At 35.3% G+C, this 281269-nt stretch overlaps 3 protein-coding genes across 7 annotated transcripts; 1 reads left to right on the forward strand and 2 right to left on the reverse strand.

Moving 5' to 3' along the window:
- The first annotated feature begins 108472 nt into the window (after positions 1-108472).
- On the forward strand, positions 108473-131646 carry Sil1 (Sil1 nucleotide exchange factor). Of its 5 annotated transcripts, none has more exons than XM_089087405.1 (3): positions 108473-108621; positions 126173-126366; positions 130430-131646. In XM_089087405.1, the coding sequence occupies exons 2-3, from the start codon at positions 126205-126207 to the stop codon at positions 131414-131416; spliced, it is 1149 nt and encodes a 382-aa protein (XP_088943531.1). In that variant the 5' UTR covers positions 108473-108621; positions 126173-126204; the 3' UTR covers positions 131417-131646. The 5 variants fall into 5 exon arrangements, with proteins under 5 accessions (XP_088943531.1, XP_088943530.1, XP_088943532.1 ...); XM_089087404.1 differs by having other exon boundaries at positions 108477-108633; XM_089087406.1 differs by lacking the exon at positions 108473-108621 and adding an exon at positions 108749-108873.
- A 34861-nt stretch (positions 131647-166507) lies between these two features.
- On the reverse strand, positions 166508-242539 carry LOC148952760 (uncharacterized). The gene is made up of 13 exons (XM_089088070.1): positions 242456-242539; positions 231125-231320; positions 216856-217048; positions 213581-213762; positions 207949-208090; positions 206650-206817; positions 199625-199760; positions 189380-189518; positions 186156-186329; positions 179334-179445; positions 174177-174305; positions 169881-170009; positions 166508-166659 (listed from the first exon to the last, which is right to left on the reverse strand). The coding sequence occupies exons 2-13, from the start codon at positions 231301-231303 to the stop codon at positions 166636-166638; spliced, it is 1707 nt and encodes a 568-aa protein (XP_088944196.1). The 5' UTR covers positions 231304-231320; positions 242456-242539; the 3' UTR covers positions 166508-166635.
- Positions 242540-258864: 16325 nt separating this feature from the next.
- On the reverse strand, positions 258865-259980 carry LOC148952761 (zinc finger BED domain-containing protein 5-like). The gene has a single exon (XM_089087772.1). The coding sequence runs from the start codon at positions 259978-259980 to the stop codon at positions 258865-258867; it is 1116 nt and encodes a 371-aa protein (XP_088943898.1).
- Positions 259981-281269: the final 21289 nt, after the last annotated feature.

Below are 281269 nucleotides of genomic sequence, written 5' to 3' on the forward strand. Positions count from 1 at the left end.
ACCTTGTAATGAACTCATTTAGGCAAAAAAGTTGATTACCAGAAAGAATCAGATGGCCAGTGGAATACAGACAAGGTAATTGCAGTAGGAGGATTCCCCAGATTACTTCAGTTAGTAACTGAATCTGGAACAATGTTACAGAGTAATAGGAAACACATCTAAGACCCCATGAACACAGTACAGGAGCCCAAGAGACAGACCAAGAAAACATGATACATTCCATCCTATTGCCGATCATGAGGTTGACTAAGGAGCTCCTCATATGGAAAAGATTCCACTCATCACATAACCAGCAATCCCTTCTACAAAAATAAAGCCCTATTCCAAGTCACTAGCAGCTCAAAACGCCTAAGAAAAATCCCTCAGCAAAACGTTCAATGATCAAAATATATAAAAGAAGGCTTCTGCCCACTGCAAAACATCTCATTTACATATGCCCTATTGGTAATTTAGCAATATTTTATACAAAGCAAAAATGCTGAGACCCAACAAAGTCTGACCATCAGATCAGAGCACAGTTTATATAATTATCCAGTATGATCATTCCCTATCTCACCCATTATAAAAACCCGGACCGGGGTGCAAGTGCTCCAGAGAACGTAGAAACATAAGCGGCATCAGATCTTTTCACGGGTAGACAAGTCAGATGGAAAACAATCGGAAACAAGCGGAAACCCGCTATTACGAATAATGCACTTTATAACAATTTCTCATTGATAGACCCAAACACACTGATCCATAACTGCACAAAGAAGTGGGAGGAGCTTTTTGTTTGCACTGAGAATGAAGACCAGAAATGATCTGCGATAAGCTTACTGGATAATTATATAAACTATGGATCAGAGAGACAAATAAGAAAGCTCAAGCAATTACCCCTGAAAATTGAACCCAGAAAATTACCCTTAACACCTCCATGCGTAAAATTGAGTCAGTAAATAAAAAGCAAGACATATAAAAGAATTTGTGTATAGGAATTCTGGCAAATTCCCCCAGTATACAATTTCCCCTGAAATGTTCTCCCCCCGGAAAACTACCTCTCAATGGAAAATTCTTCCCGTGCAAAGTCCCCCCAGCAAAAAATTCGTCTTCCCAGCAAAAAATTTGTCCTCCCTTCTCCACCCAAAAAATATATGCATACTTTCCAAAATACTAACACTATACAAAAACTATATGTAAAAAATGGGCAAATTTTATAACTTAAACCCCTTTCCCCAGGGACTGTAGGGGGTCATTATCTCCAAAGACACAGTTATTAGGCCTTTTAACAATGCTAAACAAAATAGCAATCTCAGAATTTTGATTGGACGATTTTGGGAAAAATGTGGCATGGGAGGGTGCCTAGTTACCCTCCAATATTTTTGTCACTTACAAAGGGCACTAGAACTTTTGATTTCCATTAGAATGAGCCCTCTTCCGATGTTCTAGGCCCACTGGGTCGATAAGATCACCCTTGGGAAAAAAAAGAATTGAAAAAAAAACAAAAAAACATGCATCTGTGATCTTTCTTCTGGCAAAAAGTACAAAATTCCACATTTTTGCAGATAGGAGCTTGAAACCTAAAATTCCACTTCACCAAGCACATTCAACCTCAACTTGATTTTAGTAAGGATTTTTAAATGGTTGGCTAAAAACATACAAGAACAATATGATAAAACAGGAATTTGTTGGGCCATGTGGAAAGTGTTTATGTTCACCATTGATCAGACCAAGTAGAATCCTCATTTTTAGCCACTACACCCAGAAAAACCTATGTTGTGTTTATGTTTAACATTGCATTGTTCCTATAAAATCCTGTGTTTAGTCATTTTCTTCTTGTTAATGATTTCGGCTAATGTGTGTATAACTTTCAAAGTTTGAGGTTCAAAAATCTCCTGTTAATAAAATAAATAATAAAATTAAGTGAAAAAAAACACATAACAGCATCAAAAAAAAAAAAAAACACTGTATACATGTCAGATACCATGGCTTAACAACACCAACTATTTTAAATTAGCAGTTAGATCACTTCAGTTACAACTGATGTAACAAAAGTGAGTTTGTTTGCTCTGCCTGGAGCCATTGAGCATCTATAAATACATGAAACCCAAAACGAACAGAAATTACAATAAATAACCGAGTCAAACTCAAAACAAGCAAACATTAACATAAGTTGGGCTCAAAACTCATATGCCTTCCCAAAGCCAGAGCATAATTTGCACTTTACTAAAAAAAATATAAATGTTTTTACTTTTATAACTTTAATAAGTCAAATAATATTAACATTTTGATTACTAAATATCAGTATATGTATATTAAACTTACAATGCACATTCATTTGCATTTTTTTCAGTAAAGTGAAAATTATATTCTGGCCTTGGGAAGGCATAGGGGTTTTGAGCCCAACTTATGTTAATTTCTGCTCGTTTTGGATTTCATTTATTTATCGATGCTGATTTGCGGTAGTTTCACGCTTGGTAGATTTTTTGATTTTATTTTTGCTCATTTTTTGTTTAATGGAGTTCTTTACTTTTCTTTGAAAAACTTATTTTGTGGAAACAGTATTTTTAAGTTTGTTTTATATTGACATAGTCTTTTCAGGGAAAAGGAAAATAATACTTTAAATCTTTTTGTTTTATTAAGAATTTATAGTTTGGGCTGCTATTTGTATGCTGCAAAAAAATTTCAGCAATTTTTAACAACACAGACCCTTTTAAAAATCTGGTTACAAATAGTAGTGTTTAATTTAGTTTCATACTTCATCTAGTTGACCTGAAATGGAAAACTTGATACCATTTGCAAAAAAATCTATTTACTTTCTTTGATAGCTTGGATACACTTACACTATTTTGATTTGGTTAAATTTAAAGAGCAGAAGAAGCCCTGAAAGTTTGAACATAATACCCTCAGTCATTCTTGGGATACTGTTGAGATGTCTTATTGGGATAACATTACCACAATGCATTTTGATTTAATCTTAAGGCAACATTAACTTTTTAAACATAAAGGCAAATGGGAGGGTGCGCGTGGGAGGGGGATTAGTTTCCCTCCAATCATTTTCGAATATTAAAAAGGACATCAGCCCTTTCTATATTCAATTGAATGAGCTTTTCAAAGTTCCTACAACAACTCCTTTGATACAAAGTGCCCTGGTCTAAACAACAGCAACAACAACAAAAATGATACATTATACCCATATCTATCTTTACTATAAAAATGTCATGCCTTCCAATCACTTTTGATTGTTAAAAAGGGCACTAGGCCTTTTGATTTCCAATTGAATGATCCCTTTTTGGGTATCTACAACAATGCTCTTTATTAACACCTTATATGCCCCTAGGGCATAAATTACCAGGCTTACCCTAAGGGCTGTGAGGGTGGTTGTCATCCTCTAAGACCTAATTTCCAGAACTCTCAACTACGTTAAACAAAATGGCTTTCTCAATATTTTGATTGGATGTGTTTGGGGAAATGGTGGGCGTGGAAGGGGTGTTAGTTGCCTGCCAATCACTTTCAACTATTAAAAAGGGCACAAGCCACTCCAATTTCTAATTGAATGAGCCCTTTTGAAAGTTTCTACAACAACTTCTTTGATACAAAGTGCCCTGGTCTAAAGAAAAAAAAATAATACATTGTGCCAACATTGTTCTTATATACCCCCAGGGCATAACTTAAAACCCATGCCCTAAGGGTTGTTGGGAGAGTAACCTCCTCAAAAATATATTTTCTCTCTGGAAATCAGTTACTCTGAACAAAATGGCTATCTTAGAATTTTGATTGAATGTGTTTGGGGAAATGGTGGGCATGGAAGGGGTGTTAGCTGCATTCCAATCACTTTTGACTATTAAAAAGGGCAGTAGCTATTCCAATTTCCAATCAAATGACCCCTTTTCAAAAGTTTCTACAACAATTCCTTTGACACAAATTGCCCTGGTATGAAAAAAAAAATAATACATTGTGCCAACATTGTTCTTTGCTTAGGCAGCATGATTGCACTACTTATGATAACATCCTGAACTGCTTAATGCTCTTTTACCTACCTCTTTTCATCCAAAAATCAGAAAGAAAAATGAACAGAATTTTAAAGTGGAAGGTAGAATTTTTGTTTCAAGAAAAATTTCTTCTTCTCCTTCCTACAAACCGATATACATGGCAAGCACAAGATAACTGTTTTTATCTTTAATAAACAGATTAGCTGGGATGACAGTTGAAGCTTGGTGGTTGATATTGATAAGCAAAAAAGAGAAAAGAAAACGGCAGTGTATTAGTGATGCTGCTGCTGATAGAATCAGTGGCAGCATCAGCACACTGATGCAAGTACGGCGGCATGCCATTTTTTTTTTTGGCAGTGCACCACCAACTTTTTTGCGTGGCTTTGGGGGCTACTCTAGAGAAAAGTGGAGGTAGGTACTTCAAAATACCTTCCTGGGACATACCTTGGTAAAGTTCTACCAAATCATATTATTGAGTTAGGAATTAAGTGAATACACCATTTGATGCCTTTTTTTGCTGATTACAAATATAATAATCATTTCTATAGGAAATGAATTTCAGCCCCCCCCCCCCCTATATATGCCAATTCAGGGTATACATTTCTACATTAGGGGGGGGGGTGGGGGCAAATTTTGTTTCTGATGTACATGGGAGGAAAGGTTAAACTTTACCCCCACCCCCCCTAATGTTCAAATATATACCCTGAATTGGCATGTATAGGGGGAGGGAGGGCTAAAATTCATTTCCAATAGAAATTATTACTATATTTGTAATCAGCATAAAAAAAGGCATCAGTGATATATTCACTTTATGCGTAAGTCAATAATATGATTTGGTAGAACTTTACCTGTACTTTAGCCAGTAGACCCATCCCTGAAATTTTCATTTTCCTAACCAAACTCCTTTCCAAGATAGCCAAAAGTAGCTAAAGTAGAATTTTACCAAGTTTTCAATCCTTATTGAACTAGGTAGATATTTAGCCTACTATGTATGCTAATAGATAATCAAATATTCAGCTAGGTAGGTATTTGTGTAAGATTCATAGAAATAGTATTATCTGTCTAACTGGATACTTTATCTTGGTACAAAGTGGAGTTGGATATTAGTTCTACATTCAATAGAATAAATGGGCACCTCTCCTTTGTCGATTCACCCCTGAACATTTCATTTTTCATAACCTAAAACGTTTCCAAGATAGCAAAAAAGTAGCTAGTCTGGAATTTACCAGAGTAAACTTTTGTCTTGGAATTCAAATGTTTGAAAACTAGACTGGATAGAAATTTACAATTGTGACTCTTGATAAGGAGACATGTTAAAAAAAAACAATTCTTACTTTCAAATATGTATAATGATCCTAGTTAACATATTATCCAAGGGGAGAACCTTAATCCTCAAATCTTTATTCTTTTTTCCTTCTTTTTCCAACTTAAAAGAAAAGAAATTTCTATTTTGCATGCTTTCAAGAAAATATGTAAAGTTTTTGAACTTGTTGCTATAAATTGTTTTATATAGATGGGCTCATCCTGGTCATTGTTCATTCCTTTTTTTTAAATGATGGATAAAGCGGTGGCAAAAATACAACATATTGCTATAAACATACAGTTTTTAAAAAAATTCATGAATTTCTTAAAACCTATATATTAGCGGAGTATATACCAAGCCCCCCCCCCCCCACCCCTAATGTGGAAATATAGAACCAAAATTGCATTCTGAACCTAAATACAACCAAATGAACTGTACCCCAACCTCTAAATATATCCAAATCAGGGTATATATTTGCTCATCAGTGGGGTGGGGGCAAAATTCATTTTTGATGTAAATGAAGGTTATATTTAGAATCAGAATGCAAATTTGGTTAAATATTTGCACATTAGGGGGGTGGGCGTATAATACATATTTTTTTTAATGATTGAAAATGGTGTGGTGAAAATACAAAATAAACCACCATTTACATGTTTGCTAAAAACAGAATTGAGAAGAAATGAAATGGATATAAAATTTACCTTTTTTGATTCTAGGACTAGCATTTTCACAATCAGACAGAAATGTAGGCCTACAGGTGATTAATTTATAATGATCAGATGATTTAGATGATTAAATTATAATGTCATAAATCAAGACAGTTGTGATAATAAATTCAATTTAATTTAATTATTGGCTGATGCCAGGTAAACTTTGATCTGGCTGATGAATATCAGGCTTATATAACTCAGCAGCCTGTAGCAATAAATGATGAAGTCTGGCCCCTTTATTGGGGAAAAAAAAGTTTTCCAATAAAACTCGGCAAGATATCCAGCCATGTGGTTGTCCGATCTCCCGAACTTGCGGATCGCTTAACGCATTGAACGCCATAGACGTTCAATATTTTGTGTGTGGGCCCCGGTCACAGGGTCCACAAAATTTAAAGAATGATTGACAGTTAGGTGCTGAAAACCTTGCATGTCTAATCTATTACAAGAGCTCCAACAATCAGATATTATAGTGGTTCCTGGATGAATCCACTCTTTTATAATTTCAAGTAGTGTGTCTGCTGTTTGGTTGGGAACAGGAAGAATAAAAAATTTGCAGTGTCCCTCTCAAGTCCTCCAAAAACCCACTGTCTTTTAATGTAACGTCCACTATTGTATTTTCTCTTCCCTACCTTTGCTTTGTCAATTTCAACTATTTTTCCAGGACCACCCAATTTACCACTATGTTTATCAATGTAGTCAAGGCACATTTCACAACAAAACTTTGTCAATCAGTGGCAGTTCTTGATGAAATGCCAATTTCATCAATCATGAATTGCTGAGTATGCAATCCTCTATCCAAATTGCAAAAAAATCAGCATAATCTCTGTTATTTGCTGATAAGATAAGTTTGCATTTTTGCACCAAGTTTCTGTATTGAGACCTTGACTAAAATTGCACTTTTTTTAATAAGCTTATGTCCATGTTGCTTGGTTCTTGTTTTTGACAGTGGAATGCACATCTTGTTCATGAAAACAGAATTCATTTTGACAATAAGGGCAAAACATTGTATTTGGCAAAATGTTATGATTTATCAAAAATTGCTGTACATCACCTTCAATTTGATGGTTTAGTCTAAACAACATAATTTTATTATCACACATGACACATAAATTTTTTGTTAAGGGTATGATTTCTTTTTTATAATAAGGCATGATTTTCTTTTAAAAATGCCAAGAATTCTGGCTCCACCTCTACAGAAAAATTCCTCCTCCCCGCGGATATATTCTCTAGACAACACAATCCTGTTGGAAATTTACCCTTAATATCTCAACGCGTAAGATTAAGTCGGCAAAGAGAAAGCAAGACGTAAGAGGAATTTTGGCAAATTCCCCTAGTATAAGATTTCCCCTGAAGAATTCACCTTCAGGAATCCTCCCTCTCGATGAAAAATCCCCCCATCAGAAACTCTCCCCCTCCCTGAAAAAAAGTATTTATACTTCCGAATAACAAATACTATACGTAAACAATGGGCAAGTTTTATAACTTAAACACCTTTTTATTGGGTTATGGGTGGTCATAATATCCCCAAAGGCGAAGTTATCAGGCATTTCAATTATGCTGAACAAAATGGCAATCTCAGAATTTTGATCAGACGAGTTCGAGAAAAAACGGGTGTTGAGGGGGATTAGTTGCCCTCCAATTTTTTCTGTCACTTAAAAAGGACACTAGAAATTTTAATTTCCGTTCGAATTAGCCCTCTCCCGATTTTAAAGGATCACTGGGCTGATAAAATAACCCCTGAAAAACAAACAAATAAACACGCATCCATGATCATTCTTCTGGCAAAAAATACAAAGTTCCACATTTTTGCAGATAGGAGCTTGAAACATCTATTGAAAGGTTGGTTCTCTGATACGTTGAATCTGATGGTGTGATTTTCATTAAAGATTCTATGACTCTTAGGGAGTGTTTCCTCCATTTTTTTTGAAAATCAGGCAAACTTTCTCAGGCTTGCATTCTTCAATGGGTAAGAGGAAACTTAATAAAACTTATATATTTGAAATCAGCATAGTAAGCCAATTCTTTTGATATAACTATTGGTATCACAATTCTGTTGTATAAGGTTCGGTGACTATTGAGACGGATCGCTCCTTACTTACAGTCAGGGGCGTCACGTATGGGGGGGGGGAGGGGGAAGCCTCCTCCCCCCCCCCAATATTTTTGGTGACTTGGTAAAAAAAATGAGTCGGTAAAACCACGGCGCGAAGCGCCGCAGTTTTACGGACTCAATTTTTGAAATAAATAAATGAGATGAATGAAATTACTGAAAGAAGATGAAAACACTGGCGTGACATCCACTGAAATCTAGATCCTTCCTAAGTCTCAAAAACCTCGGTGTCAGTTGGTAAATGAGACAATTTAACCGACTCAATTTTTAGATTTGATTGAAAGGGGCCGCTATCTCGATCTCATTCGGTAATTGGAGCGGCAAAATCGACCAGAAACAATGGATGATTCAATGAAAATTTATTCGGCAGCAACTTCTTGAGAACTTCCGGCTTGTGAATAATCGGGGTTCAGTTCAGTTTCACGATTGATTTCAATTGCAAAGAACATATTAACACTAAAAAAAAATATGCCAAGTTTAGGGACAAATCGGGTGAAAATAAAGTGCTTGCCATGTAAAAATATTTTCGATAAGGATTACCGTAAGCGTCATAACGCCAGTTTTCATAAAAATGAACCTGAGCCGAAATGGATCCTAGCGACTGAGCAAGTAGTGACTAACCCATTTGCTGCATCAGCTCATAAGAAAATGAAATTGGCAGTTCATTCCAACGGAGGAAATGGTAATAAATAGCCTAAACAATTAAATTTTACACTCAGATCTACCAGTGGGTAGGGTGTGCATACAGCATACACGATTCCACTTGACTAGCGCAGTGATTTACATTAAAAGGTTATTGCCAGGCAGGGGCGTAATTTGCTATAGGGCAGGGGGACAACTGCCCCCCCCCCCCACACAGACCCCAGTTTGCCCCCCCAGATTGATGTTTGCCCCCCCCCCCAGATTGATGTTTGCCCCTCCCCCCCCAGTTTGAATTTTGCGTCTTCGAAACTCTCGTCGAAAATAAGATAGGCCTACAGAATTCAAGCATCCACAGAAACAGATCGGTTTTCTTTAGCACACCTTTGCCTTTATGATAAGATTGGAAGACGAAAGCCTTTTTAAATAGACTATAGTCGGTTTGTTTATGATTTTCGAAACACATTTTGTTGTCCGCTCCCAAAGGAAAAGGGCTAGTGACAAACTTGGCCAGGGGAGTTTCTAAGGGGGGACTCCCCCCTAAAGTTCCTGAGAAAGGTCGTTTGTCAGGCGAAGCCCGACAAAAGTCATTTTTTTTCGGTGTGTGACAAAGCCACTAAAAGGGTTATTGTCGGGCAAAGCCCAACGAAATTTGCTTATTCATCTGCGCGAAGTCGACAGAAACCAGTGCATCCCTTAGAAAAGGACTTGTCAGACGGACCCCCACTAAACTTGGTATTTCGCCAGTCCGACACAATGTCATAAAAGACTTCCGTCGGACAAAGCGTCGGTAAAGGGCGACGACGAAACTTTCTGCTCCATCTGCACAAAATCGACGGAAGCCAGTTAGTCCCCTAGAAAAAGACTTGTCGGGTAAAGCCCCTACAATACTTGGTGTTTTGTCGGTCCGATACAATGTCTTTAAAGATTTCTATCAGGCAAAGTGTCAATAAGCCGCAACGATGGACCTTACTTCTTCTTCTGCATGAAATCGACAGAAATCAATTAGTCCTCTAGAAAAAAGACTTGTCGGGTAGAGCCCCTACGAAATTTTGTATTTTGTCGGTTTGACATAATGTCATGAAATACTTTCGTCGGGTGAAGCAACGGTAAGTCGCGACAAATTCAGTGGTTTCATTTGTCGGGCGACTTCCCTGCGGAACTCAGCACTGTACCTGGGAGCAAATAAGCTTCAAAGAGTTTTTTTACGGTCGAAGTTTCGGTCAAGTAAGCAGAATGGTTGCCTTTTTGTCTTACATATATCGATTACAATGATTCAATGCTCGCACCTGTTAAATTAAATCGCACAGGTTCAATATAACTGGAAGCACTTGGAACATTTTGCTAGTAAAGGAACACATAAAGTCACGAGGTCATAGTATGCGTATTTAAAACTAGGCCTCTCTCTCTCTCTCTCTCTCTCTCTCTCTCTCTCTCTCTCTCTCTCTCTCTCTCTCTCTCTCTCACTCTCTCTCTCTGTCTCTCCCTCTCTCGTGCTCAAAACCCCAATAATTAACCGCTTAAACGATTGTGTGAAGGAAGAAAATGCAAGGGATAGAGGACATCTCTTAATGCTGGGATTGAAAATTTCTACCGCTTCGCGGTATTCTGTCGTCCTGTCTCAAATACTAAAACTTAAAGGTGTTAAGTGGCAGTTCTTAATACTAGTTCAAAAAACTTTCGCCGCTTCGCGGCATAATATTTACTTTAAATTATTTGCTTCCATACGAAAATATCTGAGCAGAACAAGAAAAAAGGGACGTTTTAGCATGTAAATTTCTTAATTTTTCGGTGCTTCGCGCCTGAAAATGCTGCTTCAGACCATCCAATTATTTTGCCTATTGGCAAATAAGCAATAAAACAAAATGAAGATATTCTTGGACTTAATTCATAAAACGTTGGCCCTTTGTGACAAACTATTACAGTTATATTATCGAAGTTCTCTCAACTTCGCAGCATAAATATTTTCTTTCATACCATGTTCTTGATATTATTATAGAGAAACTTTTATTTATCCAAGCCTTTTTTTTTTTTTTTAGAAATCCGTATGTACACTGTTAATTTTCTTAGGCACACTGCAGTCGTACCACCCGTTAAAGTAAAATTACATGTAACGCCCTTGGCCTGGGCTAAAACTCGAATTATTTGAGACAAGAGCATAATTTTATTTGCTAACCGAGCGTAAATCCCCCCCCCCCTGAAATCCTGGATATGCCACTGTTTCTAAGTTGTAAGTATAATAGAAAATTCATTTTTTTGTGGGGAATTTAAATAATTTTCCGCAATGACGTGGCAAAATTTTTCAAAATTTGCCCCCCCCCCCCAGGATTTTTCTGAAATTACGCCCCTGATGCCGGGCTTCCAGACTATGGGGGAGGGGTGAATGAATATTTTTATAAACTTTTAGCTTTTAGTATTTTTATACTTTTAATATTTTTATGCTTTTAGCTGATGATGGAGTGGCGTTATCAGCCGTTGCACAGGTATCCGTAGAGCCGTCAAAAATCGATGACCGATAAAGATCTCTTAGGAACCGAAGTTGAACTTTTCATTGTTGAAGACATGATCAAAGTGAATGCAGAAATAATAGAAGAAGTGAAAGATATTGCTTCGTTGAGTGAATCAGAGCCGTTAGCCCCTTTAACGGAACAAGATTGCCCAGTACAGCATGTAAAGACAAACTTCAACAAAAACATCAGTGTAAGTGAGCAATCTCTTAGTGACACCAGAAAGTCAAGCGTTAGTGTGTAGGAGGGCAACGAAGAGCTACTTACAAAGTGCCTGGCCTTGATAGATGTTGCGTATGGTTTAATTTGTGAGTGCCGAGCAAAGTTTCGCTTTGACAGTGCCTCGGGTAATAAAATAAAAACTCTCGCCATCCATACTGCCAGTATGTTTGAATTTGTAGGTGAAAGCTTGAAAGAACTTGAAATTTTGTCAGCAGCTATAATCGAAGCTGAAACTCACAAGAGCATGACTTTTGAAAATCTGCCTCTTGATTGTCGTGTCGATCATGATCCTGGAAAGCGACCATTCCCACTTAAAGAGCAACAGAAACGCTATTTACTTACAATGGGTCCTAACCAGCCATATCTAGAAGCTTTTTCGGAGCAGAAAAACGCATCGATAGGCAGCAGACATCAGAAGAGAATGAACGTTGGTTGGTACAAAAAGTACAGGTACCTTGAGTATAGTGTCAGCAAGGACCGAATCTATTGCTTTGCATGCATGTTGTTTCCTTCTGGACCAAAACGCGAAAAGGCAGAAGATGTGTGGGTTAAAAGTGGACTGTGTTCTTGGAAAAAGATGATGAGTAGAGGGGTTGAGAACCCTGGCGAGCTAAAGGAACATTTTGAAAGCGCCGCTCATCAGTCAGCAGTCTTTGACATGGCGGTTTATAGCAAACTCAAATTTGGCATTGAAAAAATGTTTGATGAACAGACTAAGGCCTTGAAAAGGCAACAAGAAAAGGAAGCAATTGAAAACCGACGAGGGGTGAAGGTCCTAATGGACATAGTACAGACACTGGGAAAAATACAGACAGCCCTTCGTGGTGCAGCTGATGACAGTGATGGAAACTTTCGTCAAATTGTAAACCTAGTTGCTCGCTGTGATTCACATTTCAGTAATTGGTTGCGTGAAAGAACAATGAACAAGAACACGATAAAATACCTTAGCGGTGTCTCGCAAAACCAATTCCTTGAGGTACTGGGTAATGAAATTAAGCGCATGATTGTAACCGCTGTGAATGCTAGTGGCGCATATTCAATTATCGCAGATACCACGCCGGACTGCACACATGAAGAAAGACTTGTGATTTGCGTCAGGTTTGTTGGTTCTGATGGCACTATCCAAGAGAGACTTTTAGCCAAAATACCAGTTGAATAAAAAAAATAGAAAGAAACTGCCCATAAAATCCTAGAAGTCTTAGAAAAGGAAGGAGTAAGCAAAGAGGCGCTCATGTACCAAAGTTATGATTATGCAAGCAACATGTCTCGTGTTCGTCAGGGGGTCCAGGCACATATATCAGCAGAAACGGGAAGGAGAGTACGCTATATTCACTGCCTGGCTCACAGAGAAAATATTATTATGGAACACGCCTGCAGTAGCAGTTCCATAGTTCGAAAAATGTTTGAAATCTTGCAGGTGCTCTATGTCTTCTTTACTGGTGGAACAAAGCGAGTTATAGCTTAAAAACGAGCACTTGAGAGAGCTGAGTCGATGCTCAAGCTAAGAAATACGTCAAGGACAAGATGGACGTCCAGGTCCGAGAGCTTGACAGCGTTGTGGGCCAGCTTTGACGCCATTGTTGAAGTCCTTGAAGAGCTAATAGAACAAGATGAGGACAAAATAATAAAAGGAAAAGCTCGAGCTCTGCATCACCACATTACTTGCTTTGATTTTATTGTTATACTTATGTTCATGCGCCAAGTCATGTTCAGGACGAAGGCTCTTGCAGAAAAGCTGCAGGATGAACAGCTCGATCTGATGACTGCAAATACAAAACTCTGGTCAACACGTGACATCTTAGATGCTCTCCTCCAAGATACGGCTCAGATGGAGAAGCAGATTGAGGCATCAAAAGCAGCAGCAGAAAAATTTGGTTCAATAGCCGAAGACGAGTTCCGACTTAAGCACCGTCCTCGATTTCCACCTTCTCGTTATTCAGAGGTGATTCCTAATTCTGGAGCCGACATGTCGGATGACTGGAAATCGTTTTATGTTAAGGAGCTCTGCGGTATCCTCAGAATCCTTGTGAACGGCTTGGACGATGCAAACCATGACAACTCCTCTTTTCTAGAGCCAGCATACCAGTGTCTATTGGACAACATGGGCGACAGCTATGAAAGCCTATCTGAAGTAGCAAAGCTGTGTCTGAGAAGAAGCATAGATCCCGTAGAACTCGTGTTACAGCTTAGGGCCTCCAAATGCTTTTTGAGCAGGACTGAGGTCGAAAGCAGTAAAGCCATTGATCGGACCATTTTCGAGGCTCTATTTAAAGAAATTTATGCTGTCAAGACAATATTCCCAACTCTCTGGTCAGTTTACCAGTGAATCGCAACAGCACCACCAACTGCAGCAACGGCAGAAAGAAGTTTCAGCAAACTGAAATTGGTTGTGACACGTTAACGTGCAACAATGGATCACGACCATTTGGATCATCTCCTCATGATATGCTGCGAGACTGACGCTGCTGACGAGCTGAAACTTGACAAATTGCTAGAAGTCTGGTTATCTGCCTAGCCAAGACGGTTGACCTTTTAATTCAAGTTAGTTTTTTTCATTCTGACTCTTTTTAAATATACTAATTGAAATTCTAAATTTCTTACTTTGGCTTATATAAATCATAATATCATCATACCTCTCCTCATCGATTGATTTATCCACAAGAAAAGAGCAAAATCGTTCGCTATATCAGAAGATAGCATAGCCTATTAAAGATGTACCTCTCGGGGCGGATCGGGCTCAATTAATTCAGGAAAACTGTTGGAGTTCCTATGATAGCCATTCGGTATTCAGAATCATTTCAGAATCAGAATCATTTATTAACATAAAAACTTTCGTAGTCAGGGTTTAAATCCCGACTAAATCGCGCCATTATTTACAAAGTGAACAAAGACACAAAAAATCAATAAACATGTCACTTATTGTAGACAAAAACATAAAAAGGCGCAAACGAATTGCTGAAGCGATTAGTGCGACACTTGGGCTGGGCTAGCTTTGTTGCTTTTGATCTTGTAGTTACTTTTTTTGTCAGCATTGGGGGTAATATATTTCTGTGTTTATCACTTGTCAGAAGAAACTGGCCAAATTTACAGATAAGTTGAAAACGGCGATCGTGGAGTGACGGCAAATTTAGTTGAGACAGTGCTGATTCGTAATCGGTGTACTGATCAGACAGTATGGCCTCCACCGCTCTTTTCTGGACTGGTTCGAGTACTTCGCTTATATAGGCAGTGTTCTGAACCTGTGGACCCCATACAGGTCACGCATACTCTAATATCGGGCGAATATATGTCAGGTAGGCTGTTTTCAATTGCGGCACTGAAAAACCAAATCTTTGCATCAGTAAAAGGGTACGCATGGCACAGTTCGCCTTTTTCACTACCCTTTGGACGTGGAGGCTAAATGAACAGTCAACGCTGAACGTAACACCGAGAACAACTGCCGACGATACGCTTTGGTATGGTGGAGGGGGGCACTGAAAATCCCTTTTGAGAGGGTTAAATCGAAGAATTTTGGTTTTCGTTTCGTTGATTTGGAGGCTGTTTTCAGAACACTGGTCTCTAAAGTTGTCGATAAATGATTCACTGAACTGGGGAATGGTTTGAGACTTCTCAATGAGGTATTTTAAGAGGGTGGAAAGGTCATCTACGAATTTGAACCGTACGTCAAAATCGGCAAGGACGAAGTTGATCACTGCCAAGAACAACAAGGCAGCGAGTTCCACAAGGCAACGAGTACCTTGTGGGGCACCACACGTAAGCTCAGACCATTCCGAATCAGTATCACCCGGGTAGAGACCATATACAGTCTGTAGTCTGTCGCGTAAGAAATCTATTATTAATAAGAGAATATGTCTGCAAGCTCCCATAACCTTCAGATTGTTCACTGCAGTATAATGGCGTATCAAGTCGAAGGCTTTTCTATAGTCGGCTAGGAGGAGATCTATAATTGTGCCTCCTTGGTCAAGCCATTGAACAATAAGGTGATACAGACGCACAAGATAAACAGTTGTACTACTACCTTTCAAGCACCCGTATTGGTATGGACAAGAGAGCCCTGGACTTGTGACATAATGTTCACGATATATAAATGATTCCGCTACCTTAGAGAGGTTCGGAACTATCGAAATTGGGCGGAGTTGGTCGCGAAATTTTGGGGTTTTTCACTTTTGGAATGACGCGCACATAAGCTCTCTTCCAAACACTGGGTATTAACATAAAGCACAAGAAGTTAAACTCAATTTTTTTTTCTAATTATTAACAAAATAAAAAAAAGTCGTTAAAAATGACCAGCCAGTCGGTAAGATCAATTGGCTCCCCCCCCAAACATTTTGGCTAGTAACGCCCCTGCGTACTGGTCGCTACAAAGAACTTACTTATAATTCGTTACTTTGATGCACTCAATCTTTCTGTTACACTTTGTTAAGTAAGACGGCATTTTAGCCTCGAGACACACTTGGCGTTTTCTACCGAGCTTTTCTTACACTTACAGGTGTATTGCAATGGGCATATTGGGCAGAAAAAAAAACACACCTGGTGAAACAAACGTCGACGGCAGTAATGCAGCCGAGTATTGTCAAAACAATAAATAAATGGCAAAATAAACGATCGTTTATTTTAACGCCTTCGCCGAGATAGAAGCGGACACACCCTGCGTTTCTTTTGTTTTTTTTTACTGCTGATGAATGAGTGTATTTGCTAAAAAAATTAGCAAAGGATATTTGAGTATATCCTAAAAAAGAACAAAATTGGAAATCATAAAATGATTTGTAAAAATGTAAAAAAATGACTGTAAAAAAAAAATGTTAGATAATTTGATTTTTGTGAGTCCACATATTCAAAGAAGTTTGAAGTGTCAGGGGATTGGGCCCAAATTAGCCCCTTCCTTCGACTCTAAGCAAATCAAAGCCAATTTATTATAAATAAATAAAATGAGTATTAATCAAGTTTATGTGCCTTAAACTAAATAGTATTTTAACAAAACTTGAATTCATTTATATTAAAAAAATTCTACCTATCGATAGAAGCATGCTCGTCCATATATTTTATTACTTTCAGTTAGCTTTTCTAAGGAAAATCCAATAATTGAAAATCAAAATCTTTTCAAATTTTGTTTAAAGCTGAAAAAACATACGAAAAAAAGAGAAAATACTCAACTGCTCTTCTAGCTATAGGGCAACTCTAAAACAGTAATTTTACCCCATCTTTCCTAGTGAATACCTTATTTTACCGATTCTACCTTATTTTACCAATTCTACTGACCGGGATTTTATTTTACAGTGATTTTACAACAGTACTTAGCTGAAAAGCGAAGCTAACTGAAAGTAATAGAATCTTTGGACGAGCATACAGCAGTTTTTTGAAGGAAGATTGATGCATAAGATTTAATTAGCAACGGAAAGTTTTACAGGTGAGAGGTACACTCCCTCTGGAATGAGGTGAATAATATAAAATCCTAGGACAAAAATAGAACTGAAACAATATATTCTGATTTATAATGATAATGTTTCTCTAAATCTTTTTCTGCAAAACCATTAAAAAAACAAGCTTTATTAAACCTTCTCACGAGAGATCTCTTTCCTTTGATCAAACATCTTTAGAATCAGGAATAGTCAAACAATTATCTAAAGTAAGAATTCCATCGTTTGCAGTCAAACACTAAAAAACATAGCTCTCTTTAAAAATTGTCACATATAATTCAAACACTAATGTTAATAAGTAACATTTTATTAAAAACAGAGTTAAAGCAAGAAACAAGCAGTTCAAGTTGTAGCTTAATTGCCAAAAATTGAAGTGTAAATTCTGGAAACAAAGAATTCCTTTGGTATGCTAAAAAGAGCGCTAAGTGCACCTTTGCCAATAGTTTTAGGTCACTAGTTCGACACAATCTTCCTTAGAAATGTCGTCTGAGAGCCTAACTGTGCTGTCGGTTATATGTCATCCGTAAAATTGAGTCGGCCGCCAGAGCTTACTAACCCCCGCCCGCCATAGAACTGAGCTTACTGGTTTGCCTACAAGTCCAGACGACTTGTCAGTCAACCAATTTTTAATTCATTTTGTGTAAGTGTAAATTGTTGATTATATGTTGAATAATGTAAATTTACCTTATTGAATAAAGTAAATGAATAACGTTCATTATCATTTTTATAGAATTATTTTATCTTTTGACGTTATATTATAATCTTTGAAAATTGAAGAAAAAATAAAATAATTGTCCCATTGTCATATTGTCCCATTGACAATATTTGAACAAAACAATATTATCTAATTTATAATGAAAATTTTTCCCTTGATCTTTTTCTGCGAAGCCATGAATAAAACGTCCTTTATCATGCCTTTATCTTCGCGTGAAAGATCTTTTTCCTTTGATCTATTTGGTCGAATATCTTTAGAATTTGAAATAGAGAAACAGTTCTCCAAAGTAAGAATTCCCTTGATTTCAAGTCAAACCAAAAAAAAAAATAGTTTTCTTTAAAACTTATCACATATAATTCAAACACAAATTTTGACAAGTAGCATTTTTAATCTCTTCAAGCAGAGTTAAAGCACGAAACAATTAGTTAACGGTGTAGCTTATTGGCAAAAATTGAAGCATAAATTCTGGAAACAAAGAAACTTGTCGGAATGCCCAATATACAAAAAACACATTGATAATTCAAGAACAAATACAAAAGTAATTGAAACAACATGGTCTAAATGATTTTAAGTCAAGATTGTTAAATAGAATGTTAGCAGAATTTGCGATGTTAAATAATGAAGCAATAAAAAGCTAATGAATGCATTGAAAAATGCTTTTATTCTGACAATCACAGTAAATAAATCAGCAAATTCTAGCAATGTATTGAAAAGAATGCCTCAAGCTGACTGGTTTAAGCCCCATATAGTCAAAACAGCAAGCGCAAACAGAGTCAGGATGTTGCTGTGCATTTTGGGTGTACTTGTAAAAAAAATTTTACAAACGCACTAAGGTATAAACAAAAGTCCATGACTCAAATTTATCATGTATTTTAAATAAACTAATTTAGCATTGTCCTGGCAATTTTTTTCATTTACTTGAATTTAGTTATATATATAATACTCACTCAAAAAGATAAGTAAACACATCACACAAGCCTAAGCCCGAGGGCGTAGTGGTTTAAAAAAATAACTCAAATGACTAATTAAAGGGACTATATATATTAGTTCTTTCTCTTGTAAAACAGCTGGTCTTTCAAAAAATTATAAAATATTATTTTAACAAAACTATCAAGTCTTATATACCAGTTTTTAACTGTTTTATATTGATTTTTGTTTATACTACTGGCTTTATTTCATTTTGAAATAACTGGAAGCTCTAATAACAAGCAAAAGCTCTTAATTCATAAACCCAACAGATAGGTACTGCTCTAACAGGGTAGGTACTACCACTCCCTACTGCTAATTACAATCTATTCACCATTCAGGATAGTTAAATCTCATCCTTTGTCCTGACAATTTTTCCTTTTCATTTACTTCTTTTATAATTATTATGTATCTTCAATTCAATTTCTATTAATTGCATTCTTTTAGTTTCATTTTTATTACCTTGGTAAATGATTATCTATTTCCATTTCAATTTTTTTTAATTAGGTTATTTTAAACTTATACTTTTACCATTTTCATAAATAGTTTTGTGTTTAATTTAAATTATTTTAATTTCACTCTTTTAATTTTATTCTATTACTCCTTTAATAAATGAAATTGTATTTTTAATTCGAAGCTTAGCACCAGCTGTTTATTTTAGTGCACAGTATATACGCTACTCTTATTCTACTAGCTAGACGCCAATGCTCTTCTAAAAGCTAGACTTCTTACCATTAAAGTTAATGTTCCCTTTGCAATTTTTAGTGTTATCTTTCTGCTCTCTCCTACGGTTTTGGTATATGAACACAAAAGGCAACATTTTTAAACAATTCCATCTCTGATATTCAGATACTTCAATCTACCGACTTGCATTTACAAAATTACGACTTGCATTTACGGGTACATGATTTTAGATTGAAAATACGTAAAAAATTGGTGGGCAATAGTTGAAAAAATAAACATTTTCAATTTTTTAAGCAAATTTGGCTCCTTCAAAAAGAAAAGTATAAGCAATATCATTATTCTGGTTCTGTGAATGGATATACTTGATACGAATGAATTCAATGACATTGAATTCAATTCAATGAAATGTAGGCGTTTCATAAAACAGCTTGTTTTAGCAAAAAATATATAGAAATAGATTTTCAAATCTTCTTTTAATTGCCAAAACCATGAGTTTATGTCAGACGCACTCAGTTCCGTCATTCCTCATTAATTGATGCAATGTTACTTCAATACATCTATCAAATTTTCCAAGTCTTTGTTACTAAGATAGGTCAATATTTTTTCAGCGCAGCCATATGGTAAGTCAGTAAGGTTGTTAAAAAGAGAATATAAACTTCCAAGGCCAAGTTCAAGTAACTTTTTCCTTTCCATACCCTTTCTGAAATGACTTTTCATTATGCCAGCAAACAATGGAAATTCTATTGTATAGCTTGCCAATTTTAAAGCCCTTACTACATTTTTATTCCTCAAGCACACTGCCAACGAGTTTGCCCCTTTTGTCAAAATGTCATAAAACGAAATAGTACAATTACAAATCTTTTATTTTTTCATTCTTTCCAGTTCTCTCACACATTGATCCAGAAAATCACTCTCATCAAAATCACTACGGGCTATCAGGTATTTCGTTAAAACATTTTTTGTTAGTAAAGTATTTTCACTTACATATAAATTTGCCAATTTCATTTTAGCTATGTGGCGTACAAGATATTCAATAACTAGTATACCATTAAACGAGCTATCACCCATGCAATTAAATACATAAAGAGGTATCACAGTATTTATGTCACACCCAAATTCTAAAAGGGTCGCAACAGCTTCCATAGTCCCAGCCACACGTCCATAGTCACAAGCATAATGAAGTGCTGTTTTACCAATATTATTTCTAAGGTCAACTTTGGCACCATTTTTTAGTAACAGTTCCAAAATCTTCTTGTTGCCCTTTTGAGCTGCAATATGCAGTGGTGCATTCCCCAGGGCAGTTTCCTCTTTGGCATCTATATCAGCTTTATAGCTTATCAGTAAATTAGCTATTCCTTCCTGGTTGTATTCTACAGCAGCATGCAAGGGTTTAAAACCTTTTGTATCAAGAGCTATATCATGATGTGCATCAAGAACTAACGTATTAACATCAGCACCCTGATTTAAAATGTCTTCAACAATTTTGATATATCCTTTTTGGATGACAGTTTCTAAAAAGTAATGGTTATTTGTATCCGTAGGGTTTAGATTGAAACCATAATCCAAAAGAGCCTCAACAACTTGGTTATACGTTTCACCATAAGCAAGAGAGCTATTAAAAACTGCTATTTTAAGAGAGGCTTTGTTGCTTGGATTATTAATATCGGGACAGTATTTTAAAATATACTCAACAGTAGCTAAATTTCCTTTTTCAACAGCAAGCTGTAGTGGGGTTTTGCCATAAAGAAGTGGACCAGATTTAATTTCACCAGATTTAGTTTCAGCATCAATCCAAGCGCCTTTATTTAAAACAATCTTAACAATTTCTGTATCATCACAAACAACAGCATAATGAAGAGGCGTATCAAATGTTGCATAACAAGAATTTTCACAGTTAACTTTACAACCGCAATCTAAAAGCAATTTAGCAATTGATATATGCTTGTTTTTCAAAGCCTCACAAAGTAATACATATCCATCTGACCATTCTTTTGAGTATGACAGCCCAAAGGTATTGATTAACTCCCTTGTTCTTTCGAGTTTTCCTTCACGAACTGCAAGTATTAAATCGTAGTTTGCATCACAACCATCTACCATGATTACTTAGCTCGTTGGGGTATGGAAATTTTTACTTATGATGATTTCTTAAGGAATATTATATTCGTTCTTTATTATAAAAAATTTGAAGGTATTTTTCTAGTTTGAATTAAAGGATTTCAATTATTGCTCGGAAACCATAAATATTTTTGCAGTTTACATTATAACTTTAGCGATCCTGGAATGAGAACCAAAATAAATAAAAATTATTGTCCAAACATAAATGTCAATAAATAATGCATTCACTAATTACGTCATAAATGGTTATACGACAAAAAATCTATCCCTTTGTTTCTTTTCCAACATATTGTAAACAGTAACCTTTTCAATGCGATTACCTTTAACTTATTTTCAGTGGTAAGCCTACTAGTGGTTATGATAGCTGGCATTACAATCAAGATTGGCCAATCAAGTCCATCAAGATTGGCAATAAAAATGTATTTTTTAGTAGAATTTAAATAAAATAGTTTTTTTTTTTCATTTCATTAAATTTTGTTTTTGCGAATAAAAAGCCACTAGAACTTTTAATTTCCGTTCGAATGAGACTTGTCATGACATTCTAGGACCATAGGGTCGATATAATCACCCCTGGGAAAAAACAACAAATAAACACGTATCCGTTATCTTTCCTCTGGCAGAAAATGCAAAGTTCCGCCTTTTGGCACATAGGAGTTTGAAACCTTTAATGACTCAATTTAGGTAAAACCTTCGCTCTTTCTCCATCTACAAGTCAGGTTCGTTTCAGACAAGCTCTTTGCCCACACTCTATATATATACAAAGTTCATAAAATTTCATTAAACTAAAAGCTACTAAAAAAGAAAATCAGAAACTGGCACTTCGAGTGACTTCGAGTTCCAGAAATAATTTAATTGAATTTTTTTACGTCCAATATTTATATCAAAGCTCCAATCTACCTCCAAATTCACTTACTTGTAATTGAAACGCCTAGTGAGCACTGATAAAGTCCTATTCCTTGCGTTTTGGATTCATATACTAACCCATAAATGTAAAACTGCCTCTCTGTACAATATCATGTTAACTTTTTGCTATTTTGGCTCTTCTAAATATTTCTTTTAACCAGCTCCAGCAAAAATTAACATAAATATCCCGAGAATTATTACTGTTATTAGTCGCATTTCACGTAACGGCAGCGCTATTGGTGTGACCCTTATCTTTGCATCAGTATGCTTTACGGAACATCTGCTGCAAGTAGGATAAAGTGAATTCAAACAATATATGTATGTTTTTCTCACAATTTAGAAATTTAATGCTCACGAATAAGTACCAATCCATACTCTTTATCTATTGTTATCAGTTTTAATATACAGCACTAGGAGACCAACCTTCGCTTAGTGAAGAGAATTTTAGACATAAATCTATCTATGCTCAATCAAAGCTTGTACAGGAAAAAACTTACAGAAGCAGAGTGTCCCTATTACAAAGTATATACAGAAGAGAAAAGAGGTTCAATGAAGACGAAAATTCTAATTTGACACATATGGAAAACCTTGTAATGAACTCATATAGGCAATGAAGTTGATTACCAGAAAGAATCAGATGGCCAGTGGAATATAGACAAAATAATTGCAGCAGGAGGAGGCCCCAGATTCCTTCAGTTAGTAACTGAATCTGGAACAATGTTACAGAGAAATAGGAAACACATCTAAGACCCCATGAACACAGTACAGGAACCCAAGAGACAGACCACGAAAACTTGACACATACTATCCAATTGCTGATCATGAGGTTGACAAAAGAGCTCATCACATAACCCAGCAATCTCCAGAAGGGATTGCTGGGTTATGTGATGAGTGGAATTTTTTTAAAACTTTTTTTTCAAAAAAAAAAATTTTTTAACATTTTTTGAAAAACTTTTTTGTGAAAAAAGTATATAAAACTTAATTATTTTAAAACGTCAAAATCACGTATGTGCGAACCTGAAACATGGCCCCCCAACGAAGCTTATCACTTTGTAAAAATGTGTCAATTTACTTTACAAGCCTACTTTTTTTTAATGCTATCATCCAAGAATCTATGCAACGATTGTAGTTTTTGACCATTAATCTGGGGTCTCATTCGAACGGAAATTCAAAGTTCTAGTGCCTTTTTATTTAAAAAAGAAAATTTAATTTAATGAAAAAAAACTGTTTTAGTTAAATTCTACTAAGAACTGCATTTTTATTGCCAATCTTGATGGACTTGATTGGCCAATCTTGATTGGAATGCCATCTATCATAAACACTAGTAGGCTTACCACTGTACCATCGGAGACTTATGAAAAATAAGTTACAGGTAATCGCATTGAAAAGGTTACTGTTTACAATATGTTGGAAAAGAAACAAAGGGATAGATTTTTTGTCGTATAGCCATTTATGACGTAATTAGTTAATGAATTATTTATTGAGGTTTATGTATGGACAAGAATTTTTATTTATTTTTGTTCTCATTCCAGGATCGCTAAAGTTATAATGTAAACTGCAAAAATATTTATGTTTTCCGAGCAATAATTGAAATCTTTTAATTCAAACTAGAAAAATAACTTCAAATTTTCTATAATAAAGAACGAATATAAATATTCCTTAAGAAATCATCATGAGTAAAAATTTCCATACCCCAACCAGCTAATTAGTCATGGTAGATGGTTGTGATGCAAGCTACGATTTAATACTTGAGTAGGAATGACCTAATATATCCGGTACAAAAACATTTGCTGCCATCTACAATTGAGTCTAACGCCGAGAACATAATTTATACAAGGATTATCGATCGAGTCTAATGGGGTCAAGGTCAATTTATTTGTTGTTGTTCGTCTAGGTGTAATGACTCCAGGACGAAGTTTGCACATGCGAATTAACGTGGGAGAGATGTATTGATCTAGGACTCGAGGGGGAAGTGGATGTCTGAGAAATGGATTTACATAATCGGTGGGGGAATGTATTGATCCACGAGTCTAACAGGAAACAGGATCACCTGCCATTTTCTAATCGTGCATTGAAAATCATCAAAATAGAATGAGCTCTCTTTGTGGTCTAGATAAAACCTTGTGTGATTAAGACTTTAATCTTCTTACAACAGGGGTGATTTCGTAAACAATCTTAGCACGCGCATTATCTAAATTATGAAAACAAACGATGGTAGATAGGAATGGAAATGATTAAGGCTACAGGCTTTTCGTAATTCTAGACGGTTTGAAAAAGGGATGAATTATTTGCAAAATTAAGAGATATTTTTAGGACTTGGAAATTATGTAAATGTTAGTTGCAAAGAGTCCTGTAGAATTTTTATTATTCCTTTTTCTATAGCTTTCTTTCGATAAAGTGTATTTTATATTCTCTCGGGGGGAGGGGGTGAAAATTATGCTTTTTAACTATGATAGTATTAGGCTAGAAAGCAAAATCTTTAATTTAGAGGGTCGGTAAAATTAGATCTATGTCTCTTGCACTCTAAACGAAATACATCCATTATTAACAAAACGGAAAAAGATTGCTTTTGCAAACAATTATACCTAATGAGAAGCGTTCTATTTTCAAATGAAATTGATGAAATCAAATAATGTTTTAGTCAAATCTTCAAAGTTTTACCTTCCCGGAAAGGAAGGGATGGGGCAATTTAAATGCTCTTATTTCGAATTCATGTAATTTATCTACTTTTTAGATGATTAAGAGGTTTTCATAAAAATCTCTTTTACTAATTTCTTTTCTTCAGTAAAAGGGAATCATTTTTCCATACTAAATTTTTTCTTCTTTTTAAGGACAATTACGAAGAATGCATGCCTCCTCCATCAAAGAGAGTAAGAGAGGGTGAGACAGCCCCATTACTGCCAGCTCCTATGCAGTCTGGTCAAAAACCGAAAAGACAATTGGCCACAAGGATGGAGAACCCCGCTGTACAAGCCAGCGACATCGATACCACATCTATGCAAGCCCCTCTTAATCGAGTATCAATGCTGCCTTGTCAAATTGTAATTTGACAAGGCAGCATTGAGACTCGGCTGCACGAGCCCGGTATATCGCTGGCCCGGCTGTGAAAGATCGTGATGGACATGATATGATCCTTTTGAACCCCAGTCATACAGCAGGGCTTTCAGGACAAGATACAATGCCTGGGTCTTCAAGACAAACGCTGACTATACAAGGTGAGAATGAGCCTCATTGAACCATCCATTTGCAAGCTGCAAATCATAATGTAAGTTTTTAAATATTATTTCCGCTAATGAATTTTCTCCCAAGTCAATTTGAATGCTAGAGAATGTACCGTTTTTCAAAGCAGATAGAGTATTAATATGAATTTTTTTTGAGGGGTTGTTTGAACAAAATCAAAACCTAATATACTACAGTCGGAATATGGAAATGTAATCTTTTTTATCTTTACTCACTATCTGGTTTTAGAAAAATATCTACCTATTTCTTCCATTTATTTTAGGCCTTTCTTTTTATCATAGGTAATTTCGGAGACCACACTGCCTTTCCATGACGATAAATAAAAGTTCAAATAGGGATAAAATCCTTTTAATAGACAGTGATGATGATAACAGTGATAAAAATTCACAAAAATACCAGATATTTCGGTCACATATACAGTGACCTTCATCAGTAGTAAAACTAAACTAAAACAATTTAAAACAAAAGTTTATATACTAATCAAATAACACTACATATTGTTTAAATCTCTAATTTATTTTCATAGCAAAGGCGGAAGCTATTCTCTTTGACCTTCTTGGATTCGGTTCATTAGCGTTCAATGATATAACATTTGGACAAAGGTCAACTACATTGGGTTAATTAAACTTTACTCTGTTAGATTTTAATAAATTATCATAGATAAATTTCAGCCCATATTCACCTGTATCCTGATTCAAAGCAATATTCTTGAATAAGATTTTCTTTATTTCAAGAGTTTCAAGAAAATTTTGCTTTAAACCCCGATCCCTAGAAATCAAAGAGACATTCTCGAACAAAATAAAATGGTCTGGAAAATTAAAAATATGTTCTGAAAGAGCTGAAGTAAAATCTTCAGACTCAGAATCTTGCTTTAAAGCCAAAGAAATTGAATCTTTTGTTTTGTAATAATCTCATTTCCAAACTCTGGTTAGTAAGTCCCACATATGAGTTTCCGCAAGTACATGGGATCTGATAAACCCCACTTTGTTGCCCCAATGAAGTTAGATCCTTCCCAGAATTTAGAAAACTACCCAAAGTATTATTACTCTTTAAAGCTACCCTTAGACCATTGCTTTGTAAAATTCTTTTAAGTTTTTCACTTAGCCCGGGTACATATGGTAAGGAACAAAAAACATCCTTCTCTCGAGTTGTCTCCAAGACTTCCTTAGAAATCTCTAGAAACCTTTTTCTTCTTTTTGAAAAAGTCTGGTTAATTAACCATTCTGGATACATGCTACTTATTAGTATTTTCCTTAGAAAAGACAACTCATCCTCAACAAATTTTGGAGAGCAAATACTAAAAATCCGATCAGTTAAAAAAATGATCAAACCACTTATTACGTGGCGAGCGTGACCGTAACTATAAGACCAAAATATATTGTTTTTTGTTTTTTTTATGTACATTTTTAACTCCAGACTATTTTTATTTATTAAAATAAAAACATCAAGGAATGGCAGTTTCCCCTTATCTTCCAATTAAAGCGTAAACTTTAAATCCCCCCCCCAGACCATTAATATGTTCCAACATTCCTTTTTATTCCTCCTCCCCATAATCCCATACTGAAATTATGTCATCCATATACCGGCCCCCGAAAATATGTTTAAAAAAATATGAATCTAACGCAAAAGTTTCAATATTCTCCACAAAAATATTAGCTAATAAAGGGGATAAAGGGGCCCTCATAGGTAAACCATTTATTTGTTCGAAATACTCCCCTCTAAATTGAAAAAAATAAGAGAACTTATTGCACAACCTTACTAAATATATAATTACAGAAACTTCCAAATCTGTTTTGCCACTAATAAAATCCAAATTTCTTAACAGCTTTCCTTCTAGAAGAGTTTCGGCTGCTTCTACATCAATATTTGTGTACATTGATACAATGTCAAAGCTTGAAAGCAAAGAATTCGAAGAAATTTCTACTTTTTTCAGTTTTTCAACCAAATTCGAAGAATTCTTAATATACGATATTTGTGTAGACAAAAGTGGTTTACAGATTGACACTAACCATTTGCTCAAAACACTTGTTGGTGACCTTGTACTTGACACAATTGGTCGTAATGATAGGTTAGGCTTATGAATTTTGGGAAGTCCATATAATTTAGGGAACAAGGAACTGAGTGGCAGGCATTTGTAATAGAGTTGAGGTGTAATTTTTCCTTCATCCTTTAAGCACTTCAATTCGTTCTTAAACTTATTTGTAAAAGAGTCAGTTGGATTAAACCATAGTTTCTTGTATGTTTTTTCATCATTTAGTAAATTTCTTAATTTTGATTCGTAGTCCTCAGTATTCATCACAACTAAAGTGTTACCCTTATCTCCTTTTGTAATGGTAATCTAACCTTCCTTTTTTAAGTTTTTAAGAATTCTTATGTCTTTGATGGTCGTAATAGGAAATTCCGGTTTCAATACAAATTTAGATAGAGTTTTCACGATAGAAGCTCTTACTAAGCTAACATCTTTTGTTAGAATAGCGTTTTTATGAAAAGATGTTTCTATTGAAGAGATAATGTCTTCCACGGGGACTTTATCTGGTTTAAAACAAAATTTCGGACCCTTTTCAAGCTCTGATTGTTCTTGTATTGTTAAAGTTCTTGATGAAAAATTAACCACACCTGGTCCAAGAATTGACGAAGTTATTACCGCATTATTTGTTGATAATTTCGAAAATTTTTTTAGCAATCTTTCTCTGGAAATGCGAAAGTCATGATTGAAGTGATTTTTTCCTGTTTGTTGAATAAAACAAAAGTCACTCACAATAGCCTTTCTTTAGATAAGAGATTCTAAGCAACGTTTATCTCTACCTTTTTAAGCTTTATTGTCAATTTTATTATGGAAAACGTGATTAGAAGTCGTGCAATGTGTGTTCTGTTAAAATTTTTCCTCCTTGAAAGTTCCCAAATTTCCATTGAATTTTAGTGAAGGTGGCACAATTCTAATCTTCTTACATCATAGAAGAAAATCCTGTTGGTTGATAACATTTGCATATTTTTTCTGAGTTTTTATATATTTATGCACAATTTTGGTCAAATCATCCCCAAAAATATGACGTTTTACTACTGATGACGGTCACTATATATGTGATCGAAATATCTGGTATTTTTGTGAATTTCAAAGACATAAGAATTCTTCAAACTTGAAAAAGGATGGTTCAATTACCATTACAAAAGCAGATAAGGGTAACAATTTAGTTGTGATGAATACTGAGGACTACAATTCAAAATTAAGAAAATTACTAAATGATGAAAAAACATACAAGAAGCTATCGTTTAATCCAACAGGCTCTTTTACAAATAAGTTTAAGAACGAATTGAAGTCCTTAAAGGATGAAGGAAAAATTACACCTCAACTCTATTACAAATGCCTGCCACGCAGTTCCTTGTGCCCTAAATTATATGGACTTCCCAAAATTCATAAGCCTAACCTACCATTACCACCAATTGTGTCAAGTACAGGGTCACCAACCAGTGTTTTGAGCAAATGGTTAGTGTCAATCTGAAAACCACTTTTGTCTACACAAATTTCGTATATTAAGAATTCTTCGAATTTGGTTGAAAAACTGAAAAAAGTAGAAATTTCTTCGAATTCTTTGCTTTCGAGCTTTGACATTGTATCAATGTACACAAATATTGATGTAGAAGCAGCTGAAACTCTCCTAGAAGGAAAGCTGTTAAGAAATTTGGATTTTATTAGTCGCAAAACAGATTTGGAAGTTTCTGTAATTATGTATTTAGTAAGGTTGTGCAATAAGTTCTTATTTTTTTCAATTTAGAGGTTTCCATTTAACAGATAAATGGTTTAACTATGGGGGCCCCTTTATCCCCTTTATTTGCTAATAATTGTGTGGGGAATATTTAAACAATTGCATTAGATTCATATTTTTTAAAACATATTTTCTGTGGCCGATATATGGATGACATTATTTCACTATGGGATTATGGGGAGGAGGAATTAAAGGGATTTTTGGAATATCTTAATTGTTGGGGGGGGGGATTTAAATTTGAATGTTTAAGTTAAAGAGAATGGGAAACTTCCTTTCCTTGATGTTCTTCTTTTGAAAAATCAAAATAGTCTGGATTTAAAAATGTACAGAAAACCAACAAATAACAAAAGATTTTTGTCTTATAGTTCCGGTCACGCTGTAACATTGTTCCAGATTCAGTTACTAACTGAAGGAATCTGGGGCATCCTCCTGCTGCAATTATTTTGTCTATATTCCACTGGCCATCTGATTATTTCTGGTAATCAACTTCATTGCCTATAGGAGTTCATTACAAGGTTTTCCATATGTGTCAAATTAGAATTTTCGTCTTCATTGAACCTCTTTTCTCTTCTGTATATACTTTGTAATAGGGACACTCTGCTTCTGTAAGTTTTTTCCTGTACAAGCTTTGATTGAGCATAGATAGATTTATGTCTAAAATTCTCTTCACTAAGCGAAGGTTGGTCTCCTAGTGCTGTATATTAAAACTGATAACAATAGATAAAGAGTATGGATTGGTACTTATTCGTGAGCATTAAATTTCTAAATTGTGAGAAAAACATACATATATTGTTTGAATTCACTTTATCCTACTTGCAGCAGATATTCCGTAAAGCATGCTGATGCAAAGATAAAAGTCACACCAATAGCGCTGCCGTTACGTGAAATGCGACTAATAACAGTAATAATTCTCGGGACATTTATGTTAATTTTTGCTGGAGCTGGTTAAAAGAAATATTTAGTAGAGCCAAAATAGCAAAAAGTTAACATGATATTGTACAGAGAGGCAGTTTTACATTTATGGGTTAGTATATGAATCCAAAACGCAAGGAATAGGACTTTATCAGTGCTCACTAGGCGTTTCAATTACAAGTAAGTGAATTTGGAGGTAGATTGGAGTTTTGATCTAAATATTGGACGTAAAAAAAATCAATTAAATTATTTCTGGAACTCGAAGTCACTCGAAGTGGCAGTTTCTGATTTTGTTTTTTAGTAGCTTTTATTTTAATGAAATTTTATGAACTTTGTATATAAATAGAGTGTGGGCAAAGAGCTTGTCTGAAACGAACCTAACTTGTAGATGGAGAAAGAGCGAAGGGTTTACCTAAATTGAGTCATTAAAGGTTTCGAACTCCTATGTGCGAAAATGCGGAACTTTGCATTTTCTGCCAGAGGAAAGATAACGGATGCGTGTTTATTTGTTGTTTTTTCCCAGGGGTAATTATATCGACCTTATGGTCCTAGAATGTCATGAGAAGTCTCATTCGAACGGAAATTAAAAGTTCTAGTGCCTTTTTATTTGCAAAAACGAAATTTAATGAAATGAAAAAAAAACTATTTTATTTAAATTCTACTAAAAAATACATTTTTATTGCCAATCTTGATGGACTTGATTAGCCAATCTTGATTGGAATGCCAGCTATCATAACCACTAGTAGGCTTACCACTGTACCATTGGAGACTTATGAAAAATAAGTTACAGGTAATCGCATTGAAAAGGTTACTGTTTACAATATGTTGGAAAAGAAACAAAGGGATAGATTTTTTGTCGTATAACCATTTATGACGTAATTAGTGAATGCATTATTTATTGACATTTATGTTTGGACAATAATTTTTATTTATTTTGGTTCTCATTCCAGGATCGCTAAAGTTATAATGTAAACTGCAAAAATATTTATGGTCTCCGAGCAATAATTGAAATCCTTTAATTCAAACTAGAAAAATACCTTCAAATTTTTTATAATAAAGAACGAATATAATATTCCTTAAGAAATCATCATAAGTAAAACTTTCCATACCCCAACGAGCTAAGTAATCATGGTAGATGGTTGTGATGCAAACTACGATTTAATACTTGCAGTTCGTGAAGGAAAACTCGAAAGAACAAGGGAGTTAATCAATACCTTTGGGCTGTCATACTCAAACTAATGGTCAGATGGATATGTATTACTTTGTGAGGCTTTGAAAAACAAGCATATATCAATTGCTAAATTGCTTTTAGATTGCGGTTGTAAAGTTAACAGTGAAAATTCTTGTTATGCAACATTTGATACGCCTCTTCATTATGCTGTTGTTTGTGGTGATACAGAAATTGTTAAGATTGTTTTAAATAAAGGCGCTTGGATTGATGCTGAAACTAAATCTGGTGAAACTAAATCTAGTCCACTTTTCTATGGCAAAACCCCGCTAAAGCCTGCTGTTGAAAAAGGAAATTTACCTACTGTTGAGTATATTTTAAAATACTGTCCCGACATTAATAATCCAAGCAACAAAGCCTCTCTTAAAATAGCAGTATTTAATAGCTCTCTTAAAAGCTACGGTGAAATGTATGAGCAAGTTGTTGAAGCTCTTTTGGGTTATGGTCTCAATGTAAACCCTACAGATACAAATAACCATTACTTTTTAGAAACTGTCATCAAGAAAGGATATATCAAAATTGTTGAAGACCTATTAAAGCAGGGTGCTGATGTTAATACGTTAGTTCTTGATGCACATCATGATACAGCTCTTGATACAAAAGGTTTTAAACCCTTGCATGCTGCTGCAAAATACAACCAGGAAGGAATAGCTAATTTACTGATAAGCTATAAAGCTGATATAGATGCCAAAGAGGAAACTGCCCTGGGGAATGCACCACTGCATATTGCAGCTATAAAGGGCAACAAGAAGATTGTGGAACTATTACTAAAAAATGGTGCCAAAGTTGACCTTAGAAATAATAATGGTAAAACAGCACTTCATTATGCTTGTGACTATGGACGTGTGGATGGGACTATGGAAGCTGTTGCGACTATTTTAGAATTTGGGTGTGACATAAATACTATGATACCTCTTTATGTATTTAATTGTATACCAGTTATTGAATATCTTGTACGCCGCATAGCTAAAATGAAATTGGCAAATTTATATGTAAGTGAAAAAAATTTACTAATAATAAATTATTTAAAGAAATACCTGATAGCCATTAGTGATTTTGATGAGAGTGATTTTGTGGATCAATGTGTGAGAGAACTGGAAAGAATAAAAAAAGAAAAGATTTGTAATTGTACTATTTCATTTTATGACATTTTGACAAAAGGGGCAAACTCGTTGGCAGTGTGCATGAGGAATGAAAATGTAGCAAGGGCTTTAAAATCGGCAAGCTATACAATAGAATTTCCATTGTTTGCTGACATAATGAAAAGTCATTTCAGAAAGAGTTTGGAAAGGAAAGAGTTACTTGAACTTGGCCTTGGAAGTTTATATTCTCTTTTTAACAACCTTACTGACTTACCATATGGCTGCGCTGAAAAAATATTGACCTATCTTAGTAACAAAGACTTGGAAAATTTGATAGATGTATTGAAGTAACATTTCATCAATTAAGGACGAATGACGGAACTGAGTGCGTCTGACATAAACTCATGGTTTTTGCAATTAAAAGAAGAATTAAAAAGCTAATTATATATATTTTTTTCTAAAACAAGCTGTTTTACGAAACGCCTGCATCTGTAATTTTCGTCAAAGGGACAAGATTCACAAGCCATTGAATTCATTCGTATCAAGTATATCCATTCACAGAACCAGAATAATGATATTGCTTATACTTTTCTTTTTGAAGGAGCCAAATTTGCTTAAAAAATTGAAAATGTTTATTTTTTTAACTATTGCCCACCAATTTTTTACGTATTTCAATCTAAAATCATGTACCCGTAAATGCAAGTCATAATTTTGCAAATGCAAGTCGATAGATTGAAACATCTGAACATCAGCTATGGAATTGTTTAAAAATGTTGCCTTTTATGTTCATATACTAAAACCGTAGGAGAGAGCAGAAAGATAACACTGAAGATTGCAAAGGGAACATTAACCTTAATGGTAAGAAGTCTAGCTTTTAGAAGAGCGTTGGCGTCTAGCTCGTAGAATAAGAGTAGCGTATATACTGTGCACTAAAATAAACAGCTGGTGCTAAGCTTCGAATTAAAAATACAATTTCATTTATTAAAGGAGTAATAGAATAAAATTAAAAGAGTGAAATTAAAATAATTTAAATTAAACACAAAACTATTTATGAAAATGGTAAAAGTATAAGTTTAAAATAATCTAATTAAAAAAAATTGAAGTGGAAATAGATGATCATTTACCAAGGTAATAAAAATAAAACTAAAAGAATGTAATTAATAGAAATTGAATTGAAGATACAAAATCATTATAAAAGAAGTAAATGAAAAGGAAAAATTGTCAGGACAAAGGATGAGATTTAACTATCCTGAATGGTGAATAGATTGTAATTAGCAGTAGGGAGTGGTAGTACCTACCCTGTTAGAGCAGTACCTATCTGTTGGGTTTATGAATTAAGAGCTTTTGCTTGTTATTAGAGCTTCCAGTTATTTCAAAATGAAATAAAGCCAGTAGTATAAACAAAAATCAATATAAAACAGTTAAAAACTGGTATATAAGACTTGATAGTTTTGTTAAAATAATATTTTATAATTTTTTGAAAGACCAGCTGTTTTACAAGAGAAAGAACTAATATATATAGTCCCTTTAATTAGTCATTTGAGTTATTTTTTTAAACCACTACGCCCTCGGGCTTAGACTTGGGTCATATGTTTACTTATCTCTTTGAGTGAATATTATATATATAACTATTTCAAGTAAATGAAAAAAGTTGCCAGGACAATGCTAAATTAGGTTATTTAAAATACATGATAAATTTGAGTCATGGACTTTTGTTTATACCTTAGTACGTGTGTAAAATATTTGTTACAAGTACACCCAAAATGCACAGCAACATCCTTACTCTGTTTGCGCTTGCTGTTTTGACTATATGGGGCTTAAACCAGTGAACTTGAGACATTCTTTTCAATACATTGCTAGAATTTGCTGATTTATGTACTGTGATTGTCAGAATAAAAGAATTTTTCAACGCATTCATTAGCTTTTTATTGCTTCCTTATTTAACATCGCAAATTCTGCTAACATTCTATTTAACAATCTTGACTTAAAATCATTTAGATATGTTGTTTCAATTACTTTTGTATTTGTTCTTGAATTATCAATGTGTTGTTTTTTTTTGTATATTGGGCCTTCCGACAAGTTTCTTAGTTTCCAAAATTTATGCTTCAATTTTTGGTCAATAAGCTACACCGTTAACTAATTGTTTCGTGCTTTAACTCTGCTTGAAGAGATTAAAAATTCTACTTGTCAAAATTTGTGTTTGAATTATATGTGATAAGTTTTAAAGAAAACAATTTTTTTTGGTTTGACTGGGAATCAAGGGAATTCTTACTTTGGAGAACTGTTTCTCTATTTCAAATTCTAAAGATATTCGACCAAATAGATCAAAGGAAAAAGATCTTTCATGCAAAGATAAAGGCATGATAAAGGACGTTTTATTCATGGCTTCGCAGAAAAAGATCAAGGGAAAAATTTTCATTATAAATTAGATAATATTGTTTTGTTCAAATATTGTCAATGGGACAATATGACAATGGGACAATTATTTTATTTTTTAAGCAAACCAGTAAGCTCAGTTCTATGGCGGGCGAGGGTTAGTAAGCTCTGGCGGGCGACTCAATTTTACGGATGACATATAACCGACAGCACGGTTAGGCTCTCAGACGACATTTCTAAGGGTGATTGTGTCGAACTACTGACCTAAGACTATTGGCAAAGGTGCACTTAGCGCTCTTTTTAGCATACCAAAGGAATTCTTTGTTTCCAGAATTTACACTTCAATTTTTGGCAATTAAGCTACAACTTGAACTGCTTGTTTCTTGCTTTAACTCTGTTTTTAATAAAATGTTACTTATTAACATTAGTGTTTGAATTATATGTGACAATTTTTAAAGAAAGCTATGTTTTTTTAGTGTTTGACTGCAAACGAAGGAATTCTCACTTTAGATAATTGTTTGACTATTCCTAATTCTAAAAATGTTTGATCAAAGGAAAGAGATCTCTCGTGAGAAGGTTTAATAAAGCTTGTTTTTTTAATGGTTTTGCAGAAAAAGATTTAGAGAAACATTATCATTATAAATCAGAATATATTGTTTCAGTTCTATTTTTGTCCTAGGATTTTATATTATTCACCTCATTCCAGAGGGAGTGTACCTTTCACCTGTAAAACTTTCCGTTGGTAATTGAATCTTATGCGTCAATCTCCCTTCAAAAAACTGCTGTATGCTCGTCCAAAGATTCTATTACTTTCAGTTAGCTTCGCTTTTCAGCTAAGTACTGTTGTAAAATTACCGTAAAATAAAATCCCGGTCAGTAGAATTGGTAAAATAAGGTAGAATTGGTAAAATAAGGTATTCACTAGGAAGGATGGGGTAAAATTACTGTTTTAGAGTTGCCCTATAGCTAGAAGAGCAGTTGAGTATTTTCTCTTTTTTTCGTATGTTTTTTCAGCTTTAAACAAAATTTGAAAAGATTTTGATTTTCAATTATTGGATTTTCCTTAGAAAAGCTAACTGAAAGTAATAAAATATATGGACGAACATGCTTCTACCGATAGGTAGAATTTTTTTAACATAAATGAACTCAAGTTTTGTTAAAATACTATTTAGTTGAAGGCACATAAACTTGATTAATACTTATTTTATTCATTTATAATAAATAGGCTTTGATTTGCTTAGAGTCGAAGGAAGGGGCTAATTTGGGTCCAATCCCCTGACATTTCAAACTTCTTTGAATATGTGGACCCACACAAATCAAATTCTCTAACATTTTTTTTTACAGTAATTTTTTTACATTTTTACAAATCATTTTATGATTTCCAATTTTGTTCTTTTTTAGTATATACTCTGCAAATAAACTCATTCATCAGCAGTAAAAAAAATAAAAAAAACTTAGGGTGTGTCTGCTTCTATCTCGGCGAAGGCGTTAAAATAAACGATCGTGTATTTTGCCATTTATTTATTGTTTGGACAATACTCGGCTGCATTACTGCCGTCGACGTTTGTTTCACCAGGTGTGTTTTTTTTCTGCCCAATATGCCCATTGCAATACACATGTAAGTGTAAGAAAAGCTCGGTAGAAAACGCCAAGTGTGTCTCGAGGCTAAAATGCCGTCTTACTTAACAAAGTGTAACAGAAAGATTGAGTGCATCAAAGTAACGAATTATAAGTAAGTTCTTTGTAGCGACCAGTACGCAGGGGCGTTGCTAGCCAAACGGTTTGGGGGGGGGGGAGCCAATAGATTTTACCGACTGGCTGGTCATTTTTACCGACTTTTTTTTTATTGTGTTAATAGTTAGAAAAAAAAATTGAGTTTAACTTCTTGTGCTTTGTGTTAATACCGAATTTCTATCATAGAAATTCCAACGGTTTTCCTGAATTAATTGAGCCCGATCCGCCCCGAGAGGTACATCTTGAATAGGCTATGCTATCCTCTGATATAGTGAACGACTTTGCTCTTTTCTTGTGGAATAAAGCAGTTGATGAGGAGAGGTATGATGATATTAGGATTTATATAAGCCAAAGTAAGAAATTTAGAATTTCAATTATTATATTTAAAAAGAGTCAGAATAAAAAAAAAACTTAACTTGAATTAAAAGGCCAACCGTCTTGGCTTGGCAGACAACCAGACTTCTAGCAATTTGTCAAGTTTCAGCTCGTCAGCAATGTCAGTCTCGCAGCACATCATGAGGAGATGATCCAAACGGTCGTGATCCATTGTTGCACGTAAACGTTTCATAACTAATTTCAGTTTGCTGAAACTTCTTTCTGCCGTTTCTGCAGTTGGTGGCGCTGTTGCGATTCACTGGTAAACTGACCAGAGAGTTGGGAATATTGTCTTGACAGCATAAATTTCTTTAAATAGAGCCTCGAAAACGGTCCGATCAATGGCTTTACTGCTTTCGACCTCAGTCCTGGTCAAAAAGCATTTGAAGGTCTTAAGCTCTAACACGAGTTCCACGGGATCTAGGCCTCTTCCCGGAAACAGCTTTTCTACTTCCGAAAGGCTTTCATAGCTGTCGTCCATGTTGCCCAATAGACACTGGTACGCTGGCTCTAGAAAAGAGGAGTTGTCATGGATTGCATCGTCCAAGCCGTTCAGAAGGATTCTGAGGATACCGCAGAGCTCCTTAACATAAAACGATTTCGTCATCCGACATGTCGAATGACATGTCGGATGACATGAAATTTTTCTGCTGCTGCTTTTGATGCCTCAATTTGCTTCTCTTTCTGAGCCGTATCTTGGAGGAGAGCATCTAAGATGTCACGTGTTGACCAGAGTTTTGTATTTGCAGTCATCAGATCGAGCTGTTCATCCTGCAGCTTTTCTGCAAGAACCTTCGTCCTGAATATGACTTGGCGCATGAACATAAGTCTAACAATAAAATCAAAGCAAGTAATTTGGCGATTCAGAGCTCGAGCTTTTTCTTTTATTATTTTGTCCTCATCTTGTTCTATTAGCTCTTCAAGGACTTCAACAATGGCGTCAAAGCTGGTCCACAACGCTGTCAAGCTCTCGGACCTGGACGTCCATCTTCTCATTGACGTATTTCTTAGCTTGAGCATCGACTCAGCTCTCTCAAGTGCTCGTTTGTAAGCTAGAACTCGCTTAGTTCCACCAGTAAAGAAGACATAGAGTTCCTGCAAGATTTCAAATATTTTTCGAAGTATGGAACTGCTACTACAGGCGAGTTCCACAATAAGATTTTCTCTATGAGCCATGCAATGAATATAGCGTACTTTCCTTCCCATTTCTGCTGATATATGTGCCTGGACCCCCTGACGATAAGGAGACATGTTGCTCGCATAATCATAACTTTGGTACATGAGTGCCTCTTTGCTTACTCCTTCCTTTTCTAAGACTTCTAGGATTTTATGGGCAGTTTCTTTCCATTTTTTTATTCAACTGGTACTATGGCTAAAAGTCTCTCTTGGATGGTGCCATCAGAACCAACAAACCTGACGCAAATCACAAGTCTTTCTTCATGTTCGCAGTCTGGCGTGGTATCTGCAATAATTGAATATGCGCCACTAGCATTCACAGCGGTTACAATCATGCGCTTAATTTCATTACCCAGTGCCTCAAGGAATTGGTTTTGCGAGACACCGCTAAGGTATTTTATCGTGTTCTTCTTCATTGTTCTTTCACGCAACCAATTACTGAAATGTGGATCACAGCAAGCAACTAGGTTTACAATTTGACGAAAGTTTCCATCACTGTCATCAGCCGCACCACGAAGGGCTATCTGTTGTTTTTCCAGTGTCTGTACTATGTCCATTAGGACCTTCACCCCTCGTCGGTTTTCAATTGCTTCCTTTTCTTGTTGCCTTTTCAAGGCCTTTGTCTGTTCATCAAACATTTTTTCAATGCCAAATTTGAGTTTGCTATAAACCGCCATGTCAAAGACTGCTGACTGATGAGCGGCGCTTTCAAAATGTTCCTTTAGCTTGCCAGGGTTCTCAGCCTCTGTACTCATCATCTTATTCTAAGAACACAGTCCACTTTCAACCCACACATCTTCTGCCTTTTCGCGTTTTGGTCCAGAAGGAAACAACATGCATGCAAAGCAATAGATTCGGTCCTTGCTGATACTATACTCAAGGTACCTGTACTTTTTGTACCAACAAACGTTCATTCTCTTCTGATGTCTGGTGCCTATCGATGCGTTTTTCTGCTCCGAAAAAGCTTCTAGATACGGCTGGTTAGGACTCAGTGTAATTAAATAGCGTTTCTGATGCTCTTTAAGTGGGAATGGTCGCTTTCTAGGATCATGATCGACACGACAGTCAAGAGGCAGATTTCCGAAAGTCATGCTCTCTTGTGAGTTTCAGCTTCGATTACAGCTGCTGACAAAACTTCAAGTTCTTTTAAGCTTTCACCTACAAATTCACACATACTGTCAGTATCGATGGCGAGAGTTTTATTTTATTACCCGAGGCACTGTCAAAGCGAAACTTTGCTCGGCACTCACAAATTAAACCATACGCAACATCTATCAAGGCCAGGCACTTTGTAAGTAGCTCTTCGTTGCCCTCCTACACACTAACGCTTGACTTTCTTGTGTCACTAAGAGATTGCTCACTTACACTGATGTTTTTGTTGAAGTTTGTCTTTACAGGCTGTACTGGCAATTTCTCGGAAATCCTCTCCCCTTCGTTTATGTAGTCGAATACGCAATCAATTTCTCGGAAATCCTCTCACCTTCGTTTATGTAGTCGATTACACAATCAATTTCTTGGAAATCTTCTCCCCTTCGTTTATGTAATCGATTACGCAATCAATTTTTCGGAAATACTCTCCCCTTCGTTTACGTAGTCGATTACGCAAATCAATTTCTCGGAAATCCTCTCCCCTTCGCTTTTGTAAATCGATTTCTCAGAAATCCACTTCCCCCTCGAGTCCTAGATCAATACATCTCTCCTCCGTCAATGCGCATGTGCAAACTTCACCCCGGGGTCATTACACCTAGACGAACAACAACAAATAAATTGACCTTGACCCCATTAGACTCGATCGATATTCCTTGAATAAATTATGTTCGCACGGCGTTAGACTAAATTGTAGATGGCAGCACATGTGTTCGTACCGGAGATATTAGTTTATTCCTATTTACATGCAGTTCGTGAAGGAAAACTCGAAAGAGCAAGAGAGTTAATCAATACCTTTGGGCTGTCATACTCAAACTAATGGTCATATGGATATGTATTACTTTGTGAGGCTTGGAAAAACAAGCATATATCCATTGCTAAATTGCTTTTAGATTGCGGTTGTAAAGTTAACAGTGAAAATTCTTTTTATGCAATATTTGATACGCCTCTTCATTATGCTGTTGTTTGTGGTGATATAGAAATTGTTAAGATTGTTTTAGATAAAGGCGCTTGGATTGATGCTGAAGCTAAATCTGGTGAAACACCACTTTTTTATGGCAAATCCCCGCTAAAGCTGGCTGTTGAAAAAGGAAATTTACCTACTGTTGAGTATATTTTAAAATTCTGTCCTGATATTAATAATCGAAGCAACAGAGACTCTCTTAAAATGGCAGTATTTAATAGCTCTCTTAAAATCTACGGTGAAACGTATAAGCAAGTTGTTGAGGCTCTTTTGGATTATGGTTTCAATCTAAACCCTACAGATACAAATAACCGTTACTTTTTAGAAACTGTCATCGAGAAAGGATATATCAAAATTGTTCAAGACCTTTTAAAGCAGGGTGCTGATGTTAATACGTTAGTTCTTGATGCACATCATGATACAGCTCTTGATACAAAAGGTTTTAGACCCTTTCATACTGCTGTAAAATACAACCAGGAAGGAATAGCTAATTTACTGATAAGCTATAAAGCTGATATAGATGCCAAAGAGGAATATGCCCCAGGGAATACACCACTGCATATTGCAGCTAAAAAGGGCAACAAAAAGATTGTGGAACTGTTACTAAAAAATGGTGCCAAAGTTGACCTTAGAAATAATAATGGTGAAACAGCACTCCATTATGCTGGTGACTATGGATGTGTGGATGGGACTATGGAAGCTGTTGCGGCCCCTTTAGGATTTGGGTGTGACATAAATATTACGATGCCGTGTGGACGTACACCTCTATGAACTTATGGTTTGGATGAACTATAGCTCGTTTAATTGTATACCAGTTATTGAATATCTTGTACACCACATAGCTAAAATGAAATTGGCAAATTTATATATAAGTGAAAAAAATTTACTAATAATGGATGAAATAACGAAATACCTGATAACCATTAGTGATTTTGATGAGAGTGATTTTTTTAATCAATGCGTGAGAGAACTGGAAAGAATGAAAAATGAACAGATTTGTAATTGTACTATTTCATTTTATGAAATTTTGACAAAAGGGGCAAACTCGTTGGCAGTGTAAATGAGGAATGAAAATGTAGTAAAGGCCTTAAAATCGACAAGCTATACAACAGAATTTCCATTGTTTGCTGGCATAATGAAAAGTCATTTCAGAAAGGGTATGGAAAGGAAAGAGTTACTTTAACTTGGCCTTGGAAGTTTATATTCTCTTTTTAACAACCTTACTGACTTACCATATGGCTGCGCTGAAAAAATATTGACCTATCTTAGTAACAAAGACTTGGAAAATTTGATAGATGTATTGAAGTAGCATTGCGTCAATTAAGGACGAATGACGGAACTGAGTGCGTCTGACATAAATTCATGGTTTTGGCAATTAAAAAAAGATTTGAAAAGCTATTCCTTAATGTTTTTTTCTAAAACAAGCTGTTTCAAGAAACGCCTGCATCTGTAACTTGCATCAAAGGGACAAGATTCGCATATCATTGAATTCATTCGTATCAAGTATATCCATTCACAGAACCAGAATTATGATATTGCTTATACTTTTCCTTCTTGAAGGAGCCAAATTTGCTTAAAATATTGAAAATATTTATTTTTTTAACTATTGCCCACCAATTTTCTACGTATTTTCAATCTAAAATCATGTACCCGTAAATGCAAGTCGTAATTTTGTAAATGCAAGTCGGTAGATTGAAACATCTGAATATCAAAGATGGAATTGTTTAAAAATGTTTCCTTTTGTGTTTATATACCAAAACCGTAGGAGAGAGCAGAAAGATAACACTAAAGACTGCAAAGGGAACATTAACCTTAATGGTAAGAAGTCTAGCTTTTAGAAGAGCATTGGTGTGAAGCTAAAGTACACCCAAAATGCACAGCAACATCTTGACTGCTTGCGCTTGCTGCTTTGAATATATGGGGCTTAAACCAGTGAGCTTGAGGCATTCTTTTCAATACATTGCTAGAATTTGCTGATTTATGTACTGTGATTGTCAGAATAAAAGCATTTTTCAATGCATTCATTAGCTTTTTATTGCTTCATTATTTAACATCGCAAATTCTGCTAACTTTCTATTTAACAATCTTGACTTAAAATCATTTAGACCTTATGGTTTCAATTACTTTTGTATTTGTTCTTGAATTATGAATGTGTTTTTTTTTGTATATTGGGCATTCCCACAAGTTTCTTAGTTTCCAGAGTTTATGCTTCATTTTTTAGCAAATAAGCTACACCGTTAACTAATTGTTTCTTGCTTTAACTCTGCTTGAAGAGATTAAATATGTTACTTGTCAAAATTTGTGTTTGAATTAGATGTGATAAGTTTTAAAGAAAACTATTTTTTTTTGGTTTGACTGGGACTAAAGGGAATTCTTACTTTTGAGAACTGTTTCTGTCTTTCAAATTCTAAAGATATTCGGCCAAATATATCAAAAGAAAAAGATATTTCATGCAAAGATAAAGGCATGATAAAGGACGTTTTTTTCATGGATTTCGAGAAAAAGATCTAGGGAAAAATTTTCCTTATAAATTAGATAATATTGTTTTATTAAAATATTGTCAATGGGACAATATGACAATGGGACAATTATTTTATTTTTTCTTCAATTTTCAAAGATTATAATATAATGTCAAAAGATAAAACAGTTCTAGAAAAATAATAATGAACGTTATTCGTTTACTCTTAATTCAACGTATAATCGACAATTTACACTTGCACACAGTGAATTAAAAATTGGTTGACTGACAAGTTGTCTGGATTTGCAGGCAAACCAGTAAGCTCAGTTTTATGGTGGGCGGGGGTTAGTAAGCTCTGGCGGGCGACTCAACTTTACGGATGACACATGACCGACAGCACGGTTAGGCTCACAGACGACATTTCTAAGGGTGATTATGCCGAACTAGTGACCTAAAAATATTGGCAGAGGTGCACTTGAACTAAAGACCATTGGCTTAGCGCTCTTTTTAGCGTACCAAAGGAATTCTTTGTTTCCAGAATTTACGCTTCAATTTTTGGCAATTAAGCTACAACTTGAACTGCTCGTTTTTTGCTTTAACTCTGTTGTTAATAGAATGTTACTTATTAACATTAGTGTTTGAATTATATGTGACAAGTTTTAAAGAAAGCTATGTTTTTTTAGTGTTTGACAGGAAACGAGGGAATTCTCACTTTAGATAATTGTTTTACTATTCCTAATTCTAAATATATTTGATCAAAGGAAAGACTTCTCTCGTGAGAAGCTTTAATAAAGTTTGTTTTTTTAATGGCTTGGCAGAAAAAGATTTAGAGAAACATTATCATTATAAATCAGAATATATTGTTTTAGTTCTATTTTTGTCCTAGGATTTTATATTATTCACCTCATTCCAGAGGAAGTGTACCTCTCACCAGTAAGACTTTCCGTCGGTAATTGAGTCTTATGCGTCAATCTCCCTTCAAAAAAACAGCTGTCTGCTCGTCCAAAGATTCTGTTACTTTCAGTTAGCTACTGAAGTACTGTTGTAAAATTACCGTAAAATAAAATCCCGGTCAGTAAAATTGGTAAATTAAGGTAGAATTGGTCAAATGAGGTATTCACTAGGAAAGATGGGGTAAAATTACTGTTTTAGAGTTGCCCTGTAGCTAGGAGAGCAGTTGAGTACTTTCTCTTTTTTTCGTATGTTTTTTTAGCTTTTAACGAAATTTGAAAAGATTTTGATTTTCAATTATTGGATTTTCCTTAGAAAAGCTAACTGAAAGTAATAAAATATATGGACGAGCATGCTTCTATCGATAGGTAGAATTTTTTTAATATAAATGAATTCAAGTTTTGTTAAAATACTATTTAGTTTAAGGCACATAAACTTGATTAATACTCATTTTATTTATTTATAATAAATTGGCTTTGATTTGCTGAGAGTCGAAGGCAGGGGCTAATAGGGGCCCAATCCCCTGACACTTCAAATTTCTTTGAATATGTGGACACACACAAATCAAATTATCTAACATTTTTTTTACAGTCATTTTTCTTACATTTTTTACAAACCATTTATGATTTCCAATTTTGTTCTTTTTTAGGATATACTCTGCAAATACCCTCATTCATTAGCAATAAAAAAAAAGGCAGGGTGTGACCAATTTTATCTCGGCGAAGGCGTTAGAAAAATGATCGTTTATTTTGCCATTTATTTATTGTTTTGACAATACTTGGCTACATTACTGCCGTCGACGTTTGTTTCACCAAGTGTGTTTTTTTTCTACCTAATGTGTCCATTGCAATACACCTGTAAGTGTAAGAAACGCTCGGTAAAAACGCCAAATGTGTCTCGGGGCTAAAATGCCATCTTACTTAACAAAGCGTAACAGAACGATTGAGTGCATCAAAGCAACGAATTATAAGTAAGTTCTAGGTAGCGAACTGTAAGTAAGGAGCGATCTGTCTCAATAGTCACCGAACCTTATACAACAGAATTATGAAACCAATAGTTATATCAAAAGAATTGGCTTACTATGCTGATTTCAAATATATAAGTTTTATTAAGTTTCGTCTTACAAATTGAAGAATGCGAGCCTGAGAAAATTTGCCTGATTTTCAAAAAAAAGGAGAAAACACTTCCTAAGATTCATAGAATCTTAATGAAAATCACACCATCAGATTCAACGTATCAGAGAACCAACCTTTCTATAGATGTTTCAAGCTCCTATATGCAAAATTGTGGAATTTTGTATTTTTTGCTAGAAGAATGATCACGAATCCGCGTTTATTTGTTTGTTTTTCAGGGGTTATTTTATCAGCCCAGTGATCCTTTAAAATCGGGAGAGGGCTAATTCGAACGGAAATAAAAATTTCTACTCCTCCTCAACAACTTTATCTTTACTCTAAAGTTTGAATTCTGTCCCAATACTTTAATAACGACTCCTGAAACACAAGGTTCATTTAAGTAGAACAATAAGAAACTCCTTTTTGTTTTAAGTACTAGAAAACTTAAGGGTAAAGAGCAAGATGTTGAGGAAGAGCAACCCCCTCATATATGTAAAAATTTCCGTTAGTTTTAAGTTTTATTGGTGCTCCTTACTTTCAAAAGAAAAAATTGTTTTTTTTAATTAGATTTTTAAAGTAGAGGTCGTTATAACGTTGAAATGTTGGAACATTGCTTCAAATAAAATTCTTTATGCGGTTATAAATAATCTTTAGTGTGACGTCTTTGATCGTGTAATTAATTCATAAGAATACAGAATTAGGATACACAATTTATTTTCCAATGAGTATGTAGGGAGCCAAAAAATCAATTGTCTTTTTTTCAATTGTTTTCTTTGAAAACACAAAAAAGCTTATAATCGATTATGATCAACGGACATTGCAACCGTAGAATATTTAATTCCTAGTGTGTCCGTGCTACAGTAGCAACAGCAATAGAAATGTTCGGTAAAAAACGCCAATTTTTTCCTGGGCCTTAAGCCTAGAATAGTTGTAGTTTTTTTTTCTCGGGCACTCCTTTTAACAGCTCAGTGGGTAAAAAGCCCTTCGTGGCTTTTCAGATTTTCAAAACTAAAATCATAGACATGGACACCAGTAGTAATGTATTAATTAGCGCGACGAATACAAGACCAGTTCAGAAGTAGATCGTATAAAGCGACCAGAAACATCATATTTGAAGCTAGATATTCAGGGGCGAGATGCTATAAGGCTAGCAGACAGATTTTCTAGGATTATTACCCAGGCTGGTCGGATTTCCTGCCAATTTCCGAGTTGGATATCATACCAGACTTGTTTTGGCCAGAGGCTAATACATTCAATTTTTCTGTATAAAATACGTGTGTAGATAACGATTTTCTACAGTTTGAAAAAACAATTTCAACAAGCCGAATAGATTACTTGCTTTTTTGATTAATTATTCGCACTGAAATGGAGAATTCCATTTCTTAAGAAGCATACAGTGTGTGTTTGAAAAATTGCAAAACATCTTTAGTGTAGGTGGCTTTGGTACTGAGGAAGGGATGACGCCCCTTTCATATTTGGTTCAAAAACCTGTTTACTAAAAGCTTATAATTGGCATACCTATCTTGAAGAAAATAGCTTATGTTACATCGTATTCGTAATATTATCCTATATGTTAGGCTCCTTCTTAGGGAGTGATGTTTCTTTTTTATGATTTAAGAGTCAAAGCAGATGGAATTTTGAGCGAAATAATTTACCCCCATAAGTTTTAATCATGTCTCTCTTACTCTCAGTTGAAAAAGCATACATTTTTTTCTTTTATCCTGTGTGGGGAAAGAGATTATTTCTCAAATTGTGTTATATTTTTTATGTTACTTCGTATTTGTAATATTATCCTATAGGTTAGGCTCCTTCTTAGGGAGCCATAATTCTTTTTTATGATTTAAGAGTTTAAGCAGATGGAATTTCGAGCGAAATAATTTACCCCCAAAAGTTTTGATCGTGTCTCTCTCTTACTCTCAGTTGAAGACGCACACAATGTTCCTTTTATCCTGTGTGATGAAAAAAGATTATTTGACCCCCTCTTTGGGACTTACCTGACGAAAAATCTAAAATTTAATTTTTATTCAAGGAAAATGGTGGTCAACATCCAGACCAGAAAAGACCAAAGGTAGATGGCAGATCCAGATCTAACATGAATTATCCAGACTTGATTGCCCCAAAGAATATGTCCAAAGGATCAGTGATTATGTATGCCGCTCCACGTGCTAACCAGGACATCTCTGAACAGCTAACTACTGGTGTCTCTGAGATGACGCCAACTCTTGACGTAAGTGACTTTACCAGCTACTTACATATGTTAGGTTACGGACTAATAGTGGAAAAAAGGAGGGGGTGGAGGGGGCACAAAAACCCCTATTTCTATTTTACATAAATGAAAATCCGTAATAGTCTTTTTTTCTTCAAGTTTATAATATACCTACAATTTCGCAAGGGGAAATAGATCACGAATGATAGTTGTTTGTGTATTAACTCATGGGCCAATAGTAGGAAAAAGAGGGGGGTTGGAGCAAAAAACCCCTACTTCTATTTTACATAAATGAAAATCATTGATAATCTTTTTTTATCGTTTAGAAAGTAAGGTTAACCCTATTTTTGATCATCTCTAGGCTAAGCACTGTAATATCCAAATTTTTCTCTGTTACGCTCAGAAAATTTCTGTTTACCAGGTATTTTTCAACTTTGAATCAGTGTTTTTTAATCAAGTTTGAAGTAGTGTTTTAAGTTTGAATCATTAGAGTGCTTTTGGTACTTAATTAGTAGCCGGTAAACATGCAAGTAGAACCACATTGAAATCTTAATGATGCCTAGTAAGGTATTGCTGACTCCGTGACAAATATTTAAACTTCAGTTTTTCAGAAATGAAGGGGCAAAAAAACTACCTAGGTTTGGTTGGTTTAGGTTAGGCTACGTATTTGATATATCCCATGCTTTATCCCCACCCCCTAATGTGCAAACATATACCCTAAAATTGGTTTCTAAACTATTATATTTTTTAATCATACTTTGTTTTATTTCATTAGCATTAACCAAACTTCAGTTCTTGCGTGTTTACCGACTAGTAAATAAGCAGCAGACTTTTCCTGCTCAATTATTTTCTGTGAAATCAATATCTTAAAAAGGCGAAATATAAAATTGTTGAAGTTGTAGATCATTTCTTAAACCATATTGGCCTGACATAACATAAAGAAAGAAACGGCACTTTCGGCACTTTTCTTGGATACATTATTTTGTTTCGCGCGGAAGAAGAGAGGCGTTTGTCCCCTCGAAATATTCGCTTTGTTGTGTTTTGTCAGTATTTTCATTTGTTCTTTAAAAAACCCATTTTTGCTCGTTTTTCTTTCTTTATGTTTTTTAAGTTGTCTGTGGTTATTTTGTATGACTGAAGTGGACAAGTATTTAGCCAGCATAATAGTAGGTGAAAATTAAGTTTTGACCGGGGGGAAAAATTGGTACAGTTTTTTTTTAGTTTATGAAATAGTGAATATTTCACATGAAAAATAAATCATGTTTTATATATTAATATTGGTGAAATATTGCCTCTTTCATCAACATCCTCTCAAGGATCAATTATTTACACTGAGCCTACACAGATCCTAACACCACCAGTGGAATTTTAAGATAGTGCTGTAGTTGACGGTAATATAGAGTGGCAAAGGGGGTTTTCAAATGATCTCTTTGATGATATAGCTAGCCTAGATGATTTAACATGTGATATAGACATGACTGAGGATCTGGAATGGTCAAAGAGGTTTATAAACGAATTTCTAGGGGATATCCCCCGAAGTATATTTAACCCGGGTTCACATGGTACTTTTATTGATGGTGATACACATGAAGATCAAATTGTGTCAAAAGACAATTGGGGGGGGGGTGAACACCTATCACCAAACACATCCATTATTTTAGACGATTTTACTCGTGGGTTAATTGAAAATCCTCCTCCCACTATTTTAATGGACAATATTGAAGTTCAAGATAAATACGCAATAGCTGATCAACTTAGCCCCGTCACACTGGAAGCTAGGCCTAGTGAATTGGGAGAGTTCAGACCCCGCCCCATCCCCATTATTGCGATTGAACAGAATGGTGGTAGTGGGGCTCTTGAATCGGGATATGTTATGCCACCCTCCAGCCCCATGATTGAGGTGAACAGAGTAGTGATGCTGATATTGAAACGTCACCACCACCTACAATTAGAAAACCAGATATTTTCTTGTCTAACTCTGCCTTGCACCACACTAATGCTTATACGGTCGTGTTCGCTGACCCCTTTAATTCTTCAAATTCTGGGGTTATAGTAACAGACCCCATGGCTATTACACACTCCTAACTTAACAAGATTCGAGTCCTTCTTGACCAACAGATGCGAGTGTGGGGAGGGAGGGACAGTTTAAAAGCGTCAATGGCACTAAAATATTTTATTTAAATGAAAATGCGAGTGAACTGTATTCTTTATATTTGAATACAGAGATGCTACCAATTCACCCGCATTCGGATAATTACAAGGTGGTATTTTTGGATTGGGTTAATAGCATAGTAACCAAACTGGATAATTAAGATGAGGGGGGTAGTGGGTCGGTTGTTTTATTTATTGAGAATTAAAAAATTAATATTTGCAGATTTAAAAAAGATTTTATTTTAAGAGATGGATATGAGGAGTGGGCTATAGTTTTGAAATATCACTGAGATTTAGAGGGCTGTCAAGAAATTCAACGAATCTGTTTCGATGCTTGGCTGCAGTGTTTCAAGTATGCATTTTTGATCGTGGCCTTTCAGACCCCTAAGTAATAATGCTTCTAGGAAAAAGTTGCACAAATTGGAAGCTAATGGGGATGGGTCAAAGTTTCCTAAAGTAGATATTAAATTTTTTAAATGATATATTTCCCGCAACACTAAAAGTGATAGATATTTTTGAGCAGCTTAATTAACATTTAAAGATTGGTTTTACGGGGTTACAATATGAAACAGAATTTGAGGCGAGCGAGCGCACTAATAAAAAGCGTGTAATATTTCCAGTGAAGGCTCCGTCCATTGAATCAGTGAATCACTGGGTCTTGCTTCTATACACTCCTCCTTCAGAGCCTGATTCAATTGGACATTTTAAACCAATTACAGATCTTAGTAAGGTTTTAAGTGAGGGTAAAACGGGGCGTGGGGATGTATGCTACTATTGTCCAACATGCCTGTCCAGATTTGGACTAATTTAAAGCTAAAGCATCACATGAAACACTGTAAAGGTCATGGATACCAGGCTATGGAAACGGTTAGCGGGGATAGAGCGGTCTTGGGTTCTAAGAATTTCCAGAACTCAGTCCTGCAGAGCAACAACATCGGTTTGGACTGTGAAGCTAAACTCACAGGCGTGCACAATTCGTCACTTGCAAATCGTTGTAAGATACATGAAATCATAGGATTATCTTATGCCCACGCTTAAATAAACTCTAGCAATTCCATGCAAGTCTTAGATATAGTTGAGTCGTTGGGTGGGGATGACTGCATGCGCACGGCGTTGATCAATCTCACTATAACAGCAAATGTTGCAATTTTACGGTTGCGCTATACACACTATCCGATGATTCTATCGCCAGATGACATATTGGCCATTAAAAATCGTTTAATATGTTGGTTCTGTAAGGTTCGGGGAAGAGGGAAAGAAGAAGGTGATTAATCATGACCATTTATGGCAGGTAATTTCATCGGGACGGAGTAAATCTAGAGGGGTTGTACATGAATCGTTCAATATAAACGTTAGTTAGAAACATTTCATACCGGTTCTTGTACACAATTCCAATTATGATTTAAAGTTTATTTTACCGGCGTTGGCCCACATGAAAAAGGGTGGAGTTGTAGATAACGTATTAGTAGATGGTTCTTTTTCCTATAATATAATACCCAAGTCATCAAAAAAACCGCTGCTCCTAGAATTCCAGTGGAAAACAGTAGAAAATGGTAATACTTGCCAGAATAAAATCCGTTTTTTAGACTCCTTTAGTTTTTTCCCCAATTCTTTAAATTAATTGATTCAGGTACAGAAAAGTGACAATTTTGACAATTTTCCCCTCCTTAAACAGGGCCTCCCCGATGATGAAATGTATGATTTATTAACGTATAAGGTCACATATGCATATGTTTACTACAACTCTGCCTCGAGGCTAGACGAGGTGTCATTTCTGGCTATCAAAGCATTATAAAATTCACTTACGAATAGTCATTGCACCACTGCTAACTATGAATTTTCCAAGATGGTTGGGGCGAAGGTGGGGTATGAATATCGCTGAAATTACTGTAAACTTTGCTTGGATAGTGATATTTTGATTCTCTTGGACATTGTTTGCAAAAAACCAGTTAAAATTTATGGAGAATTAGGGTTGGGTTTAGGGTGTTATTTTTCAACTCGTCATCTGGTGATAGATTTGATTTTGAAAATCAGCAAAGAAAAAAAGGTCTGATTACCGACGTGGATCAGCACCTATTTGTAGAGAGATCAATGAGGTGAGGGTATGTTTTTCATGGGGACAGTATTTTGAAAACTGACCCAACCGGACAGCACATCGATGAAAAGTCTAATGCAGTTTTTCTTATGAATTACCTTTATCTGTCGGTGATGTCTCACTACTGTTTTCCCTGTTGTAATTGCAACTGGCTTAACAATCCTTGAGCTTCAAATTTCCCCAGCATTGCTACCATTTAGGAGAATGGACCGCAAAGATGGTTTTTAAAATTGACGGAGAAATACCCATGGAAATCAATGACTCAGTAAAAGATTGTTTTCCCTTGCATAGACAGACCGGTGGTTAAGGACTTACTGGGTACATACAATTTATCTTTGGTAGAGGATGGAAATATGCACTGGGTATCTTCAAAGCAAAAATTTATTGCTTGCCTTAACCCGAAAAAGAATATCTTTGTTCCTCATGAGCTGTTGCGGTGGATGGTATCCAATGGCTTCAGAGTCACAAAGATACCTAGGTCCCTCCAATTTGATCAAAAGCCATACAATAAAACGTTTATTGACACCTTTGTCAGTAAACGTTCACAAGGAAAAACGAAGGTTAAAAAAGAGATCTATAAATTCATTTTAAACTCAGACTTTGGTAAGATGAGTGAAAGCACACGAAACAGCAGTCGATGTGACATTGTAACCAATCCAAAAGATTGCGCTCAAATCATCGCCGACTCAAGCTTCACATCTTTCACAACCATAGACTCTAATATGGTCCTTCTACACCGAAAGAAAAGAAACATCATTTTAAATGAAAATATTGCAGCTGGGAGTGCAATAACGGAAATCTAAAAAAAACTCATGTTGTCAATGTATTACAATGTGTGCAAGGTGCAATGGCCGATTAAGGGACAAGTTTAAGTGTACTATGGAGACACTGCTTCACTCCAGTTAAAAGTTAAAACTAATAATCTGCTGAATGATTCAGGAAATCGAGAGCACATTGGCTCTCGGGTGGATTACACCCATTGGGATGAATCTCTCTATCCGGAGCTAGTGAAACGCCAGGCTCCGAATCAATTGTTAATGTTAAAATATGAGATGGGAAGGGACCTGATATCCAATGGTGTGTTTCCTGGTCTGAAGGTAGACTGTTTGGAAACGCGCACTAAGGATATCAAATAAGTTTGCAAGGGGTTGCCAATTAGTCCATGACTTAATATACGTAAGTAGTTGATAAAGTCACTTACGTCAAGAGTTGGCGTCATTTGAGAGACATCAGTAGTTAGCTGTTCAGAGATGTCCTGGTCAGCACGTGGAGGGGCATACATAATCACTGTTCCTCTGGACATATTCTTTGAGACGATAAAGTCTAGATCATCCATGTTACATCCGAATCTATCATCTACCTTTGGTCTATTCTGGTCTGGATGTTGACCACCATTTTCCTTGAATAAAAAATTCAATTTTAGTTTTTTCGTCAGGTAAGTCCCAAAGAGGGGATCAAATAATATCTTTTTCATTACACAAGATAAACGAACAATGTGTGTGTTTTCAACTTACAGCACGAGAGACACGATTAAAGCTTATGGGTGTAAATTATTTCGCTCAAAATTCCATCTGCTTAAACTCTTAAATCATAAAAAAGAAACATCACTCCCTAATAAGGAGCCTAACCTATGGGATAATATTACAAATACAATGTAACATAATCTATTTTCTTCACGATAGGTATGCCAATTATAAGATTTTATTAAAAAGGTTTTTAAACCGAATATGAAAGGAGCGTCATCCCTTCCTCAATACCAATGCCACCTACACCAAAGATGTTTTGCAATTTTTCAAACACATACTGTATGCTTCTTAAAACAATTTTAAATCTCACACGGGTGATATTTTCGTAAACCAATTATAAGCTTTTTAGTCAAAACATTTTTAAATACCAGAAGGGACTTAAAGCAACGGAAGCAGAAGAATTATGCGAAACTTATCTTTGCTACTCGGGTATCTGTCAGGAACCTACATGTCAGACAATTATGGTATAATTGAATATACAAATAGTTTTCTTTTTTGCTATAAAGCAAGAAAAAAATTTTATTTACCGAAATTCTTTTAGAATTCTCCATTTCAGTGCGAATAATCAATCAAAAAAGCAAGTAATCTATTCGGATTGTTGAAATAGTTTTTTCAAACTGTAGAAAATCGTTATCTACACACATATTTTATACAAGAAAATTGAATATATTAGCCTCTGGCCAAAACAAGTCCGGTAGGATAACCAACTCGTAAATTGGCATGAAATCCGACCAGCTTGGGTAATGACCCTAGAAAACCTGTCTGTCTGCTAGTATATCTCGTCACCGAATGTCTAGTTCCAAATATAATGTGTCTGGTCGCTTTATACGATCTAGTTCTGGACTGGTCTTTTATTCGTCGCGATAATTAATACATGGTGTCCGTGTCTGTGATTTTAGTTTTGTCCGTACCCCGAGAAAAAAAACTACAGCTATTCTAGGCTTAAGGCCCAAGAAAAAATTTACATTTTTTACAGAACATTTCTTTTGCTGTTGCTACTGTAGCACGGACACACTAGGCGGTAAAAATTCTATGGTTGCAACGTCCGTTGATCATAATAGATAATAAGATTTTTTGTGTTTTCAAAGAACACAATCGAAAAAAAGACAATTGATTTTTTGGCTCCCTACCTACACATTGAAAAATAAATTGTGTGTCCCAACTCTGTATTTTCATGAATTAAGTACACGATCAAAGACGTTCGACTAAAGATTACTTATAACCGCATAAAGAATTTTATTTGAAGCAATATTCCAACATTTCAATGTTATAACCACCTCTACTTTAAAAATCCAATTAAAAATACATTTTTTTCTATTGAAAGTAAGGAGCACCAATAAAACTTAAAACAAACGGAAATTTTTACGTATATGAGGGGGTTGCTCCTCCTCAACACCTTGCTCTTTACCCTTAAGTTTTCTAGTGCTTGAAACAAAAAGGAGCTTCTGATTGTTCTAATTAAATGAACCTTGTGTTTCAGGAGTCGTTATTAAAGTATAGGGACAGAATTCAAACTTTAGAGTAAAGATAGAGTTGTTGAAGAGGAGCAATCCCCTTCATATACGTCATAATTTCTGATAAGTTTAACTTTTAATGTTGCTTCTTACTTTCAGTTGAAAAACAATTTTTTATTTAATTTCAGATGTTTTTTTTAAATAATGCCAAGAAATCTGGCTCCACATCTACGAAAAAATCCCTCCTCCCCGCGGACACATTCTCTAGACAACACTTTCCTTTTGAAAATTTACCCGGAAAATTACTCTTAATATCTCAACGCGGAAAATTACTCTTAATATCTACAATTCTGTTGGAAATTTACCCTTAATATCTCAACGCGTAAAATTGAGTCGGCAAAGAGAAAGCAAGACATAAGAGGAATTTTGGCAAATTCCCCCAGTATAAGATTTCCCCTGAAGAATTCACCTTCAGGATTTCTCCCTCTCCATGAAAAATCCCCCCATCAGAAAATCTCCCCGAAAAAAAGTATTTATAGTTCCGATTAACAAATACTATACGTAAACAGTGGGGAAATTTTATAACTTAAACGCTTTTTATTGGGTTATGGGTGGTCATAATATCTCCAAAGGCGAAGTTATTTGGCCTTTCAATTATCCTGAATAAAATGGTAGTCTCAGAATTTCGATCTGACGAGTTCGAGAAAAAAAGGTGTTGGAGGGGGATTAGTTGCCTTCCAATCTTTTCTGTCACTTAAAAAGGACACTAGAAATTTTTATCTCCGTTCGAGTTAGCCTCCTCCCGATTTTAAAGGATCACTGGGCTTATAATTTAACCCCTGAAAAACAAACAAATAAACACGCATCCGTGATCATTCTTCTGGCAAAAAATACAAAATTCCACATTTTTGCGGAGAGGAGCTTGAAACATCTATAGAAAAGTTGGTTCTCTGATACGTTGAATCTGATGGTGTGATTTTCATTAAGATTCTATGAATTATAGGGAGTGTTGCCTCCTTTTTTTTGAAAATCATGCAAATTTTCACAAGCTCACATTCTTCAATGGGTAAGATGAAAGTTAATAAAACTTATATGTTTGAAATCGGCATAGTAAGCCAATTCTTTTGATATGGCTATTGGTATCATAAATCTGTTGTATAAGGTTCGGTGACTATTGAGACGGATCGCTGCTTGCTTACAGTTCGCTACCAAGAACTTACTTATAATTCGTTAATTTGATGCACTCAATCGTTCTGTTACGCTTTGTTAAGTAAGACGGCATTACAGCCCCGAGACACACTTGGCGTTTTTTACCGAGCGTTTCTAACACTTACAGATGTATTGCAATGGACTCATAGGGCAGAAAAAAACACACTTGGTGAAACAGACGTCGACGGCAGTAATGCAGCCAAGTATTGTCAAAACAATAAATAAATGGCAAAATAAACGATCATTTATTTTAACACTTTCGGCAAAATAGAAGCGGTCACACCTTGCGTTTTTTTTTGTTTTTTTACTGCTGCTGAATGAGTGTATTTGCAGAGTATATCCTAAAAAAGAACAAAATTGGAAATCATAAATGATTTGTAAAATTTTTTAAAAAAATGACTGTAAAAACAAAAATGTTAGATAATTTGATTTGTTTGTGTCCACATATTCAAAGAAGCTTGAAGTGTCAGGGGATTGGGCCCAAATTAGCCCCTGTCTTCGACTCTAAGCAAATCAAAGCTTATTTACTAAAAATAAATAAAATGAGTATTAATCAAATTTATGTGCCCTAAACTAAATAGTATTTTAACAAAACTTGAATTCATTTATGTTAAGAAAATTTCTACCTATTGGTAGAGGCATGCTAGTCCATATGTTTTATTACTTTCAGTTAGCTTTTCTAAGGAAAATCCAATACTTGAAAATCAAAATCTTTTAAAACTTCGTTAAAAGCTGAAAAAACATACGAAAAAAAAGAGAAAACACTCAACTGCTCTTTTAGCTACAGGGCAACTCTAAAAAAGTTATTGTACCCCATCTTTCCTAGTGAATACCTTATCTTACCAATTCTAAAAAACCAACAAAGAGAAAAATCTCTAAAAAAAACAAACAAACGAGACTGTGGCCAGTGGAGAGAAAAGAAAACAACAGAAACAAAACAACGCGGATATTTCGCCTGTATACAAACAAGTCGTCTTCAGCACGAAAGACACAGAAGAAGAACAAGATAAAAAAAACAAAAAAAAACAAGATAAAACTAAAAACCAATAAAACCACCACCGAAAAAAAAAAAAAAATGTACAATCGGCGCAAACTGATCCACGTAGGGAAAAGATGCTAATATAGAGTTACTTCAGTGTTACTTCATAGAGTTACTTCAGTGTCCTCACTGAAGTAACTCTATATTAGCATCTTTTCCCTACGTGGATCAGTTTGCGCCGATTGTACATTTTTTGTTTTTTTTTGTTGTTTTTTTTTGGTGGTGGTTTTATTGGTTTTTAGATTTAGCTTGTTTTTTTTTTGTTTTTTTTTATCTTGTTCTTCTTGTGCGTCTCTAGTAGTGAAAACGACTTGTTTGTATAAAGGCGAAATATCCACGCTTCTCTGTTTCTGCTGTTTTGTTTTATCTCAACTGGTCAAACTCTCGTTTGTTTTTTTTTTTTTAGAGATTTTTATCTTTGTTGTTTTTTTCTCATGGCTGGCCAGTTCGGCTTAAGATCTTTCACTTACCAATTCTACCTCATTTTACCAATTTTACTGACCGGGATTTTATTTTACGGTAATTTTACAACAGTACTTAGCTGAACATTGGAGCTAACTGAAAATAATAGAATCTTTGGACGATCATACAGCTGTTTTTTGAAGGGAGATTGACGCATGAGATTCAATTACCGACGGAAAGTTTTAAAGTTGAGAGGTACACTCCCTCTGGAATGAGGTGAATAATATAAAATCCTAGGACTAAAACAGAACTAAAACAATATATTCTGATTTATAATGGTAATGTTTCTCTAAATCTTTTTCTGCCAAGCCATTAAAAAACAAACTTTATTAAACCTTCTCACGAGACATCTCTTTCATTTGATCAAACATCTTTAGAATTAGGAATAGTCAAACAATTATCTAAAGTGAGAATTCCCTCGTTTCCAATCAAACACTAAAAATAACATAGCTTTCTTCAAAACTTGTCACATATAATTCAAACAATAATGTTAATAAGTAACATTTTATTAACACAGAGTTAAAACAAGAAACAAGCAGTTCAAGTTGTAGCTTAATTGTCAAAAATTGAAGTTTAAATTCTGGAAACAAAGAATTCCTTTGGTATGCTAAGATGAGCGCTAAGTCTATGGTCTTTAGTTCAACTGCACCTTTGCCAATATTCTTAGTTGACTAGTTCGAAATAATCACCCTTAGAAATGTCGTCTGTGAGCCTAACCGTGCTGTCGGTCATGTGTCATCCATAAAATTGAGTCACCCGCCAGAGCTGACTAACCCCCACCCGCCATAAAACTGAGCTTAATGTAACGGGATCAGAATTCAAAAAAAAACTCAAACCTTCCAAATTAAAGCTACCCATGTAAAATAGAATGACCCAAAATATGAACCTAAAAATTCAAGTAAGCCACATATCGAGTAAGGCTTGATCGCGCAATTTAAAAAGCAGCAAACAAATGTATCTTGATTGAACAGACTTTGTATAATTTTTCCCACAGCAAATTTAGTAGCAATAAATAAATCTATCTTGAAGAAGAAAGACAAAGTGTCACAATAATATGCAATAAATATCGGCGCGACCAAATTTTACACGATAGGCGACCAACAATGTATTTTAAATTTAGGAGCTTGAATCTCCGAATTGTCAAGAGAAGGTAAAATTTATTGGACAAAAAATAGCCACGAAAGATACAAAGTATTGTTCTGAAACTAAGTTTAGAGTTAGGTATTCCAATGCAACTAAGTTGTATCGTCCCACAACAAGTTTCACCGTGATAAATTATAAGCCACCTGGAAACTAATTGACAAGTCGTTAGCAATAAACTTACAAAAGTAATGATATTTTTGTCAGGAAAAAATTTCAAAATGCAAATCTTATAGCTATAAATCGTATGAAAATTGAAGCAGCCAACTGGTGTATTTTCTGTCCAATAAGAATATAGGACACACTATTTGACCAATAAGTCCAACGTAATATACTTTTTAGAAACGCCTTAATATGACCTCTGGCGAAATTGGATAGTATAGTTAGTTAGAACTTTGCAATTTGAAGTGAGTCTAGAGCAGTCAAGAGTAGTCTAGAGTAGTCTAGAGGAGTTTTCTGAGAGTTCTTGATCAGACATATGTAAGTGAACTTATGATCTAACTATTAATAACTTTTGACAATTTATATGAGATCATTAATAGACCTATGTCGCATTACACACATTTCAGTGCATAATTTTATCAAAGTGCCTATGACAGTGAATTAAAGTGCAGATAACTTAGTATTTCTGATCCAGCTTAGTATCTCTAATGTGAGTAAATATAAATACATTACTTTCTTAAAAAAAGAAAAAAAAGTCTTACTAAATATGAGTTAATTCAAATAATAAGTGCCAAATTTTAAACATTAACAATGATAAAACGGGATCAGAATAAAAAAAAGAGAGGTAGTAAACACAACGATGAGGACATCGTCAACAATGGGAAGGATGATATGCAACGGGATCAGAATTAAAAAAAAAACTCAAACCTTCCAAATCAAAGTTACCCATGTAAAATAGAATAACCCAAAATATGAACCTAAAAATTCAAGTAACCCACAGATCGAGTAAGGCTTGATCGCGCAATTTAAAAAGCAGCAAACAAATGTATCTTGATTGAACAAACTTCGTATAATCTTTTTCACAACAAATGTAGTAGCAATAAATAAATCTATCTTGAAGCAGATAGACAAAGTGTCACAATAATATGCAATAATTATCGGCGTGACCCCCTATTAGATTACTGGTTTGTCTGCAAATCCAGACGACTTGTTAGTCAACCAATTTGTAATTCATTTTGTGTAAGCGTAAATTGTTGATTATACGTTGAATTAAGAGTAAATGAATAACGTTCATTATTATTTTTATAGAATTGTTTTATCTTTTGACGTTTTGTTATAATCTTTGAAAATTGAAGAAAAAATAAAATAATTGTCCCATTGACAATATTTGAATAAATCAATACTATCTAATTTATAATGAAAATTTTCCCCTAGATCTTTTTCTGCGAAGCCATTAAAAAAAAGTGCTTTATCATGCCTTTATCTTCACGTGAGAGATCTTTTTCCTTTGATCTATTTTGTCGAATATCTTAAGAATTTGAAATAGAGAAACACTTCTCCAAAGTGAGAATTCCCTTGATTTTAAGTCAAACCAAAAAAATAGTTTTCTTTAAAACTTTTCAAATATAACTCAAACACAAATTTTAACAAGCAACATTTTAATCTCTTCCAGCAGAGTTAAAGCACGAAGCAATTAGTTAACGTTGCAGTTAATTGGCTAAAAATTGAAGCATAAATTCTGAAAACTAAGAAACTTGTCGTAATGCCCAATATACAAAAAAAAACACATTGATAATTCAAGAACAAATAAAAAAGTAATTGAAACAACAATGTCTAAATGATTTTAAGTCAAGATTGTTAAACAGAAAGTTAGCCGAATTTGCGATGTTAAATAATGAAGCAATAAAATGCTAATGAATGCGTTGAAAAATGCTTTTATTCTGAGAATCACAGTACATAAATCAGCAAATTCTAGCAATGTATTGAAAAGAAGGCCTCAAGCTCACTGGTTTAAGCACCATATAGTCGAAACGGGAAGCGCAAGCAGAGTCAAGATGTTGCTGTGCATTTTCGGTGTACTTGTAACAAATATTTTACACACGTACTACGATATAAACAAAAGTCCAGGACTCAAATTTATCATGTATTTTAAATAACCTAATTTAGCATTGTCCTGGCAATTTTTTTTCATTTACTTGCATTTAGTTATATATATAATACTCACTCAAAAAGATAAGTAAAAACATCACACAAGCCTAAGCCCGAGGGCCTAGTAGTTTAAACAAATAACTCAAATGACTAATTAAAAGGACCATATATATTAATTCTTTCTCTTGTAAAACAGCTGGTCTTTCAACCAATTATAAAATATTATTCTAACAAAACTATCAAGTTTTATATACAGGTTTTAAATACTGTTTTATATTGATTTTTATTTATACTAGTGGCTTTATTTCATTTTGAAATAACTGGAAGCTCTAATAACAAGCAAAAGCTCTTAATTCATAAACCCAACAGATAAGTACTGTTCTAACAGAATAGGTACTACCACTCCCTACTGCTAATTTAATCTATTCACCATTCAGGATAGCTAAATCTCATCCTTTGGTCCTGACAATTTTTAATTTTCATTTACTTCTTTTATAAATGATTTTGTATCTTCAATTCAAATTCTATTAATTACATTCTTTTAGTTTTATTTTTATTACCTTGGTAAATGATTATCTATTTTCAATTAATTTTTTTTAATTAGATTATTTTAAACTTAAACCTTTACCATTTTCATAAAGAGTTTAGTGCTTAATTCAAATTATTTTAATTTCACTCTTTTAATTTTATTCTATTACTCCTTTCATAATCAAAATTTTATTTTTAATTCGAAGCCTAGCACCAGTGGTTTATTTTAGTGCACAGTATATACGCTACTCTTATTCTTTTAGCTTGACGCCAATGCTCTTCTAAAAGTTAGGCTTCTTACCATTAAGGTTAATGTTCCCTTTGCAGTCTTTAGTGTTATCTTTCTGCATGATTTTAGATTGAAAATATGTAGAAAATTGGTGGGCAATAGTTAAAAAAATAATTATTTTCAATTTTTAAAAGAAATTTGGCTCCTTCAAAAAGGAAAAGTATAAGCAATATCATAATTCTGGTTCTGTGAATGGATATACTTGTTACGAATGAATTCAATGACATGTGAATCTTGTCCCTTTGACGCTAATTACAGATGCAGGCGTTTCGTAAAACAGCTTGTTTTAGAAAAAAAAAACATAGAAGAATAGCTTATTAATTCTTCTTTTAATTGCCAAAACCATGAGTTTATGTCAGACGCACTCAGTTCCGTCATTCGTCCTTAATTGATGCAATGTTACTTCAATACATCTATCAAATTTTCCAAGTCTTTTTTACTGAGACAGGTCAATATTTTTTCAGCGCAGCCATATGGTAAGTCAGTAAGGTTGTTAAAAAGAGAATATAAACTTCCAAGGCCAAGTTCAAGTAACTCTTTCCTTTCCATACCCTTTCTGAAATGACTTTTCATTATGCCAGCAAACAATGGAAATTCTATTGTATAGCTGGTTGATTTTAAAGCCTTTACTACATTTTCATTCCTCATGTACACTGCCAACGAGTTTGTCCCTTTCGTCAAAATGTCATAAAACGAAATAGTACAATTACAAATCTTTTCATTTTTCATTCTTTCCAGTTCTCTCACACATTGATCCACAAAATCACTCTCATCAAAATCCCTAATGGTTATCAGTTTTTTCTTTAAATAATTCATTATTAGTAAATTTTTTTCACTTACATATAAATTTGCCAATTTCATTTTAGCTATGTGGCGTACAAGATATTCAATAACTGGTATACAACAATTAAACGGTCTATGGAACATCCAATGCACAAGTTCAGAAAGAGGTGTACGTCCAAATGGCGTCGTAATATTTATGTCAAACCCAAATTCTAAAAGGGTCGCAACAGCTTCCAAACTCCCAGCCCAACATCCATACTCACAAGCACAATGGAGTGCTGTTTTACCAAGATTATTTCTAAGGTCAGCTTTGGCACCATTTTTTAGTAACAGTTCCACAAACTTCTTGTTGCCCTTTTGAGCTGCAATATGCAGTGGTGCATTCCCCCAGGCAGTTTCCTCTTTGGCATCTATATCAGCTTTATAGCTTATCAGTAAATTAGCTATTCCTTCCTGGTTGTATTCTACAGCAGCATGCAAGGGTCTAAAACCTTTTGTATCAAGAGCTGTGTCATGATAGGCATCAAGAACTAACGTATTAACATCAGCACCCTGCTTTAAAAGGTCTTGAACAATTTTGATATATCCTTTCTTGATGACAGTTTCTAAAAAGTAATGGTCATTTGTATCTGTAGGGTTTACAGTGAGACCATAACCCAAAAGAGCTTCAACAACTTGCTCATACGTTTCACCATAGCTTTTAAGAGAGCTATTAAATACTGCTATTTTAAGAATATCTTTGTTGCTTGGATTATTAATATCGGGGCAGTATTTTAAAATATACTCAACAGTAGCTAAATTTCCTTTTTCAACGGCGAGCTTTAGCGGGGTTTTGCCGTAGAAAAGTGGACCACCAGATTTAGTTTCAGCATGGTGATATTTAATTTTACCAGCTTTAGTTTCAGCATCAATCCAAGCGCCTTTATTTAAAACAATCTTAACAATTTCTATATCACCACAAACAACAGCATAATGAAGAGGCGTATCAAATGTTGCATAACAAGAATTTTCACTGTTAACTTTACAACCGCAATCTAAAAGCAATTTAGCAATTGATATATGCTTGTTTTTCAAAGCCTCACAAAGTAATACATATCCATCTGACCATTCTTTTGAGTATGACAGCCCAAAGGTATTGATTAACTCCCTTGTTCTTTCGAGTTTTCCTTCACGAACTGCAAGTATTAAATCGTAGTTTGCATCACAGCCATCTACCATGATTACTTAGCTCGTTGGGGTATGGAAAGTTTTACTTATGATGATTTCTTAAGGAATATTTAGATTCGTTCTTTATTATAAAAAATTTGAAGGTATTTTTCTAGTTTGAATTAAAGGATTTCAATTATTGCTCGGAGACCATAAATATTTTTGCAGTTTACATTATAACTTTAGCGATCCTGGAATGAGAACCAAAATAAATAAAAATTCTTGTCCAAACATAAACGTCAATAAATAATGCATTCACTAATTACGTCATAAATGGTTATTACGACAAAAAATCTATCCCTTTGTTTCTTTTCCAACATATTGTAAACAGTAACCTTTTCAATGCGATTACCTGTAAATTGTTTTTCATAAGTCTCCAATGGTACAGTGGTAAGCCTACTAGTGGTTATGATAGCTGGCATTCCAATCAAGATTGGCCAATCAAGTCCATCAAGATTGGCAATAAAAATGCATTTTTTAGTAGAATTTAAATAAAACAGTTTTTTTTTAATTTCATTAAATTTTGTTTTTGCAAATAAAAAGGCCTGAGAACTTTTAATTTCCGTTCGAATGAGACTTCTCATGACATTCTTGGACCATAGGGTTGATATAATCACCCCTGGGAAAAAACAACAAATAAACACGCATCCGTTATCTTTCCTCTGGCAGAAAATGCAAAGTTTCCTGTTTTGGCCCATAGGAGTTTGAAACCTTTAATGACTCAATTTAGGTAAACCCCTCACTCTTTCTCCATCTACAAGTTGGGTTCGTTTCAGACAAGCTCTTTGCTCACGCTCTATTTATATACAAAGTTCATAAAATTTCATTAAACTAAAAGCTACTAAAAAAGAAAATCAGAAACTGGCACTTCGAGTGACTTCGAGTTCCAGAAATAATTTAATTGATTTTTTTTACGTCCAATATTTAGATCAAAAACTCCAATATACCTCCAAATTCACTTACTTGTAATTGAAACGCCTAGTGAGCACTGATAAAGTCATATTCCTTGCGTTTTGGATTCATATACTAACCCATAAATGTAAAACTGCCTCTCTGTACAATATCATGTAAACTTTTTGCTATTTTGGCTCTTCTAAATATTTCTTTTAACCAGCTCCAGAAAAAAATTAACATAAATGTCCCGAGAATTGTTACTGTTATTAGTCGTATTTCACGTAACGGCAGCGCTATTGGTGTGACTTTTATCTTTGCATCAGCATGCTTTACGGAATATCTGTTGCAAGTAGGATAAAGTGAATTCAAACAATATATGTATGTTTTTCTCACAATTTAGGAATTTAATGCTCACGAATAAGTACCAATTCATACTCTTTATCTATTGTTATCAGTTTTAATATACAGCACTAGGAGACCAACCTTCGCTTATTGAAGAGAATTTTAGACATAAATCTAGCGATGCTCAATCAAAGTTTGTACAGGAAAAATATTACAGAAGCAGAGTGTCCCTATTACAAAGTATATACAGAAGAGAAAAGAGGTTCAATGAAGACGAAAGTTCTAATTTGACAAATATGGAAAACCTTGTAATGAACTCATATAGGCAATGAAGTTGATTACCAGAAAGAATCAGATGGCCAGTGGAATATAGACAAAATAACTGCAGTAGGAGGATACCCCAGATTACTTCAGTTTTTAACTGAATTTGGAACAATGTTACAGAGTAATAGGAAACACATCTAAGACCCCATGAACACAGTACAGGAACCCAAGAGACAGACCAAGAAAACTTGACACATACTATCCAATTGCTGATCATCAGGTTGACAAAAGAGCTCATCACATAACCCAGAAATCTCCAGAAGGGATTGCTGGGCTATGTGATGAGTGGAATTTTTTGAAAAACTTTTTTTTCAAAAAAAAAATTTGGAAATTTTTTTTTAAAATTTTTTTTGAAAAACTATTGTGATAAAAGTATATAAAACTTAATTATTTTAAAACTTCAAAATCACGTATGTGCAAAACTGAAACATAGCCCCCCAACGAAGCTTATCACATTGTAAAAATGTGTCAATATACTTTACAAGTCTACTTTTTTTTAATGCTATTATCCAAGAATCTATGCAACGATTGTAGTTTTTGACCATTAATCTGGGGTCTCATTCGAACGGAATTTAAAAGTTCTAGTGCCTTTTTATTTAAAAAAGAAAATTTAATTAATTGAAAAAAAAACTCTTTTATTTAAATTCTACAAAAAACTGCATTTTTATTGCCAATCTTGATGGACTTGAATGGCCAATCTTGATTGGAAGGCCATCCATCATAAACACTATTAGGCTTACCACTGTACCATCGGAGACTTATGAAAAATAAGTTACAGGTAATCGCATTGAAAAGGTTACTGTTTACAATATGTTGGAAAAGAAACAAAGGGATAGATTTTTTGTCGTATAACCATTTATGACGTAATTAGTGAATGAATTATTTATTGAGGTTTATGTTTGGACAAGAATTTTTATTTATTTTTGTTCTCATTCCAGGATCGCTAAAGTTATAATGTAAACTGCAAAAATATTTATGTTTTCCGAGCAATAATAGAAATCTTTTAATTCAAACTAGAAAAATACCTTCAAATTTTCTATAATAAAGAACGAACATAAATGTTCCTTAAGAAATCATCATGAGTAAAAATTTCCATACCCCAACGAGATAAATAGTCATGGTAGATGGTTGTGATGCAAACTACGATTTAATACTTGAGTAGGAATGACCTAATATCTCCGGTACGAACAAATGTGCTGCCATCTACAATTGAGTCTAACGCCGTAAGAACATAATTTATTCAAGGATTATCGATCGAGTCTAATGGGGTCAATGTCAATTTATTTGTTGCTGTTCGTCTAGGTGTAATGACACCGGGGTGAAGTTTGCACATGCGCATTGACGGGGGAGAGATGTATTGATCTAGGACTCAAGGGGGAAGTGAATTTCCGAGAAATTGATCTACATAATCGGTGAGGGAATATATTGATCCACGAGTTTAACAGAAAAAAGGATCACCTGCCATTTTCCCATCATGCATTGAAAATCATCAAAATAGAATGTGCTCTCTTTGTGGTCTAGATAAAACTGTGAGTGATTAAAAATTTAATCCTATTACAAGAAGGGTAATTTCGTAAACTACCTTCGCACATGCATTATCAAAATTATGAAAACAAAGAATGGTAGATAGGAACGGAAATGATTAAGGCTACAGGCTTCGCGTAATTCAAGACGGTTTGAAAAGGGATGAATTATTTGCAAAATCAAAAGAGATATTTTTAGGACTTGGAAATTATGTAAATGTTAGATGCAAAGAGTCCTTTAGAGTGTTTATTATTCCTTTTTCTATAGCTTTCTTTTGATAAAGTGTCTTTTATCCGGGTTGCAGCGGTAGCTAGCAACCTAGTAAGAGACGATCACGTCCAATGTTAAGAAATATAAAAACCCATAGTTCCTAACAAAGGAGTCAGATCACAACAAAAAGTACACCATTAGAACCGCCTTGTCCGAAACCCCTGTATAGGAAACTTTCTTTCCCTTGGCTTGAACAGCAAGGGAAATATATTGGCTTGAAAATCAAGAAAATTGACTTTAACCACGTTATTCTCCCCAAACGGGATATTTTTTTCTTTTTTCTTTTTTTTTTCTTTTCCACAGATAGCTTGGCACTGGAACATCGTAGAGGGTTGTTCAATAGCTCATTTTAAAGTAAATTAATTGGGTTAAAAACCTTTTGTAACTAAAATAAATTATTTCTAAAAGAGAATAAATTTTTCCACCAAAAACTGCATTTTCGATGTCTTTTCACACTCCAGTCTTTCAAACATAATCGTATACCTTATAATAAAGAACGATCTCTTGCCGATACTAAATTATATAGGCCACTTAACTATAGTATAGGTTAGTAAATTTACATTAAAAGACGATCACTGAAATAACAAACCATTCCAAACATTGGACTTAGTTAGCTACTTGGTTGTTTGAGTTTCGTCTCTTACTATTTAAAAGAAGAAAAAGCCGTAGGCTTTTTCCTGTTTGTATCAAACAGTTCGTGGTAACGAACTGTAAGTAAGGAGCGACCCGGCTCAATGGTAACCGAAACTCTAGAAGACGGTATTTTGATACAAATAGATACATCAAAAGAATTTGGGAGGAGTTATTTGGGTTATTTGGGAGGAGTCTTTCCATGAAGGAAGTTTTCATGGGGGAAGGGACATTGCTATGAAGGGGACGCCGGACTTCCCAGCATTATTTAAAAAAAGATCATAAATTTAGTATAAAAAAAACAAGTATTTCAACTGCAACAGCAGCAACATCGAAACTTTAAACGAACAGAAAATATAACATATATAATTGGGTTCACCCCGTAGTCAATGCCTCGCTCTTTAAGCCAAAAATTTTTTAGTACTTTCATAAGAGCTATTTATTCTAATTAACGGCCTTTGTGATTAAGCGGTCATTCCTAAAGAATTGGAACAAGATTTGAACTTTCGCTTAAAGAGCAAGGTATTGACTAGGGGGCGAACCCCCTAATAAATGTATTAAAAATATATGAATATAGAAGTTCGTTACGTAAGTTAATTCGTAAGTTACGTATATTTATTACTAATAAAAACGTTCGTAAATAAAATTAAACAAGTTTCGAGAAAGCCATTTAACTAAATAAAAGTAAATTAATATAACAATTTTGTTTTAATTATCCATGTACGGTGAGCCAAGATCAAAACCTGCATTTATTCAAAAACGTTCAAAAATTAAATAAAAAAAACAAGTTTTTTAAACTGAAAGTAAGGAGCGACATTAAAACTTAAAACTAAAATAATTTATTCTTTATATGAAAGAGACGGTCACCTCCTCACCGCCTGTCTCTTTACGATAAATTTTTACTCTTAATCAAAAATTTATTTTTTAAAACAATAAAAAAATTTACCTTAAATTGCTAGGCGTTGAGGAGGGGACAGTCTCTTTCATATACAGAATAATTTCTGTTCGTTTTAAGTTTTAATGTCGCTCCTTACTTTCAGTTTAAAAAACTTGTTTTTTTTTATTTAATTTATAGTTAAAAACGAACTCAAGTCCAAGGAAACTGAACCCTGTGGTTCATTCATATTATCTTCATTATTTTAGCTAGAATGTAAATAAACAAGTTTCTTTTTTATAATAAAGATCGAACTCTTCCCTATACTAACTTGCATACGCAACTTCACTATAGTTAAGATTACAGTATTTATATTATACATCATTATAAATTATAAAAGGTTCAAATGTTCGAAGATTATAGAGTTAAAAATTTTCCCACACCGGGAATCGAACCCGAGCCTGTTAAGTGAAAGTTAACTATCATAGCCACTAGACCATATGGAACCATAAAGAAGTATGATTTTAAGAGCCATATGCATATTATTACTTCACCATACCAATTATAATAAGGCCAAAACAAAATCGTCAACTTGCAACCTTACTTTTGACACATTAGTTAAATCTTCATCAGGCTTAAGAAATGTTTTGCTAGTTTTACATTAAAGAACGAACCTTAGCCCATAGTAGCAGAAATAAGAATATCTAGGTTGCATCGGTAGCTAGCAACCTATCACATAATAAGGGCTTAAGTGGTAGTCCGGGTTGCAGCGGTAGCTAGCAACCTAGTAAGAGACGATCACGTCCAATGTTAAGAAATATAAAAACCCTTAGTTCCTAACAGAGGAGTCAGATCAAAACAAAAAGTACACCATTAGAACCGCCTTGTCCGAAACCTCTATAAAGGAAACTTACCGCCCTTTGGTTTGAATAACAAAGAAAATATATTAGCTTGAAAATCAAGCAAATTGTTATAATAAAGAACGACCTCTTGCCTATACTAAATTTTATACGCCACTTAATTATAGCATAGGTTAGTAATTCCACAGATAGCTTGGCACTGGAACATCGTAGAGAGTTGTTTAATGGCTCATTTTAAAGCAAATTAATGGGGTTAAAAACTTTTTGTAGTTATAAAACAAATTATTTTTAAATAGATTTACATTAAAAGACGATCACTGAAATAACAAACCATTCCATACATTGGACTTAGTTAGCTACTTGATTGTTTGAGTTTCGTCTCTTACTATTTAAAAGAAGAAAAAGCCGTAGGCTTTTTCCTGTTTGTATTTATAGTTAAAAAACGAACTCAAGTCCAAAGAAATTGAATACTGTGGTTCATTCATGTTATCTTCGTTATTTTAGCTAGAATGTAAATAAACAAGTTTCTTTTTTAAATTTTAAATTGAAAAGATAGTGCTTTTAATTCAACATATTAAAAGTTCTCCCCGATGGGGAATCGAACCCCCTTCTCCCAGGTAACAAGTGGGCATACTTACCATTAGACTATCGAAGACCTATAAAATAAAAGTTACATATAAGATATGATAATAATTTTTTAATCCGGTTTACATAAAGGCTCGATCATCGAATTTTTACATTAAAGAACGAGTTTTAGTCCATAGTTTATATTAAAGGACGACCATTAGAAAAGCACACCATTGCATATATTGGACTGAGTTAGTTTTTCATTTTAGAATCGCTAATATAATAAAGATCAAACTCTTCCCTATACTAACTTGCATACGCAACTTCACTATAGTTAAGATTACAGTATTTATATTTTTTTACATTAAAAGACGATCACTGAAATAACAAACCATTCCATACATTGGACTTAGTTAGCTACTTGATTGTTTGAGTTTCGTCTCTTACTATTTAAAAGAAGAAAAAGCCGTAGGCTTTTTCCTGTTTGTATTTATAGTTAAATCCGGGTTGCAGCGGTAGCTAGCAACCTAGTAAGAGACGATCACCTCCAATGTTAAGAAATATAAAACCCCCCAACTCCTAAAAAAAGAGTCAGATCAAAACAAAAAGTACACCATTACAACCGCCTTGTCCGAATCCTCTATAAAGGAAACTTACCGCCCTTTGGCTTGAATAACAAAGAAAATATATTAGCTTGAAAATCAAGAAAATAGACTTTTACCACGTTATTCTCCACAAACGGGATATTTTTTTCTTTCCACTTTTTTTTCTGCTCAGCTAGCTGGGCACTGGAAAATCATAGAGAGTTGTATAATAGTTCATTTTAAAGGCAATTGCAACATCTAGTCACTTTTGTAATTAAAAATAAAATACTTTTTAAAGTAGAATCAATTTTGTAAAAAAAATTGCATTTTTGTTTATAATAAAGATCGAAGTCTTCCCTATACTAACTTGCATACGCAACTTCACTATAGTTAAGATTACAGTATTTATATTATACATCATTATAAATTATAAAAGGTTCAAATGTTCGAAGATTATAGAGTTAAAAATTTTCCAACACCGGGAATCAAACCCGAGCCTGTTAAGTGAAAGTTAAATATCCTAGCCACTAGACCATATGGAACCATAAAGAAGTATGATTTAAGAGCCATATGCATATTTTTATTTCACCATACCAATTATAATAAGGCCAAAACAAAATAGTCGATATGCAACCTTACTTTTGACACATTAGTTAAATCTTCATCAGGCTTAAGAAATTATTATTATATAAAACGCAGTAATTTTGGGGGGGATTTTATAATAAATATAATAAAGAACGACCTCTTGCCTATACTAAATTATATAGGCCACTTAACTATAGTATAGGTTAGTAAATCACTGAAATAACAAACCATTCCATACATTGGACTTAGTTAGCTACTTGATTGTTTGAGTTTCGTCTCTTACTTCTTAAAAGAAGAAAAAGCCGTAGGCTTTTTCCTGTTTGTATTTATAGTTAAAAACGAACTCAAATCCAAAGAAACTGAACCCTGTGGTTCATTCATATTATCTTCATTATTTTAGCTAGAATGTAAATAAACAAGTTTCTTTTTTAAATTTTAAATTGAAAAGATAGTGCTTTTAATTCAACATATTAAAAGTTCTCCCCGACGGGGAATCGAAACCCCCTTCTCTTAGGTAACAAGTAGGCATGCTTACCATTAGACTATCGAAGACTTTTAAAATAAAATTTACATATAAGATATGATAATAATTTTTTAATCCAGGCTTAATATTAATCCGGGTTGCAGCGGTAGTCCGGGTTGTAGCGGTAGCTAGCAACCTAGTAAGAGACGATCACCTCCAATGTTAAGAAATATAAAACCCCCCAACTCCTAAAAAAAGAGTCAGATCAAAACAAAAAGTACACCATTAGAACCGCCTTGTCCGAATCCTCTATAAAGGAAACTTACCGCCCTTTGGCTTGAATAACAAAGAAAATATATTAGCTTGAAAATCAAGAAAATAGACTTTTACCACGTTATTCTCCACAAACGGGATATTTTTTTCTTTCCACTTTTTTTTTCTGCTCAGCTAGCTGGGCACTGGAAAATCATAGAGATTTGTATAATAGTTCATTTTAAAGGCAATTGCAACATCTAGTCACTTTTGTAATTAAAAATAAAATACTTTTTAAAGTAGAATCAATTTTGTAAAAAAAATTGCATTTTTGTTTCCGGGTTGCAGCGGTAGCTAGCAACCTAGTAAGAGACGATCACCTCCAATGTCAAGAAATATAAAACCCCCCAACTCCTAAAAAAAGAGTCAGATCAAAACAAAAAGTACACCATTAGAACCGCCTTGTCCGAATCCTCTATAAAGGAAACTTACCTCCCTTTGGCTTGAATAACAAAGAATATATATTGGCTTGAAAATCAAGAAAATTGACTTTTACCACGTTATTCTCCACAAACGGGATATTTTTTTCTTTCCGCTTTTTCTTTCTGCTCAGCTAGCTGGGCACTGGAAAATCATAGAGAGCTGTATAATAGCTCATTTTAAAGGAAATTGCAACATCTAGTCACTTTTGTATTTAAAAATAAAATACTTTTTAAAGTAGAATCAATTTTGTCAAAAAAATTGCATTTTTGATGTATTTTCATACTGCAGTCTTTTCAAAGATATTTGAATTTTGAAGCAATAAAACAGTCCATGTAATGAACTCTATAGTAATAATAGCTACTTGTCTCAATAGTAACCGAAACTCCTGGAACCAAAATTTTCTTTTTTGGCTTAATCGCTAAAATTATTATGTAAACTGCAAAAATATTTATGATGCCTAATCAGTAATAGTAATTTTTTAATTTAAACAACAAAAATACATGAAAATTCTAAAATTAGTTTTGCTTTTTGTCTCCTGGAAGAAATTTTTTTTTCATCTCAGTTCAAATTTATTATTGTATCCTGTAACCCGTAAAGTACATATCTCCATATTATTGTCTCATAATTGCAATTATTTTAGTTTTCAGTCCAGAATCACTAAACTTATTATTTAAACTGCAAAAATATTTATGGTGTCTAACCAATAATACTAATTTTGTAATTCAAACAAGATAAATACCTGAAAATTTTAAAATTAGTTTTGTTTTATGCTAGGTTTTAGATACTCGACACGGGATTTTGTGTGCTTAATAATTTTAAATCTTGAAAAAATATGGTCTCACGCGAGTGGAAAAAAAGAAAGAATAACCAAAAACAATATCAAAATAGAACAATCCAAATTTCTACTAATAGAAAACTTTACTACACAAAAAATAAAGCTAACATCCTGAAATATAAGAAAAGTTTATTTAAAAGAGATAAAAATGCCACCAAACGCAATAAAGCTCGAGCACGCGTAAGGATTGCTACTAAGATGTCTTGTGATCCAGGATTTAAGAAAATGAAATATGACAGAGCAAAACAGAGGTATCTTACGGATCAGGGGTATCGAGAAGGGAAAATTGAGACAGCGAAACAAAAGAGCAAGGAACGGTATGATAACGATATTATATTAAAGGACGATCATTAGATTATAATAAAGAACGACCTCTTGCCTATACTAAATTTTATACGCCACTTAATTATAGTATAGTTACAATAAAGAACGAAATCTAATTACATTTTGCAATCATGAAATATAAAATATAGTAATATAAAATATTACTAAATAACCATATATGACGTAATGAGCGACGTGACGTAAACATTGAAAAAATCGATTTTTATTTTATTTTCGTTTTCAGTTCAGAATCGCTAAAGTTACAAACTGCGAAAATATTTATGGTATCTGAGCAATAGATTTAATCTTTTAATTTAGACCAGTATCCGGGTTGCAGCGGTAGCTAGCAACTTAGTAAGAGACGATCACGTCCAATGTTAAGAAATATAAAAACCCATAGTTCCTAACAGAGGAGTCAGATCAAATTAAAAAGTACACCATTAGAACCGCCTTGTCCGAAACCCCTGTATAAGAAACTTTCTGTCCCTTGGCTTGAACAGCAAGGGAAATATATTGGCATGAAAATCAAGAAAATTGACTTTAACCACGTTATTCTCCCCAAACGGGATATTTTTTTCTTTTTTCTTTTTCTTTTTCTTTTCCACAGATAGCTTGGCACTGGAACATCGTAGAGGGTTGTTCAATAGCTCATTTTAAAGGAAATTAATTGGGTTAAAAACCTTTTGTAACTAAAATAAATTATTTCTAAAAGAGAATAAATTTTTCCACCAAAAACTGCATTTTTGATGTCTTTTCACACTGCAGTCTTTCAAACATAATCGTATACCAGCGGTAAGATTTGAACCCACTCCTCCGAAGAGACTGGTGGCTAACACCAGTGTCTTGGACCACTCGGCCAGGCTGCCTCTCATAAATAAATATATATGTGAATTTGGGTTGCAGCAGTAGCTAGCAACCTATTAAGAGACGATCAGTCCCATGCTAAGAAATATAACAAAACTCCTAAAAATAGAGTAAGATCAAAACAAAAGTACATCATTAGAACTACCTTGTCTGAAACCCTACTAGATAAATAATGAATGTCGTAGCTTTATATTAGAGCTATGAAGTGAATAGAAAAACACGAAATTATATTGTTGTTTCTGATGACGTCATGAAATAATATCATTGCGCCTTGACGTCAACAATAAAATTATAATAAAGAACGACCTCTTGCCTATACTAAATTTTATACGCCACTTAATTATAGTATAGGTTAGTAATTCAACAGATAGCTTGGCATTGGAACATCGTAGAGAGTTGTTCAATGACTCATTTTAATCCGGGTTGCAGCGGTAGCTAGCAACTTAGTAAGAGACGATCACGTCCAATGTTAAGAAATATAAAAACCCATAGTTCCTAACAGAGGAGTCAGATCAAATTAAAAAGTACACAATTAGAACCGCCTTGTCCGAAACCCCTGTATAAGGAACTTTCTGTCCCTTGGCTTGAACAGCAAGGGAAATATATTGGCATGAAAATCAAGAAAATTGACTTTAACCACGTTATTCTCCCCAAACGGGATATTTTTTTCTTTTTTCTTTTTTCTTTTTCTTTTCCACAGATAGCTTGGCACTGGAACATCGTAGAGGGTTGTTCAATAGCTCATTTTAAAGGAAATTAATTGGGTTAAAAACCTTTTGTAACTAAAATAAATTATTTCTAAAAGAGAATAAATTTTTCCACCAAAAACTGCATTTTTGATGTCTTTTCACACTGCAGTCTTTCAAACATAATCGTATACCAGCGGTAAGATTTGAACCCACTCCTCCGAAGAGACTGGTGGCTAACACCAGTGTCTTGGACCACTCGGCCAGGCTGCCTCTCATAAATAAATATATATGTGAATTTGGGTTGCAGCAGTAGCTAGCAACCTAGTAAGAGACGATCAGTCCCATGCTAAGAAATATAACAAAACTCCTAAAAATAGAGTAAGATCAAAACAAAAGTACATCATTAGAACTACCTTGTCTGAAACCCTACTAGATAAATAATGAATGTCGTAGCTTTATATTAGAGCTATGAAGTGAATAGAAAAACACGAAATTATATTGTTGTTTCTGATGACGTCATGAAATAATATCATTGCGCCTTGACGTCAACAATAAAATCAATACGCTGTGACGTCATAATTACTATATAGGAAGCGTCAGAACTGTAAATTTTCACATTCATAATTACATAATGGTTTCAGTCAAGCAAGCTGCACGCAAATTGAAAAAACAGTACTACACAAACAACAGAGATAGTATCTTGAAAAGAGAAAAGCAAAGGTATTCAACCGACCAGGCGCATCGAGAAGTAAAAATTAAGAGAGCAAAACAAAGGTATTCAACCGACCAGGCGTATCGAGAAGTAATAATTGAGAGAGCAAAACAAAGCTATTCAAACTACAAGGAGCATCGAGAAGTAAAAATTGAGAGAGCAAAACAAAGGTATTCAACCGACCAGGCGTATCGAGAAGTAATAATTGAGAGAGCAAAACAAAACAGCAAGATGTGTTATCACAATGATGAAGATTATAGACATGCAAAAATTGAGACAGCCAAACAAAAGATCAAGGAGAGTTATCACAATGATGAAGATTACCGCATCAAATATAAGAAAAACCAAAAGCAAAGGTATTCAACCGTCCAGGTGTATCGAGAAGTAAAAATTGAGACAGCAAAACAAAAGATCAAGGAGCGTTACTGGGGTGACAAAATCTATAATGAAAAAATTAAATTCTCTGCGAGGTTGTACCGAAGAATTTATAATAAAGAACGACCTCTTGCTATACTAAATTTTATAGGCCACTTAACTATAGTATAGGTTAGTAAAGTTTACATAAATGACCGATAGAGTTCAAATTTTAATAATTTAAATTAAATTATTAAATTATTGAATTATTATGGTTAAATTTTAATAATTTAACCATAAATGACTTAATTAGCGACGTGACGTAAAAATTTAAAAAATCAATTTTTATTTTATTTTCGTTTTTAGTTCAAAATCGCTAAAGTTATAAACTGCAAAAATATTTATGGTGTCTGAACAATAGTTTTAATCTTTTAATTTAGACTAGAAAAATACCTGAAAATTTTAAAATTAGTTTAATTTTTTTTAGGTTCTTGATACTTGATACGTGACATAAAAACATTCAACTATTGGTTACATAATGGTTTCAATCAAGCAAGCTAAACGCAAGTTAAAAAAACAGTACTACCAAAAAAACAGAGATAGCATCTTGAAAAGAAAACATCCGGGTTGCAGCGGTAGCTAGCAATCTAGTAAGAGACGATCACCTCCAATGTAAAGAAATATAAAACCCCTAACTCCTAAAAAAAGAGTCAGATCAAAACAAAAAGTATACCATTAGAACCACCTTGTCCGAAACCGCTATTAAAGAAACTGAAAATCAAGAAAATTGACTTTTACTACGTTATTCTCCACAAACGGGATATTTTTTTCTTTCCGCTTGATTTTTCTTCTCAGCTAGCTGGGCACTGGAAAATCATAGAGAGCTGTTTACAGTAAAGAACGATCTCTCTCCCTTACTAACTGATATATGGTGGTTCCAGGTGTAGTTAAATAAATGACGAATATAGCCCATCATAAATGGTGTTTGTCAATTATCCGGGTTTTAGCGGTAGCTAGCAACCTAGTCTGGGTAGCAGCGGTAGCTAGCAACCTAGTAAGAGACGATCACGTTCAATGTTACGAAATATAAAAACTAATAGTTCCTAAAAAAGGAGTCAGATCAATTCAAACATTATATCAGCGGTAAGATTTGAACCCACGCCTCCGAAGAGACTGGTGGCTAACACCAGTGCCTTGGACCACTCGGCCACGCTGCCTCTCATAAATAATATATATGTGAATCTGGGTTGCAGCAGTAGCTAGCAGCCTATTACAATAAAGAGCGAGCTCAACCTTATACAAACTGAAAATTTTTTATATAAACCAGGTTACATATACATTAAAAGACGATCATTGGAATAAAAAATTATTGCATACATTGGACTTAGTTAGCTACTTGATCGTTTGAGGTTCGTCTCTTACTATTTCAAAGAAGAAAAATTAATAAAGAACGACCTCTTGCCTATGCTAAATTTTATAGGCCACTTAACAATAGTATAAGTTAGTAAAGGAGTGATTTATAATAAAGAACGACCACTTGCCTCTACTAAATTTTATAGGCCACTTAACTATAGTGTAGGCTAGTATTTTACATTAAAGAGCGATCTATAGTCCAGTTTTAAATTAATTGCATTAAAAGACGATCACTGGAATAAAAACCACTGCAAACATTGGGCTTAGTTAGCTACTCAACTTTTTTAGGTTCGTTCAAAGAAATTAGCCACTTGATTGCTCGAGGTTCGGCTCTTACTATTTTAAAGAAGAAAAAGCCGTAGGCTATTTCCTGTTTGTAATCATATGTCCTTAAAAGTATACGGGTTGCAGCGGTAGCTAGCAAACCTAATAAGAGACTATCACGTCCAATGTTAAGAAATATAAAAACCCATAAATTCTAAAAAAATTTACAATAAGGAACGAACTGTAACCCATAGTAACCGAAGTATTAAATCAAACATTTCATGGTCATAATAAAGACCTGAGTAATGACTTATTTTAAAGGAAACTGCTGTATATAGAAACCTTTTGTAATTAACAAAAATAATTATTATAATAAAATAAATTGTTACGATATGATCTGGATTGCAGCGGTATTATAATAAAGATCGAACTCTTCCCTATACTAACTTGCATACGCAACTTCACTATAGTTAAGATTACAGTATTTATATTATACATCATTATAGATTATAAAAGGTTCAAATGTTCGAAGATTATTTACAGTAAAGAACGACTACAAGTACATAATGACAGTAAGGAATTGAATTTCTTTGGAGTACCGAAAAAATTCAACTATTATGATGGAGGATATGCGAGAGTGAGATCTCGTTGAGACGATTTTATAATAAAGAACGACCTCTTGCCTATACTAAATTTTATACGCCACTTACTTCTAGTATAGGTTATAATTATAGAGTTAAAAATTTTATAATAAAGAACGACCTCTTGCCTATACTAAATGTTATACGCCACTTAATTATAGTATATGCGGGTTGCAGCGGTAGCTAGCAACCTAGTAAGAGACGATCACGTCCAATGTTAAGAAATATAAAAACCACTAACTCCTAAAAACAGAGTCAGATCAAAACAAAAAGTACACCATTAGAACCGACTTGTCCGAAACCCCTATAAAGGAAACTTACCACTCTGCGGCTTGAATAACAAAGAAAATATATTGGCTTGATAATCAAGAAAATTGACTTTAACCACGTTATTCTCCACAAACGGGAAATTTTTTTCTTTCTTTTCCACAGATAGCTTGGCACTGGAACATCGTAAAGAGTTGTTCAATGGCTCATTTTAAAGGAAATCTCTAGATCTAGCGCTATTTGTACTTAATTTTTTTTTTAATTAATTTTTTTTACGAAAAACTTAATTTTTTATATACAATATTAAACAATGACGTCATAGTCATTGGATGTAGTTAGTACATAAAGTCTGGATCATCGAATTAAAGCTGAAACTAAGTAAAGAACAATTATGCCTCCATATATTCACAGTGATCTATAAAATTTCCCATTACATCTATAAACTGTTCCACAGTTGCCGGTTCATACCTTGGAAGCTTTTCACTAAACATGCAACATTTCTTTTGGATATTACTATGAAGTTTTGCGAAAGCATCTCTAGCTGACTTTTCAACAAAATCCATTCTTTCAGAGATAATTTTAATCTTTAATTTTGAATATTTTTCGTAATCCCGGTAAAAAATTCGTAAAATTTTTATAGTAAGGAACGACACATAATAAAGAACGATATAATAAAGATCAAACTCTTCCCTATACTAACTTGCATACGCAACTTCACTATAGTTAAGATTACAGTATTTATATTTTTTTACATTAAAAGACGATCACTGAAATAACAAACCATTCCATACATTGGACTTAGTTAGCTACTTGATTGTTTGAGTTTCGTCTCTTACTATTTAAAAGAAGAAAAAAGCCGTAGGCTTTTTCCTGTTTGTATTTATAGTTAAAAAAACGAACTAAAGTCCAAAGAAACTCAACACTGTGGTTCATTCATATTATCTTCATTATTTTAGCTAGAATGTAAATAAACAAATTCTTTTTTAAATTTTAAATTGAAAAGATAGTGCTTTTAATTCAACATATTAAAAGTTCTTCCCGACGGGGAATCGAACCCCCTTCTCGCAAGTAAAAAGTGGGCATACTTACCATTAGACTATCGACAACTTATAAAATAAAAGTTACATATAAGATATGATAACAATTTTTTAATCCGGGTTACATGTATAATAAAGAACGACCTCTTGCCTATACTAAATTTTATACGCCACTTAATTATAGTATAGGTTAGTAATTCAAAAGATAGCATGGCACTGGAACATCGTAGAGAGTTGTTCAATGGCTCATTTAAAAGGAAATTAATAGAGTTAAAAACCTTTTGTAATTTATATTAATTACAATAAAGAACGACACCTTGCCCATGTTAACTGAAACATAAACAGGGATTATGTAATTTCCATCAGTAACATGGCTGTAGAGATGGCTAAAACCTAGTTATAATAAAAGACGATCAATGGAATAACAAACAATTGCATACATTGGAATTAGCTAGCTACTTGATTGTTTGAGACTCGTCTCTTACTATTTCAAAGAAGAAAAAGCCGTTGGCTTTTTCCTGTGTGTAATTAGTTTATTATCATATCCAGGTTGCAGCGGTAGCTAGCAATCTAGTAAGCGACGACCACGTCCAATGTTAAGATATATATAAACCTATAACTCCTAAAAAAAAGTCTGATCAAAACAAAAAGTGCACCATTAGAACCGCTTTGTCTGAAATCCCTGTATAAGAAACTTACTATCATTTGACCTGAACAGCAAGGGAAATATATTGGCTTGAAAATCAAGAAAATTGACTTTAACCACGTTATTCTCAACAAACGGAATATTTTTTCTTTCTTCTTCTTTTCCACAGATAGCTTGTCACTGGAACATCGTAGAGAGTTGTTCAATGGCTTATTTTAAAGGAAATCTCTAGATCTAGTGCCATTTGTACTTTTTTTTTTAATAAAATCAATTTTTTACGAAAAAGTTAATTTCTTATGTACAATATTGATCAATGACGTCATACTCGTTGGATGTAGTTAGTACATAAAGACTCGGTCATCGAATAAAGCTGAACCTAAGTAATGGACTAAAATGTCTCCATATATCCACAGTGATGTCTAAAAATACCTTAAAATTTTAAAATTAGTTTTAGGTACATAAAGACTCGATCATCGAATTGAAGCTGAAACTCAGTAAAGGACAATTATGCCTCCATATATTCACAGTGATATATAAGATTTCCCATTACATCTGTAAATTGTTCCACAGTTGCCGGTCCATACCTTGGAAGCTTTTCACTAAACATGCAACATTTCTTTTGGAAATTACTATGAAGTTTTGTGAAAGCATCTCTAGCTGACTTTTCAACAAAATCTAATCTTTCAGAGATAATTTTAATCTTTAATTTTGAATATTTTTCGTAATCCCGGTAAAACATTTGTAAAATTTTTCTCAATTTACAAAGATCAGCTTGTGCGTTCTTTGCAGCTTGTGTAAACTGAAAAAATATCCATGGTATCTGAGCAATAGTTTGAATATTTCAATACAAGCTAGAAAAATACCTTAAAATGTTAAAATTAGTTTTATTTTTGGTTATATTCTCAAGGGGGGAGGGGGTGAAAACTATGCTTTTTAACTATGATAGTATTAGGCTAGAAAGCAAAATCTTTAATTTAGGGGGTTGGTAAAATTAGATCTATGTGTCTTGCACTCTAAACGAAATACATCAATTATTAACAGAACGGAAAAAGATTGCTTTTGCAGACAATTATACCTATTGAGAAGTGTTCTATTTTCAAATGAAATTGATGAAATCAAATAATGATTTAGTCAAATCTTCAATGTTTTACCTTCCCGGAAAGGAAGGAATGGGGCAATTTAAATGCTCTTATTTCGAATTCATGTATTTTATCTACTTTTTAGATGATTAAGAGGTTTTCATAAAAATCTTTCTTTCACTAATTATTTTTGTTCAGTAAAAGGGAATCATTTTTCCATACTAAATTTTTTCTTCTTTTAAGAACAATTATGAACCCCGCCATACAAGCCAGCGACATCGATACCACATCTATGCAAGCCCCTCTTAATCGAGCCTCATTGCTGCCTCGTCAAGTTACAGCCTCGGCTGCACGAGCCCGGTATATCGCTGGCCCGGCTGTGAAAGATCGTGATGGACATGATATGATCCATTTGAACCCCACTCATACAGCAGGGCTTTCAGGACAAGATACAATGCTTGGGTCTTCAAGACAAACGCTGACTATACAAGGCGAGAATGAGCCTCATTCAACCCTCCACAAGCAAGCTGCAAATCATAATGTAAGTTTTTAAATATTATTTCCGCTAATGAATTTTCTCCCAAGTCAATTTGAATGCTAGAGAATGTACCGTTTTTCAAAGCAGATAGAGTATTAATATGATTTTTTTGGAGGGGTTCTTTGAACAAAATCAAAACCTAATATACTACAGTCGGAATATGGAAATGTAAGCTTTTTTACCTCTACTTACTATCTGGTTTTAGAAAAATATCTACCTATTTTTACCATCTGTTTTAGGCCTTTCTTTTCATCATTTTTCAACACAGTAAAAGTGTGTGTGTCAGGCCTTTCTTTCTGTCATTTTTCAACACAGTAAAATCGTGTCAGAGATATTTTTTCTCCCCAAAAGGAAATATATCGTTCCCCCTGTTGAATCATGTCAATTATTGAATACATTCAGCCAGCTGAATTCTCATAGCGAAGCCAAAAAAGGCACTATCCCGGACATAATTTCCCATAGTAAATAGCAAAATCTGCGTTATGAACTTCTTTTCAAAACGAATGCTTAATCTTGCTTCTACAAATATTATAAAAACAATTTTCTATCGGAAAGAGTTATATAGGGCCTGAAGGAGTTAGGCTATCAAGTAAAGACCCCGGTTTTTTTTTAAAGCAGATATAGAGCATTAATATGAAATTTTTTTTGAGGGGATGTTTGAACAAAATTAAAAGATTCTATGTCATCTTTTAGATTGTATTAAGTTGGAACTTTCAGAATATATAGAGTAGCGAACCAAATGCTACTAAGCGCATTTTAAGTAATAATCCAATTTTTAAAATAGGGATGATTTAGACACTTTGAAAATAAGCTATTTTCATTATAGGTTGTATTGGTAGCTTATTCGCCATCATCCTCCTCATCAATTGGAGAAGAAGATGCATCTTTAGAGTTTTATGACAATGAAATGTCTTGGCAAGGTATCGGTAATGAAATTATTGAAAATTGCAGAAAATATTGACGATTTTTTAACGGATTATTTTAATGTTGATAATAGCGCTGTTGAGCAGGGGGACTTGAGTCCAAACACTTTACAGCTTTTAGTGGATTTTGCCAATGAATTATCAGGGAACCCTCCCCCCACTGATTACATACTTCCACTTCAAACAACTGAAGTGGCTTCCCATAGCCCTATTATTGAAAAATGTGGGGGAGGGGTGGTGATAATATACATGAGGGGGAGGGGGAGGATGAAATGTCTTCGACCAATCCTATTGATGAACAATTTGGGGGAAGGGTGGTGATAATATACAAGAGGGGGAGGGGGAGGGTAATATCCAATTTACAATTTTTCCTGACTTTCAGCTCTCAAACTCAATTTTAAATACAATAGAAGTCTACACTGCGACTTTTGGGGATCCTTTTAATTCGCTTTTGGGGGGTAATTTTGTATTTGACCCTGTAGAAATTGTCCATGAATATGTAGATAGAATTCGTGCACTACTAGAAAACCAAGTTCAGTTTTGGGGAGGTAGGGATTCAATTAAGGTTTCAATTGTTTTAAAGGTGTTTTATTGAAATGAGGGAAAAAGTGAGGTATACCATCATTATGTACACACCGAGATGTTGGTCGTCTATCTGCATTTAGAAAATTTTGAGGGTGTTCTTATGGATTGGATAGACCACATTATTACCCATCTCGAGAATTATAGCGAAAACGGTAGCGGGTCTGTAGTTCTTTTTGTTGGAAATTTAAGCGTTAATATTTGTAAATTTAAAAAAAGATTTTATTTTAAGAGGGGGGCAGGTGGGGCGGGGGAAAGGTCTATAGTTTTAAAAAATCATCCAGATTTAGAGGGATGTCAAGGCGTTCAACGAATCTGTTTTGAAACAGGCAAAAAATGTTTCAAGTACGCTTCCCTCATATAAGCATTCGAGCCTCTAGCACATGACGCTTCAAAGTAAAATTTAGAATATTGGGCTGTACATGCAAACGTGGGGTCTTATTTTCCCATTATAGATTTTTCATGTTTAGAGAGGAAATGCCCAGTAGCGCTCAGGTCTATTGATATTTTTGAAAGGGCCAATGGCCATTTGAATATCGGCGTTACTGTGGTTCAGTAAGAAACTGAATTTGAGGATGGGTTCGTTCTAAAAAGAAGGGGCTGGTGTTCCCAGTAAGAGGCCCGTCGATTGAATTGGTGAAGAACTGGGTTTGGTTGTTGTGCACACCACATAGTGACCCCAATACAATTGGCCATTTTAATCCTATTACAGACATCAGTAGAGTTCTGGGGGAGGGTAAAAAGGGTCGGGGGGTATGTTTCTACTGTCCAACATGCCAGTCTCAATTTCGTAGTGATTTCAAACTACGGGATCATATGAAGCATTGTAGACAGCATGGCTACCAGTCAGTGGAAACGGTTTCAGGGGATAGGGCCATTTTACGCTTTAAAAATTTTCAAAGCATCCTCCTCCAGAGCAATAAAATATCTTTGGACTGAGATGCGAAGCTAGTGGAAGTGAACGATCCTCGATTTCAAAATCGAATCAAAGAACATTGAGCCATTGCAGTCTCCTACGCTCACGCGCAAAGAGACAGTTCTAACACTATGCAGCTGTTAGAAAGAGTCGAAACGTTGGATGAGGGAGAGTTCATGGTCAAGGCACTGACTAAATTAATTGGCACCGCTAATGGCGCTATTTCTCGTTTGAGAAATACCCATTATCCTATGTTGTAGTCTGAAGAGGATCGTCTCGCGATTAAAAATAAAAAAATATGCTGGGTTTGTAAGGGGGAGTTTGAAGAAGAGGATAAAGGGAAAGGGACTTGGAGGAAAAGAGGGGGAAGGGAAAATTCAGAGACCACAATCACTTGTGACAGGAAATATCCTCTGGGGGTTGTAATTTTAGAGGGGTAGCGCATCAATCGTGAAACATAAATGTTAGCCAGCAGTTTTTTATTCCAGTTTTTATTCATAATTCAAATTATGATTTAAAATTTATTTTACCAGCATTGGCACGTGCGCACAGGGAGGGAGGGGGAGTAGATAGGCCATGGGTAAACAAGTCATTTACCTATAACATCATTCCAAAATCAGCTGAGAAGCTGGTTCTTCTCGAGTTGAAATGGTAGGTTGTAAATAATGGGCCTACGTGCTGGAATAAAATCAGGTTTTTAGATTCATTTAGTTTTTTCCCTAAGGAATTGAGTCAATTGATTCAAGTGCAGAAAAGTGACAATTTTGATAGTTTTTCTTTGTTTAAACAACACTTTCCAGACAGCGAAATGTATGACCTATTGGCCTGTAAAGGTGTATATGCATACGACTTTTACTGTTCTGGCGCTCGCTTAAGCGAGGAGAAACTACCCCCAATTGAAGCTTCCTATAATTCACTCACCAACAGTGAATGCACTACCGAGGTTACCTGCGAGCATCAGTTACCTGCGAGCATTCACGCAGAGACGTTCTCCGTTCCGAGTGAACGAATTTGTATTAAAAAAAAAATCGCAGTGTTATGCTCAAAGAATACTATACCAAAATTTCATTGTGTTATACTGAAAGGATACTGCAAGCTGGTTTTTGGAGAATTTGCATTTTGACGAAAGTGGGCCCCGAGTGATAACTGGATATATTACATAAAAGGGGCCCTTGCGTGTAAGTCTCACTCAATGCCTTTCTAGTTTTATTTAGGCAGTGCGGTATTAATTGGCAGCAATATGTCAGTGACGAAAGACCATTCCGACGGTCGTATGGACGAGCTTCAAAGTTTGATTTCAAAGCTTCAAAATGAAAATAAAGTACTGAGAGCAGAGAATAAACTGCTAAGGACTGAGCTGGTTCATTTCAAGACTACTGCCCTGCGATCAGAGATATACGCTTGAAGCAACAACATTCTTATTCACGGTGTTGAGTCTCCGCAAGGAACAGAAAATCTGCGAGAAACTGTAGTGACATTTTTTCAGTCTAAGCTTGGAATTACAGATGCTGATCAGCTAAGTATGGGTACATTGTATTGTATTTCTAAGAAGACGGCTCCCTCCCAATCTTGAACTGGGCCGAGCCTTCGAAGTAATTCACAAAAGCAGAAGGCTATCGAGCCTATCTTTATTAGCCTCTCAGACACTGAACGCTCAGCTATTATGAAAGAATGTGGAAAGCTGAAAAAAAAACGGGTTTCAGTGTGTCAACAGACTTGCCAGCTGAGCTCGGTAAACGAAGAATAGAATTACTAGCGCTCGAGTACATGCTGAAAAGTTCTAAATTGGCAGCAGAAAAGGTTGCAGAAACTCGTTTTGTCCAGCGAGGAATAAGACTGGGGTTAGAGGTCAAAATGTCGCGAAATTTACAATGGACTAAATCTCAAGACGACTGCTTTGATCCGCTAAAGTTCGCAGTACCCGCCGAACCTGACGGTACCGACTTTGATGCTTGAAATGTTATTAATGTGATTTGTTTGTTGTTCTCTGATAGCTCCGCCTGCTGTAGTCGAAGAGATGAAGGAAAAATATGATAAAATTAGTTAAGAGTTTTTTATTATTATTATTATTATTAATTGTTATTGGGGCTACAGCAGCGGAAACGGAAAAGATTGTCATTGACGAATCAGTTTTTTTTCGCCGCTTGCCAAAATGGGTGATTTGTTTTCCAGAAATGTTTCATTTTCCATTTTTCTGTGTTTTTTGTGGTAATCCATGTTTGTTTACATCAGTTTTTTGTTGCAGTTTCAATGACGTTCATTCGGGTGTGTGCATTTCTCACGGCTCTTCGCTTTGCTCCAAAATGCGACCACATTCCCCAGAGAGTTTTGGGTAAGTTTTGAGTTCCTTGTTTTCGTCCCCGAGGCCCACTATCTTGCCAGCAGCTCAAAAAAAATTAGAACAGTTAGAAAAGTCGTCCTTAAATTTGGAAGAAATTTTTGATAGTGTAATTAGTAATGAAAATGATTGTTATTTTTTTAGTGAAAATGAATTTCCTCGAAGTAAATATATTCAGTTAATGAGTATGCCCCAGGGATGCTCTGAATCTCAGCTCAGTATAGTTCAGCTCAAATGCCAAGGATTATGTTCGTCACTGACAGATGTAATGACCATGTGCCGACAAATACGACCTGACGTTCCTGGACTGTGTGAAACATTCCTGTCGAGGCAGACTGACATCCTGGTAGATATCCCCGGGTATACATCGAATTTTGTACACAGAAAAGAGTCAGCACGAGGAGGATTGGCAATCTACACAAAAAACGAATACCCAGTCTGTGTTAATGGCAAACTGACTCGAAATATAGAAGGTATTTTTGAGTCACTTTTTCTTGATATGTCCCTTCCTTTACAACGGAAGGTAATCGTTGGAGAAATTTACCGATCACCGTCAGGTTCTGTTTCTTCGTTTATGTAATATTTGCTGGAAACACGCCAAATGTTCGAATAACAGAATTACGATGTGGTCATCATGGGTGATTTTAACATCAACCTAACCTATTCCCTAACTAATACCGCTAATGATCTTCTCACTCTTATGTCTGGATCTAATCTTTACCCGTCGACAACTATCCCAACGAGAGTAACTGAGAGTACTCATTCACTAATAGACAATATTTTATCTACTCTACCTCCACTCTCGGCTTCAGTGATCATCAGTGACATGTCAGACCACTTCCCCTTATGTACTGTTTTCCAAACATCAAAGGCAACAAGGTCATTTTCAAAAACTAAAGATGATATTCCGGTTCTAGATCTGAGTGAAGAAAACTTACGGTTACTTAATGAGGAATTAGAAAAAAATGACCTGGGATAATGTTACGGAGAAAGAAGATCTGAATGAAGGATTTGAAATTTTTCACAGTAGATTTACAACACTATATGAGGCATGTTGTTTTAAAGAAAAAATAAAGAAACGCGGAAGAGAAAACGCACCAATTTGCCCAATTTGGGTTACAGAAAGTTTACTCAGGTGCATCAATAAAAAGAATAATCTTTGGGCGGAATACCGTAATTCACCAAATGTAGCTAGCCTGCGGAGTTATGAAATTTATAAGAAATGCCTACGCTCAGTTCTCAGAAAAGCTAAAAGGGATTACTTTAATCAAAGGCTAGCCGAAAGTGGGAAGGATGGAAGGAAAGTATGGAAGACAGTCAATTCAGTGTTACGACCGAATAACCAACAGCCTGAACTACCATCCAAAATTACGGTTGAGGGAGAAACCTTGACTGAACCAGCACATATTCCAAAAGCTCTTTGTACCTTCTTTGCCAAAATTGGAGAAAAAACGGCTAACACAGTGCTACCCCCCAGAAAGTCCTACAGGGACTTTTTGGGCCCAGCGTGTGTCAAGTCGATGGCACTCATTCTTGTAACTACGACAGATGTTTCAATGATTTTCAAAGGCTTGAGGGGAGCATATGCCACTGGATTCGATCATATCCATTCTACAGTACTGAAAACAGCATTGCCATCCGTTCTAAAACCCCTAACACATTTTGTATATCTCTCCTAGGAGAGGGGCGTGTTTCCATCACTTGTTACAGAGGCAAGACTCGATCTCCATCCTCAAAGATGGCCCTCAGGATTACCCATATAACTTTCAACCCATGTTTATTCTTCTGGTGTTTTCCAAAGTTTTTGAAAAACCTATGAAGAACCGACTTTACTCTTCTCTGGAAGCTCAGGGATTCCTTAATCAACGCCAATTGGGAATCAGACCCGGAAACTCGAAGGAAGATGCCCTGGCACCACGAAGCCTATTCATTAATAAAGCACTTGACCTGGGACTTGTGCCAGCTGCTATTTTGCTTGACATAAAAAAAAAGCGTTTGACAGTATGGATCATGGGATTCTATTAGGTAAAATAGAGCACATTGGGGTTAGAGGAGAGGCTTTACGATGGTTCCGGTCTTACCTTAGTAGCCGACGTGTTTATATAGGAGAAGATCTGCTGAATGACACCGTTGTCAACTTCGGTGTGCCACAAGGGTCAATCTTAGGCCCATGGTTATTCCTGGTTCATGTGAATGACCTAAGTCGCGTTCTGAACCCTAACTCCAGGACTTCACAGTGCTGCAAGTTATGTTGCGACCCAGAAATTTTGAGCAACGATAATGAATCGGATGAACTTGTGGCGTTCGCGGATGACACTACAATGGCCTCTTGTGACACCGACATGTCAGCGCTCCAGAGTAAACTTGAGGTCATCTTAGAAGAAACTTACATTTGGATGGATGCCAATCGATTTGTAATAAATGTTGACAAATCTTGCGTTCTCTTCTTCTCAAGGATTGGACCTCTTCGCCCAGAGGTATCGGGAATAATGATTTCTCGAGGAACGATCAGACGACCGAAAACTAGCTATGCCAGGTACCTAGGTGTACTCCTTGACGAAAACTTGTCCTTCGTACATCACATCCACGCTGTGGAGCTGAAGCTCTCCCGTAATCTTGGGATTATCAGGAAACTGAAAGACACATTCCCTCAAAAAACCTTTCGTCTGCTTTATAATGGACTTACCAAGCCTCTTCTACAGTATTGTGCGTCACTTTGACAGTCAACATTTACATCCCACCTGAAAAGGCTTGATTCAATCCACAAACATGCCCTGAAAATAATCGGAAATATGGACGATTTTCTTTCCCGTGAATTACTTTATCATTTATCGTGCTCAGTTATCGTTTTAAAATTTTTCTCCAGATTACTTACATCAGAATTCCACAGTCTATTCCAGTTGGTATCGGAACAGCATCCTAGGAACACGAGATCTGCCTCAAACCTTCTGGTGAGACGAACACCTACAGTACGGTCTGATTTTGCACCGGATCGGGCGTGCGCGAAAATGTGGAACATGTTCCCACAAGAGCTGAGATGTAGGAGCTCCCTTGGGTCTTTTAAAAATAATTTGAAAAAATATCTTATTGAATGTTCAATAAATAGAGTTTATTAATAATTGAGATTTTTTTAATTATTATCGTTATTATCTGGGTTTGTTTTTTTTGTTTTATTTATTGATTATTTTTTTGTAAGGTTAAGGTAGCTGTGCTTTTGGGGAGAAAGGGGGGAATCTCTTAGATAGTGACTTGTATGGTTGAGGGATGTGGTTGTGTTGAGGAGTAAAGCAAGAGTCATAAAGCGTGATTAGGAGGAATCGTTATTTTTTTAAGGGACTCAACGTGCGTTTTTTTGCATAGAGAAGTTTCTTTATTTTTATTTATTTCTATTTGTTTTAATTAAACCCGATTGAATGTGAAAAAATCTGAATCTGAGGAATATGAATTTGCCAAGAAGGTGTGGGCTAAGGGGAATTGTAAAAATGGGTGGAATTACTGTAGATTGTACATGGCCAGTAACGTTCAAACTCTGTTATATATTTTTTGTAAGAACACACACCAAATATATTCAGAGTTTAGACTAGATATAGGCTATTATTTTTCCACACCACATTTTTTGATGAACTTGATTATAAAACTCAATTGGGAGGAAATAGGGTTGATCACTGATGTAGATCAACACCTTTTTGTAGAAATATCAATGTGGGGGGGGTATGTTTTTCCTGGGGATCGCGTTTTGACAACAGATCCAAGCGGACAAGACACTGGTGTAAAGTCAAATGCAGTTTTCTTGGACATGAACTCATTGTTACCCTCGGCAATGTCATACTACTCTTTCCCGTGTGGGAACTATAAATGGCTTGAGAATCCTTGTGAGTTCCCCGACATTAACACCGTCGAGGACAATGGGTCACAAGGATGGTTCTTTGAAATTGATGGTCACACTCCATTGGCAGAGATTCAGTCAGAGATTTTGTTTTTCCCTGTATCAATTGACCAGTGACCAAGGATTCACTGAGTCGTTACAATCGATCATTGGTTGAGGATATGGGGATGCACTGGACGCCCTCTAAGCAAAACTGATTGCAGATCTGGACCCTAAAGAGAAAATCGTTGTTCATCATGTGCTTTTGCACTGGTTGGTGAACAATAGTTTCAAGATCACTAAAATACATAGGGTCCTGCAATTCAGTCAAAAAACCTACTTAAAGACGTTTATCGACACCTTTGTTGATAAACGCTCTCGGGCAAACACTAAAGTATCGAAGGAAATGTACAAGCTCATTCTAAATTCGGCGTTTGGCAAAATGTGTGAAAGTGTACGGAACAGATCTCGTTGCGACGTCGTGACTGACCCTCAAGAGTGTGCACGAAGTATTGCAGACCCCAATTTTACATCATTCACGAGCATAGAGACAAGCATGGTTCTTCTACACATTAAAAAGAGAAATGTGGTACTGAACAAGAATATAGCAGGAGGTAGTTCAGTAGAACGATGTTGCTTTGTCTGTTGTCTAACACCTTCTGGCAAGTGTACATTGCCCTCAGTTAAATTTAAACAAAGTTCAGATATTAGTTTAATGAAATCATTGTCAACACCATGTTTGAGTATGGGCTTCCTTAGTGGAGGTTTTGAAATGCCTAAAACGGAAAATAAATGCCGTTGTTCGTGTAGTTTCTTCAGTGTCATAATAGCAACTAATAGCTTTTTATACTGTTCACCGGGATATACTGTAATTTCATTGTTGAAAATATCTATGACTACACGTAGATCCTCGGGTGTGCTCTGATTAAGATCTAGCAAAATGTAGCCGTACGGTTTATTTGTCGCCTAAGTGTACGCTGACAGCAGAAATTTGGGGGCGCCGGGGTATATTTGCTTATTGAGAGTTATTAGCGAGCTAGAATAACGAACAACTCGGTAGATAATATAGATGGTGCAATTCAAAGCAAGGGTTCTCATACATTTGCTCTGATGAAAGAGGTTGTGTAGAACTAGGGTTATGGAAATGTTTTAATGATGAGAGTGAACAGTGAACAGCTGCAGCATTTTCTGAGAGAACTGTTCAATGGATTTAGCCAAATCATCAACAATCAGCCACGAGTTTGGTTCAATACTATTGAAAACATCAAGTCCCCGTATGAATTTTGTTGGTATGGGTGTTGGCAATAGCCTTTATTTGATCGTAGGACTCCTGCAAAATACTATAGCAATAATAAATTTTCTTTGGTTTTTCCAAAAACATTTTACTACAATTTTGAATTATTTTAGCTAAAAGTGTCGTTTTTCCCGACATTGATGGACCACACAGAAGTGATAGGAATGGTGTTTTAAATTGATACATACTGCTGCTGCTGTTGACAATAGTTGGACTACAACTAACTGTAAACCATACTTGTCCAATGAATAAGTAGTAATTTTTCCTTAGATCTATCTAGTACAAAAACAACAAAATAATATTTCATTCATTTATTCAACATAAAACTCTATTTGTTCAACGAGAACAACATTTATTGACATAAAAACACTTGTACAACACTTAAAACACGAACACGAACATGAATAATAGCACGGTTTAACATTAAGAATTTATACCCTCCACCCTCCGGGGAGCCGCGGGCCAAAATCTGGTCACTGGTGGGACCCCTCAGGAGCCGCGGGCCGAAAGCTGCCCACGGGTGGGACCCCCAACCCTCGGGGTCGATAATGTATGCTATAGTCGCCGTCACTAAAGGTTAGAACATTTAATTCATGAAAGGTTTAGGTTTGGGTTAGGTTGGTTTAGTTAAATTATGAAAGGTTAGGTTGGGTTTGAGTTAGATTAATTTATCCAGACCAAGTTGATTGCGATATTCAATGCATTCAACCTGGTCTGAAATACGATACTGGCCATGGGGCAGTACATTTACACCATTCTCGAGCACAAAGACTTTGTCGGATATACATGACATTGCATTCTTTTCCACTCTTACAGTATAATTGTTATAATGTAGAGAGCGAATTGCAAGCACATGTGCTCTCGGCACTTGGCTACTTTCTACACAGTCTCTGTACACACTCATGTTGAAATTGTTCTTTACAAAATGTATAGGCACCCCTTCACACGCCAGCTTTACATCCCTGTTATTTTCAACGCAATATACTTTAGGACCCGGGAATACCCTCTTGGATATCAAATCAATCCCCGTCTCTGATTTTGACTTGAGTAGTTGGCTGGGGGCCTGACTTTTCACCAACTCGGGATAGAGGGACGGATTCCAGTTGGTGAAATCCATCCGCAAGCTGATGTGCACCCCATTTTCTAAATCCCCCAATAAATTCCCGGTTTTCACTTTTAACAGCAGAGAATCTGTATCCCCATAGTAAACTTGAACCTCCCCCTCCCTTGGCCATTGTACCTTGCAAACATTGTAAAAAACGACAACATGAGCTTTTTGGAAATTTCAAGTACTGTACGTGCCTTGCAAAAACAAGGGAAATTTTTTTTAAAGAAAATGTCTCCTTCAAGCGCGCGGTAGCTTTTTTACACTTTTACTGCCAATAATTGCTGGACTTGTAAACAGTTTTTTCTAAAGAATGAATAAACCCTATAAATTGACCCTATTTGAACTTTTCCTCTTGCCCGTCCAACATTTTGAAGACAATCTAAGCAAATTCCTTAATGATGCGAATATTGCTGATGACAAAAATCTAATATTACTTTAAGATAGATTGAGACGTGTGGACAAACATAGACCTTATCGTGAGAGACCAGCCACCGCCATCGCCGTAACAGATCCCTCTAAACGGGAAACATCTCATCAAGATTCTGTGCAATCAAAGGAGAAGGAATTGAATTCTATAGTGACATCAATTGGAAACCTATTGCCAGTGACCTATCGAGAACAGAGTAAAAAAGTATTGACATTTCTCATGTTGGAAACTGGTGGTGATGATCAAGTTCACGTTGACAGTGCAGGAAAACGAATTATAATTCAGGGGAAAATTTATAATCTAGTTGATTTAATTTGTGATATGGTGACGAATCGTAAAGGACTTTTATCTTTTGACAATAATCCATACACCTTTCTAAATGCATCAAACTTCCCCAAAAGTCTTATTGGCAATAAGTAAATTCTATAGAAACTAAGAGAATATAGTACTCCAACAACACCAACACCACCATTTAAAAAAGAAGAAGATACAATATTGGAAAATACTAGCAGCAGCAGCAGCAGCAGCAGCAGCAATGATTTTATAACACCAACGAAGTTGGCTAGTCAAAAGGGATGACGGCTTGATTTACCCTCCAGTATGCAAAAGGGGAGTGGACATTACACTACGTGTTTGCGTTCAAAATGGTTGAAGTTCTGAAGCATGTCTAAGATTGGTGAAGCGGGAAGTCTAAGTTCCCCCAAAACACTTTCTAAAGTTGCCTCTGACATAGACGGCGGTAGCAAATTAAAAAAAGCAAGAAAGTATCTACAGAATGAACCGAGCTTCTTGGCTTATTGTTTGCCGGTCGGGGTGACATTGCACCAGCGTATCTTGCTAATGAGAAACCAAAGACGGGTGTAAACAGGGTTTACTTTGGTCCACAAACTTTATTTTAAAAAAAATTGCATAAATTTGGCATTGATTCAGGATCCTTGGGATTAAAGTAACTTCTCATCTTCACATATAAAAATGCAAACTAAGCTAAATAAAATTTGACTGAAGAACAGAAACAATCTCAGAAGTCCACAAATATAAATCTGGTCAGCCTAGTTGAAGACACACCAGGAGCTGGCTCTAGTTCTTTGAGTATTTTCAGAATGTTGGTCACCGGGTAGTCTTCAATATCGTCACGGTCAGGCCATTTCCAAGTATTGGGTCTGACCATTTGCATTGACTTGATTTTTAAAGTTCTCTTCTTTTTTTTCGATGATCATGCCAGGGAATTTCTCCCCTTCGTAGACAAACTGAACATAATTTCCCACTTTCAGTTGCAGATTCTGGTTCAGACTATTAGTTGTATCACTGGTGCTCTTCCACTTTTTTGCACAACTTTCCTTGCCCTTTTTTTTAATATTCTGAGAAGCTCTTCTTCATCAGAGCTATCACCAGACTGTTCATTGGACATCCTGCCTGTACCGGTAATATCTTCAATCGAATAGCTTCTTCCAGCAGGAACGTTTACCTTTTTTCAAAAAAATTTTTAAACAAGAAAAACGGGTTTTAATTTTCTATAAAGCAGTGAAATACAAAACAATTAATTATGCACAAAAGCTCCGAATATTTCGGCCCCACATCCGGGAGCCTTTCTCAACGGAAAAAAAACTTAACTTACATCACAATAAAACAATTGGCGTCAAGCTAAAAGAATAAGAGTAGCGTATATACTGTGCACTAAAATAAACCACTGGTGTTAAGCTTCGAATTAAAAATAAAATTTCGTTTATGAAAGAAGTAATAGAATAAATTCAAAAGAATAAAATTAAAATAATTTGAATTAAACACAAAACTACTTATGAAAATGGAAAAGGTTTAAGTTTAAAATAATCTAATTAAAAGTATTTGAATTGAAAATAGATAATCATTTACCAAGGTAATAAAAATAAAAATAAAAAAATGCAATTAATAGGAATTGAATTGAAGATACAAAATCATTTATAAAATAAGTAAATAAAAAGGAAAAATTGTCAGGACCAAAGGATGAGATTTAACTATCCTGAATGGTGAATAGATTGTAATTAGCAGTAGGGAGTAGTAGTACCTATCTTGTTAGAACAGTACCTATCTGTTGGGCTTATGAATTAAGAGTTTTTGCTTGTTATTAGAGCTTCCCGTTATTTCAAAATGAAATAAAGCCACTAGTATAAATAAAATCAATATAAAACAGTGTTAAAAACTGGTATATAAAACTTGATAGTTTTGTTAAAAGAATATTTTATAATTAGTTGAAAGACCAGCTGTTTTACAAGAGAAAGAATTAATATACATGGTCCTTTTAATTAGTCATTTGAGTTATTTTTTTAAACTACTAGGCCCTCGGGCATAGGCTTGTGTGATGTGTTTACTTATGTTTTTGAGTGAGTATTATATATATAACTAATTTCATGTAAATGAAAAAATTGTCAGGACAATACTAAATTAGGTTATTTAAAACACATGGTAAATTTGAGTCCTGGACTTTTGTTTATACCGTAGTACATGTGTAAAATATTTGTTACAAGTACACCCAAAATGCCCAGCAACATCTTGACTCTGCTTGCGCTTGCTGTTTTGACTATATGGGGCTTAAACCAGTGAGCTTGAGGCATTCTTTTCAATACATTGCTAGAATTTTCTGATTTATGTACTGTGATTGTCAGAATAAAAGCATTTTTCAACGCATTCATTAGCTTTTTATTGCTTCATTGTCTAACATCGCAAATTCTGCTAACTTTCTACTTAACAATCTTGACTTAAAATCATTTAGACCTTGTTGTTTCAATTACTTTTGTATTTGTTCTTGAATTATCAATGTGTTTTTTTTGTATATTGGGCATTACGACAAGTTTCTTAGTTTCCAGAATTTATACAGAATTTGTGTTTGAGTAATTGTTTCGTGCTTTAACTTTGCTGGAAGAGATTAAAAATGTTGCTTGTTAAAATTTGTGTGAGTTATATTTGATAAGTTTTAAAGAAAACTATTTTTTTTTTGGTTTGACTTGAAATCAAGGGAATTCTCACTTTGGAGAACTGTTTCTCTATTTTAAATTCTTAAGATATTCAACCAAATAGGTCAAGGGAAAAAGATCTTTCACGCGAAGATAAAGGCATGATAAAGGACGTTTTTTTAATGGCTTCGCAGAAAAAAGATATAGGGAAAAATTTTCTTTATAAATTAAATAATATTGTTTTATTCAAATATTGTCAATGGGACAAAATGACAATGGGACACTTATTTTATTTTTTCTTCAATTTTAAAAGATTATAATATAACGTCAAAAGATAAAACAATTCTAGAAAAATAATAATGAACGTTATTCATTTACTCTTAATTCAACGTATAATCGACAATTTACACTAGCACAAAATGAAATAAAAATGGGTTGACTGACAAGTCGTCTGGATTTGCAGGCAAACCAGTAAGCTCAGTTTTATGGTGGGCGGGGGCTAGTAAGCCTGAAAGGGGCAACGAAAGCTACTTAGGTCTGGTTGGTTTAGGTTAGAATACGTATTTAATATATCCCATGCTTTATCCCCACCCCCTAAGGTGCAAAGATATACCCTAAAATTTGTTTCTAAACTATTATATTTTTTAATCATACTTTGTTTTATTTCAATAGCATTAACCAAACTTCAGTTCTTGCGTGTTTACCAACTAGTAAATAAGCAGCGGACTTTTTCTGCTCAATTATTTTCTGTGAAATTAACATCGTAAAATGGCGAAATATAAAATTGTTGAAGTTGTAGATAATTTATTAAACCCTATTGGCCTGACATAACATAAAGAAAGAAACCGCACTTTCGGCACTTTCCTTGGATACATTATTTCATTTCGCGCTTAAGAAGAGAGACGTTTGTCCTCTCGAAATATTCTCTTTGTTGTGTTTTTTCAGTATTTTCATTTGGCCTTTAAAAACCCCATTTTTGCTTGTTCTTCTTTCTTTATGTCGGTTAAGTTTTCAGCAGTTATTTTGTATGACTGAAGTGGGCAGGTATTTAGCCAGCATAATAGTAGGTGAAAAGTAAGTTTTGACCGAAGGAAAAATTGGTACAGTTTATTTGTTTTTTTTATTAAATAGTGGATATTCCACATGACAAATAAATCATGTTTTATATAATAATATTGGTAAATTATTGCCTCTTCCATCAACATCAGCTCAAGGATTAATTATTTACACTGAGCCTACACAGATCCTAACACCACCAGTGGAATTTCAAGATAGTGCTGTAGTTGACGATAATATAGAGCGGCAAAGGGGGTTTTCAAATGATCTTATTGATGAAATAGCTAGCCTAGATGATTTAACATGTGATATAGACATGACTGAGGATCCAGAATGGTCAAATAGGTTTATAACCGAATATTTAGGGGATATCCCCCCAAGTATATTTAAACCGGGATCACATGGTACTTTTATTGATGGTGATACACATGAAGATCAAATTGTGTCAAAATACATTGTGGGGGTGGAGGGGGTTGATCAGTTATCACCAAACACATCCATTATTTTGGACGATTTTACTCGTGGGTTAATTGAAAACCCTCCTCCCACTATTTTAATGGACAATATTGAAGTTCAAAATAAATACGCAATAGCTGATCAACTTAGCCCCGGCACACTGGAAGCTATGCTTAGTGAATTGGGGGATATCACACCACGCCCCATTCACACTATTGCGATTGAACAGAATGGTGGTGGTGGGGCTATTGAATCGGGATATGTTATGCCACCCTCCAGCCCCATGATTGAGGTTGAACAGAGTAGTGATGCTGATACTGAAACATCACCGTTACCCACAATTACTCTTATTACACCGTTACTCTTCAAAATATCATTCCTGATTAACCGCGATGGGAATTCAAATTTCAAGAATTTGGCATTTTCCCTGAAATCCACCAACTTAACTGGGCTTGGGGCTGGGAGATCAAGGCCTTCAATAACAACTTTAGACAGCAATTCCTGTGCTCTTATTTCATCTTGAACTTTCACATTCCACATCACTAAATTTTTATCATTTTGATTACTTTCCAATTTCATTAGAGTAAGCGACATATTGTCGATAAATGATTTAAGCGCTATATTTTCCTCCGCCAACACAGATATTTGATTTTTAAAGCTTGCCGTCTCTAATTCAACATTCTGAACACGCGGTATCAGCTTCGCCACTTCTTTACTCGTTTCAGAAACAGTTTCTTCCAATTTTTTTTACAGTATCTTCAATTGCTTTGATGTTAGATTTTAATGATTCTAAGGTGATCAGTGACTGATAAAGTCACTTACGTCAAGAGTTGGCGTCATTTGAGAGACATCAGTAGTTAGCTGTTCAGAGATGTCCTTTTTAGCACGTGGAGGGGCATACATAAACACTGATCCTCTGGACACATTCTTTGAGGCAATCAAGTCTAGATAATTCATTTTAGATCCGGATCTGTCATCTATCTTTGGTCGTTTCTGGTCTGGATGTTGACCACCATTTTCCTTGAATAAAAAATTAAATTTTAGATTTTTCGTCAGGTAAGTCCCAAAAAGGGGGTCAAATAATCTTTTTTCATCATACAGGATAAAAGAAAATGTATGCTTTTTCAACTGAGAGTAAGAGAGAGACACGATCAAAACTTATGGGTGTAAATTATTTCACTCAAAATTCCATCTACTTAAACTCTTAAATCATAAAAAAAGAATTATGGCTCCCTAAGAAGTAGCCTAACCTATAGGATAATATTACAAATACGAAGTAACATAAAAAATATAACACAATTTGAGAAATAATCTCTTTCCCCACACAGGATAGAAGAAAAAAATGTATGCTTTTTCAACTGAGAGTAAGAGAGACACGATTAAAGCTTATGAGGGTAAATTATTTTGCTCAAAATTTCATCTGCTTAAACTCTTAAATCATAAAAAACAAACATCACTCCCTAAGAAGGAGCCTAACATATAGGATAATATTACGAATACGATGTAACATAAGCTATTTTCTTCACGATAGGTATGCCAATTATAAGCTTTTAGTAAACAGGTTTTTAAACCGAATATGAAAGGGGCGTCATCCCTTCCTCAATACCAAAGCCACCTACACTAAAGATGTTTTGCAATTTTTCAAACACACACTGTATGCTTCTTAAAACAATTTTAAATCTCACACAGGCGATATTTTCGTAAACCAATTATAAGCTTTTTAGTCAAAACATTTTTAAATACCGGAAGGGACTTATACGGAAGCAGAAGAATTATGCGAAACTTATCTTTGCTACTCGGGTATCTGTCAGAAACCTACATGTCAGATAATTATGGTATAATTGAATATACAAATAGTTTCCTTTTTTATTATAAAGCAAGAAAAAACTTTTACTTACCGAAATTCTTTTAAAATTCTCCATTTCAGTGCGAATAATTAATCAAAAAAGCAAGTAATCTATTCGGATTGTTGAAATAGTTTTTTCAAACTGTAGAAAATCGTTATCTACACACGTATTTTATGCAAACAAATCGAATATATTAGCCTCTGGCCAAAATAAGTCTGGTAGGATATCCAACTCGTAAATTGGCATGAAATCCGACCAGCTTGCGTAATAACCCTAGAAAACCTGTTTGCTAGCTTTATAGTATCTCGTCCCTGAATATCTAGTTCAAAATATAATGTGCCTGGTCACTTTATACGATCTAGTTCTCGACTGGTCTTGTATTCGTCGCGCTATTTAATACATTTCTACTGGTGGCCGTGTCTATGATTTTAGTTTTAAAAATCTGAAAAGCCACAAAGGGCTTTTTACCCACTGAGCTGTTAAAAGTAGTTCCCGAGAAAAAAAAATACAGCTATTATAGGCTTAAGGCCCAAGAAAAAATTTACGTTTTTTACCGAAAATTTCTTTTGCTGTTGCTACTCTAGCACGGACACACTAGGCGGTAAACATTCTACATTTGCAACGTCCGTTGATCATAATAGATCATAAGCTTTTTTGTGTTTTCAAAGAAAACAATTGAGAAAACGACAATTGATTTTTTGGCTCCCTGCCTCCACTCTGGAAAATAAATTATGTGTCCCAACTCTGTATTCTTATGAATTAATTACACGATCAAAGACGTTAGACTAAAGATTATTTATAACCGCATAAAGAATTTTATTTGAAGCAATATTCCAACATTTCAACGTTATAACCACCTCTACTTTAAAAATCGAATTAAAAAAAACATTTTTTTTTCAATTGAAAGTAAAGAGCACCAATAAAACCTAAAACAAACGGAAATTTTCACGTATACGAGGGGATTGTTCTTCCTCAACACCTTGCTCTTACCCTTAAGTTTTCTAGTACTTGAAACAAAAAGGAGCTTCTGATTGTTCTAATTAAATGAACCTGGTGTTTCAGGAGTCTAGATTAAAGTGTTGGGACAGAATTCATACTTTGAAGGAGCAATCCCCTTCATATGCGTAATAATTTCTGATAGTTTTAAGTTTTAATGTTGCTTTTACTTTCTGTTGAAAACTAATATTTTATTTAATTTCAGATGGTTTTTTTAAATAATGCCAAGAAATATGGCTCCACCTTTACGGAAAAATCCCTCCTCCCCACGGATATATTCTTTAGACAACACAATTCCGTTGTAAATTTACCCGTAAAATTACCCTTAATATCTCAACGCGTAAAATTGAGTCGGCAAAGAGAAAGCAAGACATAAGAAGAATTTTGGCAAATTCACCCAGTATAAGATTTCCCCTGAAGAATTCACCCTCAGGAACCTTCCCTCTCCATGAAAAATCCCCCCATCAGAAAATCTCCGCGAAAAAAACTATTTATACTTCCGAGTAATAAACATTATACGTAAACAGTGGGCAAATTTTATAACTTAAACACCTTTTTATTGGGTTATGGGTGGTCATAATATCTCCAAAGGCGAAGTTATCCGGCCTTTCAATTATGCTGTACAAAATGGCAGTCTCAGATTTTTGATCAGACGAGTTCGAGAAAAAAAAGGGTGTTTGAGGGGGATTAGTTGCCCTCCAATCTTTTCTGTCACTTTAAAAGGACACTAGAAATTTTAATTTCCGTTCGAATTAGCCCTCTCCCGATTTTAAAAGGATCACTGGGCTGATAAAATAACCCCTGAAAAACAAACAAATAAACACGCATCCGTGATCATTCTTCTGGCAAAAAATACAAAATTCCACATTTTTGCAGATAGGAGCTTGAAACATCTATAGAAAGGTTGTTTCTCTGATACGTTGAATCGGATGGTGTGATTTTCATAAAGATTCTATGAATTTTAGGGAGTGTTTCCTCCTTTCTTTGAAAATCAGGCAAATTTTCTCTGGCTCGCATTCTTCAATGGGTGAGATGAAACATAATAAAACTTATATATTTGAAATCAGCTTAGTAAGCCGATTCTTTTGATATTACTATTGGTATTATAATTCTGTTGTATAAGGTTCGGTGACTATTGTGACGGATCGCTCCTAACTAACAGTTTGCTACCAAGAACTTACTTATAATTCGTTACTTTGATGCACTCAATCGTTCTGTTACGCTTTGTTAAGTAAGACGGCCTTATAGCCCTGAGACACACTTGGCGTTTTTTGCTGAGCGTTTCTTACACTTACAGGTGTACTGCAATGGACACATTGGGCAGAAAAAAACACACTTGGTGAAACAGACGTCGACTTCAGTAATGCAGCCGAGTTTTGTTAAAACAATAAATAAATGGCAAAATGAACGATCGTTTATTTTAACGCCTTTGCCAAGATAGAAGCGGTCACACCCTGCGTTTTTTTGTTTTTTACTGCTGATGAATGAGTTTATTTGCAGAGGGTATATCCTAAAAAAGAACAAAATTTAGAAATCATCAATTATTTGTAAGAAATGTAAAAAAATGACTGTAAAAAAAAATGTTAGATAATTTGATTTGTGTGTGTCCACATATTCAAGTTTGAATAGTCAGGGGATTGGGCCCAAATTAGCCCCTGCCTTCGACTCTAAGCAAATCAAAGCCTATTTATTATAAATAAATAAAATGAGCATTAATCAAGTTTATGTGGCTTAAACTAAATAGCATTTTAACAAAACTTGAATTCATGCATGTTAAAAAAATTCTTACCTATTGGTAGAAGCATGCTCGTTCATATATTTTATTACTTTCAGTTAGCTTTTCTAAGGAAAATCCAATAATTGAAAATCAAAATCTTTTCAAATTTCGTTAAAAGCTGAAAAAACATACGAAAAAAGGATAAAATACTCAACTGCTGTTCTAGCTACAGGGCAACTCTAAAACAGTAATTTTACCCCATCTTTCCTAGTGAATACCTTATTTTACCAATTCTACCTTATTTTACCAATTTTACTGACCGGGATTTTATTTTACGGTAATTTTACAGCAGTATTTAGCTGAACAGCGAAGCTAACTGAAAGTAATAGAATCTTTGGACGAGCATATAGCTGTTTTTTGAAGGGAGATTGACGCATAAGATTCAATTACCGAAGGAAAGTTTTACAGGTGAGAGGTACACGCCCTTTGGAATGAGGTGAATAATATAAAATCCTAGGACAAAAATAGAACTAAAACAATATATTCTGATTTATAATGATAATGTTTCTCCAAATCTTTTCTGCCAAGCCATTAAAAAAATAAACTTTATTAAACCTTCTCACGAGAGATCTCTTTCCTTTGATCAAACATCTTGAGAATTAGGAATAGTCAAACAATTATCTAAAGTGAAAATTCCCTCGTTTCCAGGTAAACACTACAAAAACATAGCTTTCTTTAAAACTTGTCACATATAATTCAAACACTAATATTTCTTAGGGAGGTGGGGGATGATTTAAGTGCTCTTTGAGTACATTTTTATGCCCTTCTTTTTCTAAATTAGCTATTGGAAATATAATGGAATGTAGGCGACTTATGAAAACTTAAATGTTTTTTAGGGAGGTGGGGGGTGATCCAAGGGGTCATTGGGTACATTCCTATGCCCTACTATTTTAAAATTAACAGGTGGAAGTTTTAAACAATGTAGGCGCCTTATGAGAACTTTAATATTTTTTAGGGAGGTTGGGGATGATCCAAGGGCTCATTAGGCACATTCTTATGCCCTTCTTTTTCAAAAATAGCTGGTGGAAATGTTAAACAATGCAGGCGACTTATGAAAACTTTAATATTTTTTTGGAAGGTGGGGGATGATCCAAGGGCTCATTGGGTACAATCTTATGCCCTTCTTTTGAAAATTAGCTGGTGGAAATATTAAACAATGTAGGTCACCTATGAAAACTTTAACATTTTTTTTAGAGAGGTGGGGAGTGATCCAAAAGTTTATTGAGTACATTCTTATGCCCTTCTATTTCAAAATTAGCTCTTGGAAATTTTAAACAATGTAGGCGACTTATGAAAACTTTAATATTTCTTTTAGGGTGGTGGGGGGGGGGTGATCCAAAGGCTCATTGGGTACATTCTTATGCTCTTCTTTTTCAAAATTAGCTGGTGGAAATGTTAAACAATGTAGGTGACTTATGAAAGCTTTAAATTTTTATGGGGGGAGTGGGGGTGATCCAAGAGCTCATTGGGCACATTCCTATGCCCTTCTTTTTCAACTTTAGCTGGTGGATATATTAAAAAATGTAGGCGACTTATCAAAACTTTAATATTTTTTTCGGGGGAGGTGGGGGATGATCCAAGGGCTCATTGGGTATATTCTTATGCCCTTGTTTTTCAAATTAGCTAGTGAAAATATTAAACAAAATAGGCGACTTATAAAAACTTTAATATTTTTTTGGAGTTGGAGATGATCCAAGAGCGTATTGGGTACATTCTTGTGCCCTTCTTTCTCAAAATTAGCTGGTGGAAATATTAAACAATGTAGGCGATTTATGAAAACTATAATATTTTTTAGGGAGGTGGGGGATGATCCAAGAGCTCACTGGGAACATTATTGTGCCAATATTTCTCAACATTAGGTGGTGGAAATATTAAACAATGCAGGCGACATATGAAAACTTTAATATTTTGTTTTAGGGGGTGGGGGATGATCCAAGAGCTCATTGGGTACATTCCTAGTCCATTCTTTTTCAAAATACTGATTATGTTTTTGGACTTGGAATTTTTTTTAATGAATCAGAAAAAGACATGAAATATGCTTGCAGCTGTACCAATCGTACTCTGTGCTTGCTCTTAGACACGAAGTGACTTTCCCAGTGGTACTCTATGGCAGGTTATCGACACTACCTATTTTATTGTATGTTTTTTGTCATTAACCATCGTACAGTGGAAGGATAAACACATAAGTCGTATCTTTAAAAAGGGAAGATGAAGCCTTTTAGGAAAGTGTGTTGACATGATAGTGTTATTTTAGATTTGAATGCCGACAAGGAGATATATTTGAACTCTGAAATAAGTAAAAGTGGTAGCACTATCGGAAATGTATGCGTGCATTGTCATAACAGAAAGGAATTAAATTTCTTTGGAGTACCAAAAAAATTCAACTCTTATGATGGTGGATATGCGAGATTGAGATCTCCGGAGATGATTGCACTCCAAGAAAATGCCAACATAAAAATAATAGCTGACGAGGAAATGCATCTTCTTGCTAGTGCTTGTGGTAACATGTTACCCAGTGTTAAACCCCATCGTCAGCTTTGGGGTATTGGAATTTAACGGAAGATCAAAAGAAGACAGGCATACTCTTTTACTAATATCATAGACTATATCTTGTCAACGTGCCGGAACTATTACCTGTGTAAAAATAATGTGGTAATAGACAGTGAAATTGCCGGAAAAATAAAAAGGGCATCGGCAGAAAATATCACTAAGGAATCCAAAGACGAATCGATGAAAAACTAAGTGCCAACAAATGTTATTACTACTATTGATCATAAAGTCAATGAACCTAATAATAGCAAAGACGAAATGTATATTGAACATTTAGGTGACACCCCAGTAAAAATAGTGTATGACACAAAATGGAATAATGATTATTCTACTGATTATGAACTAAGAGAAGACAATAGCTACAGCACCAAGAGAGAAAATGATGAAGTATTTTATGGAACAGATTCAAAATGTCCAAAGTTGTTCAATAACACTAATAATGTATATTAATGTATGTAACATTTTCTTGTGTTAATATTCTACATGTCAGTATTTTAATAAAAATATTTTATGCATTACTTTGATATATTTCCATTATTTTTAGGGTATGCTAGAAAGTCAATCGTTTAGAATATCCATTAAAAAGTTGGAGATGTAAGAAAAGGAATTTTCAGAATGTAGATACTACTACTAACAGGCTCACAGTGGAGAAATTAGAAAATTAGATAGGTTAAAAGAACTTTTACCAGTCTGAGAGAGAGATGAGCTGAACTTTTTAACTCAAAAATCTCCAGAGACAAGCAAACACCCTATCCAGACGCACAGGCAGAAAGAGTTTTCAGTTTTCAGAAACAGGAACATCCACGTTTAAAATACATCTGATTTTATTAATAGTATTTAATTTTTAATAAAGTCATAATAAACTCCTTCTTGAATTCACCTCTTGGATACACAATACAGAATTTTCATTCAAGAAATTATAAAAAATCGTAAGTAACAAATTCTTTCTTGAATTTACCTCTTGGATACACAATACAGACATTTCATTCAAGAAATTATGAGAAAATTATAAGTAAGTAACAAACTCTTTCTTGATATCACCTCTTGGTTAATTCAAGAAAGAAATTATTCAAGAAATAAATTTCATTCTAGAAATTATAAAAAAATTTTAAGTAAGTAACAAATTCTTTATTGAATTTGCCTCTTGGATACACAATACAGACATTTCATTCAAGAAATTATGAAAGAATTGTAAGTAAGTAACAAACTCTTTCTTGAGTTCACTTCTTGGATTCACAGTAGAAAAATTTCATTCAGGAAATTTTGAAAAAATTGTAAGTAACTGACAAGCTCTATCTTGAATTCACCTTTGGGTACACAACGCAGATATTTAATTCAAGAAATTATGAAAAATTGTAAGTAACAATTTCTAGTATCAAACTCCAGCGATGTTATTCTAGCATTTATGTCAAGTTCCCTAAGACTTACCATCCTCTCAGACTTACCTTAACTGGTACGCGCTTTTAACTCTTTTATCCCTTTCATACAATCCACTTAAAAATATGAATAATATCTAGCTTTGTTTCACCCCATTGAAAATGATATAACTTTTTATCATTATTAGATGCCGCTAATAATGCAATCAATTCTGGACGAGATGCAAAAACAACTTATACGGTTGGAATCAAAACAAAACTGATAATGCGTAGGTTGATTTCGACAACATCCTGTTACATAAATTCAATTTAAATTCATTGGAGGTCAAGTGATGTCACCTCATCCCGGTAGTAATCTAACTCCCTGATTGGCCTAGAAATAGGCGTATGATCTTGTTCGCCCTGTTGTTCGCCCCGTGGTAATACCTCTCCCCCTACTGATAAAGCCTACAAGTTCGTTTTCTTTGAATATTTTTTGCGAGGCTGGGGGGGGGGTCTTCAAGCCATGGAAGACCAGGGGTCTGCTCCTATGGTTTTGGGGAAAATATTTTTAACAAGTGTTTTTTTAGGAGGAGGGGGGTTTGGCCATGGAGAGTCAGAATTTTTTTTTGGGGGGAGAGGGTCTGAACTACCTTTCTGTGGTATTTTTTTATTACTATTATTTACCAAAATAACATGGTAGCAAAATCTTAGTCAAAACCGAGTGGAATTAGAATAATCAAAACTGCTTGACAAAAAATTCATGGTAACAAATTGAAAGCAAGGTCAATTCGATCATATATTAACCAAAACTCTAAGCAATGGAATTCTGATATCAATTTTCGCATTATAGAATTGAATTTTTATATTTATTCAAAATATGTAAGATTTGTTGAGTTTAGTTTTGCTCATTAAAAGCTAAAAGCCTGAGAAAAATTGCCAGATTTTCAAAAAAAGTGAGGAAAACACCCAAACTGTTACGAAATCTCCATAGAAATATTGATCATAAGATTCAAAGTATCATAGAATCCTATCGTAGAAGTTTCAAGCTCCCATCCGCAAAAAAGTGGAATTTTATATTTTTTGCTAGAAGAAACATCACGGGTACGTATTTATTTGTTTTGTTTTTTCCCAAGGATGAATGTATCGAAACCGCGGTCTTAAAATATCGGAGGATCACCTGTTCAAACGGAGAGTAAAAGTTATTTTGCCCTTTTTAAGTGACCAAAAATGGTGCCGAAGTTTCGTGTTAGCTTTTGTCTTGCCTCTCAATCTTCTCTCACAGATATTAACAAAAAGTAATAACTATATACTGGGAAGCGTGTTATGAGCCTTAGGCTTTAGGTTAAGACACATCATTTTTGTGTATAATCGATGGGACTAACAAATTAGAATATGAAACTGGGGTTCAAGACTTAAGAAAAAAAAAACAATATTTGACCTGTCTTAAGATTTTGGCTTCAAAATGCCCTTGTCTTCTAAATGTTGTGAGTGGGCTCCTGACTCTTGTTCAAATGATTTTACGGTGTTATGCTTTTTGTCCATGCTGCCGGTGTGAACCAATCAGTGCTCGTAAAAATATAATTATCCCACAGCCAGCCATTGTCAAGAACTATAATCACGATATGGCTGGTGTTGCATTAATAGAAAATGCCCTTTTTGCTATAAACCTATTGTGAGAAGCAAAAGATGCTATAGGATGATTGGTCAGAATTTTCTCTGCATTCTTGGTGTAGCACCTTGGAAATTCTACTGCTACCTCAACAAAAACGATGACGGAGGGAAATTGTCACAGCTAACATATCTGAGAAAAGTTTTGGAGGGTCTTCTTGTCTGGTAAGCCGAGAGGGAGGGGGTCCTGAAGTGATATGTATTTTTGCAAAGAAGACTTCTGTCCACATCATTGAGCATACTCCAGAACAAGGCAAAGGCTCATTTCGTCGGAAGAACACACGTCTACATTGTCAAAACTGCGGGATGAAACTCTACTTTCAAACTTGGTTTGAGCATAGAACTCGGATACTTCTTGTTTTTTTATACTGTTATGGTTCGTTTACACATTGCGAAAATCCATGCGGATATCCGTCCGTTTCTGTTCGAACTATGGCTAAAATAACGCTGCAATAATTTTAAATTATTGCAACAACATGACGTATGTTCTTACCCTCTTCTGAAAGCTGTTGAGCAATAGAGAGCCAAATGGCACCGTTTTTTCTAGTTTTCTTATAGCCTGGGTGCGCAGGATCACAGAAGCTGGGTGTAGCCATGAACCAAAGTTATAAGATCGTGTAGTTTTTGATAATCCATACTCATGATTTTATTCATTTGAAAATCTTGCCAAAATTCCGTCCTGATTTGACCAAAACGTTGCGGAAAGCTATAGATTTTTTCTAGTACGAAAATGGACGGAATTTCCGCACAGATTGCTAAATCCGCATGAATTTGCGCAATGTGTAAACGAACCATTAGCTGCTTTTTCTAACGTTATAGCCGAAGTTGATAAGCAAAGATTAAACCAAGATCTGCCCATTGTTTCCCAATGGGAACACACCGTAACACCAATGGTGAGAGTGCAGATTTTTTTTTACACTTAAAGCTTCTAAATTGGACCCCAATAACTTATGGTTCGTTTACACATTGCGGAAATTCATGCGGATTGAGCAATCCGTGGGGAATTTCCGTCCGTTTTTGTGCTAGAAAAAATCTCTAGCTTTCCGCTTCCGCAACGTTTTGGTCAAATCAGGACGGAATCTTGGCAAGATTTTTAAATGAATAAAATCATGAGTATGGATTATCAAAAACTACACGATCTTAGGCCTATAACTTTGGTTCAAGGCTACACCCAGCTTCTATGATCCCGCGCACCCAGGGCTATAAGAAAACTTAGAAAAATGGTGGCATTTGGCTCTCTGTTGCTCAACAGCTTTCAGAAGAGGGTAAGAACATAGGTAATGCTGTTGCAGTAATTTGACATCTTTGCCTTAAAACGCAGCGTTATTTTAGCCATAGTTCGAAGAGAAACGGACGGATTTCCGCAATATGTAAACGAACCATTACCATGAAAAAAAACAGCATGGATTTCCAACTGGATCCAGGCTGGGACATTAATGGGTTAAGGGAGCCTATTTTAGTTTTGACACGATTTTTGAGGAAATGAAATCTCAGCTGGGGGAGGAGAAGAATAGGAGGTAGCTGCCCTCACACCCTAGATCAAATTACGGCCCTCTGTCTCTATAACCTTAATGTTTTGTGTCTTTTTTTATTCTGGAGAAAAAAGGAATGGTATTATTATAGGTTTATGTCTTTGTTTGGTAATTACGTATGATATTAGTATTTAAAAATTTTTAAATAAAACAAACGTGTGTTGAAATGAACTTGGACTGATAGACACAGAAACCATAAATTTATGAGGTAAATAAAGCATAGGCTTGCTTGAGATCAACCCATATTCAGACGCCAGACTAGGTTTTTCAGGAATTGAATAGTTTCTCAAGTAATGAAGAAAAAGAGCTTAGGTTATGAACAGAAAATAGCCTAGGGTTAGACCTCAGCCAGTGCCTAATCTTTGTCAAATATTTGGAATAAAAAAATACCTTTCCTATATAAAGACAGCAGGCTCCTTATCCTGGATATCATGTGTTTAGGGTTAGATAGTTGTGATTGACTGATCATTAGGACTACCAGTTGGGATTTGCTGACTACAATCTTGGGAAACATCTGGTTTTCAAACATTTGAATTTCCAGACAAAAACTACCTCTGGTAAAATTCTAGGTAAAATTCTACTTTAGCTAGTTTTGGCATTCTTGGAAAAGGGTTAGGTTAGGAAAATGAAACAGTAAATTTTTACCAAATCATATTATTGACTTATGAATAAAGTTACCACTTGATTGACTTATGAATAAATACCACTTGATGCCTTTTTTATGCTTGTTCCAAATATAATATTCATTTTTGTTGGAAATCAATTTTACCCCCACTCCTATATATACCAATTCAGGGTACATATTTGCAAATCAGAGGGGGTGGGGGGAATTTTTATTTCTGGTGTAAATGGGAGCTAAGTTTAAGCTTTACCCCCACCCCGCTAATGTGCAAATATATACCCTGAATGGATATATAGGGTAGTGGTAAAATTAATTTCCAATAAAAATGAGCATTATATATGGAAAGAGCATAAAAAAAGGCATCAAGTGGTATATTCATATTATTTGTAAGTCAATAATATGATTTGGTAAAAATTACTTTCAGGATGGGTCTACAGGCTAAAGTATGTCCTGGGAAGGTATCTTGAAGTAGCCTACCTACCTCCACTCCTTCTTCCTCTAAAGGGTCCTGAAATTTGCCTACATGAGAGCTGAGGAAATTTTGACAAAACAACATTTTACCTTAATTTTTAGTTATCAGTTTCTTTTTCTCTGGCTTTAGTTAGTTAATATGGTAAAGTTCTACCAAATCATATTATTGAGTTAGGAATAAAGTGAATACACCATTTGATGCCTTTTTTATGCTGATTACGAATATAATAATCACTTCTATCAAAAATGAATATCAGCCCTCCCCCTATATATGCCAATTCAGGGTTAGTTTAGGTTGGGTTAGGTATATATACGGGGGGGGGGGCTGAAATTCATTTCTGATAGAAATGATTATTATATTTGTAATCAGCATAAAAAAGGCATTGAATGGTGTATTCACTTTATTCCTAACTCAATAATATGATTTGGTAGAACTTTACCATTAATATCTTAGGATGCGTTTGAACAAAAGCAGATGCATATTGAAATTATATAAATTTTGAATTGTGATTGTAAAATTTTGAACCATGTCAATTATGTTGTTTAGACTGTACCATCAAACTGAAGGTGATGTACAGCAATTTTTGATAAATCAACATTTTGCCAACTACAATGTTTTGCCCTTATTGTCAAAATGAATGCTGTTTTCAAGAACAAGATGTGCATTCCACTGTCAAAAAACAAGAACCAAGCAACATGGACATAAGCTTATTAAAAAAAAGTGCAATTTTAGTCAAAGTCTCAATACAGGGACTTGGTGCAAAGATGCAAACTTATCTTATCAGCAAATAGCAAAGATTATTTTTTTTTGTGATTTCAATAGAGGATTGCATATTCAGCAATTCATGATTGATGAAATTGGCATTTATCAAGAACTGCCGTTGATTGACAAAGTTTTTGTCATGAAATATGCCTTGACTACATTGATAAATATGGTGGTAAATTGGGTGGTCCTGGAAAAATAGTTGAAATTGACAAAGCAAAGGTAGGGAAAAGAAAATACAATAGGGGACGTTACATTGAAGGACAATGGGTGTTTGGAGGAATTGAGAGGGCAACTGCAAATTTTTTATTATTCCTGTTCCCAACCAAACAGCAGACACACTACTTGAAACTATAAAAGAGTGGATTCATCCAGGATCCACTATAATACCTGATTAATGGAGCTCTTACAATAGATAAGGAATGCAATGTTTTCAGAACCTAACTTTCAATCATTCTTTAAATTTTGTAGAACCTGTGACTTGGGCCCACACACAAAATATTGAACATCTATGGCATTCAATGTGTGAAGCAATCTCCAAGTATGGGGGATTGGACAACCACATGGCTGGATATCTTGCCAAGTTTTATTGGCAAACTTTTTCCCAATAAAGGGGCCAGACTTCATCATTCATTGCTACAGGCGGCTGAGTTATGCAAACCTGATATTCATCAGCCAGATCAAAGTTTACCTGGCACCAGCCATTAATTAAATCAAATTTATCATCACAAGTGTCTTGATTTATGACATTATAATTTAATCATGTGATCATTATAAATTAGTCACCTGTATATTTCTGGCTGATTGTGAAAGCGCTAGATCATCCTAGAATCAAAAATGGTAATTTTTATATCCATTTCATTTCTTCTCAAATCTGTTTTTAGCAAACATGTAAATGGTGGTTTATTTTGTATTTTTCCCACACCATTTTCAATCATTAAAAAAAATATATATTATACACCCACCCCCCTAAAAAAACCAGACAGATGCAATATACAATTGCAAATATTGCAATATACACAGTTCTTCATATGTTGACGAAAAAGTATTGTCTTTATGAAATGAGTTTAAATCATTTTGAATTCAGTTTCCCAATTGCTATTTCTTACATCATTTGTAGTCAAGAATTTTATTTTCATGTTGAATAGAATTATAGAACACATTCACTACTATACAGCTTCGACCTTTAGTTGGATTTTGAAATTGATAGCTGACAGATTGTTTCTACAGCTGAATTGTGAGTTTGCAGACTTTATTTTTTCTTTTGCTGTTTTTAGATAATATTTTCTTAATGTTTAATACTCAATTGCTGAATGCCTGATAGAAAATACAATCTTCTTTATGAAAATTTTTTTACCCCCCCCCCTGCAAAAAAAACTTCTATTGAGGCAAAATTTAGCTATAGACTAGCTATGTACTAGGTTGGGGAATTAAAGATTGAAACGAAAGTTATCCCAAAAATATGATTCATAAATAAACTCTAAATTATTGCCTATAGGGGGGAGGATAGGGTGCTATCATTTTCAAATGATAATACCTGATTTTGTTTATTGAAAGCAGGGATGCCAAAAAGATTATTATTTTTTTCATTTAAAGTGGAGACAGAAGAAAATGATATCTAATTCCCTGGGAAACTGTTGAAATATTTTGATAGACCCAGGGCCCCCCATTGTTCATTGACTTGTTCATTGTCTTGGGTATTTTGTGATTTCTCATACTGGCCTAATTTGGCTTTTGTGTGTGCTCCCTTTTAATTATATTCTCTGGATCTTATTTAATGTCATGGAAAATCTATGACTCAGTTTTCCAGTAATTTGAGGTATATCTGAATAATTTCGACATTTTTGTTGTTGTCTTTGTACCCCTTTACTCATACCCTCAATTGTTGTTTCAAGGAACACTAAGTTGAACACTAACATTATTTTGCATGTTTGTTTGAATTATATAGTGACCTAGTTAATTATTAAGTAAATTGTTTTAGTAATGTAAAGCTGAGACAGTATCTTATTAAGGTGGTATTCAGAAGAGGGGGCGGGTAGGGAGGTATTACATTTAAATGACAACATCTCAAAATTTTTTATTGAAAGCAGGGACGCCAAAAAGTTTATTTTTTTTTTAATTTAAAGCAGAGACGGCATGCTATCAAAGTGGTATTTAGAGGGGGGGGTAGTGAGCTATCATATTTAAATGATAATACCTCGATTTTTTTTAAAGTACGGATGCCAATAAGTTAATTTTTTTTTATTTAAACCAGAGATGGTATCTTATCAAGATGGTATCCAGAGGGGGAGGGGGCATAGGGAGTTATTATATGTAAGTGATAGTACCTTGATTTTTTTTTTATTGAAAGCACAGATGCCAAAAAGTTGACAAAAACTAACAAGATTTTCTTGAGTTATACTTAATACAGCACTTTTATAGTTTTATTGTCCAAAGGGAAAGGGACATATGCATCCAACTCGTTTGTTTTCTTATTGATGAAACGAGTTTACTTTGAAAACGTTCATTCATAAGTACCAGCAGATTCACACTAAAACGAATTGGTGTGACGAAAGCGATATCCACATCCCCACTTAACGTTGCGCTCGAGTGACAATGGCGCCCTTGGTCCAGTGCCCAAGTTACGTTAAAAGGTCATGTCATAATAAAAGCTTTCAATTTGGGAGGTTCAAGGAGAAGTCTTTGACAATCTTATGACCTCGGGGTACTAGATGTTGCAACGTTCTTATGTATCTACAGTGGTTTAAAAAATTTGATCACGCCACAAATGATGACCAAAAATATGCACAAATATAACAAATGGAATATTTGTTATATTCCATATAACAAATGGAATGTATATGTGAATATTTGCAAACATTTGGAATATTATAACACCTTTTTCAAAGCTTTGAAGAAAAGCAAAAAAGGCTAAATATCCCTAACTATGCTTGAAAGCTATTTTAAAAAGAAACTGTTTGGAGATATCCATGGATATGACCACAGCAGAAGCTTTGAGCCTGGGTGGGGATCAAAGAGGAGTCTCTGATTATTTGGACCACAGGTGACTTCTTGTCGCATCTTTCTTAAATTTGGCAATTTTTGTGAGCATTTGGAAATCAAAGCTTAAACTCAATAACTGACACTAAGTGTCCTAACATTTTGCTTGGATTAAAAGTGACGAACTAGGAAGAAAATCTCAATATCTTCCTGGAGCTAATTCAGTCTGCATATTATTTCATTTAATTACATTTAAATGGATGAGCTACAGACTAGCAATAAACTCAATTCAGTTCATGAGGATCTTGACCAGGAATAATCAAACTTATAGAGGACCACATCACGGTGCTTCATCAAGGAGGTCGTCCCATAGCATTCCCTTTCTAAACTAAATCTATAACACTCAGAGAGATAGGAAAACCAGCTCTGACCCCCAGTACAGAGCACAGGAACCCAAGAGACAGACCACCAAACATGATACATACTATCCAATTGCTGAAATTGAAGTTGACTAAGCAGCTCCTCATATGGAAAAGATTCCACTCATCACAACACACAGCAGTCCTTCCTCCAGTCATCAAGCTGTATTCTATGCCACTAGCAGCCCAAAAACGCCCAAGAAAAATGTTTCAGCAGAAGGCTCATTGGCCAGAACACAATGCAGTAGGCTAATCATACCAACAAAGAAAACGAACCTCAAACACACAAAAAAAGAGAAAGTAGTGCACACAGTGTCTTGCAACTAATATTAAGAAGGGAGGATAAGTCAGTGAAAGTCGCAAAAATGGATTATGAACACAATCATGACAATTTTATTTATTTAAACAAGCTCAATCAAATTCTTCAGTTTATATTTTGAAGCAATTTGATGAAAAATAACTGCAAGAAAACTGTTTCTCGGTGTTTCATGGGATGATCACAGTTTGTCCGTAAAACGCAGGATGGAAACGAGCTTTATCTTTTGTTTCCCATTTTACCTTTTTTGAGGGTGATTTTAAAATCCATCTCCTGACAAAAAAAAGGATATAGGCTACCAAAATTAAGAAATACCTAAGGTGGTAAATCCCTGAAGAATGTTACCTTCCAGTCTTTTTTTGACATTTTGGGGTCATTTTCTGAGTTAGCTTTGACAAAAATTGATCAGCAAAATTCTACTATTTTCCTGATTTGGCTGTAGTAAATCTAATCTTTGAACTTTTAAAATTTGATGCTTTATTCAAAAATTGCTCGGAGACCTCAAAAACATAATACAGCACAAAAAAATAATCGTACTATAAATACTACCTACAACTGTAACTTTCTAAGGATTTTGCACCAAAAATCACCATGGTTCTAAAGATTGTTTAAGAAACACAGGTCTAAAGTCTAAAGATTAGCTTCACTTTATCACTTTTTCATCATGTGTAGCACTGTATCTTGCACTACATTGAAAGACCAAAAAGTAGCTCTTTCGTGCTACAATTTGTAGCACACCAAGTACACGTAAACGGACTATGCGCGCGTCGCGGCGCAAGCCTCGACAATAGTGCCCTATCAAAAGAAGAAGTAAAGGAATGCTAATGGAATATATTTCTTTGGCATTTATTTTATTAGTTTCAACCTATGCTGTTGAAGTAAAAGTTGGAAATTCAAAAGTAAAAGAGTTTGTTCCAACTAAAGAATGGCAAACTGTTCAACCAGGTAATATAGTCTAAGAGCATCCTGTCTGATTAACTCCCTTTTCCCCTTGAAAGGGATAGGATAATGCCTAGCAAGGCTAGCTGAATTAAAAAAAAAAGTAAACGCTCATGTAGCAAGTTAAAAGATAAATTTTGGGTAAATTTACAGTTGGTACTATAATTTAGCTAGGGTGAAAGTGAAAGCATCATTTGATGCCTTTCTTTATGCTCTTTCATAGTTCAATAATTGCTTCTGTTGCAAATTGCATCTTGAGCCCTTAAAGGGGCCCAAAAGGTATTTCATTTTTGTGACCACACCAAGAAGTTATCAACAGTAGTTAAGTTATTGAAAAGTTATTATAAACATATTACTAGTTTATAGGCCTAAATAAGTTGTTCAAGAGTAGGCTAGTATGTTCCAAGAATACTTATTTATAACAATACAAACCTCATTTATTGGGCAACACAAATACAAACTGTTTTTCTAATGTTTCATGTTTTTCATGCTGTTGACAAAAATAGCATTGAATTTTGAAATTCAAAACTTTGCTTTCAACAATTCAGGGTATATATTTGCACATTAGGGGGGGGCGGGGGGGTGAAGTTCATCGTAACATTGCTAGGATGTTACAATGATTAAGCTAGGGGTCAATATTTACCAAATCATATTATTGAGTTAGGAGTAAAGTGAATACACCATTCAATGCCTTTTTTTATGCTGATTACAAATATAACAATCATTTCTATTGGAAATGAATTTTAGCCCCCCCCTATATATGCTAATTCAGGGTATATATATCTACATTAGGGGGGTGGGGGTAAAGTTTAAACTTACCTCCCATTTACATCAGAAATAAAATTTTCCCCCTCCCTAATGTAGAAATATATACCCTGAATTGGCATATATAGGGGGGGGGCTAAAATTCATTTCTGATAGAAATGATTGTTAGCCTATATTTGTAATCAGCATAAAAAAGGCATCAAATGGTATATTCACCTTATTTGAAACTCAATAAAATAATCTGGTAAATATTGACAAAGCTAGGATGAAAGTGAATACATTATTTGATGCTTTTTTCAAGCCCTTTCATAATTCATATAAAATACCTTTGGGCCCCTTTAAGGGCTCAATATGCAATTTGCAACCAAAGCAATTATTGAATTATGAAAGAGCATAAGAAAAGGCATCAGTTGATGTATCTACTTTCATCCTAGCTAAATTATAGTGCCACTTGCAAGTTTACCAGATTTTCAACTTTCTTGCTGAAAATCTTGCCTGGAAATATCCTCAGAAGTTTCTCTCAAATTCTCTCCCATGAGTCTACCAACATCATAACTTCCTGGTAGGTAGGCTAGTTATCCTTCTAAAATTGCTTTAAGTTAACCCTAGATAATAATCAACTCCTTTGCAACCAACCACCCCCCCCTGATGGTCTCACATTTGGCTCAAAAAAATATACAGCCTGAAAAACAAAAAAACAACAATGAAATTCTTCCTGTAGAATGTGCCTATTAATGCGACCAGCATTATGTCCCAGGAAGGTATTTTGAAGCACCTACCTCCACTCATTCTTCCTCTAGAGGGTCCTCAAATTTGCCTACTTGACAGGTCCTATACCTATTGAAATTTGACAAAACAACATTTTACCTTAATTTTCAGTTATTGGTTTCTTTTTCTCTGGCTTTAGTTCTGAAAATATAATTCTTGTTATTTGAGTAGAATTTTAAGCCATATCAATGTTTTTTTTTAGAATTTAGGAAATGTATTTGCATATCCTTAAAACCTTATAAGTTAGGATTGAGTAAAGTTGTAAAACTGACAACAATTTTATTATACTTGATTTAAGCAGAAGATCTATTCTGCAAGGTTTCACTTTTATAACACACATATTTTTAAAGGTCAAGATCCTCTAGAGGGAGGAGTTGAGGTAGGTACTTCATAATACCTCCTCAGGGCATATTTTAGCTAGTAGGCCTATCCCTGAAAGCTTCAATTTCCTAACCTAACCCCTTTCCAGGATAGCCAAAATTAGCTAAAGTAGAATTTAACCAGTACTTTCCCATTATGTGGACACCTCTAAAAAGTCAAGTTTGGTTAATGCTAATGAAATAAAACAAAATAGGATGAATATATAATAATTTGTAAACACATTTAGGCTATATATTTACACATTAAGGGGGGGGGGATAAAGCATTGAATATATTAAATACATTTAATACATATATCAAGATTTCTTACTTTCTTACTGCAGTAAGAAATGGTATTCTACTATTAGCAAACCAAGTATTGACATGCAAACTGACTTTTTCTTTTTACAAACCAATTTATAACACCTCCAAAATCATCTGATATCCTTCCCATACAAGCTTAAAGTCATGGTTTGTCCATTCTCACACTCTTTAATCTTGGGCAATAACCCCTTATCCTGTAAAAAGTCAACTGCCTCTTTTTCTGTCTTTGGCTAATCCCAAATTGTAACTTTAACACTCATATTAGATCAATTGTAACACACAATTCCACTGTAACAACTGTTCTTTTTGGGATGGGTCTACAGACTAAAGTATATCCCAGGAAGGTATTTTCAAGTACCTAGCTCCCCTCCTTCTCCCTCCAAAGGACAGTGTCCTTTGATGGCCTTTAAAAAACTTTGTGTTATGAAAGTGAAACCTTGCTAGATGTTATCACTGAAATAAGCATCCAATGGATAATAAAAGCTGGAGAAACTTTTCATGATGCCTTATTTTGTGTGTACAACCACACATGGACTATAAAAATGTTCTGACCGATATGGAAAGAGGCTATTATAATTCCAAAGAGGAAACAAGGTAAATCTCCAGATCTAATCAATTCCTACAGTCCAATCTCATACTACCAATGCTTGAAAAACTTTTTGAAAAGATGCTGCATAGGAGGTTAGAGTGGTTTGTGGAAATTAATAGAATTCTATCTAATTCCCAGGCTGGCTTTTGTAAGGGGTAAAATGCCATAGATAATATAATCCAACTTGAAGATACTGTAAGAAATGCCATAAATAGTGGTGAGGTTGTAGTAGCAGTATTAGTTGACTTTGAATCAGCTTTTGACCATGTTTGTAAGAATCTCATTTGTCAAATTCTAAAAGGAATGGATTTTCCTCATAAAGTTGTTAAGATCCTCTTCAGTTATATATCAGATAGAAGCTATAAAGTTTGGATGCAAAATGAGCTATCCAGTATTTCAGCATTGCATGTTGGGCTTCCACAGGGGTCCACACTCAATCCCCTTCTTATCTTATTAGTTTTAAGCAATCTTTAGTTTACCAGTGATTTAATATCCAAGCTTGAATCTGCAGATGACTTGGTTCTATGGTCAGCAGGTAGAGGTATAAATAATATTGCCAGTAAATTAATTTAGCATTAAAGGATTTAGCAGCCTTTTCTGCTACATTTTCTCTGCCTATCTCCAAGTCTAAGACAAATGCAATCATGTTCCACAACAAGAAGTCCATCATGCCACCCAATTTATTCTTCAACAATGTGGAAATTGATTTCATTGTAACACCTCAATTTTTAGGAGTATGCCTGGATCCAAAACTGACTTGGCAAAATCAAATCCACTGTGTCAAAAATTCTTGTGTGCAAAGATTACTCATCCTTAAGTAACTGGCACTGTCAACATGGATCAATTCCCAATTGTTCTAAGATTAAGTACGGTATGTCATTAAATCATTGGAGAATGTAGTAAAACTAATCTTGGCAAATTAGAAACAATCCAAAATATGGCAAGAAAAATTGCACTAGGGCTTCATGCTCAATGCTCATCTAACAAAGTGAAACACCTAACTGGCTTGCTCTCTATTTTAAAAAAGATGGAATGTGCTGATCATTACTAATTAAAGCAAGATACAAGCAACAGGACACAGGTGTGATATTTTTAAGTTCACTTTTACCAATGATTGTATCTTGCATAGTCTGACATCTATGAGGTTATGGAAAACATTTAACAAGCTTGTCCTGTCTTTGAAGCTTGACTCGCCCTTTTTCAGTCATTTTCGTGTCCCTCCAGGATGGCAAATGTAACCTCCAAGTATTTCATTAGAATTAATTCCCTTGCAAAGGTCAAATTATCTGCCAATCCAAATTCAGGAACTTTTTTATGAGAAAATAACCACTTTGCATCCAGACTCTCTCCAAATTTATACTGATGGCTCAGTAAAAGGCACTAAATGTGGCTCTGTATCTGTTATCCCAAGTTATTCATTGAATATTAAAACCAGACTTCCTGATAATGCCTCCATCCTCACTGCAGAGCTATTGGCCATAAAAGAGGCTTTGAAGGTTGTCAATATCAATCCACTGGCTTCCAAAAGACCAGTATTGCTCTCAGACTTTAAAGGCGCCCTTCAGCTCATTGATAATATCCAATGGAGTGCCGTGGACACAGACCTGGATCAAATATAATGATTTAGCAGAACAGCAGCTCCTTGTATAATCCAATCAATCCCAATTTGAAAGACCTTCAGAGACATACTCAGAAGAAGAGTTCCTTCAAAAACAAAAATGCCCCCTCCATCCTTATTTCTGTTGAGGGCAGATAATATTCTTTACTATAAAATTAAGAGCAACTCTTTGATCCTGAGAAATGAGGAGTTTACTTGGCATAAACAAGCCGATTCTTACTGCAGATTTTGCAGCTCTATTGCAGAATCCCTGAACCACATGATTTTTGAATGCCAATTCATCTAGCAAGAAGTGAACAATATCAGTACAATCTTCAGTGTGGCAAAACCGCAGCCTGGCATCAACGTGTTGCTGCTCTCTAGCCTACCAGCTAATGCTGAAAGACAACTATACAGAAGTATATTAAACTTCCTGTAACACAATAATTTCTGCAAGTAGATTAGAAAAACTGTCGTGAACCCACAAGGAGACTGTTGTGGACACCAGAAGGCTTGGCATTTCAAGAAGAAGTAATCAACTAGGTAAAAATTTTTAAACAAATGAGTTTAATAGTAATAAATTGTGGTGCAAATGCAACTAATTTATGACCTCCAGTCAACCAAAGTTAAACATACTACCCTATTCTTTGGTTAGCAGTGGATGAGTTCTAGGTACGTGAGCACTTACTGCAAGATAAAATCATATGCAGTAAAAAGTCACATATAAACATGTGTATACCTCTTTTGACTTGCAGGTCTAATCTTGCTGATTACTAAGATTGCACAGAGCATGCATAAAGGTACTAATAGAGCATAGAAGTAACAGCCTACACACTTTTAAGAAGTTTAAGTGCCACTCTTGGTCAATTGGCAAGGAATTGTATCAAAGACATGCTTTTGGCCATCTGTTCAGTCTTTGGCCTCTAGACCTCTCAAATTCAAGAAACTTCAAAATAGCAGAAACAAAAATCCATTTTTGAGCTCTTTGCAATTGATCAGATAGAAGTTGGAAACTTTAAAAGGCAGCTAGCTGTGACGAAAAAACACAAAATAAACACAAAAGATACTCAAAATTAAGTGATTAGTGAATACCCAATACTTCAGTTCCTTGACTTTTCATCATTGCAAACAGCTTTGTTCTGTTTCTTTGACAATGTCTCTTTTCTGTATGTTCAGGGGCTGTTTCAGTAGGATGAATGTTGACACCCTAAAAAAAATGGAGGGGGTTGCTGAAGAAAGAGCTGGGCAAAGGAAAAATGGCAATTCTGTTGTTCTGGAACTCAGTGTCTATCCTCAAGCATGCTGTTAGGCTGTGAAGTATAATATATACCATTTTGGTTGAAAATGAGTTATGTATGTGTCATTGGTAAAATAAGCACAAGGAATCGAATGGTGCAGTCAGAATGGCCCTATCTTGTACCATTATGAAGATAAAAAGAGATATAAGCCTTTAAGTGGCGTATGTCCCTTTTTGATCAGGTCTTGTTGCAATTCAATATGACAGAAGAGGATTTTCTTCTAAATAAATAACGATTTTATTTTCAAATGCCATAAAAACGGTCATTCCAATCAGCGGCAGATTTGTCATAATAAGATACTAAACATATAAAACATATGAAAATCACAGCCATAGCCATCATGCAAAGATATACATTGATTCGAAATATCACAGATTCAAACTGAACTGGGTCAAGCAAATAAAAAGAATAATGAACTAAAGAACATAAATATATACAATTATTGACGAGTGGGTTCAGAATTAAAAATCTTGACGAACAAGGGAATAAAACTACTTGCATACCGCATATGCCGTGCTGGTACCGGGCGACATTTTGGTACCAGTTGAGCTACATTTCGCGGGAGCCTTTGGCGCTAAGAGAGATGCTCAGGGGGGAGGATTTCACAAAGCCTCGGATTTTCCAAAATACCAACAGCAAATTTAAAACAAAATTCATCACGGCATGTTGATAGAGTTTTAAGTAAAAATTGCTTCAAAAGGGAGCAATAAGGGACTTTGGGAGATTTTGACACTACCAGAAGAGCTTGGTACTGGATCCTTTCCAGGCAGTCCTTCTGGTCCGAAGTCAGGCCATAATGCAAAACAGGACAAGTATATTCTACCAATGGTCTGACAAATGTAAGAAAAATATGCAATAGGTAGAGGGTTGGAACACCATGACAAGCAAGGAGTTTTAAAGAAAGGATACACAGGTTTGCCCGCTTGATCATCTCGTGTGTCCCGCTTCAGCTCACATGTGAGATATATTCCCAAGAGTTTGATATCCATGATGATTGAAACATTCTGTAAAGCAAGAGATGAACTGTCCCTCAGAAAACAGAAAGTTAATATTAGCGACTTTTCACAGTTGACGATCGTTTTGCCCTCCTCAGCTTGGCGTGATAAACTGGCCATTCTTCTGTCTGCCTCACTTGAAACACTTTCACCCAGCTCCAGTGCGGATAGATCGTCAACGAATTTAAATCGATCCGACTCATCATTTGCCGAGTCATTTACCATAACCAAAAAAAAGTAGAGGGTCTAACATTGGTCCATGAGGAATTCCACAGTAGATTGGCTGGTGATCAGAATAGGCGGAGTTATACTTAGTTTTTTTACTTCTATCTGAAAGAAAATTTGAAATTATTCCCACCAAATTTGCATCAACGTTAAAATTTGTCAATAGTTTGTGGATAAGGGTTCTATGGCAGATCAGGTCAAATACTTTCTTTAGGTCAATCATGATGAGGTTAACCCAGCGTTCTGGTTCATCTAGATGCTTTAAAATCTTATCAAGCAAACTAACTAAGTAATGGCTTGTTGAACTCTTGGGAATATTGCTGAATTGCCGAGGGTCAATTTTATGCAGAATAAAAGTTTTCAGCCACCCAGCGATGAAACTTTTATAAATCTTGCTAAAAATCGATCTCATTGTAATAGGCTGCACACCAGTAAAATCACATGGGGCTCCTTTTTTGGGGATAGGGGTTTCGAATCCCCTTTTTCAATTTTGCAGATACTGGCCCATGGGTGCCCATAAGCTGAATTCCAGGGGTGGGGGCAAGCCTCGTCTAATTGGCACTTTTAATGCTATATAATATAAATCTCAGAACAAAAATATAAAAATAAGTCAGCATCATTCAGCAAGGGGGGCGGGAGCCCCTCCTGCCCCCCCCCCCCCATATTGGCGCTCATGTACTGGCCTGACATTGTAATCTTGTTGGATATTAAAGTTAACAGAGCACTCAAAATTCAGGAAAAGCCTTAATGAAGTCAACAGGAATATTGAGTGGTGTAATACTGGTCATCTTCAGTCTCATCAAGTTGAGGCGAACTTGAGATTCTGTGATGATTGGGAAATCCATAAGATCTGGAGGTGCATGCGGAAAATCCTCCGAGTTTAGTTGTGGAAGTGACTGAACAATCACTGCCAGGTGAGTGTTTAGACGATCAACAATTTCTTTGTTTGGCTCATCATAGCCAAAATCCAGTCCAGTCTGCGTTTTACCTGTCATTTGCTTTATCCTTTTGTACCACTGTCCAGGCTTAGAATTCAAAAAATGAGATACTTCCTTTTGGTAGTACAACGCTGCTGCCTGGCGGGTCATTCCTCGGATTTTATTCTTCAGGGTAGTAGCTTCTTTATGATTTTTGTTCCTGAAAAGTTGTCTCATTTTCCTGCTTAGTGCTTTGATTTCTTTTGTTACGTATGGACGATGTGCTGAAAAACGTTTGTTAACTTTTTCAGGAAAATAGGAATGGTATTTGCCAAGAAGTTTTTCTTGAAAAGTAGTGGCTATTTAATCAGCATTAGCTGTAGAAATTATATCATCCTATTTTTCAGTTGTGAGCCAATTACCGAAACCAAACAATCCGGTGTTTGTGATTGGTCGACTTGTAGTTGATTCTGTAGTGTAGGTGACCCGGACTTTGCTTATGGGGTGTAGCTCAAGGGTGAAGTGGTAGCTTCCTCCTATTGGGGGACCTGGGAAGGGTTTCGTATAGATTTGAGACATGTTAGTTGCTATGCGGTCCAGAGCCGTATCACGTTTTGTTGTTGGGCAATCAACTAACTGTTTTAGACCTAATCCTGCTTCCAAATACTCAAGTCGTAGTTCGTTAGCGTCACCAAGCAGGAACATATCACCCGTGGGGTATTTATCCTGTACGTAGTCAGTGCTTGATTGAAGTTTTTCTGGAAAGCTTTGTGAGAACTGACATCTTGTCCTGGCGAATCATAAAAAACACAAACAGCTATACCATTATAATTTGAGGGCAGGCGTTTGGGCTTTGCAAATACCCAAAGAATCTCATCATAATCACCAAGCACGGGTACCTCTATCTGAAAAGCAGGAATTTTCTTATTAATACAAATTGCAAGACCTCCTCTTTTTTTCCAAGCCAGTGGTCATCAGGGCGTAACTTTATCATTTTATTATAACATGATAAACTGAGTAGATCTTAGATCTACTCAGACTGAGTAGATCTTCAATCTACTCGACTGAGTAGATCTTCAATTACTTGAGCTAAATTCTCTAGCCAAATAATCTTATACGTATCTAAACTTTCTGCATTACTATACAAAAAACTAGGCAGAGCAAAAATGTCAGAAGAGTGTTTATTTACCTTTGTTTTCACCTTAGTCCTTGGTCAGACAGTTTCCTGGTGTTCTAACGATTCTGCAAGATCAATTTATCCTAATGGCGAAAACCTGTTACTAAGTGGGACGGCGTGGCTTATAGTCGAAACACGGGAGGCTGATCTTTTAGGAAGGATAGATCTAGGGATTGGGGGTGGGTAGGTGGGGAGGGAGGAAGGGGGAGAGCTCCAAGAAGAACCAGAGAGATATGTGAGTCCGTCTGACCCGTGGTGACCGCGAAGAAGGGATCCAGTAACGCGATGTCAGTGTTGAAAAAGGTTGTCGTGGGCGCGATTGGAGGGAGGGTAACCGAGAAGGCGGGTTTCTTTGGCTCAGATGTTGGCCCCCTCGTCTCAACAAGTATTTTGACACCGGCTCGGGTCTAGGATTATTGCTTGAAGCATTGCTTCCATAAACAATCTGGCTATGGCTTGGCATACTATAATCGAATACTGGATCACGGTTAAAACGAGGCAAACGGTCAAAATACTTAAAAGGCACTGAACGATTAATGCGACATTTTAAATTACTAACACTATGGGCAAAACTGCACAACTTATTGACACAAGCCATCATAGGGCAAAGATCGACATGATCGAAATTGCAATTTGTTGCTTTGCACTTTTCAGTCTGTATTTTCGGCATATATGTAGAAATTTACAGTTCTCTTTTTTGATGCAGGAATCTCCTTCGAAATACTTGCACACTTTATTTACACGGGAATTTTCTCGTTGATTTGTTTGTTTTCTTCTTATAACATAAGCTATAGAGCTATAACATGGGGACCTGGCATTTGTCTCCTTTTTGCTCAAGAAAAAAAGAGACATATGCCATAAAATGGAATAATCTTGAATTCGCTTGGAACACTTGAATTTAATATATACCACTGAAACAGCATAAAAAGTGGGTTTAGAGTATGTCCCCTTTATCCCCATTAGCTTCCTAAAAATTGTGAACTTTTAAATGACCAGTAATTCATAGTCAGGAAATGCTTATGATTCATAGACAAAATGGAAATTGCTTATGTGTCTGTTCTTTAGGAAAATTCTATGATTTTTTTTCTAGAACATGCAAAATGCACTAAATACTGTTTTTGCTGTTTGGTGTATTTACAATTTATTTTGCCAAAATTAATATTAAAAAATTTGTTGCAATTTATCATTTTTATTTAGAATTTAATAATTAGCTTTTGGTTTTACTTGGTGTTGATGAGTTTTCTCTGAAAGATCAAATTAATTTCCCCAGAGTTTTTATGAAATACTAGTATCAGTATCAGTGACGCTAGGATCTTAGTATCAGTGACGCTAATTTACGAAAAAGTGGGTGGGGACAGGATTTTTTTTCAAAACCTAGGGGGGGGGGGCAAATTTTTTCAGTGAAAACACCAAAAAAGGGTATTTTTAAAAGTAACAAAAATGAAATTTTTCAATATCTAGTCATATTAATTTCATTATTGGTTGTATTATCAACTGCTTGACATTTCTTCATGTCTACATGTGTTACTTTGAAGTAGCACTTCCTACTTCGGATTATCGTTTTTGTTGTTTTATTGTAGCTGTTTGCTTTCATTTTTGTTAAAAATTGTCATGCAAATATTAGTTTAAAGCTAATTTATTGAAATAGCTATTGTACTCTATATTGATTTTTTCTTCTCTTGAATTTTGAATTGTTTTTTTTTTTTTTTTTTTTGATGGTCTGTGGTTCTGTGAAGAATTTACGGATTAATTTTTTTCAAGGTCAGCAAATCCAAAAAGGAAAACATGTACGAATGAATCTAGAAAAGGGGACGGTTGAAGCCAAGCAAATTGATGATACAAAATCTGATAGTTCAGCTGTCCTTGTACTTGATCAAGCGAATGAAGATAAGCCAGTGTTAGATAAGGAAGAACTTAAACAAATCCTAGCAGCATTAAAGAATGATGACAGACCTGTAAGCAACTTACATTATTGGCATCTATTTGGATCAAGACCTTATCTAGGGGAGGTTTGTACGCCCCCCCCCCGAAAATTTTTGTCCGATTTGTAAAAACGTAAAAATAATCCATATAAAAAAACTTATGATGTTTTTTAAAGCTCTATTAAAAGGGGAGCTTCTATTAAAACTTAATCATACCCTGTCTTTTGCATTCCTTTTTATGTCTGCCATTTATTTTTCAACATTTTGGGGAAATTGGTGAAGTAGCTTCTTTTCTACAAATGCAAAGACAAACACATCAATACAGGCATTCCTCTTTTTTAAAGTATCTTTTTTTTTATAAATGTAACTTTTTTTTTAGCAATTCCATGACCTTCAAAGATTGAAAGGAAATATATTTCCCTTAATTCTCCCTAGATCCCCTCTCTCTGTCTCTTTTTTTATTATAAAGAGTAAATAGTTTGTAAGTATGATTTGTATCCCAAGTGAAATTATTGGGACGCAATAATTATTAAAACTTTCCCATAAAATACACCCCCCCTCCCCTCCCTGCAAAACACCCTGTAATGGTGATGTGATCTGAGAATTACATAGTAATTAGTTGTTTTTGGCAATTTAATTGCAAAACGAAAGTTTTTCTTTTGTTAATTTAAATGATTAAAAACAATTAAATTTCGCCCCCTCGAAAGCCTATTATCAGTGAGCTTATCTCAAACAGTTTATTAGTAAAATGAAAATATAGAAGTGTATAACAATGGAGTAATATTTTTGTCAAGACAAACAAGTAAATAAAGTAAGGAAGTGTAATAAATTCTTATATCACATCTGGAAATCATTATAAACAGAAAAAAAACTAGAAGGAGCAACTATAAAATGGAAAATTCTGATTAGATAAAAGTAAAATCTAATTATGTTTTGCAGTTCCTTGCTGAAAATACGAAACACTGATTTTGATAATGCAACCCTGCAAGGCAGTATACAGGGGAGGGGGTACCGGGTTTGGACCCCTCCACCCCGAAATTTTGTTTGACTCGTAAAAACGTAACAAAATGTATATATACCTAAGTTTGATGCGTTTTTGAATTCATTTTGTATGTCTATCAATTCCTGTTGTCTGTTTATCAATAGACAAAGGCATGTAATTATGTTTTTGTATTTCTCTTTAATGCAAAATCGTTGGTTTGCTTAATTTTTGGTTTCCTTTCAGTTGTCTTATTGATAATTTTTTTTGTTTGGGTTACAGGGTCGCCCCATTTTCCAAATTGGTGTGCACCTTTTTTTTTTTTATAGAGCTGCAAATTTATTAATGCTAATAACTTTTGAATCCATAAATTATAATTTACAAGTTTTTCATATTTAGGATCGATATAAATAACGAATTCCTTTGATGTACATATTTTAACCAAAAATCAGTTTTTTAGAGAGTTGTTTCGTTTGACAATAGTAGTTTTTTTGGTTACAGCTTTTGACCATGTTAACTGTGTGCTCTCTATGGGCTATCCTAAATGTGAAAGGGGAGGGGGCTAGTGCCAGCCCCTCAACACATGCTTTTACTTTGTTGTTAATTTCATGCATAAGAATGCTTTCGGACTGTTTAATCGTTCATAAAATAGCGCACCTCTTAAAGGGAGGATGATTCTGAAAAAAGGTCATATTAAAGTCTTCGTTTCTGCTTTTTTCCTGGGAGGTTTTGGTATAAATATTGTTTACGAGATTTTTCTCCATCATTCCCTCCTCCTTTCGAGGAAAGCAAATGATTGTAATAAGAATGAAGGAGGCTAAGGGGCAAATCTACCACTACTCCATATTTCTCTTTGGGACCTATTCCTGAAAGTTAAAAATATTTGGGCCGAAACTACATTCTTTGGAGCTTCAGGTACCCCGCTCCACCCACATAAACATCCACAGACATCACCCCTAATAGATGGTGCTCAACTACAACTACCACTACTACTAACTCACTGCAGCACCAAGCCGTCTTAGACTAACACAGTTACGCACGCTTGTCCTCCTTTCCAATCTGTTCAAATCCTTCCTCTTTATACCCTCCCAAGAAGTTCCAATTTCCCTTAAGTTTCTTCTTATGGCCTCCTTCTGGTCAACGTGGGGATGACCTGCTTTTCGTTTGGCCCCTAGATGGTCGGCCGACAAGGACTATCTTTCATTCTTCATCTGTAAAACGTGTCCTAGCCATCTCATGTTTTCTCTCGTTACAGTGTTCGAAATCAGGATGGAACTGCATTTTTTGTATAGCTTGCTGTTTGAAATACGTCCAGTCAGACGGGTACCCAAAATAATCTTTATACAATTCCACTGCAAAGCATCTGACATTTCCTCCTCCATCTTTTGGAGTGCCTACGTTTCAGAACCATACTCTTGACCTGTCATCAATGTAGCTTCCAATATTCGAATCTTGGTTCTCAGACTTATCTTCCTATTCTTCCAAGCTTTTTTCAACGTGAAAAGATACCTTGGGTCTTGGCTTTTCTACTTTTGACATCTTCACTGCATTACTCAGAGAGGCGGTTTTAGGGAGGGGTGGCAGAGGGGGCACTTGCCGCGGGCACAGAAATTCTAGGGGCGCAAAATTTCAAGTAAATAACCAAACATTAAAATTATTTTTCAATTTTTGAAATTTGTTTTTTATTAAAATAAAGTAGAGGGTGCAGTTGGCAGTAAGTATATGCAAATTGAGTTTGTAATTTTCATTTTTCCCATATCTTTTTCCATATAAAGTAAGAAAACCCGGATTTAAATAAATGAAAAACTTTGTTAATAAATAAAAATTTGTTATAAAGTGAAAGTTTTTTATAAATTTGAAAGTTTTAATTAAATAATTTAGTTAAATACGCAGAATGGTCACCGCTCCTAATCTCAAACACAACCATACCCCTCATTTACCAAATAACTAAAACTATTACCTTCCCATTCCTTACCCTCAGGGGAACTGAATAATGAAACTCGAAATAACATAAACAGAGTCAAAGTAAAACCTAAAATACTCAAAATTTTAATTTTCTAAATTCTACAAGTTCTAAAATTTTACGAATTTATATGAAATTCTGCGAGTGCTGAAATTAATGTTGAATGGGTATAAGCTGTTTTTTGTTCGTTGGTTATTTTTTGTAGCAATGGCCGTTGTGGCTTTAGACCATTAGATTTATCTATCTATCATGTATGCGAGATTTTGTGTAATCATGTATGGTTTAATGGTATTATGTGCTTTATTATTTTTTCGTTTTGCTTTGTAATTTTGCATTGTTATTGTTATGTACTATATTTTGCTATGAATGATATAATCATATACTATTATTTTGTGTGATTTTCCATTTTTTTTGCCATGGCCCAAAGCGGCTTTTATTGCAATAAATACCTATCTATCTATCTATGAAACTGAACAAAAAAAAAAACATTAAGTAAATAATGAAACTCGAAATAGTATAAACAGAGTCAAAGTAAAACCTTAAATATTTAAAATTCCAATCTTCTAAATTCTACAAATTCTAAAATTCCATGAATTTATATGGATATGAACAAAAAAAAAACATTAAGTAAATAATGAAACTCGAAATAACATTAACTGAGTCAAATTAAAGCATAAAATATTTAAAATTCTAACCTTCTAATCCTAAATTCTACAAATTCTAAAATTCTGCAAATTTATATGGACATGAACAAAAAAAACATTAAGTAAATAATGAAACTCGAAACAGCATAAACAAAGTCAAACTAAAACCTAAAATATTTAAAATTCTTTTCTTAATGAAAGAAAAAACTTCAAAATCAACAACGAATAAAAGGAATACTAACCTAAAACCAATGTACATATACAATTATTAACGAGGCATTGGAAACCTTGATGAACAAGGGAACGAAACTATTTGCGTAACGGATATATCGTGCTGCATATTTTTGTATCATGGACATCTAATACGTGATAAGAGTCTTAATCTAACATTGGAATTGTCATTTCAGATATTTACTTATCCTCTTTTGGTAGGTGTGGCAATTTGTATTTATGCGTTTTAGTTTCTTTCTAACCTTGAAACTTTTAATTTATTGCTGGTCTTTTTTCTAGGAATCCGAATCTAATCCGGAACCTTTAGCAGGACAGAGATCATATGAGGAGATAAAAAAAGAATTTGATACATTGGATTTTGGAGTAAAAACAGAAGCAGAAATAATAACAGAATTATATAAAGACTATATGCAAACAAAGGATGATAAAAGAAAAGTCCAAATTCTAGTAGATTTGGAATACTACGTCCATCAGATTGATAACGGACTGGACTTCCTTAAAATGGGTGGACTGAGAAATATTATCATTCCTGGACTTAATTCATCATTTGAGGAGATTCGTTTAAACAGTGCCTATGTTTTTGGTAGCTGCGTGCAAAATAATATTAAAGCTCAAATAATGGCATATGAAACAAACATTATTGAAATATTAGTCAGATTGATTGCAACTGACACAGTTGAGGTGAAAAACAAATGTCTCTACGGACTATCAGCTTTGTGTCTGCAGTTCCCAATTGCCCAAGTGAAGTTAATTGAATCAGGGGCTTTATCAGAGTTTGCTCTCATCGTCAGCCATAGAGATCCGAACTTGTCAAAGCTACAGAAGAAAATAATCGTATTCCTTTACGACCTTGTTTTGGAGCCCGAACTGACTAAACAAAACTTACAATATTACCAAAATCGGAGTGAAACAGACAATGTAGAGATGTATTCAGAGAAACTGAGGCAGTACAATGTTTCAAAAATTAAAGGTCAACTTCTAGCAAATAATTGGTGTGCCATTGCAAATACTTATTTAAAAAGAGTATATGAAGAATCAATAACTACCGGTGAATGTGACCATGATCTAGTGGAAAAGACTTTGTATTTTGTCAGCTTATTCAGTCAGAATTGTAGAGATCATTTTAGTAATTCAAAAACTGTAATTGAACAGTTTCGACGTATCTATGATTCGTTGGCAAATGATGATGATTCTGGTTATTTTAAGAAATTAGCCTCTCTTTGCTCTGTTATAATGTCTCAAATACGAATGAGGGATGAGCTTTAAGCTTTGTTTCAATAAACAGTATTTTTGCTAACATCATTTGGCAAACAGAACAGTATGAGTAGCAGGTACTTACGCAGACTTTAATTGGGAGAATGTGGCCATTAAACGTCGAGACTTTTCTATTAAATACATAATTATTACCCAATTTTGTTTGGCTGTTTTGTTGAGCTTACCTTTTTTTGAAATCTTTGTATGAAAATTTTGAAGATACAATTTTTTTGCTGTTTTAATGAATTTAAGCCTTTTTCTATAATTGTTTATACTTTCTTATAGTTTTTCCATAAATTTCATTTCATAAATTTTCAATTAATTTGCTGTTCTGGTGATTTCACTGTCCCCCAAAATACATTCCTACATGGATGCTTTATTAGTTGGTCGTATTGTTTTTGTTTATGTATATGGTTATCTTGAAATGTTAATACTCTCTACTCTAGTGTTAAATGCTAACTGCAATAAAGAAAAATCCAGTATCAGAGGCAACACTCTAGCGTTGTCAATAGTAAAAAAGCCGTAAGGGTTTAATGTATTCTTTTTTCTTCTTTTTTTCCAGAGTAACTTCGTATGGAAAATGTGGTTGCACAAACTTCGTATGGTTCATTTGATTGGAAATTAAAGTTCTGGTAACCTTTCTAAGAGTCAAAAGTGATTGGAGGGCAATTAACCCCATCCCAGGTCGTTTCTATCCAATGACATTCGATCAAGGTTTTGAGATTGCCATTTCGTTCAAAATAGTCCTAAGGTCAAATGACTATGCCTCCAGGGTTGACATATCCCCCCAAAGCCCCTAAGCAAGGGCTCTAAGTTATACAAGTGGCTCATTGTTAAGATATAAGGTTTTTATTGGAGATGAAAAAAGTATCAGGCTATTAGTTAAGTGCTACTAGTTCAGTCGGTTGATCGTTGTCCTAGTAATGTGAATAATCTGCTGGTTCAATTCTCAGATCACTTAATTTCTTCGTTTACTGATTAAAGTTTGTGCAAAAATGAAAAAAAAAGAAGAAAGAATAGAGACCCTAATCTCAAGAGAATGCTAATTATTCCCTCACTATTCTATTATTCATTGTCCCACCAACTAGTGCTATTTATTAATTAATTAAATAGAGAAACAAGTTTTTTTCGTCTGGAAGTAAGGAGCAACATCAAACTTAAAACAAACAGTAATTATTCCGTATTTGAGGGGGCTTCCCCTTCCTGTTTGTTTTATGTTTGAAGTCTTATATGAATTTGTTTTAACCTGTCTTAGCCCTTTACTTTCTCAGAAGAACTTCTTTTGTTTCAATAAGATTTTTTTTAATACTTATTCATAGAAGCATGGCTTTTAACCATTGTTATGAAGCTTAACTAAAAACTAGTTTTTGACTGGGGAATTTTGTTACAAATTTACATAAAATCTTCTGATATTAAAGCGACGTACACAAGAAGAATTCGGTGCTTAGCTAAAACTACAAATTTAGTTTGAAATAGATTACAGTTGTCATTTCTAGCCAATCAAGAGAGCTTATGCCGATAAAACTTTCAAAATTGTAATCCTATTTTTATCTATCACAAGATTATGGATGAGACAAGCCAAACAATTGCCTTAGTTTGCTTTACTATTATCTCTGGTGTTGCATATTTACCTAAAATGGAAAAAACAATAAATGAGAAAACAAATTAAATTTCAGTTTAAAAATGTAAACATGGAGGATGAACATAGTGGAACTTGCCTCATTCCGAATGTCTGTAATCGAAATTTATAGACTTTGAGTTCTAGAGTCTAGCACTGGATGCTTAGCTGTAGCATGTCTAGCCAAGTACCAAACCTTACTTGTGAATGGTAGTTGTCTAGACATTAATGTCTTGCCAGACACATCTCCAGACATGGGATTCTTGCTAGAATTGTATGTGAACGCTACTTAATGGACAGCTGATTTTGAATTGAAGTTATCAAGTATTTTGCAGTAGGTTGCGTCAAGATATAGCTAATTGTAGAAAGAGAAAAGCCAAGACATTTTTGATTTAATGGAGTTCCTTACTTTTCTTTAAAAAACTTTTTTTGGGGAAAAACTTTTTTTAATCAATTTGTATTCGTTTTATATTGACATAGTCTTTTCAGGGATAAAGAAAATAATGCTTTAAATCTTTTCTTTTTTTTAAGACTTTATAGTTTGGCCCGTTATTTGTATGCTGGAGAAAAATTTTCAGCAATTTTTAACAACATACACCCTTTTAAAAATCTGGACAAAAATAATAGTGTTTAATTGAGTTTCATACCTCCTCTAGTTGACCTGAAATGGAAAACTTGATGCCATTCGCAAAAAAATCTGTTTACTTTCTTTGATAGCTTGGATACACTTACACTATTTTGATTTGGTTAAATTTTAAGAGTAGAAGTAGCCCCTAAAGTTTGAACATAATAGCGTCAGTCGTTCCTGGGATACTGCTGATATGCCTTATTGGGAATTAGCATTAACACAGTGCATTTCGATTTAATCTTAAGGCAACATTTAGTTTTTAAACATAATGGGAAAATGCGAGGGTGGGCGTGGGAGGGGGATTAGTTGCACTCCGATCACTTTCGACTATTAAAAAGGGCATCAGCCTTTTCTATTTTCAATCGAATATGCCCTTTTCGAAGTTCCTTCGATACGAAATGTCTTGGCCTAAACAACAACAACAAAAAATAATACATTATACCCACATCGATCTTTACCATAAAAAAATGTCAAGCCTTCCAATCACTTTCGACTATTAAAAAGGACACTAGGCCTTTCGATTTCCAATCGAACGAGCCCTTTTTGAGTTTCTACGACAACGCTTTCTATAAACACCTTATATGTCTCCAGAGCATAAGTTACAACCCTTACCCTACGGGCTGTGAGGGGGGTTGTCATCCTCAAAGACCTAATTTTCAGAACTTTCAACTACGTTAAACAAAATGGCTATCTCAAAATTTTGATTGGATGTGTTTGGGGAAATGGTGGGCGTGAGAGGGGCGTTAGTCGCTCTCCAATCACTCTCAACTATTAAAAGAGGCTCTAGCCCTTTCAATTTCGAATAAAATGTGCCCTTTTGAAGTTTCTACGACAACGCTTTCAATAAAAAACCTTATATGCCCCCAGGGCATAACTTACAATCCTTGCCCTCAGGGCTGCGGGGGGGGGGGGGTTGTCATCCTCAAAGACCGAATTTCCAGAACTTTCTACTACGTTGAACAAAATGGCTATCTGAAAATGTTGATTGGATGGGTTGGGGCGAATAGTGGGCGTGAGAGGGGGGTTATTTACCCTCTAATCACTTTTGACTATTAAAAAGGGCACTAGCCCTCTCAATTTCCAATTGAATGAGACCCTTTTGAAGTTTTTATGACTAAACTACTCCATCTACTACTTCAATTGCAACAACTTGTAAGGCTTAAAGTATTAAAGTGAAAGGGGCGTCAAAAGGATGTCAAAAGCATACATCAACAATATTTTAGGAACGGCTTAACGTGTCAAGGTGAAACGTCCAGGGCATCATGAAAGCGATGTTCAACTGACCAAAAGGCAATATGCACATGCTACTATCACTAATACTACTGTTACTACTGCTACTACTACGACTACTAATACAACACTAAAACTGCATTGAGAGAATATTGATGGTAAATAACAAAAGATACTATGTGTATTGAGATTGTCAAAATAGCGAATCTTAAGAGTTGATTTGTGTACTGATAATACTGCTACTGATATCACTGCTACTGATAATAAACCTAAGGGCAAACCTTGGGCAATATTGTAACTGTATTGAAATAAATCGAAACAGACTATGCCCTCACAGGCTGTCAAGAGGAGGCATCAGTAATACCGACCCGTTGATGGTGTTATGTTAAATGTGTGCTTAAGGGGATATTGTAAAAAAAAAGTCTCTATGTGTGTACTGCTACTAATGCTACTACAACTATTGCAACTACACAAGCTAAGGGTATTAATGTGAAGCCTTCGAGGAATGTTTAGGCAGATGCTAAACTAAATGAAAGTGAACTCTGATCATGTAGATTGTGGATAGGGTGACAAAATAATATCCCAATAACGGCTTACATTATTAAGTTAGGCCTTTCAGGGTAAGTTGGGACAGATTTTTATCTAGCCAGGTGACACTATGTGTATACCTTTGATTTTATTTGTGCGGTTACTTTTACTAATGACACTAAGGGCATTAAGTTGAAACGTTTAGGGGGAGTTTCAATTAAACAAAAAAAACTATTCGCATGCAAGTATTAAAATGGCATATAAGAAACATAGTAGTTAACGCATCTCTCATTGATATTTCAAAGCAGCTAGTTTGATTAGAAATTCGATGTTCTAGTATCCTTTTTGAGAGTCAAAAGTGATTGGAAGGCAATCAGCCCTTCTCTTTAGCTCATAGTTTTTCAAAGACTTCCAATCGAAATTTAAGATAGTCATTTTGTTCAGAATCGCTGAACGGTCTTGAAACTATATCTTTAGGGCTGTTGCGTAGTTCAACCCCCACAGTTATGCAATTTGCCCATAATGTTCAAAAACTAAATGTTGCCTTAAGATTAAATAAAAAAAGCAGCGTGTGTATGCTGATTGTCTATAAGACATCTAAGCAAAATTCCAAGAACGACTGAAGGTGTTATGTTCAAACTTTCGGGGCTGCTTCTATTACTACTTCTGCTCTTAAAATTTAACTAAATCAAAAGAAAGTCAATCAAAAAAGTTTATCCAAGCTGTCAAAGAGCATAGATAGATTTTTTTACGAATGGCATTAAGTTTTATTTTTCAGGTCAACTAGAGGAGGTATAAAACTAAATTAAACACTACTATTTGTATCCAGATTTTTAAAGTGTTGCAAAAAATTTTGAATATTTTTCTCAAATAGCAGACCAAACTATAAATTCTTAAAGAAAAACGAAAAGATTTAAACTACTATTTGCTTTTTCCCTGAATAGACTATGTCATGTAAATCAAACAAAAACTAATTAAAAAAAACTTTCCACGAAATAAGTTTTTTGAAGAAAAGTAAAGAACTCCATTAAAACAAAAATGAGCAAAAATAAAATCAAATAATCTACCAAGCGTAAAACTACCACAAAATCAGCATCGATAAATAAATGAAACCCAAAACGAACAGAAATTACACTAAATAACCGCGTAGAACTAAAAAAAGCGCAGAAAATAGCGTGGGTAGGGCTCAAAACCCCTATACTTTCCTAAGGCCAGAACACAATTTGCACTTCACTGAAAAAAATTTAAATGTTTTCACTTTATAACTTTAATATATCGAATATTACTAACATTTTAAGGAATAAATATCAGCATATGTATATTAAACTGACAATGCACATTCATTTGTTTTCAGTAGTGTGAACAGCACAGTCACTCGGTAGGTTCGGTTATACGAACCTCGGTAGGTTCGGTTATTCGGTTTTGTTCTAGATTATTGGATAGATGAGTAAGGTTAAAACCTCGTTCAAGCGCGCATTTATCTCAATTGCTGGATTAGGATGACAGTTCTTTTCTTCTTCTCTCTCTGGTTTATATATATATATATATATATATATATATATATATATATATATATATATATATATATATATATATATATATATATATATACACATAATAAATTTGAGCAAGTTACACGGTTTTGAGACGGTCTTTTTCATTTCCAGTCACTATTTTTGTAAGATTTAAAAATTAATTTTGTTCGTTGTTTATTGATATTTGCGCACCATCATCTATCAAAAATGCAGTTTTTCGTGAAAAATTGATTTCGTTCTAAAAATTATTTCTGTTTAAAAAGCCGACTAATTGTAACGATTCCCTTTAAAAGGAGGCGTTAAATATCTTTCTATAATGTTCTCTAGCCCAGGTGAAAAAAGAAGAAAAAGGGTGTCTACTCAAATGCTAAAAAGTTATTTTCCTTGTTTTTCAAGGTGGGGACTGTAATTTTCCCGTATAAGGTTTTCAACCATGCTGATTCCAATAGTGAAGTTTTTGTTTGGATCAGACTCAATTTTTTTCAAAAATCACCAGTTTTATTTCCGTTATAAACTTTTATTTTTAGGATGAAAGGAAAAAATAGTCAAAATTCCCGATACACTGTCAGACGCTAATTGTTCCTCACTAGGCACTTTGTTTTCAAAACGTATTTTTTAACTTTTGTTTAATATCAGATTCTGTTCCCCTTTTACTAAGTCCCAGATAGAACTGCAACCATGATAGTGTTTTTCATTGGAAAAGAAATGAATATTTCAAAAATTTTCTGTTTCTTTTTTCTACAAAAATGCATAGATTGGATTACTATGTATAATGTTGGAGAAAATTTTTTAAATGAAAATAACATATGTCCTTTAGAGATTCTGGACACTCATAGTATTATTTAGTTTAGGTTTATGCCTCGTTAAGTTTTTCTAACAAATAAAACTTAATGCCCTTCCGGGAATTTTTTTTTATTCTATTTTGACAAGCTATATTAACCCACATTATGATTTGATTTAGCCAGTTTGATAGTCTTCATACATACTTTTTGATTCAAATTATTGCTTTTGTGTGTGATTTAGTGGTATGGAAAAGAAGCGAAAAATTGATAGTGAATGCAGAAAATTCAAAGATCAGTGGAACATTCAGTATTTTGTTCTTGAGTCCAGTAACAAGGCGCTATGTTTTATTTGCAATGAAAGCATAGCCGTTCTCAAGGAATATAACATTAAACGTCATTATGAAATAAAACATTAACAAAATTACTCAAAATATACAGGAAGTTTTCGGACAGAAAAATTTGAAGCTATGAAGTGCGGATTGAAATCGCAGCAATCTTCATTTACAAAACTCAAAACTGAACAAGAGACTGCAACTCGTGCCAACTTTCGTGTGGCTCTTGAAATTGCAAAACGTTGAAAACCATTCACCGATGGAGAAATGATCAAAGAATGTATACTTGCAGTAGCCGAAGAAATGTGCCCTGAAAAGGTAAATTTATTAAAAACTGTCAGTATCTTAGCAAACACTGTGGTTCGAAGGGTAGAAAACATCGTTGGAAATATATCCTCTCAACTGTTCGACAAAAATGGAGATGTTGAGTGTTTTTCTCTTACCTTGGATGAGTCAACGGATGTGTCAGATACTGCTTAGGTGTTGATTTATATACGAGGAGTAGATAAAAGCTATGAAGTGCATGAAGAACTTCTTTATATGCATAGCATTCATGGCTTAACTACTGGTACAGATATTTTTAATGGAGTTAAAATGGTCATTAATGGAAATAACCTTCGATGGAAAAACTTGAAATGTATTACAACCGATGGAGGCAAAAACATGAGTGGGAAAGATAAAGGAGTGGTCGCTCTTGTGTCAAAGGCTATAGAAAATGACGGTGGCTCAAAACCATTAGTCTTACATTGTATCATTCATCAAAAGTTTTGTGCGGAAAATGTTTGGATTCTGAAGTTCTGAAACCAGTCATATCAACTGTTAATTTTATCAGATCTTTTGGGCTGAATCACCGACAATTCCGACAAATTGTTGAAGAGATTGGAGAAAATGACTTACCTTATCATGCTGCCGCACGGTGGCTTAGTTGTGGGAAAGTCCTCCAGCGCTTTTTTGAACTTTGAGCAGTGATCAAAATTTTTTTGAATGAAAAGCATCGCCGTCTTACTCAATTACAAAACAACGCATGGCTGTGGAAGTTAGCATTCTATGTTGATTTAACAAAAACATGTAAACGAACTGAATTTGAGATTGCAAGGAGAAAACCAGCATCTTCCTGATTTATACACTAATATCAAATCATTCCGTAAGAAATTGATACTGTTTCAATCACGACTATGAAGTAAATGTTTTCACATTTTAAAACATGTGAAATATTCAGCCACACCACTGAAACTGAGTTTCCTATCGATTTTGCAATCGAAGCTTTGAGTGCTTTGAAAATAAATTTTGATACTCGTTTCTCGGACTTTGATGCCATTGCGAATCAAATTAAGATTTTTCAGAATCCTTTTGATACTGACATTGAAACCCTAGCTCCGGGACTTTAAATGGAAATGATTGATCTTCAGGGAACCAATATCAAAACTCATCTTTGTTGGAATTTTACAAGAGTCTTCCACTGACAAAATTTCATAATTTGCATAAATTTGCTCGTGGGCTGTTTTCTGTTTTTAGTACTACTTATTTGTGTGAGAAGACCTCCAAAATGAAGTACACAAAAAATGTTTACAGATCTAAATTAACTGATGAACATCTTCAATCTCTTTTAATAATTGATAATTGATATTAATAATTGATACAAGTAAAATTAGTCCACAACTACAAACTATTGTCAGCGGAAAATCTTAATTACATAAATCTTATTAGTATTTCGTATGTCATTATGCTTGTTATAAGTTATGTTTTCATTTAAAACGTATAAAATGTTAGTTGGATTCATTTCAATAATTTGTTAGTTATTATGTACTGAAGTTAAAATTTCTGCATATTATACATGTCTTTACTCATTTCACTTCTCAATCAATCAATCATTTATTACCCACAACTAACAAAAAGTAGTACAAGTGGAGTATATAATAATAAAAAAGAAAAACAAAACAAAAAAAAAACTCAACAAACACTAGCAATTAAATTAAACTACGAAACGAACTGTAAAAGACCGTGGTCAGGGCCAAATTTACAAAATGCATCTGCAGAAAGCTTTTTGTGTAGGACACCGAGCTTTTGAGTTACATCCGTAGCATAAAAATTATTAACTAGATACCGATTTCTAGTCCAAGGCTGCAGAGAAAGAAGAAATTTGAAAAATTTGAAATAAGTAACATTAATCTTTTTTAAATTCTTTAGCTTAAGAACAGAATGAGCACCTGAAAAATAAAGCACAGAATGATCAGAAAAAGTCGAGACAAAGCGCCCAAGAGCTCTTCTGTTATGTTTTCCACGGTTTGCTACAATTTTTGAATAACTGAACTAAATTTTCTTACTGAATCAGCAACAATCTGTTTACGAAAGAGAGCTAGAGAATTAGAAACAGTAATACCAAGCCACCGAAAGGAAAAGACAGAAAGTACATAAAATTCATTACATACCAGAGGAGTAGACGAAGACAGATAATAAGATAAGAATTCAAACTTGTCAAGATTTAGGGATAGACCAATATTTAAGTAAGACTGAGAAATTAAGGAAACTATTGCAGAAAGAACGGACTTAGTAAAACTAATCAAAAAACTGCCCTCAGCATTTGCAATGTAAGAAATATCAGTAAAACCAGGAAAATAAGTTCCCTAAATCTTTTAAAGAACACTATAAATACAAATTTAGAACCGAGCTGATCATAAAACACCTCCCTGTCTAACACCTCAAACCAGTTTAATAGTTTTTTCTGGAAGAGATTTCAGGTGGAGGTAAGAATTAGAACACAAAAGCCGTAAAATGTAAAAAACAAAAACATTAGCACCAGAAAAAGCCAAATAAAAGAAAAGCTGGTTATGAACAACAGAATCAAAAGTCGTTCAAAGATCAAGTGTACAGATATATACGCCTTTACCCTTAGGAGAATTAGAAAGTAGAATAGAAGAAAGGACACGATGAGCATGTTGGCACCCCACACCAGGTCTGAAACCAAGTTGATTTCCACCAAAGAAAGAAATATTTCGAGTTAAATTAGGTAAAAGAATATACTCGAAGACCTTGCTAATATTGCAAGAAACAGAAACTGGACGGTAAGAAGAGCAATCTGTTGGCGGTTTACCTCTTTTTAAAATTGAAGTCACGCTGCCACACAAAAAACTTTCCGGGACGACAAAAGATGCCAAGCACATTTGAAACAAAAGCGCAAGATGTGACACAAGTTCAGCACATTGGGGAGTTAGATGCATTTTAGAGGTACCATCAGCATCAATAGATTTCGACTTAAGATGATTCAAAGCATTCAAAACTTCACAACGCGATATAGGCAAAACAAAGCGCTGACTTAGAAATCTAGGGACAATTTTAACAAACGCTTCACCAAACTTTTTATGAACAGAATAATTCAAAACAGAGAAAATCTTCGAATAATATGCATGCCAAGAACTTAGTGGAATATCAACACTACTTACATCAGAATCGTCTGTTTTACTTGAATTAATTACATTCCTCCAATCCTTAGGCGAAGATGGAAAATCAAGCCCTCGGTATCGGACACTTTTTAAATACTTCTTAAATTCTAATTTAGTTTTCTGTTTAATAAGAAAAACATTACCGGACCTAGGTCGACCACAATCTGTCCAAATTTTTAGCCAAAATTTAGCTTTATTTTTACAGGCCTTAAGGTTAGGGTCAAGTGACCAAAGAGGCTTTTGAGTATTTTTCGGATTCGCTTAACTGGGACGGAAATTTTTTCAGCTTCTTTCATAGCAGAGAGGATAGAAAGATAATATCGGTCTATTTCATATTTAGCATAAATAAAATTCTGACTACACTGCAAAAGCTGATAAGGAACATAAATCGTACTTAAAAGTGAAGCCAAAGTTATAAAATAAACAGAAAAATTCGCATAATTCCAAACAGGCTTATAAAACCATTTAGAACGTACACCACGACTCTTAGACATACTCCCAGAACAAACAACAGACTTTGATAAACAAAAAGACAGCGGAAGGTGATCCAGATCATTCTCGTCAACATGAACCGTAACTGGTGAGCAGACAAGAGCTGCAGAACAAATAACGTGATCAATGTCTGATTTACTACCTGAATGGTGAATATACGTATAATCATGGGACTTCCGAACAATTTTATAAGCCGGGAGAGAATCAAAAAGCTGACCATTCCTTACATTATCAGAAACCAGATCAGTATTAAAATCACCAGCAATAACAAAATGCAACCCGCTATCCGATATCTTTTGAATTAAAGTTTTAAGACCATTACAAACACAAGAGGAATTCTGAGGTGAACAAATTGAACGACGAATGTATGGCAGATACATATTGATTTGTACAATAGTACCAACACGCACTACAAGAAAAGCGTCATATGATTGTAAAACCAGAGTACTTTCACCTGAAATATTTTTCTTAAAAACACGAGCTAAGCCACCAGAATGGCGGCCACGCGTAACTTTAGCTGGACGCACAAAAACAACGTGATCACTGCTTCGTCTCAGAAAATTTTCGCTAAAGGCAGTCAGTAAATGTTGTAGGAGACAAACAACGTCGTAATTAACATACAGATCATCAATAAAAAAGTCCTTGCCGCTCGTTCCATTAATATTAAATGAGACTATACTTATGTCCGGATTCATTTCTGAGAATAGACCTTATCAGTGATCTTCTTAATCACAAGGCATCGCAGGCTGTAAGAAGGATGAGATCCTCCACAATTGGCACATTTCGGAGATTCCGAACAACGATCACTGTTCGTAGATAAATGAGGTCCAGCACAACGAGCGCACTTGGGAGCGCTACTAGTACATGCACTTTCCAAGTGTCCAGGGGAACGACACTTGAAGCAACACTTTGGCAATTGCTTGAACTCATAAACACGGAAGTTTTCATACCCAATCTTCACACCGTTTCGCAGAAATGATCCTTTAGTAATCGCGTCTGCAAATTCAAGGTTAACCGATTTGCTTGTTCCAAACTGACTAGACCCGATTATACCAAACTGGTTCTGTAGCATTTCAAGGTCAAAATCAGACGGGACTTCTCGAACAACACCAGCGTCTTTTTTAGATAAAACTCTCACACAAGAACCAGGTAGAGCTTCCTTTGCTGATTTGCAAAAATCTTCAGCTGCAGATTTCTCAATATTCACCGTCCACCGCTTTTTAGTCGCTTGCACTCTAGACACCAGCTGATGTCCAGAAATTGAATCTATTACTGATTTTCGCTTTAGCGGGTCACCATGCTCAGGTGGGGGATCGGAGATCAAAATTGTAGTATGCGTATCACACGCAGCAGGTTGGCTAATCACAGGTATTTGAGGAAAGTTCAGATTGTACGAATCAATCTTGGCAGAAACTAGCGAAATCGCTTGTTCAAGGCTCGTAAGCTTGGCTGTGACGTGTGTAAACGCTTTAGCAGAGATAACAGGGACTTCTGTTGGTCTTTTGATGACAAAACAAGGGAGCTGTTTTCCATCGGCATCACATTTCTTCATAAAGTCTATAATATCTTGCAGGTGAGTAAGAATTGCATTAGTGCCCCTTCTGACAGGGGGATCATTTTGATTCATACAACTCCATACCTTTGGTTTCTCTGGCTTAACAGTTTCTAAATCTGTAAAAAATTCTACTCCTTTCCGTAAAATAATGGCTTCATCAACACCACTTAAATTGTCAAAAACAACGTTCAACATCGGTGAAAGCAAAAGTTCGGAAACGCTCATCTCATTATAAATTCACTTCAAAAATAATTTAAACCAACACACGCGAAGTACACATGATGGTCAGGCGACGAGCGCTGAATAGTAAATTAAGTTCATTAAAGATAAACTTGCCACGTTTATAATCCAGGAGAAAGCTATTTTTTCGTCTGCATTGATATAATCCTTTGCAATAGGTTTGAATCCAAAACAGGTCTTTTCACCATGAACTCTGAATGAACACTGATTCTTTATCCAACTTATCACAAAAACAATAACAATAAGCCTACAACAATGTTATGAGTAGTTAGCCCATGACCATATCAATTTAGATGTCATATTAGTAATTATTCAACATGATATTAGAATACTTCAGTAAACTATATTTAATTTGCTATAAAAAATATGTTCTCTAAAAGGAGTTTTCAAGTATGCTAGCTCTCCACGGGCCGGACAAACTCTGTCTGCGAGCCGGATGTGGCCCTCGAGCCGTAGTTTGGAGACCCCTGCGCTAGACCATTCCTAGAATACTGCTGATACGTCCTTTCTATTCCCTGTTTTTACAGAGTGTGTTTTTATTGAATTCAACATACCTCTAAACATTCCCTGAAAGTTTCAACTTCCTACCTTTAGTCTCGAATACTGGTCTTAGCAATAATAGTAGAGGCAGAAGTAGCAGCAGTAATAGCAGTAGAAGTATGTACAGAGTACATTTGGGTTATTTCAACGTCCCTCTCAACACGCCCTGAAAGTCTCAACTTAATACTCTGAGCTAACCCTGATAAATTGTTCATGCATCCTTATGGCAACCTTTTTGCTCGAAGTATGTTTTGGTTTTCATCAACACACCGATAAATTTGTCCAGAAAGTTTCACCATAATATGCTTAAACTTAGTAAATCTAGTAGTCATAGTAGTTGTAACAGTAGCAATAGGAGTAAGACGCAAGTAGTGTCCTATGGTAATTGCAACATTCCCCTCAGCAGGCCCTTGGTCAATTGATCACCCCTTTGATCATTTTGTAGTAGTAGTAGTAGCAGTAAAAGGACCGTGGAAAACTTCTTTTTGGTCAATTGATTATTCTTCTCATCATTTTCTGAAAGTCCCAAATTAATACATTCAGTCATTTCTGAATTACGCTCTTTTGAAAACCCGTATGCACATGAAGTCTTTTGATTTAGATATAGATACTGGACCTTTCAACTATTCTCAACAAAACTGTCTCAAACTTTTGATTGGATATGAATGAATGAATGAATGAATATTTATTTCCCATCATGCAGTTAAACAACAAAACGCGATGGAGTATTATGAAAAAAAAGAAAGAAAGGAAAGAGAAAGAATGAACTATGAACACATAACATAAACGTCAAAATAAAATCAAAATAGAGTCATTTTCCAGGGATGTGAAGATGGTCGGTTTGATAAACATTCGAACTGAGAGTCCCCTGAAAGGAGAGGCTTCGTAACACCCAAACGTCGAACCACATAACCGTTTCTAAACCATCTCGGGATTTGTAGAAGTTACTTCGCAAACTTAAAGTAAGATTTGCGCAGAGATTGCGTATCAACATCCGTCAAAACGTCCCAAAAAGGCGTTAGATACAGTATATGTGGAAGGGCGATAGCATTGAACAACTTGGCCAGTAGCTTACGTTTAAGGCTAAGTTGCCAATGAACAATACTAGCATATGCTGCACGTATTTTTCTCTCAGCATGCTTAATAAGGAGCTTTCTTGTATTCCTAAGGGAAGACCCAATCGGTAAACCAAAGCTCTGGTTTAGAGGGCAAAATCTGAAAAACCTAGTCGTACGCTTTCTGAAACTAAAGAATCAGAACAATTAAAAAATAGCACTTGCGACTTAGCAGCATTAATAGATAGACCTATGTTAACAGCGAGTTGCAAGCTCATCAAAATTACATTGTAAACTGTTAATGGAACGGTACAGGTACAACAAGTCGTCAGCATAACAGAGTACAGATGCATCAACACCTTTAGATACGCAGCAAATAGGAAGATAAACCTGGGCAGGGAGAGCGGCATTATTGCAAATGGTCGGGGAGGTTATTGCTCTTTGTTTTATACCAACGTAAACTGGGAGGTCTTCTTCAGTGAACGAGTCACCGAGTTTCAACCGGACTTTCAGATGGTGATACATGCAGTAAAGAGGCACTATAACGTCCAGGCTAACACCGCGGTTATGTAACTCAAGCATTCTTGAGAGTGGAGACGTGACCCGAAGGCATTTGTCACATCATATGCACCTAAAATCAACGTACTCCCCGACGCCTCCCTATCTTGAAGAATAGAACATAAACTTCGAAAAGCATGGAAACATCCTAGCCCCGACTGAAACCCAAACTGAAATGGGGGTACAGTACAATGGTCATTTACCCGATCTACGATCAAAAGCTCGAAAATCTTTGCAAAAACACTAGAAACCGTGATGGGCCTATACGACGAGCAAGAAGAATATGGTTTTACCGTTTTTAGGACAGGTGTTACGACACCAAGGCACAAATAATCAGAAACAATACCAATATCAAAAATGATCTGAAAAAGTAATGACAAATGACTATATAACATATCACTCCCGACCGTAAGGTGCTGTGCACACATATTGTTCACTCCTGCAGAAAACTTCTTCTTCATAAGTTTATTCACTATCGCACACCAGGCGGTTACACCAGACGGTGTAACCACTATCCCATTAGGTCTGGGTTTGAAAACCGGAAGCTCGGACAACTGTGCATCCAAAACACTTTCAACTCTACTATTTGGCTTTTTTAAACTGATTTTAAAAATGGGAAACCCATTCTGAAACTGGTATACATTGGGGACCATCACAAGAATGCACAGTTTTACAAGACCGGAATTTCCAAAGAGACTGGGGTTATTTGACACTTTTTCAGCGTTAGTGGTCTTGATAGCAGCTAGATGCTCTTCAAGGACCTTACGGCACCTTTTCTTTGTAAATAGTCGTACAGAGTTCAGTACACCCGACCTAGGCCTTCTGCATTCAATCCATAGACGCAACCACCACTTAGCACTTGAGCAGGCATTTACGAGAGAAGTATTATTTGACTAGCCAGACATTTCAGTATTGCTTCTAACCTTTTTCACGGGGATTGCCGCTTTATCAGCACACTTAAGAGCGTGAATAATTTCCTCACAGTAGGTGCTAATTTGTAGTTGTAACTCACTATTACTCAAACCAGTATTAGTTTGAAGAAGATGAAATGGAACTTTAATCTCACTTAAGACACGGTCACACGGGGCTTGAAACGGCACATTCGTTTCCTTCCAAATTTTCCACTGAGACCATTTATTTTTGGCTGGGTTGTCCTGTTTCCGGGTGAATGGGACAGAAACACGTAGAGGGAGATGGTCATCACAGATACCATGGTCATCAAGCACAGTTACATGGTGGAATAAACTTCCCAAAAACAGCACGTGATCCAGGTTAGACGTTGAACTAGCATTAAAAATAAACGTAGTCTTTATCTTTCCTTAGCATCGAGAACATAGAGGGCAGTAGATGTCTAATTAATTCACTTCGTGGGTAATTCACACGTGTAAGATCACAATTGAAGTCTCCGATGATCAGGTATCTCGGGTATGACCTAAGTATCTTCTTAGCGCACTTGGACAATTTACGACAAGTAGAGGAAAAAAGAGCGTCAGATGCTTAATCACCATAAGTAGTCGGTAGGTATACGTTTATTATTGCTAAATAACTGATGCCAGCTGCAGTAAAACGATCACTGACTTAAATGGTTTGAACATGAAACCGACTAAGCATAGCACGAACATGGCTTGGACGGTGTCGAGATTTGCGTCGGATTGCACTTGAGATGGCAGTTGTTACCACATTCTGTACGTTTAATAAATAAAGTCGCTATGTCGAAAAGAAATGTTCTTGCAGACACACCACTCCGTTATTCTCCGCTATTCGGACTTCGGTCTCAATAAGTGGGAGCTTTGGGCTCACTCCACCATTAATGTTCCAAGATATGACAAATACATTGGTACAAATAGCCATGGTTAGTGAAGTTATTACCGCGCAGCTTTTCCAACATCAGTTTACGATTTTCGGGACATCGATACGAGTAGCAATTGTGCTTCTTTGACTTACAGGAGATGCAACAAAGTTCATTACGGCAAACCGATTCACGCGAGGATTTATGACCTCTTTGAGCACAATGGGAACAAATCTCAGCGTTGCTACAGTCGCCAAATGTCCCAAATGCTCATCGGATTGATGCCAATTGTAGACAGTGTTGCCAGGTTTTTGGCATAACGTATAGCCCAAAGAGGAGCAATCACTAGCCCAAAGTAGCCCAAAAATAGCGAACGCTATTATAACCCTATTATAGCGCTGTTATGGGTAAAACGAGGAAGAAATACAATTGGCATATCAGATAACCTAAACTTAAGGATAGGTCAAAAGCAAAAAAGAGCTCTGTGAGCGAACAAAAATAACAAATCTTCTACGTATGACATCGTAAAATTGACAAGTGCTTCCCTGAAAACAAAAAGGCAATGTATTCTTTAGACACTTGGTTTATTTTATACATACCATGATATCATTGAAAAACAATGTTATGTGAGCTTAAAAGAATACCTAGTAACAAACAGAAAATTCACATCTGCACTGTTTTGTTCCAAGCTTTTAGCATATCACTGGCGAATTTACCGGATAAATATTCTCCAGAGGCTCAGAGGCGATAATCGATAATACGTACAGCCCACTAAGTGGCTGTTTTTTTCTAGCAGTGAGAGAACAACCTTTCTTCCATTTTTTTTTTCTTTAAGTAAAGCGCTAGTAAATCTATTACGGCACAAGTAGAGGGGTAATAACTTTGTTCGTTTTAAGTTTCAACTTCACTCTATCAACCCATTTAATCCATGGAGCGTATATACTTAATTATTATGTATTGTTAGGCATTCAATCCTTATCCGATATTTTAAAACCTAGAATAAAAGAAAATCAGACTGAAACCACAATTACAGAAAGTTGTATTGTTAATCTGGGTTAAAACTTACGAAATACAAGGAAATCCAATACATGAGGCTCTATTCTAGCCATGAGGCTCTATTCTTTTGCACTGAAGACAGTTGGTGGAAGTCCAGCCGTAATCATTAACGCGAGTCCGATGATAGTGAAAAATACGCCCTGAGTCTAAATAATTAGAAGCAAAATATTATCCAGCAACAAATGCACCACAGAAAAAATACACAACTGTGGGTTATCACTCCTCAAAAAACTCATCTAACAGTTCAAAAACCGCGATGTCTTCATCTTCAGTTTCAGCATTACTTTTTTCGCACTTATACATAGAGCTGTCGAACCTTTGAAACATTGCTTTCGAAGGGATGAAATTTTGACAACATTTTTCATCCCCATGAAGGCACCCTCTAATCAATAATATCGCCGAAAGCAGCTTCAGGCCCATTCTATTCCTAACTTTTGTCTTAACGCAGTTCATTATACTAAAAACCCGTTCAACAAACGCGTTCGACACTGGTAGTGCCAAAATATTGAGTACAGAGGCGGCGAGTTCTCTAAAACAATATTCTCCCCCTGCATTTGTGTAATTGTACACAGCGACCCAAAATTGTTCAGAATTGAGAGATTCACTTTTCTCAACCACCAGTGTCCAGTCGATAGACAGCAGTCTTCTCCACTGATCTTCTATTAGTTCCACTTTCCGCAAGTTTTTATCTGGCACTGGCACAAGAAGAGACAAAGGTAGGTTATCAAAACTGCAACGAATCTGACTCAGACAGTGCTCTGGTGATAACAAAACCACAGTTGAAAGCAATTTCATGTGTGAAGGGACTCTTTTCTTCACCTCTTCACACAATTTCTTCAGAAAGTCATAGCATCTTTTTCTAAGTTCACTCTTTTGTTCATCTGGAACTTTCGAGTTTATCAACATTCGACGGAAATTGGTTCCAAGATCAGCAAGTGTAACATCTAAAAAGTTTTCTTCTATCATTTCTATTTCTAGCAACTGAGCGGTAGTCAGTTTTTCGGCCCCTCTCACTACACGACGGAATAATGTAGAAACAAATGATTCAAAATCTTTGAACAACTTGGCTGGGTCGACAGAAGTCTGCTGAAATAAGAGGCTCATTCTGGTGAATTCTTTTGTGATAGGAAGCAGAAATGTCAAAAAGAAATAGTTCACATCATCCTCGTACATCATCGAAAGCGTGTTCGCAGTAAAACATCGCTCAGTCTGCGCTGCCCTTTTGAAGTGAGTCTTCAACTCAAGCCACTGCTCAAGAATCATATCAATGGCAGCCTCTCTGGCGAGCCAACGAGTGCCACTGAGCTGCAAAATCTTCTTTGGCTCTTTTCCCGTACTATTGATCAAGGAGTATATTTGACGATAAGCCTCCCGTCTGAGAGGGCTATTGCTGAACCAGTTATAAGTCTCTCTTAGCAAAAACTCTATGTTTGTTGGCAAAACTTTAGCTGCTGCTGACATGCACAAGTGCAACGAATGGCAAATGCATTTGATCAAAACTAGATCAGGATTATGCTCCCTTAGTTTAGTAAACAAAGAGCAGTTCTGTCCAACCATATTACTGGCACCATCAGTTCCTAGTCCTGTAATATTCTCCAGCTTCAATTTAATTTTGTTTTCAATGAAGTCCTTCAGTCCATTATAAAGGTTCTCAGCTGTAGCACTTTGAATCTCGACAAGTCCTAGGAAACGTGTCACTATTTTCTTCCTTCTATTGCAAAAGAATCTAATACATAAAGCCATGTATTTGTGCGTTCCAACATCTGTAGACTCATCCAATATCAAAGAATACTTGTTATTACAATCTTGCACTATTTCTTCTAGTAGACTAGGTACAATCACATGCACAATCAAAGCACTGCATTTCGTACGATGTAGTCTAAGTCGATCTGTTGGTTTGGCAGCAGAAGTAGCAGTTGAAGATATAATGACATTAATCAGTTCTCCTAGGTGGTCTACCGTTCTAACAGATGAGTGGCAAGCAATGTGACAGGCAATGGCAAGCTCGTGTTTCTTCACTTTGTCACTTAAAACTGTCACATGGCCATCAAGTGTCTTGCAACCTTTTGACGGGACCTGTTGCATTGACTTCAGTCTATGTTTTTGAGAGCTAGCAGGCACTGACAGGTCATTATGATGAGCCCTAATTTCTTTTCTGCACGCCGTACAGTATGCTTTTGACTCATCAGTTGGGCATTGCTTGACCCAAGGAAATTCATTCTCCCACCTTTCATTATATGTTTTGGCATACTTCGCCCATTTTCCCATGGCGACAATCTGAAAAAAGGGATGTTTTAACCACCTGCTTGTTCTAACCATCTAAAGCAAACTGCTGGAAAAGCATGAACAACTTTTTTGTGTCTATCTGCTGCAGAAAAGTCTTAAATGAAACAGGAATAGGTTTTACCCTTTCATTTAAAGCTTAGTTTTGGCTAGAAAGTCCTGAAATTATTAATTAGCAAGCACATCAAGCTAACTGGGGATTTGCATCAACTGAATTTTTCTGATTGTCCCATGCACTCAAGAATATTAAGCTTCTGACAGTTATAGTTTTACATGAAGTATAATTTAATTTGGCATATTGTCTGATAATCCAAAACATACCCCATCAACATCATTGTCAATCTAACCAGCTAGCAAGTTGGCAATTATTATTAAAAAATTGGCAATTACACCAAAATAAACAAATTGTCACCCATTTTTAGTATGAGGGTTCTTTATAACCATTAACCATTTCACTCTGATTTTTAGTAAGCCAGAAAGAGGAATTATATAGTTTTTGTATAGCCATTAGGGTAACGGAGCTGGTAGACGGCCAGGTAAAATTATCCAGACAGTAAAACAGAAAAAAAATTATACCTAAATCTTTTAATAATTTATTGTTTTTTTTTTTTTTTTAATTTTGTGGATCAAAAAATGATTATATTATGGAATAAAAAAAAAACAACTCATGATGTGGTTTTAAAAATTTTTAATAAAATGTTTTTTTTTTGAATTTCCGACTACTCTGACCGGGCCGACTACCAGCTCCTTTACCCTATGCTACTTTCGTGTAACCATAACCATCAAGTATTTCAAGCTACGAGCTGTTCGGCTCATTTAAAGGGAAGGAAATTGAGGAATCCAAACTGAAGCAATCAACAAAAAAACTTTAATTTATCTTTAAAACCTCTTTTCCTATTTTACAAGATGCTGGAGTTAAGCAGAAGTAAGGTAACATAAAAGCAACAAGCAACCATCAAAACACAAGTTTTGCAATGTCCATTTTGCTATTATGAATCTTAAAAAAATTCTGTAGAAACTCAATACTGGTACATTAGTGTCTAGCTGAGCCTTTCCTCTGTTTACTGATTTACTCTGAATATTTTCTGGTTCCTTCTCTAAGCAAATGCTGAAAAACTAAGGTCAGGTAGCCTATATGGTTTTCAGTCGAACGATGCTCTGCTCACAGTCCAGATAAACATGTCCTTCTGTGTGTACAATATAGTATGGTATAGGAAGAAGAGAGATACCGTGAATCTTATCTGCTCCATATCTCCTTCATGCTTGACCAGAAATTAATAATTTTCACACAGCAGGTAAAGCAGACCAGATATTTTCAGCTGTGTAAAAATTTTACACTTCTGGTCCAGCCTTGGGAAGATATAGTGCAAATAAGATTCACGGTATCTGTCCTCGGTTAATTTGGAATATAGGACCATAATGAGATAGCTAAAAAATAAACATACCATTCGACTCAAAATTCAATGCTGTGTCCAAATATAGCAATCATTTCCGGCGGAAACTCATCCATTAGATTCTAAAAATCAAGCTTTTCGGGGATACGAAGGGATTCGGGGGCGGGCCATGGGGGTGTAGGTGGGGTGGCCTAGACCTCGAATACCGAGTGAGCCGAAAACTAAACCGAAACTAGGTTTTTCCAATCCCAGAATCTGGAAATTCCAGAATTTTCAAAATTTCTAGAATCAATTTCCGCCGGAATTTATTGTTATATTCGGATAGAGGATTGAATTCTGAATCGAATGGTATGTTTATTTCCTAGCTATCTCATTATGGTCCTATATTCCAAATTTACCCTGTCCTCTTCCTGTACCAACAAAATTTAGTGGCCCCTACTGGTGTCAGACGGGCTGGACAATGGCAGAGGTTACGTTTGAGTACTCTCTTTGGAGAATGGTTATCTATGGTTTATCTAATGGTTATCTAATGGTTTAACTATGGTTATCTTATCTAAGCTAAGTTACTTCAGAATCTTGGCTCATAACAGACACAGCAACTCGGACAGCAGGTCAGTACAATTTACCTATCAATAAAGGAAAAAAAAAGTTTTTCTACCTCTCCCCTTGTTCCAAGATTTATCACTTTCTTGGCTAGAGAATGAGTCACACACTACTCACTGGTCTTTTCTTTCCGTTCTTCTTTGAAAGTTGTTGGAGCGTTGGAGCTCGGCAGTTCCGCCACAGACAATCTACATGACAACTACAGACATGACATGATGACCGCTGGCTTTTGCATCGTGTCTCGGTCGATTTCGAAATTAAAAAAAATGTTTTGTAAATATAGCCCAAAAATAGCAAAATGAAAGGTTTTTTAGCCCAAAAACCCGCGTTGCGGGTTTTTGGGAATCTTACCCGCAAAAATGAAATTTTACTAGCCCAATTGGCGGAAACTAGCCCAATCTGGCAACACTGATTGTAGACTCTTTTTGGAACGAAATGGAAAAGTTTAACCCGGTGCACCTCATACCCGATCTTAACTGGGTTTGATAACGCATTATCTAGATGAGCTTTTGACGAGAAGAACAGCTTAAATGTGCGGGATTTGCCACTTTTTCATTCTTGGTGTAGTTGGGAACGGCTGAATATAGCTCACTTTCGAAATCCGGGGGGACTTGCTTGATGATACTTATGAATTGCTTAGATCGCGCACTGAGAGCTATCTTTCGATCATTGGCTTTGAACGAACTGGCTATTTTCTCTCCTAATAGTTTACTGTCCACAAGAACTTTAAAATCCGATCTGCCCCTTCGAATCTCAATTGCAGACTTATCAGGAATAGTACCACAAGTCGAACCTATAACAGACTTTCTAGCCTCAGCCCTACTGAGGTTTTTTTTTTTTTTGGGGGGGGGGATTCTTCACCATGAGTGAGTAAAGAAGGGTAGGCTTACTGGATTTCTCGACGGGGCTGTGATCTACAGGAACGGGTAGCTGCTGCATATGTATAACCGCTTTCTCAACCTTTTTGCACATCTCATTAATTTTGCTTATAACATAAGCACCAACTAATTCTGATGAAGCTGGAACTTCCACAGGATCATAAATTACGAACTTAGGTAGGCTCTTGTGGTCTTTAGCACATCTTTACAGCATTTTCCCAATGTCTACCACATTGTCTTCTTCTTTCACATGCTTTACGCAACGTTCTTCGTAAGCAACCAACTCAGATAAAATCTCTTTCGCTTCCAGGATAGCCTCCTTCTCAAAAAATTGCACGCAAGATCGTATCAACGAGTCCGATTTAATTTGTGGCTTCATTGAACAGGTGACGTGATTAAGCACCGGATTATACAAAAATTCACCGCTCATTGCCCCATCGTATTCCAAAAGAAATGTCCGTTTTCAGTCCAAGTTGGTATCGGTGGGGAAAATAACAAGATGCACAGATAAGCAAGGGAAGCGTAGGCTCCTGCTATCTATTCCCCGCAAATTAAGGGAGACACACTCTGGCAGTTACTACGACGCTTGCCACAGACTACCTCCCCTCTACTGCTCGCTTATCAATGAAATTTGCGGTAATAACTAACTAATCAATCAAAATAATTTGACAATAATTGCCGTAGGATTATCCTTCATTTGTTGGAATACTGAGTAAATTTATTCATTAATAAATTTATTCAAGTCTGTAATCCCTTGTCAGATATTGCAAAATCTAACAAGCTTCTCAGAGATTAAAATTCACTGAGAAAAAGCTTACTGGTTTAGAGTTAATATCTAATTCTAAACCGATGTTTTCACGTTGAACTCAGAATGAATACTATAATTGAACTCAGAATAATATAATTGTGGATGCCCTTACAATCACTTTTACTCTTAAAAAGGAAGCTGGAACTTTCAATTCTCAGTTGAAATAGCTTCTTCCAAAGTTTTTACAAGAAGTCCTGATATACAAAGTACCTTGGTGAAAAACAAATAACACATTACGCCCATATCACACTTTACTTAGGCAGCGCCATTGCGCTGACAATGATTTTCTTTTCATAAATTTGTATCAAGCCAATCCTGAAAGTAATAAAAATAAGCGTTTGCCAAAATAGAGTAATCAAGTGCTGTTTTTAATTTCAAGAAAAATGCTTAGATTGAATATGAAAATCAAGCTTTTAACGAAAACAAATATTTTGCTATTAAAGTATAAATGAAACTTAGAACGAACAGAAATTAAACAAACAACCAATGCGAACAGACATACAATATATATTGATGTAAATGAATAAATAAATCTTAAAACGAGTGAAACTTAAATTGAGTATGCAGATCAAGTTTGAATCGAATAAAAATAACTACAAACAAGAGTTTGGGTATCGCCTCACTGCAGAAGCCTAAAACCTACTGCGTCATTGGCGCTTTACTGAAAACGAATTATATTACAAATGTTTTCTTTTGCTCTTAATATTGAAAATAAATATTTATTTTCAATATCAAGTTTTAATATTTCAGTTTTCAATTTTAATATTTATTTTCAATATTAATTACAAAAGAAAACATCAATATATATTGTATGTTTGTTCGCATTGATTGTTTGTTTAATTTCTGTTCGTTTTAAGTTTCATTTATACTTTAATAGCAAAATATTTGTTTTCGTTTTAAGCTTGATTTTCATATTCAATCTAAGCATTATTCGCTTTAAGATCTATTTATTCATTTATATTATTACTTGTTGTATGTTTTTTGCTATGATTGTTTATTTAACTTCTGTTAAGATAAGATAAGGGTTTATTCCAAAAACATCACAACGCAAAAAAACAAATGACCTTCCATAAGCTAACGCTTGTTCGGAAGTATTTACCCTCTTAAAATTAACACTTATAATAACATAATAAAGAGAAAGAAGAGACAAAAAAGAGAAAAAGAAGAAAGAAAGAAAAAAGAAGAAAAAATGAAAATCCTACACTCACTCGGCTCCTGGTCAAATAACCAAAAATAAATACTTCACATACTCCAAAACTTCCCGCCGCCATCCCATAAATAATAAATAAACGAAACAAAAAAAAAAAAAAAATATATAGGAAAAACGGGAAAAACGGGTTCCGGGCAAACCTGAGAGTGACTCAACTATACCACCCTTTAAACAAATTCATACAAATTCATACATATGGAGACAAAGGGTTTTAAGGTCCCGACGGAACTCACATAGATTCACTGAACTTTTTAAAGAAACAGGCAAATTATTCCAGACAACTGGCCCCACATGACGTATTGAAAATACCGATCTAGTACTAGTAACTTGAGGTGTCCGTATATCTCTAGCATGACGAGTAGGATAATTGTGTACATCATCACCAGAAATAAATAAATTTAAAAAACACTTGGGAACCAAATTAGAAAAATACTTAAACATAAATAACCCATGGTAAAATTTCCCAAGACCTGACACAGGGATAATATTTAACTGTACATATTGGGATCTCACCGAGGTTCTCCGATTATCTCCAGACAACACTCGCAGTGCCATATTTTGTATCACACGTAACTGCTGCAAATGCACTGAAAATGTGCTAGACCATATACTCACGCAATATACTAAATACGGGTGAAATAACGGAAAATAAATCAATCTCAAAACAGAATCCTGGAAAATATTTTTTAACTTTCTCATCATTCCAACATTTCTTGCAATCTTACTACTAATAAAAGAAACATGACTTTTAAAACTAAGGCATTCATCCACAATAACACCAAGGTATCGTATAGTATTTGTAAGTAACAATGGGTTTATTTAAAAAAAAAAAAAAAATATATATACATCATCGATTCCCTGAAGCAATGCTTGTGCGGGAGAAAACCCACCTAATAAATCAAAAAACCAAGAAACCAAAAAAGAAAAAAAAAAGAAAAAAGAAAAAAAAAAGAAATAGAAAAAAAAAAAAAAAAAAAAAATAATAATTAGAGCTCAACTTACCGGACCCCAAAACCAACCAACCTCCAAACAACACCCAAAAAAAATATAAAAATTATAATCATATTCAGCTGCAACTAAACCCTCCTCAAAAACAAAACTTAAGTGGCGTGGAATAATCCATTCAAAATATACACATCAAAACAATGGTTCTTTAGCGACTTACGAAAATCCTGCAAACCCCCAACAGTCCTCAAATCCTCTGGCAAACTCTCCCAAACTAACGGAACAACAGGGCGAATTGAAAACCTAGACCTAGACGTGACCATAGCTGGTCTTCGCACCAACTGAGAAGATCGTGTCAAATGATCGTGAATAGTAGACGCAAGACTAAACATTCCTGAAAAACATGATGGTAACTCCGAAGCTAAATATTTAAACATAAACAGAGCATTATAGAATACACATATTCCTGCCAACGGTAGAATTTTATACTCGCGGTAAAGATGCCTCACCGATGCAGATAGGTCAATTTGATTACCATAAAGAACTCTAATTGCCATATTTTGTGTTACGCAGAGCGGACGGAGGTGAGTTACGAATGTTTTCGACCAAACCATACAACAGTAAATGAGATAAGGGTGAACCAAAGAAAAATACAACATTCTCAGAATTTCACACGGAAAAAGATACCTAAGTTTACGCATAATACCAATATTACGAGACAATTTGCTGTTAACAGATGCAATATGGTCTTTAAAACTAAGGCTTTCATCAATTATAACACCAAGGTATCTAGTACTAGTAGATCTTACAATAGTATGGTGCCCTACTTCTATATTATTAATCCATGGATAATGTCCAGTAATTCTACCATAAATCAAAAAATTCGACTTATTATGATTCAGTCTCAATTTATTTACTCGCATCCACTTTTCAATCGAAGAAATACCTTGTTTCAATATAGTCATCAACTCATTTTCAGTTCTAGCAGCTACGGTGAAATGGGCATCATCAGCAAAACATGGTAGAATTCCCTTAGTACCGTAAGTATCAAAGTCTAAAGAACAAGACACATTACTTGAAGCTCTACAAAGGTCATTAATATAAACCAAAAACAACAAAGGGCCCAACACGAAACCCTGGGGTACTCCAATCGAAATATATTCAATTTTAGATGTAACTCCATCCATCACAACACACTGAGTCCTTCCACTAAGAAAAATAACTGTGACATTTAAAAAATCACCACGTATACCACTACTATATAGCTTTTGAACTAGTATATCATGATCAACAGAGTCAAATGCTTTAGTAATATCCAAAACTATTGAAGCTATCTTCAGACCCTTGTCTAAAGCATCATTAATAAAAGTTATTAAAAACAAAACTCCATGCTCTGTAGAATGATGACTCCTAAACCCGAACTGACTAAAACTAAAAAATTGTCTTTTTTCGAAAAAACTTACCATCCTACTATGAATCAACTTTTCAAACACTCTAGAAATAAATGGCAGTAAAGAAATCGGTCTATAATCACTAAAACAATTCTTATCCCCTCCTTTAAATATCGGGATAACACTCGCGCACTTTAGACAATCAGGAAATATTCCAGCTTTTAAACAATTATTTATCAGTACTAAAAAATGACTAGATATAACAGGTAATATCGACTTCAAAACCTTCAACGAAATAAAATCGCCTCCTGATGCACCATTTTTCATATTATTTATAACATCAAATAATTCATCAATAGTTACAGATTTAAGGTACGCAGACACATCACAATCTTCAGGTAGGAACTGACGAAAATCTCCATCTTGATCAAATACTGGCACCAATGATGACACACGCTGCCCAATAGTAGTGAAGTGATTACACATCTCATCTGCAACATTATTATTCATTCCCATATTATCTGGACGGATCAAGACGCTACCAGGGCAAGTCAGCGACTTAATCAATGTCCAAGTCTTACTCGGGTTACCCTCAACTTTTTTGAATTTAACCTTATAATATTCTACCTTAGCCAGTCGGAGTACAGCATTTAACCTACTATTATAAACTGTATATATTACTTTATCATGAGGATCATTGCTCCTTGTTGACAACTTATATAAAAAACGTCTTTTATTAACTGACTGTAACAAACTCTTTGTAATCCAAGGTTTATTCGGAGACACCCTTCTCTTCTATATTCCTGACACTTCACAACATTCCAAAAACGTATCCTTAATCTTACCATACCAAAGCTCAAACTTCAAATTTAAATCTAAGTCTTCTTGTAAAAATTTAAAGTCTAACTGTTCTATCCTAAGCTTAAATCTTGAAATAGTATTTGAATCAACTAATAATTTCTTAGGCTTAGTGCGAGCAACACAATTAATATTAATATTCTTAAATATACCCGGAACTAATATAGCAAAACCAAAGTGATCCGAAACATCATTTAACACAACACTTGACGAATCATGGGGAACATTCAAAAATACATTGTCAATTAGAGATGAAGATGAATCCGTCACTCTAGTACAAATATTTACAGCAGGATGCATCCCATAACCTAACATTAAATTCAAAAAATTCCAGGCTTTTGAATTAGATGCTAACAATTTCAAATCAATGTTAAAATATCCACACACAAAACACGGTATGTTCTTACGAGTTAGAAGGTCCATTTTTTGCTCTAATAATTCTAAAAAACAATCTACACTAGCTGAAGGGGGGCGGTAACAAACAGCAATAAAAACTGGGTCACCATTCTTATCAACCTCCGTAACAAAACACTCAAAAATCATATCTTTATTAACACACAAATCATCCCTAACCTTCACATTCAAATCAGTTCTAATATACAGGGCAAGTCCTCCATGCTGATGATGAGTACGGTTCTTAACATACATATTATAATTTGAAATATCCAATAGTCCAGAATTATTATTCATTAACCATGTTTCAGTAAGTGCAAGAATATGAAAATCAGATAGCATACACAGCTCCGACAAATAATCCAATGTACTATTTAACCCCTGACAATTCAAATGAAAAATGCCAAGTTTATCCGGTGCCAGTCTAGTATGTAAATCAACTGGGCACTTATAATTAATCTTCGGAAAAACATCATCTACCCCCATATCAAAATCCCTGTGAAGTACCCCTAATCCTAAATCCGAAACACTCAATGGATTATTCGCAAGCCAATCCAAACGATCATTACGAACAATTACCATTTTTTATAAATATATATATATATAAAAAAGAAAAGGAGGGTAGTTGCAACCAAACCTAACCAACTGAATAACTTACTATAACTCGGAGGCTCGGTGGTCCCGTTTCCAACGTAATCGAAGCACCAGAAAAAACACAATATAACCTAAAAATAATAAGAAACATATTAACAAAATAGTATAAATAAACAAACGAATACAAAAAAAGTGAAAAAATTGACACTAACACTAACCTGTCACAATACAGGCTTACTGTTTCCATTACTGAATTCCAGAAAATTATAATTGAAGAAAACACAATGTTCTACCTTTTTATACCACTTACCAATTCTAAATTCTAAAAAAAGAAAAATAAATTAGGAAAAAAGAACAACTTTTAATTTTTTTTCCATAAAAACAAAAACAAAAAAAAAAAATAAATAAAAATAAAAATATCTTAACAAACTATTAATTCACCATTCATGATATAACCATATATTGGTCACATAACTCAGGGATAGGCTCATCGTAACCAAATTTTGCCGCCACACTACCACGGTCGATCGGTATATATGCTGGAACTGTATTGGAAACCCATGATGAAACTCCTATAGCATTTAATCTAGATTTCTTTACATACAACTTCCTTCGAGCTTCGCGAACTGATATTGGTGCATCATCACTAACAGATACAATTCTATGGTGTCCAATACTTTTCCTTTTAATTTCTTTCCGTTCTTAAGCACACTGACCTTCGCATCTCGAGAACCAACATGAACTTTAAAATACGGTTGCTCCTTACGGACACCACCAACAACTCGAAACCTCGGGACCATAGACAGACCTAGACCCTCCAAACACAACTGGTCAAAAAACGTTTCGGCTTGGGTGGTATTTTCGAAGGGAGCATTCCAAATGATAATATTCGTCTCTGTATGTCGATACTCAGATGCCATAAGCCGACGAGACAGATCTGTACTCCCAGTTTCATACTTTTTCGTTGCACTAGTGATAATTGACATTTGATTTCTTAAGCTTAGAACATCAGATTCAAGCTGTGTAACACGCGAACTCGCAGTATTAACTTCTGATTTTAGCTCAGACTGTGTATTTTCCACTGATACCATACGATTTTCTAACATTTTTATACTATCGTTTATAGAGTCTAGTTTTTTACCATTTTCAGTAAGTATTGTTAGCATCTTGGCAAAATCATCCGCCAGGGTCTTCAGTGAAGCGACATCGTTATTCTCTTCAGATGAAACGGTCGAATTCAACAAACTGTTCTCAACAGACTGGGATCCTACTTGGACAGTTTTAGCAATCTTCCTTTTTCGCCCCATGTCAAGTGCAAATAAAATAAAATATTTAATCTCTCTTACCTATTTTGGCACCTATAATTTATCCACGTCGATGCGGACGTGCAGTTCGCTAAGCCACCGTTAATTTGGGCACGGCTAACACCCCTATCTCCTGCACCGACGACTTCCAATAGCGTTTGAATACCGACGCTACTTCAGGAATCACAACCAACTTTCAGGAATACTCTGTAGCGTTTGCAAAATTCAACTAATCAAATATTTGCATTTCATTCCATTCCTCAGGGCAAGCGGTAAAGACACCTGAGCTGCTACTCAATCAGAGCTTGATTCATTGACTTTGGCCTATTTTCGTTTTTTGTCATAATTAAATGACATAATCCAAGGTGTATAATCCCAAGCCAATTCAATGTTTCGCAATATCTTCACTGTCTAACAAATACACTTTTTACAAACCAATTAAATTCAAAGTAAATCCAATTTGCGTCCTCACAGTTCAAAGGCTCATTCAGTACTGATTACAGTACTGATTACTGATTACTGAGTACTGCTGTACGCTTAATTACATAATTCTCCATTTGCAAATCCAGAACCCAAGGGTAAAAATTTGATGATCTACCATATATAATAAAACCTGATTTACTATGGTTTAACAAAAGCTTATTCACTCTCATCCACTTATCTATACCCAACATACCTCTTCTCATTATCTCTATTAAATCAGATTCAGTCTTTGCTGCGGCAGTAAAATGGTTATCATCTGAAAAACTAGGAATAATCACCCTACAATTAGAATGTGCACTATCTAACAAATCCAAAACAGAAAATCGTAAGTCATTGATATAAACCAAGAATAAAAGCCGACCTAAAACAGAACCCTGTGGAACACCATAATCAACCATTCTTTCACCAGACCTCACATTAGAAATTTCAACGCACTGGGTCCTACCTCTCAAAAAAGTTTCAAGTAACTTCAACGCATTTCCTCTAATTCCACAATTTTCTAGCTTCATAATTAAAATTTCATGGTCAACTGAATCGAACGCTTTAACAATATCTAAAAAAATAGACGCCACCTTAAACCCTTGGTCCAAAGCATCATGCACAAACGTCGTCAAAAATAAAATTGCCTGTTTGGTAGACATCCCCTTACAAAAACCAAACTGATTAGAATGGAAAAAGGAAATATTCTCCAAAAACTCAGATACTCTAGAATTAAAAAGTTTTTCTACTAGCCTAGAAATAACAGAAAGGAGGGATTTCGATCGATAATGATTCACATTTTTCCTATCACCCCCTTTAAATAAAGGTATTACTCTGGCACTTTTAAGACACTCCGGATATATACCACATTTAAAACTAGCATTAACCAGGTACAAAATTTGTTGCGATATCACAGGAAAAACTGACTTAAAAACCTTTGTTGTAATAAAGTCTGACCTGGATGCACTGTTTCGCATACCATTTACCACATCACACAATCCTTGTACAGTAACCGGTCGCAAATACATAGAAACGTCACTACTTTCAGGCAAAAACTGAGTAAAATCACCATCACTTGCATGCTGCTCAACAGACGACGCTAACCGGCCCCCTACACTAGAAATGTGCTCACACATACCTTCAGTAGTTTCGCGAATATTTTCACCATCAACAAGACTGCAAACAATTTCTGGCTTATTCGGTTTAATAACAGAATTTATAACATTCCAAGTCTTTCTCGGGTTACCCTCCGCATTTTTAAATCTATCACTCAAGTAATTTAACTTAGCTTTACGATGTATACTATTCAACTTATTACTATACGCTTTATAAATATTTACATCGCTAATACTATTACTTAATGCGGACTTTTTATACAGTTGCTGTCGCCTAGCTAGAGAAACTAGAATACTCTTCATAACCCAAGGCTTCTTTTGCCAATCAAAATACTTACGTTTCTTCCTAACTTGACTACAAGCAACTACTGTATCCTTAATCATCGAATACCAAAGTGTAAATTTATCATTCACATCCATATCGTTACTATATAAAAAATTACAATTTTTTCCTCCAAGCTCATTTTTTAACTTCGGTACATTAATAACAGGAAAACAATTTTTCGGTACTTCAGAACGCTCTGATCTTGGCCGGTCCAAAAGAGAAGGAATAGATACCAACAGATCGAAATGATCCAAAACGTCGTTTACAATAACACTCGCACTACTATATCCAGTATTTAAGTAAACGTTATCAATGAACGTAGCAGAATCATGGCTCACTCTTGTACATATATTAATAAAAGGCTGTAGTCCATAACCTAGCATAGTGTTTAGAAACTCCCTAGCTCTAAGGTTACTATTCACAGTTCTTAAATCCAAGTTAAAATCACCACAAATAAAACAAGGTCTAGTTGAAATTGGTAACTTATCCAATTGCTCTTCTAAAAGTGAGCTAAACTCATCTATATTACACGAAGGGGGTCTATAAACGGCAATCATAAAACACTTAAAATTAAGATACTGCAATTCTAACACCATACTTTCAAACACCATTTCTCGATTAACTCTTATATCATCTCTCACCTTAACCTCAAAATCATTACGCACATAAATTGCTAAGCCGCCATGTTGATGCATCTCTCTATTTTTAATGTACAGCTTATAATTACCAATCTCTAACAGAGAAGAACTATGGTTCTTCAACCAAGTCTCCGTTAAAGCTAAAACATGAGGGGTTGATTGCAGACATAACTCATTCAAAAACTGTTATGAACTTCCAATCCCTTGACAATTTAAATGAAAAATGTTAAACTCATTTTGACAACTAATAAAACTCAAATCACACAGAAACTTATAACGGGAATCAGGATTAACCTCATGAAACTCACCCACATCAAAATCTCTATGAAGTATCCCTCCCCCCAAATCATGTAATTTCATCGAATCTCTGTTCGCTTTGGGTTTCATTTATTTTACTTACTTACTTACTTAAAGCTCTTGCTCGGCAGCGTCACCAGCGTAGAGGGAACCAGTCGTCAGCGCCGTCAGTCTTCTCCAGAGTGGTCAGTTCAGGGCGAGGATTGTCGCTTCGATACGGGGTTTGAGATGATATATCCGAGGCTGAATTTCTGGTTCCATTCGTAACAGTAGAAGTTTCAGGAGGAGGGCTGCCAACACAACCGTCCCTAGATGCATTTGGTTCTCTGGTGGCTAGCCATGTATCCAGAGGCACTTTAATAGCAAAATATTTGTTTTCGTTTTAAGCTTGATTTTCATATTCAATCTAAGCATTACTCGCTTTAAGATCTATTATTCATTTATATTATTACTGGTTGTATGTTTTTTGCTATGATTATTTGTTTAATTTATGTTCTTTTTGGGTTTCATTTATTCTTTAATAGTAATTTCTGGACGTTTGTGTTTTAATTTTAACATGTTATCCTGAGCTTAAGTTTAAAATTTCCTTTACTTTTCTTTGAAAAACTTATTTTTCGGAAAGTTTTTTTTTTAATTAATTTTAAAAAGAAACTTTGTAGATTTCCATGGATCAAAGCAGAAGCTTTGAGCCTGGGTGGGAATCAAAGAGGAGTCTGAGTATTTTGACCACAGGTGAATCATTATTGTAACTTTTTAAAACTTGATAATTTTTGTGAGCATTTGGAAATCAAAGCTTAAACTCAATGACGGGTGCTAAGTGTCCTAAAACTTTGCTATAATCAAAAGTGACGAATTATGAACAAACAATCGACATATGCTTGGGACCACTTCAGTCTGCATATTATTTCATTTAATTACATTTAAAACGGATGCGTTTTCCATTTTTTACCTATGAAAATAGCTGGCGCTTCATTTTTCTTCATACCAAGTAAATCATTAAGTGTTTTTTGTTTAATTTTAATTGAAGTGTTCATCATGTATTTTTCAATTTGATAAATTTACTCCTTTAAGATACAGTTTATAATTTAGCTGATATTAGGTATTTATGACTTTATAATTTGGAATGAATCCCCAAAAGAAAAAATTAATAATATCCAAAAGAGCAGCCAAAAGCAATAAAAAAAAGCAGCAGTTCAGCCTTAGCCTACATGACATATATTCTATAAAGAAGCCAAAAAAAACTTTAAAATGTATTTTTTAAAAATTGTTATTAAAAACCAGCTTTTAATACAAGGAAGGATTTTTAGGAATCAAAAAGAGCAAAAAAAAAAGAAAACAATTAATATCAAAGTCGCTCATTTCAACTGTTTTAAAGGTGACAAAACATATATAGGCAAAGAGTATTATGAAAAAATTAAGCTTCCAAGTTCAAACTTATATTCAAAGTTTTTACCCAGATAACTGACGAACTTTGTGATACGGAATTTGAAGTTTTGTATGCAGTAATGCTCGACGAAAAAAAAAACTACTAATTTTGATAATTATTTATGTTAGGAATATATAGCTAATAGATACTTCAACTATTATGCAAGGGTTCTGAAACGCCACAGCCATTTCGTTTCTACCAGATTTCTACTTCTCTCGATGAATAACGAAGAAGACCAGTTTCCAGCCAGCGACTTGTGAAGTTTTGAACTCATGAATAGGCTCGAATCGGTTGTAAATTTAAGCTGTGATTTGCAGAAAGACTGATGAAAACATTAATGTTTGCGATCTACATTGATCGCGCCGGCGGCGTGCCGCCGATATCTTACAGGTGGCGCGGCGCTGGCGCGCTGTTTTTGGCCCCGTCGCCACCGGTCATCCCATATCAGCACACCGCCGGGGTCTAAGCCAAACTCTGGTTTGTAGTGATTTTTATTAATTTTAAGTTTGACTTGAATATTTAATATTATTTTTACTCGTTTTAATATTTATTTATTCGTTTATTTTAGCACAGGTCATATATATATTTGCTATAATTGTCTATTTAATTTCTTTTTGTTTTGGGTTTCATTTATTCTTGAATAAAAATTTTTGGTCGTTTTGATTTTGAATTATTATAGGAATTTATTTCTGCAAGTGTTAAAGTTAATATAACCCTTTACTTTTCTTTGAAAAAATTCTTTTTCGGATTTATAAAACAAATCAAATAACATTAACAATGGAAAAACACTAGTTCCTCAGATATAGATTCATTTAAATATATTGTTTACATACAAAATAACATACGAAAAAACGGAGTTAAAAGAAATAGAATCCACACAAATGTTTAACTTGGAAAGACTTATATTCCAGTTATAGCTCGTCCTAAAATTAATGCATGGATGTCGCGTCTACCTGAAAAATAAGAATAGAATCTTTACAAAAAGAGACTAGAAAAGATTACTGTACTTATCCTGAATTTTGATTACCCAATAAAATAATTTTATCTTTAACATTTTATCTTTTTGATGAGTTGGCAACTACATTTATTTATTTGAGACAAATTTTTGTTTTTTTGTAAAGACCTGTCATTGAGGAGAGGACAAAATCCATATAACTATGTGTAATTTGAGCGTCCAGAAAGAAAGGGCCCAATTTAATAACATTTGAGTTAAAGAAAGGGCATAAAAAAAAACATCATTAAAATTGTCTTGATTTCTGCTCAGTGACATTAAAATTCGGTTTCGTCTTTGAAGCTGTCAGCCGACACTGAGATTAGCAAATTGACGTTTTTTGGTATCGAACGTCCTTAATTACTTATTAATTAAAAAGTCTTCTTTTTTAAAAGAAAAGAATTGGCAACATAAATTTCAACTTTAAACACTTTAAAGTACTTAAGAAGCAGTTTTTTTCAGCTTAGAGCATTGATTTGGAACTATTCTCATCGAGAGCTATCCAACTAAAATGGTCTACTGATTCTTCTAAACAGAGATTCAACAAATTTAACTAACATTATGATGAAACTAAACAAAAGACCAGTGGCGCCGCATCCAGTATACCTGATGAAGGAAAAAGGCATAAAAAACAATAAAAAAAGAAAAAAACAACAAGAAGTGACCCAGTACTTGAAGAATGGATTTATTAAATTGTGCAGCCATTAAATTTTAGCCATTGCCCTGAAGGATTATCAAAACAAAGACACTAGAGATGAGGGAAAAACCGGGCTTTTTTTTACACGAATGACACCTTGAGCTGTATTATTAAAAATATGAAAGCCAAAGTTAGATACAGCGGCCATTTTCCGTCGAAAGAAAAAAAATTCAATTAGTCGTATTTCAATTTTAGCGCCAAGCCAGCGAGACTGTTGCCATAAGATTGTCCAAAGTTTTAAGCTATTATTTAATAACAGTCACGTACGCTGAATGGAGGCCTCCAGGTCTGTGTCTATTTCAAAACGTGTTGGCGGTTCAAACACGTTGTTTTAATTGATAGCCTGTTCTATATTGAAAGCCAGGTTCCGTTTAGAAATGTCTATTTCAGCCTGCCGGAGCCAAAAGTGACATATTCTAAATCACCAAGTCAAAGACCGACTCTTAAGGGCTCGGCACACATAGCTGATTCCGGGAACTGATTTCAGCATCAGTGGACAAACGATAGCGGTAAGAAAAATTTGTTGAAAGAAAAATTTATTGTGCGAGATTTTCAAAACAAAGAATCATGGACACAAACAGTCAAGTAGAGTTTATTAATAGTTGCATGATTGATCTCAGCTTAGTTCTCAGTTTAGTTCTCAGCCCAGTAGCGGGGCCTTTCACCGCAGACATCTCTGGCTGACTATTAATTTGTATCCCTATTTTTTTTTTGTGATGATCATTTTCAAGCTCAAATCGACGCCGATTTTTTTAAAATCGGCGCTGAATTGGAAATCAGTTCCCGAAATCAGCTACGTGTGGCCAGCCCTTTACGCCGAATTCTCCCAAAGGTGTGAGCTTGTCTCTCCCTGGGCATTTGATCAGCGTCTTCTGTAGGAAGTAATGAAACATATCTTTCCCGGTATCAGGTGAGTGCATCAAGCTGTGTGCTATGATAATCATGATATCAAAAATGATTCCATTCAATCGCAAGTTTTTACTCTGATGCAGTGGTTCTCAAACCATGGTACGCGTATCCCTTGTGGGTATGCAAAATTTTTTAAGGGGTTACCGGCCGGCAAAAAAAAGGAACAACCCTTTAACTTTAGGACTGGTAATTTTATTTATTTTAGCTATAGTTTGCTTAGTAGGCCTATCGGTAACTGAGAAGGGGTACCTAAAATTTGTTGTGGGTAAACAGGGGTACAGTGTCTAGATAAGTTTGAGAACCACTGCTCTAGTGTAAGGCAAATCTCCTAGTCGATAAATTTAGTAACAGATGGCACTAGTTGACTGAATATACACTCCGAGTAGCCACTTTAAGATTCGTATTCATTTATTTGACTCTGTTGACATCTTAATTTTTCCAAATGTGTCAACCTTGCTCGTCGTGTCGACTATACAACATGTCAAGGAAGACATTAGATATTATGCTTTCTTCTGATGCAATATTTCAGCGCCTAAGGACATAAAAGATAAGATAAATATACTCTAATAAAAAACGATTATATGGTAGCAAAGAAAATGAATTCATTTGATGCTATCGTATACATGTATACATCATTAAAAAGACACTTGCCAAACATTATAACAAACGTCCAAAATAAAATAAAAAATCCGTGCATACATACCCTTTGCTGTATCAATTGGTATTATCAAGATTGACACCCAGTGAGAAAAAAATTAGATTCTAGTGATTTTTTGGTTTACTTAGTTATTCTCTTCAATAATATAGTGAATTATGTGCTGATTTTGTGATTTTTTGTTCAGGCAATATAAAGAATCACTAGGGGTGGCAACCCTGGATAATATCCGTAAAATTACTAGATATACCCCTTTTATTCATTTTTATCTAAACACTAGTCGCAAGTACGGCCTCAACCTCCAATTGCGCAAAGCTTTAATTTTGGATTCTGGACAAGCGACTGGGTCTAAAACAAAGAAGGATCTAGAGCAAAATCTTGGGGAGGGGGGAGGGCACATGTGACAAGAATGCCAATAATTTCCGAAACTGACAAGTTTATTTAAAAAAAAAGCAAAAAAAACAGAATAAGGGTGCCAGAAAAATCTTGAGGGGGGGGGGGAGGGGTCGAGAGGTGTCCCCTGCCCCCTGCATCCAACCCTGGTCTAAGAAACAAAACAAATAAATAAGTTTTTTCGGTCAATACCGAAACACATAGAGAAATAAGACAAAAAAAGAATTAATGATCTCATTCATTTATTTGCTAAACAAGCAAACTTATTTTATTCACCTCATTCATTTGCCTTTTCTTTAGCACATTAGAATCCTTCTAAATAACAAGAAGATACCTGTATTGGGAGCTAATTAAAAATTTCCCTCCTATGGATCTAAAATCCTGTTTTACTAGCTTAATTTGAAACTCTAAATCTGGGAACCGGTTTCAATTTTAAGGGGATCAGGTGATTATAGAAAATTCTTACTTACATAATTATTAATGTTATGATATAACCACCAAATACATTAAAAAATATATAAATACATACTTGCAAAGATTCAATAACTTGGCTAGTAGCAATCTTCATAGCAGGATGGAACTGTAATATCTTTAAATGACCATCAGCCGATTTCTGAGATTTTGATGTCGAATGGCGATCAGATGCTTTATTTACGACCTGAAAGATAAATTGTTGTATTTCTGGTATAAATTGTTGTATTTCTGGTATAAATTGTTGTATTTCTTGTATAAATTGTTGTATTTCTTGTATAAATTGTTGTATTTCTTGTATAAATTGTTGTATTTCTTGTGTAAATTGTTGTTGTATTTTCTTGTATAAATTGTTGTATTTCTTGTATTTCTTGTATAAATTGTTGTATTTATGTTATAAATTGTTGTTGTATTTCTTGTATTTCTTGTATAAATTGTTGTATTTCTTGTATAAATTGTTGTATTTCTGGTATAAATTGTTGTTGTATTTCTTGTATAAATTGTTGTATTTCTTGTATAAATTGTTGTATTTCTTGTATAAATTGTTATTGTATTTCTTGTATAAATTTTGTCAGTTATTTAAACCGCCAGTGACCAGTTTTATGCAATGTACTAAACAGCGCCATATAGTCACGGCTTCGGCCACGGCTACGATAGTTGTTTATAAAAAAATGAGTCTATGAGTACTAGATGTTGCAACGTTTTTACGTATCTACAGTGGTTTAAAAAATTCGATCATCTAACTAATGATGACCAAAACTATGCACAAATATAACAAATGTAACATTTGGAATATTATAACACTTTTGAAAGCTTTGAAGAAAAGCAAAACAGGCTAAATACCCCTAACTACGCTTGGAAGCTATTTTAAAAAGAAACTCTTTGTAGATTTTCAAGCTTTGAGCCTGGGTGGGGATCAAAGAGGAGTCTTTGAGTATTTTGACCACAGGTGACTTAATGTTGCGACTTTCTTAAATTTGGTAATTTTTGTGAGCATTTGTAAATCAAAGCTTAAACTCAATCACTTATACTAAGTCTCCTAACATTTTGCTTCGATTAAAAGTGACGAACTAGGAAGAAAATCTCAACATCTTCCTGGAGCTAGATTCAGTCTGCATATTATTTCATTTAATTACATTTAAAACGGATGCGTTTTCCATTTTTTACCTATGAAAATAGCTGGCGCTTCATTTTTCTTCATACCAAGTAAATCATTAATTACTTTTTTTTTCATTGTAATTGAAGTGTTCATCATGTATTTTTCAATTTGATAAATTTACTCCTTTAAGATACAGTTTATAATTTAGCTGATATTAGGTATTTATGATTTTATAATTTGGAATGAATCCCCAAAAGAAAAAATTAATAATATCCCAAAAGAGCAGCCAAAAGCAATAAAAAAAAGCAGCAGTTCAGCCTTAGCCTACATGACATATATTCTATAAAGAAGCCAAAAAAAACATTTAAAATATATTTTTTAAAAATTGTTATTAAAAACCAGTTTTTAATACAAGGAAGGCTTTTTAGGAATCCAAAAGAGCAAAAAAAAAAAAAAAAAAGAACAATTAATATCAAAGTCGCTCATTTCAACTGTTTTAAAGGTGACAAAACATATATAGGCAAAGAGTATTATGAAAAAATTAAGCTTCCAAGTTCAAACTTATATTAAAAGTTTTTACCCAGATAACTGACGAACTTTGTGGTACGGTACTTGAAGTTTTGTATACAGTAATGCTCGATGAAAAAAAAAACTACTAATTTTCGTGATTATTGATGTTAAGATGGCATAACTAAGGTCTGCTTAAAGTATTATGCAGTCACTTTGAAACGTGACGGCTAATTTGTTTCAAACAAATTTCTACTTTTTCGCATGATTAACAAAAAAAATCAGTTTCGAGCAAGACATTTACGAATTTTTACCCCCCTTAACAGTCTCAAATCTGTTTTAAATTTTAGCTGTGATTTGCAGAAAGACTGATGAAAACATTAATGTTTGCGATCTACATTGATCGCGCCGGCGGCGTGCCGCCGATATCTTACAGGTGGCGCGGCGCTGGCGCGCTGTTTTTGGCCCCGTCGCCCCCGGTCATCCCATATCAGCACACCGCCGTGGTCTAAGCCAAACTCTGGTTTGTAGTGATTTTTATTAATTTTAAGTTTGACTTGAATATTTAATATTATTTTCACTCGTTTTAATATTTATTTATTCGTTTATTTTAGCACAGGTCATATATATATTTGCTATAATTGTCTATTTAATTTCTTTTTGTTTTGGGTTTCATTTATTCTTGAATTAAAATTTTTGGTCGTTTTGATTTTGAATTATTATAGGAATTTATTTCTGCAAGTGTTAAAGTTAATATAACCCTTTACTTTTCTTTGAAAAACTTCTTTTTCGGATTTATAAAACAAATAAAATAACATTAACAATGGAAAAACATGGATAGCATATTCTAAATCACCAAGTCAAAGACCGACTCTTAAGGGCTCGGCACACATAGCTGATTCCGGGAACTGATTTCAGCATCAGTGGACAAACGATAGCGGTAAGAAAGATTTGTTGAAAGAAAAATTTATTGCGCGAGATTTTCAAAATAAATAATCATGGACACAAATAGTCAACTAGAGTTTATTAATAGTTGCTTGATTGATCTCAGCTTAGTTCTCAGTTTAGTTCTCAGCCCAGTAGCGGGGCCTTTCACCGCAGACATCTCTGGCTGACTATTAATTTGTATCCCTACTTTTTTTTTGTGATGATCATTTTCAAGCTCAAATCGACGCCGATTTTTTTAAAATCGGCGCTGAATTGGAAATCAGTTCCCGAAATCAGCTACGTGTGCCCAGCCCTTTACGCTGAATTCTCCCAAAGGTGTGAGCTTGTCTCTCCCTGGGCATTTGATCAGCGTCTTCTGTAGGAAGTAATGAAACATATCTTTCCCGGTATCAGGTGAGTGCATCAAGTTGTGTGCTGTGATAATCATGATATCAAAAATGATTCCATTCAATCGCAAGTTTTTACTCTGATGCAGTGGTTCTCAAACCATGGTACGCGTATCCCTTGTGGGTATGCAAAATTTTTTAAGGGGTGACCGGCCGGCAAAAAAAAAGGAACAACCGTTTAACTCTAGGACTGGCAATTTTATTTATATTTTAGCAATAGTTTACTTATTAGGCCTATCGGTAACTGAGAAGGGGTACCTAAAATGTGCTGTGGGTAAAAAGGGGTACATTGTCTAAATAAGTTTGAGAACCACTGCTCTAATGTGAGGTAGATCTCCTAGTCGATAAATTTAGTAACAGATGGCACTAGTTGACTGAATATACACTCCGAGTAGCCTCTTTAAGATTCGTATTCATTTATTTGACTCTGTTGACATCTTAAGTTTTCCAAATGTGTCAACCTTGCTCGTCGTGTCGACTATCAACATGTCAAAAAAGACGTTAGATATTATGCTTTCTTCTTATACAACATTTCAGCGCCTAAGGACTTAAAAGAAGATTGCCACCCGGTAAGAAAAAAATTAGATTCTAGTGATTTTTTTGGTTGACAATTTTTCTCTTCAATAATATAGTGATCCATGTGCTGATTTAGTGATTTTTGTTCAGGCAATATAAAAAATTACTAGGGGTGGCAACCCTGGATAATATCCGTAAAATTACTAGATATACCCCCTTTATTTATTTTTGTCTAAGCACTAGTCGCAAGTACGGTTTTAACCTTCGATTGCGCAAAGCTTTAATTGTGGATTCTGGACAAGCGACTTGGTCGCTTGTCCAGAATGACAAAGAAGGATCTACAGTAAAATCTTGGGGGGGGGGGGCAATGTGACAAGAGTGCCAATAATTGCCCAAACTAACAAGTTTATTTAAAAAAAAGTGAAAAAAAAGGAGAAAAAAAAGCAGAATGAGGGAGCCAGAAAAATCTTAAGGGGGGAGGGGTTGAGAGGGGTCCTCAAGCCACCCTGGATCAACCCATGATCTAAGGAACAAAACAAACAAGTAAGTTTTTTTGGTCAATATTGAAAAACATAGAGGAATAAGACAAAAAAATAATTAATGATCTCATTCATTTATTCAAAACAAGAAAACTTGTTTTATTTACCTTATTCATTTGCCTTTTCTTTAGCACATTAGAATCCTTCTAAATAACAAGAAGATTCCTTTATTGGGAGCTAATTAAAAATTTCCCTCCTATGGATCTAGAATCCTGTTTTACTAGCTTAATTTGAAACTCCAAATCTGGGAACCGGTTTCAATTTTAAGGGGATCAGGTGATTAAAGAAAATTCTTACTTACATAATTATTAATGTTATTATATAACCACCAAATACATTAAAAATATATAAATACATACTTGCAAAGATTCAATAACTTGGCTAGTAGCAATCTTCATAGGACGATGGAACTGTAATATCTTTAAATGACCATCAGCCGATTTCTGAGATTTTGATGTCGAATGGCGATCAGATGCTTTATTTACGACCTGAAAGATAAATTGTTGTAGCCTATTTCTTATATTTCTTGTATAAACTGTTATATTTCTTGTATAAATTGTTGTGTTTCTTGTATAAATTGTTGTATTTCTTGTATAAATTGTTGTATTTCTGGTATAAATTGTTGTTGTGTTTCTTGTATTTCTTGAATAAATTGTTGTATTTCTTGTATAAATTGTTGTATTTCTGGTATAAATTGTTGTATTTCTTGTATAAATTGTTTTATTTCTTGTATTTCTTGTATAAATTGTTGTATTTCTGGTATAAATTGTTGTATTTCTTGTATAAATTGTTGTTGTATTTCTTGTATAAATTGTTGTATTTCTTGTATAAATTGTTGTATTTCTTGTATAAATTGTTGTATTTCTTGCTATCAACCAACGATTACATGAATAGCCTATAAGCTATTTAATAGAAATTGATACAAGCTATTTAATACATTGATAACAAATTGATAAGTACGTGCAAAGCATTTGGAAGCACGTCCAAACAAGTGTTTCCACTTCCAAAACTAGAAATTCATAAACAAACTACTAAAATTTTTGGCAAGAGGAATTTGGTGAAAACATCGGCTGCGACAAAATTAATATACTCTTCCCCAGAGGCGTCACTTTGTTATTAGAGGAAACGGTGCAGACCTGACACTTCATATGGTTTCCAACAAGATCTGCCAAATGCATAAACAATTATAAGAAGTTGCTGCACACAATACCTGCACACAAGGATGAGATTTGTTGTTTAATGAATCTTTTTTAATAATAGATCAACAAAAGTATTTTTCAATAAAAACACCATAAAAGTATTTTTTCAAATCTAGGGGCAAAGGGGAAAAAAACAAGCATAGGACAGGACTTATCTATGTGGGAAGAGATATTGAACTGCCAAACGATTCTTTTTTTAATTGCAAAATTTTTAACCTTCCAAACAGGGGTTGGATTCACAAGAATATAGGGAAGGGGGGAATATTGCAATTTTTCAAAATCTAGGAGGGGAGAGGGAAATATGATGGGAGTGCGCTGTTAAGATACGTAATTATACTGCTATTTTTTTTTCTAGTGACACAGACCCTTAAAAGCTTTCGTCAGCTTTTTACTAGCATACGAGGGGCAAAGAAGAATGGAATGGCAACTGCTTTTGACAATCACCAGTCAGGAATAATTGTGGCTGGTCAATTTTGCCACGGAACTATTTCGCATCATCATGGAATATGTATTGTCAGAACATCGTTCAATTCATAACGTCAACCACGAGGATTACGAGGTCAATTAAAAAAAAAGTCTACTGCAGAAGTCTTCTACCATATAAGTCTACATTAACGATTTTCGCCCTTATCTACTAATTATTTGAAAAAAACTACGTTTTCTAAAGAGTTAAAGAGGCTGAGTCACAAGTTCGAACCTTAAAACGTACAGGGATTAGGAGGTGCAGTTGGGGGGCTGCCGCTCCCCAAACCTCCGCTTCCGTATATGAAAGGGGCTGTGCCCTCCTCAACGCCTCGCTCTTTACGCTAAAGTTTTTATTGTTTAAAAAAAAGAGTTGTAAGAAAGTCAAACTATGTATATTGAATACCTCAAATAACCTAACCCAACCAAAATACCATCTCTATAAACCGGTTCGGTCTGATTTTTAGATCCAAATTCTCGAGTGTGTACTGGATGATACTCAATTACCGATCTTTTTTTGGCTTGATAAATTTGTTTAAAATCAGCAAGCCCTCTCCCCTCCCTTTCAAAAATAGCAAGGTATATCTTTTTGTGGTGTTAACAATTTTCCTTTAGTCATAGGCGGAATAAGAGGGCCACACCTTTCCGAAATTTCCATTACTCCTTCCCCTAAATTAAATTATCTTATTGTCCCAATAACAGTATATAAAAAAAATCTATTAATTTCTCACTTTAAAAATCAATCGACTTTAATGCAATATTGTTTGTTTTTTTCGTTAAATAAATACATCTCTTCTTTCTCATTGTGGCTGGGCTTAAGGGTTAAAAGTGAGCCTAAGGGTGATGGTATGAAAATGAACAAATCTGATCTATTTTTCCCTTAACGTCTCGCAATACTTTAGGAAAACAGATTTTTGCAGTAGTTTGTTTTGTTTAGCCATTCTTGGCAAAAATAACCGTAGCTTCCGGCCATAGTGCTGTAAATAGTGCTGCAAGGACTGTAAGAAATTTTCCACGGGAAAAAATCTTCATGAGGAAATTTTCCGCTTGAAAACTTTTCATTGGAGGAGGAGGGACTTCTGGGAGAAAGTCCCTTGGAGGAGGGAATTTCTGGCGTATTTCAAAACCAATCAAAATTAAATAAAAACAAGCTTTTTTTCAATGAAAATAGGCTACAGAGAACGCAAAGGTCGTTTAATTAGAATAAGAAGCTTTTTAAGGTAGTAGAAAAATTATGCTGATGCTTTAAGCATGAAAGTGATGAAAGTATGAGCAAAATGGATGAACTAGAATGAACAAAATGAGATTATTAATATGATTTTTGAAAAAGGGGAAGTATCTAACGATTTTAGGAAAACATTAATTAAGCCACTTTATAAGAAAGGTGATAAAAGTTAGTGCGGTAATTATCGAGGCATTAGTCTGGTCTCTGTAGGTAGTAAATTACTTAGTAATATGATACTTTTTAGACTGAGAGATTCCGTAGACATAGTTTTAAGAGAAGAACAGTAAGGTTTTAGAAAAGGCAGAGGATGTGTCGACCAAATTTTCACTATTAGGCTAATAATTGAGAAGTGCCTGAGTTGTCAAACACCTTTGGTCCTCAGTCTTATAGATTATATTATTTGAAAAAAACTACGTTTTCTAAAGAGTTAAAGAGGCTGAGTTACAAGGTCGAACCTTAAAACGTACAGGGATTAGGAGGCACAGTTGGGGGGCTGCCGCCCCCAAAACCCCCCGCTTTCGCAGCCTGTAAATAAACAAAAAAAGTTTTTTAAAGTGAAAGTAAGGAGCGAAATTAAATATTAAAACGATCAGTAATTATTCCGTATATGAAAGGGGCTGTGCCCTCCTCAACGCCTCACTCTTTACGCTAAAGTTTGACTTTCTCACAACTCTTTTTTTTAAACAATAAAAACTTTAGCGTAAAGAGCGAGGCGTTGAGGAGGGCACAGCCCCTTTCATATACGGAATAATTTCTGATCGTTTTAAGATTTAATTTCGCTCCTTACTTTCACTTTAAAAAACTTTTTTTGTTTATTTACAGGCTGCGAAAGCGGGAGGTTTGGGGGCGGCAGCCCCCCAACTGTGCCTCCTAATCCCTGTACGTTTTAAGGTTCGACCTTGTAACTCAGCCTCTTTAACTCTTTAGAAAACGTATTTTTTTTCAAATAATTTCTGCACGTTTTTGTGCAGTTTATTACTCAAGGGTCGACCTTGTAACTCAGCCTCTTTAACTCTTTAGAAAACGTAATTTTTTTCAAATAATTTAAAAAAGAAACCGAGTTTCTTTTTAAAGTTTAAATTCAGTATATAAAAAATTTGCTCTGACAGTGAATCGAACCCGGGTTTTCCGCCTGACAGTCTGGAGTGTCAACCGCGAGACTAAACAGACACAATTGTAATTGTTTTTTAGTAAATGGAAGCTATTTTCGACGCAAGCAAATTCCCATGAAACTTGATATTTGGTTTTTGGAAAACAGGGAAGGAGTGATCAGATTGAGCTGAAATTTCGAGGCCAAGCTCCCAGGCCCCAGGAAAGCTTATCCTCTAAATTTCAGCCCGATCAGACAACGTTAAAGGAGGGTTGTGGTGGGAAAAATTAACATGGGCTAATATAGGAAAACAAGGTTTTTCGTAAATGTAAATTCGGGGGATAATTTTTTCGGTCTGAAAAAATCAAAAGACCCTAACAGGTCAAATTTTGCTTCGAATGAGTCCTCATTCACCCTGATTCGTTGCCAACTGTGGCTTGTAAGCGTGGCTAAGAAAAAAAAAATATGAATTTTAAGTGGCTATATTTGGTTTTTTGAAAACAGGGAAAAAGTGATCTGATTGAGCTGAAATTTCGAGGATAAGCTCCCGGGCCCTAGGAAAGCCTAACCTCTAAATTCCAGCCCAATCGAACAACGTTAACGGGGGGCTGTGGTGGGAGGGTCCAAACTTCCGGCCCAGTTCACCCCATGAAGATAAAATCGGAGGAGAATGAAATTTTGCAAGTTTCTTAGTTTGAGCTTGGGCTACAAAATGCGATTACCGCCGTCTCTCTGCGAGCTCTAGGACCTGAAATCGCTTAACATTGTGGTGGTTCGCCTCTTTATAGAGGCACAAGTGTGCCTCCTTGATATGATATGTAATTTGCACGATCGCATATTTTTCATGTTTCAGTTTAGAGTTAACACCATTTTTTAGCCCTCAGTTAATGTCAGCCATTCCTTCGGCTTTTACATACAACTCTACTCAAAATTCATTTCATACAACTTAGGAAAAAAAAAACAACTCATTATTCAAAGAAACGGTAAAGGACCAGGGGGCAAAAAAAAAAGTAAAAAGAAAAGAAGCAAAACCAGTAGAGAATTGCCAATATTTTTGCCTGAATCAAAGACTGTCTCTTCAATTTAGATAACAATAAAAAGGATAGTAACAAAAAGAAAAGATAAAAGCCGGACAAATTTAGAAAAGTAAAATAAAAATTATGGAAAATAACAAAAAATGAAACAGACTAAATGTGGAATGGTTCCTCCAACCAAATCATCATAGATCGCCTGCTTCAGTTTCACTGAAAAAAAAAGATGTAACATTACAGGTACGCTGCAGTATTGCGTCTGAAAAGGGTTTTACTTGATTTCGTAAAAGATTGAAAAAATTACAGCCCCCTTCCTCCCGAGATGTATCCCCATTTACTTTCTAGGGTACCACATTTATTGTTTTTGAGAAAATTCAATGAAATTAAAGGACCTGCCAGTAAGTGAAATGTAATGTCTCTTTTCATTTTCAACCGGTAGTCCCTCTAGTTACTTATCCCCGCCATTTTACCTAGTAATACCGTCCTCACCGTGTACTCACCTCACTCACCTCACCGTTCTCATCGTGTATGGCTGGCTGTTCCAAGGGTACATCTTTAATGGTCTTTATCATTTTCACAGCTGCTTGGCGTTTCGCAAGCTTTTTGGATTTCCCCGAGCCTAGAAAGAATCAAAACATGAAAGCTTAAAAGTTCATTGCAACTTTTCCACATTTTATGAAGCTATTATTTCCTTAGAAAAAGAAATATTCTGTGACTTTGAGCCTCATTAAACGTATTTCTAGGATTTCTCACTGGAACAGCCAGTAGAATCATTCCGCAGCTTCCTTCTGTTTAATACTTTGGGAAGATGGCTATTAATATGGGTGCTAACTTTTGACAACTCTCCTCTTGTTGAATTAGGATTAGCATAAATTGTACAAGCGAAAGCCTTCTGCACTGTGGTAATAATAAATAAATATTATACTAATGTGCTTACCAGCCCAGGAGTGGCAGGTTGCAAGGGGAGGGACATCTTGTGAAAAAATTCTTTTAAAATATCATTTAATTGGCAAGTCAGATATACCTTAAGTACATCCTAGACGGTCAATCATTTTGATCAATAGCTTCCGTCAATCAATTGATTAAAGCATGATTGACCGTCTAGGAACCGATTGAGTCATTCAAACTTTCTATCATTCACCGTAGATGCTTGACTCAAGTGTCAAATAGGTTCTAGATGGTCAATCATGCTTTAATCAATTGATTAAAGCATTATTGCCCGTCTAGGACCCGATTGAGTCATTCAAACTTTCTATCATTCACCGTAGATGCTTGACTCAAGTGTCAAATAGGTTCTAGATGGTCAATCATGCTTTAATCAATTGATTAAAGCATGATTGACCGTCTAGGAACCGATTGAGTCATTCAAACTTTCTATCATTCACCGTAGATGCTTGACTCAAGTGTCAAATAGGTTCTAGATGGTCAATCATGCTTTAATCAATTGATTAAAGCATGATTGACCGTCTAGGAACCGATTGAGCCATTCAAACTTTCTATCAGTCACCGGAAACGCTTCACTCAAGTGAAACATAGATTCTATATGTTGAATCTTGCGTTAGTCAATTGATTAAAGCTTGATTGACCATCTAGGAACCAAGGGTGTCAGTCAACCTTTCTATCGTTCACCGTAGATGCTTGACTCAAGTGTCAAATAGGTTCTAGATGGTCAATCATGCTTTAATCAATTGATTAAAGCATGATTGACCGTCTAGGAACCGATTGAGCCATTCAAACTTTCTATCATTCACCGTAGATGCTTGACTCAAGTGTCAAATAGGTTCTAGATGGTCAATCATGCTTTAATCAATTGATTAAAGCATGATTGACCGTCTAGGAACCGATTGAGTCATTCAAACTTTCAATCATTCACCGTAAACGCTTGACTCTAAGTGTCAAATAGTTTCTAGATGGTCACTCATGCTTTAAGCCATGTATTAAAGCATGGTTGACCGTCTAGGAACCGATTGAGCCATTCAAACTTTCAATCATTCACCGTAAATGCTTGACTCAAGTGTCAAATAGGTTCTAGATGGTCAATCATGCTTTAATCAATTGATTAAAGCATGATTGACCGTCTAGGAACCGATTGAGTCATTCAAACTTTCTATCTATCACCGTAAACGCTTGACACAAGTGTCAAATAGGTTCTAAATGTTAAATCATGCTTTAATCAATTGATTAATGAATGATTGACCGTCTAGGAACCGATTGAGTCATTCAAACTTTCAATCATTCACCGTAAACACGCTTGACTCAAGTGTCAAATAGGTTCTAGATGGTCAATCATGCTTTAATCAATTGATTAAAGCATGATTGACCGTCTAGGAACCGATTGAGTCATTCAAACTTTCTATCATTCACCGTAGATGCTTGACTCAAGTGTCAAATAGATTCTAGATGGTCAATCATGCTTTAATCAATTGATTAAAGCATGATTGACCGTCTAGGAACCGATTGAGTCATTCAAACTTTCAATCATTCACCGTAAACGCTTGACTCAAGTGTCAAATAGGTTCTAGATGGTCAATCATGCTTTAATCCATTTATTCAAGCATGAGTGACCGTCTAGGAGCCGAGTGAGTCATTCAAACTTTCTATCATTCACCGTAAACGCTTGACTCAAGTGTCAAATAGGTTCTAGATGGTCAATCATGCTTTAATCAATTGATTAAAGCATGATTGACCATCTAGAACCTATTTGACACTTGAGTCAAGCGTTTACGGTGAATGATTGAAAGTTTGAATGACTCAATCGGTTCCTAGACGGTCAATCATGCTTTAATCAATTGATTAAAGCATGATTGACCATCTAGACTCTATTTGACACTTGAGTCAAGCATCTACGGTGAATGATAGAAAGTTTGAATGGCTCAATCGGTTCCTAGACGGTCAATCATGCTTTAATCCAGTGATTAAAGCATGATTCACCATCTAGAACCGATTTGACACTTGAGTCAAGGAGGGGACAGCCCCTTTCATATACGGAATAAATTCTGTTCGTTTTAAGTTTTAATGTCGCTCCTTACTTTCAGTTTAAAAAAATTGTCTTTTTTTATTTAATTTCAGATCGTTTTTTAGTTAATGCAGCTTTTATTTTGGGTCACCGTCATTGATTAAGTAAACAAAATTTTGTTCCAATTGTTTAAAAAGGACCCCTTAATCACAACGGCCATTAATTAGAATAAATAGCTCTTATGAAAGTACTAAAAAATCTTTGGCTTAAAGAGCGAGGCATTGACTAGAAGGTGAACCCAATCATATAGCTAATATTTTTTTGTTCGTTTTAAGTTTTGATGTTGCTCCTTACTTTCAGTTGAAAAACTTGTTTTTTTATATTTAATTTCTTATTTGTTTGTAAAATAATGATGGGAAATCCGGCGCCCCCTTCATAGCAATGTCCCTTACCCCATGAAAACTTCCTTCATGGAAAAATCCGCTCGCATAAACCCCAACCCAACCCCAACTCCCCCTAACAGAAAAAATAACAACTGAACACTACTGTATACTTCCCAATAAACCATACTCTATGTTAACATTGGGTAAAATTCAGAACTTTCAGCCCTCCCCCTGGGGCTTCAAGGGATTGAGTCATCTTAAAAGACATAGTTACAACATTTTCGACCATGCTGAACAAAATGGCTATCTCAAAATTTTGATCAGGTGACTTTGGGAAAAAAAGAGCGTGGGAGGGGGCCTAGTTGCCCTCCATTTTCTTTGGTCACTTAAAACGGGCAGTAGAACTTTTAATTTCCGTTCCAATGAACCCCCCCACGATATTCTAGGACCGCTGGGTCGATACGATTACCCCTGGAAAAAAAACACGCATCCCTGATCTTTCTTATGACAAAAAATGGAAAATTCAACATTTTTATAGATAGGAGCTTGAAACCTCTACAGTAGGGTTCTATGATATGCTAAATCCGATGATGTGAATTTTATTAAGTGTCTAGCGTTTTTAGGGGGTGTTACTCTCTTTTTTCGGAAATTTGCCAAATTATCTCTGTTGCCTGACTTTTGATGAGTAAGAATAAACTTGATGCAATTTATATATTTTAAATCAGAATTAAAATCTGATTCTTTTTGCGTATCTATTGGTATCAAAATTCTGTTTTCTAGAGTTTCGGTTACCATTGAGCCGGGTCGCTCCTTACTTACAGTTCGTTACCACGAACTGTTTGATTCTTAAGTTACAAAAGGTGATCTGAGATATATTCAACCTAGTTATTGTATTATCTTCGTTCGATTAGAAATCAATGTTTAGGACCGTTCTTGAACTAATCTTTTTATGAAACTGGAATTTTTAGATAATATGCTCAAAATAATCCTCCCATAAGAATGTCTAAAAGATTACATATGAAAAAACTAAATAAAAAAATAAACATATATTAGAGGCATCACTTAGCTCTCTTTATTTCTGACTCTTTAAACTTTTCTATTTGTGACTTTGAAATGAGCGCTTGCTTCCTGTGGTAGGAAAAGTCGTCATTTTAACAGCCTGAAAGTATGTAGTGTCTTTTGATTGAGTTTAAGATCACCCTAACCATTCTAGGAAAGCTTCTACTTAATATCTTTAGCCATTATTGAAATTTTCACATACACAGTTTTGACATTCTGGAAGTGTCTTTTGATTTAGTTAACATCCCCCTCGGCATTCAATGAAAATTTCATCTTAATACCCTTAGCCGTACCAGAGATATTGCGAAGAGTTTATTTTGACAACCTCAATCCATATAGGGTATTTCGATTTAGTACGTTATCCCCACGATAATGCATGAAAGTTTCAACTTAATACCCTTGCTTATTCCTAAGAATTTTCAGATATGACATATTGACAACCAGAACGTAAATAGTGGCGTTTCATTTAGTTCAACACCCCCCTCAATATTCTCGGAAAGTTTAAGTTTAATGCCTTTAGCTGTCCCAAAGATATTGGAGAAATACTAAACTAGCAACCTGGCTGCGTATCATATTTCTTGATTTAGTTCAATATCCTCCTTATCATTCTCAGAAATTTTCAAGTTAATACTTATATTTGTCCTTGAGACAGTGCAGACACACCCGTTTGACCATCTGAGTGCAAATAGTGTTTTTTTATTTAGTTGAAAATAACAATCAAAATTCCCTGACACCTTCAATTTAATACCCTTAGCTGTTCTTAAGATATCGCAGGTACGCCCACTTAGCAGCCTGGATGCACACAGTGCCTTTTGATTTAGTTCAACATTCCCCAAAACATTTTCTAAAAGCTTTCGCTTAATATATATTTTATTTCTGAGATATTGCAGACACGTCCATTTGACAACCTGTCTCACACAAAGCATTTTGATTTACTTCCAAGAACCCTCTAAGAATTCCCTGACGATTTCAGCTTAATAACATTAGCAGTTTGCAGTTTGTTCGAGATAATACTTTTCGATAACCTGAATAGACAGTGTCTTTTGATTTAGTTCAAAATCCCCATAGTGTATCCACATAGTGATCCCATAGTGATCCACATAGTTTATTCTGACAAAGTTCAGCATCCCCGTCAAAACTCCCTGAAACCTTCAACTTTAGTGTCATAGCCTTTGAAAAGATTCTGCCGAAATGCAGAGGCATCCTTTGACAACATGGATGCTCTTAGTGTCTCTTGATTTAGTTAAACGTCCCTGAAAGTTTCAATTTAACACCCTGAGGAATTTAATACGCATTGCAGATACATCCTTTTGACAACCTGGACATCCATAATGTTGTTTTCTTTATTTAGTTCAAAATCCTTCTCAGTACTTCCTGGACGTTTCAACTTAATATCCAAACCGTTCCTGAGATTACTAACTATAATATTACTATTACTATAATTACTATTACTATTACTATATTACTATAATATTACTATATGAGATTACTAACTATAAATCTTTTTAATATCCAAACCTAACCTGAGATTACTAACTATTCAAGCCTCCTTTTCCATTAAAATAGAAATATACTTAAACAGTTGCCAATTTACAGTATTTACAGACCTTGTCCAGAGGCCTGGGGGTAATGTCAGCCCTGTTTATTGGACCTTCAACTATTTTGAACAAAAATAGATGTCTCAAAATTTTGACTAAATGTATTTCAAGTTTGGGGGGGGGGGCAGTTAGAAAAGAAGGGCAGGGACTGGTTGCATGCCCGAAGAAGGGCACTAGAACTTGGGTCCTTTCAATCAATTGTAGCACCTACAAAGTTTCTAAGATTTTCCTTCCAAATAAAGTTGATGTGGAAAAAATAAATAAATAATAGATAAATAATGCATTGAAGGCTACAGGCATTACCTCTGATAAGAACAGGGGCATATCATCGTTACCGTAAGTCTTGCTTTAAAGAGACCTCGAGATCTATTTAAAATCCCATTGAGATCTCTCATGTTTTTATAATAGTAGACCCAAAGTCTACTATTATGGTCTAGAACTATAAGAAGGACTCATAATTACATTTATCACCACATAAGGTATCAAAGCGCGATCCCCAAGAATGGCACTGACACCTTTTGGTAAAACTCTAATCCTGTTAAAATCATGTGGATGATTCATTCATACTCTCCGAAGTTACTCTAAATTGTCCAGGCATACACACTGTTTTCGCAAGAAAGCTTAGGGTAACAATCTTGGAGGTTTTCCAATTGTGTCTAAAAGAAAGTCATTTGAAGGTATAAAAGAAGAAAGCGTATGGGGCGCCAAAGTTTGACAGTTCATAAATCATTTAAACAATTCTATTAAATTAAAAAAAAAAGAAAAAAATGAAATTCCAACTTGTTTCATTGTAAACATCTACAATGCACACCATATTAAAGATTTCTTGATGGGACAGTCCAAACTGAGATTAGAAAAGCAGAAAGGGTATGGGGCAATAAATTTGGACAGTTCTGAAATCATTTTAAACAGTTCAATTATATTAAAAAAAAAGGAGAAAAATATTAAATTCCCAATTGTTTCCTTATAAATATCTAGAATGCATATCCTATTAAAGATTGTTTGATGGGACAGTCCAAACTGAGAGCAGAAAAGAAGAAAGGGTATGGGACGCTAAATTTGGACAGTTCTGAAATCATTATAAACAGTTCTATTAAATAGACAAAAAAAAAAAAAAAAAAAAAAAAAAAAAAAGGAGAAAAAAAATGAAATTCCCAATTGTTTCCTTATAAACATCTACAATGCATATCCAATTAAAAAATGTTTGATGGGGCAGTCCAAACTGAGAGTAGAAAAGAAGCAAGGGTATGGGACGCCGAATTTGGACAATTCTGAAATCATTTTAAACAATTCTATTAAATATAAAAAAAAAGGAGGAAAAAAAAATTCCCAAATGTTTCCTTGTAAATATCTACAATGCACACCCTAGTAAAGATTGTTTGATGGGGCAGTCCAAACTGAGAGGCAATAAGATATTTTGGCACTGCTAAACGTTTGGCAATACACAGTTCCTGTAGCCTCCCAATGGGGTTGTCATTGATCCCATCATCATAAAGTGAAGATATACATCTAAAAGTATAGACAACTTAGGTATGCCTTAGATATGGTTTTTGGCATTCAATGCCTTCAACCTTCAAAGCTTTCAACTTTTCCAAATCTTCATCCTATCTTGGAACCAGGCAAGCATCTAGGTTCAGATTCGGGTTGGAGTTCAGACAAAACCAAAAGCAGACAAAATACACAACAAACAGAGGAGAAAAGGAGAAGATGTAAGACTATAATCATTTCAAGAGGGAGGGGGCAAAGTCCTTAACTATTTGCATGCATGAATCTTTTGCGCTACATAAAAACCTAATTTGTTTCCCTCCTGAAAATCTGCATAATTGTCTAGTCCCATGACACAGTGATGATTTAAAGTTTTGAAGGCATTATTAGGGAATTTAACTTAAAACGACACAAAAAAACAAGCAAATAATATTTGCGAATTTTAACCTGCCTGTGATTAGCTAATACCGATATTTTTTCAAAAGAGTGCCATTCTTTCATATTTATTCTGTTTTTGTTCTTTTTCTGGCTTAATACGGTTCGATGTCTGTGACGAATTATCTAAACGAAGCTCAAAGGAAAACAGTCGAGTTTGTAAATTTGAGCTTTTATAACGGACCCTGTTTTCTAATCCCAAACACTGATTTACGACTTCTCTTGCCCACTAAATTTAAAGTTACTGCTTTTGCCCATTCGATGTCATGTTTATTTCTTATTTTACTGCATCTATTACGCATGAAACATGCAAAAAGAAACATAACACTGAATCTATTACGCATGAAACATGCAAAAAGAAACAAAGCACTGAATCTATTACGCGTGAAACGTGCAAAAAGAAAAATAACACTGAATCTATTACGCATGAAACGTGCAAAAAGAAACAAAACACTGAATCTATTACGCATGAAACATGCAAAAAGAAACAAAACACTGAATCTATTACGCATGAAACGTGCAAAAAGAAACAATCCACTAAATCTAATACTCGTGAAACGTGTAAAAAGAAAAAAAACACTGAATCTAATACGCATGAAACGTGCAAAAAGAAACATGGTACTGAATCTATTACGCATGAAACATGCAAAAAGAAACAAAGCACTGAATCTATTACGCATGAAATGTGCAAAAAGAAACTAAACACTGAATATATTACGCATGAAACTTACAAAAAGAAAAATAATACTGAATCTATTACGCATGAAACATGCAAAAAGAAACAAAGCACTGAATCTATTACGCATTAAATGTGCAAAAAGAATCTAGACACTGAATGTATCACGCATGAAACGTGCAAAAAGAAACTAAACACTGAATCTATTACGCATGAAACGTGCAAAAAAAACAACTAAACACTGAATCTATTACGTGTGAAACGCGCGCAAAAAAAAAACAACAGCAACATAAAACACAGCTTCATGACCCCATATTTAAAATCATGAATATCAATTTGGCTACAAATATGTCACGAATAAATAATTAAAAATGAGGAAAAGAAAGTCAGAGTCACAATCAAAAGTCAAGAGTCAAACTCAAAAGATGGCATAATAATAAAAATAAAACCTGTTCTATTAACCAAGCAAAGGTTAAGGCCAAGAAATCATGCTGGGGAAGGTCTTTGGACCTGCTCTCCTCAAGATCTCGTAATTTTTCCTAATAGTTCACCCATTGTGCTATTTATAATCGAAATGCCTCCCCCTTTATGTAACCCACCTCGAGGAACAATTAATTCCTACACTCAAGTTTGCAAATCAATTTATTCCACAAGAAATTCAAGGTACACAAATCCAGCCTTTATGAGTAATTATCAGTTTTAGCCTGAGCTGGCATATATTGATAAAATGAATCTTCAAGCTTGCAGTTCACTTTCTCTCCTTAAGCTTCTCAACTAATTATCTACTTTCACAAGAAATTGAAACTTTTTACAACATTTATTTGACCTCATTCAGAGAACACTAGTCCTTCTAGTTCTACGCAGTCACAAAAGCACAAACTGCCACAATTGTGACAGTACAAAACGGGCTGTACCAATAATATACAGTCAAGGTATGCTTCTCTACATCTTTTTCCTGTAAAAGCTGAAACAAACCACTCTGGTTGGGAGAAGGGATGCTTTCACCTCATAAAGATTCAATTAAGACTGACTAATAAGGTTATTGATTAGTCTTCGTCGTCAATTCCTTATAGCGATGTTCATTTTTTTGGCAGCTAGCCTTGCATACTTTTTGGATCACTTTGGCTATTGATTTTACATCATATTCCATTAAATAAAGTCCTATTATTTAGCTTATGTACCTAAAGTGTAAACAAACTTTTGTTTGTTTACACTAGACTGGATACTGGATCCTAGGATCCAGCTATTAGGAGTGAAGAATGGGATGCAGTGACACATGAAATAGCAACGAAAATCTGATAAATATATATTTTCTGAACATCACGAAGTAAGAACTTTTTTTTATTGCAGTGTTTAGTTAAGAAAACAAGACAAGCTGCACTTTTTGTGGAGCACTTTTTCCGACAAGAGAAGAATGATAAGGAAGAAAAACGAAAGAATTCACAGACAGTGAAGAAAACAAAAAAAGACCGAAAACGCAAATACGCGTATTTCGCTCGGTCGTCCTTAGTGAACGAAGACGAATAAAAAGTAAATAAAAATCGAAGGGACAATATAAAAAGACAAACCTTAAAAAATACAAAATAAAAGATAAGAAGCCCTTTCTGAGGTATTTGTAAACATGCAACTTTCGCTGGAACTTTAGAAAGGGCTTTATCTCTTTTACTTTCTTCTTTTCCCCAAACTTTGAGAAAGAGAAAGAAAGAGAGGGGTGGAGAGAGAGAGAGAAAGAAAGGGAGGGGTGGAGAGAGAGAGAGAGAGAGAGAGAGAGAGAGAGAGAGAGAGAGAGAGAGAGAGAGAGAGAGAGAGAGAGAGAGAGAGAGAGAGAGAGAGAGAGAGAGAGAGAGAGAGAGAGAGAGAGAGAGAGAGAGAGAGAGAGAGAGAGAGAGAGAGACCCTCGACCATTTAGACTTTTAATAGGTATTGGAGACCACATTTAAAAATTTAAAGATACATTTCTTACTCTAAGGATGAGTTCGATCCCTTTAGTCTTTTTCCAGCTTCGTCCATTGCTTTTGTAGCAGCTGCAGTTCTAATTTTTTCCAGAATTGTCATTGCTGCAGCATGTTTGGCTTTTTTCTTTGACTGGCCACTGCCCGTTGCTGTAGGAAAAAGATAGCATGAACAATTTCGAGTGATAATTTACTTTTATAGTACAATGTACACAATTTATTTTTGTTTTTAAATTAGGTTTAAATAAAAGACTACCTCAGATTCCAGATAGATTTGATTAAATGACCATACTAAAAGAAAATAAAAGAAAAAAAAAGAAAAAAAGGTAAGTTTGGAGATGCAAAGTTTCCAAATATTATTTTCATGATAACTTTGCACTTGTTCCCATTTGCCGCACAAGCAAAGGGGGACAAGTCTCAAAACGCTCAAAATTTGATAATACCAAATAAAAATAAGGCAAAGGCTATTTGTAAATAAAATAGATGCTGAAGACGGGCTATAAATAAAAGATAGATGTTTAAGAAGAAAAAGATAAAATCGTTTTCAAATTTTAGCAGAGGAGATAACAAATAATCCTATAGAATATTTATTTGTTTATTAAACATCCATCATTCACATAACATGAAAAGATAGAGTAGAGAAAAAAGACAAGAAGGAGAAAAAAATAAATGAAAAGAAAAACAATTAGTGCACTAACTCTAGCCATAACAAGTCAAGTTATCTTGTCTTGTTTATGCTCTACAAGTCTCATGTGCAGAAAGTAAAGTAATTAGTTTTTCTTAAGTTTCGCTAGAATAGTGAATTTTTGTCCCAACAGTAATACTTTACTCTATAAAACACTGACTAAAATGAAAATTTGTAAATTACACCATACTTTTCATCAATCCATCATCATATTTTTTTACCAAAAAAAAAAGAAAAAAATCATTTAGTTTGAGCACAAGCGTAGTTTTCATAGAATGTAGTAGGAGCGATTGCCGTTCATATACTACAAAAACCAAACACAAATTCAGGTATATTAGGGAATTAAAATAACTGAGCATCAACGCAGTAGTATCAGCATGAAATATCATGCTGATGAGTAGTATCAACATGAGTGGTATCAACAGTAGTATATCAGTAGCATCAACATGAAATCTAAAGGAAGCCACCACCACCTTATCTTGCCAGCAGTGCAATTTAAGATTAATAAATTGCAATTCAATGTGCAATTTAAGTGTAATTTAAGATGCAATTTAATCGTATTTAAAGCAATTTAATCGTAAAATCGATGCAATTAGAATCGATGCAATTTAAAGCAATTTAAAAATTTGATGCAATTTAATCGTATTCAAAATGTTTAAGATGCAATTTAATCGTGATTTAAGATTTATAGGCTAAGTGGGTTCCAAATAATAAAAAAAAAGAAACCTTGAAAAATTAGCAAAAAATCACCTAAACACATATAGCACTAAACAGCTAGCGAATATTTAGCTTTTTTAAAGCTCTTTAGGAATCAGCAGATTACTAATGTTTAAGTTTTTACTGATGAAAAGCATTGTCAAATTTAGCTAATTACTTTTGGTTGTTTGTTTCCACGGTTTAGACGTGGCAATGCTGGAAAACCATGAAACTGCCGGACAATTTTTAAACAACTAAGAGAAAAACTTTGAAAATTGCGGTTTTCAGCCACTAATAGACCTAAGATTGGTCCGAGGGGTGAAAAACAATTTTATCTCATCTCTTTGGTAGTTTAAAAATACAATATTTAAAAATACAAAATACCCTTCGTGAAAAAATTTTCCTTAAAGTACGAAGGACATTAAAAATAAAATCGGATTCTTTAAATCGGTTAAGTGGAAACTTACTCAACTATATACGCCTTAAAAAGTTGGGAAAATTCGAAAACTAAATTTTTAATAAAAAAGACCTCCTTATGCAGTTAGGTAGTTTTTCACTTAGTAGGCTACTTAGTTTGGTAGTTGGAAATTGAGGAACGTTTTTGAAAAAAGAGCAGAAAAAGAGCAAAAATATATATTATTATGGGGCTCAAGAAGTGTAATTACCAAGAAGGTTGCTGCAGCAAGTGACAAAGACTGCCACAAATCTAACTTATGCAAAGATATCCATATTATTACCATTATTAAAGATTAAAAACTTCAAAATATTGTTGAATTGACCTACCTACAAAAATGTCTTTTAAATGTCTTTTGTTTTTTCTGTTCAATTTATTCCTTTGGTTGTCTATTGGTATATCAATACAGTCCTTGCTTTCTTATGGTTTAAAAATTTCATTTTATTACTTAATTTTTACATATTCCCACTAGCCTGTAATTGTTCAAAGGCCAGAGCGAACCATATCGGTTGCACAATCCTTTTAATTTTTGTATTGTTTTACGATCTGCTGCAGATAAATATGGGCGTTACATCAGTTTGGTTGGGCACATTACCATAACGGTTGCATCATCCTTTTAATTTTTGTATTGCTATACGATCTGCTCCAGATAAATATGGGCATTACAACAGTTTGGTTGGACACGTTACTATAACGGTTGCACCATCCTTTTAATTTTTGTATTGTTATACGATTTGCTGCAGATAAATATGTGCGTTACAACAGTTTGGTTGGGCACGTTACCATATCGGTTGCACCATCCTTTAAATTTTTGTATTGCTATACGATCTGCTGCAGATAAATATGGGCGTTACAACAGTTTGGTTGGGCACGTTACCATAACGGTTTCACCAATCTTTTAATTTTTGTATTGCTATACGATCTGCTGCAGATAAATATGGGCGTTACAACAGTTTGGTTGGGCACGTTACCATAACGGTTGCACCAATCTTTTAATTTTTGTATTGCTATACGATCTGCTGCAGATAAATATGGGCGTTACAACAGTTTGGTTGGTCACGTTACCATAACGGTTTCACTAATCTTTTAATTTTTGTATTGTTATACGATTTGCTGCAGATAAATATGGGCGTCACAACAGTTTGGTTGGGCACGATACTATATCGGCTGCACCATCCTTTTAATTTTTGTATTGCTATACGATCTTCTGCAGATAAATATGGGCGTTACAACAGTTTGGTTGGTCACGTTACCATAACGGTTACACCAATCTTTTAATTTTTGTCTTGCTATACGATCTGCTGCAGATAAATATGGGCGTTAAAACAGTTTGGTTGGTCACGTTACGATAACGGTTGCACGAATCTTTTAATTTTTGTATTGCTATACGATCTGCTGCAGATAAATATGGGCGTTACAACAGTTTGGTTGGACACGTTTGTAAATAATATCATGCCCTAGTATGCAAGAAATCTGACTCTATCTTGCCCTGGAATAAAAGTAATCGAGGATCAAAAGACCTTTCGATTATCCTTATTGCGACATTATAAGGTCTCGAGACCTTATCGTGGTTTTGTACGTTTTCTGAGAATTCTGGTAGATGAAAATCTATCATTTAAAAACCATAATGATATTTTCAAGCTGAAAGTGGCGAAAAATGTCGGTGTTCTTGTAGGCTTTAGCACTAAATTCCTCGTTGTATTCTTAAGCTTCTTTTTTCTTCATTGTTTCAATCGTATGTTTCTTATTGTCTGCTTCTATGGACATCTATCTTTCCATCTTCCACTCGTTCGCTTTCTTCTTTCCACAAGAGGGCCAAAAAAATTATTAAATAGACGAGTGTTTCTTTAATCAAGCCTCTTCTAAATTTTCGATCTGTGTATCTCTCATCCTGTGCATATTTTGCTTTCTCTTTAGTTCACGGGCAACTGCCAGCTGTTTTCAAGAGTTCTCTTTTGTTTCCAATTTTTCATCATATGCCCTTCGAAAAGCTACTGATGTAAAAATTCCTTCTACGCGTTGCATTAGTTCAGTCTTCAATCCGATACCCGCAAGTTTAAAGGTATAGAACCAGCAACCAGCTGCGGCACAAGGTAGTCATTCGTGTGGCACTTCAAAAATTAGAATTGGATTTTATTTCAGAAGAGTTTAATTTATATGGGAACATTTAAGTTTAATAGTAAATTAGAAACTTTTTATTTATAATTACTGATGAGGAATTTGTGTTGCATTTCAATTATCATTATTGTGTTTTGGAATTATGAAGATGGCGTTGTTAGTAGGAGGTTGACCTGTGTTGGTCAGATACATATAATTTGAAGATGGGGTCCTCGTGTGGTCCTAAAGTTAATAGCAAAATGCAGGCTACGGATTGTTTTATGACTTATTTTATATTTTTTTCACCTTTCTTCCCTGTTTCCCTCGCCAAAAGTCTTCCGACAAATTAGATTACAAATAAGCAAAGAGTCTTAGATAAAAAAAAGAAGAAAGAAACAGGATTGATTTTTTTTTTCAGGAGTACGAAAAGGAAACAAAAACTGGTTTGATTCTATCCATTACGTGATGTATCAACACTTGTTATTGAGAACATAAAAAGAAAAGGAAACGCAGAAAGGAGGAACAAATTCCGCTGGATAAAAGAAAGAAAAGAAGAAGAATTTAAAATATGCATCAGAAAATAATTTTGTATCTTTTCAATATTATAGTCTATTTTTGATAAAAAAAAGGCCTTTCGAGAGGGGAGGAGGGGGGGGGGGCTTTTTTGTGTTTTTTTTTAGATAATTTATTATTTAATAAATGAACTCTGGAATTTGAAGAAAGTTTGCGGTTGTCTCTTTTAACGATTCAGCTATGGCAACGCATCGAAAAACTGATAATGGCTGTATAACAACCGTAAAAGAATCATAGAAAATTTCGGTTTGCAGATTGAATAGACCAAAGATGGACCGGATCCTTGGACAATTAAATAAATAAAACAAGTTTTTTTAACTGAAAGTAAGGAGCGACATTAAAACTTAAAACGAACAGAAATTATTCCGTATATGAAAGGGACTGTTCCCTCATCAACGCCTTGCTCTTTACGCTGAAGTTTTTTATTGTTTTAAAAAGTAGAATTGTGAGAAAAGGTCAAACTCTATTCCGTATTTCATCGAAACTCTCTTCCCCCATGAAAAGATCCTCCCACGTAAACTGTAGAGATTTCAAGCTTTTATCTGCAAAAATATGGAATTTTTATTTTTCGTCAGAAGAAAGATCACGGATGCGTGTTGTTCTCTTTTTTCAGGGGTGATGGTATCGTATCAATGACCCTAAAACAACGGGAGAGGGCTCACTTGAAAATAAATTAAAATTTCAAGTGTTCTTTTTAAGTGACTGACAAAGATTGGAGGGTAACTAGCCCCCTCCCACGCCCCTTTTTCCCCCAAAAGTGTCCAATCAAATTTTGAGATTGCCATTTTGTTCAGTATAGTTGAAAAGCCCCAAAATTATGCCTTTGGAGATAATATGGACCTCATCCCAGCCCCCGGGGATAGGTCTTTAAGTTATAAAGTATACCCATTGCAGGGTTCGGACAGGTCGGTTCGTTTCAAATTATAGGCTCTGTCCTACTTTTATAGGATTTCCCGGGCCCAAATATAGGCCAAATATAGGATTCGGAAGTCCTTGGGATCAGATCTGCGGTAGATGGCGTGGGATGCCTGGTCACATAAATTCATCATTTCCCGAGTTTTTGCATTTATTTATTTTTTTTTATTTTTTTATTTCAAATACAAACAGTACAAATAGTAAAAAACAGTAAAAAATCAGATACACGTAGTGTGCCAACGATTGGCTGATACAGGTAAAATATTTGGAATCACTCTTGCTGCTTCTTGGGCATCAATTTCGATATGAGGTCAGTGTTTCTCTTTGCAAGAGACTGTTCCATTCTCGCAGATTCCTGCTCTCTTTCACTTGTTCTGAACTTCACGGCTCCTTCTTGCAAATAAATAGCTAGGACAATGTCTATGGAACTCTTGGACTCGCCAGCCTTCTTCATTCTGTCGGTCACTTCCTGAAGTAGAGTATCTGCTACTGTTCTCTTTTCTTGCTCTGATGCTCTAAGTTTTTTCCTTTTGCTTTCCAGGTCTTCTATTTATTTCTTTTTGTCGTGGACCTCCTGCAATTTCCGCTTGTTGTCCTCTTCGAAAGCTGCTTTTGCCTTCTCGGATAGCTCTTCTTTTTCTTTTCATCCAGATATTGTTGATGCCGAGACCGTGCGGAAAGTGCAAGATTCAATAGCTCTTTTGTGATAACAAACCGTTCTGGTTTTCCTCTATAAAGCCTCAACGTGTCATATACAATGAGTCTCGCATCCAGAACGCGTTCAGACATCAAGGCCTGGTCTTCACCGAGAATCCTACCAGAACGCGAGAACCCACGCTCAACATCTGCACTGCCATGCGACAACGACAGCACCGCTTTGATAAGGTTGGTAAGTTCCGGGTACTTGCTGTCCCCGCGCTCATTCACCAGTCAAAAATAATGCCTCCAAAAATGATCGATCCGAGTAATGACCTCACGGGGTCCAGTTTCCGTTCGCAAAAGTAGCCACTCAGCCTGGGCAACGTCTGAGCTTACTCCGATCGCAATCTCGCGTGCCACAACTGCTATGTCTGCAATGCTTCTTGAATCCTTCATGTTGATTGGACTCAAACAGCGTGAAGCCTCTAGAAAACCATTCTTTCCCAGAGGACATTTGTTCAAAATATGGCAAATACCCGCAATAAAATGTTTTCACACATTGACATAGAAAATAGCCTTGTCTTTCAGTGTTGCTTTCTCACCGAAAGCTCGTTCCACATTTTCTGAAACTATGGGCTTTTCTGCAAATTTTTCAGCAAGGTTCAACATTTCTGTTGAGAAATTTTCAGTCTCGGTCACGAAATCTGGAGTAAAGACCCGTTGGCAAAGCGTCACAACTAGTCTTTTGATCTCTGAGTGCAGAACATGAATGAGAGGCTCTTCTTTCTGGAACAGTTGGGTGAAACTCATTAACAGTTCTGCTGAGGCTAGAACAAACTCGAGTTGGGCCTTCATCGTCACACTTTTAATATAAGCCACAATCTTCAGAAATTTGGGAGTGGACAGAAGATTCTTCAGTTTTTTCTCTCTCGGCACCAAGTTCAGGAAGTTCTCTAAGATTACCGGCCACCGTTGCATGATTCTAGCGAAGGCACGTCCAATCATCAGCCAGCGGTTTGGGACAACCTTCATGAAAGTATTCTCTGGCACTCCCAATATCTTTTGGCACTTTCGATAGTCTTAACAACGTGCAGGCCAGCCGTCAAAGAATGAATGCACAAGAATAAAAAGTCGGAACTTTCTTCTCCGAACACCTGAAGATCTTTCAAGAAAGCGTTATGAATTATATGGATGTTGCAAGTACCAATGTTCAACATTCCCTTTCCCGTCACTTTCTTTTTTTCGGAATTGAACTTGTTAAAAACGCTTTTGTTGACGTTTGGTCCGTCACTTCCAAGCGTTATCAGTTTTTCAAGTGGCAGCTGATTCTGATCAATGGCTGACATAATCTTCCTATACAGGTCATCACTTGTCGCGTGGCCCATAAAACATGTGCATAAATGTCTGCTCTGGATTTCGTTTCCGTATGAGGAACAAAATCGAACACGTATCTGTAACTCTTTCATACCAGCGTTGTTGGTTGTCTCGTCATATTCTAGTACAAAATATGACTGAGTGTCCTTCACAAGCATTTGCTTACAGTAAGGATGCAGCGACATCGGTGATCAAATACGTGAGTTTCTTCGCACATAGGGACATTCCGTCGGGGATCTTACCGAGGAACATCGCATGGAAGGTTGCGACAACATGGTCTGAAGAGTTAGCAGACATGGAACTCCGTGCCATCTGAAGTGCCCATATTAACTCAGATTTATAAGCGGCAACACGCTCACAAAACATGTTTGTACGAACTAATGGTTTATCCTTGGTTATTTCATCAATTCGAGATTGTCCGGTCAGGTGAAGTTGTAGTGGATGTAGTTGAGCAGCAACTGCGGCTTTGCGTTCTACAGATCGCACATGTTGGTTTAGCTGAGCAACCCCAGCTGTGCAACCAAAATTTTTCAAGCAGAGTTTGCAAAAGAACGAGTACTGGTCGTTCCAAGTCTTATACCATTCGCCAATCTTTCTATCGCTGCAATACGTCTTAGCAAGCCATGAACTATTGAACTTGGTAGGCCCCATACTTAATTACGAAGCATCACCTACAAAATAACATCCCGCGATTAAAAGGCCATAAAAAGAAAAAATTTGGATATGTCCGAAACTGGGCCGTATTCGCATCAGCCTTTTATAGCGTTCGGCCAGGAAACGCATAAGTCGCAAGAACTCAGTCTCATTAAGCAGAGACTGCTAGCCTATATACTGATCTTAGCTCATTTCGGACAGGCCCAACATGACAAAAAACAAAACATAGGCTACTAAGTCAACACAAAAGCATAGCCCAGGCAGAAGCAGCTTACTAATCCCAACACAAAGTATTAGTTAAGTTCAAACAGCTAAGCAGTTGTAATTCCTTATAGATCTACACCGAAAGACAGCACAGTCTACAAGCAGAGTCAAAACCAAAGAAAAGCACATCTTGGCTTACTTAACGGGCAGTGAAAATTGCAAATCATAAGCAATGTTCTTGGTGCTCTTCAGCCGAAAATATAGGAATAATAGGATTTTAGCCAAAATAAAGGCATTTTATAGGAGTGCATTAAAATATAGGAATTTATTGGAATTTATAGGCGAGTCCAAACCCTGCCATTGTTTACGTATAGTTTTTGTTATTGGGAAGTATACAGACAGTTTTTGGGAGGGTTTTTGTGTTTGGAGTGAGTTTTCATGGGGATAATTATCCGTGTGGAGGGAATTCCCGGGGGAGAACTCCAGGGAAATTTTTGACTGTGAGGATTTGACACAATTCCTATACTAAATTCCTTTTATTTGTCTTATTTCACTTTGCCTTTTCAATTTTGCATGTGAAGATGTTCCAAGAGAATTGTCAGGGGGAAATTTTTAGCGTATTTGGATTTCCAAGAAACAATTTCCAGGGAAGGAGGAATTTTTGGAGTGATTAGAAAAACGATTAGAACTTAGTCTTTTTAAAATGAAAGAATGCTAATGAGAATTTTTCAGGCTGAATCTTCTGCAAGAAATTTTACGGCGGGAGAGGGGAGGGATTTTCAGCCAGGATAGAATTGTCCGGAAGGAATTTTACAGCGGGTTGTGTATTTTACTCGGGACGAACTTCCCACGGACGACTTTTTCGTGAGGGGAGGGAATTTTTCATGTAGGTTGAGCCATATTTACCGGGATTATTGAAAAAGCATCAGAAATTAAATAAAAAAAAGTCTCTCAACTGAAAGTACGGAGCAACATTAAAAATCAAAACGAACAGAAATTATTCTGTGTATGAAGGGGGTGCCCCCCTCCTCAATACCTTGCTCTTAACGATAAAGTTTTATCACTTTTAAAAAATGCATCCTATTTTAAGTAAACTACCCTTGTGTCTCAGGAGTTGTTCTTAAAAAATTGGGACAAGCGGTCAAACTTTAGCGTAAAGAGCAAGGTATTGAGGAGGGGGCAACCCCATATACGAAATAATTTCTGTTTGCTTTGATTTTTAATGTTACTCCTTACTTTCAGTTGAAAAAACTTGTTATATATTATTTAATATGTACAAAAATCCATTAATACTTTCCCACTAAACTTTTCTTGTTGGAAAAGCTGTTTTTTTTTATTACATAACTTTTTTATTATATATGTTTATTTATTTGTAAATTTATTTACAAGTAAATTTGTACTTATTTTTTATTTATTTTATCTTTAGGACTATTTATTTATTTACTTTTTATTTACAGTTTTTATTTTTATCTCTTTAATAATATACATAAGCTGTCTATTTTTTTACACAACTTAGTATTATGAATTTCAAACTCAAAGTTTTTGTCCTTTGCATGCAGTATAGAAGAAACATATACACAAATACCACTTGAATGAACAATTTTTTTCTCTCGAAGAAAAAGAAAACCAAAGAGGCATAAGAAACGCTTCTCCCGAACCAATGCTCCGGAATCTGGATCTGTGCTTAGTCACGGAAACAGAAGGTTTGCAGGTACCGTTTAGTTTCCCTTTCAGCTTTATTTTAACACAGTTTAGACCCCAAATACATCGACTGGGAAATGTTAAACTTGTTTGAAACATCATGCAACTTTGTACTTCCTGCATATGTTTTTTTCCCCTGTGAAGTAGGGGCAATTATCCGCTCTGACTTATCTAAACAATGTTACGGTATTTTAAAGTTAAAATGTAAAATTAAAAATATACAAAATCTTAAAATTATTTTGATAACCAGAGGTCAGCACTCACCAGCTAGATCTCCAACTGAGACTCTGTACTTGAAAATTTGTTCATGCAGAATCCCTTCAATCTGTAGGAGGTCATACTTAGGTGTTATGCCTTTTTTAACATACAACTCATACAACAGTGACACTGGTGTTTTCACCTTAAAAAGAAAGGATATCTAAAATGGAGGTATTTAAAACACACACAAAACTGAAAACACCAAAAATTTGGGTACTGTTCTATTAGCTGTAAGACACGCGATAATGCAAAGAAGATCAGATAAAAACCTGTTAGTCTGCAACACGCGATACAGATACCCGGTACTAAAACAGGATAAATGAAAATATAACAGTTTAGAAACAAATTCAGGCTTTATATTTGCACATTAGGGGGGTGAGGAGTCAAAGCATAGCATATATTAAATACGTAACCTAACCTAGGTACCTTTTTTTCCCCTAAACCTAAAAAAACTAAAGTTTAAACATTGTAGACGCAGTGAGAAACCACTGTGTGCAATGAAGTCTCCGTTGAAATCTGTTTGACTAGTTTTTTTTCATCTCCTTCGCTATATGATATGTCGCGTGTCTTACAGCTATTAGAACCGTACCATAATTTGTCCAAACCAAATTTTTTTTCTCATTAAAATAAAGAAGGCAAGACTTTTACTTTGCTTTCATGAAATTGTTTGAGCAAGTCCTTGGTGACAAGCCTAGAACCTGTTGGTAAAACTTTTGATGTCCCCCCCCCACCCCACAAAAAAAAAAGCTGTACTGCTTTAACTCTGAAAGCTGAATGGTTCAGTTCAGGGATTTTGTGGCTCAGAACCAAACGTGGATTTTTCAGTACTTGATTGATATTATAGTTGACTCAACTATCTTTCATTTAATCACAAAAGGCCAGTTGAGGGATTTCGTGATTCAGAACCAAATGTAGATTTTCCAGCACTTGATATCATAGTTAACTCAACTATCTTTCATTTAATAACAAAATGTGTGTTCTCAAACCAGAATGTGCTTGACTGCTCTTTTGGAGGATTTAAGTTTTTTGCTTTTCTTTTTACACTAATTGACTAATGTATTTTAGACTTTAATTTTCAGAAATTCCTAATTTTTAGAAAAACTTTGTTGGTTTCCAGCACTGTACCAAAAAAGTGTTTTTTTTTTATGAGAGTGAAGACCAACATTCAAAATTCAAAGCAAACATAAACAGTCCAATAAACGGAGGGGGTGCTCCACTCTCTCCTAGCCCCCTCTGCATTCTTTACACCAAATTTTCAACATATTCTACATACTAATTAACGTAACAATATTAAACACTATACTAAATCATTTAGAGCAGGGAGAGGAATACACCCCCCTCATATATTTAATCATTCCTGTTTGATTTAAACTTGAAAATTGCTCTGCTTTCGTTTAAAAATAAATTCGATTTATTTCCACTTTTAATATCACGTTCAAGGCTATGCTGAAGGGCTACCGCCCTTCTCAACCCTTATTCTTAATAAAAAAAAAGATCCTCATTCTAATCAAATCTAATATTCTCATATTTCTAGTCCAATCCACTAATAGGGCTACCGCAGGGCTACGCATAAGGCTACTGATAGGGCTACCGCAGGTTGAGAAGGGCTTTTCCAGCACTTGATATCATAGTTGACTCAACTATCTTTCATTTAATAACAAAATGTGTGTTCTCAAACCAGAATGTGCTTGACTGCTCTTTTGGAGGGTTTAAGTTTTTTGCTTTTCTTTTTACACTAATTGACTAATGTATTTTAGACTTTAATTTTCAGAAATTCCTAATTTTTAGAAAAACTTTGTTGGTTTCCAGCACTGTACAAAAAAGTGTTTTTTTTATGAGAGCAAAGACCAACATTCAAAATTCAAAGCAAACATAAACAGTCCAATAAACGGAGGGGGTGCTCCACTCTCTCCTAGCCCCCTCTTCATTCTTTACACCAAATTTTCAACATATTCTACATACTAATTAACGTAACAATATTAAACACTCTATACTAAATCATCCAGAGAAGGGAGAGGAATACACCCCCCTCATATATTTAATCATTCCTGTTTGATTTAAACTTGAAAATTGCTCTGCTTTCGTTTAAAAATAAATTCGATTTATTTCCACTTTTAATATCACGTTCAAGGCTATGCTGAACGGCTACCGCCCTTCTCAACCCTTATTCTTAATAAAAAAAAAGATCCTCATTCTAATCAAATCTAATATTCTCATATTTCTAGTCCAATCCACTAATAGGGCTACCGCAGGGCTACGCATAAGTCTACTGATAGGGCTACCGCAGGTTGAGAAGGGCTACCGCCCTTCTCAACCCATATTCTTAATAAAAAAAAAGATACTCATTCTAATCAAATCTAACATTCTCATATTTCTAGTCCAATCCACTGATAAACTTGTTCATGTGATGTTACTCGTTTGTATAAGCTGGACCTTTGGAAAACAAAAACGTGTTTGAAAACCATAGATTAACCTTGACCAATAGACCATAAAATCTGTAACTCAAGAAAATAGCCTAGAAGAAGCCTAACATTATTTCAAAGTTTATTTTCGAAATCTTCTATGATCAGATTAAGTAATAATAATACAAAAAAAAATTCAACTGAAAGTAAGGAGCAACATCATAACTTAAATGAACATAATTTATTCCGTATATGGGGGGGGGGCTGCCCTTTCAACGGCTTCTCGATCTTTAAGCTGAAATTTGAATTTATGTCTAAAATTCTTTAAGAACAACTGCTGAAACACAAGGCCAATGAATTGGGATAAGAAGCTTTTTTAAGCACTAAAAAACTTCAGCGTAATGAGCGAAGAATTGTTGAGAGGGCAGCCCCCTCACGTACGGAACAAACTCTGCTCGTTTTAATTTTTAATGTTGCTCCTTACTATCAGTTAGAAACCTGGTTTTTCTTAAATTTAATTCCTGATCGTTTTTCAAATTATACCGGGAAATCCTTTTCCGGGGAAAACCCCCAACAACAAGGGCAGATCCAGGATTTTTTTTCGGGGGGGGGGGGGGGTTAATAATTTTTGAATTTTTCGGGGGGGGGGGGTACTAATTTTTGACTCAGTTTTCGACTAATTTTACTGATTTTTACCTAGGTTTTACTAATTTTCGACTTATTTTCGACTCGGTCAAAAATTTCGGGGGGGGGGGGAGGGGTTCAAACCGGGTAACCCCCCCCTGGATACGGCCTTACCCAACAATAAGATTTTTCCAATGCAAGATCCTCCCACGTAGGATTACCTCCCCCCCCCTTGTAAAATTCTCTCTTCTCTGATAATTCCCCCATCCGGGGAAAATTTACCCAAGACAATACCCCCTGGAAGATTCTCCTTACTTTCGTTTGAAAAAAAACTGTTTTTCATTTAATTTCTAATCATTTTTCAAATTATGCCAGAAATACCCCCCCTCCCTCTTCCTGGAAAATTTATGGTACCTATCATTTTCAAAAAAAAATATCCCAGCTTAGAAACGTGAAAATATATATTGACTCATATTACCTTCACTAAAATTAGCAGCACTAAAAACCAGTGTTATACAATCAAGCAAGGCCGCACCCAGAGGGGGGGAGGGTTAGGGGGGTTTGAACCGCTCCCGAAATGTTTTTTTACTCATAAAAACGTAACAAAAATGTATATAAACAAATTTTGTATGCGCTTTTTTCTGTACCCCCCCCCCCCCGAAAAAATCTTTGAGTTAAACCCCCTCCGAAAAAAATCCTGGGTACGGCCTTGCATCAAGACCAACGGAAGCTCTCACATAATGTGCTATTACAAGAGTTTTCAGGTAGCAAAAACAATTTAACTATTCGAGAACCAGAAAATAATTTTGAGAAAAAATACTGAAACTACTTAGAAACAAAGAGAACAACAAAAAAAGAAAGAAATAAAACCTCCTCATTGAGTGAGAACCAGAGTCGTCCTGAGGCTCATTTTATTGGGGAGGATGGGGCCGTCTTCGTAAATTTTACCGAATCACCCTGATTTTTGCCGAATTTTCGGCAGAAATCAAGAATTTCACTAAATTTCGACCGATTTTGCAAAATTTCTGCCAAAATTTCTGCCTTCGGTGAAAATTTTACCGAATGCCAAAAAAGTTGGGAGGAGGGCCCCTCCCCCTCGGGACGCGACGCCCCTGGTGAGAACTGTAGAATCATCCTCTGTAATTACTTTAAGTAAATAAGCATAGATGCAGAAAAACAGGAGACAAATACAAACCAGCGGCTGCAACATAAGTTAATATGACACAAAAATCAATGTCAGATTGTATATAAATAATCCATAATAACTAAATAATATCTTCACTATAATGTCCTTACCATTTCAAAGTAGTTAGGCCGCCTTAACCAATTGTGACATAATTTTAAACTTAGCCTATACTTTTGAACCTTTTTTTACGTGCATTATAAAATTGAACTGGAATCCAACATTCCCTTTCTCTTAGAAAGCAGCTAATTTCTTAGAAAGACGCTTGGCTATCTCTTCATTGGTAAGTATTCTTTAAGTTTGCCTTTGATAAGGGTCGCCACCCCTAGTGATTTATCTCTATTTTTCGGTATTTTTTTTCGGGGGGGGGGGGAGGCGGTGATTTCTTGTAATTTTACTCCTAAAACTAGTGATTTTTTCTCAAATCTAATGATTTTTTATGATAAAGTATGTGAAGCGTAAATTCAAGCGAATAAATCATCCAGAAAGCTAATTATCGAAAGCAAAAGGCACACTCTAGTGAAAACTGTACTGAGAGTCAATAAAAATCGAAAACTATTCTCTTTGTTCTGTCTCAGAAACCAAAGTTGATATAATTCGAGAGAGACAGGGTTGAAAAAATTTGTACGCACCGATTTGCGTTGTGTTATTGCATAATCGATTTGCACAGAAATTAGTCGAAATTGATTATTTTTTGTCATTTTATCCAGTTCCAGTTCTAAAATGTGTATACAGGGTATATGAACTAGCAGTTAGTCCTTTCAACCCTATCTTATTAGCTTATTAGCATAATCTTATTAGCAATATCCTTTTGAAACTTCAGTTACAGCTTTGACATTTTTTTTTTTTTGACTTCACAGTCAAAGAAGGGGGCATGTGCTCCAATATGTGCTCCACCTGATTTCTGCCTGAAGCAGTAGGTGGCAGAAATTAGGCACCAACAACAAAATACACGCATATTGTTTATTTTATTTAGGAAAGTCTTTGAGCAATCTTAGTAATTAAAATTTAGCCAAACAATGACCGCCATTTCTAAGATTTGTTCTTAACGCTCTTTGGTAATAAATGACTTGAAACGAGCCACGTTTATACTATGCTCGAGCTATACTATGAGCTCGTTTTATGGAGGAAGGATATCAGATTTCTAAGGGTTGTGCTTCTTGTCATCCATCTAGGACTAACGAAGAGTTGGTTGTCCCGAAAATGCGTAGGAAGAGGCTATAAAAAAGTATTAAAAGGACCTTCAGACTACAGAAGATGGATAAAGACTGAAGCTTTGAATAGATCAGGGAGGAGTAGGAGCCTATGCAGCTATGTCGGCCTTACGTCGGAAACGAGCCATCTTTTACCGGCAATAGAAGGAGGTCTTTTACCGGCAATAGAAGGAGGTCACGTTCACGTACTTCTGAGACAATACTCATAAATATTGTTATCAAACTGTATAAATGATATAGGAAACGAATACTGGCACTTCAACTGTGAAAAGGATTTAGCGAATATTTTAGTCATAATCGGGAAATGATCGTTTCGATGGCTTGAGGAAATTGTTATTCCTAAAGGAATAATATTGTAGATCAGGAATATGCGCAGTGAAGGAACGTGGAGTAGAAAGGGCCACGATTTTTGAAACTTCAGTTACAGCTTTGACATTTAGTCGTTAACGTGCTTTTATAATTTTGAAACAACCAACAGAAAAATTTTAAATCTGAATAGAGCTAAGATGAGTCCGGGGGGGGGGGGGCAAAGAGTATTTTACTGTTGTTTTAATTAACAGTTAAAAGACTAGTTAGAAGGAAAAGATACAGTTGTTTGGAATGAAGAAATGTGGAAAGAAGACCAGGAGATTCAGAAATGGCAGTGGGATGGCGCAGACTCAGCGTCCTTTGTAGTTTACCGGCAATAGAAGGAGGTCTTTTACCGGCAATAGAAGGAGGTCTTTTACCGGCAATAGAAGGAGGTCTTTTACCGGCAATAGAAGGAGGTCTTTTACCGGCAATAGAAGGAAGTCTTTTACCGGCAATAGAAGGAGGTCTTTTACCGGCAACAGAAGGAGGTCTTTTACCGGCAATAGAAGGAGGTCTTTTACCGGCAATAGAAGGAGGTCTTTTACCGGCAATAGAAGGAGGTTTTTTACCGGAAATAGAAGGAGGTATTTTACCGGCAATAGAAGGAGGTCTAGGATCGTGATATTTACTTTAAAGCAGGTTTGAATTGAGATATAACTATATCAGGGAGGGGTAATTTTCTAGCACTTGGAGAAAGGAGGAAATATCTAGGTAGGATAGGGGTGATAGATGGTCCTCGTTCTTGCTTCATGTGTGGAAAAACTGGTAAAGATCTGTTTAACTTTATGGTCCTTTGTCCTAGAGTACTGAATTTAAGAAAAGATTTGTATTCAGGTAGGGTGGGGCCAAAGGAATAGTTTATTTCAGTAAAGGGATCAAATGATTTGGGACAATGAAAATATTGCAAAATATAGAAAAGTAAGAATGATAGGGAAATTGGAAAAAATTTTAGAGGAAGGGAGGGGGGAGAATTCTTAAAGTACTTTTGTACGTATGTGAGTTTTTTTTTTTTTAAATTTTATTTTGTATATGTTGTTGAATTATTCAATTGTGTAAGCGTAGCATTTTGTTTGTTGCCATGGCCCTATGGCGTTTTCCAATGAATATTTATCCATCTATCGTGTCCTCAGTACTTAAAACTGGTCTTTTTTAGCTTCTAAAAACAGAAAAATTCAAATATGGCATCTATTCACAAGTTAAAAACACGAAAATAAACAACACATACTGCCAAACCATCTTTAAGGGCTAAAATGATACCTCAAAGTCTCCATTTAACTTATCAATAGCCGATATAACTACATCCTCTGAGGAGCCCGTGTCTTTCAGTTTGAAAATTTTCAAACCCCGAATTTCCTCATGAGCTTCTTCTAAATTGGGGTCAATTTCTAACATCTTCATAAAACAGCGCTCGGCTTCATCGTATTCCTAAAAGCAGAAAGACAACAAAATTGATTGAAACTCAGAGAAATGCAATATTCATTGCATACAGTTTCGAGCTATAATACGGCTACTTAACATAACATAAATTAGTAGATAGCGTAGATATATCCACGGACTACTCTAAGTTTGTTTCATTCTTTCATTCAATACAGCCCATGCATTACGTAGCCAGCAAAAATACCCTACCCCCATCTAGGTTCTAAAAAACATTTTTTTTTCTCTATCTTATTAAAAAAAAATCCATTCCCCATCCCTTTCATTTTCCTGAACTGACGCCACTGGATGAAAACAACATTCCGAACCAACATAGTATTAGGAAAGTATTTAGTAGGTGTAATACTTTTCACCATCTTAATTAAAAGTTTTTATCCGTTAAGTTTATATAGTTCATTTTATTAATAACCGGAAAAGTAGTGTTGTCTGCCGGTCCAAACGAATGTTCGACACAAAATGCTTGTGATAAAAGAGAGACAGAATGAGAGTATGAGAGAGAAAGGGGAGGGAATGAGAGCGTGAGAGAGACAAGGAGGAAATGAGATAGAGGGATGGAGGGAATAAGAGAGAGTTTTTTTTTTATTATTTGATTTTTAATTTGTGATTTTAAACCCTATGGTGGCACAGTGGATTGATATCTGCTTGGCAACACGAGGCCAGGAGTTCAATCTTAGCTGCTGCAGGGCCTTGAATTGCGTGAACATTATGTTTTGGTGTCTTCAAATAACTAAACAAGAAGAAGACGAAGACTTTTCTCTTTTAAATCCTTGAACACAAAATTGTTCCCCACGAAAATTTAAAATTTTCTATAGCCATGGCAGCCCTGCGTATAGGGCCTCAAAGCCTCAATTGAACTACATTCTTCGTAAAGCTGCTTAACAAATAAAGCAGCTTCTAAAAAAGAGTTAGTTCAGTAGTATTTATATCAATAAAAAGATTGTAGTGATTAGTAATAGTAGTGAATAGTAGTAAGCAGTAATACTAGCAAATAGTAATAGAAATAAAAGGATTGTAAACATGGAATTTCGAGGGTTCTGGATACTACTAAGAATTCTAGATAATAATAATAATAAAACAAAAACTCAAACACTTAAAGACATTAAAAATAAGTTCTGTTCTTACTTTAAGACCAATAAGAGCTTGTCCTTTTCTGTAGTGTCCTTTAAGAAAATTTTCGTTTAAAGAAAGAGCTTTTTCTGCATCTCTAATAGCTAGATCAAATTCACTCAGCTTGATGTAAACTAAACTTCGATTAGCATAATACCTAAAACAAAGTACAAACTTATAAAAAAATTAAATAAGTTTTTATAGTACAAAACAAGACAAATTTTTAACCCCTATACCCATCAACCCTCTATTTGTACTTTGAAAAATCGGATATAAGAAAACCTTTGAAAAACAAATGTGCTTCTTTTGGTTGTTTGAAAAGTATAAGTTTTAGATCAATATCACATTTTCGACAGAGTTGCCACGTTGAACAGTTAAAATAAATAAACAAGCCAAAAACATAAATTTGGCAACGCTCTTCGTCCGTAAGAATCTTAACCTTGTTGATTCCCGAAGGCAATTACACCTTCAAAGGAAAGCTACACCTCCTTTACTATTTGGTGCCATATGATTTAGCTTATTTTCTGCAGCACTTTTTTTTAATTTGGCGCCCGCTACTACCAAAAATGGCATAACTACAAATAGAGTTTATTTTCATTAAAACAATCAGATTCGATTTTCACTATCCTTGGTACCTGAGATATCTAAAAAAAAATCCAGATTTAAATCTTTCAAACAATAAAAAGGCCATGGCAAAGCACTGGATTGCCAACAAAACTCTCTGATCATAACGACGAATTTTCCACAGAACGAAAACTGAAAGTTCTGTAAGAGAATACGACTAAATACCCAAACGCAAATGTAACTCCCTTACTCAAATGCAAATAAAAATAATCTCTACCCTCAAATCACACATACATTAGATTTATGTAGATGACCAAGCAGACGAGGTCTGATGAGACTTGATTTCGTCTTTTCTAACAGCAAAGTGTTTCGCCGATCAATAGTAATTAGATAAATGATAGTTAGGGGAGACCGGGGCAATATAGACACCTTGGTAATATGGACACCCCACTCCTATGCACTCCGGGTGACTCTAGATTAGAATTCATTATAGCCAAAATAGGTAGCATTAATGGTAGAGACATGTGGTAAATGACTTTTGTCGTTTGGATTACGCCTTAATTTCTGAGAGCATAAATTTAAATATTTCAAAGGTGAAGTAAATTTCTTTGTTTTCACTGAATTAAAATTTTCAACAAGCAGTACTTAGTCTCACAATGTGTTTAAGGTAAGTTCAGAGAGTACTGCTTAGGTCAGGCATTGAATACTTATAATTTGAAGTGGCACTTCATGGAGAAGACAAATTCTAATTTTTTTATTGTAACTGATTAAGGGGCAATATGGACATCAAAGACCAGGGTAATATGGAAAGGGGTGTCCATGATGCCCCAGTAGCAGCAAAATTTACTTTAAATCTTGATTATAATAGCTAATTATGATTCAGATGTCAAGAACTTATCTAAGAAAGTCAACCAGGGGCTTAACAGATAGGCAGACAATTAAAGAAGCTTTGGTAAAGATTCGCAGTGGTGTTTCCAAGAAACGTCAAGAAAACTCAACATTCCTCGAGCAAGCCTGATAAGATGGGTTGAAATTTGGAAGGAAGTACCTTTAAATGAATTTGAGAATAAAGAGCCAGAGGTATTTAAAGCTGATAAAGGCATTAAAGGAATATTAAGTGGTATTGAAGAAAACAATCTAGCCAATTATCTGACAAAAGCTAGTAAGCTACACGTTGGACTCAGCCCAAAACAATGTTGTATTCTGGCCTATCAGTTTGCAACAATGAACAAGAAAAAGATTCCGAACAGCTGGGAAAATAATGAAATTGCTAGTGCAGATTTGTTTACGTCCTTCCTGAAAAGAAAGTGTGTCTATCCGTTCTCCTCAGGCTACGAGCATTGCTCGGGCAACAGCATTCAATGAAATAACACTCAATGAGTTTTTTGACAATTGCTCGGCTGTGTTAGAAAAGGAGAAATTTGAAGCTTGTGCTGTATGGAATGTTAATGAAACTGGTCTTACAACTGTCCACAATCCTAAGAAAGTGTTAGCTCTAAAAGGTGCTAAGCAAGTTGGTCAACTAACATCAGCCAAGAGGGGTGAGCTTGTGACAGTATGCTGTGCAGTAAGTGCTACAGGTGTAGCAATTCCCCCCTTTATGTTCTTCCCGCGTGTTCACCCCAAAGATCGTAGGGTCTCTGGTGCCCCTACTGGCACGAAAGCTGCCGCTTATGTAAGTGGATGGATGACTGTTGAAATCTATCCAGAATTTCTTAAACACTTTCAAAAGCACACACGATGTAGTCTTGCCTCAAAAGTCTTATTTATCATGGATGACCATGCGAGCCATATGAGCCTGGAATCAGTAGAATATGCTAAATTGAATGGAACCGTAATACTTACTATCCCACCAAACACAAGTCACAGTCGTCAGCCCCTGGATAGATCTGCCTTTGGACCACTAACGGCTCACTACAATAGAACTGCCGATGCGTGGATGCTTAGCCATTCTGGTCAGCTCATTGAGATTGATAATATTGCAGAACTGTTTGGCATTGCTTTTCCACAGACTTTTACACTACAGAATATTCAGTCTTGCTTCGGCGTTTCTGGAGTCTATCCCTTCGACCATGATATTTTTACGGATGACGAATTCTTGAGCTCCTATGTCTCTGATCGTGCAGAACAAGCCCCTCCGAGCATTAATCCTCATGAAAGCAATGATCTCTCTAAGCCAAGCATATCTTCTAGTGCATCTTCAGAATTACGAGAAGAAACGCCTGTATGCCCAAATATCTTCCTTGAAAAGATTCCTCCTCACCCTAAAGCCAGTGCCAGACAAAATATGCCGCAAAAGGACCAAGAGCATTATAGCCACTGACAAACCTGTTAAAAATCAAATTATGAAAGACTTCGCTGAATGAACAGCATAGGCTAAGGGAAAGAAAAAAGTGAAAAGTAACAAGGCAAAGCTTAGTAAGAAAAAAGGGGAAAAGGCCCTTAGTTTTGACATCGTAGAGAGTATTAAGGATGAAATGGAAGAAGAATTCCATCTAAGTGACTTAGATAATGAAAGCATGCATGCAGATGTTGTAGGAGAAGTGAAAAGTGGTGACTATGTACTTGTCTTAGAGGGAAAAATAGGAAAATTCTTAACCTACTAAATTGGGAAGATAGTGGTTCAGAGGAGGAAGACAAATATGAGGTGCTCTTTTTGAAAAGACCTTGTGCCTCCTTTCATGAATTTTACGAGAACAGATCAGATTTTTATATTCGACAAAGCAAGCATTAAAATGAACTTAGAGCCTCCATCATTTACTGGTGGCATTATGCAACAAGCAGAACAGCTTGTTTTTCAAGTGAACATCCCTATTTGAAATCAAGTACTTCTGACTGCTTAAAGTACCACAGCTGAACAGCTGAGCTGAATTAAAGCCTACAGGTGAATATTGCCTAATTTGTCACTGCATACCTATTTGTTATATATATTCAATACATTTTTAATAAACAACCAACTCTTCTCTTTCTGATTTCTTATGCTTCTCTTTTACTCTCTTTATTACTTTTGAATTTCACTCTTCTATTTCTGACGTTAGCAACCCAGGGTATATTGGACACCAGTGTCCGAATTACCATTACCAAGTGTCCATTATACCTCGGTAATCCAGGTATATGGACACTTTTGCCACTTTTCGTTTAATCACTTCCCATGAGAATCTGGTAAGAGGTACGAGTATCTTATGAATAGCTCAAATAAAGCTAACATACTGAAGTTAATGATGATAGAATCGGACGTGCAAAAAAGTGTCTCACTGAAAAGTTATTTGCAATCCTGTGAAAAAGTGTCCGCAATACCCCGGTCTCCCCTACTAAATATTAAAAATGTCATGTTGTTGGATCCTTTATCCGAGAGGAAGAGGGGTCGAATCCTAGTGTACCCAAATATTTGGTTTTGGACGGGGGTCAGTGGCGTGACTCTGTAAGCTCAACCAGAGTCGAATCAACTTTAAATGGGTACCTGGAGAAATCTAGGGAAGGTAAACAGGAAGGGTTTGCGAAAGCACAGGATGGTTGGCCCCCAATCCCTCATTGCACTTCCTGGCTGAAGGGCTAAGAAATGGAGATCAGCACCGCCGGTAGGGACTGTAAAGTCCAATGCAGTATTCTTTACCTTTTTTTACGTTGTTGTACATCATGAATTATGATGCTATTCACGCATTTGGTTACGTATAAGCCTACAGGTACGTTGAGTATAAGTTACATATAAATTTGCCTCGTTAATAGTTTCACAAATAGTTATGTTTTAAATAAATTCTTAATTCTCAAAATAACTTTTTAAAATTCTATCTCTTGATTTTACGTATTGTTTTTTCATTTTTCCCTGTTCATGTTTCGTGGCGAATATTAGCTATTCCGCAGTTATTTCGCAGATTTGCGAAGATTCGCAGTGAAGATTAGAAGACTAGCGAAGACCTGCGAAAGATTAGCTGTTGGTGTGCTGTATGGGATGTTGGTTGATTTTTAGCATTTGATTCGTAAAATATTTAAATACTATTAAAACTAATTTTATAAATCGCAATATAAGGAAATCTTTGGTTTTCAAAAAAGACAAACTCGCTAATGATCCTTTCGTCTTTGAGGCTGTCAGCCGACACTGAAATTAGCCACAGAAAATCGTGATATAGTCTTAGCAGGTCGTGATTATGCTACTCTAGGCTGTTTGTAAGGACCAGGTTGAGTGATGTTAGATGACACATTTTTTACTATTTTTGAATACTAATAGCTCCCCAGATACCTAAACCATCTATACCACCAACCACAACCTAGACCTGAGCACTGCATTCACAATACTGGAACTCTTTGCAAAAAAGGAAGAATGTTGGTTTGAACGTTTCAACACTAGATTTAAAAATTTATTTTACTAACAGCGAAGACAAATTTTTTTTTCTCAATGAAATCTTAATGAGGCAATGGCTTAGGCCAACTACCATCGACGCTTTCTTATGATTGGCTCTCGTTCATTCATTGCCTGATCAACGCCTTGGTAAGACCAATGCTGGATTAGATACATTTTGTCATTCGACCTTTTTACGATGGCAACATCGACTCTTTGAACCCGTACCGCGTAGAATAAAGAAACTCTGTCCAACTTTATTTTGCCTCCTTATGAAGAAGAACTCTGGAAGCTCAACTACCAACTTTGACTTATTGTTTTTATCTGGCAACAAGATTGAAACTTCTAAGATCTGCACAGGAACCTTTTATGACAATATGGCACCCAACAGCACCCAACTGTCTAGTACGTCAAGTCTACGTGGCCATCAGTTTAAACGGCAAGGCGTCTCCCAGGATACCAGAATATGGGCATTCTTCCAAAAGATCATCAGCAAGTGAAATAGTCCGGCCTCATTAAACGTGAATAGCCCAGATTTCGTTTCACTCAAGGAAGAAGTTAAAAACTTTCATGGAACAGACTTATTTTCTAATTTCTCCTTTCGTCGAGAATCGTCAGAGGCTTTTTTCAGCATTAAATTATTATTTTAAACATGGGGAGACAAAGAGAGTCAACTACTGTGTCACACTCAGGCGATTTCACACTGAGACAACTTAATAGTAAAAGCAGTAGAATATAATATCTCACCTGCAATCAAAAGGATAAAGTCCGATTGACCTATTAAAAGAAATTAAGGCCTCATGAAACATTTCTTTCGCTTCTTTTGGTTTTCCTTCTTCTGCAAACGAAATAGCTTTTCTGGTGTAAGAAGCACCTTCCTTGGCTGTTCTTATACTTTCTTCTTTAACAATTGCTTGGCCATCAGTAGCCTACAATTGAAAAATCCAACTTAAAAACACGTTCAAAAGTGGTGAGGTCATCAAAAGAGACTTGTTCAAAATAAAATAGAAAAGATTTATAAGGGAATGGAAAGTAGCACAGAGCGTGTTCAAGTTGTAAAAGTGGAACTGGCACTAGTGTCCACAAAAAAAACGTAACAAATATGCATATAAACAAATTGTGATGCCTTTTTTTAAGTTTTTTTGTAGACCCCCTCCCCCCCCCCAAAAAAAAAAAAAAAAATCCTGGATACACCCTTGTGTAGCTAATACTAGTTCCGTCACTATGGCGGTTGATTAGCAAAAGAGGTGATTCTGACATTTGAATAGTTATATTCTTAACTTAAACTACTCAGCTGCTACAAAAAATTCAAATTAAAAAAGTAAACAGAGTTAAATTAATCTAAGCACGTATAAACAACTGCTGGTCGACGAATTCACTAAAAGTCTCATTACGAGTTTTTGTTGTGTCTTTTCGGGTAGGCACGGCTTTAAAGGTATTTCACAAAAAAAAATTATTTCCAACATTTTTCGTGGCACACGAATACAGAACTAATAAAAAAAGTTATAAAAACTTTTTTATAACATATATATAACTTATATATGTTTTTGAAAATAAAAAAAATAACGAATGAAGCATTAAGATATTTATTCCGTGGACCATCAAAATGAAAGTTATTAGATATTTTTTCCATCATTTTTTAGTTTATTTAGTTGTTGTTTGTTCATGTGTTTTTTAAATGGCTAGCCGTTTTACTGCACGCCAGCAAAAACTTAGGTTTTTTCATTAGTTCAGTAGTTGTAAATTGTGAAGTGTTATAATCGTGTTTTTTTAATTAAGTAAAGTAAGTAAGTAAATTCCCTAGAAGTAAGTACTAGAAGGCCCTCGGCCCTCTCTTTTCATCGGAATAATTGGAGAACCTAAGTTGGCCTGTGGCCTCTCTGTCGTCTTTTAACTTCCGACCCTGTTACTGAGAGGTAGGCAAGTTGTATCTCTTAGAATCAGAATTATGGAAAGATTTTCAATATACATGGCTAGATGACCGAAGTTGGCTGGCTAGCAATCCAACATCGTCCTCCAGTCCCCCTCCACCGCCATCTTTTTAGGTAATAAAGAATGGTGCTTTGTTTGAATCGGAATAATATGCAGATTTAATCTGTGTTATTTGAGGCACAAAGTGGAGGTGCAGCACCTCCAAGGTTATTTTATTGATTTGGGTTGGGTTTGGGTTTTATTGATTTTATTAGTATTTAGGTTGTCTCGTAGATTTTGGAGTTTCAGGACATGTTCCCATTTGTAGGTAGAAATTTAATCAAATAAAATTGTAAAAACTACTCCAAAGATTGCCAAATTACCAATCTTCATGGCTTGGGAGGGGGAATGGTTGCATCAAGTCTGCTTCTATTCCAGTGGTTCCCAATTCAATCTGGCCTATTCCCCTGTTTTTGGAAAATTACTGAGCGCACTTATAATTAATTCTTATTAGCAATTATACAGAAAGATATAAGTATTAATATTTTTATCTTTTTCGTAAAATATAGTAAAGAAATGTGTAAATTTGTAACGTTGATGTTTCAAATTAAGAAACTCTTTATTGAACTTAAAATAGAAAGATAATACAAAAAAAAGTTCAAACATTCGAAATTATCTTATTAAGAAGAATGATGAGCTGCTAAGAAAGGTGTGCCGTTGACAATATAGTAATCCTTGGCCCTATTTCCATCACCGGTAATCTTATATCACTGCGATTCACTATTTGCAATGAATCTGTAATGTACTTATTTGTAATCTGTACCCTAGTCCACGTGCTGCAATATATGGCATTTTGAAAAATTAGAAACTAAACTAGTACAAATTTTTTTCATGTTTGAAAAAAAAAACAAGTATATTCTCATGCAAGCAAATTTTTGTCCTTGATTCGACTTTAATTAAGGGGGGGGGATTCGTATTTTTTATGGATTCTTTATATTATGTCAAGTTCACTAGCTGAAGCGAGCTGAAGCGAGCTTAAATAAAATTCATAAGTTATTTTTTCTTGTGTGAATCGATGTATGAGGATATTCTATTTCCGGAGGAGAAAGGAATACGCCTGACACCGTTTTTATGTCTAAAGTTCCCCTCACCGAGTGATGGCTCGGTCCTCTGGTACTTATTTTTAAACCGGTATATGGTATTTTATGATAAAACCTCACAATGGACGTCCATAAGGGGGGGGCAGGTGGTGGGGGCGCTCGCCCCCCCCCTAGCTGAATGATGCTGCCTTATTTTTATATTTTTGTTCTGAGATTTATATTATATAGCATTAAAAGTGCCAATTAGACGAGGTTTGCCCCGCCCCTCTGGAATTCAACTTATGGGCGCCCATGAACCTCACCCACCCTTTATTTAAGGTAAAGTGTCTCTGATATTGCAACAAACTACGTACTCGTATATTGGTATTTCTTTTTCCGACCTGTCAAATCCAAGACTCCAGATCATTCGTTAAAGAGAAACAATTAAAAAAGGAGCTTCAGGACCTTGCTTAGCAACGAAAGATGGTTTTGTTGTTAATTTCGGTACTCCTAAGTTATACCTGCTCTTTTATATATGTCAAACTGTAGACACGACGAAAAACCCGTTTTTAAGGGATGATTCAAGACACCGCTGTGGAGAAATACAATGTATAGCGTGGTTTTAATTGCATATAAGATATTTAAAGTGTTGTTTTTTATGTTTTTTTTGGAGGTGGGGGTGGGGGGGGTAAAGGTACCTAGGTTAGGTTAGGTTACGTATTTAAAATATGCTATGCTTTATCCCCCCCCCCTAATGTGCAAATATATAGCCCAAATTTGTTTCTAAACTATTATATATTCATCCTATTTTATTTTATTTCATTACCATTAACCAAACTAGCAGTATATAAAAGAGTAGGTATAACAAAGGAGTACCCTGATTTCTTTTTTTTTTAATGAGACCCCTTTATTAATTTCCACTTATATCTCTGATTGTTCGTAAAGCCATGAACCACAATTTCAACTTTCTTAGTGTATTTCCAACGGCAAACTAAAAACAAATACTCAATTTTTCTAGTCTTATGATCTTACCGATTCTTTGCCCTTTTCTACATTACGTTCAGTTAAAATATTCTTCACAATTGGAGTTGATAGGATAGCCGGCTTGACTTCAATGAGTTTTCCAGCTTTTTTACTTGCAGCAAAAGCCAAATTAGCAATCAAGACATCTGGATTTACGCCTGAGCCAGGCTCTTCATCATTCTCTCGAGATGAATCATCATTCCTGAAAAAAATTAATTACTACTTAAAGAAAATGGCTGAACAGGGGGATATAAGGTTGGTGTCTTCCTTAAACACTAATTAACGACCTTCCCGAATAATCATCGAAAAAAAAACGCCAAAATTCACGACTGCAAAATGCAAAATAAACGAAATCTATTCTGTAGATATCAGCGTATAAATTTTTTTTAGTACCTTCCCTCTCCCAAAAGCCCTACGGTTTCCGTTTATTACATCAATGATATGAAAATAAAATATCAAAGAAAAACTAACAAAAATACTTAAAAAATAATTACTAAAAAAAATACTAATTCAAATAACAGGTACATAACAAATACTAAAAAATAATACATTTCTTTGGATTAATAATGAAAATAAGCACTGCAGATATTTATGGAGATTAATTCCCGAACCTAGAAACACGCACTTTTTATTTCTTAGATCCCCCCTAACTTTCTGAAGTAGATATAATGTAGGACCAAATTTTACTAAACGATATGAGTTGGAAAAAAACAACAATAGTTCTTACAAATTCTACAAAAAAAATGTATAAGCCAAGTAAAGAAGGAATTAGACTTGAAAAATAATCGTGGGGTTACGCCTCAATTGCATAGTATATTCTATGCGTGGGGGGTGGAGGGTGGTAGGGGTTTTGAACTCCCCCCACAAAAAAATCCGATTCGTAAAAACGTAACAAAAATGCATATAAACAAATTTTGATGTGTTTTTTAAAGGTTTTTTTTCTGCAAAAAAAAAAAATTTAGCAGGGGGGAGGGCACCAGTAAAAATTTGGCTCTCAGATCGGCATTTTTGCCCTTATGACCCTGTAATTAAGACAGTGCAACTAAGGATCTTAGTTGCACTTAGATCCGTATAGACTAACTAAACGGCCTCAAAGAATATTAAACCACTAGTTTCCACTATCAAATCCCCAGTATCAAAGTTCACTAAATGGTTAACTACGATATTTTTTTTTATTCTTATTCTTTTTTTATTTTTTTTATTTTTTTTTTATTCTTATTTTTTTATTCTTTGATCAAAACACAGTTCTTCCACAAACAACCACAATGCTTGCTGGGGAACCGAAAGCTTTCAATATTTTCTATAATCCTTTTCTGGGCAGTTTTGACATATCCTTTTTTACAAATTACGGGTAGAAAAGAGATAAAATGCTTGGCTATGAAAAAAACGCTTGAAATCCAAAAACTGGTGAGGAAACAGTACTCTCAATAGATAGATTGATGAGGTTGGTAGAGATAGTGAATATTTTCTCTTCCTTCTTCAAATTTCGGATACAGGTTCTTTGATTTGGTATATCTATTACCGTACTAGCTAATATATTTTTAAGTTCATCGGCACTAGCAATTAATAGAAAACACAGAAAGTTCGGTTTAGGCATATGAATGACATTTTGTAAGTTGAGAACATGGGTTAGAAAATTTAAATATTTTAAATGGACCACTTAATTAATTTAAGAATAGATATTAAATTATATTGAAGTTGGGATCTTGAAATACACTTTCATATTTTCATAGTTCGGTTGTTTAATAGGCACTTCTACAAAGGTTGATCGGGGGAGGGGGGGGGGTTTAGGGGTATGTATCCCCCCAGAGCAAGGCCGTACCCATAATTTTTATTCGGAAGGGGTGTTACTCAAAGATTTTTTTCGGGGGGGGGGGTGCACAAAAAAACTAAAAAAACGCATACAAAATTTGTTTATATCCATTTTTGTTACGTTTTTACGAGTCAAAAACATTTCGGGAGGCGTTCAAACGCCCCTAACACCCCCCCCCTCTGGGTACGGCCTAGCCCCAGAGGATCAAAAACTGTCCTAATTAGAGGTTCAGAAGTGCAAAAATACCGATCTGGGAGCCAAAATTTATTGGTGCCCCTCACCCTGCTAAAAATGATTTTTTTTTTTTTTTTTTTTTTTTTTTTTTTTATTATTATTTACCCCTGCTGATCTAGAGTTCATGGTTAACATAAACACACACAAACAACAAAAATCATGGTGACTGTTATTTCCGTTTATATTCATAAAGTTCTTTTGTCAGTAAAAAGTGGACGTTTTTCCTTTACTTTTACGTTTTTCATTTTTCTTTTACGCTTTTCTTTTTTTTTACTTTTGTGAATTCTTGTTTGACGCCTATCAAAGCTAGTGTCAACATGCCTCACAATTTTTAAACTTCATTTCCATATTTTACGTCAAATTTACAGATTTGCTATGCGGATAAACAGGGTAGCTATGGTCGCTGCAGAGGCAAGTTTGCGTCGAGAGCGTAACTTACTATAGGACAAGGGAAAAACTGCCTCCCAGACCCCAGTTTGCCCCCCTACCCCCACTGAAATATAGCATCTTTAAAAAATCTTGTCAAAACCAAGATCGGCTCAATTCAAGCATCCACTGAAGCAAATCGGTTTTCTTTAGTAGCCTTTGCCTTTATGGTACTATATGGCTCATTTTTCACTTGACTTGGAAATTCAGCTCAAAATCCTCCCCCCCCCCCACGGATTTTGGCAAAATTACGCCAGTGGTTTGCGTGTGCCGGAACATTTATAAACATAACCTATCAAAATATAAACCTCGCTACCTTACTGCTTTCAACAAAAGGATGTAACAAAATAAGCCCACTTACCATAGATGACAAGGTCTTAGCTCGAGACAATGTTGAGACTGAAAAGTCATATACCGTCCAAGCCGAGTGGTTAGCACGCTAAACTTGGGATTATTTGCCGCGAGGGTAGGGGTTCGAGTCTTGATGTCGTTGTTTATTTGGTCTGGAACGGGGGTCAGTGGCATGATGGCTAGTGCCATTTTTAATAGTCGAAAGTGATTGGAAGGCAACTAACACCCCTTCCACGCCCACCATTCCCCCAAACACATCCAATCAAAATTTTGAGATAGCCATTTCAGCGTAGTTGATTTCCAGATAGAAATTATGTATTTGAGGACACTCCCCCAATACCCTTAGGGCAACGGTTTTAAGTTATGCCCTTGGGGCATATAGAACGATGTTGGCACAGTGTATTATTTCTTATTTCTTTCCTTTTGGCCAGGGCACTTTGTATCGAAGAAATTGTCGTAGAAACTTCGAAAAGGGCTCGTTCAGTTGGAAATTGAAGTGGCTTGTGCCCTTTTTAATAGTCGAAAGTGATCGGACGGCAACTAACACCCCTTCCACGCCAACCATTTCCCAAAACACATCCAATAAAAGTTTGAGATAGCCATTTTGTTCAGCGTAGTTGATTTCCATATAGAAATTATGTTTTTGAGGAGGACACTCCCCCACAATCCTTAGGGCAAGGGTTGTAAGTTATGCCCTGGGGGCAAAAAAGGTTTTTATAGAAAGCGTTGTTGTAGAAACTTCAAAAAAGGCCATTCGATTGGAAATTGTGCCTTTATGTCGAAAGGATTAGGGACGTAACCCTCTCCGCCACCTTTTCCCAAGACATCCAATCAAAATTTTCAGATAGCCATTTGTCAGTATGAAAGTTCTGGAAATCTTAGATTCCTCAGGGCAAGGGTTTTAAGTTATACCCTGGGCATATAAGGTTTGTATTTTTATAGAAAGCGGTGTCGTAGAAACTTCAAAAAGGGCTCGTTCGTTTGGACAATGAAATGGCCAGCGTCCTTTTTAACCTTCGATAGTGATTGAAAAGTAACCAACATCCCTCCACGCCCACTCTATCCACACCCAATCAAACCTTTGACAGAGCAATTTTGTTCCACTCAGTTAATAGTTCTCAAATTTATACCTTTGAGCAGGACACTCCCCCAAAGTCTTCAGGGCAAGGGTTATAAGTGATGCCCTGGGGGCATATAAGTTTTTCATTGAAAGCTTTGTTGTAGAAACTTGATAAAGGGCTCATTCGATTGAAAATTCAAAGGGTTAGTGCCATTTTCAATAGTCAAAAGTGATTGGAGGGCAACTAACCCCCCCCCCCCCTCTGACGCCCACCATTTATCCAAACCAATCCAATCAAAATTTTAAGATAGCCGTTTTGTTTAACGTAGTTGTAAGTTTTGGAAATTTGGTCTTAGAGGATGATAACCCCCTCAGAGCCCCTAGGGAAAGGGTTACAAGTTATACCCTGGGGGCATATAAGGTTTTTATTGAAAGCTTTGTCGTAGAAACTTGAAAAAGGGTGCATTTGATTGGAAATTCAAAGGGCTAGTGCCCTTTTTAATAGTAAAAGCGTTGTCGTAGAAACTTCAAAAATGGCTTATTCAATTGGAAATTGAAATGGCTAGTGCCCTTTTTAATAGTCGAAAGTAATTGGAGGAAAACTAATCCCCCTCTCATGCCCAACATTTCCCCAAACACATACAATCAAAATTTTGAGATAGTCATTTTTTTCTACGTAGTTGAAAGTTCTGGAAATTATGTCTGTGGATGAACCCCCCCCCCCACCACAGGCCACAGCGTTGTAACTTATGCCCTGGGGGCATATGAGGTTTTTAATGAAAGAGTTGTCGTAGAAACTTCAAAAAGGGCTCATTCGATTTGAAATTGAAACGGACAAGGCCCTTTTTAATAGTCGAAAGTGATTGAAGAGCAACTAGCCCCCCCCCCCCTCTCACGCCCACCCTTTTCTCAAACGCATACAATCAAAATTTCGAGATATTCATTTTGTTGAACGTAGGTGAAAGTTCTGGAAATTAGGTCTTTGAGGATGACATCCCCCCCCCACCCTCAGGGCAAAGGTTGTAAGTTATGCCCTGGGGGCATATAAGGCCTTTATAGAAAGTTTTGTCGTAGAAAGTTCAAAAAGGCTCATTTAATTGGAAACTGAAAGGGCTAGTGCACTTTTTTATAGTCGAAAGTGACTGAAGGGCAACTAACCCCCCTCTCACACCCACCATTTCCCCAAACACATCCAATAAAATTGAGATAGCCGTTTTGTTTAACGTAGTTGTAAGTTTTGGAAATTAGGAGGAGTGAGGATGACACCCCCTCCCCCTCAGAGCCCGCACGGAAATGGTTACAAGTTTAGCCTTGGGGGGATAGAAGGTTTATATTGAAAGCTTTGTTACAGAAAATTGAAAAAGAGTGCGTTTGATCGCAAATTAAAAGGACTAGCACTCTTTTTAACAGTCAAAAGTGATTGGAGGACAACTAACGCCCACGCCCCCTCTCACGCCCACCTTTTCCCCAAACACATCCAATCAAAATTTTTAGATAGCAATTTTGTTCAACGTAGTTGAAAGTTTTGGAAAATAAGTCTTTAAGGATGACACCCCCCACAGTACTCAGGGCAAGGGGTATAAATTATGCCCTGGGGGCATATTTTATAAAAAGCGTTGTCGTAGAAACTTCAAAAATGGCTTATTCAATTGGAAATTGAAATGGCTAGTGCCCTTTTTAATAGTCGAACGTAATTGGAGGAATACTAATCCCCCTATCATGCGCAACACTTCCCCAAACACATACAATCAAAATTTTGAGATAGTCATTTTTTTCTACGTAGTTGAAAGTTCCAGAAATTATGTCTGTGCATGAACCCCCCCCCCCCCCACAGCCCTCAGGACAAGCGTCGTAAGTTATGCCCTGGGGGCATATGAAGTATTTATAGAAAAAGTTGTCGTAGAAACTTCAAAAAGGGCTCATTCGATTTGAAATTGAAACGGACAAGGCCGTTTTTAATAGTCGAAAGTGATTGAAGAGCAACTAACCCCCCTCTCACGCCCACCCTTTTCCCAAACACATACAATCAAAATTTCGAGATATTCATTTTATTGAACGTAGTTGAAAATTCTGGAAATTAGGTCTTTGAGGATGACAACACCCCCCCCCCCCAAACCTCGGGGCAAAGGTTGTAAGTTATGCCCTGGGGGCATATAAGGCCTTTATAGAAAGTTTTGTCGTAGAAAGTTCAAAAAGGCTCATTTAATTGGAAACTGAAAGGGCTAGTGCCCTTTTTTTATAGTCGAAAGTGATTGAAGTTCAACTAACCCCCCTCTCACACCCACCATTTCCCCAAACACATCCGATCAAAATTGAGATAGCCGTTTTGTTTAACGTAGTTGAAAGTTCTGGAAATTAGGTCTTTGAAGATGACAACTCCCTCACACCCCTCAGGGCAAGGGTTGTAAGTTATGCCCTTGGGGCATATAAGGTGTTTATAGAAAGCGGTTGTCGTAGAAACTCAAAAAGGGCTCATTCGATTGGAAATTGAAAGGGCTAATGCCCTTTTTAATTGTCGAAAGTGATTGGAAGGCTTAACATTTTAATAGTAAAGATCGATCGGGGTACAATGTATTATTTTTTTTTGTTTGTTTGTTTGTTTAGACCAGGGTACTTCGTATCGAAGGAGTTTTCATAGGAACTTCGATAAGGGCTCATTCGATTGAAAATAGAAAGGACTAATGCCCTTTTTAATAGTCGAAAGTGATTGGAGGGCAAACTAGTCCTCCTCCCACGCCCACCCACCCATTTGCCCATTATGGTTAAAAACTAAATGTTGCCTTAAGATTAAATCAAAATGCACCGTGTTAAAGCTAATTCCCAATAAGGCATCTCAGCACTATCCCAAGAACGACCGAGGGTATTATGTTCAAACTTTTGGGGCTACTTCTGCTCTTGAAATTTAACCAAATCAAAATAGCGTAAGTGTATCCAAGCTATCAAAGAAAGTAAACAGATTTTTTTTGCGAATGGTATCAAGCTTTCTATTTCAGGTCAACTAGAGAAGGTATGAAACTAAATTAAACACTACTATTTGTGTCCATAGATTTTTAAAAGGGGGTATGTTGTTAAAAATTGCTGAAATTGTTTCTCCAGCATAAAAATAACAGGCCAAACCATAAAGTCTTAAAAAAAGAAAAGATTTAAAGCATTATTTTCTTTTTCCCTGAAAATACTATGTCAAAATATAACGAACAGAAATTAATTAAAAAAAATTTTTCCACAAAATATGTTTTTAAAAGAAAAGTAAACAACTCCATTAAGCCAAAAATGAGCAAAAAATGAAATCAAATAATCTACCAAGCGTGAAACTACCACAAATCAGCATCGATAAATAAATGAAATACCAAAACGAACAGAAATTACAATAAATCACCGTCAAACTCAAAACGAGCAGAAATTAACATAAGTAGGGCTCAAAACCCCTATGCCTTTCCAAGGCCAGAACATAATTTGCAATTTAATGAAAAAAAAATACAATTGAATGTGAATTGTCAGTTTAATATACATATACTGATATTTAGAAATCAAAATTTTAATATTATTTGATTTATTAAAGCTATGAAAGGCATTTATATTTTTTTCAGTAAAGTGCAAATTATGTTCTGGCATTGGGAAGGCAAATGGGTCTTCTCATTCTAGAATGAGTATTAAACTCATGACGGCATTAACGTAATGAGACCCATACGGTAATAACACCGTCGATTTGGAGGTATATTCCTGTAAGACACACGAATTTGTTTCAAACAGTTCGTGATAAGGAACTATAAATAAGGAGAGACACGGCTCAGTAGTGACCGAAACTCTAAAAAACGGATTTTGATACCAATAGATGCATCAAAGAATCGGATTTTTATGCTTATTTCAAATATATAAGTTCAATTAAGTTTATTCCTACCCATCAAAAGTTACGCGCCTGAGAAAATTTGCCTGATTTTCGACAAAAGAGGGAAACGCCCCCAAAAGTCATAGAGATTTAATAAAAATAACAAACATCAGATTCAGCGTATCAGAAAATCCTGCCGTAAAAGTTTCAAGCTCCTATCTGCAAAACTGTGGATTTTTTTTGCCAGAAGAAAGATCACGGATGCGTGTTTGTTTGTTTTTTTCCCAGGGGTGACCGTATCGACCCAGTGGTTCTAGAATATCGCGGGAGGGCTCATTCAAACGGATATTAAAAGTTCTAGTGTTCTCTTTAAGTGACCAAAAAAATGGAGAGCAACTAGGCCCCCTCCCACGCTCACTTTTTTCCCTAAGTCACTCGATCAAAACTTTAAGATAACCATTTTGTTCAGCATGATCGAAAAATATAATAACTATGTCTTTGAGGATGATTTAATCCCCCACAGTACCCGGGGGAAGGGCTGCAAGTTATGAACTTGGCCCAACATTTACATATAGTATTGGTTTTTGGTAAGCATACAGACATTTTCAGGGGGAATTTTCGCTGGTAGTGGGGGGCGAGATTCGGGGGTTACGTGGAAGGAACTTTCCATGCAGGAAGTTCTCATGGGGGAATTGCTAAGACGGGTGCGCCGAAGGGGGCGAGAGCGAGGCGTTGAGGAGAGGGCAGACCCTTTCATATACGGAACAATTTCGGTTCGTTTTAAGTTTTAATGTTGCTCCTTACTTTCAGTTAAAAAAAACTTGTTTTTTTATTTAATTTCATCAAAGACCGCATAGAAAAATGGTACGAATCTGAAGTGCTAGCCATAGCACTGGCCAGGATAGAAAACAAAATATGGACAAAGGCGCCAAAGAAACCAAAGAAAGACTCCAAATTACATATAGGTTGTATAAAAAGACTTATCAAAGGGGATGTAGAAGAAGACAAATACACATTTCACGATTTCAAAATGGACACTTTACAGTGCTTTCTCAAAAGCTAGCACCAATAGATAGGGCTTTTTAGCTGCGACTCTTATCTTTCTCACATAAAGGAAAGTTTTAATGCGGAAGAAATACTTGATGACTTTGAAATACATTGTTCGGTATTTGAAGATATAAATATTTCTTGTACACAACCACAGCTAAAAGAATCAGAAAATGAAGTTTTATATTAATTTAAGATTTTGATGGAAATCAAGAGACCATAATTGAAAAAATATAGGATAACTTTAAGAATACAAAATTATCGAAAACACAATCTGGGAATACTTTTGCAGATGTTCATATCCTCTTTGCCAGATCAGACAGACCAGAGCAGAGAAGCCAGATAGACCAGACCAGGCAGACCAAGAAGATGAGATTGTGGCGGGACCAACTTGGATTTTATCATTGGAGGCGATCTCTGGTCCAAAGACAATAAACTCGGTTTTGGAAGTAGCAACTGAGACTGATTTCTTTCAGTCGGGAGCAAACAACATCAACGGCGTTCTGGAGTGCCCAAAGATTATCAGCCAAGAGAAAAATGTCATCGGAATATGACAAGTGACTTGCGTCGATATATGGCTTATTTAAGTAAGGTGGAATCTGTCGAGTGACTACTCTAATAGAGTTATCAAATATTGCCATACTAAGAACAGAACCTTGCTAAACACCACGGCCCACACGAATACGATTAATCTTCATAATCGAGATCCATCCTGATAATACCGGCATGTTCAGTTTTAATAACTCTGGCACGAATTCTTAGGTTGGGGGATGGCTGCAACTGCTGCACTGGCCAGCTCTTCATCGATCAAATGAATGACCAGTCCACTTTTTCGACTAGCTAAGTGCTTTACTTTATCTGCACAGCCATTTTTCTGCGCACATTCACGCTGGTTCTTCCGAGTTATGCACGGTAATATTTGCAGGAATGTTCGTTAGCACCAAGGGCAGATCCAGGACTTTTTTTTAGGGGGGAGGGGCACAAAATAGGTTGATCCGATTAACATGCGTTAGGAGCCAGTTAAATTAACACAAACTTGCGGTAATTAAGTAAAGTACACTGCTTTAGACTACGTTAGGGGGGGGGTGCACCCCCCTCGCCCCCCTGGATCCACCACTGGTTAGCACGACAGGAATGATGGGTAGCTGACGTAATTACGCTGATGGCCAGACAGTTAAAACTGGAACCTGTGAGCAAGTTTCTTGGGTACTGTCTTAGCAGCCAGGCAACACGTGAGAAGTGAAGTTTGGTCAAGGCTAATGAAATACAACAAAGTATTATAAAAATATAATAGTTTAGAAATAAATTTGGGTTATACACTAGCACATTAGGGGGGGGGGGGGTAAAGCATAGCATATATTGAACACATGGCCTAACCTAACCTAGGTACCTTTTTTTGCCCCTTTAACCCCAAAAAACTAAAGTTTAAATATTTTTCACACAGTGAGCAATACCTCACTAGATAGCGGAAACCCGGTTTTCAATAGAATCTTTGAAGTTCTATACGCGGTTCTTCTCGCCTGTTGCCCTGCTACAAAACAGTACCGTTTCTTGCTTTTCCACTAAGAAATTTGGCATGCGGACACACTCGTTTAAGCGTGAGGCCACAATCGTAGGTGCATCATTTGGAAATAGTGGCACATACTTGTACGTCCTCATGCATTAGACCTCTGATGGCGGATCAAATGAGAACCTCGGAACAAGTATTTTCGCAGAAACTTTCTCAAAATGCCTTTGAACCCAACTCGAGACTCAAAAACCTACCTGTAATTTCTAAAACATCTAATAATAACACTGTACTACTAATTACCGATTTTTATACACGTATTTGAATAAATTAATTTAGAATTAGATTCTTTAAAATTTAGTGTTACAAAGGTACAAGTTTCACGTTCAAGAAAAATCTTACTTGACTACCCGTGAAAAAATCTAATGTCGCTTATGTTTTAACGTTATCTGGAGCACTTGCATCTCGGTCCCGCTTAGTATAATGGTTGAGATAGGGAATGATTCTACTGTGTATTATTTATATACAGTGAAATAAAATAGAGCCTGTCATTGGTTAATTACCATACAGCCAGCTCTCGATTCACAATCGTAAATCATAGTCCAAATCGCTATAATTCTTATTGCAACATGATATAAATCTTTAAATAAAAAACCTACTGAACTAATAATGTCCTTGCAATATCTTTAATGTATTGGTCAATAAGTATATGTAAGGATTACACGTTACTATAATCCCTATTGCAAAATTTTTCGTATCTTCACATCAAAGTATAATCATCTACTGAACAAGTACTGACAAAACTCTCCAAAAGTGACCCCGCGTACCTCAGCACCTCTTAACGCAAAATGTTGTACTACTTAATCGCTCCGAGCCAAAGTACTTTGCTCCCAGCCAATAAACTATGCTAGAGCGTGATTCAGGTGACGAGTTACCCGGAAATTTATATTGAATTGTGCAACTAAGGGTCTTAAAAATAACCTAAGGGTCTGTGTAAATTGTGTAACAAAGGGTTACTTTTTTTGTGTGGAGAGGATAGGTTTTGTCAGTACTTGTTCAGTAGATGATTATACTTTGCTTCACATATAACTTACTGACTTAATAATGTCCTTGCAATCCAATTTAGATGTTGACACTTTGAACTCTGAATTGATTTACTTTGCCTCCGGGGCTAAGTTTTAAAAATTTTTAAAACTTAGCGAAAAAATAAAATTCTGTGAATTAAACGACCTTTATTTTCAATAGCAATAGCGATAATTTTTGTCGATGCTGATTCCAAAATGTGTCTCTTGTTTTGTTTTGACAGATCACTTCAAAGCAGGTTAAATAAGACGGATTTCCCAAGGATTAGATTAGAAAGTTTTTCTAAAAACAAATATAAACACAATATTAATAAACAGCGCATATGCCTGGTGGTATACTATGGATAGATAATCTCCCGTTTAAATCACAATTGCCAATTAGAAGTAATTAAAACGTGGTCCTTAAATTTGTTTTTTCTAACACTCATTCTAGAATGAGTATTAAACTCATGACGGTATTAACGTAATGAGACCCATACGGTAATAACACCGTCGATTTGGAGGTATATTCCTGTAAGTCACACGAATTTGTTTCAAACAGTTCGTGGTAAGGAACTGTTAGTAAGGAGCGACCCGGCTCAATAGTAACCAAAACTCTAAAAAACGGGATTTTGTTTCCAATAGATATATCAAAGAATCACATTTTTATGCAGATTTCAAATATATAAGTTCAATCAAGTTTAGTCATACCCATCAAAAGTTACTCGCCTGAGAATTTGGCTTATTTTCGAAAAATAGGGGAAACACCCCCTAAGTCATAGAACTTTAATGAAAATCACACCATCAGACTCAGCGTATCAGAGAACTCAACTGTAGAGGTTTCAAGCTTCTATCTGCAAAAATGTGGAATTTTGTATTTTTGCCAGAAGAAAGATCACGGATGCGGGTTTATTTATTTTTTTTTCCCCAGGGGTAATCGAATCGACCCAGTGATTCTAGAATATCGCGGGAGGGATCATTCGAACGGAAATTGAAAGTTCTAGTGCCCTTTTTCAGTGACCGAAAAAATGGAGGGCAACTAGGCCCCCTCCCCTGCTCATTTTTTCTCAGTCACCCGATCAAAATTTTGAGGGAGTCATTTTGTTCAGGATGGTCGAAAAATATAATAACTATGTCTTTGAGGATGACTTAATCCCCCACAGTCCCCGGAAAAAGGGCTGCAAGTTATGAACTTTGCCCAATGTTTACATATAGTATTGGTTATTGGGAAGTATACAAACGTTTTCAAACGCCCTAAACGCCCTAAAAGTCATAGAATCCTAATAAAACTACACCATCAGATTCAGTATCAGAGACTCTACTGTAGAGGTTTCAAGGTCCTATCAGCAAAAATGTGGAACTTTTTTTTTTGCCATAGGAAAGATCAAGGATGCGTGTTTATTTTTTTCCCATGGGTGACCGTATCAACCCAGTGCTCCTAGAATGTCACGAGAGGGCTCATTCAAAAGGAAATTAAAAGTTCTAGTGCCCTTTCTGACTGATCAGATATTTGGCTTTGCAGCAGGTGCCATCTAGATTTGGTTAACAAGGTTATTTCCCGTCGAATTCAAAAGTTTAAGAACGGCATGGAAGTTTACGCAGATTCTATGAACAGAACAAAAAGGAACAAACATACACGGTTGTACCGTACTTTCCTCAATGAATCAAACATTTAAGCGCCATGATGAGTAGCTAAGAAATACACTGTTTTTAAGTCATCAGAAAAAAAAAATAAGTTTCTAGGTTTTTCAACACTCTGAAGGTCTGAACTGTAGCGTTCACAAGATTCCTTGTTTTGCGAAAACCATCGCACTCAGGATGATCTCTGTTAATTTTAAATCCCTTTAGTTTCATATAGCCTTTTAATTTCATGCAAGAACTCAATTTTTTATTTATCAGCATCAATGCAGTAGTGTTAAGAAAATAAAGAACAATATCCCCCTAGTACATTATGTTTTACGAAAACTAAAAAAATGGTTTTAAAAACTTTGAAAGGGATCAAACGATCGGAAATCGAACACTCTAGCGTGTTTTTCAAGGCCTGAATGTGAACGGAGGACAGTCAGCTTTCTCCCATGCCCTATTTGGCTCCTAACAAACTCAGACCCCCCTCCCCAATGGTATTGAATGAAAGTTCTGAAATATATAGTTCAACAGAGAGATCAAAAGGTTCAAAAACAGTCCAAAAAGTAAAAAAATAATTTGTTTCCAAATATACCAAAAATCCGTGCCGTTTAGACCAAAAAGGGAACAGTAAGCATACTTATCGAAAGGCTCATAAACTCCGGCTTAGTGATTTTAGATCCCAGATGAGGCAAGTAAGCAGAAGAAGGAGGGGGGAGCAAAGTAACTTAATCTTGGAACTTGTTCGGAACATTCCACAGCATAAATTCTTGAATGGTTGCTGTATCTGAAGGTTCAAGGGCGAAATCTTACTTAGTATCCAAGGACACTGACACACAGACAGTTACTAAATCAGGTAAGGGATTAGCGGCATATCGCTAAATCAAATGGTTTATCGTGGAGCAAATTTAGTACTAGGAAAAATAGAATTTTTTCTGTTTTTTAGATACTATTTTTTAAAAATATTTGATATAATTTGGTATACATAATCAATTGTAAGAGGGGGAGGGTAGAATGCGTGCCCAAAATACAGGGGGAGGGACAATTTTGTTGCTTCTTGGATTTTTTTTTCAATAAAAATACAGAAAAAAGTATACTTCGCAAAGAATACCAAAAAAAGTTATTTTTTAAACTTAGTGGAGGAGAGTGCAGAATTGGAGCCACATAATCAAGTGCCTCCAATAAATTTACATAAAAAAGGCCCTTTAAAAGATCAAATTCAATAACTTTTTTCTCTTGAAAGTTTTATTTTTTTTTAACACGAAAAATGACAGTTTACTCACTAAGAACGTTTTATGGCAGGCAATATTAAACAAAATACTCAACTTACCTTTTTACGTTATCATTATTATTTTCTTGCTCTTTTTCTTTTCCTTTCGGTCGTCTTTTCCTTTTTTTCTTCTTTTCCTTTTTCTTAGAATCTTCGTCGTCTTTTTCGAAAGCTTTTTTTGTTTCTTTCATGTCTTCTGTATTCATGTATAAAGTTCCAACTTGATCTTTATCAAGCATGCCTTTGTTCACTCAATCTGAAAAAAAAGTTCGATCTATATTATATTAAAAAAAAAAACAAGTTTTTTTAACTGAAAGTAAGGAACGGCATTAAAACTTGAAACGTACAAAAATTAGTCCGCATATGAAAGGGTGCGGACCCCACCACACCGCAACGCTAATACCAATAGATTTTTTTATTTTAAAAAAAAAATAATAGTTTTTAGACAGTAAACATTTCGCGTAGCTAGCGGCGTTGATGACTGCCCAGTCCCAGGCCTCTACGGCCTACGTTATGGAAGTGGTATGTGTTAACGTCGGTCCGTAATTTAAGTTAAAAAAACTTGTTTTTTTTTTATTTAATTTTTGAACGTTTTTGAATTAATGCAGGTTTTGAGTTTGGCTCGCCTTACATGAAGTATCGAAGACAAAATTGGATATTAATTTTACTTTTATGTGGCTAAATGGTTTTCTCGAAACTCGTTTAATTTCATTTACGAACCATTTTATTAGTAATAAATTTACATAACTTACGAATTAACTTACGTAACGAACTTCTACATGAATATATTTTCAATACGTATATTAAGGGGCTCGCCTACTATTCAATACCTCACTCTTTAAGCTAAAGTTTGAATTTTGTTCCAATTCTTTAAAAATGACCCCTTAATAACAAAGGCAGTTACTTAGTATAAATAACTCTTATGAAAGTACTAAAAAAATATTTGGCTTAAAGAGCGAGGTACTGACTAGGGGGTGAACCCAATCATGCACGTAATATTTTCTGTTCGTTTTAAGTTTTGATGTCACTCTTTATTTTCAGTTGGAAAACTTGTTTTTTTTTTATTTAATTTCTGATCTTTTTTATAAATTATGCTGGAAAATCTGGCGCCCCCTTCTTAGCAATGTCCCCTCCCCCATGAAAACTTTCTCTATGGAAAGATCCTCCCACATAACCCCCCATCCCCCCACTACCTGAAGAAATCCCCCCTGAAAAAGTCTGTATACTTCCCAATAACCAATACTATATGTTAATATTGGGCAAAGTTCATAACTTTCAGCCCTACCCCCGGGGACTTCGGGGGATTAAGTCATGCTAAAGGGCATATTTATCATATTTTCAACCATACTGAACAAAATGGCTATCTCAAAATTTTGATCAGGTGACCTTGGGAAAAAATGAGCGTGGGAGGGAGCCTAGTTGTCCTCCATTTTTTTGGACACTTAAAAAGGGCACTAGAACTTTTAATTTCCGATCCAATGAGTCCTCCCACGATATTCTAGGACCACTGGGGCGATACGATCACCCCTGGAAAAAAAAAACAACAAAAAAACAAATACACACGCATCCGTGATCTTTCTTCTGGCAAAAAATGCAAAATTCCACATTTTTGTAGACAGGAGCTTGTAACCTCTACGGTAGGGTTCTCTGATACGCTAAATATGATGGTGTGATTTTCATCAAGGTTCTATAACTTTTACGGGGTATTTCCCCCTTTTTTCGAAAATCAGCCAAATTTTCTCAGGCGCTTAACTTTTGATGGGTAGGACCAAACTTGATGAAAGTTATATATTTGAAATCAGAATTAAAAGCTGATTCTTTTGATGTATCTATTGGTATCAAAAACCCGTTTTCTAGAGTTTCGGTTACCATTGAGCCGGGTCGCTCCTTAATTAGAGTTTGTTACCACGAAGTGTTTGATACAGGGCCGTACCCTGGTCTGGGGGTGGGGGAGGGTTCTACACTGCAAAAATATCAAATGTCAATAATAGATAAGATTGGATTGATCATTACCTAACCATAAATTGGGGCGGGGAGAGGGTATGCAGGGCTAGGAAGTAGGGAGGGATTTTCCGGAGGAAATTCTTCACGGAAAGGGTAGGCGAATTTCCAGGCATGAACTAAAAACGATCAGTATTTTTTTTTTTTACTTTTTTTTCAACTGAAAGTAAGGAACAACATTGAAACTTAAAACAAACAGAAATTATTCCATATATTATAGGGTCACCCCTTCCTAGACTGTCACTCTTTACGCTAATGTTTGACTTCTTGACCAAACCTTTTAAGAATGACTCCCGAAACACAAGGGCCGTATTATTGGAATAAGAAGTTTTTTTTTTAAAGACTAAAAAATTTTAACGTATGAGCGAAGGTTGAGGAAGGGACACTACTACAACTACCATTGACAACTCATCGCAGCACCAAGCCGCCTGAGGCCAACAAAGCTACGCACGCTCCTCCTCCATCCCAATCTATTCAAAGCCTCCCTTTTTGGCCTCAGAGCCTCCCATTCAAAGCCTCCCATCCTCCCAGGAAGTCCCCATTTCCTTTAAATCTTTCTTTACGACGTCCTCCCACCCCAGACGAGGACGACCTTATTTCCGTTTAGCCCTAGACGGTTGGCTGAAAAGGACAATCTTCGGCAATCTGTCATCCTTCATCTGCAAAACGTGCCCTAGCCACCTCCACCTTTCTTTCATTATAGCCCTAGAAAGCGTTACTGAACCACATTTTTCTTACAGCCTATTGTTTGAAATACGGTCAGTCAGCCGGGTACCCAGAACAATCTGTAAGCAATTTCTCTGGAAATCATTTGGCAAATATTCATCCACTTATCGGAGCGCCCATGCTTCAGAGCCATATTTGACCACTGTCATCACTGTGGCTTCTAATATTCTAATCTTGGTTTGCAGACTTATATTCCTATTCTTCCAATATTTTTTTAACTATGCAAAAACAACCTAAACCTTGGCTATTCTACTTTTGACATCTTCACTGCTTCCACCATCTTTACTAATAATACTACCAAGGTAAGTGAAGCTGCCAACCAAATCAATCTTTTCGTTACCCAACGTCACCTTTTCATCTTTACTTATTCCTAGCCTTAGTGACTTAGTCTTATTAACGTTAATTTTCAAACCTATTCTAGCAACCTGAACTAGCAAAACCTCTAGAAGTTCATTCATTTTGCTCACACTTTCATCTAGGATACTTAAATTATGAGGATTATCTAAGTCCAGAATAGTTCTTCCTCCCCATTTAATTGCGGGGTCTCCCATTGCCTTTCCTGTGCTCCTTAAGACAAAGTCCATCAAAATATTCCATATAAAGGGAGATAGAACATAACCCTGCTTAACTCCTGATTGAATACAAAACCAGCTGCTAACCTCATTTCCTACCTTAACCGCACCAGTGTTATTCTCATGCATAGAATTAATCCCTTCAATGTATTTGTCTGGTATACCATACAGGGATAAAACCTTTACTAAAGCTCTTCTATCAACAGAATCGAAGGCTTGCTCATAATCTATAAAACTGAGGACCAAAGGTGTTTGACAACTCAGACACTTCTCAATTATTAACCTAAGAGTGAAAATTTGGTCGACACATCCTCTACCTTTTCTAAAACCTTACTGTTCTTCTCTTAAAACTATGTCTACGGACTCTCTCAGTCTAAAAAGTATCATATTACTAAGTAATTTACTACCTACAGAGACCAGACTAATGCCTCGATAATTACCGCACTAACTTTTATCACCTTTCTTATAAAGTGGCTTAATTAATGTTTTCCTAAAATCGTTAGATACTTCCCCTTTTTCAAAAATCATATTAATAATCTCATTTTGTTCATTCTAGTTCATCCATTTTGCTCATACTTTCATCACTTTCATGCTTAAAGCATCAGCATAATTTTTCTACTACCTTAAAAAGCTTCTTATTCTAATTAAACGACCTTTGCGTTCTCTGTAGCCTATTTTCATTGAAAAAAAGCTTGTTTTTATTTAATTTTGATTGGTTTTGAAATACGCCAGAAATTCCCTCCTCCAAGGGACTTTCTCCCAGAAGTCCCTCCTCCTCCAATGAAAAGTTTTCAAGCGGAAAATTTCCTCATGAAGATTTTTTCCCGTGGAAAATTTCTTACAGTCCTTGCAGCACTATTTACAGCACTATGGCCGGAAGCTACGGTTATTTTTGCCAAGAATGGCTAAACAAAACAAACTACTGCAAAAATCTGTTTTCCTAAAGTATTGCGAGACGTTAAGGGAAAAATAGATCAGATTTGTTCATTTTCATACCATCACCCTTAGGCTCACTTTTAACCCTTAAGCCCAGCCACAATGAGAAATAAGAGATGTATTTATTTAACGAAAAAAACAAACAATATTGCGTTAAAGTCGATTGATTTTTAAAGTGAGAAATTCATAGATTTTTTTTATATACTGTTATTGGGAAAATCAGATAATTTAATTTAGGGGAAGGAGTAATGGAAATTTCGGAAAGGTGTGGCCCTCTTATTCCGCCTATGACTAAAGGAAAATTGTTAACACCACAAAAAGATATACCTTGCTATTTTTGAAAGGGAGGGGAGAGGGCTTGCTGATTTTAAACAAATTTATCAAGCCAAAAAAGATCGGTAATTGAGTATCATCCAGTACACACTCGAGAATTTGGATCTAAAAATCAGACCGAACCGGTTTATAGAGATGGTATTTTGGTTGGACTAGGTTATGTTAGGTATTGAATATGATGCATTCTGTGCGGCCCCCCTACCATAATTGTAGTTTCAATAATTTTGTTACTTGAGTATTGTATTTTCATCATATTTTGGTACATTTCATTATGATTAACCTAACTTCACTTCTCGAGTGTGTACTGAATAATGCACAAGTACCAAAAAATCGCAATGATTACTCAAATAATCATTTTGAAAACAGCAAATGTCTTATTTTTTTTAATATAAATAAAAATTCAACATTGACAATAAAAAAAAAAGGATTAAAGTTAAAACTAGAAAACCAGAATGGGTTTTGGACCCAGAATTAAAAGTTGTAAAGAATAAAGCTAAGTTTTGGCTAAGAATATGGGTGTCTTGCGGTCGGCCAAATCGAGGAGTTGTCTTCGATCTGAAGCAAAGTACCAAGCGTGCTTATAAAAAAACGTTTACGGCAGTCTAGGGTATCTGGTTTTGATTTTCCTGCGTCGAGAAAGGAGTGGTCTCATGTTATGAATTATTTGAAAAAAACTACGTTTTCTAAAGAGTTAAAAAGGCTGAGTCACAAGTTCGAACCTTAAAACGTACAGGGATTAGGAGGTGCAGTTGGGGGGATGCCGCCCCCCAAACCCCCGCTTCCGTATATGAAAGGGGCTGTGCCCTCCTCAACGCCTCGCTCTTTACACTAAAGTTTGACTTTCTTACAACTCTTTTTTAAACAATAAAAACTTTAGTGTAAAGAGCGAGGCGTTAAGGAGGACAAAGCCCCTTTCATAAACGGAAGCGGAGGTTTGGGGGGTGGCAGCCCCCCAACTGCACCTCCTAATCCCTGTACGTTTTAAGGTTTGAACTTCTGACTCAGCCTCTTTAACTCTTTAGAAAACGCAGTTTTTTTTAAATAATTTCTGCACGTTTTTGTACAGTTTATTAATTATTTAACTCTTTAGAAAACGAAGTTTTTTTCAAATAATTTAAAAAAGAAACTGAGTTTCTTTTTTAATCTTTAAATTCAGTTTATAAAAAATTTTCTCTGACAGGGGATCGAACCCGAATCTTCCGCCTGGCAGCCAGGAACAGCGACCATTGTACCACAGAGACACTTGTTATATTATTTTAGTCTCTCGTATCTATTTTTGACGCAAGCAAATCCCCACAAAACTTGATATTTGGTTTTTGGAAAATAGGGAAGGAAGGATCGGATTGACCTGAAATTTTGAGGATAAGCTCCCAGGCCCCAGGAAAGCTTACGTTAAAGGACAACGTTAAACGGACAACGTTAAAGGGGGGCTATGGTGGGAATGATTAACATGGACTCTTATAGGAAAACGAGGTTTTTCGTAAATGTAAGTTCGGGGGATAATTTTTTCGGTCTGAAAATATCAAAAGGTCCTAACAGGTTTAATTCCGCTTCGAATGAGTCCTCATTCACCCAGATCTGTTGCCAACTGTGGCCTGTAGGCGTGGCTAATAAAAAAAAAGAGAGAAATGAACATTAAGTGGCTATGTTGGTTTTTTGGGAAACAGGGAAGGAGGGATCGGATTGAGCTGAAATTTCGAGGATAAGCTCCCGGGCCCTAGGAAAGCTTAACCTCTAAATTGGACAACGTTAAAGGGGGGCTGTGGTTGGAGGGTCGAAACTTCCGGCCCACTTTTACCCATGAAGATAAAGTCGGAGGGGGGTGAAATTTTGCACATTTCTTAGTTGGAGCTTGGGCTACAAAATGCGATCACCGCTGTCTCTCTGCGACCACTAGGACCGGAAATCTCTTAAAATTGTGGTGGGTCGCCTCTTTAAAGAGGCACAAGTGTGCCTTCTTTATTCGGATAAGCTTAGCAGTGATTAGTCTGAAAGTTCTATAGCAGTTCATACTTGGGTGTCGTATTATAATGATATTTTCGGCAAGGTGAACCGGGAAGTTGAAGCTTTTTAGTAACCTTCTTGACTCGTGTTTGCTTAATCATATTTCTCAGAGCAATGTATTACCAGTTTCTACTGTTGATATTGGTCAAGCTATTAAGAACATGCAATCTAGCTCTGTTGATGAAGACGGAATTTCGTTTTATCATCTAAAAGCAGTTTGCCCAACTTTGATAGATCACCTTCAGCTACTGTTTCAGATGTTTATCTACTTCTATGGTTCCCGACAGTTTTCTCTGTGGCACAGTCACCTCGGTTTTGAAGCGTGGAAAAATTTCGTCAGAGTGTAGTTCTTATCGACCAATGACTGTTTCGTGCACTCTTAGCAAAATTTTTGAATATATTCTTCTCCCTTTCATTTCAGAAAATGTTAACTTTGGTGAAAACCAATTTGGCTTTCAAAAGAGGCTGGGATGTCAGCACGCCCATCGTGTTCTAGCTTCCCTCCTGTTGCAATCTGTTAAGGATAAATCTCCTCTTCATATCTATGGTCTTGATCTTTCGAAAGCTTTCGATAGTATAGTCCACTCACATGCACTCTATTCCCTTTTTTCCAGCAATATTGACCTTTCTTTTGTTGTTTTGTTACGGTACTAGTATTCTAACTCTTTTATTCGGGTAAAATGTAATGGAGTAGTTTCTGATTCAAAGGTGTTTCTTCGGCGTGGGGTCCGTCAAGGTTGTGTGCTTTCTCCAACTATTTTTAAGTTATGTATTGCTCCTATCCTTTCATCCTTGCCTTAGACTTTCATTTCTGATGGAATTGATGTCTCGTATCTTGCTTATGCGGATGATGTTCTCCTTGTCAGTTGTTCTAGGGCTGGACTCTCACATTCTGTCAGCTGGATCTCAGACCAGTTCAGACAGATTGGGCTTATGTTGAACGTTGATAAGTGCGAATATACTTCATTTAATTTGAGTGCGAGTCTCCCTCTTAACTGTGTTTTTTTCTCTATTTACTTTGTCTCTTCTTTTCGGTGGCTTGGTCTTCACATTACTAATAATCTAAAAACACTTTGGGCTCTGACAGTTTCTAATGCAAAAAAAAAAAAAAAAAATCAGATAGGATATTAAAAAATTGTTGCAAATAGAGGGAGGTACAAACGAAAAGCGCTTGGGAAATTATATTCTTCATTTTGCGATCATTCCATTCTTTATTTATCTGGTTTTCTTCCAATTCTGAAGCCTAAAGATCTGAAATCTATCCGGACTTATTATTTTAAGTTTTCTCGGTACCTTTTGTGCCTCCTTCCGTGGAACCGGCATCTAGGCTAATATCGCGATTCGGCCTCCCTGATTTACGGGAAAAAGTGACTGTGCTTGCGGGAAAGCTGTCGTTATCTGCAGGTCCTACAGCGCAACATAATCTACGTCGTTTTATGTAAATAATTGTTAAGTGTGCGAGTTTGCTTTTTTTTTTTTTACTCCGCTTCTTTTTTTATAGTGGGTAATAAATAAATTATTATTATTATTATATATCTATGTTTTTCATTTGTTTTTCATGTATTTTCATCTAAAAAAAAAGTCGACGATTTCACATCTTGCCAAAATATGAGTAATGCCAGGATTTCTTTCTGTATGATTCAAGGACAAAAAAAGGCTCGTCCCCCCTCTGACGTCCCACCCACCGCATTTTTGGACAAAAAAAACATGTAGTACCGACTTCAAATCATGGTAGAAAAGTCAGGTACTGCTCAGGAAACGGTCCTAAAAGATTAAATATTGATCATTAAAAATTCCTAAAATCACATTATCAATGGGAACCAGTTCCCCATTGCCCCTGAAAATCCCCTGGAAAATTTCCCCATGTGGAAAATAGAGCAACCGCAGAGAAAGTACAAAATAAGTACCTCGAAATGTCGATCAGATGTCCTAAGAGGTAACAAAAGGACCAGATATCAAAAACAGTTTTAGGTCAGGGGCTGTTTGGTCTCTAACTACTTTCGACTTAAAAAAAAAAAGATTGGAACTCTCAATTTCTGATCGAATGAACATCCTCCAAAGTTTCTACGACCATGAGGGGAGGTTGCGATTAGGAAGGGACAGCCACCCTCATATACGGAATAAATTCCGCTCATTTTGGAGTTTGATATTATTCTTTACTTTCATAATAATAGCGCATACCATAAATATTCCCAGAAATCAAGAGGGATTACATATCAATTCCCACAAGGATGCTGCGAGGTGACACCTCCCTTCTTTTTGCCCAAAAATGTTTCAGGCGTTTATTGTGATGCTTTACTTAACTGAAGTGATTTGCTTCATAATATAGTGATGTATTATTAAAGAGGGGCGGTAGGTCTTTGTATAGGGGTGAGGGGGGGGGAGTAAGATGTCTAAAGGAGGACGTTTCAATGGCCTCATTTTCTAAGCCTTATTGAGTCTTCAGATGAAAATTAAATAAGTTTTTGGCACTTATTGCATACTCTTTCTTGATTCCCACGCTCGTACATTTACGCTGAAGTTAGACTTTTCGTCCCAATTCTTTATGAAAGACTTCTGAAACACAAGAGTCGCTTAATTAGGATTAGAAATTTTTTTAGAAATTCTTTTAAAAGTACGAAAAAACTATAGCGTGAAGAGCAAGGTATTGAGGAGGGGGGGTTCCCCTTCCTATACCGACTAATTTATGATAATTTTAAGTTTTAATGTTGAAGTTATTTAATGTCGACTTGAATTTATTTAATTGAAACTTAAAACAAACATGAAACCAAAAACGAGGAGATATTAAAATGAAGAATCGCATCAAACGGATAAATTAGGGATAAATATACGCCTACTTCATTTCCTGGCTTACCTATCTCCCCTCCCCTAACAAAATGCGCAATCATTTTGACTCAGAGAACGATCCTGGAAAGCTCCGCGACAATTACAAAAACATTGTCAAATAAGCCCCCCCCTTCTTCATGACTAAAACCCAAGTGTAAACAATTAGCAATTTAGATTATTCACGGCCCTTGCCCCAGGGGCTATGGAGATTATACCACCCCCGGAGGTGTATTTTTTGACTTTTTGACTGAAATTAAAGCAAATAGCTAACTCAAGATTTTGGTCAGATTTATAGGGGTAAGCTAAGGGGCGACGGATACTGAAAAAGTGACTGAGAAGGAAAAACGATTGTCATCCAATACATTCCAAGAAAAAATAATGCAATGAAGGCATAGAGCTCTTTACTTAGGCAGCAATACAACAATAGTGGCGTTTTTTTTGCGTGGTTGGTTCCGTGGTTTAATCTTGTTTTTCCAATTTTGCGTTTTAGACAAAAAACCTAAAAGCATGTTTTAAAAAAAATTCGTTTTTTTGCGAAACACGAAACATCATGTTGCCTGTTCGACTGTCTGTTTCCTCAAACTTGGAACTTGCTCTTTGTGCGTGTTGCGTGTTCGATTGGTCCCTATCCAGATAGAAAAAAGTTATCTGTAGATGACAAAAGAAAGGATAAGATGGAAGGGAAGAAAATGAACATAGATCCTGCTGAATATGCGTCTTTGAATAGAGGCCAAGGTGAAACATATGTGTACAAGAAAACAGGCAAGTAAAAAGCTCAGAATTTTTCCATATGTTTCCACAGTTTTGAATATTTTGCCACTTTTCCTAAAATGCGTTTTTAGACGTTCAACCAGGAACATGGACAGAGAACACGAAAGCGACAAAAACTGCGTTTTTGGGCTAGAACATGAAACTTGGAACATGAACCATGAAACACGGAACTTCGAAAAAAAACGCAGCTAATGCCTCTGAAAACACATCCGTGAAGGAAGGACTGAACAATCTCATAATTAGGGATTATCAGCCCTGAATTTCCCCGGAGCGCATTCTTTGACCTTTCAAGCATTATAACTGAAATATTTTCCTAAAAATTTGGGTCCAGCGTTATGGAGGGTAAGCTCGCGAGCGAGCAAAGAGGATTTTGGGAGGGGGGCTGGTTAATCTCCATTTACTTTTGACTTGCAAAAAGGGTACTACGGCCAACAAATTTAGATCGAACGAGTCTCCATGTTCCTATGACCATCTCTTCTATATCAGGAGGCCAGAGGAAATAATACATGGGAGACAGGGCTATTTACTAAGTATACACTAGTTCTAGCATCTACACCTTTACCAAAACCAAAAATGTGAACCAAGAAAACGAGCAAACTTTTCATAAATAGCGAACAGGAGCCCTAATTAGGGAGGGGGGGGTAATTGTCCTCTACCTCTTCCTTGATTTTGAAAATACATTTTTTTGGTACTTGCGCATTAAACGTACTCTTTTATATACTGTATATGGAATGTCAAACCGGAGATGCTACAGATACCAGGACAGATACCCTCCAGGCTGGTTATTTCAAGACACCGCTGTTAAGAATTGGAATGCAAAGAGTAGTTTTCATTGCATTCATGATATTTACACTTTTTTTGGGGGGGGGGGGGTTAGGGGGATGGTACCTAGGCTAGGTTACGTATTTAATATATGGTATGCTTAACCAACCCCCCCCCCAACCCCCCCACCCCCACCCCTAATGTGCAAACATATAGCCCAAATTATTTGTAAACTGTTATATATTCATCCTATTTTATTTCATTGCATTAGCAATAACCAAACTTGACTTCTTTAGCAGTATATAAAAGAGTACGTTTAATGCGCAAGTACCCATTTCCATTGAGAAAGATCGCAAAAACAGCAAAATTGCACAGCCTAGATTTAAATAAATACAGTTTCTCTCTCGTACATTTTCTTAGATTAATGCCGGTATAGGCCTAGAATTATGTATAAACTTACCAATAATTCCCAGCAGGCTTAGAAAGCAATAATTAGACACACCTATAATAACTGACTTCTTATTTGCAGCCACTTTAGGTAACACTAGCCCCTCTCACGTGTTTCTAGCTGGCAAAATTCCCGCCCAGGCAAGATTTGGCATGTCCAGAAAAGATTTGGCATGTCTAGGTAAGATTTGGGATGTCTAGGCAAGATTATCAAAGATCTGATGTAACTGAACAAAAGAGAGTTATAATGGTTTCCCGAAATTTATTTGGAACAATTCCAAAATCGCATAGTGCAATTCCAGGGGCTAACACTGTTACAAATTTATTTGAAAAGCTAGCTGCTACTAAAGATGAGCTACGGCGGACAAAAAATAGTATGTTAACAGAGATTCAGAACACAGTAAATGAGAGAAGTGGACAGAGTAGTAGGCCTACACAGTCTCTTATTGAAGAAATGATTGTGAGTGAGGTGTATCAGCATCAAATTTGCAAGAATGGAAAAGCTACTTTTGGCTATCTTGGAAAGGAATCTAGGCGAATACCCCCCTCCCCCGGAAAATACCCTTCCCCAGCGAAATATCCTCGGGACAGTTCAATCCTGGCGAAGATTTACCCCGGACAATTACCCTTAACATCCCCACGCGTAAAATTAATTCGGCAAAGAGAAAGCAAGACATATAAAGAAATTTCGTATATGAATTCTTGCAAATTCACCCAGCTTAAAATTTCTTCTTATAATTTCACAATTTTTTAGTGGCCATATACCTAGGAAGAATTATTTTCTGACTTTAACTAAAAAAAAAAAACTGACTAAAACTAAAAAAAAAATCAAATAAAAGTTTCAAATTTAGAAACCTTATTTTCCACAGGGGGAGAGGGTATTTTCCACGAGGGTATTTTCCAAGGAGGGGGTATTTTCCGCGGGGGTTACTTTCCGAAGGAGGGGGGAGTATTTTTCGTAGGGGAGGGCATTTTTTTTTGGGGGGGGGGGGTTTAACCCCCCCCCCATTCACTATATTCATTTCTGTAAACGTGAATGAGTGGCGCATAATATACAAGTACCAAAATTTCATCCCCCTACGGAAATTAAAAAAATAAATAACATTCTCCAATTTGGAAAGCCTTATTTTCCACGGGGGGTATTTTTTTTTGGGGGAGGGGGTATTTTCCGGGGGGGGGGTATTTTACGGGGGGTATTTTCCGGAATGGTATTTTCCGGGGGGGGGGGTATTTTCCGCGGGGGGTATTTTCCGGTGGGGGGTATTTTCCACGGGGCGGGTGTTTTCCGCGGGGCGGGTGTTTTCCGCGGGGGGTATATTTCGGGGGGAGGGGTATTTTCCGGGGGGGGGGTATTCACCGGGGGGTTAAACGCTAACCACCCTTGGAAAGGGGTTAGGCTAGGAAAATGAAACTTTCAGGGATGGGTCTACAGGCTAAAGTATGTCCCGGGAAGGTATTTTGAAGTACCTACCTCTACTCCTTCTCCCTCTAGAGGGTCCTAAGATTTGCCTACATGACAGGCCTACCTATTGAAATTTTGACAAAACAACGTTTTACCTTAATATTCAGTTATCAGTTTCTTTTTCTCTGGCTTTAGTTTTGAAAATGCCATTTCTTTTATTTGTGTAGAATTTTAAGCCATATCAATGTTTTTTGGTAAAATTCGGTAAAATAGCACACGCAGCTGTGTTTAGCTAAAACGTTGATTGCCTAACTTTGGACTGTACCCAAGGCCGTACCCAGAGGGGGGGGGTGGGGTGTTAGGGGGTTTGAACTCCCCCCCCCCCGAAATATTTGTCTTACTCTTAAAAACGTAACAAAAATGAATGTAAACAAATTTTGTATGCGTTTTTTGAGTTTTTTTTGTGTAACCCCCCCCCCCCCGAAAAAAAAATCTGAGTAAAACCCCCTCCGAAAAAAAATCCTGGGTACGACCTTGGCTGTACCCATGATTATTGGGTTCGATTGGGCTAGGACACAAATGCAATTTATAGCGTACTTGGAATTTGTAAATTGTTTTAATTGGGGCATTTAACTGGGGCGTTATTTCGTACAAATTGGGGGGGGGGGGGTAGTGGGCACCAAATTTATCACATAAAATTAAAATGTGAGTAAAAAATTGAAATAAGCCACGTGGTACCAAATATATGCCTTATATTGCTAGAAAGGTAAATAAAACGGTACTTGAGCATTATACGGGCAGTTACCAGGAAACTAGTCACGAAAGAACCGTTTTACTGGTTAATTCAAGGCACCACTAACATGTAAACGAATCCATCGCGTGGTTTTAATTGCGTATACCATATTTCCCCTGTTGTGTTTTGGGGATCCGGGGGGGGGGAAGGTTAGGGGAGGGTACGCATTTAATATATTCAATGTTCTAACCCTCCATTCCCCACCCCAAAGTTGCAAAAATGTATCCCATATTTTTTTTAATGAATATTATACCATCCTTCTATTTTATTTTATGTGCTTTACAATTTTATGTGCATCTAGGGTTTAACAATGGAGAGAAGGCACTGATAAAACCCGTTTTTGACATGTTAACCGCTGTAGACTAGGCAATGATAGCGTGGTTTGCATTCCGTATAAGATAGTAAACTGGGGTTGATTGTGGGTTAGGGGGGGGGAAGGACCGAGGGTAGTGTACGTATTTAATATATGCAATGTTTTACCCCTCCACCCCCCCCCACGAATGTGCCAATATATATACCATATTTTTTTTATAAACTATTATAGATTCATTCTATTTTATTTTACGTACTTTCCCATTTTATGGGCCTCTAGGGTTAACCACTGTGGAGAAGGCAATGATATAACCCGTTTTGACATGTTAACCGCTGTAGACTAGGCAATGATCGAGTGGTTTGAATTCCGTATACTACATTAAACTGTGGTTTTTAGGGATTTAGGGGGGGGGGAGGTACAAAGGTTAGGTTATGTTACGTATTTAATATATGTTATGCTTTAACCCCCACCCCCCCCCCTACTGTGCAAATATATAGCCCAAATTTGTTTCTAAACTATTATATATTCATCATATTTTATTTTATTTCATTAGCATTAACTAAACTTGACTTTTTAGAGATGGCCATAAAATTGGAAAGTATTTTATTTCATTAGTATTAACCAAACTTGACTTTTCAGAAATGCCCATATAATGCCCAAGTACCATAATGACTGAAGAAAACTGATCCTTGAATTCTAAAGAAAAGTTGATGTTTGAATTGCACAGGCTTATCTTAGTTTTGACAGGATTTCTGAAGAAACTAAATGTCAGCCTGGAGGGGGGCAGTTGCCTTCCTATCGTAAAAAAACAGTATCCAATTGAGCAAAATTATCTAAAACTAAAACTCTCACATCTTGTTAACAAAGAAGAATTGAGAAGAATTGTGTATATCAGAGAAAAGCTTAAAATCTAAGCTATACATCAATATGATTATTATTAAAATTGTTAAAGATCAAACACTTGAAATTATTAGTTTATTGACTTACCTACTGGGACCTATTTTTGGAAATACCAATTATCCTAGTTTGATGTATATATCCTTTTAGTCAAGGCCGTACCCAGAGCAGGGGCGGATCCAGGATTTTTTTTTAGGGGAAAAATAGGTTGATCCAATAAACTTGCGTCAGGAGCAAGTTTAATTAACGCAAACTTGAGTTAATTAACTAAATTGAACTACTTTAGACTACGATAGGGGGCGCCCCCTCGCCCCCATAGAACCACCACTGACCCATAGGAGGGGTTAGGGGAATTGAACTCCCCCCCCCCGAAATGTTTATGTGACTCGTAAAAACGTAACAAAAATGGATATAAAAATTTTTTTATGCGTTTTTTTAGTTTTTTTTTCAGTAACCCCCCCCCCTCCCCCCGAAAATATTTTTTGGAGTAAAACCCCCTCCGAAAAAAATCCTGGGTACGGCCTTGCTTTTAGTGTTTTAGTTTTATTCACATATTAACAGATAACTGATGTTCTTCTAATTCTAAAAATGTAACTTTTATTGCATGATATTTATTCTATAAATCACAAATATTAAATATAATTATTTATTTTCTATTGCTTGTCAAAACAGGGACCACATTTTAAATTTATGCTGACAAATTATTGATTAAAATTTGTCCAAGAAGGTGGAGTTCTTGTTACTACCCTCACATTGCATCATGCTATAGTAAAATAGGGGTTGTCCAAAAATCCATTGCTATTTTTCCAGAATGCCAAAGAAAAGTGGTCTTTCCTAAAAAGAGATCCTTTACCCTAACCTAGTTTAGAATATCCCCTTTACAAGTGAGATAATACGTTAGACTAGGCTACTCAGATGCTTAAAAAAAGCCATATACAAAATATGTTGTACTGCTTTAATGACAATTTGGTAAAATTATACTTAACTACTTTTAGCAATATTGGAAAGGGGTTGGGTTAGGAAAATGAAACTTTCAGGGATGGGCCTATAGGCTAAATTTTGTCCTGGAAAGGTATTTTGAAATACCTACCTCCAGTCCTTCTCCCTCTAGAGTGTCCTGACCTTTGATGAACATGAAAAATCTGTGTGTATAAAAGTGAAACCTTCCAAAATAGATCTTCTGCTTAAATGAAGTACAACCAAAATTGTTTTCAGCTTCAAAACTCTACTCAATCCCTTTATAAGGTCTTAAAGATATGCACATACACTTCCTAAATTTTGAAAAAAATCTTGATATGGCTTATAATTCTACTCATACAACAGGAATTGCATTTTCAGAACTAAAGTCAAAGAAAAAGAAACTGATAGACTAACTGAAAATTAAGGTAAAATGTTGTTTTGTTAAAATTTAAAGAGATATATACCACAAGACCAGTCATGTAGGGAAATTTCAGGACTATCTAGAGGGCGAAGGAAGTTAATTTAAAATACCTTCCCAGGACAAAATTTAGCCTATAGACCCATCCCTGAAAGTTTCATTTCCCAGCCCCTTTCCAAAAACCCAAAAGTAGAATTTCACCTCACAATTTTGCTGAAAACCCTGCCTTAAAAAAACACTGCATAATAACTGATTGAGACATGTGAATTGATTTTATCTTTGGCATAGGGTGGGTAATTTCAATCTCTCTCTGAGAGTAGAGTAGCCTTAGTCTTGCTTGAGTAGCCTTAGTCTTCGAAAAAACTCAAATGAATTTACTGAAAAAAATGGGCATTGTTAGTTTAATATAGCCTACATATGCTGATATTTATTCCTTAAAATCTTAATTGATTTTTGATTTCTTAAAGTTTTAAAAGTGAAAACATTTAAAATATTTTTTTTCAGTAAAGTATAAATTATATTCTGGCTTTTAGTAAGCATGGGTTTTGGAAGCCTACTCATATTAATTTCTGCTCGTTTTGAGTTTGACTCTGTTGGTTATTTTAATTTCTGTTTGTTTTGGGTTTCATTTATTTATTGATAGGCCTACTGATTTGTGGTAGTTGTAGGCTAGGTAGATTATTTGATTCTATTTTTATTCATTTTTGTTTTAATGGAGTTCTTTACTTTTTTTGAAAAACTTATTTTGTGGAATTTTTAAAAATAATTAATTTCTGTTCGTTTTATATTGACTATTTTGACTTCGTTTTATATTGACTTCGTTTTATATAGACTATTTTAAATAGAATGGCTATCTCAAAATTTCTATTAGATGCATTTCATTGCGTATATGATATTTAAAGTGTTGTGTTTGGGTTTAGAGGGGGGGGGAAGGTGCCTAAGTTAGGTTATGTATTTAATATATGCTAAGCTTTACCGAGTATCCGATATATCCGCCATTTTTTCGTCCTCGAGGGAAAGACAGTGCTGAGGAAGCAGGTATTGCAGTGACTCCAGCAACTTTCTGCGACTAAGGAGTCACTGATGCAGCTGCTGAAGAAAGAAGTCCATAAATGGGATAAACACACAAAGTCGGTAATACGATCCAGGAAAAAAAGACGCTGGATACAAGGAGTAAGCTACTTACAATTTCAGGACCTTTGAACTACGTTGAACAAAATAGCTATCTCAAAATTTTGATAGAATGTGTTCGAGAAAATGGCGGGTGTGAGGAGGTTAGCTGCCTTCCAATCACTTTCGTCTATTAAAAGGGGCACTAGCCCTTTCAATTTCCAATCGAATGAGCCCTTTTTGAAGTTTCTACGACAATAATTTCTATAAAACCTTATATGCCCAAGGGCATAACTTACATCCCTTGCCTGGAGGGTAGTGGAAGGGGTTGTCATCTTCAAAGACCTAATTTCCACAGCTGTAAACTGCGTTGAAAAAAATAGATATCTCAAAATTTGGAGTGGATGTGGTTGGGGAAATGGTTGGTGTGAGAGGGGGTGTGGTGCCCTTCAATCACTTTCGACTATTAAAAAGAACACTAGCTCTCTCAATTTCCAATGTAATGAGACCTTATTTAATTTTATACAAAATAATTTTCTGTAAAAAAATTAAAAAAAATTAACCACCCCCCGGGCATAATTTACAACCCTTACCCGGAGAGCTCTGGGGGGGGGGGTTTTCCTCCTAGAAGAAAAAATTTCGTGAACACTAACCTACGTTGAAAAAAATCGATGTTTCAAAATTTTAAGTAGACGTGTTTGGGGAAAGAGTGGGCGTGAGAGGGGGATTAGTTATCCTTCAATTATTTTTGACAATTAAAAATGGCAAAAGCTATTTCCTTGTCGAATTGAATAAGCCCTTTTTGAAGTTTTCAGGAAAACGTTTTCTATAAAAACCTTCCATGCCCCAAGGGTATAACTTACAACCCTTGCCCCGAGGGGTGGGTGGGTGAGGGTTATCATCCTTAAAGACATAATTTCCAGTATTTTCAACTACGTTGAACGAAATGGGTATCTCAAAATTATGATTGGATCCATTTGGGGAAATGGTGAGCATGAGAGGGGGGTTCGCTGCCCTCCAATCAGTTTCAACTATCAAAAAGGAGGCTAACCTTTTTACTTTCCAATCAAATGAGCCCTATCTCAAGTTCTATGACAACTCTGTCTATAAAAAAGATGATATGCTCCAGGGTATCAATTAAAACCCTTGCCCTGAGGGGTGTTTCGGTGGGGGTTATCATCCTTAAAGACCTAATTTCCAGTATTTTCAACTACGTTTAACGAAATGGGTATCTCAACCGTATGATTGGATCAGTTTTTGGAAATGGTGAGCATGAGAGGGGGGTTAGCTGCCCTCCAATCAGTTTCAACTATCAAAAAAAATGCTAACCTTTTTATACTTTCCAATCAAATGAGCCTTTTTTGAAGTTTCTATGACACCGCTTTCTATAAAAACATTAAATTTCCCCAGGGTATAACTTACAACCGTTACCCTGAGGGCTCTGAGGAGGTTATCATCCTCAAAGACCTAATTTCCAAAACTTTCAACTGCGTTTAAAAAAAATAGATATCTCAAAATTTTGATTGCATGTGTTTGGGGAAATGGTGGGCGTGAGAGCCCTCCAATCACTTTCAAATATTAAAAAGGGCACTAGTCATTTCAATCTCCAATTGAATGAGCCCTTTTTGAAGTTTTTACGCCAAAGATTTCTATAAAACCTTATAAACTCCCAGGTTATAACTTACAACCCTTGCCCTGACGGCTGTGGGGGGTTTGTCATCCTCAATTACCTAATTTCCGGAACTTTCAACTACGTTGAACAAAATGGCTATCTCAAAATTTTGATTGGATTTGTTTTGAGAAATATTGGGTTAAGAGGGGGTTAGGTGCCGTACAATTACTTTTAACCTGTACAATAGGCACTGACCCTTTCGATTTCCATTTCATCGGGCCCTTTATGAGGTTTCTACGGTAAAACTGTCAGTAAAAACTTCCTGTGCCTCCAGGGCAGTATTTTCAACCCTTGCTCTAAAGGCTGTGTGGTGACTGGCCCTCCTGTAGGATAAATTTTCTTGATTTTTCTACTACGTTGAACCAAATGGCTATATCAAATTTTGATTGGATGTGTTTGGTGAAATGGTGGGCGTGGAAGAGGTATTAGGTGCCCTCCAATCACTTTTGACTATTAAAAAGGGGACAAACCCTTCTAATCTCCAAATAATGAGCCTTTTCCCAAGTTTCTACGACAACTCCTTCGATACAAAGTGCCTTGGTCTAAAACCAACAAAAAAATAAAAAATAAATAAATAGTACATTGTGCCAACATCGTTCTTTACTTAGGCAGCGCCATTGCACTGCCTATGATAATCTTTTTAAACTTTGACCTCTTGAAAACCATCTTACTTTTGCATGTAATAATAAAGTTGTATAGACGGAATCCATATCCTTACAAAGATTTGAAAATAAGTGGGCTTTATACATATTTGACTTCAATATTTAAATCTTTGACTTTAAAATCTTTTGCGACCCCATGACTTTCCTACGCGACCCCATCTGGTGCTGCGGCCTATAGTTTAGGAAGGCCTGTTCTAGAAGATCGGAGAAGGCTCATTTTAACAGAAATCAAAAGTTCTATTGCCCTCCAACAAAAAAGAGTAAGGAGCAGAAAAGTCCTCATGTAGCCTGCAGAAAATAAAGCAAGTGCTATAGAGAGCCATAATTATGGCTCTCGATAATCACCAGTCAAGTTTTCATTAAGCAAGCACCTTAAGATACAAATAGGTCTAATAGATGCTATTTGTATTAAAATACAAATACGTCACACAACCTTACGCTTTTTGTAGTTAAAAAATTGAGCAGTGATCCAAACAATGGGTAATATGCAAGCAGTCTTTTTTTTATTTACCTACACTTAACTGCATGCCTGCATCATGTCTGCATACATGCCATCATGCCTGCATAGCCATATATGCCATCAAAACTGCACTGCATAGACAGTTTTACATGAGTGAGTCATTGCAAACAGATACTTTTGTTTTAAGTACTCATTTTTTTATATATTATTTTACTTTCTCTCTTCCTTTTTCTCTTTTTCTTTGCGGTGACTTTCAGTCAATAACAAGACAATTTAAAATTTAGATGTAAAGATTTGATGACGCTCATAAAAAATAGTCAACAATTAAAAACAAAATAATAGCTCCCGAAACTCAAGAGACCAATTGTCGTATGTTTTTCTTAGCAAAACATCAATTGAATCTAAATTGAACTGAATCAAAATAAACAGCAAAAATAAAACACACAGCACCAAAGATCTTGAAAGGTGTTGCTTTCTTTGAAGATCTAGTTGTCTTTGAGAATCTACAGAATTAGAAGTAAACTGTTATATATTCATCCTATTTTATTTCATTGCATTAGCAATAACCAAACTTGACTTCTTTAGCAGTATATAAAAGAGTACGTTTAATGCGCAAGTACCCATTTCCATTGAGAAAGATCGCAAAAACAGCAAAATTGCACAGCCTAGATTTAAATAAATACATTCTCTCTCTCCTACATTTTCTTAGATTAATGCCGGTATAGGCCTAGAATTATGTATAAACTTACCAATAATTCCCAGCAGGCTTAGAAAGCAATAATTAGACACACCTATAATAACTGACTTCTTATTTGCAGCCACTTTAGGTAACAGATATCAAAGATCTGATGTAACTGAACAAAAGAGAGTTATAATGGTTTCCCGAAATTTATTTGGAACAATCCCAAAATCGCTTAGTGCAATTCCAGGGGCTAACACTTACAAATTTATTTGAAAAGCTAGCTGCTACTAAAGAGGAGCTACGGCGGACAAAAAATAGTATGTTAACAGAGATTCAGAACACAGTAAATGAGAGAAGTGGACAGAGTAGTAGGCCTACACAGTCTCTTATTGAAGAAATGATTGTGAGTGAGGTGTATCAGCATCAAATTTGCAAGAATGGAAAAGCTACTTTTGGCTATCTTGGAAAGGAATCTAGGCGAATACCCCCCTCCCCCGGAAAATACCCTTCCCCAGCGAAATATCCTCTGGACAGTTCAATCCTGGCGAAGATTTACCCCGGACAATTACCCTTAACATCCCCACGCGTAAAATTAATTCGGCAAAGGGAAAGCAAGACATAAAAAGAAATTTTGTATATGAATTCTTGCAAATTCACCCAGCGTAAAATTTCTTCTTATAATTTCATAATTTTTTAGTGGCCCTATAGGCCTAACCCCCCCCCCCTCCCCGAAAAAAAATCTGAGTAAAACCCCCTCCGAAAAAAAATCCTGGGTACGACCTTGGCTGTACCCATGATTATTGGGTTCGATTGGGCTAGGACACAAATGCAATTTATAGCGTACTTCGAATTTGGAAATCGTTTTAAATGGGGTATTTAACTGGGGCGTAATTTCGTACAAATTGGGGGGGGGGCAGTGGGCGCCAAATTTCTCACATAAATTGAAAATGTGAGTAAAAAATTGAAATGAGCCACGTGGTACCATATAGATGCCTTATAGTGCTATAAAGGTAAATAAAACGGTACTTGAGCATTATACGGGCAGTTACCAGGAAACTAGTCACGAAAGACCCGTTTTACTGGTTAATTCAAGACACCGCTATCATGTAATGGAATCCATAGCGTGGTTTTAATTGCGTATACGATATTTAAACTGTTGTTTTTTGGTGTTAAGGGGGGGGGGAAGGTGAGGGGAGGGTATGCATTTAATATATGCAATGTTTTACCCCTCCATTCCCCACCGCAAAGTTGCAAAAATGTAGACCATATTTTTTTTATTTAATATTATACCGTCAGTCAATTTTATTTGATGGAATTTCAAATGTTATGTGCATCTAGTGTTTAACAATGGATAGAAGGCAATGATAAAACCCGTTTTTGACATGTTACCCGCTGTAGACTCGGCAATGATCGCGTGGTTGGCATTCCGTCTACGATATTACAATGGGGGTTTTGGTGGTTTAGGGGGGGGGAAGGACCGAGGTTAGTGTACTTATTTAATATATGTACTGTTTTACCCCTCCATCCCCCCCCCCTAATTTGCAAATATATATCCCATATTTTTTTTATAAAATATTATATATTCATTGTATTTTATTTTAGGTGAGTTCTCATTTTCTGTGCCTCTAGGGTTTACCACTGTGGAGAAAGCAATGATATAACCCGTTGTTGACATGTTAACAGCTGTAGACTAGGCAATAATCGTGTGGTTTGCATTCCATATAAGACATTAAAATGTGGTTGTTAGTGATTTAGGGGGGGGGTACCTAGGTTAGGTTATGTTACGTATTTAATATATTTTATGCTTTAACGCCCACCCACCCCCCTACTGTGCAAATATATAGCCCAAATTTGTTTCTAAAGTATTATATATTCATCGTATTTTATTTTATTTCATTATCATTAACCAAACTTGACTTTTTAGAGATGCCCATAAAATTGGAAAGTACCTTATTTTATTTCATTAGTATTAACCAAACTTGACTTTTCAGAAATGCCCATATAATGCCCAAGTACCATAATGACTGAAGAAAACTGATCCTTGAATTCTAAAGAAAAGTTGATGTTTGAATTGCACAGGCTTATCTTAGTTTTGACAGGATTTCTGAAGAAACTAAATGTCAGCCTGGAGGGGGGCAGTTGCCTTCCTATCGTAAAAAAACAGTATCCAATTGAGCAAAATTATCTAAAACTAAAACTCTCACATCTTGTTAACAAAGAAGAATTGAGAAGAATTGTGTATATCAGAGAAAAGCTTAAAATCTAAGGTTAAAGCTTAAAATATGGTTATTATTAAAATTGTTTAGATCAAACATTTGAAATTATTAGTTTATTGACTTACCTACAGGGACCTATTTTTGGAAATACCAATTATCCTATTTGATGTATATATCCTTTTAGTCAAGGCCGTACCCAGAGCAGGGGCGGATCCAGGATTTTTTTTAGGGGCAAAATAGGTTGATCCAATAAACTTGCGTCAGGAGCAAGTTTAATTAACGCAAACTTGAGTTAATTAACTAAATTGAACTACTTTAGACTACGATAGGGGGCGCCCCCTCGCATCCATGGATCCACCACTGACCCAGAGGAGGGGTTAGGGGAATTGAACTCCCCCCCGCCCCCCTGAAATGTTTAGGTGACTCGTAAAAACGTGACCAAAATGGATATGAACATTTTTTTATGCGTTTTTTTAGTTTTTTTTTCAGTAACCCCTCCCCCCGAAAATATTTTTTGGAGTAAAACCCCCTCCGAAAAAAAATCCTGGGTACGGCCTTGCTTTTAGTGTTTTAGTTTTATTCACATATTAACAGATAACTGATGTTCTTCTAATTCTAAAAATGTAACTTTTATTGCATGATATTTATTCTATAAATCACAAATATTAAATATAATTATTTCTTTCTATTGCTTGTCAAAACAGGGACCACATTTTAAATTTATGCTGACAAATTATTGATTAAAATTTGACCAAGAAGGCGGGTTCTTGTAACTACCCTCACATTTCATCATGCTATAGTAAAATAGGGGTTGTCCAAAAATCCATTGCTATTTTTCCAGAATGCCAAAGAAAAGTGGTCTTTCCTAAAAAGAGATCTTTTACCCTAGCCTAGTTTAGAATATCCCCTTTACAAGTGAGATAATACGTTAGACTAGGCTACTCAGATACTTAAAAAAAGTCATATACAAAATATGTTGTACTGCTTTAATGACAATTTGGTAAAATTATACTTAGCTAATTTTAGCAATATTGGAAAGGGGTTGGGTTACGACAATGAAACTTTCAGGGATGGGCCTATAGGCTAAATTTTGTCCTGGAAAGGTATTTTGAAATACCTACCTCCAGTCCTTCTCCCTCTAGAGTGTCCTGACCTTTGATGACCCTGAAAAATCTGTGTGTATAAAAGTGAAACCTTCCAAAATAGATCTTCTGCTTAAATGAAGTACAACCAAAATTGTTTTCAGCTTCAAAACTCTGCTCAATCCCTTTATAAGGTCTTAAAGATATGCAAATACACTTCCTAAATTTTGAAAAAAATCTTGATATGGCTTATAATTCTACTCATACAACAGGAATTGCATTTTCAGAACTAAAGTCAAAGAAAAAGAAACTGATAGACTAACTGAAAATTAAGGTAAAATGTTGTTTTGTTAAAATTTAAATAGATATAGACCACAAGACCAGTCATGTAGGGAAATTTCAGGACCCTCTAGAGGGCGAAGGAAGGTAATTCAAAATACCTTCCCAGGTTAAAATTTAGCCTATAGACCCATCCCTGAAAGTTTCATTTCCCAGCCCCTTTCCAAAAACCCAAAAGTAGAATTTCACCTCACAATTTTGCTGAAAACCCTGCCTTAAAAAAACACTGCAAAATAAATGATTGAGACATGTGAATTGATTTTATCTTTGGCATACGGTGGGTAATCTCTCTCTGAGAGTAGCAACAGTTGAAATAATACTCTTTGTATTTTCAACGAAAAGTATATTTTTTGGTACTTTCATTGAAAAAAAAACCAACGAAACTACATTAAACACATTTTGAAGCAAAAAAACTGTTTACCACTCCTATATTGTCGTGAATTGGTGGCCCTGTTCTAAAGTATACACATCATCTAGATTGGTTTAGTTAGAAGCTGTCTCATATTAATACCAAAAATTAGAATATACTTTTCGCCTCAATATTTGTGATGCGAGAGGTAGTTACAAATGACATTTTATGAACTAAAAATTAAAAATTCAATAGCCCTTGTAGGTTTTGCTGCTCTATTTTTTTTTGGGGGGGATGAAATTTTTTCACTGAAAACTGGCTATAATATATTTTGCTTGAGTAGCCTTAGTCTTCGAAAAAACTCAAATGAATTTACTGAAAAAAAAATGGGCATTGTCAGTTTAATATAGCCTACATATGCTGATATTTGATCCTTAAAATCTTAATTGATTTTTGATTTCTTAAAGTTTTAAAAGTTAAAACATTTAAAATAATTATTTTCATTAAATTACAAATTATATTTTGTCTTTTGGTAAGAATCGGTTTTGGAACCCTCCTCATATTAATTTATGATCGTTTTTAGTTTGACTGTTGTTTATTTTAATGTCTGGTTGTTTTGGGGTTTATTTATTTATTCATAGGCCTACGGATTTGTGGTAGTTGTAGGCTTGGTAGATTATTTGATTTTATTTTTGTTTTTTTTTGTTTTAATGTAGTTCTTAAATTTTTTGGAAAACTTTGTTTTGGAATTTTTAAAAAAATTAATTTATCTTCGTTTGATATTTACATAGTCTTTTTCAGGAAGAAAAACGAAGCCTCTTCTTAAGTTTAACAGCCATCCCTTCCATAAAAACGTTAAACAGCACCTAGACATTACTAGCAGCCCATACGCATAATTTCTAGTTTTTCTTTAAACTCACAAATCCGTATTATATGATATTTGGACTCCTTTTATTTGACCGACAACATCAATATTTCTTTTCGATACATTTCATTGCGTATATTAGATTTAAAGTGTTGTGTTTGGGTTTAGGGGGGGGGGGAGGTGCCTAGGATAGGTTACGTATTTAATATATGCTATGCTTTACTGAGTATCCGATATATCCGACATTTTTCTTCCTCGAGGGAAAGACAGTGCTGAGGAAGCAGGTATTGCAGTGACTCCAGCAACTTTCTGCGACTAAGGAATCGCTGATGCAGTTACAAGGAGTAAGCTACTTACAAGATGTGAGAAGAAGCGAGAAATCGGCTTAAAATGGGCATTGAGAAGAAAGACCTGATTTTATTTACGAACGTTTTTATTAGTAATAAATATACGTAGCCTAACTTATGAATTGACTTACGTAACGAACTTCTATATTCGTATACTTTTATTACGTATATTAGGGGGTTCGCCTCCTAGTCAATACCTCACTCTTTACGCTAAAGTTCAAATTTTGTTCCAATTCTTTAAGAATGACGTTTTTGGTATTCGGTAAAAATTTTCGCTGAAGGCAAACATTTTGCAAAATTGCCCAAAATTCTTGATTTCCCTAAATACCTTCCCAAAAAAATTCACCGATCAAAGTTTATCAAAAACTCTCACCTAAATCCAAGTACCAACAAAATTTATTGTAAAATTCCACTGAATCCACTCTGATTTCTCACACTCGACCAGGGTTGCCACTTCAACAAAACTACTGGTACTAGCCAGGATAGCTCAAAAGTACTACCACGACAGAAAAGTACTAACTCCCTGCATAAAATTTTGCCGCGTGTTGCGCGGAGCGAAACACGCGGCATTTTAGCACCGTAGTTTCTCTTTGGCTTTTATTTTTATTTTTTATTTCTGTATAGCTAGTCGAACACTGACTTCCGATATGGCAAAAAAGGGCCACTGGTATGGGAAGCAACTACAATCAAAACCATCGAAGTTATCTCTGGATGTTCACTATGAACGGTCCGTAATTGCCTATGGTCATATGGTCCGTAGTAGGGTAATAGGGCGTCCAGAATATCCGTTTTCTGAGAAAATAGGACAGAAAACTGGAAGCAGGAAAAGTGGTCAAGATGTGAAGTTTTTTGAAACAAATCTGTACAAGTTTATCAGTTATCCGTATCAAGCCTGTTTTTTTCTGAGTCAAAACCTGAAAAAAAAATTAAGCATCAGTTAGACAATTAACCTTTTTTCTCTTTAAGAGCTACTACATTTAAAAGCTACTTTTATTTATCACTTATTGTCTCCTTTTTGGCATTTTTTTCAGGAAAAGCAGTCCACACTACCATTTTCCGTCCCGTTTTGCCTAAATGGGACTAAACGTGGGCAACGCGCTAAAGGCGTCACCCTAAAAGTTCAGTTAGAGAATTTTATTTACATACCTTTAAAGTAATAAAAATGTTATTTAAGCTCACACTTCCACTTCCTCGCACTCCTGACCAGCTCTGTTGGAATATCCCAAGTCTCTCGATTCGGCACTTCCCTCCTGACATGCATAATATCGGATATTGTTTCTGGCAGTAGTCTGTTCCGGAGGGGGGTCCGAACTAGCTTTAACAGCAAAAACTGACGTTCGGCCGAAGCGCTGCTATGAGGCAACGAAATAATATCTATCTATCTAAATACCGTTTATGAATATAGGTAGGTGAACAAAACCAGAGTCCCCAGCACCATCGTTGAGGGCGGACACTGAATTCCAAAATTCCAAAACTGACACTTTCCCTTCCCCTAGCTCTTTCTTCAAGAATGGTAGTCGCCTCCACTCTCTGTTTAGGGCTTCAACTTCCAGCGAACCATTGAAACAGTCCTTGAATATACGGAAAAGAGGGATTATAGAAGGAACTGATCCAGATAAAGCAGTTTCTGGAAATAACCAGTTTAGCATTCGAAGCAAGGGGTCTTCAATGTTTACTCTTCGCTTTATTTCAGAGCACAGCTTGATATAAAACACAAGGCAATTTTTCTTTGTCGCAGCTACCTGTCTGTCTTGAAGTTTCCGACTTTCAATCTGATCAATTGCAAAGAGCTCAAATTCGGCTCCAAAATGCATATCCGTCTCCATAGCTTTGAAGTTTCTTGGGTTTGAAAAATCTATTTGAAGACTGAACGTATGGTCAAAAGCTCGTCTTTGATATAATTCCTTTCCAGTTCGGAGAGAGTATTACCCACGCTTTTTAAAAGTTTGTGAACTTTCACTTCTGCGCTCTGGAATTCAAAATTCAGGCCGTTTACAATAGGAAGAACGTAATTCAGAAAAAAATAATAAAGCTTGACTTCGGGATCGATCAAAGCTATATAAAGCTTCACTGCCGTTTGATCCCGACCTTCATTCGCAGGTAAGGCGAAAAACAACGTCACAGCAGTCCACTGTTGCACCAGCCTCAGAGAGACGGCCTCAAACGCTAACCAGCGAGTTGCAGATGGGTACAGGAGTGCATGCTCGGCTACTTCACAGAACTTTTGGAATTCCTTATACTCACGGAGTCGTTTGGCACTATTCGATACGTACGTGTATATATCATTGCTGAATCTGACGATCTCTGTAGGTAACTGCTCACAAGCACTAGCAGAGCAAAGTACAAAACTGTGACAGATGTTTCCGAAAATAGCCAGCCAGGGAATATCTTTCTTTATGAGGGCTGCAAGGCCGTTGTTCTTCCCAAGCATTACATTTGCATTATCAGATGCAAATCCTATGCAGTTTTTCAATGTCCTCTTCTTCTCACTTAAAGTCTTATAGATCAAGTTTTTAAGACCCATTGCTGTTGTATCCCCAACTTCTGGAATGGCCAAAAAGTCTTCCTTGATTCCGCATGTAGTTTTGTCATAGTAGCGAACGAGGATGACTAAGTATTTTGTCCCACACTTATCAGTGCTTTCATCAACCATCAACGAAAAGAGCGATTTTTCCAATCTTGAGCTCAGCTGGCTGATGGCGTATGGGGCAATTACGTTTTTGATTAGTCCAGTGGTTTTAGTTCTTCCACGTGCAAGAAGCTTTACTACTGATGAATCAGGGATAAATTTTTTTAGCAATTTGGGCAAGCTGTCCATAATACTCATTTCCTTGGATTTTGATGCTACCCAGGCTGACATTACCAACTCTAAAGCTGTCACCTGTTGGCTAATGAGTTCTCCTTCCTTTGCTGCTCCTGATAAAATAAACTCATTGGTTTGGTTATTAGCAGTACGCACTTGGTTCTTCATACTAACAACTTTGGATATGTCACTTTTCCTCAGTGCATGTCTAGGTAAATGGGATAGGCCACCAGTAATGATCTTTTCGCAAAACCTACACCAAAATTTTGTCCTATCCCTTGGATATCTTTGCAGCCAGACCTGCAAGTCTTTATCTTCTATCGATTTTGCACTGAATTTCTGTATTTTCACTGGCTTTGGGGGTTTATTTCTGCTGATTCTTCGTTTTCTCACATTTAATAGTTCATTCTCTTCACCTTCAATTTAATTTGCAGCTTCTTCACAGTCACTGGCACTAGCTTCAGATTTATTGGCTTCGTCACCAGAATCATTAGCTAGATAGATAATCTGTATAAGAGCAGTGACTTTAACCGGTTTTCCATATATCAAACCAGTGGCGTAGCTAAGGGGGACAAGTAGGGGCCCTTTGCAGCACAAGTTTAGTTTTTATGGGTATTTGCTTCTCTAAAAGAAGTATCTAATAGAGGAAGAAAGAAAAATAAAAGAGATAAAGAAACTTCTAGATCCTAAATTTCAAAATTTCTTGAATATTCGCTGCATAATATTGCTCTTAGAGATTATTTGCTTCCTGACAAGGATGTTTCAGGGGCTAATTTAAAGAAAATATTAAAACTGGGTTAGTTGAGCCAGAATTTTCAATTTCATGCTAGACTTTTTCCAAGCGTCATGGTCACTTTTTTGACATTATACCCCCCTCCCATTCTGAGGTCCCATATATAACTGTATAAATACATTTCATCGTTGTGTCGAATCTTGTGATGACATTCTTTCTTGTAATATTCTTACATGTTCTTTCATATTGTAAAGTGAGAATTTGATTGGTTGATTTTCTTAATATATTCCTAGGGCTATATCCAGGGCCATCAGGGGGGTGGGTGTATTTTCAGAAAAGGAACCACGATATTTGGAAATAGTATAAAATAAAGAACTGAATGGTACTGCTTTTGTGTGTTTAGCGTGTTTTCTTCAGAAAAGGACAATCACTAAATATTTGGCATTAGAAAAAGACAACTAGACTAGTGCCCATTTTTATTGATAAAATAAACACTCTTGTATCTGTTAGGGTAGGCTTAAAGTTTACTTAAAGACTGATTCATAGGGACCACGTAGGTTGGGCTGGGGCCCCAAGCACCTGAAAACGTAAATTTCTTCGAATTTCTCGGCATTTCTTTATTAAATTATAGGTTTTTTATTACCCCCCTTTATTTTTTTAATTAAATCATTTGCAGTTCGTTTTTATTAACTCACTGATCTTTTTGTTCCACTTTCCATTTATTTCTTTGTACCACAATTTTTTTTAATTTGTGAATTAGTTTTCAACCACTCTCGAATGTTCAGTTACTTTCCACTTTTATCAGTAAAGCACAACGGTAAGAGCACTTCCTGAGGCTGTGTTAACTTAGGTTTTAATCTTGGATTAGACACAATATTTTTTTTTTAACTGGAAAATTAAAAATTTGAAAATATTTTTCTTCCAGAATATATAAAAATAAGTGAAAATCCCGGGCAAAAAATGGATTCGTTTTTGCATAATTTGATCTTTTTTACTCCTTTTCCTCAATTCATCTACTTTTTGTTTATGCATTTAAAACCTAGATAAATTTGGTGTTTATGTTATGTAAAATCCAATGCTTTTTGTGCCCCTCGTGTTCATTTATATTCATACATTCTTGAGAAAAAAAATAATTCTCTACTTTTTAGTTCATTTTGAAAATGAGTTTAACTTTTTCTTTATTGTTTGACCTCCTACGTTAAAAAATTATTTGTACGTCTGGACCTGTGAAACCCATCAAAACAGCTATAGACTAATATTCTTGGGGCTGAATTGTGTGGTTGAAGAAATGATCTTTTTTTCTTGTTTTTTTTTTTGGTTGGGAGTTATGATTCAAATTACAAACGGAAAAAATGCATTTTGTGTAAAATAACTGATGTTTCGTATAGGAACTGAAAACAATAATTGAAATATTTTTTGTTTGATAAAATAAAAACAAAACAAAAATTATGTCACTCAGAGTTCCTCAAATCTTTATGTTGGAGCCATGCAAATTTATGGCTGGAGGAAGTGAGACTGAGACCAAGCCACTTTAAAAAATTAAACGGGAAGGGAGCAATTAAAATGATTTTCTGGGTCTTTTTAAGAAGCTGAATTACGATCGGTTTTTATTGAAATTTAACAATAAAAAAAAATCTAGCTGATTATCTTGGTTATCACTGTTGGTTGTCATTTCTAATATGCTTGTAAAATTGCCCTTTTCGGTCTAAAGTACTACTTTTGACAAAAAGTATTGAAAAAGTACTGCTTTTGCAGAAAGTATTCAAGAAGTACTACTTTGATCAAAAAGTACTAAAAGTAGTACTTTGGTACTACCCGTGGCAACTCTGCACTCGACTAAATAAAATCTACATAACCAAGCGAAATTCGTACTGCTCTGATTTATGACGAAATACATTTGCAAAGCTAAGCAAGTGTCTTCTTTCTACTTAGTCAAAACAAAGAGAATGGGGTTTGGTAGGGAGAATTTCTTCCAGATAGAATATGAAAAACCAATATTCTATTATTTTCTTACATGAAGTATAAAATTTTTTAACAAAAATTCCTGAAAAAGGATAGGAAAATACCAGAAAAGGTTCTACGGGGGAGACATGGGGGCAGTTGTCCAGGGAGTAAAAATGATAGGGGCGCAAAATTTCAAATAGATAATCTAACGACTATAATCTAAAGTTTGACTCTTTCTAACACCCCTGTTTTTAAAAACAATAAAAAGCGTTAGCGTAAAGAGCGAGGCATTGAAGAGTGGACATCCCTTTTCATATACAGAATAATTTCTGTTCGTTTTAAGTTTTAATGTCACTCCTTACTTTCAGTTGTAAAATTTTGTTTTTTTAATTAAATTTCTGAATTTTCAATTAATGCAGGTTTTGAATTTGCTCACCGTACACGAATAATTAAAATAAAATTTGCATCGCTTTCTCGAAAGTTGTTCAATTTTATTTACGAACGTTTTTATTAGTAATAAATATACGTAGCCTAACTTATGAATTGACTTACGTAACGAACTTCTATATTCGTATATTTTTATTACGTATATTAGGGGGTTTGCCTCCTAGTCAATACCTCACTCTTTACGCTAAAGTTCAAATTTTGTTCCAATTCTTTAAGAATGACCCCTTAATCACAAAGGCCGTTAATTAGAATAAATAGCTCTTATGAAAGTACTGAAAAAACTTTAGTGTAAAGAGCGAGATATTGACTAGGGGGAGAACCCAATCATGTCCTTAATAATTTCTTTTTGGTTTAAGTTTTTATGTTGCTCCTTACCTTCAGTTGAAAAACTTGCTTTTTTTATTTAATTTCTGATCGTTTTTTTAAATAATTTATTTATTCAATAAAGGAGGAAACCATAGGCTTATCGCAAAAATGCTGGGAAATCCGGTGCCCCCTTCATAGCCCTGTCCCTTCCCCCCGGAACAATTCCTCCATGGAAAGATCCTTCAACGTAACTCCCAAAACAACCCCCCCCCTACAAGATAAAATCCCCCTGAAAACGACTGTATACTTCCCAATAACCAATACTATATGTAAACATTGGACAATGCTCATAACTTGCAGCCCTTACCCTGGGGACTGCGGGGGATTAATCATCCTCAAAGACATGGTTATTATATTTTTCGACCATGCTGAATAAAATGGCTATCTAAAAATTTTGATCGGGTGAATTTGGGACAATGAGCGTGGGAGGGGACCTAGTTGCCCTCCATTTTTTTGGTCACTTAAAAAGAGCACTAGAGCTTTTAATTTCCGTCCGAATGAGCCCTCCTACGATATTCTAGGACCACTGGGTCAGTATGATCCCCCCTGGGAAAAAAACAAAAAACAAAAACAAATCAACAAACATCCGTGATTTTTCTTCAAAAAAAGCAAAAAATACAAAATTCCACATTTTTGCAAATAGGAGATTGAAATCTCTACTGTAAGGTTTGCCGATACGCTGAATCTGACGGTGTGATTCTCATTAAGGTTCTATGACTCTTAGGGGGTGTTTCCCCCTTTTTCCGAAAATAAGGCAAATTTTCTCAGGCACGTAACTTTTGATGGGTAAGACTAAACTTGATGAAACGTATATATTTCAAGTCAACGTAAACATCTGATTCTTTTGATGTATCTATTGGTATCAAAATTCCGCTTTTTAGAGTTTCGGTTACTATTGAGCTGGGTCGCCCCTTACATAAGTAGTAAGCGCCCAATTCGTCCGAAACCTACACGCAAACCTACGCCTGAGGCATGGGTATGTGTGTAGGTTTCGAACGAATTGGGGTTACCAGGGTCATTTGCAAATTTGTTTTCTGGTAGGTATAATCTGGTTTGGTAGGTACAATCTGGTTAGGTGGGTATAATCACATTGCCTATTCAAAGGTAGCGTGCAATTTAAACTGCATCAATTATTCTATTCCAGTTTTTCTAAAACCAGTATTGTCAATAACTTAATTTACGTAGGCTAAACTTCCGATGGTTAAGAAAGCGTAACAGGTAATTAAAGTATGAGGAATGGGATGCTATAATTACAATGGTTTTAAGTTGAAAATTGTGACGTAAAAATAACTCAGTTATTTCTTGCGTGTATAGGAATTCCCATGTTATTTGCTTGTCTGTATTTTGTGGTAAATAAGTAGTTTTTGTATCTTTTAAAAGAGCTTTACGGGGATTGAGAGACTCAGTTGCCTAATTCCGTGTGATTTTTCTTTACTTGTTGGTCATTAAAAACGAAATTTTGTGTTAAATAAGTAGTTTTTGTATCTTTTAAAAGAGCTTTACGGGGTTTGAGGGACTCAGTTGCCTAATTCTATGGGTTTTTTCTTTACTTGAAGATCATTAAAAACGAAATTTTTATGATAAATAAGTAGTTTTTGTATCTTTTAAAAGAGCTTTACGGGGATTGAGAGACTCAGTTGCCTAATTCCGTGTGATTTTTCTTTACTTGATGGTCGTTAAAAACGAAATTTTTGTGTTAAATAAGTAGTTTTTGTATCTATTAAAAGAGCTTTACAGGGTTTGAGGGACTCAGTTGCCTAATTCCATGGGTTTTTTCTTTACTTGATGATCATTAAAAACGAAATTTTTATGTTAAATAAGTAGTTTTTGTATCTTTTAAAAGAGCTTTACGGGGACTGAGAGACTCAGTTGCCTAATTCCGTGTGATTTTTCTTTACTTGGTGGTCTTTAAAAACAAAATTTTATTATTAAATAAGTAGTTTTTGTATCTTTTAAAAGAGCTTTACGGGGATTGAGAGACTCAGTTGCCTAAGTGAGTGTGATTTTTCTTTACTTGGTGGTCATTAAAAACGAAATTTTCGTGTTAAATAAGTAGTTTTTGTATCTTTTAAAAGAACTTTACGGGGATTGAGAGACTCAGTTGCCTAATTCCGTATGATTTTTCTTTACTTGATGGTCATTAAAAACGAAATTTTTGTGTTAAATAAGTAGTTTTTGTATCTTTTAAATGAGCTTTACGGGGATTGAGAGACTCAGATGCCGGATTCCGTGTGATTTGTCCTTACTTGATGGTCATTAAAAACGAAATTTTTGTGTTAAATAAGTAGTTTTTGTATCTTTTAAAAGAGCTTTACGGGGATTGAGAGACTCACATGCCTAATTCCGTGTGATTTTTCTTTACTTTTTGGTCATTAAAAACGAAATTTTTTTGTTAAATAAGTAGTTTTTGTATCTTTTAAAAGAGCTTTACCGGGATTGAGAGACTCAGTTGCCTAATTCAGTGTGATTTTTCTTTACTTGTTTGTCATTAAAAACGAAATTTTTGTGTTAAATAAGTAGTTTTTGTATCTTTTAAAAGAACTTTACGGGGACTGAGAGACTCAGTTGCCTAATTCCGTGTGATTTTTCTTTACTTGATGGTCATTAAAAACAAAATTTTTGTGTTAAATAAGTATTTTTTTTATCTTTTAAAAAAGCTTTAAGGGGATGGATAGAATCAGTTGCCTAAGTGCGTGTGATTTTTCTTTACTTGGTTGTAATTAAAAACGAAATTTTTAGGCTACATAAGTAGTTTTTGTAGCTTTTAAAAGAGCTTTACGAGGATTGAGAGACTCAGTTGCCTAATTCCTGGTGATTTTTCTTTACTTGGTGGTCATTAAAAACGAAATTTTTGTATTAAATAAGTAGTTTTTGTATCTTTTAAAAGAGCTTTACGGGGATTGAGAGACTCAGTTGCCTAATTGCGTGTGATTTTTCTTTACTTGGTGGTCATTAAAAACGAAATTTTCGTGTTAAATAAGTAGTTTTTGTATCTTTTAAAAGATTTTTACGGGGATTGAGAGACTCAGTTGCCTAATTCAGTGTGATTTTTCTTTACTTTGTGGTCATTAAAAACGAACTTTCTGTGTTAAATAAGTAGTTTTTATATATTTTAAAAGAGCTTTACGGGAATTGAGAGACTCAGTTGCCTGATTCAGTGTGATTTTTCCTATTTTAAGTAAATAAATTCGATATCCTAAAAGTGTTTAATTAAAACTTTTTTAAAACTTAAAAATTTTTAAACTTTATTTATTTTTTTCTTTTTGTACATAACTCAGAATGTCAAAATATGCTTACAGCTCTAACAATTGCGCTCTGTGATTGGTCAGAGACACGATGTGACTTCACCAAAGGTATTCTATAACCGGCTATTCACACTACATAATCGATTGCATGAATTAAATCAGAATTTTTTACGCAGTGGTACGCTAAACACATAATTCATATCTAAAAAAAAAAAATGAAGATGGAGCATTTTAATAAAGTGTGTTTACATAACAAGGTTATTGTAGCATTTAATGCTGACAAAGAGAAGAATTTAAAGTTTGAAACAAGTACAGGTGGAAGCATTATTGGAAATGTATGCATGCATTGTCATGACAGTAAGGAATTATATTTCTTTGGAATACTGAAAAAATTTAACTCTTACGTTCATGGTTATGCGAGACTGAGATCTCCAGAGATGATTGCACTCAAAGAGAATGCCAACATAAAAATAATCATTGATGATAGAGGACAACTCCTTGCTACTGTTCCAGGTAACACATTACCTACTGATACATCCAATCGTCACCTTTCGGGTATTAGCATTCAACGTAAGATCAATAAAAGAAAGGCCTACTCTTCTACTAATATCGTAAACAATATCTTGTATACGTGCCGAAACTGTTACATGTGAAAAAATAATGTGATAATATAAAGTTAAATTGCCAGAAAAATAAAAAGTGCATTGTCAGAAAATATCACGATGGAATATAAATATGAATCGATGAAAAACAAAGCACCAGCAAACGTTACTGCCATTGATCAAACAGTCATTGAACCAAATAATATCAAAGACGAAAAGCATATTGAGCCTGTTGATGAGACACCAGTAAAAATTGTGTATGACTCAAAATGGAATAATGATTATTCTACTGATTACGAACTAAGAGAATACAATAGCTACAATATCAAGAGAGAACATGGTGAACTATTTTATGGAACAGATTCAAAATTTCCAAAGTTAATCATTGATATTAATAATGTATCATAATATATTTTTGTATTAATACTCTATATAGCATTATTTCATTAAAAATATATTATGCATTACATTGTTATGTGTTCATTATTTTTAGAGTAAGCTAGAATATCAAACGTTTAGAATGTCTAATAAAACGTCGGAGATGTAAGAAAAGGAATTTGCATACATCTATTGTCAGACACATGGGAACAAATTCTTTCTTGAATTCGCCTCTTGGATAAATAAAAAAAAGACATTTCATTCAAGAAATTATGACGAAACTCTAAGTAAGCAACAAACTCTTTCTTGAAGTTACCTCATGGATACACAATGCAGAAATTTCATTTAAGAAATTATCAAAAATTGTAAGTAAGTAGCAAATTCTTTCAAAAATATGTTAATACGTTTAAGCAATAAATATCTAAGCTTAACCCGTATCTATCCTTCAGAATTGTTTTATTCATTTCATTAAATTATGAATAAATTATAAGAAAGTAACACGAGCTTTCTTGAATTCACTTCCTGAACACAATACAGATAATTAATTCAGGAAATCATAATAAAATCACAAGTCAGTAATAAAGGCTTTATTGTTTTCACCTATTGGATACGCAATACTGAAATTTCATTCAAGAAATTATGAAGGAATTGTAAATAGGTAACACACTCATGTTACCTCATGAATACACTTTGCAGAAATTTCATTTAAGGAATTATCAAAAATTTTAAGTAAGTAGCAAATTCTTTCTTGAATTCGCCCCCCGGGTAAATAAAAAAGACAGTTCATTAAAGAAATTATGAAAAAATTGTAAGTAAGTAGCAAATTCTTTCTTGAATTCACCTGCTGGATAAACAAAAAAGACGTTTCGTTCAAGAAATTATGACAAAATTCCAAGTAAGTAACAAACTTTTTATTGTTTTCATGACTTAGATACACGATGTAGAAATTTAATTCAAGAAATTATGAAAAAATTCTCAGTAAGTAACAATTTCGTTCTTGAAGTCAACTCTTGGATACACAATACTTAAATTTAATTTATTAAATTATGAAAAAAACCATTTCTTTCTTTAAGTCAAAACTTGTATGCACAATACGAAAATTTAATTAAAGAAATTATTAAAAAATTTAATTATATACACGATGTAGAAATTTAATTCAATAAATTATGAAAAAATTCTCAGAAAGTAACAATTTCGTTCTTTAAGTCAACTCTTGGATACAAAATACGGAAATTTCATTTAGTAAATTATGAAAAAAAAACAATTTCTTTCTTTAAGTCTACTCTTGGATACACAATACGGAAATTTCATTCAAGAGATTATGAAAATATTTGTAAGTAAGTAACAAACTCTTTTTGTTTTCACCTCTTGGATATACAGTACAGATACTTCATTCAAGAAATTATGAAAAAATCACAAGTAAGTAACTTTTTTTTTTCTTTATCAAAAACAAATTTCACTTAGCTACACGATGTAGAAATTTAATTCAGGAAATTAGGAAAAAATTCTCAGTAAGTAACAATTTCTTTCTTGAAGTCAACTCATGGACACAATATGGAAATTTCATTCAAGAATTTCATGACTTAGATACACGATCTAGAAATTTGATTCAAGAAATTATGAAAAAATTCTCAGTAAGTAACAATTTCTTTCTTGAAGTCATCGCTTGGATACACAATACGGAAATTTCATTCAAGAAATTATGAAAATATTTGTAAGTAAGTAACAAACTCTTTATTGATTTCACCTCTTGTATATACAATACAGATACTTCATTCAAGAAATTATGAAAAAATCACAAGTAAGTAACTTTTTTTCTCTTTATCACAAACAATGTTCGCTTAGCTAAATGATGTAGAAATTTAATTCAAGAAATTATTGAAAAAATTATCAGTAAGTAACAATTTCTTTCTTGAAGTCATCTCTTGGATACTCAATACGGAAATTTCATTCAAGAAATTATGAAAAAATTGTAACTAAATAGCAAATTCTTGCTTGAATTTACCTGTTGGACAAACAAAAAAAAGACATTTCGTTCAAGAAATTATGACAAAATTCTAAGTAAGTAACAAACTCTTTATTGTTTTCACAAGTTAGATATACGACGTAGAAATTAAATTCAAGAAATTATGAAAAAATTATCAGTCTAAGTAACAAATTCTTTCTTGAATTCACCTGCTGGACAAAAAAAAAAAAACATTTCGTTCAATAAATTATGACAAAATTCTAAGTAAGTAACAAACTTTATTGTTTTCACTAGTTATATATACGATGTATAAATTAAATTCAATAAATTATGAAAAAATTCTCAGTCTAAGTAGCAAATTCTTTCTTGAATTCACCTGTTGGATAAACAAAAAAAAAAAAAAAATTTCGTTCAAGAAATTAAGACAAAATTAAAATTAATTAACAAACTTTATTGTTTTCACGAGTTAGATATAAGATGCAGAAATTAAATTCATGAAATTATGAAAAAATTCTCAGTAAGTAACCATTTCTTTCTTGAAGTCAACTCTTGGATACACAATACGGAAATTTCATTCAAGAAATTATGAAAATATTTGTATGTAAGTAACAAACTCTGTATTAATTTCACCTCTTGGATATACAGTACAGATACTTCATTCAAGAAATTATGAAAAAATCGCAAGTAAGTAGCTTTTTTTCTCTTTATCACAAACAATTTTCACTTAGCTACGCGATATAGAAATTTAATTCAAGAAATTATGAAAAAATTCACAGTAAGTAACAGTTTCTTTCTTGAAGTCAACTCTTGGATACACACAATAAGGAAATTTCATTCAAGAAATTATAAAAAATATTTGTAAGTAAGTAACAAGCTCTTTATTGATTTCACCTCTTGAATATACAGTACAGATACTTCATTCAAGAAACGTGATTAAACACATTTTGAAACTACATGCTATTTGTATGCCTTTCCTTGGCACTTTTCCAAACGAGCGGGGATTCCCTACTGGTTCCTACACATTGCAAAAAAGTGAGCAGTACGAAAACTCCACGTTTTCAACCAGACTGGTTTTTTAGGGATCAATCAGGAGAGATATGCAAAGTCGCCATAGCTTTATTTCATTTTTTTTTAAGGTTCATTTAGACGCAGTTACGTGCGCGCACGTAACCTCGTCTAAATGAACCTTAAAAAAATGAATTAAAGCTATGTCGGCTTTGCATATCTCTCCTGATTGATCCCTAAAAAACCAGTCTGGTTGAAAACGTGGAGTTTTCGTACTGCTCACTTTTGTAATGTGTAGGAACCAGTGGGGAATCCCCGCTCGTTTGGAAAGGTGCCAAGAAAGGCATACAAATAGCATGTAGTTTCAAAATGTGTTTAATCACGTTTCTTGAATGAAGTATCTGTACTGTATATTCAAGAGGTGAAATCAATAAAAACTTGTTACTTACTTACAAATATTTTTTATAATTTCTTGAATGAAATTACCTTATTGTGTGTATCCAAGAGTTGACTTCAAGAAAGAAACTGTTACTTACTGTGAATTTTTTCATAATTTCTTGAATTAAATTTCTATATCGCGCAGCTAAGTGAAAATTGTTTGTGATAAAGAGAAAAAAAGCTACTTACTTGCGATTTTTCATAATTTCTTGAATGAAGTATCTGTACTGTATATCCAAGAGGTGAAATTAATAAAGAGTTTGTTACTTACTTACAAATATTTTCATAATTTCTTGAATGAAATTTCCGTATTGTGTATCCAAAGTTGACTTCAAGAAAGAAATGGTTACTTACTGAAATTTTTCATAATTTCATGAATTTAATTTCTACATCGTATATCTAACTCGTGAAAACAATAAAGTTTGTTACTTACTTAGAATTTTGTCATAATTTCTTGAACGAAATGTCTTTTTGTTTTTTTTGTTTATCCAACAGGTGAATTCAGAAAAATTTGCTACTTAGACTGAGAATTGTTTCATAATTTCATGATATTAATTTCTATGTCTTATATCTAACTCATGAAAGAAATATAGTTTGTTACTTACTTAGAATTTTGTCATAAATTCTTAAATGAAATGTTTTTTTTATTATAAAACAGGTAAATTAAAGATATAATTTTCTACTTAGACTGAGAATTTTTCATAATTTCTTGAATTTAATTTCTACGTCGTATATCTAACTTGTGAAAACAATAAAAAGTTTGTTACTTACTTAGAATTTTGTCATAATTTCTTGAACGAAATGTCTTTTTTTGTTTGTCCAACAGGTAAATTCAAGAAGAATTTACTACTTAGTTACAATTTTTCATAATTTCTTGAATGAAATTTCCGTATTGCGTATCCAAAGTTGACTTCAAGAAAGAAATTGTTACTTACTGAGAATTTTTTCAATAATTTCTTGAATTAAATTTCTACATCATTTAGCTAAGTGACAATTGTTTGTGATAAAGAGAAAAAAGTTACTTACTTGCGATTTTTTCATAATTTCTTGAATGAAGTATCTGTATTGTATATCCAAGAGGTGAAATCAATAAAGAGTTTGTTACTTACTTACAAATATTTTCATAATTTCTTGAATGAAATTTCCGTATTGTTTATCCAAGCGATGACTTCAAGAAAGAAATTGTTACTTACTGAGACTTTTTTCATAATTTCTTGAATCAAATTTCTACATCGTGTATCTAAGTCATGAAATTCTTGAATGAAATTTCCATATTGTGTATCCATGAGTTGACTTCAAGAAAGAAATTGTTACTTACTGAGAATTTTTTCCTAATTTCTTGAATTAAATTTCTACATCGTGTAGCTAAGTGAAAATTGTTTTTGATAAAGAGAAAAAAACAGTTACTTACTTGTGGTTTTTTCATAATTTCTTGAATGAAGTATCTGTACTGTATATCCAAGAGGTGAAAACAAAAAGAGTTTGTTACTTACTTACAAATATTTTCATAATCTCTTGAATGAAATTTCCGTATTGTGTATCCAAGAGTAGACTTCAAGAAAGAAATTGTTTTTTTTTCATAATTTACTAAATGAAATTTACGTATTGTGTATCCAAGAGTTGACTTCAAGAACGAAATTGTTACTTACTGAGAATTTTTTCATAATTTCTTTAATTAAATTTCTACATCGTGTATATAAGTCAATATTTTCATAATTTCTTGAATGAAATTTCCGTATTGTGTATCCAAGTGTTGACTTCAATAAAGAAATTTTTTTTTCATAATTTAATAAATTAAATTTACGTATTGTGTATCCAAGAGTTGACTTCAAGAACGAAATTGTTACTTACTGAGAATTTTTTCATAATTTCTTGAATTAAATTTCTACATCGTGTATCTAAGTCATGAAAACAATAAAGAGTTTGTTACTTACTTGGAATTTTGTCATAATTTCTTGAACGAAATGTCTTTTTTGTTTATTCAGCTGGTGAATTCAAGAAAGAATTTGCTACTTACTTACAATTTTTTAATAATTTCTTTAATGAACTGTCTTTTTTATTTACCCGGGGGGCGAATTCAAGAAAGAATTTGCTACTTACTTAAAATTTTTGATAATTCCTTAAATGAAATTTCTGCAAAGTGTATTCATGAGGTAACATGAGTGTGTTACCTATTTACAATTCCTTCATAATTTCTTGAATGAAATTTCAGTATTGTGTATCCAATAGGTGAAAACAATTAAGACTTTATTACTTACTTGCGATTTTATTATGATTTCTTGAATTAAATATCTGTATTGTGTCCAGGAAGCGAATTCAAGAAAGCTATTGTTACTTACTTACAATTTCTTCATAATTTAATGAAATGAATAAAACTATTCTGAAGAATAGAGACGGGTTAAGCTTAGATATTTATTGCATAAACGTCTTAACATATTTTTGAAAGAATTTGCTACTTACTTACAATTTTTGATAATTTCTTAAATGAAATTTCTGCATTGTGTATCCATGAGGTAACTTCAAGAAAGAGTTTGTTGCTTACTTAGAGTTTCGTCATAATTTCTTGAATGAAATGTCTTTTTTTATTTATCCAAGAGGCGAATTCAAGAAAGAATTTGTTCCCATGTGTCTGCCAATAGATGTATGCAAATTCCTTTTCTTACATCTCCGACGTTTTATTAGACATTCTAAACGTTTGATATGCTAGCTGACTCTAAAAATAACGAACACATAACAATGTAATGCATAATGTATTTTTAATGAAATAATGCTATGTCGAATATTAATACAAAAATATATTATGATACATAATTAATATCAATGATTAACTTTGGACATATTGAATCTGTTCCATAAAATAGTTCACCATGTTCTCTCTTGATATTATAGCTATTGTCTTCTCTTAGTTCGTAATCAGTAGAATAATCAGTATTCCATTTTGAGTCATACACAATTTTTACTGGTGTCTCATCAACAGGCTCAATATGCTTTTCGTCTTTGGTATTATTTGGTTCAATGACTGTTTGATCAATGGCAGTAACGTTTGCTGGTGCTTTGTTTTTCATCGATTCATCTTTATATTCCATCGTGATATTTTCTGACAATGCCCTTTTTATTTTTCTTGCAGTTTCACTTTATATTATCACATTATTTTTACACAGGTAACAGTTTAGGCACGTAGACAAGATATTGTTTACGATATTATTAGAAGAGTAGGCCTTTCTTTTATTGATCTTCCGTTGAATGCTAATACCCGACAGGTGACGATTGGATGTAACAGTAGCTAATGTGTTACCTGCAACAGTAGCAAGGAGTTGTCCTCTATTATCAATGATTATTTTTATGTTGGCATTCTCTTTGAGTGCAATCATCTCTGGAGATCTCAATCTCGCATAACCATGAACATAAGAGTTGAATTTTTTCGGTATTCCAAAGAAATATAATTCCTTACTGTCATGACAATGCATGCATACATTTCCAATAGTGCTACCACCTGTACTTGTTTCAAACTTTAAATTCTTCTCTTTGTCAGCATTCAATGCTACAATAACCTTGTTATGTAAACACACTTTATTAAAATGCTCCATCTTCACTTTTTTTAAAGATATGACTTATGTGTTTATCGTTCCATTGCGTAAAAAAAACTGATTTAATACATGCAATAGATTAGGTAGTGTCAATAACCGGTCTTAGAATACCAGTGGGAAAGTCACATCGTGTCTCTGACCAATCACAGAGCGCAATTGTTAGAACTGTAAGCATATTTTGACATTCTGAGTTATGTACAAAAAGAAAAAAATAAATAAAGTTGAAAAATTTCGAAGTTTTAAAAAAATTTTTAATTAAACACTTTTAGGATATCGAATGTCTTTACTGAAAAGAGGAAAAATCACACGGAATCCGGCAACTGAGACTCTCAATTCCCGTAAAGCTCTTTTAAAAGATACAAAAACTACTTATTTAACTCAGATAGTTCGCTTTTATTGACCATCAAGGAAAGAAAAATCATACGGAATTAGGCAACTGAGTCTCTCCATCCCCGTAAAGATCTTTTAAAAGATACAAAAACTACTTATTTAACACAAAAATTTCGTTTTTAATGACCACCAAGTAAAGAAAAATCACACGCAATTAGGCAACTGAGTCTCTCAATCCCCGTAAAGCACTTTTAAAAGCTACAAAAACTACTTATTTAACATAAAAATTTCGTTTTTTATGACTCTCAAGTAAAGAAAAATCACACGCAATCAGGCAACTGAGTCTCTCAATCCCCGTAAATTTCTTTTAAAAGATACAAAAACTACTTATTTAGCACAATAATTTCGTTTTTAATGACCATCAAGTAAAGGAATATCACACGGAATTAGGCAACTGAGTCTCTCAATCCCCGTAAAGCTCTTTTAAAAGATACAAAAACTACTTATTTAACACAAAAATTTTGTTTTTAATGACCATCAAGTAAAGAAAAATCACACGGAATTAGGCAACTGAGTCTCTCAATCCCCGTAAAGCTCTTTTAAAAGATACAAAAACTACTTATTTAACACAAAAATTTCGTTTTTAATGACTACCAAGTAAAGAAAAATCACACGGAATTAGGCAACTGAGTCTCTCAATCCCCGTAAAGCTCTTTTAAAATATACAAAAAACTTCTTATTTAACACAAAAATTAAGTTTTTAAGGACAACAAATTAAATAAAAATCACACGGAATTAGGCATTTGAGTCTCTCAATCCCCGAAAAACTCTTTTAAAAGATACAAACACTACTTATTTAACACAAAAATTTCTTTTTTAATGACCACCAAGTAAGGAAAAATAATACGGAATCCGGCAACTGAGTCTCTCAATTCCCCGTAAAGCTCTTTTAAAAGATACAAATACTACTTATTTAACACAAAAATTTCGTTTTTAATGACCATCAAGTAAAGAAAAATCATACGGAATAAGGCAACTGAGTGTCTCAATCCCCGTAAAGTTCTTTTAAAAGATACAAAAACTACTTAATTAACACAAAAAATTCCTTTTTAATGACCACCAAGTAAAGAAAAATCACACGGAATTAGGCAACTGAGTCTCTCAATCCCCGAAAAGCTCTTTTAAAAGCTACAAAAACTACTTATTTAACACAAAAATTTCGTTTTTAATGACCAACAAGTAATGAAAAATCACACGGAATTAGGCAACTGAGTCTCTCAATCCCCGTAAAGCTATTTTAAAAGATACAAAAAATACTTATTTAACACAAGAATTTCGTTTTTAATGATCAACAAATAAAGAAAAAACCCATGGAATTAGGCTACTGAGTCCCTCAAACCGCGTAAAGATCTTTTAAAAGACACAGAAACTAATTATTTAACACAAAAATTTCGTTTTTAACGACTACTCAGTAAAGAAAAATCACACGGAATTAGGCAACTGAGTCTCTCAATCCCCGTAAAGTTCTTTTAAAAGATACAAAAACTACTTATTTAACATAATAATTTCGTTTTTAATGATCGTCAAGTAAAGAAAAAACCCATAGAATTAGGCAACTGAGTCCCTCAAACCCTGTAAAGCTCTTTTAAAAGATACAAAAACTACTTATTTAACACAAAATTTCGTTTTTAATGACCATCAAGTAAAGAAAAATCACACAGAATTAGGCAACTGAGTCTCTCAATCCCCGTAAAGCTCTTTTAAAAGATACAAAAACTGCTTATTTACCACAAAATACAGACAAGCAAATAACATGGGAATTCCTATACACGCAAGAAATAACTGAGTTATTTTTACGTCACAATTTTCAACTTAAAACCATTGTAATTATAGCATCCCATTCCTCATACTTTAATTACCTGTTACGCTTTCTTAACCATCGGAAGTTTAGCCTACGTAAATTAAGTTATAGACAATACTGGTTTTAGAAAAACTGGAATAGAATAATTGATGCAGTTTAAATTGCACGCTACCTTTGAATAGGCAATGTGATTATACCCACCTAACCAGATTGTACCTACCAAACCAGATTATACCTACCAGAAAACAAATTTGCAAATGACCCTGGTAACCCCAATTCGTTCGAAACCTACACACATACCCATGCCTCAGGCGTAGGTTTGCGTGTAGGTTTCGGACGAATTGGGCGCTTACTACTTACATACACTTCGTTACCACGATCTGTTCGAAACAAATTCGTGTGTCTTACAGGAATATACCTCCAAATCGACAGTGTTATTACCGTATGGGTCTCATTACGTTATTACCGTCATGAGTTTAATACTCATTCTAGAATGAGTATTAAACAAAACAAATTTAAGGACTACGTTATAATTACTTCTAATTCGCAATTATGATTAAAACAGGAGATTCTCCTGTTTTTTCAAAAAAAATTCCAATCTAATCCTTGGGAAATCGGTGTTTTTTAACTTCCTATGAAGTGATCTGTCATCTCAATTCGCAATTGAATGAGCCCTTTTTGAAGTTTCTACGACAACACACTATAAAAACCTAATATGCTCCCAGGGCATAACTTAAAACCTTAGCCCTATGGATGTTGGGGGTTGGGGTATCAAACTCAAAAACATAATTTCCAGAGCCTTCAACTACGTTCAACAAGATGGCTCTATCAAAATTTTGATCGGAAGCATTAGGGGAAATGATGGGCGTTGGGAGCATTCACCCTCCAATAGCTTTTGACTATTAATAAGGGCACTAGTCTCTCAATTCCCAATTGAATGAGCCCTTTTTGAAGACAACACTTTCTATAAAAATCTTTTGTGCCCCCAAGACATTACAATTTCAGGACCTTTAAACTACGTTGAACAAAATAGCTATCTCAAAATTTTGATAGAATGTGTTCGAGAAAATGGCGGGTGTGAGGAGGTTTGATGCCTTCCAATCACTTGCGTCTATTAAAAAGGCCACTAACCCTTTCAATATCCAATTGAATGAGCCCTTTTTGAAGTTTCTACGACAATAATTTCTATAAAACCTTATATGCCCAAGGGCATAACTAACATCCCTTTCCCGGAGGGTTGTGGAAGGGGTTGTCATCTTCAAAGACCTAATTTCCACAGCTGTAAACTGCGTTTAAAAAAAATAGATATCTCAAAATTTTGATTGCATGTGGTTGGGGAAATGGTTGGTGTGAGAGGGGGGTGTGGTGCCCTTCAATTACTTTCGACTATTAAAAAGAACACTAGCTCTCTCAATTTCCAATGGAATGAGCCCTTCTTTAAGTTTCTACAACATCATTTTCTGTAAAAAAAAAAAAACTTACACATCCCCCGGGCATAATTTACACCCCGTCCCCTGCGGATCTGGGGGGGGGGGGGTGGCCGTCTTGGAATAACAAATTTCTTTAACTCTCAACTACGTTGAAAAAAATGGCTATCTCTAAATTTTGATTAGGTGTGTTTGAGGAAAGGGTGGGTGTATGAGAGGGAGTTAGTTGCCCTCCAATTAGTTTTTACTATTAAAAAGGGCACTATCCTTTTCAATTTCGAATCGAATGAGCCCTTTTTGAAGTTTCCACAACAACACTTTCCATAAAAGCCTTATATGCCCCAAGGGTATAACTTACAACCCTTGTCCTGAGGGGTGTTTGGGTGAGGGTTTTGAAAAAAATTGTTGAAAAAAATGGCTATTTCAAAATTTTGATTGGGTGTATTTGAGGATATAGTGGGCATGAGAGGGGGGTTATCTGCCCTCCAATCAGTTTCAACTATCAAAAAAGAGGCTAACCTTCTTACTTTCCAATCAAATGAGCCCTATCTCAAGTTCTATGACAACTCTTTCTATAAAAAACCTGAAATGCCTCCAGGGTACAAATTACAACCCTTGCCCTGAGGGGTGTTTCGGTGAGGGTTATCATCCTTAAAGACCTAATTTCCAGTATTTTCAACTACGTTTAACGAAATGGGTATCTCAACCATTTGATTGGATCCATTTGGGGAAATGGTGGGCATGAGAGGGGGGTTAGCTGTCCTCCAATCAGTTTCAACTATCAAAAAAGAGGCTAACCTTCTTACTTTCCAATCAAATGAGCCTTTTCTGAAGTTCTATGACAACGCTTTCTATAAAAACATTAAATTTCCCCAGGGTATAACTTACTACCCTTACCCTGAGGGCTCTGAGGAGGTTATCATCCTCAAAGACCTAATTTCAAAAACTTTCAACTGCGTTTAAAAAAAATAGATATCTCAAAATTTTGATGGTATGTGTTTGGGGGAATGGTGGGCGTGAGAGCCCTCCAATTACTGTCAAATATCAAAAAGGGCACTAGCCCTTTGAATTTCCAATTGAATGAGCCCTTTTGAAGTTTTTACGCCAAAACTTTCTATAAAAACCTTATAAACTCCCAGGGTATAACTTACAACCCTTGCCCTGAGGGCTGTGGGCTGTGGGGGGTTTGTCATCCTCAATTACCTACTTTCCAGAACTTGCAACTACGTTGAACAAAATGGCTATCTCAAAATTTGGATTGGATTTGTTTTGAGAAATGTTGGGTTAAGAGAGGGGTAGTTGCCCTCCAATCACTTTCGACTATTAAAATGGGCACTAGCCCTCTGAATTTCCAATTGAATGAGCCCTTTTTGAAGTTTCTATGACAACACTTTCAGTAAAAACCTTATATGCCTCCAGGCCATAAATTACAACCCTTGCCCTGAGGACTGTGGGGGGAGTGTCCTCCTCAAGGACATAATTTCTAGATCTTTCAACTACGTTGAACAAAATGGCTATATCAAATTTCTTTTGGATGTGTTTGGTGAAATGGTGGGCGTGGAAGGGGTATTAGGTGCCCTCCAATCACTTTTGACTATATAAAAAGGGGACAAACCCTTCTAATCTCCAAATAATGAGCCTTTTCCCAAGTTTCTACGACAACTCCTTCGATACAAAGTGCCTTGGTCTAAAACCAACAAAAAAATAAAAAAAAAATAAATAGTACATTGTGCCAACATCGTTCTTTACATAGAAAGCGCCATTGCACTGCCTATGATAATCTTTTTAAACTTTGACCTCTTGAAAACCATCTTACTTTTGCATGTAATAATAAAGTTGTAGAGACGGAATCCATATCCTTACAAAGATTTGAAAATAAGTGACTGTTAAGGGCACGGCTCTTAATAAACCTTATAATCTTAACAGAATTCTGAAGCACATCGTTCAATTATGGTGCTAATTTTTTTGTTGCAAGGGCCTCTCGGTGAATAAGGCCGTGAGTAAAAGTTATATGGTCATAATGAGTCATAATGTGTTTTTTCCTGTAGTATGTTATAAATATTTGACTTCAATATTTAAATCTTTGACTTTAAAATCTTTTGCGACCCCATGACTTTCCTACGCGACCCCATCTGGTGCTGCGGCCTATAGTTTAGGAAGGCCTGTTCTAGAAGATCGGAGAAGGCTCATTTTGACAGAAATCAAAAGTTCTATTGCCCTCCAACAAAAAAAGGTAAGAAGCAGAAAAGTCCTCATGTAGCCTGCAGAAAATAAAGCAAGTGCTATAGAGAAACCATAATTATGGCTCTCGATAATCACCAGTCAAGTTTTCATTAAGCAAGCACCTTAAGATACAAATAGGTCTAATAGATGCTATTTGTATTAAAATACAAATACTTCACACAACATTACGCTTTTTGTAGTTAAAAAATTGAGCAGTGATCCAAACAATGGGTAATATGCAAGCAGTTTTTTATATATTTACCTACACTGAACTGCATGCCTGCATCATGTCTGCATACATGCCATCATGCCTGCATAGCCATATATGCCATCAAAACTGCACTGCATAGACAGTTTTACATGAGTGAGTCATTGCAAACAGATGCTTTTGTTTTAAGTACTCATTTTTTTATATATTATTTTACTTTCTCTCTTCCTTTTTCTCTTTGTCTTTGCTGTGATTTTCAGTCAATAACAAGACAATTTAAAATTTAGATGTAAATATTTGATGACGCTCATAAAAAATAGTCAAAAATTAAAAACAAAATAAAAGCTCACGAAACTCAAGTGACCAATTGTCGTATGTTTTTCTTAGCAAAACATCAATTGAATCTAAATTGAACTGAATCAAAATAAACAGCAAAAATAAAACACACAGCACCAAAGAGCTTGAAAGGTGTTGCTTTCTTTGAAGATCTAGTTGTCATTGAGAATCTACAGAATTAGACCCCGGCACCAAGCCGGCACATTGACCCAACACTGCCAACGAAAGGCCCAGTTGACCGCCGCCGAAGTGTTGCAACGCCGACGTCGCATCACACGCGCGCCATCGCCGGTAGAGGCGGCGGCATTCGGCTGACTTTGAATTAATTTTGCGGCAATTCTTTATTGCGTCAACCGCAAAA

Source organism: Artemia sp. Qi Xiang Cuo, chromosome 4 (assembly GCF_049724085.1).
Source record: "Artemia sp. Qi Xiang Cuo chromosome 4, ASM4972408v1, whole genome shotgun sequence".
Lineage (NCBI taxonomy): Eukaryota > Metazoa > Arthropoda > Branchiopoda > Anostraca > Artemiidae > Artemia > Artemia sp. Qi Xiang Cuo.

Bases quoted from the DNA above. Each gene is read 5' to 3' on its own strand.
- LOC148952761 (XM_089087772.1), bottom strand. From the start codon at position 259,980: ATGAAGAACCAAGTGCGTACTGCTAATAACCAAACCAATGAGTTTATT.
- LOC148952760 (XM_089088070.1), bottom strand. From the start codon at position 231,303: ATGCTTGATAAAGATCAAGTTGGAACTTTATACATGAATACAGAAGAC. The intron at 217,049-231,124 runs GTAAGTTGAGTA...AATTTTTTTCAG, and splicing joins AATAATGATAACGTAAAAAG to GAATGATGATTCATCTCGAG. The intron at 208,091-213,580 runs GTGAGATATTAT...ACTTTGTTTTAG, and splicing joins CTTTATCCTTTTGATTGCAG to GTATTATGCTAATCGAAGTT.
- Sil1 (XM_089087403.1), top strand. From the start codon at position 115,277: ATGCTAATGGAATATATTTCTTTGGCATTTATTTTATTAGTTTCAACC. The intron at 115,404-126,172 runs GTAATATAGTCT...ATTTTTTTCAAG, and splicing joins ATGGCAAACTGTTCAACCAG to GTCAGCAAATCCAAAAAGGA. The intron at 126,367-130,429 runs GTAAGCAACTTA...TCTTTTTTCTAG, and splicing joins TAAAGAATGATGACAGACCT to GAATCCGAATCTAATCCGGA.